The following is a 239,898-nucleotide window of genomic DNA, read 5'->3' as shown; positions in this document are numbered from 1 at the left end:
TCCATTTCACGGTTCTTATTCATCATGTTGTGCATCAGTAGGGCCATCTTAGAAAAGATGGCTCATCAGAATGGCATTATAGAAATTGTATGATTTTCTCCAACAATGTACTTCCCCGGACATAATCTGAGCAAATGCAGGAGTGGCTACACCAGAAACTGGATTACTGATTATTTTTATATCAAATTTTAAACTGTGTACATTTTATGAACTTTAATGTATTATATTGGGTGTTTTAATGATGCTTTTATGGCCTTGTGTGCCAAAATAAAGTTTTTATGACTGATTAATTCAATTTCTATTTTGAACTTATAATACATTATATATTTGAAATTATATTGTTTGTATATAAATGACCCTTATAATTGTAAATTCGCCTATTATTCATTCTAACCAGATTTTATTATTTTACACTTTGCTATATGTTACTAGCTCTAATCCTGATCTTTCATTTTTTATTTGAAATTAATTTTGATGTATCATGCTAAGCCACGATTCTTAATAAACTGACATTTTAATATCAATCTTTAATCCTCAGACTTTTATATTCAAGTGTTACATATTCATCAGAAAATTAAATGGGCAACTAAATGATGATTTACTTATTTGCAGTGAAGCACCGATACACCCATTGTTTGGTTACTTTTAAATCAGTTATCCTTAGTAGTACCAACTGTAAATATTAATTATCAGAACATCCATTGGGAAATACAGTTAAAAACTAGGGTATGGAGTAAAAGTGATGTTCGAAAAAGTCCCTCTCTAAAGGGTTTCCCCAAGCGTTTTGCCGTCCTCCTCCTCATTTTGCTGAATACGCTTTGTTGGCTTTAGGGCACTGAGCACTTTACTACTGCTGACCAGTTCTAAAGTGAATCTGACAAAATATCGACGACAAAAATATCGGACCCGAAATATCAATGTCCAGAATACCGAAGTCCTATGTACAGGTAAGTACAAAATTATAGATAAAAAAATATCGTCGTTTAAAATATTATTGTTAAAAATATCGCTTTTTTTAATGTTTAAAAAATAATGTAAAATAAATGTAATACATATAATTAAAAAAAACTGTAGAAATATTAGAATACATTTAAAATTATAATACATAGATTGTAAAAATAAATTAAACACATGTAAAATATAATATATATATTTACTTAATATTAACAATTATTTTAATAAATTATATTTTGTTACAAACATATTAAACACTTATAAATACATATATATACACACACACACACACAGATACACCAATAACATGAAAAGAAAAAGAAAATAAATATATAATAAATTAAAATATTACAATATTTTAAAGTTTTTTAAAATACATTTTGCACTACATTAACTTAAACAGTAAAGAAAATATTGGATAGCGGAGTGGATACAATTATTATTCCCACTCCAGACAGTGCAACAGTAGGGAAAGTGTTGGATAGCGTAGGAATATATATTACTATTCCCACTATAGTGAGAGTAACACTAGGGAAAGTGTTAGTTAGCATAGGGGTAAAAATTACTATTCCCACTCCAGTGAGTACAACAGTAGGGAAAGTGTTGGATAGCGTTGGAACAAAAATTACTATTCCCACTATAGTGAGTGTAACACTAGGGAAAGTGTTGGATAGCGTAGGGGTAATAATTACTATTCCCACTCCAGTGAGTGCAATAGAAAGGGAAGTGTTGGATAGCGTAGTGGTAAGAATTACTATTCCCACTATACTGAGTGCAACAGTAAGGAAAGTGTTGGATAGCGTAGGGGTAACAATTACTATTCTCACTCCAAAGAGTGAAACAGTAGATAAAGTTTTGGTTCCCGAAGAGGTAAAAATTACTATTCCCACTCCAGTGTGTGCAACAGTAGGGTTGGGTGCAAAAGTGTTGGGTAGAGTTGTAATAAAAATTACTATTCCCACTATAGTGAGTGTAACACTAGGGAAAGTGTAGGATAGCATAGGGGTAAAAATTACTATTCCCACTCCAGTGTGTGCAACAGTAGGGAAAGTGTTGGGTAGCGTTGGAATAAAAATTACTATTCCCACTATAGTGATGGTAACACTAGGGAAAGTGTTGGATAGCATAGGGGTAAAAATTACCATTCCCACTCCAGAGAGAGCAATAATAGGGAACGTGTTGGATAGCGCAGGGGTGAAAATTACTATTCTCACTCCAGTGAGTGCAACAGTAGGGAAAGTGTTAAGGAGTAAAGGGTTAAAATTAGTAATTTCTTAAAGGTAAATACAAAAATAAATAGCAACTACAATACGAAAATTGTTAATAACACAAAAAACGATATCAAAATATTTAAAAATTCCAAAAGGTACAAAAAGAATTAAATATTGTAAACAAAAAAAAGACAAACATTAATTTATAAAAGTTTTAAAATAACATTTTACAAATAGATAATTATCTTTACAAATACATAAGTTAAAATAACAAAAATGTGTATTAATCATTCATAAATTAATTACTTCACACCATATTCCACAATAAACCCACAAAGAACTAATAAAAGTTTGACAGAATGAACATATTTACCAATTAAATAGTTATACTTTTCAAACATTTAATAATTATATATTAGTCAATAAATTATCAGAAACACTAACATAGAAATATAAAATAAATACTAATAAAAACAAAATATTATTTACTTTATTTTAATTAAATTACTTCCCAACCTATTCCCCTATACACCTACAACCCGCTTCCTAAAAGAAATAGCACTTTTAACATACTTATCAATTTAATAAAAAAATAATAACCCATTAATAATTACTAAATAATACATTATGAATACTAATAAATACAAATTAATAATTACTTTACTATAATTACATTACTTCCCACCCTATTCCCTTATAAACCGACAGCCCGCTCCTTAAAAAAACAAACACTTATTAACCAATTAAGTAATTGAAATGAAATGAAATGAATGGCACTTATAAAGCGCATGGCTACCCTAAGGCCTCCCAGCGCTAAGAACCGAACCTACAAGTGCACGCATTAAATAGCTGGGAACAATAAACGTCTTTAACTATCTGCAAAAAGATAGATGGTCATCTCCGAAACTAATATGATCAGGAAGGGTGTTCCACCTCCTTAAGGCAATGTGGGAAAATCGTCGGCCTCCACTTCTGGCTCTATAGATTCTCGGTACAGTGGCCATGCTTTTTTTTTGTGAACGAAAGACTCTACTGGGATGGTATGGGGAGATGATGGACTGTAAAATTGGTGGGCCTTTGGAGGCCATAATCTTGTGGGCAATACAGAGGGATTGAAACTGAATTCTCTCTGCAATTGGTAACCAGTGTAGAGAGGCTATAGCTGCATGCGCTGATTCTCTGCGAGGAATATGTAAAAGCATTCTGGCTGCGCAGTTCCCAACCGTCATGAGTCTAATTAATTGTGGATTGCGGGGATCCCAAATAAAGGCCATTCGCATAATCCAAGCGAGAAAAAATTAGGGCTTGGACTAGCAGTTTCTTCATATTAAAGGACACTAAAGGTAAAACTTTCCTTACCATCCTGAGTAATCCATAGCAGCATCCTGCTTCCTTCTGGGCTTGCACCTTCATGTTTAGCTTATTGTCCAGCCAGACTCCCAAACTTTTTATTTGATCTTTGGGCGTCTGTATGCTGCCCCGGCATTTAGGCATAGGGAGGAGGAGCCAACTGGGAGAAGTTTACCCAGAAACATCAAGTCAGTTTTAGTTCCATTTAGTTCCATTTAGTTGAAGGAAGGAGCGCTCCATCCAAGCTGAAACTTCTTCCAAACAGTTAGCTAGATTGTTTGGACTGTTTCCAGGTTGATTAAGGGATACTATCAATTGAGTATCGTCAGCATATGTAACGATTTGTATGCCAAAGGGTTCAACAATTTTGGCCAAAGTGCTCATATAAACCCCACACCTCAGTGGTATACTCGTTGAGATGGAGTCGTAATCGAAGACTTGAAATGAGCGGCCATCGAGAAAATACTCCAACCACATTAGTGCAGTTCCCGACACCCCTGCCTCTCTAGTCCTAGAAATCAGCAGTTGATGGTTCACGGTGTCGAAAGCCGTACTCAGTCTAGGAGGACAATTGCTGCCGAGCCTCCAGAATCCATGATTTTTCTAGCTTCCTCCACAACAACAATCCGAGCTGTCTCTGTGCCCTGATGGGGTCTAAATCCTGTTTGCGTTGAGTGAAAGCAGTCATTATCTTCCAGATAGGTGGGCAGAAAGGAATTTACATGTTTTTCTGCAATTTTCGCAATCCCTGGAAGCAGTGAAATAGGGGGGTAGTTGGAGAACACTTCAGGGTCCCCTCCTGCTTTTTTAAGAAGTGCTCTCACCATGGTTTGTTTCCATAAAGAAGGGACACTCCCTGTTCTCAAAGACAGATTAATACGTTTTAAAATAGTGGGGACAACTGTTTGAAAAACTTGGTTCAGAACGGTGGGCGGGGCCATGTCCCTGGGGGAACCTGATTCTAGTTTATTAAGACAGATTTTAAGAGATTTACAATCCAGGGGCGGATAAACCTCCAGTCTAGTCACTGGTGGGCTTCCCCTATCCTCCAACTGTGGATCATTTGAGGAGGTGGTAGCTGAAGGGAATGCTAAATAAATAGATTGAATTTTTGTGTGAAAGAACTCTGCTAAATCATTGCAGCGTCCTAAAGTATCAGCCGCAGGTAATGCTGAAGATGGGAGAGTAGTTAGTGTTTTAAAAATCTTAAAAATTTCTAGCGGAGCGTTGGACGCTGAGGCGATTTTAAATACATAATACTTGGATTGTGCTTTGCAGATTTCTAGTTTATACAGTTTTAAAGCATCTTTGTAAACTTGCTTCTTTTCATCTGAGAAATCTTTCCTCCACTATCTCTCTGATTGGTTACATTTTAATTTCAACTCTCTGAGACTGGGAGTATACCATGCTATACTCTATGGGCCCTTTTTATTAATCCTAAACTTATTGGGGGCACCAGTTCCAAGGAGGCTTCCATCCATTCGTAAATTCATAGTTCGCTGATTCTGGGTCTCCTTCTAGTAATGGTCGAGTGTTGTTAAGCTGCCCATGGCTCAACAGAAATCCTGGACCAATTTCGACTACGTTTCTTTAGTGAATGCTCAGGTGGATCACTAGTCAGTGGGGTATCAAATAATGGTCACTCCAGGGTAATGGGGTGGGATTGTCGACTGATAAATTAGTGTTTGTGTAAATAGGGTCAGGTAAATGACCTTTAAGGTGGGTCGAACCATTCACTTTCAATATAAGGGATAAAGCCACTAAGTTGTCAACCAGTTCCTCCACATTAGGGGGGTCATTATGATGACGGGCGGACTTAGTCCGCCCGTCATCCTAGTGGGACTCTGGACCGCCTGCCATAAGGGCGGGGTTCCTGGGGGTGGTATTAGGATTTGCCCGCCACAGTGGCGGGCACATCCTGCATGTAAAGCATTGTGGCGGATGGTGCTCTCAGCACCGCCCGCCACAATGCTGAAAAAGCACATTCACATTTGAAATTACAAAGCGGCAGGCACCATGCGGTGCCTGCCGCTTTGTAAATGCAAATGAAGGGGGTACCACAGGTACCCCCCCTTGTGCTCCCCCTACTCTCCTTCACTCTGGGGGCCCGCACAGGGCCCCCAGAATGAAGTCCACCTGCCTTTCAGTGGCGGCAATGCCAAAAGCCCATCATAATATGGCTGGCGGTCTCTGATAGACACCGCCACCATATTATTCCTTTTCCGCCCGGGCCGCAAGGCGACCGGGCGGAAAAGTGGTGGGCGGTGTTTTTCACCGCTGCGGTCCCAACCGCCATTGGAATATGGCGGGGGAATTCAGGGAAGGATGGCGGGCGGATTGCCCTCGCCATCCTAATGGGCCCCTAGGTGAGGAGACATCAAAATGAATGTTCAAGTCTCCCAATACTGAGAAATTGGACAGGGAGCTTACTAGATTAGCTATATTTTCAGAAAGATCAGTATTAAAATGTCCAATGGCTCCTAATTAATAATAAAATAATTATAAATACTACTAAATAAACATTAACAATTAGTTTATTATGATTAAATTACTTCCCACCCTATTCTCATATAAACCCACAACCCGCTCCTAAAATAAATAACTCAATTTTTACAATTATCAATTAATCAATGACAAAACATTAATCAATTCATAATTTATCATTAATAAATTAATTATAAATAGTAATAATTGCAACGTAATCATTTCATCATCACCACCAACAAACTTTCCCCGCCTCCATCGCGGCGAGGACGGAGGCCACGCCACTTTGCAAGGCCACGCCCCCGACGACACCCTATAAAGCGCTGAATACAAGCGCCACGAACCCAGACAGACCTGTGCTCTTGAGACGGAAGTGGAGAGCGTTTAACCTCGTTTTTAAAAACTTTCTTTGTTAATACTTGTCACTTTAATCTGTGTGTGCACTTGCCTCTCAGGCACTTCTACTGATCCCGCGCAGTGGAGTTAGCGCTGCCGCGGCCCTCACCACCAACAAACTTTCCCCGCCGCCATCTCGGCGAGGATGGAGGCCACGCCCCTTTGCGAGGCCACGTCCCCCGACGACACCCTATAAAGCGCTGAATACAAGCGCCACAAACCAAGACAGACCTGTGCTCTTGAGGCGGAAGCAGAGAGCGTTTTACCTCGTTTTTAAAAACTTTCTTTGTTAATACTTGTCACTTTAATCTGTGTGTGCACTTGCCTCTCAGGCACTTCTGCTGATCCCGCGCAGTGGAGTTAGCGCTGCCGCTGCCCTCACCACCAACAAACTTTCCCCGCCGCCATCTCGGCGAAGACGGAGGCCACGCCCCTTTGCGAGGCCACGCCCTCCGACGACACCCTTCCACGTCTACAAATTATGTGCATTTTTCGGACGCGCAGCGGGCGCGCCGTCAACGCGCCAAAGGCGCGCCAAAGGCAAGCCCGTCTGCGCCCGGCCGGGCCCTAGGGCACGCCACGCCGACCATCTTATCACGTACTCATCTCAATCCCTTAGAGATCTACAACATCTTGCCACCCCGCCATCTCCAACGGCCATCCGCCGTATACACACAGCCGGCCTTACGCGCCCTAACCAACACCATTTATGCGGACACACTCCATCAGCTACGTCGATCAGGAACGCCACGTCCATCAGGGTGTCATATCTGAACACTCGCTCTTTAGTGAAACACTCTGAGGACATTTTCATTCTGTTATCTAATACAAATCCTGACATGCTCCTGCTCACGAAACTTGGTTAACATCAGAGTCTCTCCCAGATATCTTGGCTGCCCTCCCCCTGATTACTACATTCTTCACGCTGATCGCCCTGGTGATCGGCCCGGGGGTGAGGTGGCAGCCATCATATCTAAACGCTTGAACTCTATCTCCTCTTACTCCCTCCCCCTCCCTGAGGTGGACAACTTACTCATCAGTGTGGAAACTGATACCGGCACCCTCACCTTCCTCCTCTTATACCGGCCTCCCTATCCTATGCCATCCTTCTCTACCATCATGAGTGAACAGTTGTCTAATCTGCTAACGCTGCACTCCAGCTTCGCCCTCTTCAGAAACCTAAACTTTTGGTTTAACGACACCAACGCCGGCCCCCATGCCACTGAGCCCTTTGAGACTCTCAATAGTGTGAATCTTACTCAACAGGTCACCCAACCCACCCACAATAAGAGCCCCATCCTGGACCAGATTTGGACCTGCAATCTGGCCTTGTCTCCACCAGACGTGTTCCCCTGTGTCTGGTCCGACCATAACCTAGTTGACACCACCATCACTGTCACCGGTCAGATTCCTGCTCCTCTGATGGCTGGTGGTCTCTCACGGAAATGGAGTACATAAGACTCTCAGGGCTTCCTCACCGCCCTGGCCGACATCCGTCCAGTCCTTCACCCCTCTAATGACATCGACGGAATAGAACACGAAATTGGCTCCTGGTTGGAATCGGCCAGTGACCTTTTTGCTCCCCTGGTCAAATTCCCCTGCACTAGGCATCGTAACTCCCATAGGTGGTTCTCTGATGACCTCAAGCTTCAGAAATTAAAAACGCGCCAGTTAGAACGTACCTGGAGACGCGATTATTCCGATTCAGCCAGACAGTCCTACCTGGCCGCGCATAAAGAATACAAAGCTGCCATCGGTCTAGCCAAAATGGAACACTTCTCCAACAGGATCTCGTCGGCGGTCGACAAATCCAAGGAGGTGTTCAGAGTCATGAACGAACTTACTACAGATGACAGAACCCTCCCAGCCCAGACCCCCACTCAAGAGGCATGTGACACCCTCAACTCCTTCTTCTTGGAAAAAAATCACAAAAATTAAAAATTCTATCCCTCCCCCTCACCAGTCACACCCACCAGATACTTCCTCTAATAACCCCTCGACTTTCACTACTTTCCCCGCTCTAGAACCCATTTCTTTAGCGGAACTCGCCACCCACGTGAAATCTGGCTCCCCGAACGACTGCTGCCCGCCATCTGTCCTGCGGAGTATATGCCTCAACCTGCCAGACTGTATCCTACCTCTACTTAACGGGTCACTCAGTAATGGCATTGTTCCTACTTCTCTCAAGGAGGCTATCCTAGTGCCCCTCCTTAAAAAACCCGGCGCCGACCCCGCGGAGCCCTCGAATTATCGCCCCATTTCCCTCCTCCCGTACTTTTCAAAATTAATGGAGGCCCACGTCACCCGGTGTCTGTCAAATTGTATTGAATCTTCCTGTCATCTTGAGCTTAACCAGGCCGGCTTCAGACCTGCCCACTCTACCGAGGCGGTCATCCTGGCAGTTCTGGACACACTGAGGAGCAACACAGACGCTGGGTCCCCCCAGGCCCTCGTTCTCCTGGACTTATCGGCCGCTTTCGACACGGTGGACCACAACATCCTCCTCCACCGTGTCGAGCAGGCAGGCATCCAGGGCACCGCTCGAGTGGGTCAAGTCCTTCCTTACTGGAAGAACACAAGCGGTCCGCCTGGGACCCTATACTGCCACAAAAACTCCCACGTCCTGCGGAGTCCCTCAGGGCTTCTCCCTCTCGCCGCTCCTATTCAATCTATACCTCCGGCCTCTAATCCAATCCCTTCAGAAATGGGACATTATTGTCTACAACTACGCCGCCGACTTACAGATTATCCTTCCGCTCAACTCACCTCATGCCATCAATACGTTCCACGCAGTCATGATTCACATCCAACTCTGGATGAACCAGAACCAACTGAAGCTAAACCCCGGGAAAACTGAGCTCCTCCTCCCTGGACTCAGTCACGCTCACTGGGGCTCGCAGTTCTGGCCTCCAGAGCTAGGCTCTCCCCCAGTCCCGGCCAAAGCAGTAAAGAGTCTGGGAGTGATCATTGACGCCGAACTCTCCCTCAGAGCCCAAGTAGGAGCAGTAATCTCATCCTGCATGTACCAGCTCCGGAAGATCCGTAAAGTTCGTCACTTACTTCCCCCCCGCTGCACTTACCCAAGTTGTCATTTCACTTGTGCTCTCCCGCCTGGACTTTTCTAATTCCATCTACTATGGTCTCCCACAATTCCTGTCACACCGCAACCAAGTTGTCCAGAACCAAGCAGCCTGCCTAATTCATAAAACCCCCAGATGGCAATCGGCCAAACCTCTACTCCACAGTCTTCATTGGCTCCCAATAGACCAAAGAGTAGCCTTCAAGGTGGAATGTCTCACATTCAAAGCCCTCCGTTGTTCCGGCCCCGCGTTTCTGAAATCTCTTATCCGCCCTCATTGCCCAATGCGAAACCTCCGATCAGCCCACCGTCACTCCCAAAATCAAAACCAAGAAATTCGGCGGTCGCCGTTTTTCCTACTTCGCTCCCGGGCTTTGGAACCTCCTTCCTCTCTCCATCAAATCCTCCTCTTCCCTTCTGAATTTCAGAAAATTGCTTAAAACTCACCTCTTCTCTCCCCTTAGCTAGAATTTTGCTACTCACGCTTCCTCCTCACCCACTCTGTCTTTCAGCGCCAGGAAGCCTCGGCGTCAGTGTGCTTTACAAATTGCACCTAAGATAAGATCATAATTAAATTGCTTCCCACCCTATTCCCATATAAATACACAACCCGCTCCTAAAAATAACAATGAATGAAATTATTGATTAATGAATAATAATCATTTAGTAATTAATTAATTAATTTTAAAAAATAAGAAATATAAATATGTGTTACTTTATTATAATTAAATTACTTCCCACCCTATTCCCCTATAAACCCACAACCCGCTACAGAACAAAAATTCGCAAAAATTAACAAAATTATTTATTGCTAAAAATTGAACACATACATTAAAATAAATTGCTGTACTTAAAAATTACATGACATACTTTTAACAAACATACTAAAATACAGAACACTAATATCAATATTGATATTAACAATATTTTTACAAACATTACTGTGTTCGATATTAAAAAAAATTATATTTCTTACCTTACTGTTGATATTCTTGTCCCTCGAAATTTAAATCTCGATATTCTTGTAGGTCGAAAGAAAAACCTTGATATTCTGTCTGTTTACCGTTCTAAAGTGCATGTGCTCTCTCTAAACATGGTCTAATTGGTTTACACCTGTTTGGCGTATTTAATTTATTTGCAAGTCCATTGTAAATTGGTATACCATATGCCCAGGGTCTGTAAATTAAATCCTACTAGTGGGCCTGCAGCAACCCACACAAGTAGCCCTTTAAACATGCCTCAAGCCTGCCTCTGCAGAGACTGTGTGTGCAGTTTACTGCCATGTCGACTTGGCATTTACAACCCCTTGCCAAGCCTTAAACTCCCCTTTTATTACACAAAAGTCACTCCTAAGGTAGGCCAAATGTATCAAATTGGGCAGAGTGCTTTGTAAATAAAAGGTAGGACATGTATTTTCCAGTTTTGCATGTCCTGGTAGTGAAAAACACCTACATTCGTTCTTCACAACTGTGTGGCCTACTCCTCTCATAGGGTAACATTGGGAATTCTATAATACACTTTCAAGTTGTAATTACTGTTCAGAAAGAAGTAGCTTTGTCATGTTTTAGATCTTTGCAATGGTAATGATAAATCCTCTTTAATGGTAAAGTTGGATTTAACAAAACTATTATAGAAATGCCACTTTTAGAAAGTGGAGATTTCTCTGCTCTTACAGTCCTGTGTCCCTGCATCCTGTCTCCAGTAAACGTCTGGGGTGTGTGACACTTTGTACATTACCTCTAGACAGCCACAAAGACCGGAAGGTTAGGTGTGTCTGAGCACTCATCTGCATTCTAATGGCTATTCCTGGGAGTGAGGGAAGGGGTTAAAACTTGCATCTGAACAGGCAGTGTCCTGTCTCCACACAAAGGGCTGAATTCCTCCTACAGATAGTTTAGAGCCAGGGCTGGGACGGAAGGGCTTCTGTGCAGTTAAAGGCTCTTCTTAGAAGTCACCCCCATTTCAAAGGGGCAACTGAGGATAAGTAATGGGGCTCTGACCCCATCAAATCAAACAATTCTGGACCGTTAACTGAACTCTGCCAGAAGAACTGCTGTGCTGCATCAAGGACTAACACTCTGTTCGACTGTTAGAGGGCTGGACTCTCCCTTGTAACCAAAGTAATCTCCAAAGTCTTGCCTAGTGTAGCTTGAGTTTGTATCCTTGCTCCTGTGCCTGGTTCACTGGAAGTGGATGCAGCTACTTGCATCAGAGAAACAGACACCTCTCCAGTCTGCGTGTAGCAGAACCAGCGTATCGACCCAGTTGCAGTAGAATATGCGGATTGCAGTACGACCCGCCTCTTCGGAACAAATGCATTGCCGGCACTGCGTGGAGAAGATAGACGCATTGTCCCTCTAGTGTGGATTAACCCGGCGCTTCGCCTTGCAACCGCTGCACTTGGAACTGGTACTTTGCTCAACGGACCAAACGCATCACCGCCACAGCGTGAAGAAAATTTATGCATCACCTCGACTACTTACTCAACATAGACTCATTGCTCGTCTGCATCCTGCACCTCGCTGTTGCAACCAGAATCAAGGTACTCTGTTCACAGGGCCTGCATGGCTTTTGTCCATGGCCTGCGCTCCATCTGGGTCGGCTTGAACTGTTGACTCTTCCCCGGTCCAGTGAGACCAGATAATCCGCGCAGGCGCTCATTGCTTCTGAGCATTAGAACTCTTTTTATTCTTTAAAAACTCATTAATCAACATCTACTTATTGATTTTTGTTGTTTTGGTCTTGATTTATTAATAAAATTGTTTCTTTTTCTAAGCCAGTGTGGAGTCTTTTTGTGGTGTTTTCATTGTGCTACTATGGGCGTGTGTGTGTTGCACAAATACTTTACACATTGCCGCTTTAGATAAGCCTGACTGCTCTGTACCAAATTACCAGAGGGTGAGCACAGGTTATCTTTTAGTGTGTATCTAGTTATTCAGATTACAGTGGTGGTCCCTACATGGACAGGGCGCATACCTCTGCCAACTAGAGACCCCATTTCTAACAAACCACAAAAATGTGCTAGTTATCGTATATAATACAACACATGCCAAAACTTGACCCACCTGCCAGGATACATTTTTCCTCAATTTTTAAAAAAAAATGCTATTTGAAAATGGTTATTTCGTGCATTGATACCGTTGGGGAGCTTGGAAAAATTGCACGGACACACGGCCAGCGGGACAGCCACACGCCGTTAGGGGAATGGCAGGAGAACAGGCGAGCCGCGAACGGACTACACCTCCCAGCACCACCGGGGGGCCGGCGCACCTGATACGCCAGCAGCGCGCCCGGAGGCGCTTCAAGAGCCTCGCACTCCTCTCGCCGCACGGGAGCGCCCGGGTGAAGCCCGGATCAAGGGCGGGGCCGTCTGTGGCCGTCAGGGGCAGGAAGAGGCAGGGCAGGGCCAGAGACCCTGTGCAAATTATCCGGTGACCCTCATCTCCCCGGTAAAGTGACTGGAAGTGCTGAAGGACTAATTGTAACTGCTGCGCCATTAACATTGGGTGTTGAGTCCATTGGCTTAGTTTGCAAATAGGTTAGCTCTCATTAAAGTATACTTGTATTCATGCCGGGGTCACAGAAGGACAAGGCGATTGTGGGGGCGGGCTCCATTGACAACTTTTTAGTAAAAATGGTAAATAAGATCAATAATGATAGAAGGACTTCCCTGGGTAGAGGTAATCTTTCAGATCAGGATCAACTCATAGACAGTCCTTCCCCCCCGGAGGTTCCAACAGAGACTGACATTGTCACTGATACCGGACCCGAGGTAATCAACGCAGTAGAAGCACTGATTCACCGGGCTCCAGATATAGAAGTCCTTGACAAGTCTCTCTCGGATTCAGAGGAGGAGGTGGTACCTGCCCACACACACACTAGACCCGTTAGAACTTGCAGGAAGCAGCAAAGCAAAAGGGGGGGAAGGCACACTTATAAAAGAAGGGTAGATACCATCTGCCAGACAGCCACATCTCCCCTGAGTCAACTGCGATCCTGGAGTGTAAGAACGAGGCAAATATAATCCTGAGCCCAGATCAGTTTGGCTTGTTAATTCGTACCTTAGAAGCCAAGTTCGAATCAAAACTAGCGTAATCTCTTCAACCTCTAGTGTGCAAACTGGATAATGTTACCGCAGAGGTAAAAAGACTAGGAGGATTGTTAGCGAAACAGTTAGCCCATATAGATAAGGTTAACCCCCCACCCCCCTCAACTAGAATAGACCCCCCTGAGAGTGGTGGGAAGAAGGTAGCCATGGTGGATAAAAAAACGCATGCCTCACAACAGTCTACCAGAGTTGACCTAGAATACCCCGGTCCTTCTGTTCCACACCCACTTCCACCAGTTAGGTCAGTAGTACACCCAAAGCCAGGGCCGGTTACCAATCCGATTGCCGCCCCAAGTAGGAGAAGCAATTTTATTAATCTTCCCCCGGATTGTGCCCCCTATGTAATTGTATTGGCAAACGTCCCGCCTCAAAACTCGCTTTCGGTTGAGTCACCCGAGGAGTCACATGATTCCCTCAAAAATAAAGTTGTATCCTGGTTGAGTACAAATTGTGGTTTTCCTACAAAATATGCAGGAGAAATTATCAAAACAAGGAGGGCAAATTGGATTGGTCCCACACGCAAAACCTGTAGCCGTGATAGTAAATTTAAATATCCTCAACATGTGGCCACAGTCCTGCTAAGGGCAGCCTCGATGACTAACGATGACAACAGCATCTGTGTGCGTCCTTTGGGATATTTTTATAATCATCTTACAGGAGACCCTACCCCTAGCCTAGGATTGAGTCCCTTTACACCGTTTGGGCCTCGGTCCACTTGTCTAAGTCAGGGACTAGGTAGGGAGAACTTCTTTAGATTTGGACCTCACATTGCAACACATAACAGGTTTGACGCACTCTCAGGACTTGAGATGTGCGATTGACGGGGGGCCGGAGAGGGTATGGTTGATGAAGCTATAGTGGACCCTGCCCCTATGGCTCCTGTACCTTCTTCTGCTAACGATGGATATAAACCGGTAATGGGTACCCCTGACAAGGGGGATAAGGTCAGGCTGTTAAGTTGGAATATTGCCGGTCTAGGGTCCAAGAGAGGAGACCCCAACTGGGTGAACTTTGTAAAGCTATATGACATTGTCGCCATGCAGGAGACTTGGGATATGGAATGCGATTTTTGGTTGGATGGCTTTACTTAATTTTTTGTACCTGCTTTGCCCTCTCCAGCGGGACGGAATAGAGGGGGTCTTTTGATGTTGGTCTCGGTGAATGTAAAGGGTAAAATTATGAAGGTTGATTGCGCCACACATAATTTTCTTGTTATAGAGGTAACCTTGGTTGATGGCAGCAAAAATACTCTTCGTAAACTGTTATAACTCACCACATGGCTACCCTGCTAATGAGCATTTAGTATGGCTAACAGATTTTTTAACTGCCTATAAGGAAAAGCAAACCACTTATTGTCATTTTATTTTGATGGGTGATTTTAATGTACATTTGTGTTCAAATTGTGACCTAATCGATTCAGATGGCCCTGACAGTATTTCCCCCCGCACTTTGAACATAGCCAGAAGGGGGAGGTTCTTGAAAACCTACTAGCTAGTAATGATCTGTATGAGGCAGAGTTTTATGATAAAAGTTCACGTGTAGCCACATATACTGGAAGGGACTGTGAATCGATAATTGATTACATTTTTCTATCGTTAGGTCTTCTTAAATATGTGATTTTATATAATGCTTTATCCATGCCATCGAGTGATCATAACCCCGTGGGGATGGAGTTAGCTAATAGTTTTTCGCTCCTAAATTCTTCTGTTACTCCACAGGCTGTATTAGCAGTTAAAGATCAGGGGAGGAGGATCGAATGGGGACAGGTAGTTCCAGATGATTTTTTCCTTAACATAACGTCAATGGCTGCAGAAGATTTAAATATTTGTGTCAATCCTCTCTCTAAGGGCGAGGAGGTTTTAACTTCTTTTGAAGGTATCTGTCGGTCAGTGGCCATGAATTTAACAGCTAAAGGCCAGGGAGATAAAAATAGACCGGTAATGGGCTGGTTTGATAAAAACTGCAGTAAAGCCCATGACTTCCTTAAAAAAGCACTTAATGCTCATCCGAGGGATAAAGTCTTAGTGGTGCAGCTCAGAAAGGATTATTCCAGGGCAATCCACGCACGTAAAAATGAATTAAAGTGTGAAGCTTGGGCCGAGCTCATGGACAAAGCTACCCTAAAAAATAGTGCCAAGTTTTGGTCAATTATTAATACCCCATTGTTCTCTCGTGACCAAAACGCGGTGTTGGAACTTAACATCCCTGAGGAAGACTGGCTTAGCCATTTTGAAAAAATCTACGGTAGTAACATGGAGCAGGAATCTTTTGAGGTCCCTGCGTCCGAACTCCCCTTGGCGCCAGTTAGATTTGATACAGTTGAAGTCATTAAAGCAATCGATGGTACCGCGGGACGAAAGGCCCCGGGCCCTGATGGGGTTCCCTCTGATATGTTTAAGGCAAACTCTTTGACTGGGCTGATATTTTAACTAAAGTTTTTAATGCTTCAGCCATTGTGGGATTTCCTAAATCTTGGTCCAGAGCTACTATAATACCCGTGTTTAAAAAAGGCCAGAGGGGAGACCCAAGATGCTATAGGCCTATATCATTGTTGGACTCTATTAAAATCTTGGGGAAGGTTGTCCTGGCTAGAATAACATCTTGGGCCAATGGGAATAATATTTTGACAGATGTACAATACGGCTTTAGAGTGGGGAGGAGCACGGAGGACCAATGCCTCAATCTTCACCTCATAATATCCAAGTACACGAGGGCAAAAAGGGGATCCATATTCCTAGGCTTCATGGAACTATCCACAGCCTTTGATCTAGTCAATAGATCAAGGCTGTGGACTATGCTTTTGAAAATGGGCCTTGACTGCTCATTGGTGCATTTCCTGGCGGAGTTGCATAAAGATCTGAATGCCTCTAGTAGGATGACAACAGAGGTGAAATGTACAGCGAGTTTTAGGTCCTGCAGAGGGGTGCGCCAAGGCTGTATTTTGGCCCCCATGTTATTCACGTTATACGTGAATTCATTGGAGGCTAACCTAACAGCTGTCACTCAGGATATTCCGTGCATGGGGGGTACGCCAATTCCGGTGCTCCTCTATGCCGATGAGGCGGTGCTGATAGCCAGGACCCCGATTGCCCTGCAAAAGCTGCTTGATTCCTTTGGAACTTTTATGTCCAGTCTAGATTTGGTGATTAACAACCCCCGTAATTATGTACTGTATCGCCAGTTTTCTGGCTGCATCTGTAAGAATCAGGAGATCAAGATTGGACTCTTAACGCAGCAAGCTAACCATTCTGTATCATGTATTTAAATAATGGATTGTTGGGCCCGAATGGAAATGAAATTGTGTAATTATCTTTTTATAATGGGTTTTAATTGCCATTATGAATGAAATTGTATTAATTGACTTTTAAACATGTTTTAAATAGTTTTATAAATGTCTAGTATACTTTTATGATTTTAATTAATCGAATAAAGTGGTTTTGACTTGACTTTATACCGTTGCGTTGTACATGTTGTGCACCATAACAGCAATTGAGCCAAACCATAACTTAGTTTTGCCTGATTTCTGTAAAGTTCTAGATTTCCTAACATGACACGTTATTGCCTGCACGGTAAAGTCGTGCGCTGCTGGTTTTGGATGCACAACCCTACATGCAGTAATGCCCAGCTTCAAACTCACCATAGGAACCCAGCCTACGCGGAGCATAGCCGCTAGGGCATTTATAGCCGCTTTATCTCTGCCACCTCTGTTTTTTACGTCTCCCCTCTCTCTTTCTGACACTTATTTTTAACCCTGTATAAATGTTATGAACCATAAAATGGTGGACAAATCCGCTGCCTAAACGGACGGTTTGTGCAATCATGAGTTAACTAAAATCACACACTATATTCTCATTTTTTCTCTGTTGTGGCACTCTTACTCTCCGCGCCTCTACGTCCCACACAATACACTCCTGGGGTAGGACACCACTCATGGTACTCACCCACTTCTGTGGAACAAAGCCTTCCAGAATCCATTTTCCAAACAATTCAAATGTGACTGACAGGCGCAAATCAATTAATCACAGCTGATATATAAAAGTGTTATCCCTTTCAAGCCCCCCAAGCAACTTCTTTTTTAGATATTTAAATATCTAACTACAAAACAGATTTACATTAACTAAAGCATGCTTTATGAGTCAAGTTTACCTTCAAGGAAGTCTGGTGTAAATCGATGCATCGGTTGTGGCTGTGAGCTTAATTAAACTTTCCCCTCAGAGCAAAAAAGTAAATTCATTAGCTATTTCTACTGGGTCCGTGAGGGCCTCGCCCGCAGCCGATTTTACCTCTGTGATTTGCTGGCGTTTTCTCCCGCCCCCAATTATCCTGGCCAACAGTGCGCCAGGCCTGTTGCGTTCCCCATAAACTCTAGCTGTGGCATATTTTCCCATGTGTTTGACTTCTCTGTCTGTTTCGTCGTGGTATTCTTCGAGTAACGTTTTAATTTCGTCGCTCACCACACTGTCAGCACTTTCTCTCTGTCTCCTTTCCAGAACTTCTAGCTGCTTCTCGAGGGCTGCTAGTCGCGTACGAATAGCTTTCAGTACGCCCAAGTGCTTGGACATTGCCACCCCGCGAATGTAGACTTTAAATGTCTCCCAGACAGTCTGAAAGCTCTCCACTGAGCCTAAATTAGTGTCAAAGAATAGGCCTATGGCTGCAGATAGCTCACCCCTAAACACTGGGTCTAGTAGCGAGTATGGCGGTAATCGCCAAGTGAAGGGCGGGATAGCCGAGCCCTGGGCTGCCATCTCCAAGAGCACCGGCGAGTGGGCCAAGAGCGTTCTGGGAAGCACACTACATCTAGCAATCAAGCCTAATTTGGAATCCGGGATCAACCAGTAGTCTATCCTGGTGTGTATATCGTGATATTCAGAGTAGTGAGTGTAGCCTCCCTGTTGTGGATTGCGTGATCGCCAGAGGTCCTCCAGGCTTAGTCGCATCATAATGCCTTGCAGTTCCACTGCCACCGCCTTGCGGTGCGGACGAGCAGACTTATCAAGGGTGGGGTCCAGGGTGAGGTTCATATCTCCCCCCCACCAAAGGTCGTTAGGGTTATAACATCTGAGTTCACTCGCCAACTCTTTGTAAAACTCGGGGGAATCGAAGTTGGGACCGAATGTGTTGATGACTACTAAGGACATGCCCAGTCCGGTACATCCAGAGATGACATAGCGTCCCTCCGAGTCTGCCTCTAGGGTTTGTTGTGTCAATTTGGATTTGGGGTTTACCCAGGTCATGACGCCTCTGGCGTGTGTGGAAAAGCCCTCAGCCGCCACATTGCCGTCTAGCCCCCTACAGTGTAGCATCTTACTATCCATAGGGAGGTGAGTCTCCTGAATCAAGGCCACATCTATACTGTGCCGCTTCAAGTAACTTGTAAACAAGAACAGGTCCCAACAGGTATTATTTAAAAGACTGTTTCAATAGGAGTATGCCACAGGCATTACTAAGAACGTGGCATACTAGTAATGTTCTTAGTAATGCCTGTGGCATACTCCTATTGAAACAGTCTTTTAAATAATACCTGTTGGGACCTGTTCTTGTTTACATAACGCACCCTCCCCAACGTGGTTTATGGGTTACCTCCTGTGCTTCCTATAAGCTTCAAGTAACTTAGCACGTTCCGCACTTTCCTGTGGTCATTCAGATCACGCACATTCCACGAGTGCGCCCTTAGTCTGCTAGCGCGTATTGTCTATGTCAACTGCCATCGCATTGGATTCGCTGCATGAGTTCTCTTGGAATCTAGATTTGTCATTTGCTCACTCTGTATGTTACATGTGCCCCTAATGTGTGTTATGCTGTGTTGTGGGCTGCATGTATTTGGTTGTGCAGAATTCCGTGTCTACCATAGGACAGTAAATGTTTATCCCTCTCATTTCTCCGTCCCTCCCCATTCGCAATAACCAACCCCAACCTGGCCTAAGTCAATACCCCTACCCTCCCCCTCCCACAGCAGACCAACCCAAACACGGCCTAGCATGGTAAGACATCCCCCCGCAACCAATCCGAAAAAAACTCAAATAAGCCCCCTCAGGGACTAACCGTGCATACAGCGCTAGGGCCGAGGTTGCCAGTGAAACAAGAAAGTCTGCTGTTGCAAGTTTGCATCAATATTACCCCTAGGGCCATCACCACAAGTATATAAATCATCTAGAGCTATACTTCAATCGTGGTTGCTCCCATGCCTCTCTCAGCCATCAAACAGCCGTTCCGCCCGCCACGTTCAAGCAGTCCCCGCGAGAACTCCGCATCCGAGGGGGTGCTCCGTCCCAACGCATGCATCCGCATGTCGCTCAATGTCATACAATAAATTTTGAAATGGAATGTTCTCACCAAATCGTCGTGCAGCTCATCACTAGAAGGAGCCTCAGATCCACGTTGTCCTTATCCGCCTAGTTAGCGCAGTGCCTCGTCTGTACAGATCACGGCTCCAAGTCAACTGCTAGACCTCTCTTCACTCGGACCAAGAGCGCGATCCTCAGTGTGAGCGGAACCCCTATTCCTGGTCATCCAGCCGGCTACTCTGTTCCTCCGTGCTGCTTGGGCTCCTGGGATTGTTTTTCTGTTCCTTGGCCCACGTTTTTAGGGCCTTTTGTAGGTCTTTAGGGTCCGTGAAAAAGTGGGAATGGCCCTGGCGATTAATTCACAACTGCGCCAGGTAGAGCATGGCGTAGTCCAGACCGAGGTCTCGTAGTTGCTTTTTGTAGGGAGCAAAGCGTTTACGCTCTTCTTGCACTTTCGCCGTGATGCTATTTGAAAATGGTTATTTCGTGCATTGATACCGTTGGAGAGCTTGGAAAAATTGCACGGACACACGGCCAGCGGGACAGCCACACGCCGTTAGGGGAATGGCAGGAGAACAGGCAAGCCGCGAACGGACTACACCTCCCAGCACCACCGGGGGGCCGGCGCACCTGATACGCCAGCAGCGCGCCCGGAGGCGCTTCAAGAGCCTCGCACTCCTCTCGCCGCACGGGAGCGCCCGGGTGAAGCCCGGATCAAGGGCGGGGCCGTCTGTGGCCGTCAGGGGCAGGAAGAGGCAGGGCAGGGCCAGAGACCCTGTGCAAATTATCCGGTGACCCTCATCTCCCCGGTAAAGTGACTGGAAGTGCTGAAGGACTAATTGTAACTGCTGCGCCATTAACATTGGGTGTTGAGTCCATTGGCTTAGTTTGCAAATAGGTTAGCTCTCATTAAAGTATACTTGTATTCATGCCGGGGTCACAGAAGGACAAGGCGATTGTGGGGGCGGGCTCCATTGACAACTTTTTAGTAAAAATGGTAAATAAGATCAATAATGATAGAAGGACTTCCCTGGGTAGAGGTAATCTTTCAGATCAGGATCAACTCATAGACAGTCCTTCCCCCCCGGAGGTTCCAACAGAGACTGACATTGTCACTGATACCGGACCCGAGGTAATCAACGCAGTAGAAGCACTGATTCACCGGGCTCCAGATATAGAAGTCCTTGACAAGTCTCTCTCGGATTCGGAGGAGGAGGTGGTACCTGCCCACACACACACTAGACCCGTTAGAACTTGCAGGAAGCAGCAAAGCAAAAGGGGGGGAAGGCACACTTATAAAAGAAGGGTAGATAACATCTGCCAGACAGCCACATCTCCCCTGAGTCAACTGCGATCCTGGAGTGTAAGAACGAGGCAAATATAATCCTGAGCCCAGATCAGTTTGGCTTGTTAATTCGTACCTTAGAAGCCAAGTTCGAATCAAAACTAGCGTAATCTCTTCAACCTCTAGTGTGCAAACTGGATAATGTTACCGCAGAGGTAAAAAGACTAGGAGGATTGTTAGCGAAACAGTTAGCCCATATAGATAAGGTTAACCCCCCACCCCCCTCAACTAGAATAGACCCCCCTGAGAGTGGTGGGAAGAAGGTAGCCATGGTGGATAAAAAAACGCATGCCTCAAAACAGTCTACCAGAGTTGACCTAGAATACCCCGGTCCTTCTGTTCCACACCCACTTCCACCAGTTAGGTCAGTAGTACACCCAAAGCCAGGGCCTGTTACCAATCCGATTGCCGCCCCAAGTAGGAGAAGCAATTTTATTAATCTTCCCCCGGATTGTGCCCCCTATGTAATTGTATTGGCAAACGTCCCGCCTCAAAACTCGCTTTCGGTTGAGTCACCTGAGGAGTCACATGATTCCCTCAAAAATAAAGTTGTATCCTGGTTGAGTACAAATTGTGGTTTTCCTACAAAATATGCAGGAGAAATTATCAAAACAAGGAGGGCAAATTGGATTGGTCCCACACGCAAAACCTGTAGCGGTGATTGCGTGATAGTAAATTTAAATATCCTCAACATGTGGCCACAGTCCTGCTAAGGGCAGCCTCGATGACCAACGATGACAACAGCATCTGTGTGCGTCCTTTGGGATATTTTTATAATCATCTTACAGGAGACCCTACCCCTAGCCTAGGATTGAGTCCCTTTACACCGTTTGGGCCTCGGTCCACTTGTCTAAGTCAGGGACTAGGTAGGGAGAACTTCTTTAGATTTGGACCTCACATCGCAACACATAACAGGTTTGACGCACTCTCAGGACTTGAGATGTGCGATTGACGGGGGGCCGGAGAGGGTATGGTTGATGAAGCTATAGTGGACCCTGCCCCTATGGCTCCTGTACCTTCTTCTGCTAACGATGGATATAAACCGGTAATGGGTACCCCTGACAAGGGGGATAAGGTCAGGCTGTTAAGTTGGAATATTGCCGGTCTAGGGTCCAAGAGAGGAGACCCCAACTGGGTGAACTTTGTAAAACTATATGACATTGTCGCCATGCAGGAGACTTGGGATATGGAATGCGATTTTTGGTTGGATGGCTTTACTTAATTTTTTGTACCTGCTTTGCCCTCTCCAGCGGGACGGAATAGAGGGGGTCTTTTGATGTTGGTCTCGGTGAATGTAAAGGGTAAAATTATGAAGGTTGATTGCGCCACACATAATTTTCTTGTTATAGAGGTAACCTTGGTTGATGGCAGCAAAAACACTCTTCGTAAACTGTTATAACTCACCACATGGCTACCCTGCTAATGAGCATTTAGTATGGCTAACAGATTTTTTAACTGCCTATAAGGAAAAGCAAACCACTTATTGTCATTTTATTTTGATGGGTGATTTTAATGTACATTTGTGTTCAAATTGTGACCTAATCGATTCAGATGGCCCTGACAGTATTTCCCCCCCGCACTTTGAACATAGCCAGAAGGGGGAGGTTCTTGAAAACCTACTAGCTAGTAATGATCTGTATGAGGCAGAGTTTTATGATAAAAGTTCACGTGTAGCCACATATACTGGAAGGGACTGTGAATCGATAATTGATTACATTTTTCTATCGTTAGGTCTTCTTAAATATGTGATTTTATATAATGCTTTATCCATGCCATCGAGTGATCATAACCCCGTGGGGATGGAGTTAGCTAATAGTTTTTCGCTCCTAAATTCTTCTGTTATTCCACAGGCTGTATTAGCAGTTAAAGATCAGGGGAGGAGGATCGAATGGGGACAGGTAGTTCCAGATGATTTTTTCCTTAACATAACGTCAATGGCTGCAGAAGATTTAAATATTTGTGTCAATCCTCTCTCTAAGGGCGAGGAGGTTTTAACTTCTTTTGAAGGTATCTGTCGGTCAGTGGCCATGAATTTAACAGCTAAAGGCCAGGGAGATAAAAATAGACCGGTAATGGGCTGGTTTGATAAAAACTGCAGTAAAGCCCATGACTTCCTTAAAAAAGCACTTAATGCTCATCCGAGGGATAAAGTCTTAGTGGTGCAGCTCAGAAAGGATTATTCCAGGGCAATCCACGCACGTAAAAATGAATTAAAGTGTGAAGCTTGGGCCGAGCTCATGGACAAAGCTACCCTAAAAAATAGTGCCAAGTTTTGGTCAATTATTAATACCCCATTGTTCTCTCGTGACCAAAACTCGGTGTTGGAACTTAACATCCCTGAGGAAGACTGGCTTAGCCATTTTGAAAAAATCTACGGTAGTAACATGGAGCAGGAATCTTTTGAGGTCCCTGCGTCCGAACTCCCCTTGGCGCCAGTTAGATTTGATACAGTTGAAGTCATTAAAGCAATCGATGGTACCGCGGGACGAAAGGCCCCGGGCCCTGATGGGGTTCCCTCTGATATGTTTAAGGCAAACTCTTTGACTGGGCTGATATTTTAACTAAAGTTTTTAATGCTTCAGCCATTGTGGGATTTCCTAAATCTTGGTCCAGAGCTACTATAATACCCGTGTTTAAAAAAGGCCAGAGGGGAGACCCAAGATGCTATAGGCCTATATCATTGTTGGACTCTATTAAAATCTTGGGGAAGGTTGTCCTGGCTAGAATAACATCTTGGGCCAATGGGAATAATATTTTGACAGATGTACAATACGGCTTTAGAGTGGAGAGGAGCACGGAGGACCAATGCCTCAATCTTCACCTCATAATATCCAAGTACACGAGGGCAAAAAGGGGATCCATATTCCTAGGCTTCATGGAACTATCCACAGCCTTTGATCTAGTCAATAGATCAAGGCTGTGGACTATGCTTTTGAAAATGGGCCTTGACTGCTCATTGGTGCATTTCCTGGCGGAGTTGCATAAAGATCTGAATGCCTCTAGTAGGATGACAACAGAGGTGAAATGTACAGCGAGTTTTAGGTCCTGCAGAGGGGTGCGCCAAGGCTGTATTTTGGCCCCCATGTTATTCACGTTATACGTGAATTCATTGGAGGCTAACCTAACAGCTGTCACTCAGGATATTCCGTGCATGGGGGGTACGCCAATTCCGGTGCTCCTCTATGCCGATGAGGCGGTGCTGATAACCAGGACCCCGATTGCCCTGCAAAAGCTGCTTGATTCCTTTGGAACTTTTATGTCCAGTCTAGATTTGGTGATTAACAACCCCCGTAATTATGTACTGTATCGCCAGTTTTCTGGCTGCATCTGTAAGAATCAGGAGATCAAGATTGGACTCTTAACGCAGAAAGCTAACCATTCTGTATCATGTATTTAAATAATGGATTGTTGGGCCCGAATGGAAATGAAATTGTGTAATTATCTTTTTATAATGGGTTTTAATTGCCATTATGAATGAAATTGTATTAATTGACTTTTAAACATGTTTTAAATAGTTTTATAAATGTCTAGTATACTTTTATGATTTTAATTAATCGAATAAAGTGGTTTTGACTTGACTTTATACCGTTGCGTTGTACATGTTGTGCACCATAACAGCAATTGAGCCAAACCATAACTTAGTTTTGCCTGATTTCTGTAAAGTTCTAGTTTTCCTAACATGACACGTTATTGCCTGCACGGTAAAGTCGTGCGCTGCTGGTTTTGGATGCACAACCCTACATGCAGTAATGCCCAGCCTCAAACTCACCATAGGAACCCAGCCTACGCGGAGCATAGCCGCTAGGGCATTTATAGCCGCTTTATCTCTGCCACCTCTGTTTTTTACATCTCCCCTCTCTCTTTCTGACACTTATTTTTAACCCTGTATAAATGTTATGAACCATAAAATGGTGGACAAATCCGCTGCCTAAACGGACGGTTTGTGCAATCATGAGTTAACTAAAATCACACACTATATTCTCATTTTTTCTCTGTTGTGGCACTCTTACTCTCCGCGCCTCTACGTCCCACACAATACACTCCTGGGGTAGGACACCACTCATGGTACTCACCCACTTCTGTGGAACAAAGCCTTCCAGAATCCATTTTCCAAACAATTCAAATGTGACTGACAGGCGCAAATCAATTAATCACAGCTGATATATAAAAGTGTTATTCCTTTCAAGCCCCCCAAGCAACTTCTTTTTTAGATATTTAAATATCTAACTACAAAACAGATTTACATTAACTAAAGCATGCTTTATGAGTCAAGTTTACCTTCAAGGAAGTCTGGTGTAAATCGATGCATCGGTTGTGGCTGTGAGCTTAATTAAACTTTCCCCTCAGAGCAAAAAAGTAAATTCATTAGCTATTTCTACTGGGTCCGTGAGGGCCTCGCCCGCAGCCGATTTTACCTCTGATTTGCTGGCGTTTTCTCCCGCCCCCAATTATCCTGGCCAACAGTGCGCCAGGCCTGTTGCGTTCCCCATAAACTCTAGCTGTGGCATATTTTCCCATGTGTTTGACTTCTGTCTGTTTCGTCGTGGTATTCTTCGAGTAACGTTTTAATTTCGTCGCTCACCACACTGTCAGCACTTTCTCTCTGTCTCCTTTCCAGAACTTCTAGCTGCTTCTCGAGGGCTGCTAGTCGCGTACGAATAGCTTTCAGTACGCCCAAGTGCTTGGACATTGCCACCCCACGAATGTAGACTTTAAATGTCTCCCAGACAGTCTGAAAGCTCTCCACTGAGCCTAAATTAGTGTCAAAGAATAGGCCTATGGCTGCAGATAGCTCACCCCTAAACACTGGGTCTAGTAGCGAGTATGGCGGTAATCGCCAAGTGAAGGGCGGGATAGCCGAGCCCTGGGCTGCCATCTCCAAGAGCACCGGCGAGTGGGCCAAGAGCGTTCTGGGAAGCACACTACATCTAGCAATCAAGCCTAATTTGGAATCCGGGATCAACCAGTAGTCTATCCTGGTGTGTATATCGTGATATTCAGAGTAGTGAGTGTAGCCTCCCTGTTGTGGATTGCGTGATCGCCAGAGGTCCTCCAGGCTTAGTCGCATCATAATGCCTTGCAGTTCCACTGCCACCGCCTTGTGGTGCGGACGAGCAGACTTATCAAGGGTGGGGTCCAGGGTGAGGTTCATATCTCCCCCCCACCAAAGGTCGTTAGGGTTATAACATCTGAGTTCACTCGCCAACTCTTTGTAAAACTCGGGGGAATCGAAGTTGGGACCGAATGTGTTGATGACTACTAAGGACATGCCCAGTCCGGTACATCCAGAGATGACATAGCGTCCCTCCGAGTCTGCCTCTAGGGTTTGTTGTGTCAATTTGGATTTGGGGTTTACCCAGGTCATGACGCCTCTGGCGTGTGTGGAAAAGCCCTCAGCCGCCACATTGCCGTCTAGCCCCCTACAGTGTAGCATCTTACTATCCATAGGGAGGTGAGTCTCCTGAATCAAGGCCACATCTATACTGTGCCGCTTCAAGTAACTTAGCACGTTCCGCACTTTCCTGTGGTCATTCAGATCACGCACATTCCACGAGTGCGCCCTTATTCTGCTAGCGCGTATTGTCTATGTCAACTGCCATCGCATTGGATTCGCTGCATGAGTTCTCTTGGAATCTAGATTTGTCATTTGCTCACTCTGTATGTTGCATGTGCCCCTAATGTGTGTTATGCTGTGTTGTGGGCTGCATGTATTTGGTTGTGCAGAATTCCGTGTCTACCATAGGACAGTAAATGTTTATCCCTCTCATTTCTCCGTCCCTCCCCATTCGCAATAACCAACCCCAACCTGGCCTAAGTCAATACCCCTACCCTCCCCCTCCCACAGCAGACCAACCCAAACACGGCCTAGCATGGTAAGACATCCCCCCGCAACCAATCCGAAAAAAACTCAAATAAGCCCCCTCAGGGACTAACCGTGCATACAGCGCTAGGGCCGAGGTTGCCAGTGAAACAAGAAAGTCTGCTGTTGCAAGTTTGCATCAATATTACCCCTAGGGCCATCACCACAAGTATATAAATCATCTAGAGCTATACTTCAATCGTGGTTGCTCCCATGCCTCTCTCAGCCATCAAACAGCCGTTCCGCCCGCCACGTTCAAGCAGTCCCCGCGAGAACTCTGCATCCGAGGGGGAGCTCCGTCCCAACGCATGCATCCGCATGTCGCTCAATGTCATACAATAAATTTTGAAATGGAATGTTCTCACCAAATCGTCGTGCAGCTCATCACTAGAAGGAGCCTCAGATCCACGTTGTCCTTATCCGCCTAGTTAGCGCAGTGCCTCGTCTGTACAGATCACGGCTCCAAGTCAACTGCTAGACCTCTCTTCACTCGGACCAAGAGCGCGATCCTCAGTGTGAGCGGAACCCCTATTCCTGGTCATCCAGCCGGCTACTCTGTTCCTCCGTGCTGCTTGGGCTCCTGGGATTGTTTTTCTGTTCCTTGGCCCACGTTTTTAGGGCCTTTTGTAGGTCTTTAGGGTCCGTGAAAAAGTGGGAATGGCCCTGGCGATTAATTCACAACTGCGCCAGGTAGAGCATGGCGTAGTCCAGACCGAGGTCTCGTAGTTGCTTTTTGTAGGGAGCAAAGTGTTTACGCTCTTCTTGCACTTTCGCCGTGAAGTCCGGGTACAGCGAGATGTCAGAGCCCTCGTATTGTAGCTTCCCCTTACCACCAGCAATTCGCAGCGCCATGTCCCTGTCTCTATAATTTAGTAGCTTTGCAATTATTGGTCTCGGAGGGGCTCCCGGACAGGGGTGAGGACCCAGCGTACGGTGCACTCTTTCCACTATAGACATGGGTGAGAAGACATCGTCCCCCAGCAGTGTAATCAATAGTTTTTCCACAAAGAGCTCCATTTTTCCCGTGTGGGTCGTTTCCGATATACCCGTAATGCGTATGTTAGATCGCTGAGAACGGGCTTCTAGGTCTTCTGACTTATCCTGTATGACCTGGAGCAGTTTGTCAAGTTGTTTGCAGTCTTTATCCTGTCCCATCTGCTCCTCCTCAGCTTCGGTCAGGCGTCTCTCCGCCATGTCAAGCCGCTCCGCATGTTTGTCCACCCTCTATGACATGCGGTCCATTCTATACGTCAGGGCGTCCAGTTTGGTCCCTATAGATGCCATACTTTCCTGCAGGCCCTTCTCCATTGTGACCAGCAGTTCTTTGATATCAGAGTAGATCGTGCCTTCCGAGCCTTTAGACTGCTGCGTCGGGTCCGGCTCCTGGGGCTCCGGGGCTCTGGTTCGGCGCTGCTCGAACGGGAGCTTAGTTTGGGTCTTATCTCCCTTTCCCATGTTGCCGCATAGGTCGCAGCGGCCCCAGGCCACTCACCGCAGCCCAGTAGACAGGCCTCTGACCGCTACACACTCCGCTCGCCAGATCCCAGCAAGCACCCACGTGGCGCTGCGTCGCAGGAGTCTTCCAGGGCCGTGTGGCTCCAACCCCAGCAAGGGACCGTGAACTGTGCTGTTTCGCTTACCTAATCTCTCTCTACGTCGACGCTCCGCAAAAGGCCAGTAGCGAGAAGGCCCCCTCGAGTAGCGTCCGGTAGAGAAGAGGCTCGAGTGTGGTTCGACGGTAGATAGAAGCAGGGGGATCCGCTTCCAGCAGCGCAGCGCCTCGTGATCCCCACAGCAAAAGAGGCCTCTCAGACCAATGTATATCCAGGAGTGTTAAGGGTCCTGCCCAATCCAGCACCACAGCGGAGCGCCGCTCCGTAGGCCCAGGCAGTCCTCCTGTATTTCAGTTATGTCCAAAAAAGGGGGGGAAGGCCCCCTGAGTCCGGCAGCCCCAAGCTCTTCACCAGTCTTGCCCACTTTTGTAGGCCCGAGCTCAGAAAGTGCCACAGGTTGTATCAGTGCGCCGAGAGCGCGAGGTCCCTACCGAGGTGCGGTAAAGTTTCCAGGCCGTGGCAGGTGTTGCGCCCTCCACCGGGCAGTTAGTGCACTGGGTAGCCGCACGTAGAGTGACGCACGCCGGGCTGGAGGCAAATCGAGGTCCCCAGTCTGCGGCCTAGTTCCCCGGAGGAATCGTCTCCGCTCAGGCTGCACGGAGTTCTACGAGACACCAGCGGCAGGCGTCGGAGGTGTCAGTCGCTGTGTGCCCCCGTTTTGGGGTCTTTTGCTCCGTGTGATTAGGATTATTGGCGGATTTTGTAGGTGATGGCGCGGAGCTCCTCTATCAGGCGACCGCCATCGGTGCCGGCAAGCTCCGCCCCCACCTCCTGTCCCTTCTTAGCGCCCACGTAACCAACAAAGAGTTGGTCATCCACCCGGAACTGGCGTGTGTTTCAGATAGTATGAGAGCGCACGTTTTGGGTCCAGACGGTGGAGCCGCTCTTCCTCTTTAGAGGGATGCGGAGGCGGAAAGAAGGTGGGCAAGGTGATGACTGCCCGATGTGGAAGGCTGTGACTACCTTAGGCAGGAAAGAAGGTCTTGTCCACAACACAACCTTGTCCGGATGGACAGAAAGGAAAGGAGGCTTGGAGGAAAGAGCCTGGAGCTCACTCACTCTCCTGGCAGAGGTGATGGCAACCAGGAAAGCAGTCTTAAGTGTAAGAAGACGGAGAGGACAGTTATGAACCGGCTCAAAAGTAGCGCACATCAGGTAAGTCAGAACCAGGTTCAAGTCCCACTGGGGCATCACGAAAGGAACAGGGGGGGGGGGGGGGGGCAGAGCCCTGCTGTGCAAGAGAGAAGAAAGAGGAGAACCTCTGAAAGAGGGGCAGAGATCAGATCCACAGCCTTTGCTGTGCACCATGCCACAAATCTGTTCCACCTGCAGGCATATACCGACTTTGTGGAGGAACGCCTGGCTGCCAAAATAACATTACAAACTTCAGGAGGCAAGTCAAATGGCCTCAATTGTCGCCGCTCAATCTCCATGCATGGAGGTGGAGACTGGACAGGTTTGGGTGGAGGACCATCCCCTGCTGCTGCGACAGAAGGTCCTCCTGAAAAGGCAGACGAATTGGGCGATCGACAGACATTCTGAGTAGCTCGGGATACCAGTATCTTCGTGCCAATCCAAAGCCACAAGGATAACTTTGGCCCGGTCGCGTCTGATCTTCTTCAGCACTCTGGGCAGAAGTCGTATAGGTGGAAAGGCGTACAACAGACCGCAGCTCCACTCGCGACAAAAAGCGTCTCCGAGCGAGTGGCGCCTTGGAAATTCCAACACGCAGAACTGATGACATTGCGCGTGCTCTTCTGTGGTGAATAGATCTAACCAAGGCTCTCCCCACTGCTGAAAGAGGCCTTGCCCCACGTCCGAGTTCAGACGCCATTCGTGATCCATCATGCACCGACGGCTGAGTTAGTTCGCCCTGGCGTTCAGGGAATCTGCCAGGTGTTGAACCACCAGGGTCACGCCCTGATGTTCCAGCTACTGCCAGAGGCACAGAGCCTTCTGGCACCAGCACTACACTCCCTCGGGCAGAGGGGAGGAATGCCTTCAGTGCAAACCGGATTGCCTGCAGCTCCAGAAGGTTGATGTGGAGCCGGGACTCTGCCGGGGACCAGAGGCCTCTGATCGCCGCCTCTCCCATGTGGCCCCCCCAGCCCTGGAAGGACGCATCCTTCACAACTACGTGCTCTGGTTGGGGTAGGGAGAGGGATCTGCCGCTGACCCAATCACGGTCCGTGAGCCACCACTGCAACTGTTTTGCAGTGCCCTCCGAGATCAAGACATGGTCGGACAAGTTGCCCTGATGCTGGGCCCACTAAAACTTTAGGTCCCACTGCAGAGCCCGCATCCGCCACCTGGCGTGATGCACCAGAAGGATGCAGGAGGCCATCAGCCCCAGAAGCCGCAGCGTCAACCTGACCGGGACTCAGGATAACGGCTGAAAGATCGGAATCAGAGCCTGAATATCCCGAACCTGCTGTTCGGGAGGATAAACCCAAAACTGTGCCAAGTCTAGAACCGCTTCGATGAAGAGGAGCTTCTAAGAGTTACACAGGTGTGACTTTGGCACATTGATGGAGAACCCCAGCAGGTGCAGGAGGTCGGCCGTAGTCTGGAGGCGGCTGACGACTGTCTGGGGCGAGCCCGCCTTCAACAACCAGGAACCCAGGCAACGCCGGTGGGCCGGCAGGACGGGGATGTGAAAATAAGCGTCCTGCAAGTCCAAAGCTAACATCCAGTCTCCCGGGGCCAGGGCAGCTAAGACCTGAGCCAAAGTCAGCATCTTGAACTTCACCTTCCGGAGGAAGCCGTTGACGTTCCGCAGGTCCAAGATAGGGCGTAGGCCCCCTTTGCCCTTCTTGGGCACCAGGAAGTAGTGGGAGTAACAACCACACCCTACTTCTGGCCCAGGAACGCACTTGATGGCCCCCTTGGCCAAGAGGGCCATAACTTCCTCTTGTAAAAGTTTCAAGTGATCCCCCGACACGGTAGTACTGCGGAGGCATGGCTGGAGGGGACGCCTCGAAGGGGAGGGAGTAGCCCCTTCGGACGATTTGCAGCACCCACCTGTCCGATGTGAGTGTGCCAGTGGAGGTGGTGATGGCGAACCCTGCCCCCCACTGGTGTCACATGGGCCTAAAAGCTCGGACTAGGAGGGTTTTGAGACCGATGCTGCAGGGGTAGGTGTGGACTGGCCTCGCCATTGTCCCCGACCGCCGGCACGGCGGCTTCCACGTCCGCCACCGCGCTGGATGGTAGTCTGCGGCCTGTGGCTGGCAGGACGTGTGGGGGCACCCCTTCCTTGGCCGCGAAAGGCAGCCTTTTGCTGGCGCGGGCTGAGAGGCCCAAGGATTTGGCCGTAGCCCTGGAGTCCTTAAAGCGCTCAAGCGCATGGTCTGCCTTGTCGCCAAAGAGGCGACGGCCATCAAGGTGTATAAGGCCATAAGGGTGTTCTGGACATCAGCCGAAAAGTTGGTGGACCTCAACCAGGCGTGGCGACGAATCGCCACAGTCGTTGCCATCGCTCTGCCCAATGAGTATCCAGTCCACACCGGATGGAATACCGTGCTGCATCGAAACCCTCCGCAAGGGCTTGGGTGAGTTTAGTCCGGGCCCCCTCCGGACATTGTGGCAGCACGTCCACGACAGTGTCCCACAGAGAGTGGGTGTAACGGCCCAAAAGGCACGCAGTGTTGACTGACCGCAACCCCAAACTCAGGGAGGAGAATCCCTTTTTCCCGTATTGCTCAAACCTCTTGGATTCCCGATCGGGGGAGCCGTCGGGAATGCAGTCTGAGAGATAGAGACCTGGATGACCAGGCTCTCGGGGTGGGGTGGGTGGACAGGAAGCAAGGGTCGCCAGGAGCCAGGCGGTGGCGCCTGGCCACGTTCCTATCTACAGGCGGACCTGTAGCGGGCTTGGACCAAGTGCCCAGAAGAACGTCTGGCAAGGCCTCATTAAAAGGCAGCAGAGGCTCGGCCGAGCTTGCCTGTGGTTTAAGGACCTCATTGACTAGGTTAGTGCTCATGGCCGTCATGGGGAGCTCAAGGCCCAAGGCCTTGGCAGCCGGCGTCAGCACCACACTATAGGCAGCCCCCTCCTCGGTAGCCACGGTAGAAAAAACACCAGTGTTGGGCGAGGTGTCCAGACACTGGCCTCCCCAAGCTCACTTGTCCAGTCCTGAGAAGACTGGCACTCACGTGCCAGAGAGTCCTCGGACCCCTCCCAATCCTCCTCGCCACCCATCACCTGGTACTCAGGTTCAAAGGATGGGGCGGGGTCATAGAAATAGAAATCTCCAAGCGGCATCGAATACGGCACCGCTCCGCCGCCGGACCCGAATCGAGGGTAGGACCAGGGACAACGTCGTCCTGGGACGGCGCCGGGGGCGACACCCAGGGGGCCGGCGCCGACCCGGTCGTGAGGTCGACCGGCGTCAACCCGGATCCGGAGACGGATCCGGCAGGGCCCTGCGGCATCAGGACCGAAGTCGCTGATGGCGCCGGGGCCGAAGCACCCGACCTGCGTGGGGACCCAGTCTGGCCTCGGGAGCGGTGTCGCCTGAACCCCCAGCCGAGTCACGCGAGCGTCGGGGGAATCAGAAGAGCGATGTCGCCTCTTCGACTTCTTGTGCCTCTTAGCTGAGGACTTCGAGCCCGAAGACCGATGACGACTCCCGGAACTGTGGTGACTCCGGCCCGCGACCGGTCCCTCTACCTCCTTCCGGACCGGGACCTCGAGCGGCGCGGGGCTGACTGCCGGAGCTCGAGTCGCTTGCGGGACCGCTCCCGTCTAGCTTTGGGCATCAGGGCCCGGCAGTCGGAGCAGGACTTGTCGTCGTGGTCAGAGCCCGGACAGTGAAGGCACTGGGAGTCGGTAACAGACATCATTCGGCAACACTCGGCGAAGGGTTTGAACCCGGGCATCCCTACCGCCACCGTCTGAGTCGATACACTTCGAGAGACGATCAAAAAGGATCGAAAAAGTTAGTCAAAAATTGACTTGGGTACAACTTATTTCCGGATCTGCGCTTGCTGGCACGGAAAAAAGAAGAACTGACGTCAGCGCGCGAGGGCGGCGTCTAAGTACTCCGGTGACGTCATCCCGGCGCCAACGACTGACGCGGAGCCACAGATGGTGCCTACCAGCGCGCAAGGGTACTGCCTCGCAAAAGTTTCCGGATCCAGTCTGACGCCTGGCGATATTCCAAGGTAAGAAATCTAATACTAACCTGTTTCTTTCAGATGCAGTGGTAGCTGCCGTCGCCCTGGTGGAATGGGCGCGCAGTTCCCCTTGAGGCTCCTTCTTGGCATTGGAATAGCAAACATTTATGCACAAAACGACCCACCTCAAGATGGTCCGTTTGTGCACAGCCCGACCTTTTTTGGTGCCCACGTAGCCAACAAAGAGCTGGTCATCCACCTGGAATTGCTTTGTGAGATCCAAATAAAATGAAAGTGCACATTTTAGATCTTGACAGTGGAGCCTCTCTTCCTTCTTAAAAAGATGCGAAAAGAAGGTGGGCAAAGTGATGGTTTGACCAATGTGGAAAGAAGTAACCACTTTGGGGAAAAAAGGAAGGTCTGGTTCGTAGGATAACCTTGTCTGGATGCACAGCAAGAAAAGGAGGTTTAGAAGACAGAGCCTGAAGCTCACTCACCCTATGAGCAGAGATGATGGCCACTAGAAAGGCAGTCTTTAGAGTTAAAAGTCTGAGAGGACAGTTATGTAGTGGCTCGAAAGGAGCGCCCATAAGATATGTTAGAACCAAGTTTAAGTCGCACTTAGGCATTACAAGGCGAGTAATGCCCTTAAGAAATCCATTTACAATAGGAGACTTGAAAAGAGAAGGCTGATCAGGCAGCTGAAGAAATACTGAGTTCGCTGACAGTTGGCCCTTGAGTGTGCCCAGAGCAGAGCCCTACTGGGCCGAAGAAAGGAGGAACAAGTGAACCTCAGAAAGAGGGGCAGAAAGAGGATCCACAGCCTTTGCTGTGCACCATGCCACACATTTGTTCCATCTGCAGGGGTATAACGTCTTCGTGGAGGGATGCCTGGCTGCCAAGATAACATTACAGACTTTAGGAGGAAGGTCTAAAGCTGCCAAATACTGCTGCTCAATCTCCACGCAAGGAGGTGGGGGCTGGACAGGTTCGGGTGAAAATCCGTCCCCTGCTGCTGCGACAGAAGATCCGCCTGAAGAGGCAGACGGATCGGAGGATCGATGGCCAGTTGTAACAGCTCAGGATACCAGACTCTTTGCGCCCAATCCAGAGCCACAAGAATGACTTGGGCTCGGTCGCGCTTGATTTTCAGCACTCTGGGCAAAAGTGGTATAGGCGGAAAAGCGTACAGAAGACTGCAGCTCCACTTCCGACAAAAAGAGTCATCGAGCGATGGCCGCCATGGAAATTCCAACGCGCAGAATTGCCGACATTGCGCGTTCTCTTCGGTGACAAATAGATCTAACCAAGGCTCTCCCCATTGCTGAAAGAGACCTTGCACCATCTCCGAGTGAAGATGGAATTTGTGATCCATCATGCACCTGAGTTTGTCCGCCCTGGCTTTCAGAGAACCTGCCAGGTGTTGAACCACTAGGGATATGCCCTGATGTTCCAGCCTCTTGACAAAGTCCACAACCCCACCCTGCCCTGTTTGTTGCAGTACCACATGGCGGTGGTGTTGTCCATGAACACCTGCACTATCCTACCCCAGACAAAAGGAAGGAATGCTTTTAGGGCAAGACAGATCTCCTGAAGCTCCAGAAGGTTGATGTGGAGCCCGGACTCCACCGGAGACCAGAGGCCTCTGATCTACGCCTCTCCCATGTGGCCGCCCCACCCCAGAAGTGATGCATCCGTCACCACTGTAAACTCAGGTTGGTAAAGGGAGAGGGATCTGCCGTTGACCCTATCCTGGTTCGTTAACCACCACTACAATTGTCGTGCAGTGCCCTCCGAGATCAGAACACAATCAGACAGCTTCCCCTGATGCTGCGTCCACTGGAACTTCAGGTCCCACTGCAGAGCCCACATATGCCACTTGCCATGATCTACTAGCAGGATGAAGGAGGCCATAAGGCCCAGCAGCCTCAGGGTCATTCTGACCGAAACCTGGGATAGAGACTGAAAAATCTGAATCCTAGCCTGAATATCCTGGACTCGCTGGTCGGGAGGATAAGCCCGAACCTGCTTCGTGTCCAGAACCGCTCCAATGAAAAGGAACTTCTGAGAGGGAATCAGGTGGGACTTCAGCACAATTTATAGCGAACCCAAACCAGTGCAGGAGGTCCACCGTAGTCTGGGGGTGGGAGAAGACTGCCTGGGGTGAGCCCATCTTCAACAGCCAGTCGTCGAGATAGGGGAAGACTGGAACCCCTCATCTGCGCAGATGAGCTGCAACCACCGCCATCACTTTCGTGAACACAAGCGGGGCGCTGGTCAGGCTAAAGGGGAGCACAGTAAAAAGAAAGTGCTCATGGCCTACCGCGAACCGTAGGTAACGCCGGTGGGCAGGCAGGACGGGGATGTGAAAGTAAGCATCTTGCAAGTCCAACGCTACCATCCAGTCTCCATGGTCGAGGGCAGACAGGACCTGAGCTAGTGTAGACATTTTGAACTACTCCTTCCGGAGGAAGAGGTTGATGTTCCTGAGAGTCAAGATAGGACAAAGGCATTTGTCCTTCTTGGGCACCGGAAAGTAGTGGGAGTAGCACCCACGACCAACTTCGGGGGTAGGAACTCGCTCGATGGCTCCCTTGGCCAAGAGAGCCGTAACTTTCTGTTGGAGAAGGGCCAGACGATCGTCTGACATGCAATGGTGCTGAGGTGGCATGGATGGAGGGGTAGTCTAGAAGGGGAGGGAGTAGCCCCTTCGGAGCGCATTGTCTGCTTTGTCAGCGAAAAGGCGACAGCCAACAATGGGCATGTTCATCAAGGTAGACTGGACACCCCTGGAAAAACCAGTCGACCTCAGCCAGGCGTAGCGTCGAAGGGCTACCGACATTGAAATCGACCTGCCTAGTGAGTCAGCGGTGTTCAGCTCACATCTAATGGTAAACTTAGCTGTGTCTCTTCCCTCGGCGACTGCACGGGAGAGCACGGCCCAGGCCTCCTCCCGGCACTGTGGTAGCACTTGTGCTACCGTATCCCACACAGAGTGGGAGTAACAGCCCATCAGACATGTGATGTTTATCAACTGCAGTCCCAAGCTTTAGGAAGAAAACATTTTCTTCCAAAGATGGTCCAGCTGTTTGGATTCCCTATCGGGTGGGACGTAGAGGCTTGGACCACCAAGCTCTCAGGGGTGGAGTGTTGGGAGAGGAAAAAGGGGTCGCCGGAGCCGAGCGGTGGTGTTGGGCAATCATCTTATCCACAGGAGCCCCTGTGTTGGGCCTGGACCAGGTGCCCAAAAGGATGTCAGCAAGGGCTTCATTAAAAGGCAGCAGGAGCTCCGAAGAGGCCGCTGCCGGTTTAATCACTTCCGGATTAATCCTGACTGCCACCGTAGGTAGCTCGAGGTTGAGGGCCTCGGCCGCCCTATGAAACACCACAGCGAAAGAAGCACCCTCCTCCATAACCATGGTAGGAAGAGACAGCATGCCAAGGTCTGGGGAGGTATCCAGACCACTGGCTTACCCCAACTCCTCTCTCCAGTCCAGTTCATCCAAGTGGTCAGTTAAAGGATCCACAGACCTCTCCCAGGCCTCCTCACCCTCCTCTGGCCGCCAATCTGGCCTATAGGAAGCGCCAGGGTCGAACAGAGGTACAAAAGTACAGCTAATAGTATGTCGATGTCGGTCCAGCTTCATGTCCAAGTCAGGGTGGATGCTGGGGTTGACGCTGGCTAGGGACACAACCAGCATCAGTTGCCGATGTGGTGCCCGTGGAATCGGCACCGGGGGAGGTGTAATAAGGTCAACCGCCACCATCCAGATCCAGGACTGGATCCAAGGGGACACTGCGGCACCGAGGCCAGAGCTGCAGGCATCGAAGGCCCCCAGCCGAGTCTGCAGGGCCCGAAGGCGCCCCGGCGGAGTCGGGCTAACCAAAAATGGCATGCATGGCTTTGTAGAAACTCCGAAGCTGGGCAGGGGTCGCTCCGGCTCCCGGAAAAGGAGGGAAGCTCGGAGTCGATCCTTCAGGCTCTGCACGTGGAGCCACGGGATGGGCACCGTCTGAATCCCTCATCGCTTTGGCAGACAGACAGGGAGAAGTCAAAGAGCGACTATGCTCCTTCGACTTCTTTTTCTGCTTCAACTTACGTGAGGAGTGCAAAATCTTCGAGGATGAGTGGTGGTGACTCCGCAACCGGTTCCTCGACCTCCCATTCGACCGGGACCTCGAACAGTGCAGAGAGGACTGCCGGGTTCGAGAAGCTAAAACCACTCCCGCAAAGACCTTAGATTCATGGTCCGGCAGTCAGAGTAAGACTTTGGATCGAGATCACGATCCAGGCACCACAGGTACAAGTGGTGCGGGTCCATCATCAACATCAACTTGTGACAGGAGTCAACCCAACTCAACCCAACCAAACTCAACCCAAACTCCCTACCCCCGAACAGTTACGACCTCCTACTCCCTCCGACGGGCGCTACGGACGCCCAATCCTTGACTGACCACTATCTCAACGCCATGACCTCAATAATTAATGAGGGTGCACCCATGCAGCTAAAAAGAGTCCCTGCTAAAATCTCCAATCCATGGTACGACGGGAGTCTCAATGAGGATAGACGAGCCATGCGAATGGCAGAGTGCACCTGGAGATCAGCTCCCTCTACACTGCACCTAAAAACTCTGAAGGAAAAGAGAAACGCCTACTTCAGGAAAATAAAGTGCGCAAAATCAGCCTTCTTCAGCCTCCAGCTTGACCAAGCAAAAAACCGTCCGAGAAAACTGTTTGAGCTAATCAGAACACAATCTAAGGAACAACCCCAACTACCCAGCACTGTGCGCGAAGCACCCTCCTGTGAAGACTTCACTGCTTTCTTTATCCAAAAAACTGACAACATGAAGAGTGATCTCCTCATTGACGCAAGCCTTTACTCCAAACACCACTGCATAGCACCCACTGAACCAAAAAACAATGCTACATGGTCATCCTTTGACCCCTATTCTGAAGAAGAAATTGGCAAACTGCTCAGCACCTTGAAATCATCCAATCACCTCACGGACCCCCTCCCTGCTAACGCTGTCAAAGACTTCACCCCGTTGCTTCTTCCACTTTGGACTAAAATTATCAACAGCTCACTCCAACAAGGAACCATCCCGGACTCCCTCAAAGTTGGACAAGTCACACCTTTACTAAAGAAACCTACAGCCGACCCATCTGATCTAAACAATTACCGTCCCATTACCAATATTCCCACTCTCGCCAAACTCCTGGAAAAATGCGCACAACTACAATTGACTAAACACATTGATCAGTTTGATCTCCTCAACTCTCATCAATCAGGCTTCCGAGCAGGACACAGTACAGAAACTACTATGACTCACATAATTGACGATGCCCTTCAAATCCTAGATCAAAATGATACCTGCCTCCTCATCCTTCTTGATCTCTCCTCAGCATTCGACACCGTTAAACATGAGAATTTACTCGAACTTTTAAACACAAGAATGGGTCTATCTGGGACTGTTCTAAAGTGGTTCACTTCCTTTCTACACAACAGGTCGCAACAACCTCATGTCCTCGCCAATACCTGTATCGTTAGGCGTCCCCCAAGGATCCTCCCTATCCCCAACTTTGTTCAACCTAGTTATGGAACCTCTCACCACCTTGTTACAAACATCCAATGTACTCTTTCACATGTATGCCGATGACACCCAACTATATCTCAAATTACAATCCCCCAAAGACAATGTACTCCTGAACTCAACGATCAGAAGCACCCAATCCTGGCTTGCCGATCATCATCTCAAACTCAATGCTCTGAAAACAGAGTTCCTTCTGATCTCACCTCCCGCGAAGATCTCTACCACTCAAACTTGGCTTAAACACCTAACTGCACTCAATGTCCAACCAACCACTGTGGACTCAGCAAAATCTTTAGGCATAACACTCGACACCAATCTCAACATGCAGCAACACATCAGCAAGGCAACTAAGGGAGCAAACTAAGGGAGCGAACTACCAAATCAATACCCTGAGGAATCTTAAACCCTTCCTCCCAGCCAAAGACTTCCAAACTGCAGTACAAGCACTAGTCATCCCTCGAATAGAATACGGCAGCATCGCCCTCTGCAGTCTCCCTCTAACTACTACTGCACCACTAAGAGCTTCTCTAAACGCTGCAGCGAGACTCATCACTGGGTCAAAAAAACACTCACATATCTCCCCTGACTTGAAATCCCTGAACTGGCTGCCTTTTGAAGCCAGAATACATCTGAAAATCGCCTGCATGACACACAAGGCTGTACACCTGAGCTCACCCGGTTACCTCACCCAGAAGCGGACAATCTCTGGAGGCTCTAGAAACACTAGAGGCACAAACAATCTTCTGCTAAAACCTCGAAAATTCCGGAAGGAAAAAACTTATAAACGCTCCTTCTCAGGAATGGCACCCAGGATCTGGAACTCACTCTCTCCTGAAACCAGACTCATCTCCTCCATCACACTTTTTAAGAAAGAAGTAAAAGCTATCCTCATGTCTAAATACACTTGATTTATTAACGTGGATTTATAAAGTCTCTGCACCGATCTGTATTATCTGTTCGATCCCTTCGGTTATTCGTATTACTTGTATTATGGACTTACCAGACTGTCTATCCTCACACCTATTTGTACTATTTGCATTATTGATGTACCTGTTTTACTATGCTCCCTCATGTAAATACCCCACCCCACTTTTACCTACAACTACGCTATACCTAATGGCCTGTTATTCACTCTGTTATTCTATGCTTTGTAAAGCGCTCTGATATCTGCAAAGATCTTGTTCGCGCTATATAAAACTTTCAAAATAAATAAATAAGCTGGGCCGAGAATGACTGGACTTCTCTGTGTACACCAGGAGTCGATAGACTCAAAAACGGTGTCGACATAAGTCGCAAAAAGCTAGTCAAAAAGTGACTTAGGGAACTGCTCTCTCCAGATCTGCGCTGGCTGGTGCGGAAAAAGAAAGAACTGACATCAGTGTGCGAGGGCGGACATGCAAGGCCTCTGCTAGTGAATAAAGCTAGACAAGGTGCACAGGAAGGCCGGAGGCTATTATTGGTTCTAAGCAACATGGTGGGAGGGGTGGTTTCAGAGGTATCCTTGCCAGCTTTACAGGCTGGGGATACATGCAAGGAGGTAATGTGAGGGGTTGATTTTTTGAAGCAATGTATAAAGATTTGGTGGGGGAAGAGGCTGGGACCTCTGTCCTACAAGGGACAATGGATCAGGAGTGGGGTTCCAGCACTGTTACAGCAAGGAGTTTGAGCCCCATTGATTGGAACAGTGACAGCTGGCTCCATAGGGGACCATCTGGGGTAGAGGCACTGTGGGCTTATAACCAACATGGTTGCAGAGACATTGGGGCTGGCTGTGAGAGGTCCCAGCTTGCAGAGGGTGAGGATTTTATGGAGGATAGATTTAAGTGGTTTAGTTAGCGGGCCAGGACTAGCCTCTTACCAGCTAGGGGTTTTACCAGTAAATCAGGCATCTTCTTTTTTCCGCAGGTTGGCAACAAAACTGGTTTAGCGGACTCTGGAAAGCCTAGTGCGGCTCATTGGCCCCAAGGAGAAGGGAAGGCGAGGTCCCGTGCAGCCGGCTGGACACGCACTGGACGGCAAGATCACTGCCTCACAAAGTTTTAGTGTGGCCTAGGCAGTGCAATGGGCTGGAGGGTTAAGTGCATCTCCAAGTGGTACAGCACACAGGATAGTTTGCCCCATATCTTCACTGGTGTTTTGAGGGCAAGGTATGCCCTACCCCCAATACAAGTTGGTTTATTCAACAGTTGAACAGTATGATTAAAGTGCCCAGGTTTGGGGGGTTGAGGATGAAGAGAGGTTGGTCAAAACGAAAATAAGGGATGCAACTAGACTTTACAATGAGGAAGCAAGTCTAGGGCAAGACAGTCCAGGGGGGACTGGGGGGTGCCACTAATCAATCTGCTATGAGTTTTTCACAGGAGATAAGGGATCGGCAAACTTACAGCAGTCGAGGGGGCACATGTCTGCAAGACAAGTTGGAGAAGTGGCGGGTCCTGTGCGGGTACCAAACTTGGTGTCAGGTAAGGTTCGTTCTGGGGGGCGTACGACACCAAGATGTCTTCTATTGGTGTAGAGGCCCACCTAATAAAAGGTTTTTATGTGAAAGATACTGGAGTTGGCACTGAAGAACACAGTTTTGGGGATGCAGGAGGACACAAAAAAGAGGTCTGGACAGTAGGGGGCACTGAAGCGGGCAAAGTTCAGTCTGGATCTTCAACCTTCATTTCAGAGGGGAAAGGGGATGATAAAGTGGGGTAAAAGGTTAAGACAAAGATTTGATAGTAAAGAATTAAAGGTCAAGAGGCTGCCTTCTGTGGGTCTCGCTAAGCCACAGTACAGTACGTTGGCGACTAAAGGAAAAATTTGGAAAGGAGAGTCCATCAAAATGTTGAAACTTTTACATAGGGAACTAAGAGCAAAAGAAAGGTCAAAGGAGGTAGGCTAAGCTGTACAAGCGGCCGAAGTAGCCTCTAACTCTTGAGAATTGTACGGCAGTGTCCCTTATCAATGCTAGTGTGCACTGCGAGAAGTACCCAGAGGTCAGCCGCATTATTTAAATATATGGAAGTTATTAGGAAAGCACAAATAAACTATGGAGGCTATGCGTGGGCAGAATATGATGAGGAATTTAGGGTCGGCATTGTAGTAGATACGCAAGCTCAGTTTAGGGGGAGGGGGGAAATGGACACGGATTTGTCACCCATAGGAGTTGTACCTGAAAAGGAGCCAGGTCAATTCACATTAATACATCTTTCATGGCCGAAGGTACAATCTGTGAATGACTTCATCCCAGCCAAACTTGTTTCAGTATCATATTCATCACTTGAGACAGCCCTTTCATTTGTAGAAAAAGCTGGACAAGGGGTGCTAATGGCAAGGAGCATCAAATAGTCTGCTTTCCATTTGCAGGATGAATGGTACGTTGATAAGGCACTTCCAATGGGCTTTTCCATTTCCTGCCCTCTTTTTGATTGCTTCAGCACGGTTCTGCAATGGTTATTTGCACGTACAGGTAACCCCTCACGCATTGGTTGGATGATTTATATTGGGAGGGGAACCCTGGTTCCACTGACTGCTAGAAGCTGCTGGTAAGCTTCAGGGAGCCCATGGGAGATCTTGGGCTGCCTCTGGCACCGGAAAAGACAGTAGGACATAGTGCTGTGCTGTATTTTCCTGGTATTGAGATTGACAAGGGCCATGGAGGCTAGAGTACCATAGGACAAACAAACTATGAACGGCGGTTGGAGGAGATGCTGGCAAAACCCAAAGTCAGTGAAAGAAGAGCAGGTTCTTCTTGAGCATTGCTTGCAGGGTGCTTACAGCAGGTCGTCAATGTAGCACCGACCCAATCTTTACTGCATCCGATCATCGAGTTCAGAGGGGCCTGGCTGGCTTCGCAAAGCTGCATCTATCAATGGGGAGAAAAAGTGCGATGTTGCACCGACCCAATCATTTCACTACCTGATGAACCACAATCATTGTCCTCTCCGGTTCGGGTGGCACAACCATTACAAGCTGCAACGATGGAGTCTCCCATGGAAATCACAATGTTCCTGAAGGACCTGCCGCTGAGAACCCTTGCGGAACGCGAGAAAGCATCTTTGCCGGAATACCGAAATGGCCGAGCATTCAGGGGCGCACTGGGTCACCTAAAATCAGGGAAAGTGCCAGGCCCTAATAGGTTTCAGGTGGAATTTTATAAACTTTACTCGGGTAAGCGTGTAGAGTCATTAGAAGAGGCAAAAGTGTGGGTTCCTCCCCCCGCATTTGGGGAGGGACAAAATTGTGGTAATAAAGGGACGGCCACTAGACGCAAGTTGCGCTTACATGCTTATTAATACAGAAATCAAAACTGTGGCCAAGGCCCTGGTGAATAGGCTGATCAAAGTCATTCTCTCCCAAGTCTGTCGTGATCAAACAGGCTTTATGCCGGGCCCTGCCACCCGCCATAATATAAGACTGCGTGACAATGCTTTGGCCATGGGCAGACACACTGGGAGGACCAACAGCAGTGCTTTTGGCCGAGTGTGTAAAGGCCTCGGAGTCTGTGGCAATGGCTTACCTGTACACCCTTCTTCAGAGGAAAATTTTGGCACAAACTCTATTAGACATATGAGACTCCTATACACAGACATTTCCAGCTAGTTCACCATTTGAAGGGGCACCCGGCAAGGACTCCCCATCGCCTCTACTGTTTGAACTACCATGCCATACAGCCACTGGCAGAGTGGCTCTGGATAGATGCCCAGATGAGTGGACTCTGGAATTTCAGACAGAGCGGCCCTAAATGTAGACATCATCTTTATAAAGGACCTTCTATTTTTGGGCTCGCGCATGTCTCGGATCCTCTGCCTCTTCTGAGCTATGTCTGGCCTGAAAATTATTATATCCAAGTCATCGTTATACACCATTAACGCAATGCCCCACGATCTGGCTTGGGCCAGCGACCGCCACATGGTTCAGGATGGCTTCTGATATCTGGGGTCTTTTTCACCCCAAATGCCACTATGGCCTGCCACCAGGACATATGAGCCGTAATGGGCAAATTGGCAGCAGACATTAAAGTCTGGGCACTACTACTCCTGTCAATACCAGGGATATCTGCACTATTTAAGATGGTATCTTTGCCACGCTTTTCATATCGACTTTGAAATGACCACTCCTTTTTTGAGATGGTCAACTTCACCCTCCTGGGTTTTTTCTGGAGTCAGAAGTGCAGACAGATAGCTCTCTTCAAATGCTTTCAGTCTACCCATGACAGTGGTATAGTAGCTGCATACATTAAGTCATATTACAGAGCCTCCCAATGAATCAATAGAAATTAATGCCGATACGAGACACATGGTGATCAAGACTTCACCTCTGAAAAGTGGGTGATGAATGTAGAATCACTAACACACTTATTGTATGGGGACCAAGTAAAAACCTCGCTCTCCCCAGCACACAGAATAATGCTTAAAATTTGGAGGGATACAATAAGGATGTTAGGATGGCAGGGATACGCATTGGCACAAGTAGCAGCGCTTGAGGGGTTCCACAAATGGGATCTTATTGGTATATATATCATCCAATGGCGATGAGATGAAGGGGAAAATACTGAGAACCTAACAGGGCTTCCTGGAGAATTATAATTTGCATCACAGTCAATGTTTTCACTACCTACAGCTAAGACATGATCTTACACAGCTAAACTGGAGGATCTCCCTGACTTCATTCCACTAGAAGCTAAACTTCTAGTAGCGGGTACCAGGGTACCTCGATACACCATACCAAAGATTCTTTTCATAGGTTGCAATTATCCTGGGAACGGGACCTGGGCCTCTTTGAAGAAGGTGTATAGAGGGAGGCCAAAGTGGCCACGTGGGATGTGGCCACTGCATCCGGGTTCTGTCTTATTTAATTGAAATATCTATTCAAAATTTAGTTCACAAGACATAGGTTATGAGAGATGGGGTACTGGCCTCGCCGATCTGCCTCACATGCTCCTCCTCAGAGGGAGATATGTTACACACAGTATGGGCTGTGCTTGGCTCTGCCCTTCCTGGGATGCAGTGCTCACAGGCCTGGACACAGTAGTGGGATTGCCCCTTAGAGCGGACCCCAAAATGACCCTTCATGTAACGGACGACCACGACTGCAACAGATATAAACTGTCTTACTATGGCTGGGGTTGGTGGTGGCGAAGAGAGATATAGCTTATCACTGGAAGGATATGTAACAACCCGCAACCCCCCCCCTCCAACTAGACGAATTGCATAAGGGAGGGGGATATCCTTGAAAAAATATTGCCAAGATATGGGAGGCCTGGGATGAGTAAAATGGCATTGTCCTCAAACAAACGTGCCTCACTGAGAAAGTCCTTGCATGAGGAAATTCATAATAAAGGAAACCAAACTGAATGGGGAGGGGGGTGGGGAGTGAAGGGGGGGTAAAATCTAGAACCACTGTTACTCTCAATTATGAAGCTGCTGAAGGCAACGGAAAGAGGGTGGGAGGAGACACGGCCTGTTGGAACAATTGGTGTTTTTTTGCTTTTGCAGCTACGTACTGAAAACCCAATAAAATGTGTTATAAAAAAAACAATATTTATAACACTTCATACATTTTTATCTAATCATAACATTGTTCCCTTCACCTGATTTGCACCAGTTTGCTATTTAAAAATAGTTTTGTATGCTGTGTCACCAAGTTGTTGTGCCACATGAGCATGTAAGTAAACATCAAAAAATCCAAAATTGATTTTTAAACAATGCTTTCTGTGACCACTCAATACTTGTATGACTTTACAGCCTCGAGAAATCCCCAGGAGAACTGTGCCTCAAGAAAGCAAATCATGTATTGGTTGTTTTCAGCATAAAAGAATATATATGTGAATAATAAAAAAAGAATACTAATAGCACAGCAATGAGACGTGTCTAAGAAAATCATTTTCAACAAAGCTCTAAATGTGTTCTGCGACAGTTCTGTACTCTGGATGAAACAGATATATGAGCATGCTCACTGTTAAAGACAAGCTCACGCTATGTTCTCCAGACTAGCTTAACATACTTCAAATAACTGGACTTGGGACATGCAAGTAGTAGATACCTAGCATTATTTATTTTATTTGAAAGATCTATTTGGGTAATATTTGTGACAGGCCTACACACCCACGCCCTATATTGGAATTGGTACAGAGAAGATGTTTAGTTCAAAGTGTCTGAATGGATAATGTAATGCATTTGATTAGAAATCAAAGGATAAGAGATGGTGCTAAGATCATGTGCCTTGGCAACTGCAGCACAAAAAGAGCCATGCTGAACAATCAGAGGGTCTTGAGTCAATGTCAAAGTATTTTTTGGTAAAAATGGCAATGCTGCCCACTGAAAACCCTCCAAATGTGCTGGAACATACATAGAAGGGTAAATGTAACTTGAAGCAAATAAAGTCAATTCACGGGCCACAGATCTAAATAGCTATTAAAGTCCACTGATGTCTAGGAGAATGAACTACTGTGGCACTTAAAGATTTTGAGATTTAAGATAATCTTCTTTTCATTGCTGGAACTCTCCATGATGAACTTACTGATCACTACATTCATTCAATGAATGATATACTTGACTACCCAGAAAACCTTTCAAACCCTGGTTCAACTGCTCTCTTAATAAGGAAAGACGCAAACTGAGGTTGGCGGAGAGGTCATGGAGAAACTCTCTCTCCATAACAAAGCTCAAGCAGCTGAGGACGATAAGGAATATGCTACTTTTATGAATAGATCGCCATCTGGTGTTGGGCTCGGATGATTGCACTTTTTTTTCTCTTGGAGAAGTCTTTTGTCGTCACGAGACTGATGACTCCTCCTTTGGGTGCTAGTGCGCATGGGCATCGGCTCCATCCTTAGATTGTTTTGCCATAGTAGGGTTAGATGCAGTAGTATGATAGAATACTGAGAGAAATGCCCATGTAAGTGTATCTAAATAAGATCGTGTTGGAACAGACAGAGGTTTCCGGGGAGGCTGGGAGGGCATGTACCACTCTGCAGCCCTCTATGCCAAGAACAGATGCATACTGGTAAGTAGCATATTCCGTTCGAGGCATATGGGCTGCAGATGGTACATTTATGAATAGACTATACAGCAGTTACCTCCCTAGCGGTGGTCACCTTTGTCCGTTGCAACAGTTTGAAATAAAGTTTTTAGTACAGCTTGGCCCACTCTAGCCTGTTGTGTTGCCTGCACATCGACACAGTAGTGTTTTGTGAAGGTATGCGGTGTAACCCAGGTTGCTGCTTTGCATATGTCATCTAGAGGAATGTTTCCTAAGAATGCCATAGATGCCCCTAGTTTACGTGTAGAGTGAGCTCTAGGAGGAACAGTCAATGTCCTTTTTGCTTTTATGTAACATATTTGTATACATTTTAAAATCCACCTGGCAATGCCTGCTTTTGAGATAGGATTGCCCTTATGTGTTGGAGAAAACGCTACAAATAGTTGTTTGGTTTTTCTGAAAGTTTGTGTTCTTTCTATGTAGTACAATATTGCCCTTTTGATATCTAATGTATGTAGGGCCCTTTCTGCTACCGTCTGTGGTTTTGGAAAGAAGACTGGTAGTTCCACTGGTTGATTGATGTGGAATGCTGAAATTACTTTAGGCAAGAATTTTGGGTTTGTTCTAAGAACCACTTTATTCTGGTGTAACTGTAGGAATGGTTCTTGTATTGTGAATGCCTGTAATTCACTTACTCTTCTGAGTGAAGTAATGGCTATAAGAAAGGCCACCTTCCATGTAAGGAATTGTATTTCGCACCTATGCATAGGTTCGAAAGGTGGTCCCATTAGTCTGGTAAGTACTATGTTGAGATTCCAGACCGGGGAAGGCGGTAGTCTTGGTGGAATGACTCTTTTGAGGCCTTCCATGAAAGCTTTTATTGCTGGCACTTTAAACAGGGATAGATGTTGCCTGTTTTGCAGAAATGCTGCTATAGCTGCAAGATGTACTCTAATAGAGGTGTAAGCAAGGTTACATTGCTGTAAGTGTAGTAAATAGCAAATAATCTCTTTAGTGGATGCGTCCAGCGGGTTTATGTTGTAACTGTCACATTATACAGCAAACCTTTTCCACTTTGCTGCATAGCATGCTCTGGTGGCAGGACGTCTTGCTTGTTTAATAATTTCCATACAGTTTGGAGGTAAATTTAAGTATCCAAATTCTATGACCTCAGGAGCCAGATCGCTAGGTTAAATTATTTGGGATCTGGGTGCATTATCTCTCCATGGTTCTGTGTAAGGTGCATGGGTAATATTCTTAACTTTTGATGTGGCACCTGTGAGAGTAGGAGTAGCGTGGTAAACCACGGCTGTCGTGCCCACGTGGGTGCTACTAGTATCATTGTCATTGAATGTTGTTGCAGTTTTCGAACCACTAATGGAACTAGTGGGAGAGGGGGAAAAGCGTAAGCAAATTTGTTGGACCAATTTATCCATAACGCATTGCCCTGCGACAGGTGGTGTGGGTACCTGGATGCGAAGGTTTGGCATTCTGCGTTCTGATGAGTGGCAAAGAGATCTATCTCTGGTTGTCCCCATCTTTGGAAGAATGGCTGAAGTATTTGGCCGTGCAGTTCCCATTAGTGTATTTGTTCTGACTCTCTGCTTAAGATGTCTGCTATCTGATTTTGAACTCCTGGTAGGTGTTCGGCTAACAGATAGATCTTTTGAGGAATGGCCCATCTCCAAATGTCCTGCGCTAGTCTGGATAGTTGGAGAGAGTGTGTCCCCCCCTGTTTTTGAATATAATACATTGCGGTCATGTTGTCTGTTCTGATCAGGACTGCTTTGTTGAGAATCTGCATTTGAAAAGATTTTAATGCTAGAAACACTGCTAGTAGTTCTAGATAATTGATGTGCAGTCTTTTTTACTGTACACTCCATCTTCCCTGCACTGTGTATTTCGCCATATGCGCTCCCCATCCGGTGAGCAATGCATCCGCTGTTAGTATCACTTGTGGAATCGGTTCTAGGAACGACCGCCCCTTGGAAATGTTGGTTGTGTTCCACCACTTCAGAGAGCCATGTCTGCGGTCGTCTACCAACACCAGATCTGTAATCTGACCTTGAGCCTGATTCCACTGTGTTGCTAGACATTCTTGCAGCGGACGCATTTGTAGTCTGGCATATGGTATTAGCAGTATGCAGGAGGACATCATCCCTAATAGCTGCATGAACACTCGAGCTGTTAGTGAGTGTTATGGTTGAAATCTTTGGATCAATGTGAGCATTGTTTGGATCCTGATTGGATTGGGGTATACTTTGGCTTTTTCTGTGTCTATAGTAGCCCCTAGATATTGTTGAACTTTGGTTGCAGGTGGGATTTTGTGTAGTTCACCCTAAACCCTAGCTGGTGCAGCAACTGAATGGTCTTTTGTGTGTTTTGAAGACCTTCTTGTGATTTGGCTTTTATTAGCCAATCGTTCAAGTAAGTGAAGACATGCATTTGTTGTCTTCTTAGGTGTGCTGCAACCACTGCTAGGCATTTTGTGAACACCCTTGGTGCTGTTGTGACCCCAAACGGAAGGACTTTGAACTGATAATGTTGTCCTTCTACAACAAACCTGAGGTATTTCCTGTGGGCTTTGTGAATTGGGATGTGAAAGTAAGCGTCTTTTAGATCCAGTGTAGAAAGAAAGTCCCCTTTCTTCAGTAAAGGATTACTTGTTGGAGCGTGACCATGTGGAAATGTTCCGAATTTATGTATGCATTGAGAGGTCTGAGGTCTAGTATTGGCCTTAGAGACCCGTCTTTTTTGGGAATTAGGAAGTATAGGGAGTGTACCCCTGTTCCTTGTTGATCCTTCTCTATAGCATGTTTTTGTAGCAGTGATAGTACTTCCTGTTTTAACAATGTTAGATGATCTTGACTCATTGGACGCTGTTTGGGTGGGATGTTTGGTGGGGTATCTCTGAGTTCTAGGCAATAACCATGTTGGATAATTTGTCTCACCCACCTGTCTGATGTGATGTTTTCCCAGACAGGTAGGAACTGTGATAGACGTCCCCCGACCAGTGTTATGTGGTCTGGGGTGAGCTGTATGAAGTCACTGTTTTGGGGTTGTGGAGTTACGGTTGTTGTTATTTCCGCGACCTCTACCCTTGTTGTTACCTCTGTAACTGCCTCTTGAATTACCTCTGGGTGATGTTGGTATAAAAGAGGTAGATTGCTGGCTTGTGCCTGTGTTCTTTGACCCACCTCTATAGGTGGACCTACGAAAGGAACCCCTTTGAGTTGGCTGTTGCAATGCTCCCATTGATTTAGCCGTTTGTGTCTTTTTTCATCTTTTCTAACGTCTCATCTGTACCTGAGCCGAAGAGTGTTTTTTCATTAAAAGGCTGGTTCAATAAGGATGTTTGTACTTCTTGTTTGAACCCTGAGACTCTGAGCCATGCATGTCTTCTTAACATGATACTGGTGTTGATGGATCTTGCTGCAGTGTCTGCTGCGTCTAAGGCGCACTTAATGGAAGTGTTCGTTATTATCTTCCCTTCTTGTATGAGCTGGTCTGCCCTTTTTTGATATTCCTTAGGGAGATGTGTAATGAGTTTTTCTAACTCATCATAATGAGCTCTATCATAGCGTGCAAGTAGCGCTTGTGTATTAGCTATGTGCCAGCTGTTTGCCGTTTGGGATGCTACTCTCTTGCCAGAGGCATCTATTAACTTGGACTCCTTGTCAGGAGGAGGAGCTTCTCCTGTAGATAATGAGTTTGCTCTCTTACGAGCGTTTGTGACTACTAGCGAGTCCAGAGGCACCTGTTCTTTGATAGTTATTGGGTCCTTTGGGGCTGCCTTATATTTTTTTTATCAATTCTTGGGCTTAATACCCTAGCCCTCACAGTGTCTTTGAATATGTGTGATTGAGAAGACCCTTAAGCATTGGTAGTGTTCCTGATGTTCTTTGTGCAGCAGGTAGTGTTTCTAAAAGGAAATCCTCTATTTGAGGTTCCGTGCTCGTCTACCTTGTGGTATTTTGCTGCCCTATTAATTAACTGTACAAAACCTGTATTATCATCAGGTGGTGAAGGTTTTGAGGGATATAGTTCGGGGTCGCTATCATCATCTGACCCTGCATTATAATTCTCCCATGGGTCTGCTTCATCTGGGGCAGTGTTGTCATCCCCATGAAGTTCTCCCTCCCCTGTATCACTTTCTACATCTGTCTGAGGTGTAGATGGTCTTGGTGTAGAAGGTGGAGGAATAGCTGGCATAGTGTGAGGAAGAGGAGAAGAGGGTGTGTCTCTAGGTTGAGGAGAAAGGGGAGGAGTTGTATTTGTCCCCATTGCTCTTTTTTTAGGACGAAGAGCTTTGTCGTCCAACTGTTCGTTCTTCCTCTTTTTAGGTAATTTTGTCACCACTTTGCCAGTTTGCGGATCGATAAACAAAGTCTTTTGTTTTGGATCTGTCTGATGCTCCTGTGTCGATACCGAAGTTTTTGGTTCCGAAAGGTGCCTTTGCTTCTGACTGTCAGTGTTCTGTGTTTTCGGCACCGAGAATTTGCTCGATTCCGATTTTTTCGGTGTCGAGTAAGTCTTCGACGTCGAAGCATGTTTCGGTTTCGACATGGAATGTTTCGACTGCGAGCCTTCCTTTGTATGGAGCTTCGGTGTCAATGCCGATGTCGACCGCTTCTCGGATTCGACATGGTGGGAAGCCGAGTGTTTCGGTGCCAGCCCGAAAGCGGGGCGTCGGAAACTTCGGTATTCTGACGGGGCGGGGTCGACACCAAACTGGGTCGTTTTTTTTGGTAAGGGGACGTCATCACTCACAGTTTGATGAGCGTCGATTTCTTCGACATCAGACTCGTCCACTTCCGAGCCCGACTTGTCCTTATCTTCTTCTTCGGGGTGCTGGGCCTCGAACAGCTCCGGGATTGCCTCCGACTGCATTCTCGACACCTCGTGTCTTCGGACTCGACGGTTTCTAATCATCTACTTGGAGGAGAATGCGGTGCAGGCTTCACAGCCCCTGGATTCGTGTTCAGGGGATAGGCAGAGATTGCACACCTCGTGTAGATCCTTGTGTGGGAACTTAGCACCACACGGACATCTCTTGAATGGAGTCCTTTCCATGGACTCCGGGCTGGGCTACGTCGAGATAGGCCTCCCGGTCTCGTCGACGTAGAAGTTGTAAATTTTGTTGTTGACGTCGAAACGCGTCGAAATGGAAATGAACTCGCGTTCGATAACAATACCGTCGAATTAGAAAGGGAATACGCGCCGAAATATCGTTTTTCCTGAAGTCGATCCGGAGCGCTTCGATCCTCATCCGAACCCGATGGCGAAAAAAAACAATCTAAGGATGGAGCCGATGCCCATGCGCACTAGCACCCAAAGGAGGAGTCATCAGTCTCGTGACGACAAAACTTCTCCAAGAGAAAAACAAGTGCAATCATCCGAGCCCAACACCAGATGGCGATCTATTCATAAATGTACCATCTGCAGCCCATATGCCTCGAACATAGCACTTTTAACAAACATATCCATAATGCCAAAACTGCTTACTTCAGGTCTCGGCTAAACCACGCCAAAAACAGCCTGAAAAAACAGTTCGAAATTATCAAACAAGCTAATCACTCAACTAATCAACACTCTACACTCAACGTCTTAACCCCTAGCAGTTTAGTTTGTTCCGCACACTTCATCGAAAAGACAAGAAAGATCGAACCAGAATTACAGCACCCCTCACCAAATACACTGGGACTGACCCAGTCCATTGCCCCGCTGTTCCCTTTGAGTTACTCTCTTTCTGGGTCCATGGTTTACTTGCTAAAAAAAGTAGGCTTTATGGAATTCCTTTATTCTACCAGACTATATGCTAAGCTACTCAAAAACATAAAATCGTTAAAACCTTCAAAACCTTTCAAGGATCCTCTACCTGCCAAGCTTTTCAAAGTACTTCTACCCTCCATACTCCCACTCTGGTTTAAGGCTGTCCATTAATCTCTCCTTCAAGGCATAATTGCCCCAAGACTGTCCAAGTCACCCCATACCTAAAAAGCCAAATGCAGACTAAAATGATCCTAACAACTTCAGACCTATTTCCAAAGTCATGACTTTAGTCAAACTACTAGAGAAATGCGTGCACACGCAACTGTGTAATCACATCGATCAGTTTCAACTCCTCAACCAATCCCAATCAGGTTTTCGAGCGGCTCACAGTTCTGAATCTGCCCTAACACACATTGTCGATGACGGTTTGAGACTACTTGACCAGAATGAAAGCTGCCTACTTATTCTCCTGGATCTCTCCTCTGATTTCGAAACGGTAAAAAATAACCCGATTGATCTTCTCGTAAAAAGGATGGGATGATCTGGCCTGTTTTAAAATGGTTTGCCTCGTTCACACAGAATCAAAGTCAACCATTCCCTTTCTAACACCCCGATCTCAACTGGGTTGCCTCAAGGATCTGCACTATCACTCATGCTCTTCAACTTGTACATGGAACCACTTACTGAAATTCTGAACCGCTCGAACATAATTATCACATGTATGCAGATGAAACTCCAATATACCTAAACTTTTCTTCACCTGACAATACAAAAACTCTTATCTCTGCTCTTGTGAATATTCAACATTAGCTAACTCACAATCAGCTTATGCTAAATACCCTCAAGACTAAACTCCTCCTGATTGCCCCCCACAATCATCCTACCCCCATTCAAGACTGGCTCAAAGAACAGGCTTCAATTGCACTTCATATGTTGTGGATTCCACCAGATTATTAAGCATAATGCTGGACAAACACCTGAGCATGGAAGACCACATGGGGTGCAACAACTAGAGGAGCCTATCACCAACTTAACACTTTAAGGGAAATCAAACCGTTACTGCCTCCTGACGACATGCAGCTAACAGTCCAGTCCCTTGTTATCTCCCGCTTAGATTACGGAATTAAGACCCTGGCTAGGCTTGCAAAAGCTAGTCTGGCCCCTTTAAGTGTTTGATTTAAATAATTGGCTGACTTTGTAAGACACAAACAACTTCAGCTACATAACCTTTAATATTTACTTTAAAAACATGTGAAAATGTTTTTCTGGTCTCTTATTTAAATAGGGACACTCTCTGGTTTTTAAACTGGCTATTTAATTAAATACAATTAATGAAAATTGAATATATATATATGTGTGTATATATATATATATATATATATATATATCCATCCTCAGAAAAAAATGTAAGAAAATGTAAGATTACGGTTTTTTAGAGCCCAGTTTTTAGCCTGTTTTTACTTGGTTTTACCGATTTGTTACTAGGCTTTTTCTTGGTTTTGGTTGGTTTTAGCAGGGTTTTTATCTTTAGCCTTCTGATTTATCTGTACTGTATGCATTTTGCACTTTTCTCCAGTTGAATGCTGTGCTAGTTGACATCTACTTATATGCACTAGATGACAATATTACTAATATTGCACTTGCAATGTATATGAATTGAGTTTACCACTAGGCATACAGGTTGTTTTGATTGTGTGTATATATATATATATATATATATATATATATATATATATATATATATTACCTACTGGCGGTCGCCAGTAGGTATATATAGTTAGGATTTTTTCTCTATGGGACTTTTGAAAATTCTATGTCTAATAACTTTGGCGTTTGTGGACGGAATCGGCTGAAATTTTCAGGAAAATTTCACATTTTATTTCTGAGCAGCCCCTGACAATTTGGGGGGGTTTCATCAAGGGGGGGCAGAGAAAAAAGGGGGGTCCCAAAACGCGTTTTTCCCATGTTAATTTCCATAGGGCGGTTGGCCTCACTTTTAGCTCGAACGGCTGAATGGATTTGCACGAAACTTGGCAAAATTGTAGGGACTGTTAGCCCGATGTGCCTTTGCTAGGTCTCAATATATGTGCTCCAGTAGATTTTGAGTAATTTAGGTTCAAAAAAAGATATATATCTGGGCGGAGCCTAACCACACATCTGATCTGATTGGCTGTCAGCACTTCATCCAAGAAGTGTTGGCAGCCATCTTGGGACCAATATACATGATAGCACCTCATTAAAAAGCATTGTAGTTAATAGAGGGTTTTAGGACTTTAGTTACATAATACATCATTTGTTGATGGTACCATACTCGTTTTAGGAATTGTGGTGGGTTCTAAGGTGATTTTACCATGTGAAAAAACCTTCTGCTGTGATATCATGAATATTGTTTGAAAGAAAACTAATATCTCATGATTTTCCCACAGTGGTTTGGAAGGGGATCTATAAGCTAAACTGAAAGCATATTTTCTGTAAATTCACATTATCTTTCTCAGTCATGTGAAAATGAAGTCTGACATTCTCAGTAAAACATGTACATCCAACAAGGACAGAGACTGTCAGTTGATTCCTTTGTGTTCTACTGCAGCCTCCTAGAGTGTTCTAAAGAACAACTAGAGCGCTAACAGTCCTACTTATTACAAAGGTATGGCACACCTGAAGCCATCTTGATTGGAATAAAGTGGTAACTCTTAAAACATTTAATTTTAAAAGAAACAACATGAGGGGGTATATTTTGCCATAGAAAGTATGATTAGTGCTGCAGAATTAAAAATTAGGGCACATTTTGAGTGACTTCTCAAATCCTTTTCTATTTCATTAAAACATTCTGACATGCAGTCTCCCAAAATGGCCACCAGAGACAAAAGAGCCCAAATGTAGCCCAAATATCACCCAGATGTAGCCCAAGTATAGCCCAATGACAGAATGTCCCAGAGTGTTCTAAAGAACAACTAGAGCGCTAACAGTCCTACTTATTACAAAGGTATAGCACACCTGGAGCCATCGTGATGGGAATAAAGTGGTAACTCTTAAAACATTTAATTTAAAAAGGAACAAAATGAGGGGGTATATTTTGCCATATGAATTATGATTAGTGCTGCAGAAAGAAAAATTAGGGCACATTTTGAGTGACTTCTCAAACCCTCTTCAATTTCATTAAAAAATTCTGACATAGTCTCCCAAGATGGCCACCAGAGACAAAAGAGCCTAAATGTAACCCAAATATCACCCAGATGTACCCCAAGTATAGCCCAATGACAGAATGTCCCAGAGTGTTCTAAAGAACAATTAGAGCGCTAACAGTCTTACTTATGACAAAAGTATGGCACACCAGAAGCCATCTTGATTGGAATGAAGTGGTAAGTATGATTAGTGCTTCAGAAAGAAAAATTAGGGATCATTTTGAGTGACTTCTCAAATCCTCTTCTATTTCATTAAAAAAATTGATGTCATTTGAGATGTCATCAGTGATGTCACTGACCATGTCATGAATGATGTAATATGTGACATCATCAGCAGTGGATTGCGGGTGCGCGATATATAGTTAGTGCAACTAACTATATATGGAATTTCAATGGTTTTGTGTGAGCAAAATAAGGTTTTGTAAATGCGAATTCCTAACTATATATGGTCTATAACCTATGGTTTTTTCAGTGAATTTTCAAGGTTTTGTAAATGCTAATTCCTAACTATATATGGTCTATAACCTATGGTTTTTTCAGTGAATATATATATATATATATATATATATATATATATATATATATATATATATATATATATATATATATATATATATATATATATATATATATTTGTGACTGTATATATATATATATCTAATGTTGCCATACCGTTTGCACTTTCATCAATTGTTTACAGTGCACTTAAACTTTGTCTATTTGTTTATTTATGTATATATGTATAGGTCAATAATAATGCATATCTTTGGCTCCCTTCCACATTCTTGTGGTCAGTTATGAGGGATAATAGCTAACTACATGTGATGAAATGAGCATTCATTTACAATTAATTTAGTAATTTTGCACTTGCACTCCTCCCGTTAATTAGAGCTAATCATGTTGATTGAATTGTAGACTGTATCTCAGATGTCCACATGTGATTCTACCTATTAGGAGACACATTGAGGATAACCTCAGTTCTGTAATTAGTTTTTAGTTAAGCAGTGTTTGCACATAGATTACTTATTGCAACTAAACAATAGCATCAACTAATAGTAGTGTTTTCCTGTATTTTGCCATAGTATAAGGTTTTAAAAGCTTTATGTAGGCTATATTATTATCTTGTATATCCAGCACTTATAATGCTTTAGATGCCGGTCTACACAAGTGAAGTATGTCTTTCAGTTCTATTGAACAAGAGGAGGGACTTTGTGCAATGTCACCCAACCACTATTTATTGTTTCAAAATGCACAGACGTGCCATGTGATCAAGACTGAAGTAACGCAGTCGAAACGCGTAATGCTGCCATATGATTTCATTGATTTAAATGTGTCATTTTTTGCCGTTGAAGACGGAATAAAGCACTAATGTGTACAGGTTAAGCGTTTCGACAGGTACAGGATAGATCGTACTTAACCAGCATTTAGATGTGTCTGGCTAGCCAGGACTATGACCTACAATGCAGGGTTGTATATAACATTATGTCTTTATGTTATCCACACTACAGTATGGAAATACATTGGTATTTACGCAGTTGCATTTTTTACTGATTAACTACTTTCCTTGCAGTACTGCTATCTAGCAATCTAGCATTTTGGCAATCTATGACTCAGTCTCATGTATTCAACTTTCCAAAATGGCCCCCATGTTTTTTTGCGACTACCACATATGTATAGGAATTAGTCTGTTTTCTATGTTTACACAAGGCTATGTAAAGAATTTTCACTGCTTACTCACTGTGTGATCAAGACAGCGAGTCTGTCGAAATGCGTAACCTGTACACATTAAATTCTGTACTTGGCATTTCCTGAGTGTGCGTACTATCTTGGATTCTATGCGACATAATATGCGGGCTGCTCCGCCGGCATTACGCACCACCTGCCTTGGTTCGAGGAATCCAGCAGGAGCGTTCTGTGCGATATATGCACAAGTTACTTACCTTCGGTAACGATATATCTGTAAGAAACAGTAGTTAGTGTTAGATTCCTTACCTTAGAATAATCCCAGGCGTCAGGCTGGATCCGGAAAGTTTTCGTCAGCATTAGCCCTGCGCGTCGCTAGGCGCCGTCTGCGGCTCCGCGTCATCGCTGGGATGACGTCGAAGTACCTAGATGCCGCCCTCGCGCGCTGACGTCAGTTCTGTACATAGCTTTCCACGCCAGGAACCCAGAGCCATGATAGAAACCGACACTGGTGCCATAAAACTAGGGCCCTGAAAGGGATGACCTGAACCCTAGATATCGGTTCGCGGAACGGGGAGGATGGGTGGGCCGGTAAGGAATCGAACACAAACTACTGTTTCTTACAGATGTATTGTTACCGAAGGGTAGTAACTTGTGCAACAGGTTAGTGTTAGATTCCTTACCTTAGAATAGATACCTCAGCAATACCAACCCCGGTGGTGGGTCTGCGAACAAAGATCACACCAGAAAGTCCTGGAAAACGGAACGGCCGAAAAAGCCATCTCTCCAGACTTGACTGTCCAGGCAGTAGTGCTTAGCAAACGTGTGCAGCAAGGCCCACATAGCTGCCTGACCGATGTCCTGCAAGGGAACTCCCCGACCCAAGACAGTAGTAGCCGCCGTGGCCCAGGTGGAATGGGCCCTCAGCCCAACAGGAGGCTCCTTTTTCGCCAAGGAGTAACAGACCTTGATGCACAAAACAAACCAGCGAGAGATGGTCCGTTTGTGCACCGCCCGTCCCTTCTTAGCGCCCACATAACCAACAAAGAGCTGGTCGTCCACCCGGAACTGGCGTGTGCGGTCCAGATAGAATGAGAGTGCACGTTTTGTGTCCAGGTGGTGGAGCCTCTCTTCCTCTTTCGAGGGATGCGGAGGCGGAAAGAAGGTGGGCAAGGTGATGGACTGCCCGATATGAAAGGCTGTAACCGCCTTTGGCAGGAAAGAAGGACGAGTCCATAGAACAACCTTGTCCGGATGGAAAGAGAGGAAAGGGGGTTTAGAAGATCGAGCATGGAGCTCACTCACTCTCCTGGCAGAGGTGATGGCAACCAGGAAAGCAGTCTTAAGGGTAAGAAGACGGATAGGACAGTTCTGAAGTGGCTCGAAGGGAGCGCACATCAGATAAGTCAGTACCAGGTTTAAGTCCCACTGAGGCATCACGAAAGGAACAGGAGGGAACATGTGTGTGATGCCTTTCAAGAATCTATATAACACAGGGGACTTCAAAAGAGAGGGCTGATAAGGAAGCCTTAAGAAGGATCAAATGGCTGAGAGATAGCCTTTGATAGTGCCCAGAGCAGAGCCCTGCTGGGCAAGAGAAAGAAGGAAGAGGAGAACCTCTGAAAGAGGGGCAGAAAGTGCATCCACAGCCTTTGCTGTGCACCAGGCCACAAATGAGTTCCACCTGCAGGCGTATACCTATTTTGTGGGGAGACTCCTGGCTGCCAGAATCACATCACAGACTTCAGGAGGCAAGTTAAATGGTCTCAACTGTCACCGCTCAATCTCCACGCATATAAGTGGAGACTGGGCAGGTTCGGGTGGAGGACCGTCCCCCGCTGCTGCGACAGAAGGTCCTCATGAAGAGGCAGACGAATCAGGGGATCGAATGACATGCTGAGTAGCTCGGGATACCAGTATCTTCGTGCCCAGTCCGGAGCCACAAGGATGACTTGGCCCCGGTCTCGCATGATCTTCAGCACTCTGGGCAGAAGTGGTATAGGCGGAAAGGCGTACAACAGACCGCAGCTCCACTTGCGACAAAAATCGTCTCCAACGCGCAGAACTGATGACATTGCACGTTCTCTTCGGTGGCGAATAGATCCAACCAAGGCTCTCCCCACTGCCAAAAGAGACCTTGCGCCACATCCGAGTGTAGACTCCATTCGTCATCCATCATGCACCGGCGGCTGAGTTCGTCCGCCCTGGCGTTCAGGGAACCTGCCAGGTGTTGAACCACCAGGGTGATACCCTGACGTTCCAGCCATCTCCAGAGGCGGAGAGCGTCCTGACAAAGGGTCCACGACCCCACCCGCCCTGTTTGTTGCAATACCACATGACGGTGGTGTTGTCCGTGAACACCTGCACTACACTTCCCTGGACAGAGGGAAGGAATGCCTTCAGTGCAAGTCGGATCGCCCGCAGCTCCAGAAGGTTGATATGGAGCTGGGACTCCGCCGGAGACCAGAGGCCTCTGATCTCCGCCTCTCCCATGTGGCCCCCCCCATCCCAGGAGAGACGCATCCATTCCTACTACGAGTTCCGGTTGGGGTAGGGAGAGGGATCTGCCGCTGACCTAATTGCGGTCCGTGAGTCACCACTGCAACGGACTCGCAGTGCCCTCCGAGATCAGGATGTGGTCGGACAGGTTGCCCTGATGCTGGGCCCACTGAAACTTCAGGTCCCACTGCAGAGCCCGCATCCGCCACCTGGTGTGATGCACCAGTAGGATGCAGGAGGCCATAAGCCCCAGAAGCCGCAGTGTCAACCTGACCGAGACTCTGGATAAAGACTGAAAGATCGGAATCAGAGCCTGAATATCCCAAACCGGCTGCAGGGGGGATAAACCAGAAACTGCGCCGAATCCAGAACCGCTCCGATAAAGAGGAGCTTCTGAGAGGGGCACAGGTGTGACTTCGGCACGCTGATGGAGAACCCCAGCGAGTGCAGGAGATCAGCTGTAGTCTGGAGGTTGGAGACAACTGCCTGGGGCGAGCCCACCTTCAACAACCAGTCGTCGAGATAGGGGAAGACTGGAACCCCTGATCTGCGCAGATGAGCTGCGACCACCGCCATCACTTTCGTGAACACCCGAGGGGCGCTGGTAAGGCTGAAGGGGAGCACGGTTAACTGAAAGTGCTTGTGGCCTACCGTGAACCGCAGGTAGCGCCGGTGGGCCGGCAGGACGGGGGTTGTAGAAATAAGCGTCCTGCAAGTCCAATGCCACCAACCAGTTTCCAAGGTCTAGGGCAGCTAAGACCTGAGCCAATGTCAACATCTTGAACTTCTCCTTCCGGAGGAAGCAGTTGACGTTCCGGAGGTCCAAGATAGGGCGTAGGCCCCCTTTGCCCTTCTTGGGAGCCAGAAAGTAGTGGGAATAACAATCACACCCTACGTCTGGCCCAGTAACGCGCTCGACGGCCCCCTTGGCCAATAGGGCCGTAACTTCCTCTTGCAGAAGTTGCAAGTGATCCCCTGACATGCGGTAGTACTGCGGTGGCATGGTTGGTGGGGTCGCCTCGAAGGAGGGGGGGGGTGAGATATCCCCTTCGGACCATTTGCGGCACCCACTTGTCCGACGTGATGGTATGCCAGAGAAGGAGGTGTTGGCGAACCCTGCCCCCCCCACTGGCGTCGAATGGGCCTGAAATGCCAGACTAAGAAGGCTTTAAGGCAGATGCTGCGGGAGCGGATGTGGACTGAACCTGTCCAGACTGGTTCTGTGGCTGGCTGGAAGTGTGGGGGGGCCCCTTCCTTGGCCACGAGAGGGGCGAAAAGCGGAAGTTTACTGGCGCTGGCCTAGGCCCAAGGGCTTGGCTGTAGCCCTGGAGCCCTTAAAACGCTCTAGGGCACTGTCCGCTTCGTCGCCAAAAAGTGACGGCCATAGAAGGGCATGTCGATGAGCATTGCCTGGACATCCCCAGAGAAGTTTGCTGACCGCAGCCAGGCGTGGCGAAGAATCGCCACCGACATGGAAATCGCTCTGCCCAGCGAGTTTGTAGTGTCAAGTACACATCTAATTGAGTACCGAGCTGCATCCCGCCCCTCAGTCAGGGCTTGGGCGAGCCGTGCTCGGGCCTCCTCCGGACACTGTGGCAGAACATCCGCAACCGTATCCCACAGAGTGGGTGTAACGGGCCAAAAGGCAGGCGGTGTTGACAGACCGCAGCCCCAAACTCAGAGAGGAGAACAGTTTCTTCCCAAACTGATCATATCTTTTGGATTTCTGATCCAGAGGAGCGGTCGGGAATGCGATGTGGGACGTAGAGGCCTGGATCACTAGGCTCTCGGGAGAACGGACAGAAAGCACGGGTCGCCCGGAGCAGGGCGATGGCATCGGGCCACGTTCCGATCCACAGGGAGGCCTGTAGAGGGCTTGGACCAGGTGCCCAGGATGTCAGTGAGGGCCTCGTTAAATGGCAGTAGAGGCTCGGAGGAGCTTGCCTGCGGTTTGAGGAGGTTAGTCCTCACGGCCGCGACAGAGAGCTCAAGACCCAAGACCTTGACTGCCCTGTTCAACACCACGCTATAAGTAGCGCCCTCCTCTGAGGCCACGGAGGGAGAAGAGATGAATCCAGTGTCAGGCAAAGTGTCCAGACCACTGGCCTCCACCAGCTCATCTGCCCAGTCCTGGCTTAACTGGCAATGCTGTGCCATAGGGCCCTCAGACCCCTCCTCGTCATCCATCTACTGGAAAGCAGGCAAAAATGATGGAGCTGGGTCGTAGATGAAGTGTTTACCCGGCGTCGCACCAGGACCGGGGCTGAAACCGGGGCCGGTGTCGCCCCAAGACAGCACCAGGAGCGTCATCATCAGGGGCGGCGCCAGGGGAGGAGTCTTGAGGTCGATTGGCAACGGCCCGGATACAGACCTGGATCCTGTGTGGCCCTGCGGTGTCGGGATCGGAGTCAACGACGGCGCCGGAGCCGCCGGCCCCCAAGTGCTCCCAGTTGGACCCAGGGGGCCCGAAGACGGCTCGACAGGGTCCGACGGAGGGAAGTGAGTCCTCATGGCCACGAGGAAATCACGTATCTCCTCCGGCGTCGCGCGCAGCCCAGGGACCGGCGGGTATGGAGCTGGGCACGGCGCCTGCGGCTCCGATGGAGCCGCGCGGGCGGTGTCGCCCGATCCGCCGGCTGCATCGTGGGGAGTCGGAAGAGCAATGACACTCCTTTGACTTCTTTTTCAAATGCTTCGACTTACCGGAGGACTTGGAGCCAGACAAGTGGTGGTGGCTCGACGAGCTGCAATGACTGCGGCTCCGCGACCGGTCCCTCGACTTCCTCCTTGACCGGGACCTCGAGCGGCGCGGAGCCGACTGCCGGATCTCGAGCAGCTTACGGGACCGCTCCCGTCTAGCCTTCGAGGTCAAGGCCTGGCATTCGGGGCACGACTTGTCATCCTGGTCGGCCCCGAGGCAGTAAAGGCACCGACGGTGGGAGTCGGTCACCGACATCAGGCAGGGACAGGCCTCGCAAGTTTTAAAACCAGGCATCCCTAACGGCACAGCGAGTCGAATTAGAGTTGAAAAGTGATCAAAAGAGATCAAAAAAAGTTAGTCAAAAATTGACTACAATACTGCTCTTCCCGGAACTACGCTTGCTGGCGCAGAAAAAAGAAGAACAGACGTCAGCGCGCGATGGCGGCATCTAAGTACTCTACTCCGACGACGTCATCCTAGCGATCATGAGGACGACGAAGGACGCGGAGCCGCAGACAACGCCTAGCGGCGCGCAGGGGTACTGCTGACGAAAACTTTCCGGATCCAGCCTGACGCCTGGGGTTATTCTAAGGTAAGGAATCTAATAATAACCTGTTTCTTTCAGAATATATATATATATATATATATATATATATATATATATATATATATATATATATATATATACATACAAACACATACACACACCAGGATCCTGCCTCTTAGCAGGACAGTAAATGAAGTTCCTCTGGAGATGGAGGATGAAGCACAAATTTGCAATTAATAACAGATTCATTCTGCAAAATACTGCACAATATTATTGCACTATTATGCTAAGAAACATGATCTGTATCACATAAAAATACCAAAACATTAAATAAACAGATCCCATGGAGAATGGCCTATTAAAGTATCAGAAAGGAAATTCAAACTCCCAATACAATGATCCCATTTTAATAAACAAAACAAAAAAAATGTTAGTTGCATGCCTTGAAGTGAACCAGGGGTTTCTTCAAAGATTAATGGCCTTATTTAGAGATCTACAGATGGGATATTCTGACAAAATATGGAGGATATCTGGTCTGCCGTACTACAAGTTACATTGCACTTGCAATGCAGTGGATGGAACATTCGCTGTGTTTATGACAGGGTACACCGTCCACCCAAATCTAAAGGTCATAGTGATTCTTTTTTTTAGTACATAAAACACTTTTGAGAAGACTGCATTACAGTGGAAGAACGGGAAGAGCTCCAGTGATACACTCACTCTTATCAGAAGCTTCTTTAAATACATAGTTTAGGGATTGTGTTTTCCCTAAAAAGCTTGATTGTAGTTGAGGGTTTAATAAAGGGAGTATAGTTTGGCACCCTCACCACATAGCTGAGATTTTCTGAACGACTAAAAGGCACATAGATAAACAGGACTTCAATCAATGACCATATGAGAGCTTCAGATACCCTTTAAGAAATTATCTTAAATTCCATTGTGTGTACCACCCCCACCTGCAATCACAGACCAGTACTAGACTTCACATTTTATTTAGTTTCTCCTTTTTTATAGACAGGCTGGTAGAAAACATTTTTGGCAGATTTGTTTGTAGTTTTCCTCCCTCTCTAGTTTGGGGAGAAGGAGAATGGAATCAGAATAGAAACAGACTGTCAGTAATCCTCATCCAATTATCACTTGATTAAAAAACAAATATAATCCAAATCTGCTCCTTTCCGGTCTTAAGCACAGGAGTGTGTTTCTTCTTTTATATAGTTTTGAATATTTTGACACAAATTAAATAGCACAGACTAAGTGGTTAGAGCTGGGCACCACTGTGAGCAGCCTGATTGATGCAAGTTGAGATTAAGAACTTGGTCTGCACTATATCTTTAAAAAGACGAACTCTAAGGTTCCTGATTGGTTGGCATTAAGAAGACAGAAGTCGAAGCGATACAAGGGAGGCGCGGCTGGTTAAAGCAATATACATTATGTACAGGCCCTTGGGTTAATTAGTCCACAGAGCAGACAACGGACAGTCCTTTCGTGATCGAGCGCTCCGGAAGAAGCATGGAGGAAAAGGGGGGACCAGAAGAATCCAACAGCGCTTTCTTGGCACAACAGTGAACAGATGCCAATGCCTCTTGAAAGAAAACGTGGAGATTCTTTTTTAAATAACGGCACAAGACTGAGAAAACGCCCCCTGGGGCCCCTGACAGCAGGGCCCTGAGCCAGTGTCTGCTTCTCCTCCTCCTGCCGGGAGTCCGAGTCTCGCTGGAGGGATTGTTCGGTCTGAGAGCATGCTCTCCGAGGCCGCCCAGCACGTTAGCAGCACCGCTTCTTCCGTTTGCTGTTCTTGTTGAGTTTCACCACATCATTCTGTTGCTGCTGCTGCTTTGCCAAGTTCTCTTTTTTCGCTCGCAAAACGAGCTCCGTAATACAGTTGAACATCTGCAAAAGAGCAACCAGATAAGATTCAGTCGGGATATGACTTTCAACCAATAGTATGAAAACAATGGTGATCTGGGGAGATGGAAAGAACTGCTTTGCTCATAATCAAAAGGAAATACATTTGACAATTTTTTTAAATCAAAATCTGTATAGAAATAAATAATAGAACTGGGAAAATTCCTCATGCTCATTCAAAAAATTCCAAACTCAAGTCATCAGTTCCTAGTGTTTGATGTTCTTTTAAATAACCATGCAATCTGCCCTGATTTAAGAAAAAAGAACTTGTTACTTACCTGATACTCCCATTTTCCAGTATTGTATCTTTCAGAGATTCACATGCTTGAATCATTCCCGTTAGTATTGCAGTATGTATCAGTGTAAAAGGAATGCAAGACTTAGCTTAATAGCCCATCTATGTCCTTTTTAAAAATAAACGACCAAAGTGGAACAAGGACCAATCAGGCGACTGCACCCTTAGAACACTCAAAAGAGGCATCTTCTCTTAGTTTTCCAAGCACTAGTGGGATTGTCCTCACTTGCCAAGAAGGAGAGCTTCCAAGGGGAGGAAGGTGGGTCGCATATGTATCCATAAAAGATACCAATACTGGAGAACCGGAGTTACAGGTAAGTAACAAATTCTTTCTCCAGTATTGGGGTATCTTTCATAGATGAACATTGTATACGCAAATCCCCCAGGATGAAGCTCTAGAAGTGTTGGAATGGTATTTGGAAAGTAGAGAACGCCCTCAGAGTTCCTACACAATTCATTGTCAGCCCAGCATCCGTGGCACTGAAACAAAACGACCTCAAATTCGAAAACTAGTTTTTCATCCAAGTGAAAATGACCGTCATGGGCTCTCCCTTCGCGCTGGAAATGGCCGTCCTCTATATGGCCAAATAGGAGGACCACTTCATTTACAATAACAATCCATTTAGCCAAAGTTTGGCCCAATGGCACTGGTATATTGATTACATTTGGTGTATTTGGACAAGCACAGAAGAATTGTTGCAATTCCATGGATGGCTGGCTAAACGAAAGAAACCCAGACATTCAATTTACATTGACTCATAGTCTCACCAGTCTAACTTTCTTGGATGTTGAAGTTCGGCCAACAGAAACAGGTCTTATCACGACACTTCATACCAAACCGACTGACAAAAACACAGCTCTTCATTTCCGCAGACACCATCCAAAGAGTCTTAAGGACAACCTTCCCTATGGGCAGTATTCGCCGCAACTGCACACGTAAAGAAGACTACGAAATACATTCAAACCTGTTGACATTAAAATGAAAAGAGAAAGGGTATCCAGCTAAGTTACTCAAGCACTCGTGCAGCATGGTTCACACCACGTGAGACGCTATTGGAGAAACAATGAAAAAAAAACGATGTCACGATTGGTGTGTGTCTCCACATTTGGACACCACACCAACTCTTTTTTAAAAAGCTCATACAACAGAATGGGCACTTGGTTAAAGATAGCGACAAAGACCTGGAAGTACCGTTATTTTCCCTAAAGAAAAATGTCAGCATTGGACAACGAATAGTGCGGGCATCTGAAGAGCCCCAGACACGAAACACAACGTTACACAGTTTCCTGAATCTTCGACCAGTTACAGGACACCATAAATGTGGAATGTGCCTAGCATGTACCTCGACCATTGAAAGGCACAGAATTCACGGATGGAAACAACAAATGGAAACACGAGTTTTCAAACTGCAGGACCAAAAACGTGGTCTACGCCATAACTTGCCCGTGCCCACTTGTCTACATTGGTAAAAACGCCGCAAGAAGTGAGACAGAGGATCAGCCAACATCGGTCCAGAATCAAAAATAATGTCCAGAATGCACCACTGGTGACGCATTTTCATGATCTCAAGCACACAGAAAAAGACCTTAAATGGACAATACTAAGTGTTGTTCGACCGAACCCCAGAGGGGGAGACCTTGAAAGAACATTTCTCCAGAAGGAAGCATATTTAATCATGCGCTTTAACACAGCCACACAAGGACTTAATGAAATGTCTGAAATAAACAGACTTTAAGTCGACTCCAATACCGTATTGGGTGACTACTTGCGTCCTTGTGGTATTCACTTTCAATTTAATTTCTTCCATGATTTAGTGAAGATGCATTGGCAGCACAATTATTTTTATCACACACAATATAAAGGTGAGAAGCTCCCTTCTGTATTTGCATTGTTTAAATACAAAGTGGTCTGTTCCATAATCTGTACATTGGGGATTTCCTCTCACAAAATCTAGCCTCAATATAGGATTTTTGAGTGAGAAATTTCCATTACACACAAGCTGGGAGCTCATTCTGTCCCGCCTCTGTATTACAGTCATTGTCTGCTGAGGGAACATTTAAGTCGTAAAAAGAGGATAAGCAATATTCTGCCTGTTTACTTTAGCTGTTGCAGTCGCGCTCTTTTCAGTAAAGATTTTTAGGTTCCGGAAACCTCTAGCGCTCATCTTTTTCTTAAACACTCCAAATACCAAACTACCCTGCAACATCACATGGAACGCTATGGGCTGCAGATTTAAACACCTTCGCATTAGCACAGCCCCGCCCATTTCTGCATTCAGGTGGCGGCCGGCAAAATCAGCGCGAGAGAGCTACGGCAGACTAACGCGCTAGATCAGGCAAGTGTTTTAGAGGACGCCACAAGTTTTAGAATGACAGAATATCACAGAATGTCATTCCGTTCTGAACGCCCCTCTTTTCTATATCAGTTATTTGCAGACGCAGTATGTAGTAATTCGGCAGAATAAAAAAACGGCCCTGCATAGACACAGGAGCGGCAGTGTCTTCTAAGAGGTACGCGCTCAAAAGCTCTTAAATAGCATTTACAGGTTTTTTAACAAAAATATATGGGTTATTAACTAGGCATTCCGTTTTCCTTAGGCAGAGATCGAGTTGAAGCCATTCATAAACACTCGTGATTGCCCATCTAATGACCCGTTTGTTTCCAATTGCATAACACGACGACCCAGTTTCATGCCACTTGAATTTCAATAATTGAAGTTGAGAACACAAGTCCCAAGAGGCAAGTACTGGTTTCACCCCTTAAAGATATCCGCAATTTTGGCCCACACGGCAAAGTCTATGGAGTGCCCATCCAATTCTCGCCCCCTAAAATGCATTCCATTACTCATTTTGGATACAAGCAATTGATTTCAAATCAATAATGGAGTACCCCATCCCAATAGGTAAGAATAAGTGTTACTCATTAGTGACTCTATTCCCATTAACGCAGGGTTCTCCTATTCATGTATACTTTCTTCTTATGTTCTGTAGTATTGACCCGGTCCCGGTCCTTAGGAGAATCCGCAAAACATATTTGGTTCAGAAACGCGTTGACCCCCCTCACAGCTAGTAACAGCTACTAACAGTGCATGAAATACAGCATATACAAACAGGACAGTTGTCTGTTATCTGTGTAGCATCTAGTTGTCTTTGGCAAGTCGCATGCTTAAATAAGTCTTAATGTGTTGCACTGCCATTTAACCAGTTAGCCACGGACGTTATTTCGAGGCAGTGCGGCGGTTTGAACGAGTGGGCGGGGGCCGCATCGGCCGGTGGACGTTCGCAGCCCCAGTAGTGCTTGCGACGGCCAACGGCAGCAGGGAAGGGGTTAAATAAGGACTGGTTTGCTGTAGGTCACATTCAGTTTTTTTGTATTTATTTGTACGTTGATATGTCCTTTTAACCCTTCCCATGCTCATGACGAGCTCAGCTCGTCATGAGGCACGGTGGCGCTGTGCTCATGACGAGCTGAGCTTGTCATGACCCGCGCGGCGCTCACACGTGAGGATAATTCCCCTGCTCTGCTGAGGGTTCTATACAAACAGGCGCCGTCATGACAAGCTCAGCTTGTCATGAGCACAGCGCCACCGTGCAGCGTGACGAGCCGAGCTGGTCACAAGCAACGGGGCGCTGCGCACGCCCCCTCCCCCCAGCGCCGCGGAGAAAATTAGCCCCGCGGTGAACGGGTTAATGTACCTTGGTTTGAAATGTTTTGATAATCATTGTTTAATTAACTTCCGACATGAGTTAAATGTCTAACATGTTTGCATGAAAATCAAAATCAGAAAAAGTGTAATAAAAACACCATAACCACCTATTGATTCAGGTTGTCATTATTGAAGAAAGTATTAGTGAGTACACGTTCAGAACACTCTCCTCCTTTTTTGAGTTTAATTGTGGCCTAGTTTGGACGTCAGTATAGTACCAGCCCCTTGTTGCTATTTACAACCCGAATAGTTGGCAGTACAATACATAATCAATAAAATAATACATATATATGGCCGTGGATAGGGGGCACAACAGTATAAAAATTGTACGGTAACAGGCTCATCCTATTGGAAAAGAAGCTCAAGTATCGCTTGACCCACCGCTGTATCAGTGCTTTGAGCCAAATCCAGAGAATGCTGGGTGGAAGAGCGCCTGATCTTCCAGGTTGCAGCCGGCATATACTTTCAATGGGCACCCCAGCAAATAAAACTGCAGTTGCAGAAACTACTCCTGTAGAGTGAAACTTAGTCTTTTGTCTTAAAGGTCTGCCTGCCTTAAAATGACAGAACAGTATGGCTGCCGAAATCTACCTTGCTATGGCGGATTTGGAAACCGGCCTACTTTTGTTATTGTTACGGTAGGCCACAAAAAGTTGTTTGCAACTGTTTTGGGTGATGTAAGCAAAACTTTAAGCACGCCTGACATCGAGAGAATGAAGAGCTGTTTCCGCTTGTGTTCGAGGATTGGGAAAGAAAGTCTTTAGCATAACAAATTGATTATAGATGAAAATCGGTTGAAACTTGGGATTAGTCCGAAGAATTACCATGCAAGCTGTGAATTCTAAAACAGGTAACTTAATAGTGAACGCTTGGAGTTTGCTCACTCTTCTAGCGGAAGCAAGAGCTACCAGCAACGCCACTTTTCAAGTAAGGAACTTTAGTTCAGAGAGGATCGAAATGCTCAAAAAGACTTGATTAGTTGTGATAGTACAGTGTTAAGCTGCCATGCAGTGACTTTATTGGGGGATATGCTCTGAATAGTCCTTTAAGAAATTGGATGATTAATCTTTGAGACCATAAGGAAGGAGGCCCCTAGGTTCGCCGGACCTTCATATAGCAGCTAAATGCACTATAACAGAGGAATGCACCAGACTGGATTTGGCTAGACATCACAAACATTGACAACACCTGTTCTGGAGGCAATGTGATAGGATGCACTTTAGATTTATCGCGCCCTTGACAAAATTGTTTCCATTGGAGGCAATATGTTTAATGGTAGAGTCACCTTGGTCTTAGCAAGAATACTCCGACAATCCACTGGAAATCTAGGTGCTGAAGCTCATGGTGCTCAGGAGCCAGGCTAATAAATGCAGAGAAAACGGGTCTGGAAGAAGGACCTGCCGATTGGTCATCGACAAATCCACGTAGGGCTTCAGTTTATTGTGGTTGTCAGACAACATGAGAGGTCCGTAAACCAGAGTTGTCTGGGGCATAGTGGAGCGCTGAGTATTAACCGGCATGGTTCCCTGTTCATTTTCATGAGAAGCCTGGAAACAAGCGAGATTGGGGAAAAAGCGAAGGCATATATCTTGGCATTAAAAAGCCATTCCCCAAGGATCCCTTTAGAGGGTATCTTCTGGTGTAAAACCAGCATTTCTTGTTCTCCTGAGATGCGAAATGATCCAGTTTGTACTTGCCCCTCTGTTAAAATATTGAGTCCAGAACAAGCTGGTTTAGTTTCGATTCGTGGCAACTCTAGGTTGTTCTGCTCACGGTGTATGCAAAGGAGCTGTGCAGTCCCGGGAGAGGTTATGCTCTTATGGTCACCAAATGACTTATTGTCCACTGGCAGATGGTTTGAGCTTCCTGAGACAGAACAGTAATGCTTACTGGTCATGTTGTCTGTTCTTATTAAGACAAATGACCCCTGAATCTTTGGCAAGAAGGCTTGGCGAGCCAGCGAGATTGCTCTGAGTTCAAGGAAGTTCATATACATCCTGGATTGCTCTGGAGTCACTTGCCCTGAACTTGAATGTCTTGTATTATTACAGAGTTTTATATAGCGCGAACGTTACCCGAATCGGGTATCAGAGCGCTATACTTAGCACCGGTTGCATTACATGAGGACACATTAATTTTTGTTAGGCACGGGGAGATTAAGTGATTTGCCCAGAATCACAGTATGTTCAGCGTCATTGTCGAGACTCGAACCCAATTCACCAGATTCGAGGTCGACCGCCCTCGCCGTTAGGCCAACTCCTTTCCCCTCTCCTCTCACTTGTAAGCGAGCTCCCCACCCCTTCTAGAGAAGTCTCTGTTTTAATGACATACTCCGAAAGGGGAGGAAGGACTGTTATTCCTGCAGAGAGATTGCCAGACCTTGTCCACTAAGGAAGAACTGTTTTCATCACTGGGGTGATCTGGATGAGGTCATCGAAATGTTCTTCCATCTGGAGCCACTGTGCATCCAAATTCTTTCTGGAAAAGTCGCATTTTGAGACGAGCATGAGGCACTAGGAGAATGGCTGATGATATCATGCCAAGTAAAGACTTGATCAGGCGAACTGAGGTGCACTTTCTTTTTAAATTGAGCAGGCTAGAAAGGAAAGTTTGTTGCCTGTTTATGGACAAGAATGCCTGATCGAGCAATGTGTCTTGCTCCCAGAAAGGTTATTTTCATTGAAGGTGAAAAGAGACTTCTGAAAGTTGAATGTGAGCCCCAGGGTTCGAAAGAGGTGAAGACACGTGGAAGTATCCTTCAATGTTCGTTGGAAGGATGGAGCCTTTATTAGCCAATTGTCGACATATGGGAAGATTCAAAGGTTTTTGTCGTAGATGAGCCGTCACTGGGGCGAGACATTTTGCAAATAACCAGGGAACAGATCATAGACCAAAGGGGAGCACCTTGAACTGGTAATGAGTGCCGCCCACTGCCAATCTGAGGAATTTGTGATGTCTGGGGTTGATGGGGACATGGACATAGTCTCTTGGAAATCGAGACTGGTTAGAAAATCTCCATGGTTGCGAAGGTGGAGAATTTCCTGGAAGGTAATTATATGCAAAGATGGTTTCTACAGGTACTTGTTGAGTTTCCTGAAATATAGAATGAGGCGCCACTCCCCTGATTTGTTCCTCACTAAGAAAAAACAGGAGTAAAACCCCTTTCCTCTCAGAGTGTGGAACATGCTCTATTCAGCCTCATTTTAATAACATGGGGAATACCTCCTTGTGAAGAAGATGAAGATGAGATGAGAAGAATTTTGCTGGTGAAGTAGGAGGTGGAACCTGCATGAACTCCAGGGTATACGCAATGAGATCTAGGACTCTTGTCCGTAGTAATTTACTGCATTGATGTAGATATTTGGAAATTCTGACACATACTGATTGACATGTGGGGGTGTAACCGGTACACTGAGTTTGCTACTGCTTCCTGCCGGTATCTCTGGAGGAAACAGCCTGTCTCCTAGGTTGCAGCTTACAATAGGCTGGCGATAGGGCTGGTGGTGCTAATAGGCGGGCCAAAAAGGCTGCTGGTAGGACTGTGGTTGATATCTCTGGTATCCTCAACAATACAAATAAGTTCCTCATCCATGAGCTCTGAAAAAAGGAGTCTTACAGCACTGGGGAGTTCCTAGGGATCTAGCTATCTCAGTGCCAGACTTCATAGCCTTCATCAAAGTGCTTGCCGAATAAAGAAATCGCTGTTGAAGGGCATGTTGAGGATTTTAGTTTGAACTTCTGGATGGAAGGATGTGGCCTTGAGCCAACCCTGGCGTCGTAGGACAGCTTATCCTGCAGATTGCTGGAAGCCGATGGCTGCAATATCAATTGCGCAGTCAAATTCAGGTGCTGATCTTTTGCCTTCCTGCATCTTGCATCTGCAGCTTCAGCTTTTTTGCCTTCCGGCAAGAAATCGAAGAATGGGGTGATGTTTGACCTCATCTGGTGACCATATCACCCCATAATAGCCAGAGAGTTTGCTGCATGGGTACCTGACATCCTTGTGATCCCTTACTGATATTATCAAATAGCCTGCCCTCCTGGTCACGCAGAGTAGAGATTGGGGTGGAAGGATTTTTAGACCTGCGCAGTCTGAGTAATAACCAATCAGGTTTTCTAACATATATTGTAGGTTTGAAATCAACGAAAGTGGCAATTGAGCCATAGGAACTCCTTGATCATCATCATCATCATCATCATCTGCAATGGAGATATGAGACGCTGGATCTTAGTCACATAATCTTTGCATTTTATATGCAATTCAGACGGGCTATTTGCAGCTCAAAAGTTGTCATCCACATCTGAACCGTCAGAGGCATCCTCATCTGCAGATGTAAATAGTTGAGCAGGCAGATCTGTTGAATGTTGCACAGGGCTCAAAACCAGTGGTGCAGGACGTCAAGTTGTAGCTGTTGCCACTGTGAAGGTGGTTGCAGTCGCCAAAGAAACTGTTGACGAGCTCGTCGTTGAGGCCATCGTCGTCAACGAAACTGCCATCAACGAAGAGGGTGCTAGCATCGACGAGCCTTCAGCGGCGACTGAGCCACCGTCGACGGCAAGGCTACCGCCGACGAGACTGCCGCTGCCGACGAGACCATAGTCGACGAAGAGGTTAGCGTCGATAACGATGGACGCGAAGACGAAGCCTTCGTCGACGACTGACATTTTGGAGGAGCCGTCGACAAGACTTATTTCTTGGCCGTCGACGAGATTTTTATCATCGACGAGATAGGCCACACCTCTAGAACCATAGTCGACGATGTTGAAGATGTCGTCTTCGTCGTCAGAGAGCAGGTCGTCGTCGATGTAGAAATCACGGTGACAGATTTCGTAGTCGTCGACGTGCGCCTCGTCGATGGGCCGGCACCTTTTTTTTTTTTTAGAGAAAATGGGCACTGCTGGAGTCTGCGACGCCAGAGAACCAGGTCCTGTAGGCGTAGAGGCCCGCAGACTCCGTGGGGGAACTGGATTCAAAGCGTCCGAGAGCTTCTTCTTTTCAAGAAAAGGAGAAGGAATCTCAGTCTCACACCCACGCTTAAGACAGGTCTTGGAATGGTGGGAAGACACACTCTCCACATCAGACACTGGGTTGTTTGAGGTCTTCAACTTCTGCAGCCACAGAAGGAGACGGGCCTCTCTGTCTTTTAAAGTCTTAGATGAAAAGGTCCTTCACAACTTGCAATTCCTCACCTCATGATCCGGATATAAGCAATAAATGCATTTTTTATGAGGGTCCTCAGAAAAAAGGCAAAGTTTTCCACAGGCAGTACAAGACCGAATCAAAGACTTTTTAGTAGAAGACATGTTCTGGAGATTCTGTAGATTTTGATAGAAGAAAACTGAGCAGAGCTCCGAGAGATTCCCTTCACACGACGGGCGGTAGAAAATCTGAGGGTTTGAGCTTCTGAGGAGAAGGTTCTAGAGGGTGCTGCAGCCTGATTGGCTGGAATATGGACCATTATAACGACATGGACATGTTAGAAAAGTGTACACTCACTCAATGCTTTCTATGAGTCAATACTGTTCTATGGTACTTCAAAATTTAAACTTTTTAAATATACACACTATTGGATATTTACATATTACAGCCGTCTTCAGACCGGCTTGCTTGAATCCAGTGGCAAAGTGAGCAAGGGGCTCACGTCTGAGCATACCCTGCCACACTTATGGCAGCCAAAAGCGGTACAAAAGGGGGTGGTGATGGACGGAGCATCTGAATCAAACACTCACACTGCCAAGCTCTTGCTCACGTTGCCACTGGATTCAAGCAAGCCGGGCTAAAGACGGCTGGAATGCCAGAAACCGGTCCTCGGAAGCTTGTTTCCGGTCCAAGGAAGACATGGCTTGGGAGTTCGGGCTGGACTGTTCCCATGAGGCACAGGGTCAGACTGATTTGCATATAGCCATGTCTGAACTTGGGTGGCAGAGTGGGCTAAAGAACAGTGATGGATTAAACCCAGATCTTTTGACTGGGTGTGAGTGTTTGATTCAGATGCTCCGATCATCACCACCCCCTTTTGTACCATTAAACCAATGGAGGCCCAGGGCTATAACACCAAGGTGTTAGCCTACGCCGATGACATCGCGGTTGTTACCCCCGATCCACAAGGTGCAATAGCTAGGATCGAAATGCTGGCCTCAGAATTCGAAAGAAAATCAGGATATAGTCTAAATACTGACAAAACACAAATCGTCTGTACTAGGACCACACAATTTCAGGACCCTCAAAGGATAGAGTCAGCCAGGTATTTAGGGATAACTATTACAGCGGAAGTTGGGACGACTTGGGAAATAAACTCTGATCCTCTTTTTTAAAAAAATGGGGGGAGGCTTGAAGAGATTGGATTTACATCTATCCATTATTGGAAGAGCGAATGTCATAAAGATGACAATGTTTCCGACGTTTTTCTACAAATTCTGGTGCATACCTTTGTAACCTGCAAATTCAGTATTTAAAAAGGCAGATGGGAGGGAGGAGCCAAGATGGCGGACGGGACGGACGCTTGAGCTCCCGGCTCCGTGAACCGTCTGGCTTCCTTTGATAATCCTGATCAATTCTCCTGACCTGCGCCGCTCTACCGCCGTGGAATACCGGCACTGAAGCGATTGGCGTTCTCCTGACACCTTTACCGGCGGGGTTGGCAGCAGACTCGGTGTTTTTTTCGACCTCCGGCGCTTCCCCTGGTCCCTGTGTAGATGGCCGCCGCTGGACGCCGAGGGATGTGGACGGGGAGATGAGCTGGAATACCGCCGATGACCGCGGGGGTGAAAGCGCTGGCTGTGCGACTGGAGTCGGACCCTTACATCCGGGTCTGACTCCCCCTCGCGCTGACGGTGGCTTGGACGACGCTGGAGCCCCCTAAGACTAGCTCTCCTCCGCCACCCTGAAGAGAAGCGGGCGGACTCCATTTTGATGAGTCTTCCCGCAGCGGACGGCCGGTCCTCACGGTAACTGTGGAGCGCTCTCACCCTGTGCTGTCTCCGACTGGTGCACGGAACTCCCCCGGTGACTACACCCTTGCATCTCTGGCATACGTGGTCGCTTCTGTCTCGCCACTAATTGCCTGCAGTGGAGATTAACATGGCGCCTGCTCTTCTTGCCGAGACGCTGGCTGACCCTGGATTTACAGTGCCTGCGCGCCCATGTGCCCCTGAGCTGACTGCAGTACCGATGGAGCAGCGGGATAGTGCGGACCGACGCTTGACACAGAGAGACCCGACCCGTGGGGATGTCTTGGCCGCCCTCGTGGCGTTACAAGTGGCAATGCGGAGCACTGGCCGGGCGCTGGCCCGGAGACTCGATGAGGCACTGTCTGACACGGGACGATCCCGGCTGGAAGATCCCCCGCCGCCCATGTTTTCTCCTGGAGGGGAAACAATGTTGCAGAGCGAAGGGACGGCGGTGAGGCGTTCTCCTGGCTACAATGTAACGTGTCTACCCATCGACAAGGATACAGTTGCGGAGACACCCTTCACTTTGAACGCTATAACTTTGCCTACGAGCTACCTATCGAGACCCAGCTTTTCACTTCCCTTGCCAGATGTTACCCTAGCTGCACCTATCGCTGGAGCTTCTGTGGCATGTTACTGCTGTGTTTGGGACCCTGCGGCACGATACGTCTTCATTGTCCCCTTTCCTCGAGAGCGGCCATCTTGTCTCTTTGTCCTGGTTGAAGGTGACTCGCAGCTATGGACAGGCCTGAACCACATCTGCCGGTCCGGACAGGGGTGATGGTATGCCCGTTGTCGCTTTGGTTGGATCGGCTGGCGGGGACCTGGACCGACACACATTTTGCAATATTGGCTGAGTAGTTTTTAATGTCCTGTTTTTTTGCTACATGTCGCTGTGATTTCTCCTGAGGTTTACTTCGTCTGCCGGGGGGAGGACTTGTGCTGTGCTGAGGTACTGGGTGTTATCGATTCGGGACCACCGGGTTTACAGTTTTTGATATTGTGTTGTACATGGCGCAGGATGCATTGGCGGCGCGGGAGTCCGGGAGTTCGGTTGTTGGGTGGGCTCCTCCCCGCTTTTCCTTTTCCTGGGAGTAGTAGGGTAGTGCACTCTTCTTTTTCTCCCTGGGTTCAGCCGTGATTTTATGGTCCTTTTTCCTTTCTTCTTTTCTTACGTCTACATTTCGGGTTCTTCTGGGGCGACAGACACACTGCTAGGGGGGGGGTAGGCCATAGCCTCGGCATGCGTGTAGGGTAGGGGGTCTTCTTCGGTACGTTTTTTGTTTCTATGGGCCTTCTTTTTCTTTATTCCGTTCTTCTTTCTTACGTGCTTTTTCTAGGGTCAGTGGGTGGGACTGGTGTTAGGAGGGTAGCGGCTAGGAGGCACACTTCGCTGCGTTTCATTATCCTGGTATTCTAGTTTCGTGCCGCCATTTTAGATATGTTTATTGTTAGTGGACTCTCCTGCTGGATGTTACCCATTTATCACATGATCGTCTGTACTGTACACTGATCCGTTCTAGCTTCTGTATCTCCTTATATATAAAATTATTTTAAAATTAACCTTACTATCTCCTGACACTCGGTGCACGTGGATTTACTGTAACACAGGTCGTATGCTTTTACGCGCTGACGTGCCACCGAGTGGACGTATACTTTGCTACCAAGCTTCAGAAGTGTCGAGGCCGGCCGGATGGTTGTAGGCCCGTATTTGTTTTGTGCACAGTGCTAAATAAAGGTTTTAAAAAAAAAAAAAAAGGCAGATGGGTTTTCTCAATTAATATGGCGTTACAAGAAGATTAGATGATTGTTAAAACGAATGACTTCACTGCAACATCGAGGGGGCTGGCAGTCTCCAATCACCTATATTATTATTGGGCAGTAATGCTGCAACACATGATTATCTTATTTAGGCCAAAAGCTTGGGATCAGGCTATGGTAGTGGATTTGGACAATGAGACCCCGCCATCTATTTATGAACTAGCTGTTGGCAATCTAGCACCAGGGTTAGTTTTTAGGTAGCTGGAGGGTAGCTACTATAAAAAAAAAACGATTTAAGACCATAAGAGCGGCTTGGAATGTATGTCGGAAGGTCAGTAAAACTTTGAAAATACCCAGAATCCAGAGATATGTGTCTTTATGACGCTCCTCCGGTTTCCCGGTTCCAATTTATGATAATATAAGTAGAACGTGGGAAAAGGCAGGAGTTAAAAATATAGAAGACATCACCGACCTGAACAGGGTCCTCTCGTTCGGGGAACTTCAGGAACGAAATGGGCTAGATCCTAACACATTTTTTAAATATATACAAGTTAGGGAGATAATCATAATGGTGGCCTTACAACATATTAACCTTCAGATTCCTCTTTTAGACTACTTAACGAAAAAAACAGCTCTGAGTTAAGGATTTGTATTTAACGCTGATGGAGGCCAATCCGGATGATATACCAGAGTAGAAATTGGCTGGACGAGTAAAATGGACAATCGGATGTAGATATGTGTAGTAGATAATAAAAATAATAATCCACATTTGTAAAGCGCGAACAATCACCCGTAAGGGTCTCTAGGCGCTGGGGGCCGTCGGGAAGATTAAGCAAGCTATTGTCCAGAGTCACATGGTGATGGTCTAATCTGCTGCCGGGGATCGAACCGTGATCCCCAGACTCCGGAGTCAGTCGCCATGGCCGCGACGCCACACCTCTTCCCTATCTAAAAAAAGTATTTCTATTGGCTAACCTTAAAGCCCACATTTTCAAAACAGCATTTAGACTCTCTTTTACGCCTGCTTAACTTTGGGTATGGGGGAAAAGGGATAACAACAAGTGCCCAAGGTGTGGCCAGGGCCCGGGTGACATGGTCCACATGTTTTCTGACTGTTGTAAATTGGGTGCATTGAAGAAAGCTATTGAACTGTTCTTCTGTCAAAACCTGGGGCGGGTTGTCTCCTTAACCTCAACCATGCTGCTATTTGGATGTGACGAAAGTCTACAGTTAGAACGATCTTAAGTTTATCTATGCTTTATGTTAATAGCTATTTACCGTATAATGATTGCGTCTAAGTGGAAGGATGAAGACCCTCCAACCTATCAAGCATGGTATGCCAGACTTTTTCATATATTTAATTTGGAGATGGCATTGTATAAATGTAAAGGCAGATGTGGGAAGGCAAGGGTCGGTTAGTCTGGGGGCCTTTGATGGAACAGTCGTTGAAATAAGAGGATCGCCGTTTTATATGTCATGGTTTTGTCTTTTATAAATATGTGTTCTTTTGGTATGAATCTTGTTTTTGGTTGGTCCACTTAGGATTGGTATGTCTTAAAGAAAAGAATATAACTATTGCCTCCTGGAAATAAATAATAAAAAAAATGAATGGCATATATTTTGGCATTCCGTTACTTTAACCCCTTCGCTGCGGGGCTAATTCCCCCGTGGCGTGGGAGGGAGGGGGGCTGCGCACGACGCCGCGGTTCTGATGACGAGCCCAGGCTCGTCATGCAGCACGGTGCTCGTGTTCTGGTGACGAGCCAGGGCTCGTCATGAGCCTGCCCACGCAATGGAACGCTCAGCACAGCGGGGGAATTATCCCCGCGTGTGAGCGTTCCACGGCTCATGACGAGCCCAGGCTCGACACCAGCACACCAGCACGGTGCTGCATGACGAGCCTGGGCTCGTCATCCGCACAGAAGGGGTTAAAAAAAAAGGTCAAATACCATTTCATTTGTACGTTAAACGATGGTGTAAAGGGTGGTTTACTCAATTCACTGCATTTACCTAAACCTTTGGCACTCTTGGTTAGCTTAATCCCAAATAGTTCCCTGCATATAATGGAGCCAGAAACCCTGTTCAAATATTTGCAACAACATTTCAACTGAGCTAATAAAACTGACAAAGATTCATCTTTAATGTCTTTTCCAAGCAATCTATGAAATTGTTCAGTATATTTTTAATATTGAAGACAGACCAGACCGGAATTAAAGCAGTCCTTTGAACTAAAATATACACATTTATTTGGTTTCATGTCATTACAAAAACAAATATTTCCCCCACCAGTTTATCCTAGGCAGCTGAATCAGAGTTTGCTACTCGCTGATAAAATGAGTCATGCAACCTTAATGAGAACCTTAACAAGTATTGTTTTAACGTGGGGCAAGGCAACGTATATATTCAATGATTGTATGTAGTGTATTTTCATTTCATGAAAATTGTGATGTACTACCAATCCTAGTTAAATCTCGTTTTGCCTCCAACGAGCTCATAATGGTTAGCCTACTACGATTAACCGTCCATGTTTAAAATCCACACAGCTCCAGCAAGAAAAGCTCCTGCTGAACAACACTCAGGCTTGGTGTCTGCAATGTCCCATGAGGTCCAGGAAGCACAATGGTCCTTTCTGTGGGTCTGACTCTCAAGGCAGTAGTGCCTGGTGAATACAAATACAGCCTTTCATGTTGCAGTCTGGCAAGCGTCTAAGAAAGGAAAATCCCTCAGCACCATCTTCAAAGCCGTTTAGACACTGATGTAAAGCGACTCCTTCATGGCCTGGGCATAGAAAGTCTTTATGCACAGGCTAATCCACCTGGATAGCATTCGTTTGTGTACTGCCATACATGTTACGATCAGTGAATATCACAAGAAGCTGGTCAATTTGGCACTCCCTTATACGCTCAATGTAGAAGCTGAGAACTATCTATGGGCTCAAGCAAGGAGGGGTACTACCACAGGAGGAGCTTAACAAATAAAACGACAATGTTCTTAAAGAGAAGTCTGTCAGTTCTGAACGCAATTTTCAAACAGTAGGGAAGGAGGGCGAGCAAGGTGACAGAGTAGGTCAGAGCTGAGAACAATACATCAACAAACCAAGTTGAAAGGAGCCAACACATCTGAAAGAATAAGAACAGAATAATGTTTTGCATATGTTCAGATATGGGGATTAGCAATGCATAAATTGACAATAGCACTTAAGGGAACCTATAATGAAGAGAAGTGTAGCAAGAGAGCAAGTTGCACATGGAGCACGTTTTTCAAGCTTTCGTAACAAAAAAACAAAAAAAATGGTATTCGAGTTAATCAACAGGTTGAGCTAATATTCTTGAAGCGAAGATCTACTAAAAAAAGCAAGGAATAAAGTTGCCAGTCACAACAAAAAGGGATCCAGCGCAAAGAAATAAATGGGGAGAGGGGAGACTTTGACAGGTGAGAATTTGATCGGGTAAAAGGAAGGTTTAAGGATGAGTAATACAGGTGCAATAACGGAAGGAGGAAAAGCAAGAGAATGAGTCGGAATTAACAGGCGAAAGGAGAACATATTTTCCATTCCATTAGTGACCAAACAAAAATAAGTACTATACTTCTGTAGACAAGACAACTAGGTTTTATGTTATGTTAAATGTCTTCATTTAAAGGTCGCAAAGATCTCTTGATACTGAAACAGAGAGGAGGAGCAAAGAGCAATTTACTTAGTGTAAACAATAGTTGTAAAGTTAATACTATAAGCAAGCGATATTTCAGAAGAATTTTGAAAAACTGAACCAAAGCTATGTATGTTAGATAGGCTTCATCACTTCATTTACACAAAGACAACCCCTTTTATAAAAATGGTCATTTTGTCACAGTCCAATCACAGCTTTTCACCAGCGCATACCTCTTCAACATTTATATTTTCTTTAGCGCTAGTCTCAAATAGCTGGATCCCCATCTGGCCAGCAAACTTATAAGCATCTTCTGTCTCCACTACCTTTCGTTCAGGGTCATCGTTTTTATTGCCAACTGGAAGGAAAATAGAAGTAAGTTGAGTCAGTTCCCTATGAATAGATTTTGTAAGTACTATTGCTCTAAATTACTTCTTGTTGCAGGCCAATCTTAGATTACAGTTAATGGCATATGCACAACAACCGGATCTTACCTAATATCCTGCAAACATCATCACAGTTCTGGTTAATCTCATGTAACCACCGCTTCACGTTCACAAAGGATTCAGCACTGGTGACATCATATACCACGATTACCCCGTGGGTCCCTCTGTAGTATCTGTCCGTGATAAGTAAAGAACAAATATTAAAACATAGGCTGATTTGTAACACTTTGGACACAGGAGCAGACATTATGCAGCTTGATATGTGAATGTGTGAATACGAATACAAATATATGATGACAGCAGTGCCCTTCTGGGGATGGAAACCTTAACTCAGTCCTTGAATGAAAACATGGGATAGGGATTTATAGATCACCCACACAAGATTTATTTTGAAAGTCAAAACAAACTGATTGTAGCAAGAAAATCTGCTCCACAAAACACATTCAAAATATGAACACAGGTTTATAGACTTCGAGAATTTGACATAAAAGTCTCAAGATCACGCTGCTACCTTCAGTCAGTCAGTCATTAAGTCTTTATTGCGATTCTTCATCATAAAAGACAATCTATAACAAATTAATACAAATTCCATACAAGATAAAAATTCTTCATATACAAGGTTCTAAACCCATTTCTAAAATCCAATAATAAATAAATACATGTATATTTACATTATTTACATTATAAAACCATCCCTAAAATATAATTAAATATATAACAAGCAAGCTGCTACCTTCACTAATACCACTGATTCTTTATATGGTATCCCCAAGTAGCAGATCGGGTTTGAAAGTAACCCATGCATACGGCACTAAGTGATGGAGATGCTACAGTATCACAGGAAGAGAAGTAATGAATATATACAGGAGTTACACACCCCTGCAACGTAAATGTTACCCAGTGTCTCCATATACAAATATGCTAGGTGCAAAACATGGAGCCAAGATCATTAAAAAATATATATACCAAGAAAAACAATTAAGAAAATAATATTTGATAAAAACTAATATGATCTCAGAATTGGGGAAGGAGGTGTGGCAAGGAATCTATAGCAAAAGAAAATATCTAGTACAAATCAAAGTACTGTGGGTAAATTGTTGTTTAAATAAACATTTCATCCCACAGATGTATCTTCTTGTAGAACAGCCAGAGCAGCAGGAGGCAGAAAACCATATTGTGAGAAGAAGCAATCCTATCACTGTTAAAATCAGCCTGACTAATATCAGCAGTCTGACTCAGCTCATGTAGAGTCAATCAAAATCCCTTAGGATGGTTTTTACTTTTATATTAAAATATGTATACAATACCTGTATCTGGGGGCTCTTTCTGAGCTAATTTGAGTAAGAGACTAGCCATTGGAATAAATTAACCTCCTTCAAGATAACCTCCTTCAAGATATCAATGTGTGTGGTCCAAAGAACATCTTGAGCCAAAAAACTTTCGGTATTGCTAGTGAAAATGGCAAGCTTGAGGCAAAGTCAAGGAAAATTGCAATTGTTCTGCTCAAATCTTCCCAGAGAATGGTTTTCTTTTTCACCAACTGGCTAATTGTAATCGAACAGCATGACAAGTGCCTAACACGTAGTCACATCATCCACGGTGTTGGGGCTGGCTTGTAAGCCCCTTCTGCAAGCCTAAAGCCTATCATTCATAAGTTGTGCTCCTGCTCAGGTTCCAGCAAATGAGTTGCTTCGAGGTAATCTATTCCCCGAAGTAGTGTAAAACCGGTTGTGAGAGAATGCTTCGCAAGCTCCAAGGCCAAGATCCCATTCACAAAAATCTAAAGCCTCTTTTTCTCCATTTGAGGAAACCAAGAGAAAGTCATTTTTTTCAGCTTTCTTGACTAAGCCTCAACAGCAGCTTTCCCTGGAATGATGAAACATTTTAGATCAGCGTAAGGCAGTCCATTTTATGGGTGCCTGTTCAGTAACAGGGTGTGCCAAGACTTACCCCAAGCAGTGAGAAACTATATCAAAGCTTAAATAAAAGGTACTCCAATATTTCAGGTCCTGAGCTGAGGTTCCCTGCTAATAAATAAAATTGTATTTAGAAAATAGGTAGAGCCAAGAGGAAAGCTACTGCGGTTTTATCCAATGATGTATATTCTTCACAAGAAAGTTCAGAGAGGATTCAAAACTCGCCTTCTGGGGCTGCGTCTACACCAGAGGAGTTTCAAAGGTTTAAGTATTGATCAGGATCAGAATGCTAGCTTAGTTGTTGCTATCATGTTGGATAGATGGAACCATAAATATCTTAAAAACAAAAAAAATGTGTTTGGTAAAAGTAATCTTCACCTCCCACTGGTTCGGCTCGGAAAACTGAAGTGCACAAGTAGCAACATAATAAAAGGACATTAAAGAAGGTGAAAGCTCTGCCTTTAGACAAGAACCTTAATATCAGAGAAGAACCTCATCTCTCTACAACTAGATCGGAGGATCACTCACACCTGCAATACTTGTAGGTACGAAGGCAGACTGGCAGCGGAACGGTCAGTGATTAATTACCTTAAAATTCTGGAGACCAAAACATAGCTCAAGGTGGGCTTTTTCTTTCTTTTTTGTTTTTACCTTGAGTAGCGAGATTAGGGAAGCAGTGGGCACTGTACACACTGGGAGATCAATGTTACTCCTGGAACTCCAGTCATAGAATCACTGAGAAAAATTTAAAATCCCCAAAGTATTTTAAGAAAAAGTTAAAAAGTGGTCATTTTGAATAGAGCGAACTGATGATCAGCGCACGCTGCTCGAAGCAAAAAAAACTAGAAATACCCCCAAACACAAGGAATCTGGGTCCGATAATAAACAATCATCTAGCATTCTGGGCAAGCACTAAAGCCTGGGAAAGTAGTAATAAGTACTTGTGAACATTCGTTATGGAAACAGGTAAGAGCATTGGATCGAAAAAGTTCTCAATTGAAAAGCCTGCAGCAAATGGAAATAAAACAAGCATTTACAATGCAATGGTTTCGCCTTCGGAAAAGTTAGAGCTATTGGCATTGTAAATGACAAACTTTTTATTTATGTGTTTATTTTGAAAACAGATACATATATGGCATTGTCATTTACAATGCCAATAGCTTTATGCAGCAGCGCTGCCAAGTGACTCTGCGTGTGCCGCGTAGTTGTTTGCCTCTGTAGTGAGACTACTACGCACGTTCAAAGCTTTGCTCTACAAAGTCTGAAATGCATTTTAAACATTATATGCCAGCCTGATTGTTGGGAAATCTGATTTCCCCACAATTTCACCCCAGTCCCACTCACCAAGCTGCGCCCCTGTGTGGTGTCTAGGAACCAAGACATTATGCAGAGGTAGATGGAAGGTGATGCCAGCGCCAGAAATGTCATGGGTGGAAGCTGGCAAGGGCTGTGCGATGATAGGGAGCGGGTTATCTTCAGAGCCCTGGGGTCCGGGGCAAAGACGCAGGGGCAGATTACACCTGGGTCAGACTAAAGGTAGGCGATGCCTGGTGCAAATGATGTCACAGGCAGATGTATGAATACAGGTAAGGTCCAGGAACATTTGAATGAATGGGCAGGTGGTTTCGGGGGTGTATGTTCGTACGTGGCATGTGATGCCCGTGCCCAGGGCCGGTTGCTACCCCCGCCGATCTCCCCTTTGATGCTTCGCGAGCCCTGTGTTTGTGTGGGGGTGGAGGAGGTACTCCCGGGGTGCGGGGGGGAGTGGCGAAGGTGTTTGTTTATAGCACTCGGGAGCGCGCCTCTGTGTACAGTGGCAACAAGTACTTGGTGTGCTGCCCGCGCCGAGGATGGAGTCTGTGTGCAATGGGTACGACACTAGACTGTGCTGCTGGGAGGTGGGAGGGTCAACGCACCTGCGGCAGAAATCTGAGCACTGACTCCAGTCCCGCTGACATAGCTTAGGTGGTCAATGCGCCTGCTGCAGGGATCTGCTAGTCAGATCCTTCAGGTCACAGGTTCAGTAATATAGCTCACTGGGTTAAAGCACCGCCCGGAAGCGTGCCTGCAACCTGTATGCATGCTTAGTGAGCTGCACCGGCTGCTGGGTTCTATGTTCTTCCTACTGGTCACGTGGGTTTCGTTTTTTACAAGACAGCGCATTGGAATAATGCACCTACTGCAGAAGCGTGCAATCGACATGTTTTACTCTCAGTGTGGTAATATTGAATAAATAGCAGTAGAGACACAAGGTTCGGATGGATAGGAGTTTCCCACCCAGACCACTGGAACAGCAGACTGGCCGAGGCACTGAGCAGGACCTCAAAGCCCAAGCAGTGCGTACACGCCCCACTGCCCCTGAAAGTACATTAACGCTGTGCCTTGAAGGGTGGCGAAGGCAGTGCCACCCTCTGCCCAGAGGGTGCTTGTGAAATGTCCTGGCTGTTCGTTACAAGTGCCTGGACACTCCCGGGGTTTGGCGCTATATAAATACCTGCATTACCAGGCACGCTTCCCTCCAGCTCCCAGTGTTTTCACATCAAACAGGCGGTGTGTCCCGCAGGTGCGGCCAGGGCTCAGGTGCACAGTGATACAGTGTGTAGTGTACACACCGGGGCAGCACAGGCCCAGGAGCAGGCTGTGCATCGGAGGCAGCGCCAGGACTGTGTACAGTGTACACACGGGGGCGGGGGAGGCCCAGGAAGCAGGCCGTGCGTCTGAGGGGGCAGTACAGGCAGCACGAAGGAAGTGTTTGCATACAACAGTGGGCACTAACCCCGGCGCACTCCACACATACCTCGCAGCAGCATCCCACCCCTGGGGGCCGAGACTCTGAGTTCAACCAACTTAAGCATTTAAGTGGTGCGGGAATGGGCACACGGGGAGCGGGAGGGGGGGGGGCAGGGGCGGGAACAGGCACACTGACAGTGGGAGGGGGTCGGGAACGGGATAAAAACAAAAGTAACAAGCATTTAAGTGGTGCGGGAACGGCCACACGGAGAGCGGGAGGGGGGGGTTGGGAACATGATAAAAACAAAATTATTAAATAAAAAATGCTGCTTACCTGATCAGCGGCCTCAGTGCACAGCCCACCCCTGCAAAAGACATGGTGAAAATGAGGAAAACATGGCGAGACGAAAAAAAAACATTGCACGCGCCCACCGCCGCAATGACGACATCGCAGAGGCGGAGAGGGAAGAAATCTCGGGAACGCCCACGAATCTGGTCCGGCCATTACGGACAGATCTCTGTTCCAATGGCTAGCCTCCATTTATGGAGCTGGCCAATGGAACAGAGGGTGTAATCCCAAGCCCACTCTGTTCTAACACAAGATTTCGCCTGCACCGAAAAGCTGCGCAGTGCGCAGCCTTCAGCCAGGCGAAACCTAAAAACGAATGTCACTGCCTGTGATTAAACACAATGGAGGCCCAGTTGTCACAATCGTAGCAGCATAAGGATGAGTTGCTCGAAAAATAGTTTGGTATCCAGCCTTCTCCACAGTTACTTGAAGATGAGGAATCTCTGCGAGTAAGTATGAGCCAAAATAATCAGATCACTGAATCTCAATTCAATATAAACATTCAACCTTTCCTTAAATTGCCTTTATTATATATAAATCAGCAAGCACAGTTTAGCAATTTCATAGTGCTGTCAATAAAAAGTGTCTCTAGTGTCAAACCCAATGGCACTAATTGTAGCATCCTCTGAAGGATATGAGGATTACGTGATTTATACCTATTTGAACCAGTCAGCTAGAAAGCAAGGATCAGATGAGGCTTAGGAGGGAATAAGAACACAACTATCCGACTGAAAAATAGGCATAGCTGTTTGCTTATACTCCATGCCTGGTGACAGCAAAATGCAAACATTCCCAGCACAATAAGAAAAGGTCTGGTCCCAACATAACTGGGGGGCACCGAGATCTACCCTTTCACTATCTCCATACCACAACGGTGTACAGGGGAATCACTGCCATAGCACTAAAATTATCTGTCCATGTATACATCCAATTAACAGCTACACACTTCCCCACTGAACACCCACTGACACCTCAACGCACTACCATTACCTACAACAGAACACACATTAATTTCAAACAATGCTGCACAGAACACTTTTAAACAAGCATTTGCAATGCAATAGGTCTCGCATTAATAAAGTTTGAGCTATTGGCATTGCTAAATATTGCAACACAAATTGCAACAAAAGTCCATAAATTGTAGGCCAAAAAAATGTGTATATATTTTTGTAGCAATGGTGGCATGCTGCTCTTTAGATGAATATGTTTAAACGCAAAGTGCGCCATACTGCGATTGATGTGTGCGCTGGTGGTGTGTGTGCCTGGTGAAAGCGTGCAATGACTACTGGTGGTGTGTATGTGTCTGTTGAAAGCATGCACTGACGGCTGAGGGTGTGTGTGTCTGGTGGCAAAGCGTGCACTGGCGGCTGGTGGTGTGTCTGTCTGGAAGCCTGCACTGAAGGCTGGTGGTGTGTGTGCCTGGTGTTAAAGCGTGCACTGACATGTTTAAAAGTAAAGTATGCCATACTGCGATTGCTACAATCGTTAATTGTGGATGCGTTAACGATTGATGCATGCACTGATGGCTGGTGGAGTGTGTGCCTGTAGAAATCGTGCACTGATGGCTGGTAGTGTCTGTGCCTGGTGGAAGTGTGCACTGCCGGCTGGTGGTTTGGTGCCTGGTGGAAGCGTGCACTGACGGCTGGTGGTGTGTGTGCCTGGTGAAAGAGTGCACTGACGGCTGGTGGTGTGTGCCTGGTGAAAGCGTGCACTGACGGCTGGTGGAGTGTGCCTGGTAAAAGTCATTGCTGTTGCATAGTTCCAGTAGCCCAGACTACTTTTAACTACATTAAAACGCGTTACCTTGTGTTATAATGCAATACATCTCATAGCAAGTACAACATAATTTTTTTTTAATGCTTAAATATTTTATGTTATAAGCAAACAAATTGTATTGGCCTCAGAGGGTTGAAACGCCTGCAGGTTACACACAGATCTCTCTAGGAGCCACTCGTCAGCAGCTTTAAAGGTGTTGCACAGAAAGCATACTGAAGTTTAAGTCCATCACTTCAAAGGACTCATACTTCAATGTGTGTCACAGTGCACACAGAAAGGGCGGGGTGTAATAAATGCATTCACTGTTTAAAACTGAGCAGCTGTTTCTCCATTCTGCACAAAAATATGCCTGAAAGCTCTACTTTAGGACAGCGAGGCCCCCTGCGATGACCTCATTTGAGGAGCGCACTCCTGGCTTGAACATTTAAACCGTCCCTTTGATAGGACACACGAGAGTCTGGATTAAACTGACCCCTCTCCGGATAAAAGGAACCTTCTGGAAAACCTTAATTGCCAGAAGATTTCCACGTTTTTCAATGACTCGTTTTGCTTTCTTCTATTAACTCCGATAGAGGTCTGACTTAGACGAGATGGGGCACTTCATCTTTTGGATAAAATGATGTCATTTGCAACACCAATTCAGACAGTACTGCGAGTGCAGCGGCCACATCAGGATCAAACCGCAATCAAGGCGCAAAAACGAAGCCATGCAAGGAATGGAAACAACTACCAATCCGAAGCCAGTCTTCATACACACCAATAGACCCGATGCACGCAGGACATTACCGATTTTGTAAGCCAAAAGTACTTTTAGCTGTCTCCCGGCTGAAATTGCCTCAGTTTCAATAGAAATCAAAGGGGGAAATACAGTCTTATCATTTTTTCCCCCAAAATCTCCCACCGTCAGGTATTAAAATGTTTAAGTGTATGAGTCTTGGTCAACTCGGCGGACGCATCTGTGGATTTCAACGTTCAATTGTCCTCGCAGTGTAAATACTGACAGGAGGTACAACCACCTACCGGCCAGGCGCACTCCTGAGGTCACGCTGCGAGCGGCTCCTGCTCCTGGGTGGGGAACGCTGTGTGTCTGGCCGCCGCTTCTCCATCCTGGCGGCTGGAGACTACAGCTCCCAGTGAGCTTTGCGGGCACTTCCTGCCTCCCGCCTTCTTCGCGCCCGGAGGCGCTACAAAGCAGGGACGCTCCCTCGGTGGAGCTAGGGACAACCACCTACCGGCCAGGCGCACTCCTGAGGTCACTCTGCACGCTGCGAGCGGCTCCTGCTCCTGCTCCTGGGTGGGGAACGCTGTGTGTCTTGCCGCCGCTGCTCCATCCTGGCGGCTGGAGACTACAGCTCCCAGTGAGCTTTGCGGGCACTTCCTGCCTCCCGCCTTCTTCGCGCCCGGAGGCGCTACAAAGCAGGGACGCTCCCTCGGTGGAGCGAGGGACAACCACCTACCGGCCAGGCGCACTCCTGAGGTCACGCTGCACGCTGCGAGCGGCTCCTGCTCCTGCTCCTGGGTGGGGAACGCTGTGTGTCTCGCCGCCGCTGCTCCATCCTGGCTGCTGGAGACTACAGCTCCCAGTGAGCTTTGCGGGCACTTCCTGCCTCCCGCCTTCTTCGCACCCGGAGGCGCTACAAAGCAGGGACGCTCCCTCGGTGGAGCGAGGGACAACCACCTACGGGCCAGGCGCACTCCCGAGGTCACGCTGCGAGCGGCTCCTGCTCCTGGGTGGGGAACGCTGTGTGTCTCGCCGCCGCTGCTCCATCCTGGCGGCTGGAAACTACAGCTCCCAGTGAGCTTTGCGGGCACTTCCTGCCTCCCGCCTTCTTCGCGCCCGGAGGCGGTACAAAGCAGGGACGCTTCCTCCGCGTCGCGGGCGGCGCCGTGCGGAGCCCGGGCAGAGGGCGGGCCGTCTGTGGCCGTCCGGGGACGACAAGGGACGGGACAGGCCACCCCCCTTGGCCCCTGCGACCTTCTACCAGATCACCCAGGTACTGCATCTTGTGTATATGGAATTCGCAAACTGTATTGAAGCCCTCCACAAAAGTAACTAGACCAATTCTACGGCTGCAAATAAGAGGATTATTAGAAACCCACGCTGGGCAGAATTAGAGTGATTTAGTGGGAGACTATAAGGAAAAAATGCCTAACCATCCCAACACACGTTCGGCTGGGAACAAATCCAACAAAAGAGTGACCCCTAAACAAACACGAGTGGAAACAAAGGAGGGTGCCCTCCCGAAGAGGAACAAACCCACAGCAATTGACTTAATGTTAAAGAAAGTCACGGGGGAAATAGAACGCATGGAACGGAGTTTATCCTCCTCACCCGACCTCAATGTCATCACCCAAATACCCACCAGAGACCTATCAATAGCAGATAGCCCAAATATCCAGGGCAATATAACTCAACCAAACAATGATATAGAGGATGTCCCCTAAATGAAACGACCCACCAGAAAAAAAGGAAGCGACAGGGGAGGATTAAGGGGCCCCAGAGAAGAGGAAAGCGTTAGTAGGAGACAATCCTCCAACACGCATACAAGAGTATATAACAGTAGAAAATAACTCCCAAGTAGAAACCATTCCACCAGGGTGGATCGAGACATTAGTTGCAGATCTCAAAAAACAGCTAGAATCCTTTATTGCGGCACAATTAAAGCCTATTATAAGCAAGGTGGACAAAATAATGTGCGAGCTCTCTAAACAATCCAAGGCACTAGAGCACACACTGGCAAAAACTTCTACTGACCCAACTCAGACAACTGAGGCAGCCACTAATGACAATGCAAACACAAAGAGAGTGCAAAATAACAACTATGTCAGTCACACTCAACACGCAATTGTCCAGATACACGAGGCCCCAAAAACTGCCCAAAACCAAAAAGGGGGTACTAATGACAATCCTAGAGGGGGACACAATCAAAGTGCGAACAACATAAATATGGAAAAAAAACCTTTACAACCATTAATGCAATGGAGACAGGAAGACCGCCCTCAGAGGGAAGGGAATTACGATCACTGTTATACAGATTCCGACCCCTTTCATACTACTAACAGTCACGCCTCACATATAGATCTTCCCCCTGAGGCAAGCCCATTTGTAATAGTTTTTGCAGGGGTACCAGAAATCAGGCCCACCGAGAGAGAATCACACTATCAATTACTCACCAAAATTTCCAAGTGGTTGAATATCCACAGACCCTTAAATAACGGGGAAAGAGGAGAGATAGTACACGTAAGAAGAGTAAACTGGATTGGGGGGAGAAATAAAGAAATAAGAGGGGACTGTATAGTTGCAAATTTTAGGGACACCAGTCTGGTTGATTACATCCTGAAGAATTCTAACAGGAATCAAACCAGCACTATTTGTGCACTCCCACTTGGGTATTTTTACCCAAGGAGTCGGAACATTAACCATGCGGGTGATGGAGGGTGGATTCTTGGAAGACCACAACGTATACATAGACCAAGACCAGTTAGCCACCCCGAACAGTCCTTTCCCACTCGAGATTACGCACAATGGAGAAATAGATTTGCCCCGATTCAATCACTCGAGGACATTGATTGACTCATCCCAATAGAAAATAACTCTGTCGCAAGTTTAGCGACTAGTGAACGCCTGGGCCCAGAAATAGGGGATGAACATGGGAGTGAGGAGAACACACAAACCGGGAGGCTAGACCCACATTTGAGACAGGGGGAAAACAAAGCAAATATCAAAGATATATCAAAAGTGGGGGAGGTTAGAACAAATGAAACCCACATAGTAAGAGGTAAAGAGAATAGGGAGGGTCTGACCATCCTATCCTGGAATATTGCAGGGCTGGAAGCCAAATTAAAAAGTAAGGAGTGGTTAGAATTCATACGGCGCTTTCATGTTATAGCGCTCCAAGAAACATGGGCACGGGATTCGGACCCTTGTCAATTGGAGGGCTTTAAGTGTTTTAGACCTGCCCAAGGGACAAATTCTGGAAGAGCAAAAGGAGGCCTAGCAATATACGTAGATTTAGACCTGAATGGCACCTGGTCATACCCAGACTGGATGTCAGACAACATACAAGTAGTCACACTACAACACCAGGGGGAGAGTCTACTGTTCCTAAATTTCTATAATTCTGGGCCGGTGGAGGGGAACTTTCCAATATTAGCAGAGTTGGAGAGCAGACTAAATGAGGAACTGGATCAAAGGACGAAGGGGCCAGAACCAACTGTCCTGTTGATGGGGGATTTTAATTGTCATCTATGCCCCAAGCTAGTTCCTCTATCTGCCCACTGGTCAGCATGCCCACTAGAAAAGGGTCCCCATTTTACACACAATAAAGAGGGTACAACTCTGATGAAGCTATTAGATAATTTTGCGCTCACTCACGTCATGGATCTAACTGCACTCAAAGTAGGGGAATCCCCAACACCCACATTCAAGGGAAAAGGCGGTGGGTCCATAATAGATTATATAACGATCTCTGCCTGTGCTAGAGAACAGATCTTAACAGAGTGGAGTCCCTTTAGTGATCACAACCCCATTTTAATAGAAATTAAATGTAAAGATGTAATTAGAAAAGACCCAGGGGTGATCCATGAAACCGATATCCAACCAACAGACCAAGGGAGACGCATAAGGTGGTCACTGATTAATCCTCAAGAGTTTTACGTCAAACTAGTGGGCGAAGGGTAAGCCCATATAGAGACCTGCTTAGATCCCACAATAGAGGGTAGAGGAGTGGTAGAGGCTTTCGAATCTTTAACCAAAATTGTGGAAGGACTATTGAAAACTAAGAAGCCCGTAAAACAGTCATCCTCTCCAAGATGGTTTGACTCAAACTGTTCCAGAGCGCTAAGAGACTTAAAGCAGAGTTTAAAAAAAGACCCCAAGGGACAAGATTGAAATTACCCGTTGCAGACAGAACTACAAAACCCAGGTAAAGATAAGGAAGAGGGCCCTTCAAAAAGAAGTCTGGGCTGACCTAAGGGAGGCTGGTGAAAACAAGGACTACGCACAGTTCTGGAAAATCATAAATAGACCATGCTTCCATGACTCAAGCTCCCCAGTCATCAGCTCTAATATTCTACCAGAACAATGGATTGCTCACTTCAAATCCTTGTATAACCAACAGGAGGTAGACATTGGTGATGGAATATGGAGGGGGCCAAGGGCAGAACAACTTGAATTATCTTTGGAGGAAGTCCTTAAAGCAATCCTAGGGCTGACACGAAACAAAGCCCCAGGCCCGGATGGTACCCCCCCAGATTTATTCCTCAGTAACACCGAGTTATGGGCCCCAGTGGTAACGAGAGTACTGAATGCAGCAATCAAATCGGGCCTGCCGAGATCATGGTCCACTGCGGTGATTGTCCCGATATATAAGAAAGGCTGTAGGGACAGCCCGCAGTGTTACAGACCTATTTCGCTGATTGATGTTTCTGCCAAAGTACTCGGGAGGGCGCTCCTCAACCGCCTAATAGATTGGACTGACACCCACAACATCCTGGTGGATACCCAGTACGGGTTCAGAACAGGCAGGTCAACTAGTGACAAATGCCTCGGCCTGGAGAGTGCCCTGATAGCACTGGGAACTGACTGTCCTAAGGTGGGATCGCGTCATCTGCCGGTACTTCTCTACGCTGATGACGCGGTCCTCCTAGCACGAACGGCAGTTGGCCTGCAGCTCTTAATTAAGGGTTTCTCTGACTTCATGAGGAATTTGGACCTCTCCGTCAACATGACAAAATCTTTCATCATGGTAGTGGGGAAGAAACCACAGAAGAAATTTGTGTTCAAACTAGGGGATCATGTCTTGGACACTGTCAAATCATTTCCGTACTTGGGCCTTTTATTTGATGAAAAGTTCAAGTTCGCCCCTCTGATAGAGGAGAGGGCTAGGAGACTAGTCTCAGCTAATGGAGCTATACTAAACTTTGCCCGTCGAATGGGACGTTGGTCCCCAGAGCAGGTGATGACATTGTATAGGTCGGTCAGCATCTCAAAGACCATCTACGGAGCTGAAGTGTGGGGTTTCAGGGATGCACAACCAATACAAAGAGAGGAAGACAAATTCCTAAAAAAACTGCTAAAGCTCCCGTTGAGCATCCCAGCAGCGATAACACACGAAGAGTTGGGTACCCCATACATAGCCGACCTGATCAGACTGAGACCCATATTGGCCTGGCTTAAAATTTGGTCAAACCCCAATGCGGAATTGTCCAGACAGATCATCCAGGATTGCCTGCTGAAAGAGATGGCTCCAAATCCCCTGGCTGAAATACGTCAAAGACACATTGGGGGATATTGACGAGCAAAGGCTATTTCTGGACCCCTCTATGGTGGACATATATTCCAGACACTCTGTACAAAAGCAACTACTGGAAAAATATGATGGTAGGAGGAGGGAGCTTGACTCTACTAAACCCTCGGCAGTTGCTCATTCGCTTGTTTGCAATGAAGTGGGCATGGAACCGTATCTCTTTTTAATGTACAGTCAACACGAGAGGTTTTTAATGACTCGTTTTAGGCTCAATTTGTTGCACCATACTTGAGCTTATCCGTCTGGGTTTACTCAAACAATTTAGCAGAAGGGTGCCTGCGGCTGCGACAATAGGTCTCCGCAGGACACCCTTCAATTTGTATTACTGAGTTCTTTTTATAAAACACCGCGTCAAAGATTCTTAGTGGATGTTTTAAAGGACTCAAACATTATCCATGCTAAATCTGCTTTATTGTTTTTGCAAAGAGCCACTGAAATGCATACTCTGTTCGCTACCATGAGTTTCCTTAAAATTGCTTTTAAATTAAGAAACACAAGGGGCTGATAAAGTTGGTGGGATTGGGAGGTAACTAAAAAGTCATATGGGGCCTTGTGTCATATTTGCACTCTGTTTCTACTATCTACAAAAACCCATTTTTAACTTGTTGCTCTTTTTAAAAAATGTCATGTTGTTCAGTATGGTTTTATGCGATCATGTATTACTATGTATTTTTATGATGGGTTTTAACCTTCGAAATAAATAACAGAACAGACAGGTTTACATTTGACACCTGACGTGAATTCCCACAAGATGAAGAGCCATGGCTGTCAGAGATGAGGCGTCACGCGCGCTGGTGGATGTGGGGACAAACCTTAATTGTACACATGCCCCTTGCTAGGGAGAAAGAAGAGAAAGAGCCCCCAATAACACTCCTTGAAAAGGCCAACAGGTCTTGCCTTTCGAATGCAAGGGCAGATGTAAAAGATAACCCGAAAAAAAGTCCGCACACACAGGTTGTCAACTTGTTTTTTTTTTCTCTCAAAAGCAGATCAAAACTCATTCCAAGACTGGTGCTGGGGCGTGCATATGTGTGCTAAATAACGACAGCCACCTTAGAATTTTTTGTCATACTTGATTTTTAATTTACAATTACACAGATTTTTTGAAATGATAAATAAATATTAGCAGAAATGGCATGCAAACGGACAAACAGGGAAGCAAATGGTCTGGCAACAGTGCAAAGCTGCTGGTCCTTCGCAAAAGTGATGTAAACAAGTTACTTACTGGTTAGCGCTGAGAAAAAGCAAACTGAGGCACTTGGGGCTATCTTAAAAGCAAGTTATAATCAACCACCAAAGTAGCGAAGAACAACAAGCATTGGCGTTTATTAGTCAAACAAGCACGCAAAAAGAAAAACAGGGAGGTGTCCAGGCTCTCTACGGGCAACAGAAACCAGAGTCGCCCCTTGTTCTCCGCACTAACTAAGTACACAACTGCTGTTAGGGAGGACAGCAGGAGCGCATTCCAGCGGAGCAGCCGTGAAATAGATCCCCCCCAAAAAAGCTCGCAAGTGGTGCGTTCGCACGTGCCACTGCGAGAATATGTCTTCAATTATCGTGTCCATGTCTGGCCACGATAATTGAAGAAATATAGGCTTTGGTGCGCGTAACAGACACCAATAGGCCACAGGCGGAGCTATGCAACCACCTATGGCCTATTGCGTGTTCTGTTAAAAAACAGCACGCATGCAAACCTCAATCAAAATGGACTTAGGAAATAACACGCACGAGCTGTGTGGAATTACAGGTCCATTTTTTAAACCATTACAAAAGGGCTTTTCGCTTCGCTTGATAGTCCTAAAAAGCTCAAATATCCTAACAGTTTAGAGTTAAATCTCGCAACATTGCATCCACACGCAGTACCAACAGTTCAACTGCATGGAACTCCCAGCAACATATCCATTGAACAGTACCGTTTTAAACTCCATACAAATACCTCCTATGAAACTGCCACTGGATAGGGCAGTGTTCTCCTCTTGGCCAGTACTTCCAAATCCTTTCTGCCTTGATCAACTCCTCAACACATTAGAAAGAACTGGACATATGAAAGCATCCCGTCATTCTGCCCTTCCTGTTTCTGGAACACACTCAAGTCTGCACAGTATCACTTCCCAGATATTTGCCAAGTCTGTATGTATATAACTCACTACCTGCTGCTTTCATAGGCACGCATGAGACAGTATCAAAACCTGCATCTCTTTCTGGCCTGCACCTAGCTCTCTGCAAACCTCCACTGAACAGTATTACTATCTGGTTCGTTTCCAGGCATACACAGCAGAGTGACGCTATCTGTTCTTTTAACAGATTCGCTAGGATTACCCATCTAGCTCTATCAAGTCTGCACAGTATTATTATCTGGTTCTTTTCCACGCCTGTGAGCATCACTATACTGTTCTTTCACATACAATTTGCATTTTTTCAAGACTTACACAGTATTACTATATCCTCTTATCTTGGGCCTCTAAAGCTCAGTATCACCCTCTAGTTCTTCCTAAAATTTCCACAAAACAGGATCAGCCGATAAACCTATTTGCTTTTAACAAATAGAAAATTACAACACTTCTTAAAGTAGCCGTGTAAAGCACCACACTGCAACTCTACAGCATTTCCACTTAACAGCAAGTAGGAAACTGTCCTCAGGAGTTCACTACCTACAAATACCTCAGTATAAAAAAAAATGCCCCCTACCCGTATTTGCAGGAGGTTCAGCAATCTCCAGGCATTAACAAAAAATGTCAAAGTCTGCTCTGAAATGCATATTAGTTATACTATAGATTGTCAGAGAGCATTAGGATCCCCCACAATGCCCACCAACAAGCATGAACCCTGTACTTCTTTCACCACTGATTCTGCCAAGCCTGTTCCCTTGGCTGTGGTTTTGCTAGATAGTAGGTAGGGACAGTGGGAATCTCGTTCATCCATTCATGTGCGTCACTAATTAGATGACGAGGCATTTGGCTACCTTAAGAGAGTCATGTTACTCCCGCCGTTTACCCACGCTTCATTGAATTTCTTCACTTTGACATTCAGAGCACTGGGCAGAAATCACATCGCGACAACACCCGCCTCAGGCCTTCGCGATGCTTTGTTTTAATTAAACAGTCGGATTTCCCTGGTACGCACCAGTTCTAAGTCAGCTGCTAGGTGCTGGCCGAGGCAGAACGCCGGCCCTGCGCCCTCGGGGAGGGGGCATGGGTTGAGGCGACCACCGCAGCTGGAGCGATCCACAGGAAGGGCCCGGCTCGCTTCCATGGTCGCCGCCGCCCCGGAGGGAGGCGCCTCGTCCAGCCGCGGTGCGCGCCCAGGGTATCTGCAGAATCCCCAACTTGAGAGCAAAAGGCCACACATCCAGATAGATACTCTTTTACTGAAAAAAGGTTACAAAGGCTTAAGTATATGAACAATCATAAGAAAACCAATGAGTTTTTATTTTGGGACCTATTGTCTTTGCTCACACTTAACCTAGCTCTAAGGCATCCCCATGTTGTGCAGTATGGCAAAAACAAATTAAAAAAAGATTTTAGGTTCATGCATCATGCACGTGCGCACCTACAAAATTATGAGAGCCCCTTTCTTTCGGTTTGTTTACTGATTCAAAATAAAAAAATAAAAAGAAGGGGTAGCAGGTGGGCGGAAGCAACATGGAAGGGGTGCACTGGAATGACAAAGTGCAGGGGTGGATAAGCAACATCAGGACAGGTGTGAAGCAGCACAGAGGGCACAGGGAGGAAATCAAACAAACTTGAGAGCACACTGTGGAGCTGGAGGAAGAAGCACACCAGCAAGAATGCAACGATGGGGGGAGAAACACATGAGGGCAAGTACATCACAGAGGAGGCAAGAAGAAGCACACTTGGTGAGAAAAAGCAACATGAGTGCAGCGGAGGAGGAAAGTACAGAAGGAGGCAGCTGACAAATATGCACTCTCGGAGTGCTTAAACAAAACAAAATAGTGCCTCAAAGGTGAGCAGTAGAAGGACAAGTATTGCGTCCATATTACAGGAGAGAAACAAACGCATAAGCTGGAAGTAAAGCGCACATAAACCAATAAACAAGAAGCAAGCAAATAAGAGTGACAATGAAGCCAACCAATGAGTGGGTTCTAAGCCCATTGTAAACTGACAATTCATCTTGCAAAAGACAGTACAGACGCTGTATAGTAGGCGAGACCTAAAAAGGGGTTCAGCAACTGGAAGATGGGAAAAGCCTCAGCACTTAAGGAGTTAATGTTACGTCGGTGGTTGATTTCTTAAGTTTGAAATTAATGTGGTGTTTTTGTTTAGATCCAAGCCTACCCGAGAGCGCAGCTGTCTGGTTTAGAAGAATTCTTACGGGCAATCTGACAGCTTCCCTGGAAACGTGTTCCGCCCATTGTTTTCCCTTCTCGTTTTTTTAACTCAATTGGTCTTGCTTTCTATTTGCTGCTTTTATTTGTTTTAGGCTGTCTAGCATGTTTTCGTCCCTCCTGTTGAGCAAAGCTTTTTCGCCATCGCTCTTTGTATTCTTTCACGAGTCCTCCTTTCTGCAAATTACCTTTTAAATTGTGCTCTTATGACACATTTGCTGGGCATTCAAAGAGGTCAAATGTCAGGATCTGTCGTCTGAGGCATCTTGGTGTTTTCTTTTTCTGACTTCAAAGTGAGAAGATTTATGTGACAACCTTGCCTGATACTGGGAAAGAAAGGTTTTTTTTCTAGCAACCAAAGACATTTAAATGTCTACAAAATTAACTGAACAGATGTCTGGATACATCATAATTTGGAAAGCAAAAATTAAGGGCTTAATTCTAAAGTGTGGTGGAAACAAATATTTTAATACAATCTAAACAAATCTAAACTAGGTGATGCCCTTTCCACACACTATCGTTTGTGCACTGTATAGTTTTAGCAGTATAACTATATGTATAAGGGAACGGTCCTTTGAACTGAAAATGTGCGGTCTGTAATGTGGCCATCACACCAGGCATAATCCACACTACGCCACTCCACAGTACAAAACTCTTCTCCACTCCATGCCCCTCCACTCTACAGCACTGGTGTAAAACATGGCTAAAACACATTGGCAAAGCCTGTTGCTCTTCCATAAGCGAGATCGAATAGTTTATTACCTGTCGGTGTTGTTTTGCTACATAAGAAGATGACCAAGGAATCAACCTTTGCTAAAATATGTAATACACCTACTAAAAGCGAACCTTCGATGTCGAATTTGCCTTCGGGTCCTTTTCCTTCGGCGTCTAGCACGCCTTTTCGGGGACGTGCTTAGACGACCTAAGCTTGTCTTCGGATTTTGCAGACTGGGAGTCCTTATCGAAGGATCCGCTGGGCTATTTGTCCCTGGATGCAGCTGCATCCGTCTAATGTTTCGGCGCCAGTGTTTCATTATGCGGACTTCGACTCTGTTTTTCGAGAGTCTGATGAGGTCTCAGGGGTCGATTCCTCTCTTACCTCCTTTGTTGTTTTCAAATCGGTCTCTATGACACTGTAGTCATCATGTCCCTCGGCGATGTTGTCCTTTTCCCCACTGGAGAGGCCCAAGTCCCGGAGTGGCGGAGATTGACCTTGGCCTTGCATGTTGTAGTTGGCTCTCCTCTGTCTCTTACCCTGAGCGTCTTCGGGGTAAAAACGGAGCAGGCGTTGCAATCCTTGCCCTCGTGGTCGACCGGCAGGCAGAGGTTGCAAACCGGATGCTGGTCCTTTTGCGCGTACTTGTGGTGGCAATTGCGGCAGAATTTGAAAGGTGTTTTGTCCATTCCGGCTCTCAGGGGGGCCCCTGTGTGCGCATTCTCCGTTGGATGTCGAAGTTTTCGATGTTCTCCTTCCTCTTTGTCGTCCCGATTCAGTGCTCTTGCTTGAAGATGTATTCCCTAAATCTGTTTCGTTTTTTTTTTGTCTTTTTCCTCTCACAGTGACGATCCAGACCCTATGGCGTAAAAAAGAATCTGAAGATGGCACCCAAAGGTGGGAGCTTCCGCAGAAAGCATGCCGACGTGACAGGAAGGACACCAAAAGGTATGACGTCGCCGCCCACCTGGGCTACGAAAAAAAACAAACAAACAAAAAAAAGACTACGATTCTGGACCCAACCACCAAACCGCAGAATAATGCACAGCATAGTGAATCCAGAAAGATTCACGCTGCAAAACGGTTGACTTTACCAATGCTGGTCTTCTTTGACAGGTATTGTCCAAGTCATGTTGAGTCGTCATGTTAGTTCTGGCTGTTTTCCAGTTTACAGATTCCGCTACAACCTTATTATAGCAGTTCCGAATGTAATTTATATTGATTCTATTTGCCTTATTTATATGATGATCATCAAATTCTTATTGTTTAGTACCTTTTATGAATTTATACTTCCACTTAGTTTGCCTGCCAGGTATACGATATATGAGGAAGAATGAATCCTCCTATTTGGTCTTTCTCTGTTCCCAGCTCCATTTGTATTCAAATTGCTGCAGTTTGTTTAAAAAGGATGCATTGTTGGCTATGTGATGTTCAGCTCCTCTTTTTTCCTTTTCCGTCTTGTTTCTGTTAGTGCGGACCATTAGAGGTGATCATAGGTATCTAAACAAATATTTCAGGCTTAGAATGCCACATAAATTATGCAAAAAAAGGTATCAGGAAACTCTGGGTAGTTCCCAAGTTTAGGCAGAGACCAAATAGGGAACACTCTAGGGCAACACTATAACAGTTGACATCAAATGTGTGTGTGTATACACAGACACACATTAGATTGTCAACTGTTATAGAGTATTGGCCTAGACTGTTCCATATTCGATATATATATATATATATATATATATATATATATGTTATATATACATACATACATACATACACACGCACACACATTTATTTAATATTGTATCAATATGACATACTGTGTCCTACAAAGTTAGGTGCCCGTGAAACCCAATTAATTAAACAATTTTTCAGATTAGTGTAAACAGTTCTACTATGGTATTAATACAGTAAACACATTTATGGGACAACTCTAGGCAAATTAAAAAGCATGAAGTATATTCTTCTCTGCAATAAATAATAAAAATGGGTCTATATTTAATGTTATAGGCATTTAGATGCTGCTAGTTTAAAACAGAAATTTTCGTATAGTTGGTATTCTATTTAATAGGCAGTATTATTAATAAAGGAATGACCGTACGTATTACGAATGTCTATGGTCTGATGAATTTTGATATTTTATTTTGGAAAACGGTTTCCCCATAATTGATGCAATGCTCTTGTGATACTTCAATCGCTGGAGTGATTATAATGAATTGCTCTTTCTTTCAATATCTTTTTAAGCTAGGATCAAAATCAAAATACATTCTGAATATTGTACACATACTTTCGAGAAAACTTCATAGATTAAAAAAAAAACTCTTTAAAACAAAAAAGATATAGGTTGCGAGCCCAGCGACAAATGACAGGAGTCTGGAACGTGATTAACTCGGCTGGGGAAGAGCACAGTGATTCACATATAGCAGAGTAGTTCAGTCAATTCTACACAGACCTCTATGCAGCTCAGGTGCTTCCTAGAGATGCTCCAGCCCACTATTTCAGCGGAGCTGCAACCCGCAGACTAACGCAGGAATTGGCTGCATATCTAGATTGCCTGATCCGTATTGAGAAGGTGTTGTCCGCCATCTCTAGTGAAAAACCACCGAAATCCCCAGGACTGGAAGGCTTTTCCACATTTTTCTATAAGACGTCCTGCCCCAATTTAGTTCCCATACTTACCAGGGTATTCAATGCCATAGGAGACCCTTCTGCACTCCTGCCGTCAATGTGAAGAGACTCAATAGTAGTCATCCACGAGCCAGGCAAGGAAAGGCGACTTTGAGCTTTCTACAGGCAGATATCCTTCTTAAACGTGGACCTTAAACTGTATACAGTAATCTCGGCTGCGCGTCTGACCCCTCTGTTGCTAGCACTGATAGACCCAGATAAAGCCTGGTTTGTTCCCAACTGCCAATGTAGCGACAACACAAAAAGGGTGCTCCACCTTATTGATAAGGCACCGCGTTTTTACACGGAGCTCATGCTACTATCCATCGACGCAGAAGAAGCATTCAGCAGGGTTCATTATACATGAGGGAGACCCTCCACCACTTTGGCTTTGGGACCAGTTCCTTCAATGTGAACATAGCAACTATACACAGCCCTCGACAACGGAGCTCGTGAATTAATACTCCTCTACCCCCTCACAATCTGTAGGGGCACAAGGCAGGGATGCCCGTTCTCCCCATACTGTTCGCACTCTATATGGATCCCGTGGCCCAATGAATCCAAGATAACCCTCTCATATCTGGAGTTTGGGAGTGAGTGGGGTATCAGGAAGACACAATCAGTCTACGCGGACGACATCATAGCCACTCCGGAGGATCCCTTAGTCTTCCTCCCGGCATTCCTGCCTGAACTCGCGATGTTTGCTTGAGTGGCGGGATTCAAAGTAAATCTCAAACTCTCGCTTCAGGTCCCCACGCGCAGTGAACAACGTTCTTACCCTATTCAATGTGCCTCCACATCAGTCCCCTATCTTGGGCTACAGCTTACGGCAAACACTAAAGAGGACGGTATCTATTTATAAAACAAGCATTTGCAATGCAATGGTCTCGGCATCATTAAAGGTAGAGCTATTGGCATTGCTCATGACATTTCTTTTTTTTTCTTTAAATCAAAAATAAATGGCCATTGTCATTAACATTGCCAATACACAGCACTCTGCACTCAACAGCACACAATGCTCTGCGCACTCGCCACTCTGCGCACTCTGCACTCGCCACTCTGCGCACTCTGCACTCGCCACTCTGCGCACTCTGCACTCGCCACTCTGCGCACTCTGCACTCGCCACTCTGCCCACTCTGCACTCGCCACTCTGCCCACTCTGCACTCGCCACTCTGCCCACTCTGCACTCGCCACTCTGCCCACTCTGCACTCGCCACTCTGCCCACTCTGCACTCGCCACTCTGCCCACTCTGCACTCGCCACTCTGCCCACTCTGCACTCGCCACTCTGCCCACTCTGCACTCGCCACTCTGCCCACTCACCACTCTGCACTCACCACTCTGCACTCACCACTCTGCACTCACCACTCTGCACTCACCACTCTGCACTCACCACTCTGCACTCACCACTCTGCACTCACCACTCTGCACTCACCACTCTGCACTCACCACTCTGCACTCACCACTCTGCACTCACCACTCTGCACTCACCACTCTGCACTCACCACTCTGCACTCACCACTCTGCACTCACCACTCTGCACTCACCACTCTGCACTCACCACTCTGCACTCACCACTCTGCACTCACCACTCTGCACTCACCACTCTGCACTCACCACTCTGCACTCACCACTCTGCACTCACCACTCTGCACTCACCACTCTGCACTCACCACTCTGCACTCACCACTCTGCACTCACCACTCTGCACTCACCACTCTGCACTCACCACTCTGCACTCACCACTCTGCACTCACCACTCTGCACTCACCACTCTGCACTCACCACTCTGCACTCACCACTCTGCACTCACCACTCTGCACTCACCACTCTGCACTCACCACTCTGCACTCACCACTCTGCACTCTGCACTCACCACTCTGCACTCACCACTCTGCACTCACCACTCTGCACTCACCACTCTGCACTGTTCGACAAACAGGAATCCACTTAACTTTCCATTTTTGAGCATGTGCAATATAAAAGCAACGTAAAATGCTTAATAAAAGTAGGTACTCCGACACGAAGGCCAAGGCAGTGAGAGGTCACTGTCTTTATGTGAGCTGCAACAGAGCTCCCTATCAGCGAAACCAGGCCACTTGGAAGGTATTTGAGCCTACTTGCTAACATAGCGGAGCACAGAACTCTTCAGAGATTTGTGAGGGATATATTATGCAACAAACATTTAAAGCATCATTAAAGTTAGCATAACTTGAAGGTCAAAACACGTTTGTAAGAAACAGTAAAAATATGTATTTTCTGAATAATACGCAAGGATTACAAAATATGCACTGGTAAAGCCAATAGATCTGTCATTTTGTTAGGGTACGTTTTTGGAAATAGTTGGGCAGTTGTATGTATGTTTGCCCCCAGAGGATTAGGATGAAAATCCAAAGATGAAGTGGCCCGCATCGCTATTGTTTAGGCACGTATCGCTGCCGCCCCGGAAGTCAGGCACGGTCGCCAGTGACGGGGGCGGGGCCACGTTCAGACCGGAACTGAAGAGGAGGCAGGCGGAGTCGTTGCGTCTCGCGGCCCGGGGCTCCTGTGAGCGGTGTAGAGCCCCGGGGCCGCGCCAACAGGAGGTTGGGCGCCGCGTGCTGAGGTAAGGTAAGTTCCTAAAGGCTGGAGCGGGATTGGTGCACGTGTGTGTATGCTCGTGTGTGTGTGTATGCTCGTGTGTGTGTATGTATGTATGTATGTGTGCGACGGTGACGGCGGGGGAGGGGGGCCTCCGTGCACTTGTGTGTGTGCGCGCGTGTGTGTATGAGTCAGGGGTGGTGTCTCTGTATGTATGTATGTATGTGCGTGCGTGCATGGGCGCGTGTGTGTGTGTATGCGCATGCGTGTGTGGTGCTTGCGCTTCCCAGGAGACAGCGCCTGGCCACAGCGCGCGTTCCAGTTACAAATCGCCTGGAAGGATGCGCGTGGCCAGGACTGTCTCGTGGGACTGCTACTCGCTGACATAAGATCTCGGCGGAGACGCGCTTACGCGCGTCTTTTAGCCGAGACCTAAAAATTACTTCAGCAAACACAATCAGATCTGCGCAGATGAAGACCATATTGCCTTTCTCGTCTAGGTTGTATAGCGGTGATGAAGAAGACTATACTGATGAAGATACTCTTTCTTTTTCAAGTCCTCCCAGTAGAGCCCCTCCAAGGAAGCTCCATACTCTCAAACAGGAAATCAACCGCTTTGTATGGGAACGCAAGGGGACCCAATTGCATAGGGACCTCTGTTACAGACCCCCAGGTGAGGGAGGCCTGGGCTTAATAAATCTGCTGTGGTATTACCAAGCCGGGCAACTTAGAGTTTGGTGGACTGGTCCCGCTCTGAATCCAAAAAGCACTGACTTTCCATGAATAGGGAAGTTGCAGGGCAGTCCCTGTGGAAGATTCCCTCCTCCAAAAATTGGCATGTTCGAAAAGCTTGTATCGATCGCCTGTTACCCACGCCCCCCCCCCCCCCTTACTGCATTGGACAGAGTGGCTGTTTTGGGGGATGGGGGGGCTCTCATCCTTTCCCTCACCACTGACACTTATAGTGGACAACCCTGATTTAACTCCAGGCCTCACCTCAGAGGCCTTAGGATAATGGAGACAGGAGGGCTGTAGCTCTATTGGCCTTTTCTTGAGGAGGAGGCGCCTTTGTCGTTTGAGGACCTCCGCTCTGAACAGGGCATACCTGAATCGGAACGTTACTGATATAATCAGGTTAGGTACTGGGTGATGAACCCTTTGATTTGCCCCCATGCTCAACGACACCCCACCCCACACCCTTTGAAAAAGGGTTCCTTTCTAAAACATCGGACACTCATCTTATAACGGAACTGTGCAGCTTTTTCATCCTCCCTTACCCATCCATAGATCTCCAGGTTAAACAGAGAGAGCTTGAATTAGGTCGCTCATTTACACAGCGGAAATGGAAAGGCATTTACTACTGCGCCCGTCATACAGCCCAAAATGTAGCCGGCATTGAAACAGCAACTAAAACCACTACCTGCTGGTAACTCACTCCTCCTCGACTGCATAAAGGGAATCCCACTCGCAGCCCCGAGTGTTGGCGCCCCTCAGTTTCCTTGGATACCCCGACACACTTATTGTGGGACTGTCCCAAACTCGTAGCCTACTGGGCACATGTGCTGGATGATAGTGAAGGCCATTTTAAAACACAAGTACCCAGTTTCCCAGCCTTCACCGTTTTAGGTTCACCTAATGCGCTAACATTCCCACTTAAATCCCGCAGGTGGAGACATTCTGTAGGCCTGCTTCCAGTGCTAAACCAATCTATTATCACATTGGTGTTCAGGGTTGGTAGAGTTTGGGGGACGGGGAAGAGAGGGGGGCGGGGACTACGATTTGTTTCACAAGGTCTATTGCCATCCCTTGCTTTGTACTGCTCTATCTTTTGATATATCAATAAAGACATTTAAACCATAAAATAAAATAAAATATTAAACATTTTCCAAATGTGTCATAATAGAACAGAATACTGGTCATTTTCCATTGTCAGAGAGTCATAGCCACTGTTGTCAGACAAAAAGCAGAAACAGATCGGTTTTAAGTCAATGCTCTCACCATCCAAGAGACTATCTGCATCTTTCACGGCCTCACTTGGTCTCCATTGCAGGTCGCAATCACCCCCTCAATGGTCCTCGAAAAACTGCTCCAGTCTGTTAGAAGTCGATTTTGCTTGACATCAAATGGGGGACGGTCAGACCTCACCTTCTTTTGCTTCACCCCTGGCATTGTGCATTCCCCACCTTACTCACATGAATGTAAATGTAAAAGTGTATCCTTCAAAAAGGAAGTGAACTATAGGTGATATGTACCTAGTTTGTAGTTCAAAATTGTAGTCTCTCATCGCCCAATTGGCATACATTAAAGACTTTTTGATATTGATTATAATGCTCCATGATTATCAGCGGAGCCGCGTTGAGGGGAAGAGGATAGATCGCATCCTGAATAACCATCGCTACAATTGGGCCAGATGGAAACCCCCCAATACACGTAATAGGATCATGGAGCATTATAATCAATACCAAAAAGTCTTTAATATACGCCAATTGGGCGATGAAAGACTGGTGATGTGAGGGGGTAGTTCACTTCCTTTTTGTATAATACACTTTTACATTTACATTCATGTGAGTACGGTGGGGAACTTGTGCAAACTCCGTCCTGAAGAAGGAGTTTTTCACTCCGAAACATGTTCATGTAGACGCACATATGAGGTTGATGTACATAATTATACACCAACAACCTCTCACTGCACCCCTTTTAATCATACCAGCCGGGGGCTTAATAAAAGTTTATTTTTTCACCCCACGAGCCAGGTATCTTTTAACCATCACTTAACCCACCACTCACGTACATTCATTACCCCACACACATCCACACATAGTCCAATAATAGTGCTTCCACGTAGTCGTCTGTCGCAGCACGCCGCATCCCGGAGAGGGGTGCGAAGACCCCGATGATGAAGCATGACACCAAGGGGCGTGTTGGTGTGTGAGGGGTATTTTAACAACACTGAGTGCTCCCCAGCACAGTAGGGATCGCCACCACCATCCAAGTGGATTCCACTTTGTTTTTGAAATATATTCGGGGAGACTAAATCCACTTTTCTCTCCCTCCCTCCTTTGTTATAATTATGTACTTTAAATAAGATCATTTATAATTGGGGGCACCTGTTCTGCCTCATTCAGGCCATATGATCAGATGCACCATATAAAGTCACAGGCTGAAAATTCAGAACTTCTTCAGCTATCTGAGAAACAGAGAATCGCCAGCTGGAGTAGAGCACTAAAAAGATTGGTGGAACAGTTCAAAACTTGGGAAATAGACTAAAGTAGCCAGCTCCAGACCACAGATGTTACGCGATCTCCGCTGCTGTGCCTATGTCTGTGCTCCTCCTCTCCTCAATGTAGAAAGAGTGGTTTTGCATCACGTAACAGTAAGAGTGTGAATGTGTGAGAGAATGTGTCACAACTTGTTTCTTTTTCAGGTACTTCCATTCTGAAAATACTATGGAACCTCATGTGTGTTCCACTTAGCAACTACCAACATCTTGTAAACACCTGGCATTTTGTTGTTTTTTCTCCTCATTATTTTATTTTGTTTAGCTCCGGACCAAAGGGGTCTCTTGCCCTCACCCTCGTATGGGAAACTCTGTCTCATTCCTAGGGTAAGCAGTGTGGCGAAAGTCCTTCATTTTTTAGGTCGAGTGAAACTCGGACCTATTATTGTCAAACCAAAAGCTGACTTTTTACGTGCGGTTTTTCCAAAGTTCACGTGAAATCACGTGACCACAAGCTCCTTCGTGCACGAGCTTGCATTTCACCCACAAGCTTCTCCTGCCAGCAGCATTTGCCATCACGGCCACAGGCCGTGACTTCAAAGGGTTTCGCTGCCCCGCCCCCTGCTTCACGGCCATCTGTTACCCAGCACCTCCCCTAATTATTCACTGCTGGGCGGCCCATCTAGTTTTGCACGGCTTTCGTTTTCCGCTTGATTGCCTACACAGCCCACCGAGTTCCATGTCTCTTCTTGTTAGGTTTCGCTGCAAAGCATGGCTTTACATCGCTCTTCATCAGAGCCTCCTCTCCGCCCCCTTCCCTGCAGTTTCCCAAAGGCTTCTCCTCCCTTAATTATTCTTGGCCGGCCGCAGGCCGGCGGTACTTTCAGTTTGCTTCTCTTCATCAGTTTATGAATACTCTCTGAACAGACAGTTCAGTCTAACTTGTTTTATATCTGTGTGTCTCTTCCTCTTCACCTCGTCTACTCTTTCATTCTGTTGTGTGTCTCTTCCACTGCTGTGATTTCAGCCTTCTTCTCTGCATCCTCTGTGTTTATGCCCAGTGACTTCTGTTCCTTTCATTTTGTTCTCTTTTCGTCATTTAACGGGCTTCGGCTGTATGGCTTCAGCTTTTGCATCTGTCCCTTCTGCTCTGTTTCCAGTCTGTTTGCGCGTCTCTTCCTCTGTTGTAGTTTCAATAGGGTCCATATAACCCTCGCTGCTCATTTTCGAACTTTTTACCCTTTGTATTGCTGTGTTCTCCTTACAGTGTGTTGCTCTGTCATTTATATCCTCACATCTCTCAGCCTGCTGCTCAGTGTTTTGACAGTTTCTGCTTTAAGTTTCTGTTTCTGCTGCCCTCCATTTAGTCTTTTCACCCCCACCTCTCTGCCCCTGTGGTTTTGTCCATTTTGAGCCTCCGGGCCGGACACAGACAGTATCGTCTCTGCCCATTTTCCTCTACAGGGAGAACAGCGAGAACTCCAACAGCCACAACGCCTTATCGTCCTCCATGAACGGCAAAAATAAGACAGTTTTGGGGAGTTCCGATGAGGAAAAGACGCCCCTGGGAACTCCGGAGCACCGGTCCTCGAGCCCGGCCATGATGCTCTCCTCGAACCCTGGTCTGCACCCCCTGCATGGCATGGGACACCCCCAGGGCCCAAGCGCCATCCCCGTGTCCGGACCAGACCCCATGCACCACCACACTTTACAGGACTCCATCTTGAACCCCATGTCCTCCAACCTGGTGGACCTCGGACCCCAATAGGAGCCCCAGGGGACTCCGGTAATCAGCGAGGATGGATCCTGATTGGACAGTGGCAGCCTCGGGCTGGCTGGATGAATGGATGGTTTGCGGTACGGCAATGAACTGCGGAAGTGGAGTACGTGCAAAGGCAGGTCGGAAGGGTTTACAAGGCTGTTTTTTGGTGGATTCACAACTTAGCATACTTGCTGGGAGCTGCGAACTTCTCTGTAGCCTTGTCACGCTTTTATGTTACATGTACGTTGCCAATATGCCTGAAGCTAAATACACCCAGGCCATACATATTTGGGACACCAGGCGGACAAGGTGTAATAATTCACTCCTATATCGCAGGTATATATTATAAGTTTACAGGACTCGCAGCAGCAGGTCGTAGGAGCACCGCGAAAGATGCAGCTCCGTCTGTGCCCTGTGCCAGCCGGGTCCGAGCATTTGCCCACTGCTCTCTGGTAGCAACCTGGCACGGTGCAGTCACCTACAGCTGGACGCTCACACGACCGCTCCCCCTCCGAATGCGAACAAGAGCTGCAGAGCGAACCACCGGTCACTAAATGTCTTCTTTGTTTATATTGTGTGAATACATTCTTTGGAAATATTTCTGCTTTTATTTTATGATAAAATATTGAAATAAAATAATACATTACATGGACGTATTTAATGTGACAGAGCTGGAGGTAAAACGGCAGTTAGTGCGCAGACTCACTAAAAAACTTAACCGCACCTTTTTTTTTTTGCCTTTAGTACACGTGACAAGTCAAGCACATTGAAAGCTGTGTCACAGATGGTGGAACAATTGTGTACACAATGTACCGACATCCGAGATTCAAGGATTCCATAGCTGTATTTTAATGTAGCGCAGACTGTTCAGTGTGTGCGGCATCGAAGCGCTGTGAGTTACATATTTGAGTTACGAGTTACCCAAACTTAACCTTACCGATTTTCTCTAACTTGTAAGGATGAATCGCTAGGGCACTTATGATTTGCAGGTTGATTAGAGCAGGGGTCAGTCAAGGCGCCGATATATCTTTCCTTCTTTTTCATTTGTTTTATTTTCAAACATCCAGAACTGTGAACATGTGCGAATAAAAAACTATTCCCCTAATGCACAGATTTAGAACTTCAGAAGCCTCGGTGTCTGCAAAGACTCTTTAGTGAACCTGCTACAGACATCGGCGTGAAACCTTCAGTTTCAAATCCGGCAGGGCCGATTCCGATTTTCATCCTTCTTTGGGATGTTAAACACACAACATCGAGTGAGTTGCATGCTAATTCAGCTTATTCAGTCAAGGCAGTGCGCCTGTTAAAGGAAGCACAATAAAACACACATTAGTATAATTTTTTATAATTGGGATCTTTTTTGGTGCTCAGGAATAGTATTGAATTACAGATACTCATATTGAGATTTTATAAGTGGAGACCGCATCAAAGTGCCACCTTTGCCCGACATCAATTAAAGAGAGTGGATGCTAATTACTTGTATCCTGCACGCTGGTAACATGCAATTTTAAAGAAACCACTAATCTTTTCAGAGTTTGAAAGATTATAGTTCCCAGACACTAAAGTGCGTGAATAAGTTAGCTGGTGCTTTTTAGGTCTCGTGACCTACAATGCGCGCAAGCGCATTGAGGGATAGAGAATTCAAGTAGCCAAAAACATTGTCAAACTAAGGGCTTTTGGTAAACTTGCCAATAGGTCTCGCAGTAGGAAAGTTGGAGCTATTACAATTGCAAATAACAATGCCTTTTATTTTTGTTTTCATTTTAAAAACATAAAGGGCTATGTTATTTACAAAACCAATAGCTACAACTTTCCTACTACGAGACCTATTGGCAACGCCAGTGCTTGTTCTTGTAGTGCACAGAAGTCTGACACAAATTGCTGCACTCATAGCCACTCACAAATAGTGTTCCGTGCATGAGGCTGAGTGTTAATCCTCTTCTATGTCATGTGCAATGTTTCACTATACATTTTCATGTTATTTCTTTCAGGCTTTAGATACTGAGGCCATTTCGCAGGAGTGGAACCCTGTTTACCCCAAACAGTGGATACCCTCTCATCACAGTTTGGAAAGAGCGGAGCCCGTAGTTTTTCTCACTGATGTATGCTGTGGACCCTACATGTTGAGCCTTTGACATCGGTGCGGGGACAATTACATCCCCAACACACCGATCACCCTATTTTTAAACACCATATAGATGCCAGCAATATTAAATTTTATTTGACATCTTTAATGGCTTTTTAAACTCACTTTTTTCTGTAAGGGCCCCCACTTAGTTTAGAAGTGCATCCCGGTCGTCAGGTGCATGCCCGCCCTCTATCAAACAGTTTTTAGAGGGCAAGGACTGATTTATGATGAAGCATGACACCAGGTGGTGTGTGACACCTCACGAACTAGGAAACATTTGCACTTCGATCCCCCTACTGGGAGCAGCTCTGTTGTGTTTAAACCTTCTTGATAGCCCCTTTGGCCAAAAGGGCTTGAACATCATGCCATAAAATTAAGACATTGTCCTTCGTCTGATGCTGGGGGAGACGGTGGAATGTGTGACCTAAATTATTGCCTTCCCGTTTGGGGAGAATCTTTGGATTCTTGTTCCCAAAGGTGGCTGTGCTCCTGTAAGGGCACACTAAAGAGGTTTGGCAGGTGGGGCTACAGGGGTGGGCCGCAGACTGAGAGGCTTGTGGACTTTGGCAATGGGGCGATGAGCGTCACAGCCTTGACTGGAAATGCTGGGTTCCCTGTGGAGGATAAACAGGCTGGCAGTAGGGCGTACCGCAGTGAAAGCATTGAAAGGAACAGTTTAGCTGTTGCAAGTGGCGAGGTTGGGCAAAAAGGCTGAAAGGGCATACTTAAAGCACTCTAAAGTGTAATTAGCACTCTCCCCGAACAGGAGAGTCCCAATGAACAGTATGTCCATCACCCAAGAACCCAGTCGATCGCAGCCACGCACGAGAGTGAATGACAACGGTAGTGCCTAAGCGGTCTTGATGGAAACTGTGGTGTCCAAGCCACAACGAAAAATTAAAGTGGCCGCATCCGAGCCACCTTGAATCGCCTGAGTCAGAACAGGCAATAGGTCTTCAGGTACACCAGGGAGAACCTGTGCCACCAAACACAACAAGCATTTGCAATGCAATAGGTCTCGCATTAGGAAAGTTTACCTATTGGTATTGTAAATGACAAGTTTTTTATTTAGGTGTTGGTTTTGAAAAATAGTGAAATTAATAGCTTTGTCAGTTACAATGCCAATAGTTTTAACTTTTGCAAATGTGACACCTGACATTAGTTGTGTAAGAAACGCTTGCAAGCAGGATTGGAGTCTTGATGTTTTATACTGTGTTAATGTCATTGTCTGTTTACATGGATCCTGCAGTTAGTTTGAAGTGCATGCATGTTCACCCAGTGAGCATACCTTATATTGTTTGATGCTCTGTATTCAGCGTCTCTGGTGCTCTGCAGGCGATGCTCTGCATTTCATCTGTATTTTGGCTTCACCTACTAGGAGCAGCGCCGCATCCCGCGCAGTGCAGCAGGCTCCGCTTCCGTGGATGGGCCAGCATCCCACACCCCTCCTCCCGGCCTTGATTGGCCTAGAGCCCGCATCAGCGAGAGTCCTGATGGATGGGAGGGAGGTGGAAGGGACGGCTGGGATCGAAGCAGCGCCGGGAGCTGAGTGAGGGCGGGGGGAGGCAACTAGACACTGCCGCAGCAAGGCATGGATTCCATCAGGTTAATCCTGCACGAGATCATCTGCCTGAAAAGTAGGGGGCTTTGAGGGAGGGGCTGGGGCGAGGTCACAGACCTGAACTTATACTGCGAATGGCATTCCCTGCACTCAAACTGGGGCGTTTAACAACCCGGTGTCCTGCCCCAGTTGTGTGTCCCCGCCCCCTTGTTTGGGGTCTTGGTGGTGGGAGGGGGTCCATGAGTGGTGGGGGCTGGGCGGTCCTTTCTTTCATGTAGCGTCTCAACTTTCCCTACCATATGTCTGGGACCCCGAGCATGCTGCCACAGAGGCTGGGCAGATAATGGATGTTCGAGGGCGGCGACATGAAATGTACACCGCAGAATGGGGGTGGAGAGAACGTACTTCAGGGAAACGTTGGTTGCTCGAGGTCAGGGGTGAGTGGGTCACCCGCCCCTGTGACAGTGGGAATTCTCCTTTTTATGACCATCTAGGATATGCCCAGTGTACAGCGAACAGCCATCCATCTTATTTTTTACAGATGCATGACAAGCTCTAACATGAACAGTACAAGTTTTACATCAGGCACCCTCCACCACATTCAGAATTAAGACTTGGACAGTTCTACTCTGCCTCACACCATTACCCTTTCGTAGCTCCCAAGCATCGATGTCCGGTTTGTTGAAGTACGTAACCCACTGAGCATCAAACTCTTCATCCGATTCATGCTTTGCATGGGAATAACAGCGAGCAGCTGCTGCAGCTGTGAAGGAACAGGCGCTTGGGAGCGCTCCATGTGCCTTGGCCGGTGCCCACCGGGCAATTGTCACCCCGTGACGTGGCCGAGCGGCGCGGGTGCCACCCCGCTCATTGCCGTCCTCAGTTGCCGCTGTTTGCCCCGTTACGAATTCACTCGAGAGAGCCTACCCCCGGTGAGTTCAACCCCCGCCTACAATGCCCAGCTGGCCGGCCGGCCAATTGCATTGCGGCCCGGCCGGAAGTCCCGCCTCCTCGAGCACCCGAGAAAGGAGAGGAAAAGTCCGCCCGCGGCCCGGGGCTCCCGTGAGCTGTGGAGAGCCCAGAGCCGCCTGCGCAGAGGAGTAGCCTTTTGTCCCGCGGCCCCGGAGAAGAGCTGCAGAGCCGAGGCGTCACACCGGAAGCAAAGAGAAGTGCTGCGGAAAGAGCCCCGAGGAGCGGGAGCTCTCGTGTAGCCCCCGCCAGCAGAGCCCGGTGAGTGTTGTCAGGTGGCGGGGGGGGGGAGGGGAGCTCCGGACCTTGTGCCCCCGAGCGGCCCCACCTGGTCAGCAGGGCCGCTCCAACGAGACCCCCAAGAAAACGCTGTATTGCCCTTGCAGGCCGGTCCTGGCCTGCAAGGCATTATGGGCTGCGCCGCATATTAAATGAGCGGCTCTCCCGCTGCTCCGGGGAGAGCCGCGCTGGTGCTTCGCCGCTTCCTGGGCCCTAGGTGGGGGGTCCGGGTGGGGTGATTGACTGAATATAGAGACACGCCGCACGTTCAAGACGCGTTGACGCCAGCCCCTTTGAAGAAGAAAAAAAAAAAACGAAACTGACGATGTAGCGCGCTCCGCCAAGCAGCCAAGGCGCCAAAGCGCGTCCACGGGATCAAATCTCCAGCAGGAGAAGCGCGTGACAGTCTGCTGTCCACATTCCCCCAAAAGTGATAACTTAAGTAGTCTCGCCCTAGACAGCAAAAGCTTCGCTTTTGCTTTCGTCTAGGCGAGACCTAAAAAGGTGTAGCAGTTGGCGCTAATGGATCTGAGAGCCAAAAAACCTGTTTACGTAACCTTTCTACCAGTTTAAATTCCCCGTCAAGGTGAGTGGTAGGAAAGGTGTTAAGATTGGAGTGACTTGTGTGAGCTTGCAGCACCAAGTTGTCAAATTAAAGGATGCTGTAAATGAAAAGCACATTCACCTGGAGCAGGGTGATGGCATCTGTAAATCTATTAACTGACTTGAGGGCGAGAGGAAGGTTTGACCCCAAATAAGGTATCCGTCAGTGCCTTGTTAAGTAGAAGAATAGTTTCAGAAGATATTTGCCAAGGCTGGAGGACTTCAGTTAGGACAATAGCTTTAACCTCCACAGTCAGGAGCTCAAGGACTTCAGCTGCCCTAGGTATCATTATAGCAAACACAGCAACAAAATGATGGAATTAGCCCCAGATCTCTGTATTGGGGTGAATGAATGACATTGTTCAGCATTCTGTCCATCAATTGTTCTTTTTGCACTCAGCATCACCATGGCATAGGAAGCAATTCCTCTATGGCAAATCCAGGGGGTGAGAGGAGACTCGTATCAGGGAAGGTATCGAGACCACCAGCCTCCTGTTGGTCTTCAGACCAACTATCTTGGTAGGGTTGAGCAAACTCATCTACTGAGTCCTAGTCATTGTCATAATCGGACCTAAAATGGGAATGTAAATTCTGTTTTATCCCTTCAGGGGCTGGTACCAAGAATTTCTCTCGCCCCAAAATATGAGATACGGAAAAACAGGAACCTATATCACTGTGTTGGTTGGCACCTTATGTAATCTGTTGTCATTAGCACCAATCAGAAGAGTCGCAGCTGAAGAAGCATGATGCTATAAGTAGACGCTGGACAGCCATTCGAAGGGGAAAGTTTCCAGATCCAGTTTGGTATCATGAGGAATCTGCAGCAAGATGTACCCTTCAGAATAGGCTGGTTTAATCACTGACTCAAGGGTAAAATCTTATTTTAGTGGGGAGAGTTCCAAGGGGGTCAGAGAGGGGAGAGAGAACTCAGGCATATCAGAAGTGCAAATAGCTTGAATATATCTTTCTACATCTGGAGGGTTGCACTGGAGGACAGTGGACATTTGCTGTTTTGAGGACCTGTAGTCAAAGATGTAATCTGGTGGTGAAGAAGGCATGACATATCAGGGGGTTGGTTCCCACTGACTGGAGAAGGGATACTAAAGGCAGGGGCTGACTGTGGAAGGGAGAATAGGGTGGAATTGGGCCTTGCTGTTGAGTTGGAAAGAGTAAATCAGACAATGAGGGCTAATTACGCCTGGTTCAACAGCACAGCTTTTACCATACCTTATGTGATCAACCTAAAAAACACAGCTTTCAGGAGTACTACAGAGAGGAGCTTTGGTTGCGCCCACATGTTGGTGGACAAGAATACATGTTTTGTTTAGGCAGAATTTCTGTGCTTCCATCGAAAAAGTGCTTCTCCTTCACACAGCTTTAATTATTCTGTTTTTCCAGGTACCTTAGCAAGCAGCAGTATGGCTGCCTAGATAAGGCTCACTAACACAAAGTATCAAGCTTACTTTGGGATGGAGTTTGGCCTTTCCGGGGCACACATGGAACTGTAATGCTGTAAAAGCGTCTTAGATAAATATATAACTTATAGTGTTTGTTTTTATCTAACAGCCGAACATATGAAAGGAAGGCCGTCTTTTTCCCATTATTAGCTTTAGATTTTTGATTGCAGTTGTGTGGTTGAGAGCAGTATTGGCTTACCAAGGAGACACTGGCAGCACAGCTGTCACCAGATCTTATGAGATGAACAAAAAAGAACTTTCAGAGAACTTATGAGAGATGGGCTTAGGCTCCACTATCATTTTGGTTCACCAGAGTATAGGATTTGGCTGGGCCAAAGTTGTGTGCTTCCACTGAAAGTAGTGCTGGTCTTGCACTTTTAGGCTTGTGGCAATGTTTATACTCAATACAGTAAGGATGAGATTGTTATGCTGGAAAACCTATTATCCTTGCTACAAGTCTGATCGGTTTATTATGGAATGTAACAATAAAGGCAGTTAGCCTGACATATTTATTGTGAAATGCATGAGTTAACATCAACCAATTTAAGGGTGGATTGCTGTTCTTTCCCTGTATTAAAGTCAAAAGTGAAGAATGTTGGTACATGGAACCTCAAAGAGTGCAGTAGTAGGCAATGGTTTTGGTGCTGGCTCCTCCCTTTGAGAAACTACGAATATACAAGATTTGCTCTGTGAGAATCCTTGTTAGGATCTCTTTGGAAAGATAATATTTTGCTTAACCAGCTGTAATTTTGTAGATTTCTGTAATTTTAGGACTGTGTACCTGACAGCTGCCTTGTTAGAAAGTTTACACTCAAAACAGTAGGTCTGATTTGGGTATGGTGACAAGCTATAAGCCTCACTGGTGTACAGTGAAGTTAGGTCCAATGTCATTTATCTGATCTGCTTATTATGAAAAGTTATGACAAAGGCAGCAGGCCTAACTTATTTAATGTGAAAAAACATTTGTTAAAGCCAGAAGGCCTGTAATAGTGGGTTATTAGTTCATTGTGTTACAGGCTAGACAGGTATTTTATTATATGTAATCTCAGAGATAACCGTAATAGGCAAGGGCTATAGTGCTGGCCACCTACTCTGACAAACTCTGGGGATTTTACTGTGATGACCCTTGTACGGCCTTATTGAGAGGGATTATATATTGTCTTGCAACTGTATTGTTCTACATATTTGTAATTGTAGAGTTGAATTCATGATGGTTGCTTGTTTGTGTACACTTGTATAGGCCTTTGTTGGTAGTGCTGTAAGCCTTATTGGTTTGTTGGCAAAAGTTATGTTAGATTCCATAAATTTGATCGGTTTATTCTGAAACATTATGATAAAGACACAGTAGCCCTGACTTACTTATTGTGGGAAGTATGTATTAAAGGCAACAGGCTGATATGAATGGATTATTACACTTTGCTAAAGCCTGTAGACAGGTATTTGGGTACGCTGAATCTCAAAATTACTGTAGTAGACAAGGGTTTTGATGGTGCTGGCCGACAAACTGGGGATAGAAGATGTGCACCATAACAACTCTTACTAAGCGCTCTTGAAAGGCTTTTATTTGTTTTGACATCTGCAATGCACAGTATTGAACTGGAAAAATTGTAATTTGTAATGCCCATCAGAATAGGTCAAAGTTGGTTATAGTGAAAAGCCAGTATTATAGGTTATAGCCTGATAGTTATTAAAAGTTATGTTAAAAGCAGCAGGATTGACTTGTTAACTTAAGAGACCCAGGGGAATCTAGGCAGGTGTTGCTTGTGTGGATCTCAGTATATTTTCTTACCCAGAATGCCTGCAAATATAAATAAGTCTTATACATCTTATGTTCTCTCTCTTTGGACATAGGATGGCTGCAACCCAGGGTCAATCAGCCTGCAAGGACGCTACCAACCGAAGTTATTTCTGAAAACAACTGCCCCCATAGGAATCCCGGGTAGTATGGCTTGCGAGGATACTAGCATGTTTTCTTAACAGGATTGCCCTACAAACATCAAAGGATGGGTCAAAAGACTATTTTCACTATATTAATATGAGAGAAATAATGAGAACGTTCAGGACTATGGGCGAGAGCCCAGAGGGATTACTATTCAATCATAGTACCATGCTACACTGCGGGGTATTAACCAAGTCTATGCAAAAGTTAGGGAGAACATTCAAACTAAAATCTCGAGAAGGCAGAAAAGAACAAATGGTTGAGGACTATGAACTAATTAAGAAGTTTTACATGTACTGCAGTAGGCTGCAGACGTCACAGCTGCCACTTAGGAACAAGCCTTTTGAGTACCAGGCAGACAGTCAACTGTGGTTTTTAAACAGGAAGTCTGCAGATCCAGAGAGCCGTGATGTAGAACCCACCCACTCAGCTGATTAAGTGCTCTGAGACAGCAGGGAGTCAGAGGAGCTGAACACATCCTATACCCCACTTCCTGTCTGAGGTGAACCGCTGCCTAAAACAGGAAGCGATGTCATGAATTGTGATAACCGGATAGCATTTATGAGTTCTAATCGCTTGACAATTCTTCAATGAAATGCAGGCATGACTTGCGTAGCACCAATAATCCAATCCGAGCATACTTTTATAGGTCAAAGTCAATAATGTTGTAAACAGAAAAGCGGTATAAGTGTCCACTTTAAATCCAGAATCATCAGTTTCAGGTCACAAAATCCAAAGTCGCAGTTTACCCATGTAAAACTGGTCATCTTTTTCATACAGCCAATGTTCGATTTAATTCATGCAGTCAGTATATATTAAGTCAGCAATTTAACATGGTTCAGCCAACACGTGTTTCGTCGACCGGTAATTAATACCTCAACTTCTTCAGGGCTGTAATTTTCAAATACACAATATCCGAAAATTCGTCATAACCAACACTAAAAAACTATTACCCACCATTGGGGCCACACAATAGAGAGGAATTAGGAGTCTAATTCCATCTGAGAAAAGGTGATAGCTAAAATGTATATAGAAAAGGTGGAGGGGAAGAGAAATCTTCTCACCTGGTTGTTTGAGAAAATAAAAATGGAATTCAAATGCATTTTTAAGCAAATGAACATGTGTGGTATTAACAAGTGTATTACTACTTTTGTGTTTAACATTCATTATACACAGTTGTTAATGGTCAACACGGTCAGTATAGCTGTCAAAATCAGTCTCAGGACTATACGTGATCTGTTCCCTTCAAAAGATTATCACTGTTCAGGGCACGCATCATGTGTCCCAATACATGATAATATCCTGTTTGCAAGAGCCAGACCATATGAAAAACGAAAAAAAGAGTGAAAAGAGTTAAGAGGAGAAAAATATTGTAGAAGGAATATAGGATGGCAGGTAAAAATGTAACCTGTTAAAGTGTTCCAAACAGAATAAAGAGTGTATGCCATCCGCGTAACCGGATCAGTGTGGATGATAAAATTGCGAAGTATCAGTATATTTTCTATAATATGAGAATATAGAGTGCTCATTAGTCAAGTAACAAAAATAATATAAACCTACTGGCATACAAGTTAAGAAAGCACCACTGTGAGAGGCCTACTCGTATTCGTACAATCTCAGTCACGTACTGAGTGGCTAAATATACATCATAACTATTGTAGGACAATATTAAACATATCAGAATGATAATGTGTCATATGGATAATATTCTAAGAGAAATAGTAACGCTTGTACATACTATCTATAGCGTGTAACAAAGTTATTGTAGCCACAGTAGACTAGGTCATCTCTAACGTATCCAAGAACAGTTATAAATTAGAGTATTAAGGGCACAGCAGATGATAATTACAGTGAGTAAAATATGATCAGGGGACCCCACCCAAAACAATTCAACATTAACAACTAATCTAATATAAGTAGCATGAGTTACAAAAACTCTATCGTAACTATTTTAAATTTTAAACAGACGTCAAAAAAGTTACCACGTAGACCACAGTAGAAAAACAATTGTCACTTCTAGAGTCAAAGTAGAACAATAAGGAGAGTATTCCTCGTGTGTCTATGGCATGGGCCTCCTGCCCCATCTTTGAAGCTCTATTTGTATCACAAGGTCTATCACGTGTCACACAGACGTCCAAGTGCGCACCACCATGACACTGTGTGTATATTACCAAGGACGAGTACGAAATCCATCGGTAAAGATCTAAACCGATCCCGAGTCCCGTGTCAAAAAAGGGGGATAATCATCTAAGAGGCAAAATCATCCTCAGTGATTGTAACTGGCATAATTAACATATCTCAACGGCTACATCGCAGTACTACGGTTTAAGCGGGATTGTGGCAGCCATCTTAGCATAGTAAATCTTTCAATTAATTATATATTGTAGTCTTGTCTCGAGCATATACAGAATACTGTACAAGTATAATAGCGAACAGTTGGCAGTCAGTAAGATTGTATAATATAATTTTATACCAGAAAGTGAGTTTATTACTAAAGTAAAAAAAAAAAAGAAAGAAGAGAAAAGGCGGGAGATTAAGAAGGAAAGAGTAAAAAAAAAAAAAAGAGTGTGGAGTGGCAACTTGCACCAAAACGCATCTATACACCATAAAGTGTACTTCGAATAAAATTATGTGTATAGCTATACTAAACTGTATTCAAACGTAATGTTGTGCATAATTGTCAGAAGGTCCACATTAACCATATGGACCGTACATATTATGGTTTTTATAAGTGCCTAGACATAATCAGTTATCAACAAGAGCAGTAAGACCAAGCATTACATTACCAAAGAGAACTCATTACAGTAAAAGAAGACAAAGCTCAGGGTCAAACAATCTTCATCTCTAAAGGCAATTAATTTGCAAGGAAATATTGTCTTTCATTCTAAATATTAATACCACGCTCCACCGCTCAAAGTTTCATTATCCACGTTGCTTCCAGTCGCCTTAGTAAAATTTCTCTATTGAAATGCGACATCTTATCAACTGCCCATCTAATGTATTGCAATGTCCACATTAAAAAAAAACTTTAATACAGTCACTAAACCAGTTACCATATCTTGTCGGTTGTGGGTAGCTAGATCTCATCTAATTAAGATGAGTGAAACCTCTCCTGAAGGTCAAACTAGGATAGGATGTCAAAAATGGAGCAAGTGATTTGTCTTAAGTTAGAATGTACCAAATATCTTTGTAATGCACGATAAAATGTACTTGTGTCAGGGTAAAAATTAGTTATCAGCCTGACTTTCTCAGTAACTTGGATTTGTTCTTCTGTATCGGTTTCAGTGTGTTTTCACATACTAGCCGCTGTGCACGTAGTGATGCTTTATCAATTATCTGTTAGTTGTATTCCCTCTGTGGAAACCTTAATTCCATATGTGATATAGTTCTAACAAACTTTGTGTTGTCGCTACAGTTTCTCAGAGCCCTGACCATCTCCCTAAAGGGAATTGAATTAATTTGAGATTTGGGGTAACAACTAGATGCATGCCATAAGGGATTACAAGATGTACTTTTCCTATACATTTTGTTGCAAATCCTATCTCCAAAAATGTAAAGTTCTACATGCAAAAAGACAATACGTTCATTGCTATATTGTAATGTAAATGAGAGACTGTAGTCGTTGGAGTTCAGAAGTACATAGAAATCATTCAATTGCTGTATTGAACCTGTCCAAATTATTAGACAATCATCTATATACCTTCCCCAATAAAGTACATTTCAATCCAAATAGCTCCTTGATATTGTGTATTTGAAAAATTGTTGCCCTGAATAAGTCGAGGTATCAATTACCAATCGACGAAACATGTTGGCTGAACCGTGTTAAATTGCTGAATATACGACTGCATAAATTGGATTGAACATTGGCTGAGTGAAAAAGATTACCGGTTTTACATGGGGAAAAGTGCGTCTTTGGATTTGATGTGACCCGAACTGATGATTCTGGTCACTTATATCGCTATTGATTTTGGCCTATAAAAGTGTGCTCGGATTGGATTATTGGTGTTTGACTGTTACCCTCTTTGAGGAGTTCATAAGGGTTGTTTTGGATGACCGACCATTCCGTTCCTAGAAGCACCGATTGAGACAATTGCCCTTTTTATTTTACATTTCCCCAATACTTTGTGCAGAGCTCCTATTGTGGCTTTCTATACCTGGTTACCAATATATCTATTATGACTTGCGCAGCAGCAAAAAAGAGACAATGAACAACGACAAAATGCTACAAATGGCAGAAAGTAGGCATTCAATTCTATAGGAATGCAAGACACTTAACAAAAAATTATTTGTATGAGCAACTATATCCAAATAGGAAAAAGAATGAACTTATAGCACATCTGTCACAAAAGAGACAGAGTTTAAGATTTGGAAAACAAATCTCTTCGGCATAAATGATAAAATAGGAAGACCTGAAGAATCATGGGACCAGACTTGTTAACTACACAGAGGGAGACTATATCTACTCATAAAGGAAAGAGTGGACCAACAATTTGGAGGCTTGGAGAAAGAAGCAGTTGATCAGTCTACAGCAGGCTTTTTCCATTTGCCCCAAAGAGCAAATGTTCTAGGGAGACTGAAGCACTAATTATAACCCCTCGAATTAGGTGACAGCAGCGTAGGCCTTCGGAGTAGATAAAATTGCAGAATATAAATACGATGAATTACAATCAGTGCCATCCAGACAGACAGACATACAGACCCAACTTTGTACCTACCTCTTGAACTAAGAGGCAACCGCACAAACTGACTCGCTACTCACTGCAGCATCATCTACAGACCTTACATAGACCCCTGGCTGATTTTACAATGATTAATATGTTACAAAAGTACTGGACAATATGATCATAACACTGGCCCTGCTGTTAAGATGCTACTATTGCTTGCTACGATAACATTGATGGGCATATTTGGAAATAGACCGCAATACCAAATGAAGATTCCCTGGGTTGAAATGGGATACTGGAACTATGTTGTACTTCCCTCTATCTATTCTCACATATGAGATACACTTGGCTGTTGTAGTAATCTGTTAATCAAAATATAATAAAAACAGTAGGATGTAAAACATCGGGTTTTACACAAAGAGAAAACTAAATTTTTGAACTAAATGAATCATGAAAAGAAAGGAGAATGCACATGGCTATGCCCATCCAAGGAGAGTATGAAAATGTAATCTCCTAAAACCTGGTTAATTCTGCAACAATAGGAGCAGGTAAACACATTGGACACTACTAAAGTTGTACATGGAAGAACTACTGTAAAAGCTTGCTTTTTCACTACAAAGCATAGCGGTGCTTTGAAAAGTTATAATTTGCCGTGTGTTCATCAGCATGTGTCTAGCTATGCTTCTCCAGAGCTATTTGACTTTCCCAAAAGGCTGTTTCACAGACTGCCACCAGATATGAAAATGTCAAGTCCCTTGAAAAAGTTTAGATTGAAAAGCTCAAAAGGTTAATGTTCAATGCGAGACATGAAGGGTATCCGTGCCTTAAGAAAGACATGCAAAATGAACATGCTAAAACACAAATTCCAATAACCTGGCGTAAAAAAATAAATGAAATCAACTGTGAAAAATGATGAAACTCAAAATAGATAAACCTAAACGAAGGATATGCAAAGTTAAGAATGACCAAAATCAAAAGACAAAATTGGCATCCTGTGTCAGTTAGGGCATTGGTCTTGTTGCAGAGCACCTGGATAATCCGCTTTAGGTACTTACATCCTTAATTTTAAAAAAGCAGTTGACTACAGTGTCAGAACTGAGTAGTGACAACAGTCACTCTGAAAAATGGAGGAAAGGTACTGCAGGAAAAACAGAGGACAAAGTAATTGCGCTATATACCAGCATCAGCACAATAAAAATATTCATCCATATGGGCAGCGATCCAGCAATCATGTACAGTTCTTAAAATTAAATCAGCTAAAATAAAATCTTGTAGCAATATTTGTACTTTGAACTTTTTAGAACCTAGAAAGTCAGTTTTGTTTTGCTTTTTCTACAAGTAACACAGTACTGCCATTGAAATCAGGAATGTATGTTCTACTCATATATTCTTTGCTGCTCTAATGCACATCTTCGATGAGAAGTATGCTAACCTCTTGATATTTATACTTGGCTATCATATTAGGAGCCCTGACCTTCCTCTCGGTTCTTCCCACATCATGATCTTTGGCAAAACTTTTGTGCACTAACATTCCACTCTCAGAGCTCATTCTCATGGTCCTGTAGGATTCAGATTTGGGACTTTTTCACATCTCCAAATTGTGCACTTTCACTGTCATATCTGTAGTGTCTTTTTGTTAATGTGCTTTGTCCCCTTTTATGCCTCGCTGTATATCGAAGTTTCAGGCCTCCGTCTCATCTTCAGCTTGTTCTCATTAGGATCTGGATTGCTTCAGTGGTCATTCTTAGGCTGTCTGTCCCCAATGTCTGGAAGGCACATAGGGACTGGTCAAGATCTCAGGTATGTGTACCTTGCTTGTGAGGACTCGCACATCTGCTCTACATAACTATGAACACTGTGTTGTGCAGAACAAGTAGAAGCTGCTTATTATTTCAAAATAACAGTAGGGATGGACACTAAACTCCACTCCACTGACTGAGTTCACAGAGTTTTGCCCACTCGGTGCTCTGCCTGGAGCACAGAGTTGTGGAAAAACTCCATCAACAGTAGCGTGGCAGAGTTTTTTTCACATGCTCTTGCCTACGTTAAGTTGACAAGCGAGAAAAATCGAGCACTAGGATGAGTCCTGGTTCGCTTTCTCAACGTGGGTGGTCGGGCAGGTTGTTACTGCTCACGTTGGGAATGCTGCAGCTCGAGTCGAAAATCCACTCGAATAAGCAGCGCCCCTCGAGAGTGCCACTTGGTGCAGTTTCCGCCGATTTTACAGTGCGGGACAAGCTCTCGGAGCTAAATATCAGCACGATGAACCGAAATCCACAACTCGCCGAACTTGCTTTTAGGTAACTCTGTGGAATTCTGCAAAGTGAAACTTTGTGAATTCCAACCACTTTTAATTAACACACATGCTCCTCCATCTTTAGAGTGGGTGACAGTTGAGCTTTAAGCAGTACAGTTCTGCTGCAGTCTGTTAGAGTACTGCCATCATTTAAGAGCACATTATTGATTCCATTCAGCATTATAACATTTTCCACATATGATTTTCAGAGCTTAGAAACAAACTACTGTATTGAACATCAAGTTGGTATTATTCAAGCAAAAAAGGGTACATCTGTTAAAAAAAACTGCGAACAACAGCGTGGGAGTATTAAAAAGAAAACACTGCTTTCTGCTCGCATATGTAGTACCAGCCTAACTGTAAGGAGCAAGTTAAGTTGATAGCATCAACAGATTGTGCCTGGACACTAACATTTGCATATTCAGTATGAAAGTTGAGAGTTTAACAGGTCTCTACCTTTGAAGCTATCTCAGGGATCATTGACTTGATTTCAATGTGCAAGATTAGTTTTGGAATTTGGACTATGGCATGAGCATGCTGAAGACAGGTGGAGCAATCTAATTAAACCACTGACAATGTACAGGAGACTGATGTCGAAAAAATAAAATGCTTCATCACAGTATGCAATGCTGCAAAAGAAGGATCTCCTTTTCACCACTCTTAAAATGCTAAATTGCTTTGCATCCTGTCACATTAGAAGGTACATTAGGATCAAATTCAGACATTTCAAACTTCTTCACCAGGGGTACAACACTTACGTGGATGTTATGGTCCGAAAACGCTCTTGTCCTGCTGTGTCCCAGATCTGCAGTTTCACCTTCTCCCCATTAATTTCAACCGTTCGGATTTTGAAATCCACCCCTATTGTAGTGATATAGCTGCCTGGAGAAAAAGAAAGAATCCATGTGAGACTGGGACTTGATGTCAAACACCAACACTTTTATAATCTTTTCCAGTTTGCCTTAATCAGAAACGCCAGGAAAAAGATTGTATATTATACATTCCTGGGCGCAAAGGAGTAGAAAAAAAAAAGATTTCACAAAATCCCCATTATTGGCACTTGTCAAACCATTCAATTCATAAACGTTATTCGGCTAGTACAAAAACAGCCATAAAAGTACATAAAACAATGAAAAAACTGCATAAAACGTGCCTAAATAATAGACGTAATTAAAACAATGTTTAAACATATCTAACAAAAATCAGGGGATCTACTAATGCATAACACTTTTCCTCAAGTAACGGCTTTCAGAATAAAAAGAGCATCAATAATACACAAAGGGATCAATTAATACAAGCAATTCATTACAGAATACCAAGATCAAGGAATCAGCCAATACAGAACACTTTTCCTCAAATGAATGGCCTTCAGGATAAAAAGAGCAACATTAAAACCCACAGAAGGATCATTTAATGCAAGAAAAAACTTCATAGCGACATTATAAGATCTAATGTTCGGGGCAACATGAATAGATGGAAGATAAAAACGCCTAATGGCTTAGATAAAAGTTACAAAACAGCAAAAAGTGCAATGTGCTCTATTTAGTCCGGCCAGCTCATGGGCAAAAGGTCATATCTGAGGGGCAGGACTTCATGTTAGGAACAGCCACCAAGTGATACAATGTGCCAAACCGGAGTCTTGTCAAAACAAACCCGCGCTGCATATTGGTAAAACAGAATAAATAGCTTTTGCAACCCTCTTCTGGATCAAGTGACATGTAAAAAGCAACCATTGATTTCGTATTTATGTGCCCATTCGTTGTTCTAGTCTATGCTGAAAAAAGGTTCCTTTAATAGTCTGCTTAGTAAGTGATAGTAATTGGATGGGGCCCGCCCATAAGGGCAATTTAAACAACAAACTAAAGGAAGAATTAATTAATGCTAGCCAAGGGATACATGATACATTATCCAGATTTAAGCAGTCAAGGATGATAGCTTTTGGTAAAACTGATTTCCTCTTTTGCCTATCGAGAAAACCTTAAGAACAAAGGCCTTGACAAAAGTATATCCTCCATGTACTGTAGACCAACCTCCTTGTGACCGATCATAGTTGGGGCGGAAACAGAAAGGCATAATAATAGTTTTTTAAAACTATTTTCCTCGACTTGGAGTGCTGTACTAGGAGCACAACCCCAAAGGCCAGCCCCATAGGTAGCATAAGCCAACACTCTAATCTTATACACCTTGACCATTTCTCTAATGAGTCGGCTACCTAGCTTAGATGAGAACCTAAAAATCCCATTAGAACACTGCTAATTTTGTCTTTGGCAGTTAATATTGGTTGTGCCCAACAGCCATTACCCGTGAATAGAACCCATAAGTAGCAAAGGGAATTTACAGTAACAATTAAGGTATTATCAGTAAAAAAAGGTTCTCATTTTTTTTTGTCCACAGATCATTGTTAACGTTTTAGATTCATTGATAACCACATTTCTAGAAGACAAGCTCTCAAAAGCCACTCATAAATTTCTGTAGACCAACCGGAGTCCTAGAAAGCAAGACACCAGATTCAGCATGTAACAACAGGCGTAGGATGCCCAGCCACACAGGGACAGACTAATTTGCATGTAGCCAGGTTCTGAGCTGGGATGGTGCAGTGAGCTAAAAAACGGTGATGGATCAAGCCCTGATCTGTTGACTGGGTACGAGTGTTCTGTTTAATTCAGATACTCTGTCCATCACCACCCCCTTTTCTGAATCGTTTTGTCCACCATAAGCGTGGAAGGGTATACTCAGATGTGAGTCCCTTGCTCACTGCACCATCAGGATTCAAGCAAGCCGGGCCGAAGACGGCTGTAATGCCAGAAACCGGTCCCCGGAAGCTTGTTTCCTTTCCAGTATAAGAATTGGCTTGGTAGTTTGGTCTGCCCTGTTCCCATCATGCACTGGGCCAGGGACAGACTAATTTGCATGTAGCCAGGTTCTGAGCTGGGATGGTGCAGTGAGCTAAAAAACGGTGATGGATCAAGCCCTGATCTGTTGACTGGGTACGAGTGTTCTGTTTAATTCAGATACTCTGTCCATCACCACCCCCTTTTCTGAATCAGCCACACAGGGAGCATCAGCAAGCAATGACTCCAAAGACTTATCCACCCAATTGATAAAAAGAGAAAACAGTAAAGGGGCCAAAATACAGCCTTGACGAATGCCCGCCCTACTTTTAAAGTGGACGTGCATTCAGGCTAGGAGCCAAAATAAAGTTTGCTGGATAGATTTATCTCTGGTATATTTCCCTATCAACAGATCCAGATGGACACACTGCTTGTTAGTTCGTAGGCCTTTTCTGAAGCCAAACTGGGCCTGTGATGAAATAGAATATTCTTGTGCCCATTCCTTCAACCTCCTCAGTAGGATCCAGTTCATCACTTTCACTGAGGTGTCCAAGAGCGAAGTAAGACAATAGTTTTTAGGGTCTGAATTATCGTCCTTTTTGTCAATTGGTACAATAATAGAAGTACCCCAGGAAGATGATGTTGACAGCAGCTACATTAAATACCCTTATAAGAATATGCCCCCATAATTCAGCACGAGATTTAAAAGCATCTATCGGCACCCCGTCAGGTCCAGGGGCCCGCTCTGCCCCACCCCAGCACTAAGATGCTGAGCCAAAAGGACCTTGTCAATAGTGATATCAAATGGAAGGGGTTCCCATTTATGCATCAACTCACAACCTTCTACACCACTGTCCAGATTATTCGGTTAAAAAATTCCAGAAAATGTACAACTCCGGCCTCACAGGAAACAAAAGAACAGAATTTAGGAATAATAACATGTTTTTAAAACAGAGCATTGACCTTATTCCAGAATAACTTCTTATTAGCTTCTGCAGCCAAACTCAGTTTTGACCAGGCCTCATCCCGGAGTGTTTTCTTACTTTGGGGGGCCCATTTGTACTGTAAGCAAGGAGACTTAATAACCATCATATCCCGGGGTGAACTGCTTAGGGCTTGTTTCAGACACCGGAGGCCTGGGTACAGGCATGATCTTAGCTTCTGCCATTGAACTAGTTGTTTGTCCTTTTTGAGCTATATCAGTAAATACTTTTAAGGGGGGCGTGGCTAGCAGCCGATGAGGACGGACACAGCCTAGAGTGGCTCCCGACCCTCAGCCCGGTTATCCTGAATTCATCCGTGACCAGGCGTGGGATCCCTGTGAAACTCTGGTCGATCCCACGGCTACCATCTGTGCCTGCTCTGGTTGAGTAGCGAGCCGGCTGGACGACTACAACGGGCGGAACGGACTGCGGAGTGCCCGACTTGGAGAGGTGCAAAATGGCGGCGTGAGAAATCGCCGGCGGCTGCTGGCAAACGACAGGTCTCCCCTAGTGCCCTGCGGAGCGGAGATTGCGGACCTATAACCGAGCGAGTGGCGATTTTACCCTGACTTGGCGCCCCAGTGGATCCGGCCCTCGTGAGCAGCTGTGCGGAGCTCGGGTGGCCTGGTGGACTCCTGGACCGGGGGCGACAAACTCTACACCCCGGCTCATGGGCCTGCAGCCCGGGAAGTGGAAACCCGCTCAAGCGGCGAGAACGGAGCCGCGAACGCGGGTGTCTCAGGCGGCGGATCCCGCGGCACCAACAATACTTGGAAGCTGGGTTGGGGCACTGCGACGGCCAGCAACTGCCGATGGCTCCGGCCCGGAGGCCCTGTGCATAGGAGGTGAGGCGGCAGCGGGGACAACGCGTTAAGAGTGGTGGGCAGACCGCCCGGCTCGGCCCGCTTGGGAGCAACCGGCGGGGTGCCTGCAAGTCATCGGCGGGGCTCTGCTTTACTGGGACCTGCGCTGAGGGCCCCGGCATTGGCCCCCATAGTGCAGAATCCGGACGGCGGCGCACTGGGCGCAGAGAGCACTGCTGCGAGGGCACCCCCGCCTCCCCATGAAGATCGTGCCCGATCCCTGGCTTTGAAGCCCAGCGGAACGGCGGAATTAAATTGTAGGGGGCTACACGAGGGTTCTGGGCTGCCTATGACAGCACCGGTGTGGAGCCCCCGCACTCCCCAGTGTGAACCCCGGAGGTCCAGCGACAGCAGAGAAGGACTCGACACCCCGGCATTGGGCCCTATTCTCCCCCTCCCCCCAAGTGGACGGGAGTGCGACCGGGGGGACCAGAGTGGCGGCCATTACAACACACGACCGCGACGAAGAGCAGCCTAGAGGTGAGGAGCCCAAAGGAAGTAGCTGAGGTCCCCGAGCAGGGAGAGGGGTCCGAATGCAGCTGGGCCCCAGTGCGGGGAGGGACGGCCGCTGACGCCTCTACTGCTCCCCTGAGTAGCTAACGCACCTCCATAGCGACAAGGTCCCTGGAACCCGACAGACGCGACCGAGGGGAAGGCGCTAGCACCTGCGGCTCAAGAACCGCCACCACCCTGCACGTCGGCCGACTGCTGGGAGAGCCAACTGCCAACGGCTGCCTCGGCGGAGCCGGCTGATCCTATAGGGACGAAATGGGTAAACCACGGGGACCAAAGGGGGACGGGGGCCCGACCACGGACACCCCGGAGAACACTCAACAGCCCCCATCGGAGCTGCAACTGATGCAGGACAAGATCCTTGACGCTATCGCTGCCACAAAGGACGCCCTACACCGGGATATTGCCCAAGTGTCGACAGGGCTGGGGCTCCTGAGAGCTGACCATGGAAAATTGGCCGACAGGGTCAAAGAGGCTGAAATCACCCTGAAGGACATCGTGCCGGAACACAAAGCCACGAAAGGGATGCTTGCCGAAGCACTAGACCGCATACAAGCACTGGAAAGACGGGCGGAGGACGCCGAAAATCGCAGTCGGCGGAACAATGTGCACTTAGTAGGCCTTCCAGAGAAAAAAGAAGGAGCGGACATGGTGGTATACTTAGACGACTGGCTGAGAACGGTGGTGGCCCCGGAGGGCCTGTCCCCATTCTTCACCATAGAACGGGCACACCGAGTTCCGGCTAGGCCGCCGAAACCGGGACTACCCCCTCGACCGGTGGTGATCAAACTACTCCACTACAGGGACAGGGACTGGTTACTGCAGCGTGCGAGGGAAATGGGTCCCTTCCAAGTCGATAATAAGAACGTCACATTATTCCCGGACTACACCTTTGAAACCCAAAAACTGCGTGCTTCGTTCCTGTCCCTTAAGAAGGAATTGCGCACCGAGGGACTACAATACTCGCTCTTATTCCCGGCCAAGGTCCGAATAATAGTGGATGAAAAGGCTTTGTTCTTCACGACATCAGCGGAGGCGTGGGCCTGGTGGGACACTTACAAGGCCGGAACGGACGGGGCCCGCTACAGAGCCGAAAGCGAGCTCCAACAGCTCCAGCAGCGCCCGGCAAGGCAATCCAAGCGGCTCCGGAGGCATAGACAAGGATCGAAAAAGCCGACGGACTCCCAGACGGGGGAGAGGAGCGAAAAGCAGCACTACAAGCAGTGAAAGAGGTTTCTGGCACAGCGTCAACACCACTGGAGAGAGATTCGAACTCGGAGAAGCTGCGAACAGGATCGGAGACTGAATTATCGGAGGGGGAAAGCACAAAGGACCCGAAGGTCACGCCGCAAACGTCGGAAGAAATCTTCGGCAGCTGACTGTGGAACATAAAGATCTGGCAAGGACGGAAATGGCTAGTACGGCGAGCATGAACACTTGAGCAGGCAGTTGTGAGACTGGATTACGTGAGTCTTGATGCACATTACAGGGCGGGGGGAACAGAGTGAGCAACTGAACGTAACAGAAACTAGTACACGCACCCAGAGGCCCATAAGGCCGCCGTAGTACAGACTACGGTGTAGGAAGATTTGAGAGCGCGTTGCTCTCTAGTTTGGATGGGGATAGCTCTTTTGCAGTTAGGTCCTGTTCTGGGGGGAGGGGGGGCCCCGGAGAGGTTGGGGTGACTCAGGGCATAGTTGGGGGGGAGGGGGAGACTGAGCTGAGGGGGGACGGAGCTCAGAGAAGGTGTTCTGAAAGTTCTGACGTTTTGTTGAGGGCAGGCGGGATTGGTGTCGAACCCGTAATCTGGTCACGAAAGAGAATGGACCTGGGCCGAATGCAACCGGACAATGGATAATGTGGGGGCATTGAAATGTATATCCTGGAATGTGCGGGGTCTGAACTCAATGGCAAGGAGGTGCAAAATACATTCCTACTTAGTCCGCAGAGGGGTCCACATAGCCTTCCTACAAGAAACCCATCTAACCAAAAAGGAGGGTGTTGCACTGCAAAGGAGATGGAGGGGTCACCTGTTCTACACATCATACTCAGCATTTGCTAGGGGAGCCCTAATTTGGATTCGAGCGGGGGTTCCCTTCCAGGTCACTAGGCACACGGTAGATCCCGATGGGAGATTTGTAGCAGTCGAGGGCTTACTTAGAGGCCGCCATATAGCACTCTGCAGCATTTACGCGCCAAACGTAGAGCAGGCATCATATTGCACTAGACTATCTGGGGTATTGGCTACCTATTTCACCGGGCCACTGCTGATGGGAGGGGACTTCAACTCTATAGAGGACACCTCATTAGATAGGTCGCACCCGCCACTGCAGACATCCCCGATACACCGACTGGCGAAGCATAGAACGAACTGGCAAGCGCAGTGGGGCCTGACAGATGTATGGCGCTTACAACATCCAACGGAGAGGGATTATTCCTTCTATTCCAGCTTGCACGACCTCCATGTCCGCCTGGATGCCTTCCTAGGCTCCCCACCGGTACTACCAGTGGTAGTCCGGACTGAATATTTAGCACGCACGATATCAGACCACAATCCCTTGCTCTTAACGCTTGATTGGATGACCGAGATTGCGCGGATCCCGACGTGGCGGCTCCGGCCTGATACGTTGGATGACCCGCCATTCCGAGCCGCGTTAGAGGACAGGATCTCCCAATACTTTGCAGAGAACGAAGGCACTGCTTCCTCCAGAGCCATAGAATGGGACGCGCTCAAGGTAGTGGTAAGAGGACATTGTATAGGGAAGTTTGCGGGCGCGAGGAGGACTTTAATGGACGATTTGGATAAGGCCGAGAGGAAACTGAGAACGGCGGAAAAGGAACGGCCTAACCGCCCCGACCTCCAAGAAAGGGTATGCACAGCGCGAGAGGCAGTGGCGGTGGAGGTAGAGCGCCTCCGCAGCTTCGATTACAAGACATACCTGACTAAGACTCTGGCCGAGGGGGATAAAGCGGGGACGCTCCTAGCCTGGCTGGCCAACCCTGGCAGAGGCAATTCCCCGATTCTGTCCCTGAAAGGGTCGGATGGCGTGGTCTACAACACTCAACCGAGCATATTGAATTGTTTTAGGGTATTTTATGAACGGCTCTACAGACGGGAGATGGAGAACCAGACCGAGGCAATAGACGCCTTGTTGGCCGAGGTACAACTACCCCACCTAGACCAAGACCACGCTGATGCCATCGGAGGCCCGATCACCCTGACAGACATCAGGGGGGCAATAAAAAGAATGGCGCGCAATAAGACACCGGGAATGGACGGTTTGCCCATTGAGTTCTATGGGAAATATGTATATCTACTAGCCCCAAGACTCCAAATAATCTATACCGAAGCCAAAGCGAGGGGCACGTTACCGCAATCGATGCGCGAGGCGATAATGATTCCCCTTTTAAAACCGCGTAGAGAAAGCACTGACCCGGCCTCGTACCGACCGTTGTCAATGTTGACGGCGGATTATAAAATCTTAAGTACAATACTGGCCACCAGGCTGGTATCCCACATGCAGGGCCTAATCCACGAGGACCAGTCGGGATTTATTCCAACCAGGAACACGTCGCACAATATCCGTAGACTACTTCGGTTGTTAGCGGATCCTCCACCAAACGCGAGAGCCCCCATGGTATTGGCGATCGATATAGAGAAAGCCTTCGACAGCCTGGAGTGGAGTTATTTATACAAGGTGATGCAAAGATTTGGCCTGGGCGAAGGTTACATACGGTGGACGAGGGTACTCTATGCGTCGGCGGGAGCCAGAGTGAAGGTGGGAGCTTTGATATCGGAGCGCTATGAAGTTCATAGGGGAACTAGGCAGGGGCGTGCACTTTCCCCCCTACTGTTCGCTCTAGCGATAGAGCCTTTAGCGGCACTGGCTAGAAGCGGCGAATACTATCGCGGTTTGGAGGTGGGAGGGGCCCGACACTATATATCATTATACGCAGATGACCTCCTGTTGTTTTTGGACAACGCTGAGGAGGCAGTGGAGGGGGCTGAAGAGCTCCTAGCGCGACTCAGAGAGGTCTCTGGTTTAAGAGTGAACTGGGCAAAATCTTGCCTCTTCCCCATCCGAAAATCGGAAGAATGCTCCCTGGCCCATCCCAGATTACGCTGGGAGCCCGACTGCCTACACTACCTCGGGGTGTACATCTACCACGAGCCCGTAGACCTATTGGATGGTAATATAGGCCGCTGCGTCCGAGCGCTGCAGGGCAACATGTCTTTCTGGTCCACCCTCCCCCTGTCCATGACAGGCCGGGTGTCACTGCTCAAAATGATAGCTCTACCACGATTGTTGTACTTCTTTAGGACCCTTCCCATATGGATACCGGGAACGATCTTTAAACGCCTGAAATCCCAACTGGTGTCATTCCTATGGGGAACGGGCAGGCGAAGAATAGCGTTGGCGACTCTGACCCGCCCAAAATCCGAGGGGGGACTAGCAGTTCCAGACTTCGAGCTATATTACCTGGCCGCACAACTGCAGTTCTTCACGCAGGAAGTAGCGAGTGTGTACCGGGGCCCAGAACAGGAGAGAGACATTGGCACCCCCCGCCATGTACTAGCATATATAACCCTACAACAAAAGTTGGTGCTGGGAGGCCTATCCCAGGAGGAACGGACGTTGAGGTTATGCTGGAACCGCATGCAAAAGCGAACCGGCCCGGAGCATCCCTATGCACCCGAGATCCCGATAGGCATGATAACAGCACTACCGCATGGTGGAGACTGGTCGAGAATCCAACTTTGGGAGGAGGCTGGCCTACAAATGGTGGGAGACCTCTTCGATGACGGGGTACTAATACCCTACCAGGCTTTGCAGGAACAGTACGACCTCCACAGAGGGGACTATTTATTGCACGCAGCCGTAGTGAGAGCTATCCAGGCGCACTGGGGGGAGGGACTGATGGAACCCAAGACCACCTTAGCGTGTCAATACACGATGATGGCGGCGGGGACATTCAAGGCGGTTACGTGCCTTTACTCCAGAATGCATACCGAAAATATACAACCCCTCACGCGTCTTAAAACTCATTGGGAGACAGAACTGCAGAAAGAAATCCCAGACACAACATGGTCCCAACTGGTTCGGAGGGCCAAGAACAGCACCAGAAACGCCCGCTTCCAATTAATACATCTCTACATTATCCACAGGGCCTACCTCACCCCGCTCAAAATAGCAACGTATTTTGGCGCAGAAGACGCAGCGTGCCCTAGATGCGCGCAACTACGCGTGGGTCTCCTACATATGCTGAGAGACTGTCCTCATTTGCAAACCTACTGAAGGGAGGTGGGTGACACCCTGAATGAGGTAGCAGACAGAGAACTACAATATGACGGTGCAGTGGCGATTCTACACTGGTTTCCGCCAACACGCAAGAACAAACTGTCAAGCAAATTCATAGACATGGCGTTAATTATTGCAAAGAGAGAGCTGACCAGGGGGTGGAAAGCAAGGGCAGCGCCAACACACACACGGTGGCTGAACGAATTCCTGAAATGGGCAGCGGCGGAGAGCACGATTAGGTACCAACTGGCCCGTCGTAGTTCAGATGAGAAAGCTCAAGACGCGGCCATGGCGTGGGAAATCCTGGTTCAGGCTCTCAGGGATAGCGCAGTGGAGAGCGAAGAGGAGGGGGAGGCATAGAATCAGGGACCCTAGGGGAGGCGATCCTGGGCCCAACACCTGCACCAGACACATGCCCACTTCTTTCTTCTCGATTTAAGACCCCTAGCACTTCCATCACTACGTGATCTTCCGACACCAGACACGGGTACAGACACCAGGGGGGGGGGGAGCGGGGGAGGGGGGAGAGAGGACTCTCAGTAGCCACGAAGAACATGTTAAGGAACTCATGGCTCTTGGGGGGGAGAGGGGTGAAAAACTAAAAGCAGAGTGCGGGAGGCCAACTAAGTTGACTGCGCTACCCAATGGGATTAGCAAAGTGCTGCTAATACGTGAAACGCCACCCGACCTCCGGGATGTGGGTTGTACGGCTGTGTACATGATGATCGGATGGTGTCTAAGGATCTAAGGCCCCGCAACGCAATACTACAATTATGTTGTAATATTCACATCAAACTCTGCAATAAAAATTGTTTTACAAAAAAAAAAAAAAAATCAGTAAATACTTTTAACATGGTCGGTTGTATTGATCCTGCACAAGTCTTATAGAATGTGGCTGACTAGCCGTCAGGACCCGGGGCTTTATTGTCTTTCAAAGATTTAATAGAGTTTGTCACTTCCGAACTACTTATAGGTTTCCCTAGAGTTAGTTTATCTGCTTCCTTCACTGATTAGTATACCCAAATACATGTGTGGCCGATAAAGGGCAAGTCTGGATATTAAATTCACCCGCCCATAAGAATACAAAATCAGTATGGATAGGGCGTAAAAAGGCTTCCAAATCCCATTCTAGCTCTCTGGCTACCCTGCTACATGTAGCATCAAAAACATTGTTATAAAGATTTACCAACATCAGATCGCGATCCCCCCTTTAATGGTTAACCACAGAAATTGAGAATTGTAGACCCACTGTAGAAGACATTTTAACTGTTACAGGAATGTTATTGGAGAGAAGAATCTGAAGCCCTCCCTTGGCCCGCCCAGCATTGTAGGTCTAGCACCTAAGCAATGGGAAGAAAACCCCTCCACAGGAGTTGAATCGTGAACCAGGTTTATTGGATACAAATGACATCAAAACCAGATATGGTACTGACCCAGTCAATATTTCCTAGCTTATTTGTTAATCCTCCCACATTCCAAGTTGCTAATTTATAACACCCTCTTGGGTGTAGTTAATACCATTCTAACGGGCATGTAGTTAACTTTAACTGGGATGGACATCAATATTGCTAGCTAAATAGAATTACTCATATTGGGGCCAGTAATCAACCCAGTGGTACCTGGGAGATCGACATCAGGCATTTCAACAACAGGTTCCACCATGATGCAGCTATAATCATCTTCCTCACAACCCAGATCATTATGCCTGGGATGGTTAAGTCAGTCATTGTCATGTAAGGAATTCAATACCTGGAACCTGTTGGATAAAGGCAAAGGAGAGTAAAAAATGGGGTTAGGCCTCGGCACTCGCTGCAAGTGTAATGAAGTATTATGCATTTGCATAGTGTTCAGTAAATAGCCATAGAAAAACCCCAAATAATATAACGCCATATTCCGAACGAACAGCGAGGGCAGCACTGCCCTTGCAAGAATTTCCATTGCATAACTCGAGTGTTGAAAGTTTATAACTATACTGTCTCCCTTAAGACTCTTCACTAAGAGCCCAAACCATCCCACTATCCTGCTCAACAAAATCTCATGTGCTCTCTCAGGTGGAACTGTGCCCTTAGAGCTAAGCCAGTGCACCAACTTATTCTTAAAGGAGTCCGGGGTTTTATTTACCCTATGTTTCAAAGGGGGATATTACCCTTAACAGCCATATCGGGGCAGCAGAATGGAAGCAGGTTAATTGTTAAAGAATCACTAGGTTACCTTTGGGTATTAGAGACCGTTGGATTTGCAACTAAGGGCTGTGGCTGGATACCAGCAGAAGGCAGTTGATTTGCCTGAAAATGAACCCAAGAGGTTGTCAGTCGAGGAGCCCTTGGGACAGTACCCTGCGAACACCCAATCACAGGGCCCTCGTGGGTCTGATCCGAACTGAGGCAAGCCCTTGGGAAGCTCCTAATTGGTGTACTGAGCCTGGGTTGTTAACGGGCTTTCACTGTGCAAGGTTTGGTAGGGGAGGATCAAAAGCACTGCCATTAGACGGGCTCACATCTGACATTTTCTGGCAAAAAGAAATTATTTTATCAATTTCACCCTCTAACCTATCCAACTTCATTTTAAGCGACAATAATACATCTTTAATAGTAACTTAGCTTAGTTTCAGAATGGGGCCAAAAAGATTAATCCGGAGGAGTAGGATAATTTACAAGATGCTTATCTCTCCCAAAGCAGGCAGAGTTGACGAGGGCTTGGGCTAGCAGCTACAGCCTTTAGCTACCGGTGAATGGACTAAGGAGGGAAGGGACCAAAAAGGAGGGAACTGCCACAGTTACACATGGGGAGTGCTGATTAGTAGGAATGTCCAAAGCTTCATTAGTACTGTTAGAATTCCTCTCGCCCAACTCCTGGTCCTTGTCGGGTCTGGGCTCATTACCTGCAGTGACTACCACATGATCACTTGGCCCTGGCATACCCAGGGATAGACATCGTTCCAACAGGTCTATTTCCTTTGATATAACATCCACAGCACACGCAAGAAATTAGTCAATGATAGTCCGATTTGTATCAGCTACGGTCTAAGAGCTACCAATTTTGCACTTACTCATACTTGCTGTTAAATCCAGAGAACAGGATGGCCTATAATGTAGAAAATAAAAAAAATACAGGCCCTGGCACCACAAGACCTCAGATTTGCTGCGACAAAATAGAAATGGTGAGGGAGTACTATGCTCTAATGGGGTATTAAAGAGGCAGGCTGCAAGATGACCGCCACTCTGTGAGGCTCCGCAGGCCAGTCAGGAAATCTGCCAGGATCCGTAGGTTGCAGCAGCCATATGCATCCTATCTTTGTGGGAAAGTAACCTTCTCTACATCGAGCGCATGCCTGTGGGTCGTGCAGCTGAGTTGCGAGTGGACGAAACGGAGGAAGGCCCGCCTGCGGCCACGACGTGAACCTGATGAAGGCATGGAGCCTGATCGGAGGAGCTCCGCTGGGGCTCTCCTGGCACGTTGCAGCATACATGTGGTGAGGCTCCTTGAGGCGCAAAGACTGGTTTGGCACCAGTGCGGCAGGGAAACAGCTGGTGGACCGAACAGTCTGAAGGGGACACAGTGCGGCCTGCGCTGCAGCCCCGCGTGGCACTGGCAGTTGATTGGTGGTGGCCCGCGCAGCTTTGTAAAAAAGCGCTGGCAGTGACAGCTGATCTGGACCCAAGCGTCCTCCCTGGAATTGCAGGTTGGCAGGTGGGCCCGCTGCCCTTTGGAGCTTGGCGGTGAGGGGCAGCTGCACTAGGGCATGGAACGCTCCCGGCTAAAAGCAGAGGGCGCGCATCAGGTGAGGAACGAGGCTACGGGGCGGCAGAACACCGGATTGTGTCTGCCACGCAGGCCCCCACCCCGTAACATCAAGCAGGTGCTGTGAGACAGGTCCACGGCTCGCAGGAGGGGGGTGCACCCCTCCGAGTGGCGCTGCTGGATCTGTGGCGCTGCTGGATCTATGACACGGCCCAATTGGTGGTGGGGATTGCTTCTCCCAGAGAGACAGTGAAGCGGCTTCTGCATTCGTTGGGGGGCCCTTGGGAATGATCTCTACAGAGGTGGCCCCTCATGGTTTAACTTGGGAATCAGGAGTGGCCTATTTGTCTCTCCTTCACATTGCTGATTGGACTGAGAAGACACCCCACCTACCCCTCCAACTCCCCTCCCGCCCATGAGAACTTCACATTTTGCCTGGTAGCCAAAGGATACTTGTGTGCCCGCTTGGAGGTGGCGCCTGAAGTGGCACGCTGAGGCCCCTAATTACCACACTCACTGGGGCTGTGCTATGCAGAGTAAAGCCATGGGTCGTCCCACTCTGCAATGGCAATCTGGGTGAAACCTATAGGATAGCATGCCCCATAAGCTGATATCCTTGACACAAGGGGAAATGTGCACCATCTTGGGGCAGCGCTTGAAGGACAGACTGAGCCAGTAAACTGCCCACCGATAGACGACCCGCCTGGGCCCCCAGGTACCGCGGAGATCCCACCAGAACCAGACATTCCTAACATGTTCCGTGACCTCAAGCAATCCTAAACTACCACTGATCAAAAAATTGACACCATGGCTGACCAGCTGGACAGGCTCAGAGACAAGGTCTCCAGTCACAAGGAACAAATTAGCCAGGTGGAGCAGTGCACTTCCACGCACGAGGACAATGGGGCTTCGATGCGCTAGAAAACTCTTCAACATGGAAAAAGTGCTACAAGTCATCAAAAGCAAGAATGCAGACCTTGAGGCCCAAATGCAGAGAAACAACCTGCTCATTATCGGCATCCCTGAAACTACTGCAATGTCCCACGTCCTACGGTGAGTCTCTCTTGGCGGTCGGCATTGTTGAGAGCGCGCAAATGGAGCATGGGCCGTGCCCCTCGCCTGGGGCCCAGCCAGGCCTATAATTGATCGTCTGATCAATTATCGCAGCAGGTACACGGTGCTGCGCCCGGCAAGGGACATACAAGAAATCTTACAAGAAATCAAGTTACAGGGCAATTCCATCTCCTTTTACCAGGACTTAACCATGGCGGTCCTGGCGGCACGCAGGGAATATGTGCCCATTAAGCGCACACTTCAGAAACAGGACATTAAGTACTCATTCCTCTATCCCGCTGGACTACGTATTTTTCATGCTGGAAAGACCTCATACTTCACAGACCCCAAGTCGGCTACCAAGTTTGTGCGCGACCTCCGGCCGGCCATCGCCACCCCGAGATGACGAGGCGGTAGGAGGAGACCCCCTCAATGACAATGACTGATGCGCGACCGTAGCTACATAGGTCCACTCTCACCAGTGACCTAAGCTTTCACTGCTGGTAGAAGTCTGCCCTCTAGCATTCCCCACAGGGATGTTTCCCACACATTTTCTCTTTATCGGCCTCGGTTGGCCTTGTTAGAGGTTGGGCGGGTACTGATCAGCCTGGTTGGGGGGGCTGGAGTGGGAGGAGGGTGGTTGCATTTGAAGCATGTGGGGGGTCTCTATGGTCATTTTTTATTCTTTTCTTTCTTTCGCTCATACACTTCTCTTCTCGCTGGCCTCCCCGCACATTGTGCTCTTGAGCGGTATGCATGCGGTACGAATGCTGGATATTCACAGCAATGCTGGGTGCAATTGAGGAGATTTGATTTATATTAAAAGCTTTCACTTAGAATGTCCGGGCCTTAATGACAGTAGAGAAGCGCTTTGTTGGCGGCCTATCTCAATCGGCAGGGAGCGGATGTATGCCTCCTGCAGGAATTGGACTCCACTGACAATGATTGTGAACAACTGAGGGCGGGGTGGATTGGAGAAAAGCACAGCGGGTTATTTCAATTACACCTGGGGGGTGGCAATACTGGTGCGAAAGGGACTACATTGGTGCACGTGCAAAATCCTACGGGATCCACAGGGGCATTATATCATGCTGACGGGCATCGTAAGCGGTCACCCTCTTGGTTTACGGGCCTAATATTAATGACCCAGAATTTTTCGTGGAGGTCTGGCGACTGGTGGATACGATTTTGGGGGAGGGAGGAACGATGGGGTGAATGCCTTTAATGTTATCCTAGATCCGGCCCGCAATAGATCAGGGGGCGCTGGTCGACCCCACCCCAAAGCAGCTGCACAACTACACAATATCATGGAGTGCCACAGGCTTCTGGGTGTGTGGTGCCATAGGCACACGCACATTAGGTAGGGCACCTGTGTTTACTCTGCTGGTCCGGCGTGGTCCAGAATTGACTATTGCTGGTCTCGAAGGATATCTTGGCGGACACTCTGAATTGGCTCACCTAGCAAGATCACCATTTGGTCACTCCTCAGAGCTGCTTACGCTCGCGCTGCCTGGCGCCCCTTGCAGGATATTCAGTTGGCGACTCCCGGCGGAAGCACTGCGTGACCAGGTATTTTAGGATTCGATCCATGCAGCGATAACAGAATATTTTGCACTGAACAAAGGCACAGTTCAGTCCCCTTCCACACTCTGCGAGGAATTTAAATCTGTTATTAGGGGAGAGTGTATCGCAAAGCAAGCAGGGATTTTACGGTCATTGCGCTGTGACCTCCGCCGCCTTGAGTGTGAAATCTGTGAGTTGGAACAGAAATTCATTATCACTAATCAGCAGGAGACTCTGGGCACAATCAGGGATAAGATGGCCAAGTTTGAAGAGGTGGCCGTTAGGGAGACTCTACCTGGGGTAGGAGACTCGTGCCCAGCGATATGGTGAAGACGACTGGGCAGGTAAAATGCTCACCGGCCTCCTCTAGAGGCCTTGGTCCATCGATTATATTTGTGAGCTCCATAAACTGAAACGGGGACATGGCAGCGAGCCAGACCGCAGTCCAAGCTAAGATATTGTTATTCTACTCTTCCTTATACACCGCTACACAAAACTCCATTCACCTCGACTTGTCCACCTTTTTTTACTTTATTCAGCTGCTCTGGCTGGCCGATGGCCACTGCAGCTACCTAGACGAACCCTTCTCTGTGGAGGAAGTAATCACGGTAACCCGTACTGGACGGCCTTACAGCTGCGTTCTACAAAGAATATGCTTCTATGCTTGCACCCCATCTCATCAACAGGTATGCTGAATCCCTGGATGGAGGGGAGCTTCCTCCCACACTCAGGGAGGCCCTAATCTTCACTATTTGGAACCAGACAAGGACCCACTTGTATAAGATTCCTATAGACCCCTGTCAATGATCAATTGTTCTGTAACCTATTAAATTGCCTATCTTTGAACTCCAATAAAAAATTATGACACAAAAAAATTCTGGCGAAGCTCATTGCAGGGCATTTGCTCCCTCCTATGGCCTTAGTGCTTTTACTCGATCATTGCAGTTTCGTTCCCGGATGAGCCACTTCACACAACCTGCGCACCTTTTTCACCACTATGCAGGAGATCGACCCTGCTATGCCTGCGGCTGTGGTTTTCCTTGACGCCGCTAAGGCTTTCGACACTCTAGAGTGGCCATATATGTATGTCCTGCTAAGCTGGCTAGGTCTCAGTGCTAAATTCCTAAAACTGATTGCCCTCCTATACTCCTCTCGGACAGCGCCTTAACAGCATTGTGTACCCCTCTTTCCCCGTATCTCTGGGCATCCGGCAGGGGGGCCTGCTGTCCCCTCTCCTTTTCGCTATTGCGACAGAGTCGCTAGCTGCCTGGCAGCGGCAGCACCATGCCCATTGCAGACTGCCGTTCATGTTCAGGGTGTCCCTTTACGCGGATGACTTTTCCTTATATGTCAAGCACCCTGCAGCCAATTTAGACCCCTCAATTATGCAAAGTCTACGATTTGACGGTATCTCTGGGGTAACTGTCAATTTGGGGAAAATCGATCTTCCTGCTTACGGCAGCCACGGACAGGTTCCAGTCAGAATACCCCCTGAGCTGGTCTCTTAGTCCAGAGAAGTACCTCGGGATCTGGATGAGTCAAAGGACCGATGAGCTCTGTGGCAGTGCAACTACAGGAGACTTTGGACTGGCTCGAGAGCCGGATTGGGCGCTGGATCTCGCTCCGGCTTTCCCTCGCTGGGTGCTTGGCTATCGCCAAGCTGGTGATACTCCCCAAGTTCATGTATGCTTTCACTAATCTCACCTCCGTTTATAAGCGGTGATTGAGCTCCAACCTAATTTAGCTCGTCTGGGCGGGTAAGCAGCCCAGGATTTCGTGTTAGATCCTCACTCAACCCTTCGAGCAGGGAGGTCTGGGAGCACCCGATATGGAGCTTTATCACAATTGTGCCCAGACCCAGTTCAGCTACCACTGAATCTTCCCCACCCCGTTCATGGCGCGTGTTGCACCCGAGCACAACAGTGCTGCTCCTATACCACTGAGCATGGTATTGTATAAGGCGTAACCCAGACCGTGCGCAATGGTGGACACTAATGGCTGCAATCTTTGGGCTTGGAGAGAACTGCGCCACAGGGCACACTTAGAGGAGATGTATGCTCCCTCAGTTTCCTTGCCGCGCCATCCGGATCTGCCATTTCTCGAAGACCTGGGAGCTTGTAGAAGACTCAACGGGCTTGGGATCCGCTCTATGGGGGACGTGTTTCCTGGCAGGATTTTTGCTGACATGGTAGATGCTCTCGCGGCAGAGGGTTGACGCCCCCCTTGACAAAATGACGTGCTTCCAGCTCCGTGCGAAGCGAAAGTTATGACACATTCCTGTCAACACCCCTCAAGTTTCAGGTACTGGAGGGTCTTTTAACCAACCCATCGCTGCGTAAATTAATCACTCACTTGTACGCTGGCATACAGCGCCAATCTGTGTACCGGCTGCGCATAGCGGTTGGGAGGTTCTACTGGGGACCCCCATAAAAGATGAAAAATTGGCCCGCTGCAGCGCACAAGCCAAGGACCTGTCCCCTAACTATAGATTGTAGCTCCTTCATTTTAAATTCCTCCACCGTCTCTACAGAACTCCCACATGGCTGCATAGAGTAGGTCTGAATGATGGTGCAAGGTGCGTGCACTGCCAGGGGCCGGAGGCGGATTTCCTGCACTTGTCCTGTTCCTGTAAAGCGATTGCAAGTATCTCTGATGCACTAGATGAAATGCTTGAGTATAGGCTTGAATGTTCTCCTTTAACTGCGCTCTTAGGCTTTGTGCATTTCATTCTCTTCTCACAACCTATGCTACGCCCTACTGCCGAGATCAATTAGGCACCACCGCATAAGGCACCAACAATCGTCCTTAGCACATAACCACAACGCCGACTAGCCTGTTCCACTTCGACCTATAACTCGCGGTTCTGAACCTATGCTACGCCCTACTGCCGAGATCAATTAGGCACCACCGCATTAGGCACCAACAATCGTCCTTAGCACATAATCACAACACCGACTAGCCTGTTCCACTTCGACCTATAGCTCGCGGTTCTGAACCTTCAACTCCACCGCGGTGCAACCGCTTCTCCACTCGCCTGTAATTAGTTCTTGTGGAACCCTGTAACACCTTCACCTTGTTAACGGTTGAATGCACGCTGCACAAAGAGTCACTTGTTCCAAATTAACTAGTGCTCTGTTCTTAAAGTATGCATTTTTCTTTTCTCTTTACTCCTTTTCCTTTCAGGCATTTTTTAGGTTTTTAGCGATAAAGGCAACTAGTGTTTTGTCCTGATGATGGTCCCCATGACCCTTTAGGGGGACCGAAACGCCGTCGACTTGTCCAAGCACCTTATACGAATATTTGATTGCTAAATTGTTGTAATGGTGCTGCTTGACATTTTCTGTATAATTGACATGTGAACAGAAGAACGCTTGTTTGCCTTAAAAACCCTTCTATTTCTCCACCAACTGTAAAACACCCCGAAAGTGTTATGCACAGGCTTATGTACCACACAGGGGTCTTGTGGAAGGTATTTTTGCTTTATTCTGAAATATTGTTTATCAAGTAAACTTGAAGGACCTCTGTCCGGCTGGACATGTCACTCAAAATATAGATTTGATTTCGTCTATATTTATTGGTTATATACTGGAATATGCATGGGACCACTGTTGTTTGAATGAGAATGCTTAGGCTTTGTGCGACATGTCCCAGCCCCTCATCGGATGCTGGCAGCGCTGCTCCTGCTAATTGCTAAAAGACGGATAGCCATGTGCTAGGGCAGAAGGCACTACCCCCAGCCTGACCGACTGGCTAGGTGACGTAACATTCTGCCAAGGCCAGTTGACTAACTATTGGGAGCTCATGTCCATGCATTCTCAACCTAGAGACATGTGGGAACCACTACAGTGTTATCCCAGCTCTCACCCACTGGCACCTGTCGCCCCGCCTCATATCTCTGAGTGAATGCATTAAACCGGACTTTCACAACCTGTGCACTAACTAAACAACCAGCACATGGGGCACAGTGCCTCCTCCACTGAGAGGCTAGCATCCCCATCTCCCTTCTCTTTCCCCTTCTCACCCTTTCGCTCGTCTTCTTTCTTCTCCCCTTCTCTTTCTTTCCTCCTTTCAGGTCTTCACTTTGGAACTACAGGCCTCAAATCGCTGGCACACATTACTGAAGTTCATAGCTGTATAAATGTGAGGAAAATGGACCTATAAGATACACTGGACTGCTGTTTGCCTGTTCTGAGGAAACTCAATTTCTTGTAAAGCTCGGCTGATGCCCTGTAACCTCTTCTTATCTCAATAAAGTAGTTTTTTTTTTTTTAAAGTACTATGCTCCAAAACAACTTGACACTTACTTCCAGGACGGGAGGAGGCCCAGCCAACTATAGGTCAAACTGCAGGCAGCACGATAACTGCCGATAAAGATAGGAAGCCAGGGAACAAAAACCAAGAGAGCAGCCTAGCCTTGACCGGACGCGGATGGGGCCGGACTTCGCCTGTGCGCTTCCCGCGCTGGGGGTGTCTCCTGGCACTTTATTTGGATTGGGAGGACTGCTCCTCCTCCATAGGCAAACACCACACTGGGGGACAGAGTCCCACCGTTGCAAGACCACACAGCAGGCAAATGACTGGTACAGACATAGAACGGCTTGGTAAGCGCATCCCACGCTGCAGGAGTCTCCGGACGCTTCAGTTGGCGACGGAAGGACTGCGCTACTGGAGTCTCCTGCCACTTCAGTTGGCGCTGGGAGGAGTGCCTTCCACCACAAGCGAAGAGCCACTGGGGGACAGAGTCCCACCGAGTAAAACCACACAGCAGGCAAGTGACTGGTGCAGGATTAGAAAAGCCTGGTAAGCGCATCCCACTATGCAGGAGTCTCCTGGCATTTTAGTTGGCGACGGGAGGACTGCCTCTCCTCCACGGGTGAAGAGCACGCTGGGGGACAGAGTCCCATCTCAGCTAGATCATAAAACAGGCACGTGACTAGTGCGGGATTATAACAGCCCGGTAAGCACCATCATTATTACAGCTGAATATATGGGATGTTTTTTGTTCAGTATGCAAAACAACTGATTACAGGGTTATCGTTTGTTAAGAGAAAAGTCATCACCTCAATTTTGGGAAACTGTATTCTTTGTTGTAAAGTCTATGCAAACAATATAAGATTTGTACAAACTATGTGTTCTAAAATGGTAGATTGATCTCCCCTCTCGCCGAAAATGGATGAACTATGAAAGCTAACTCTAGGCTGAAGGCTTGCCTGTCCTCCACTGCCCTGATACTCAAAGAAAAGTCGGAGAAAGATATAAAAAAATATTTAACACCTGGATTACTAAAACAGCTTTATGTCTTTCACTTTCCATCTGCCCAAACAATGGCCAGCGTAAACACTCTCAACCCGGGTTCTTCACTACATTTCTTGAGCAAAAGCGCTACTGTAAACAACGCAAATGGGAATGACGACTGGCATACAGCATGGACAATTTGTCCCATTTTAATGAGGCTCAGAAGATATATCATAAGTTGATTAAATCAACAAAAAAGCTTATTTGAATAATAAAATCCAAGAGGCCAATCAGGATTCAAAAGTCATTTTTAGCATCTCAAAAATGTTTTTGCAACCCAAACCTCTTTCAAGAGAGATCCTGCTGCTCCTCCCCGCCCCCGGCCTTATGTGACTGAATCTCAATCTTCTTTGAATAAAAGATCCAAGCTATATATCAGGGTTTTGCGTCCACACTCGTAAACGCCCCTTTAAATAGCCCAGTTTATGGTCTTCCCTATAATGCACCCAATATGAATTTGCCTGCATTTGATGACATTTCCCTGACATTGACATGGCAAATGATTCTCTCTTGTAAATCTGGCGTGCCCTCAGACCCCTGTCTACTTGCTATACCCCACAGGGCCATTGATATTTTAAATCCTTTGATTAATAACATTTTGAACTCCCTCCTAACCACAGCTGTGGTCCCTCTCGCCTGGAAATTAGCAATCATCAAGACCCTGCAGACAAAATCCTTGGCAGATCCTACAACCTTATCTAATTTTACGCCTATTTCTCTGCTGCCTATACTAGCCAAAATAAACGAGAAAATAGGGAACCTGCAACTTACCTCCTTTCTGGAAAGTTCTAATATTCTTTATGCACTTCAATCTGGCTTTAGGCCCAGACATTCCACCATATCGGTCTTACTTGAGGACTCCGAGACTATTAAAATGACTCTGGATGCTGTCAAGGATACAGTCTTGATACTGTGTTGGAGCCTATCTGCAGCATTCTTTACGATTTCACGTGACCTAGCTATCCAGCAAATCCAAGATGCAGGGATCTTTCACAAAGCAATAGTGTGGTTCAAACCTTTCTTGTCGATGGGAGACAAACTGCAGTTCTAGGGAAACTCTCATCTAAAAAAAGGATCACTAGGGGTGTGCCAAAAGCATCTCTTTGCCCTGCCCTTTTTCATATCTGTGTCGCCCAGTTGATCCTTTCATTAGAAATGGGCTATACTGGTTCTAAATTTAATTTCCGAAAGTATCTTTCCAATGTAATCTCAAGGATGTACAATAATCATCGTAAATGCAATTCAGAGGAAACGGAGATCCTACTTTTCGGAAAATCCAATGTATTCTCTCCCGTATGCTGGTGGCCAACCTCCGTTCTCCCTCCACCAGACACAGAAAGAATTTGGGGGTCAAATTTGACATTAAACACTCATTCCACCAGCAAGCGACTGCAGTACCTGGGATGTGTATCAATCTTATTAAATCTCTAAAAAATTCAATCTACTACTACTTAGAACTAGGAAAGCTGTAGCATTTGCCGCAATCTAGTCGAGACTGGATTATTGCGACAGTCTTTATGCTGGCTGCTCAAACCAATTAATTCACAAGCTTCAGATGGTCCAACACACAGCAGCCAGAGTGATGCTACATCTCGCAAAACAGAGCTCAGCATCAGCCTCTTTAGAGCCTTCACTGGCTCCCAATTCCTAAAAATTCTGTTTAAGATGTTGCTTCTTTTCAGAGTATTCAAGGTCATGGACCCTAAATATCTTACTGCCAGAACATTGAGATCTTCAAATACAAATCTGCTTAAGACTCCATCGTTCTGAATAAAAACTCAAGGTGGGAAATCTTTTATGGCACTAGGCGCTAAAGCTTAGAACCAACTGCTACTGCACCTCGTCTTTTGAATACAGAAGCTACATGTAGAAAAGCCTTATACACCTGGTTCTTTGAAGCACCAGAAGCTATTTGTCATAGTCTCGTTTAATGGCTCCGTCTAGGGCCAAGTACAAAGATCATAGCTGCAGTTGAGCCTAGTGCCAGGATGCTCAAACGCGAGTGACGGTTTTATTTTAGAAATAACTACTTCATTCATTAAGTTCTAGCTAATTCTTATAGTACAACAAAAGTCCACAGAACAATGTAATGATCCACTTTACCTCTCTCAATTTGTGGGTTTTACCGTCTCAAAAGTAGAAGTGGAAAAATGTAAGGGAATATAGCTATTTGAGGAGCTACACTAGGCTAGATACAATGAGATACTATAGACCTACCATGAAAATTACCAGGGATAACGCATAATGGAAGGCAGAGCAAAAAAAATGTGCAAGTCACTATCTTCTGCTAGTTAGAAAAGGAGCAGTTGAAACTCCCCACATTCACTATCACAACCATTATAATAGGGTGTCTGACAACACACAATTTCCTCTAAAAAAGCAAAGACTTGAACTGACCAATAAAAAGGTGCATATGTAAAACATGTGTGCACCAGATTTCACAATTGTCAGTGACAACGATTAAATATCCTCCAGACGACTTCCCCATCAATGTTATGCCTGTTTTAACTTGGTCTTCAATTTTTCAATTCTGGAATGGCCAGGAACTGCAGATTTTGAGGAGAACTCACCTGAAAATGTGTTGTCAGCGAAGCGCAGTAGCAAGCTGCTCTTCCCCACACCTGTAGAGAGAGAGAAAAGAATGAAACAATGGACAAGAAAGTACTTTCCCAAGAGTGGACAGCCAATTCACAACCACGAACATACACACCCCAGAACAAGACTAGATTATGAGCAATGGATGGCCTGTCTCTTGCCGAAACAGCCATTAATTTATTGACATTCACCCACATGTCTAATGGAAAAAAGCCCCCTTTGCACCATCACCACCATCCGAACACCCCTCTGGGTGGTTCTTGGTCTCGGGGTCACCACTTTGAGGTCTGGGCCTCGATTTAACAAAAACAAAAAAAAATGCAATTTCAGCAGAAGCAATAGAGAAATGTTTTCAGTTTAAGCTCATTAATAATACAATTCACAGAAATTATTGATGTATGTGAACATATTTACACGGAGATGAGTCAACTCAACACATCATTCGTTGTTATTTTATTTTTTGATTTAAGAGAAGGCAGTTTTCCCTTGGGCCACTGCCTGCTCTTAAAATATTTTTTTCAACATTCACAAAGGCGAAGGGGTCTCGTGTGGACTGCTTCCCTTTTGCTTATGGTTACCACCACCCTTAAGGTGTGGCTAAAAAAATGTATGTTTTGCAACCATAATTCGGTCGCAAAAAATTAATGCATACCACTAAAATTCGGTATTTGGAAGGGAGGCCCCAAATACACCCCTTCCAAATACCAAATCGCTAAAAAAATCTGCCATTTGGTAACATGTTACCGAACCGCAATTTGAGTTTTCTACACATGAAAAAGAATGCTTGCTGTCAGAAACTGCCAGATTGTGTGAATAGGGCTATTTCCGACCCCGAAAAAAGCTTTTGTACATATGGCCTTTAGTTTCCAATGGACATTTGTGCACTGTCACCAGAATCATGACCACACAACAGGCACGTTATGCTAAATAGCACTAGAGACGGTCCATAACACTATACCTGAACCATAACATTATACCTGAACCATAAAAACACATACGGCTGGCACCCTGGTCTGCAATGAAAACATGATTACAAAAGGGAGATGGGTATGAAGCATTACTGTGGTCAGATGCTTCCGACATGTACAGATAACTCACAGCTTCCAAGGAAAAGTGCATCAGCAGAATGCGAGCTACTTAATCCAATGAAGACCCTAGGAGTCTCGGCTGAATTTCCTGAATCATCTCTGAAAGCCATACAAACAGACTTTTGTTTGACACTTTCACCCAACTTACATTAGAACTTCGTATTAACCACAGATCTGCAGCAGCAGAGAGAACTAGATCGCCTATGTCCCCTGGCCGGTTTTCTTGGGAGTATCAAGAGTAGCTTCGACCTGGCCACAAAACAATTCAATAAACCTACCGATTGAGGGATCTTTGAGACTGCTCCTTCTCTGTTGCTTTGGCAGCAAGGTTTGTTGTTGATTACAGTATCTAGAAGGTGCAAAGTTTCACCACAACTACATAGCTCCTGTGGCTATGAAACTTTGACACTTAACTGAAGGGCGTGTTTTTACAACAGCACTGCAAATTGATACTTAAGACTTCGGTGAAAAGAAATCTGTGAAATTAATATACTTCACTCAACGATCCACATACCCTGAAGGAAAATGACAAACAAGCCAAAACACTGTGCAAGTCTCAAACAGCAAATGACAACTCGAGGTATTGCCATATAATTCTAAGAGACACTTTATGGTCTCTTCAGGCCCACAGATCATTTAAATTATATAACACACGTGAGAAAACACGAGTTAAAAACAAGATCATTTAACAAAAATGTTAAAGTTCCCAGAGAAATTTTAAACTAAAATTAAAGAACCGAGACAAGCACTCTGAGGACAGCAAATGTAAACAACTAGTATAGCATAGCAGCTCTACGTGTAGGAAGACAGTCTTCTCTCCATTATTAGACCCTTGATTTCATTCCAATCCTACACGCGGCATCGATAATGCCAATAGTTATGGCTTTTGTATATACAGCTGTACTGCAACCACATGGGCAGCAGCAGTGGACGCTTCCCTTGCACAACACAACATATACTGAAGGAGTGCAAGACATACACAGAGCAACTACAACAGAACAGAACATTCTGGGCACACAACTTCTATACTCCTGGCTCCCAAAATGATGCTCAAATAATTGTAGACAGCTGCGTTTTCAAGCCATACCATAATTCAAGTCAAGTAGTAAAAAGTTAACATTCTTGTGATCAAGTCTGAATCCCGGCCATTGATGCACGTTTTCAGCGATGCAGGTGCTAACCAGTACGCCAGTGGCACCCACGCCACACACCGGGATGTCCGTCTATGGCATCCTGCAGCAGCACAAGGAGTAACCATCCTCCTCCTTGCATCAACAGAAGGATTCTTGGGCAAAGTTCCGGTGAGATCCACTCCCAGAGCATTTAGTCTTCAATGTGGTGTTTCATTTCCAACTGGATACTTAATGACCGTTGAAATTCCTAAAAGCTGACAACTACAACTACTGTTTATCGCAGTGAATGACAACTTGTGCCTCCTGGTCAAAGATGCAAAAAGAACAAGTGATGGACAGAATGCAGAACAATGTCATACATTCACCCCAGTACAGAGATCTGGGCCTAAATCCATCATTTTTTAGCTCACCATGACATTCCAGTTTGGACCAAGCCATACACAAATCAGTCTTGACCCTGCGCCCAATTGAAACAGTCCAGCCCTAACTGCCAGGCCAGGTCCTCCCTGGACAGGAAACAAGCATCTTAGGACCGGTTTCGGGCTTTCAGCCCTCAATTGCCAGGATAGCTTTCCTCCAGTGGCACGGAGAGCACGGGACCCACGTCTGGGTCGAAGATGGCAAATCAACATGGTGTTACTTGGGTCAACACACCATTGAGAGAGCAGATGGAGGCTTTGCCATCTGTGTCAAGTAATGGAAAGGCTCCTTTAGCAAATGGAAGATTAGGGATGGATCTAGTAACTTACTTTTATTGACCTTTAAAATCTACCACTCTAACAGTTTTTTTTAGCACTGTTTTGCTTAAAAGTAAACAAAAGCTGGTAAAGGCAATAGGTCTGGCATTGACAAGCTGGTGCACTGGTTAATTGTTTTTAGGTCCCACCTACAGACACAATCACCTCTTCTTGAAGACCTTTTGTGCACCACACCAATATTTTAAGGGGCCGTTGGGTCAAACCACTGCTTACCACTTGCTGGCTTACTAGTCACTCTCATTCGCTTTCTTCTCATTCAAAGGTTTTATTCTTCTTGAGTGCTTAACTCCCCTCAAGTATAGCTTTTTATTGACAACTTGCCTCCTTTCACTGCTTATTCAGGCAACAACTATTTTTATTTCTTTCAGCACTCCATAGGAATATTGGTTTTCTTGCCTTCTCCCTTGTATGTTGCTTCCAACCTCAAATACCATCCACACTGTGTTGCTCCCTCCCAGAAAATGGATAAGTGATAAGAAGTGGAATCTCTATTTCTTCTAACGGAACAATAGTCACTAATATCAAATTTTATACTGGATGACAACGCTTTAAAACTAAATGGCCCAAATATCTAAGGGTCTCATCAGGGCAAGGGGGATTCAGCCATCAAAAAGGTTCTGAAAAAAGTCACAAATATCCAAGATATGGATCTGCATTGTTTTCTTGTGAGCTGCTTTGTGTGTTTCCTTCACTTTATCCCAACCAATACTCATCATGTTATAAGATTCAACAGTCTGACTGCTCTCCCTACTGTTTGCAAACACCCTTAAATCCATTATCAAATACCGATGTAGAGCGCTCGGTAAAGAAAATAGCATGGAAAAGTAAAGTACTGGCCCAGCAGCCCTGAAACTGAAGCACACTTCTTTTTAGGTAGATATCCACCTGCAATCAGGGCAAATGCGGTCAGTCACAGCGCAAGCGAGCCAAAGGCTGAAGTAAGACCAACAGTAGGACCCACAGTCCAATGCTGTATGCTCTAGAGGTAGAATTAAAACGTGAATGACATCTGAACAAACCAATGGTGCAAAAAGGTTGGCCCAAATATCTCCTATTTATGGATGAATACATTTTTTATTATTTATTTTTAGACTTGTTTTTAAGTCTGGGCTTTGTCACACCAGACTTATGTTAACAAGAAACAAACTAACATGGACTCTGGGTCAGTTGCTTTAGCATTAATGTTTTTTTTTTAATGTTTATTGCTTTTTTTATTATGCAAATCAAAAACATTATTTAACAAAACCTTGGTGACAGAGCAAATAGGCATATCATTAATATAGTGTTTAGACTGGGTTGACAACTTACAATTGTTTTCCCTTACTCAGTCTAAGGTGAACTAATGTGTCTTATAATGTCAAGTTGCTTCTTAATCCTTTTGATCTTTCTGCGTGTCCTTTTCTTCTTCGTTAAGGTTGTAAAGTGTCCTCCATCTATCCCATACTTCCTTAAATTTAGTCGGACATTCCTCACTTTCAGAAACAAACCTTTTGGCTTCTGTGCGCATGTCCACGCCACACTGCACCTATTCTTTGTTGGCACCAGAGGACCACAATTTTTTTAATCGAATTACAATAAAGGGAAGAGGGATGGAATCAAGTCCTCCATATACAATTAATCACAAAAAAAGCAGACCACAGCACTGCTATCTGCGGAACTAAAGTCCTCGCTCACCCTTAGATGAGACCCTGAGTAACCACTTTCAATGATGTTCCTTATATCATGCGAATAATAAAGGATTCCAAGAAAATAGCAAAAAATACCAGTCGTCAACCCCATTTGGAAATTCATACCAAACATCTGTGGAAATACTATTGTGTAGTGAGTATATATTTAAGTTTCTCAAACAACTTAAAGAAAACACTCAACATTGGCATATTATTTTTGGGTTAACCACAATTCAATGACAAAGCCACAACTTGGACATCTTGGTGCATACATGCCCTAAGAATGAAAAGACAGCTACTTAAACGCTCTCTGGGACTTATCCAAAGTGATAGGACAGTACCCTTGTAGGTACAAGGGCACACTTCTTCAATATGTAACCTCAATGAACAGAGCTCAGATAAGGGCCTCAGAACTCCCTGGAAATCATACTGCCTATCCAACTACAACAGGGAGTGTGTAATCTACAAGATCACTTTCCATGTCACCTTGACCACAAAAAAAAAATCAAATTAGGATTACAGAACACAGGAGCAACATAAGGTGTAAATGCCTTACCATAAAAATGGCTAACCATTTATTAATCAGGGAAACTCAAAAGACGACCTTAGATAGACCGAAATTGATAAACCTTTAATGACCACCGAAACAATCGATCAAGAGATTCTTATATAGCACAGAGTATCACCTGAGAGGGTTATCCAGGGGCTGTGCTGTGGGATTTAGTCAAAGAGCCAGGTCTGGAGTACCTTCCTGAAGTGAGTCAACAAGGGTGCAGTGCAGAGGGGAAGTGTGTTCCAGGACTTGGCAGTGAGGTGGGAGGAGGAGTGCCCACTGGTGTGGGAGCAGCGGATGCGTGGTATCTGTGCGAGGGCTAGGTGAGTGGAGGTTACTGGGAGGTAGATGGAACTTCAGAAATGACAAATCTAACTTCCTTTTAATGAGGGTACAACATTGGATACAGAGTTTACACACTGATGCCTCTGGATTAAAGGATAAAATTCCATAGTTCACAGATCCATGGAGCGGTGATATACATTATGCTTACCGATAAGCTTGTGATTATGCGCAGTTACGGCATTTATACAAATATAAATGATACTGGCACTTTATAACAAATGATGGCGATCAGATAAATGCATAATTTTTTAACTATTATCATGAGGGTGATCACGCTCCACAGTGTAGACTTACCATTATAATGATCAACACGCTTACAAAGACATTACACAGACTGCAGACTCCATTTCCCTAATACCTCGATTTTTGTCATAACACATGTACGGACATGCCAATTGCCTCCTATTTACAATTGCATGCAGGGGAAACAGGTGTTGAAGGTAAGTTGTGAAAGAGGAAGTAACATTCCACTCAACCCTCAGAGGACAATCCCATAATTCGATATTGGGGTACCTTTTCCCTAAACAATTCCTCCCACACTTTATTAACTGTAGATCAAGATCTGCAAACAGCTCAATATTAATTAGCCCCGGATTCAACATATGACCATACCAAACTTGGGTACCGAGGAGTCTTTTTCAAATACATTGATCACAGATTCTATTGTGCAATTGACCCGGTCTCAAGGTTTTCTGCCTTTAACCATCACTCACACAAAAAACATTATCTGTTTCAATGTACAGGGAATCTGTCCCCGGTCTACCCTTTGAGAGGAGATGCTAGACCTAACAATGAGGGTTAAGAGTGTTTGATTTTGCCAATGAATTAATAAACATGGGGTGCCCACATGCTCTGTTCGACGGAGTGTTTTATCACAGGAATCTCCACACCCCAAACTGTAATTTGCAAGCATTGACCTGTAGTAATACATGTTGCTCTGTATCCCACGACAGGTCCTCAACCATGCGGATCTACAAACCTTACCCCTTACCACAGGTTGTAAATTCACTCTTTTTATACATTTTGATCCACCGTTTAATGCATTTTGAAAGCAGAGAATGGTCCTGAGGTATGACCATACACCTCGTTTGATGGTGCTGACTGGGAAGAATAAGATCAACCTCTGTGCGGGTTGCACTAATTCCCACCTCCTTCTAATCTTAGATGGAGGATATAATACATTTTTCTTTTTTAACAAATAGGGAGTTTTAACCTTTACCCCCTTTGCAGCAAGTCTCCATCATACAATACAGACTACTGCTCTTCAGGATGCCCCCAACCTACCACCCTTGATAAATCCTCATGAGCTCCCCTGAACAAGGATAGTAGCTCACAAATGAATCTCCTGGACTAGTGCCAGGAGAGGTCCAATGATGAAGCATGCCACCTAAAGGTGAGTGGGATTGTTTTTCGTCCTACAAAAAGCAGAACCTCTGTTTCTGAGAGCTACTATTGTGTCTCTACTGCAGCTAAAGTCCCAAGCAAGGATTATTTTTTGTGGTTATGTACTTCATTTTTAAGCTACATCCCCATTCATATCATTTACATTTTGGATCATACGGTAGGGCAGCATCAGTAAAGCATACAGGTAGAGCAATGAGTCCAGACTGCTTCCGCCACTTGCTTTACCACCTTCGTCATTTACATTTTATTTCAAACAACAAGCAGACATACTGGTTGTCTTCAGCATGAGGCAGAGTGAGTGACAGAATTTTGCCCTTTTAAAATCTGCCTGCAACGTGTTGAAGTGTTGAGCGCCGAGAAACAGGGTAGAGCGTTTCACCTCTACGTGCCATTGACTTTCCCGATTGATTTGCAGGAATAATTGTCCCGTTCTTTCAGTTCATGGGCCATAAGAAACATCTGGACTTTCAATTTGCTTCTGTGATCAAAACTGGCAGGCAGCAGGACAGACAAGCAATGAAAAGTGCAGAGCCATGAGGCCGCTGTCCGAGTCGGCCATGTCCCCTTATTCTGTGCATGTTTTTTTTAAAAACATAATAAGCAACATAAAAGACCAAGACATGCAACCTTACACTCGTGACACCCAAGATTCTTCTTCACTGTCACTAACTAAAGGTCGTGGAGAGTGCCACTCAATTAATTCTGACATTCAAAACACAGCTATGTTTTTTACTCGAAGATGGCCACCCATCACAAAAACCAGCAAATTGGCATTAGGGGAATTACTAGCTGCACTACCTTGCTTCACACGAAAATAACAGTAGATTGCTCTAAAACTGCTGCCCACCTCCTTTGGTCCACTGCCAAGGGACCATAACCTTTTAATCAAACAACAAGCAAATAGAGAGGCAACAATACAAGTATTTTCCACAGTCCTTAAATACACTAGGAAGAATAGATGTCCTTCAGTGATGTGAAAAACGATCTCTTTAATACATCCTTAAAAGTGTTCTTGATGCGAGATGATCTAACATGACAGACAACAGCAAACAGACAACGCGTTTCACCCAGATTGGGCTTCCTCAGGGCGTATAATCGAGCCGACCGGCGTAGCGGTGCTTTCTAATACAACTGGTCAATGATATAGGCTTCTCGTAGAGGTATCCCGTCCTCCAAAATTTACGCTGAAAAAGAGGTAGCACGGTTCACAACAGTCAGCACAGTGTTTTTTTGTAAGCTCCACGTTATGTAAACGCAGACGTTCAGCTCGAGCTGCAAGTGTACACTATGATATGCGACACTAGATAAGAGAGGGTAACTCACAAAGATGCATATGGCCATGTCTTAACTGGGGTGGCGGAGTGAGCTAAAGAATGATTATGGATTAAACCCAGATCAGTTGACTGGGGGTGAGTGCTTGCAATGTTCAACACACCGTCCATCCTCCCCTTTGGTTTTGTTTTTATCTTTGCAAAAGCCCCATTTCCCAGGAAAGGGACACCATTCTTAATCAATTCATTCACCTTAAATCCCAGGATGATCCACCTCCCTGAGACAGATATCACCATGCGCTACATCTGTACCCCCACGCAGGTGTACCCACCCCATGGTACATCATCACCTGAGCACACCCCAAGACACTTTTCCTGTCCCTTCTTCCTAAATGATTACATGGAAGAGTTCCATAGTGTTCCCGCCCCCCGCCTAGACTAGGCCGAAATAAAGAAATCAGATACATTCATATTTTTGCCCTGAGGCGTTTCAGCAAATTCGTCACGCTTGTGCCATAGTGACAAGCCAATGATTAAGGTTGTAGGCCTGATAGTTTATTATGAAAAGTCATGAGAAACACAGTAGACCCGCCATATTGATGGTGAAAAGCATATGTTAAAGTCAATAGGCATTTACAAGTGGATTGCTTTTAGTTTATAATGACGCCTACAGTGAGTTATTTTGTTACATGGAATCTCACGGATTACAGTAGTAGAGACAGGTTTTGGCAATATCCCCATGACAAACCTTGGGTAGAGAAGATTTTCACTGCGAAAATCATTATTGGACCCTCTTAGAAGAGATAGTCTTTGCAAACTGTAATTTTGAATATTTTGTAACTTTGTGACTGTTGTATACCCGATGGCTAACATAGTCGGAAAGCTTAGGCTCAATTCTGTAGGCACGACTTGGTTATGATAAGCAATGATTACAGATATAGGTCTGATTGGTTTATTAGTAAAAGGTATTTCAGATGTTATGGACCTGATTATTCTGAAAAGTTACAGCAAAGCAGTATGTCAAATGCATTTACTGTGTAATACATGTTAAAGCCAACAAGCCTTTTAACAGTGGGTTGTTTTTGCACCATGTTAAAGCCTGCAGTTGGGTATTTTGCTGCTTAAAACCTCAGATTACCTTTGTAGGGAAGATATTTTTTTTATAGTTACTCCCCTTTGATACACCTTAGGGTTAGATTTGCGATGTACTTATTCTTAGTTGAATCCATTCAGACTGCCTGAGAGACTTAGCTAGCTGCCAGGATACTGCAATTTAAAAACAATACATAAGTTCATGAAAAAACACACACCCAACACACACACGCCCCTAAAAGGTGGCAGGTTGTGTGTGCGTGTATCTATACTACTATTATAAAGAGAGCTGAAACCTTTGAGGCGGGTAAACAATCACAACACCCAATACAGCATTGTAAAGCGGAGTTGCAGCAGATGGACATAGGCTATACAGGTGGCCACCATATACATTAGAAACATCAAAGAACCTTAGGGGTAAAGTAGTCCCTTGTGGGCGTGGGCGTGTCGGGGGGGGGGGGGGGGGGGGTGGTCATGGGCGTTTCAAACTACACACATTATTACTTTGTGGGCGCAACCTTTGTCAGAGGGACGTGGGTGTGGCAAACTACACACTTAGAGGGGCGTACCACAACAGTGTTCTCAGAGGGGCGTGCCACAAATTTAATAACAAAAAATTGGCCGCGTCATTCAGTAGCGCGCCTTTCCATTCATGAGTTGTAATTACTTCTCACACGTCCGTATAGAAGCCACAAGGTGCGCCGCATTCACGCACATTGCCATTCATGCTGCGTTAATATATGTTGCGAAGCAACCTTTGTGGGCATAAGCGTTACCGATGTCAAACGGGGATAAAACAATTACAATAAAAAGGGGCGCGGCTGACAAGCAATGGGCACGCGCATTCACGCTCCACCTTGCCATTCTCATGACGACACATTACTCATATATAGTGCGCCGATAACTTTGTGCGCCGATAACTTTGTGGGCGTCAGCTTACTCACAGGGGGATGCACTACAATTACGCAAAAAAAGGGGGCGCTGCTTTCGCCGACGCGGTTCGGATCACTTCTCACACGTACCTCTACAAAGAAGCTGCGCCGCATTGACTGATCCTTCACATACAAACGCCAATTCTTGAATAACTAAATTCACATTCACTCATTTACTTACGTTACATTTCTGACAAGTGGCTGCATGAAGAAAAAAATAAAGGGGCACAGAAGCGCAACATTCACTGACCGCGAGTTTCACGCTCCAACGGCTCCAGTGGGAACTAAGGGCAGCCTGACAAAAAGACCATCAAACACACTTCACAATTTACTTTTACTCAGGGGCTCACACGGGGCCTCAAAACAGCCCTCGCAAACACGGGATCACGCTGTGCACTCTCAAACAGCACACCTTAACATCAAAGACAACGCGCTCTGGGACTCAAGACAGCCCTCGCAAGCACACAATCACGCCGGTTAATACTTAAACCTGAGGACGCACACACAACCAAAGAGCTGCAAATACGGCCCAGATACCAAGCTGCATATCAAAAACGATGATAATAACACTGCATGCAGAACATGGAAAAAATAAACGTAACAAAAATAAGACAAATTGAAGGGGCACTGTCACATTAACGTCTAACTCAACGCGCTTCCAAATTACATAAGCAACATACTACACAACACAGAAAAGAAGAAAATTTTAAAGCTGAGGACGCACACAGAAGGAACGACGTGGAAATACGGGACAGCTAAACAGGCACATATAACAAAAGCTGTTTCTAACAGTGCATGCACAAGCGAGCAAAGCCCTTAAAGAAACATTAGTACCTCTCTTTTGCCATATGTCATTAAAGCAACTATTCTCTCTGGGGGGGGGGGGGGGGCGCTAGAGGGCGCCGGACAAGATGGCCGCACTTGCGTGAGGCTCTGTCGTGACCATCTGACATTCGCCCATTAATCCTGCATTCTCCAAAGCCTGCACCCTGTACTCAAGCTGGGGGGGCCCCGCTGACATCGGGGGCTTGCTGAGTACTTTTTTTTCCCGAAGTCCGAGGCCGTACTGAGCGCCCTTGGGGTCGGATCGCTCCGAGCTGGGATCCTGCTGCCCGACGACTTCGCGCCTCGTGGAGCGGGCTCACCGCTGCTGGCCGGACTCGGCGCTCCGCTGGGTCCTGCGGTTGTTGCCCTGCGGAAGTGGAGACCGGGACCTGTGGAGTCGAGGCGGAGACGACCTGCGGCGTGTCCCCGGAGGGACGCCGAAGCAGCGAGCGGCCTGGACCCGGCCCTGCTGGAGTCGGTGAGTGGGGCGGGGCGCTACGCAAGCCCGGGGCTGCGGAGGTGGCGCCGGGCATGCCTGGGCCGCGCCGCGCGAGCTAATTCTGGCGGGGGTAGGGCGAGGGGGTCAGCGGAGTGGTGGAGCGGCGCAGTGGTGTCTCTGATAGTAGCGCGCTCACACCCTGGACCATAACTGCGCGCTGATCTGTCCGCTGCTAAACTGCTGCAATACATGGCTATGCTGAATGCCTGAAGATCTGCAGGGAGCCCGCCATATTGTGGATACGAACTCCGGACACGGTGACTACTGGGGTCCGATAGGTGTGTTGAGCCCCGCGACCGGGGGAGGAGGCTAGCTGAAGGGGACCTTGGTGATTAAAGTACTGGCCCTATGACTGCCTGGCAGACACCGGCTCGTAGCCCCAGGGGGGAGCATTGAGTGCGCCTGAGATTGCCTAGGGGTGCTGTTTCCCGCCGAGCGTGGAGGACCTGCCTGAACTGTGGAAAGGTGCACTGCTGCGGGCTGGGACTGGCGAGGGCCACCTAGTTTTTCCACTAGAACCACTCTGAGGGCCTCACCTGGTGCACCAGCTCTGCAAGACTGCGCATTTGGCTGTGCTGTGTTATTCGCCACCATGGGCAAACCGGAGAGGAACCAGCCGAAAATCACATTTGAGGCGAAAAAGACTGCGCTCATGTCCTCCCAGACACCAGCTGACAATGACCAGGGGGGGGGGGGCTGTGGGGGGCGCCCCGAATCTGCAATCCACGTTGATAGCTATGCAAAAAACCCTACAATCCATTGAGGGCACCATGGAGTCAGTCAATCACAGTCTTGACCAAATGGCGACGCAATTTGACCGCCAAAACGAGCGAATGGGGGAAGTGGAGCAGAGGGTATCTGCCACGGAGGATGGACTGGCCACTGTCTCGTCTAAAGTATTCAGCATGGAAAGGGTGCTGGCGGTCATACAGGCGAAGAACGAGGAGTTGGAAGGGAGGTCCAGAAGGAAGAACGTCAGGGTCACGGGCCTGCCGGAATCCACGAACGTTGGACGCATGGAGGACTACATGGAAAGAATGCTTATTGACATTTTCGGGGCGGATCAGCTGTCTCGAGTCTTTATAGTGGAGCGCGCCCATCGTTCTCTGGCCAAACGTCCACCGCCTGGGGCACCGCCGCGGCCAATTGTGGCCAGAATTCTGAACTATAGGGACAGGGACACTATTCTTCGGCTTGCTAGGGAAAAGGGCTCCATTGAATATCAGGGTAACAAACTTGAGTTCTATCCTGACTTCACCATGGCGGTGCAGACAGCTCGTAAAGAATTTGCCACGGTGAAACAAATGCTGAGGACTGATAACGTTGCATACCCCATGCTGTATCCTGCACGCCTCCGGATAGGGCCACCTTCGGATAATAAGATTTTTTCTTCCCCCAAGGCAGCCATGGACTACGCCAAAAAATTGAAAAAACGTGCCAAAGACCCGAACGAGCGACGGGATGCTGAGGATGACAGGCAGGATGAAGTCGCTTGAACTGTTCTGTGTTATTGACTGCGGCAGGAGCGCTGCTGCGGGGCACCGCGCTGGGTCGCCCACACGGTCCTACATCTGATTGTTCATTGACAGGTCGTGGAACCCACTGGCGCCTGAATTATTCAATACTAATAACATAGAAATTGCGGAGGGAGGGTTATGCTGGCGGGTGGTGTTTCTACGTCTGCTGTTGACTTGCGATTGGCTGGGTTCTGTCTCCAGTGCACATGATGGAAAACTTGGCTGGGGATCGTTGGCTCTGGGGAGGCTCACGCAAGGGCTGCCCTGCATGATAGTAATGCTTTCAGCTACGTATATAGCTCTATTGGTTGTGGGCACATCAGGGGCGCTCCTGGCAATGTACTGTAATTTGATGGTCCACTACTGGATGTCTTGATCACGGGCTCAGGGATGCAGGGTTGGAGATGTACTTATTGAGTACACTCCCGTCAGTTCTTGGCGGGGGAAGAGTGCCGCTACGCCCCCGATATGGGAGATCCCCACACACAGTTGTTTGTATCGTTGGGGGTTGTGAAAGGGGGGGCTTTGGGATGGCTTTGGCAAATTGGGTACGCTGAAGTGGGTGGTGGGATGGGGGATGGGGATTTGGGGGTTGTTGAGGGATTGTTTTCTTTCCTGGTCTGGGATGTGGGACCTGAGAAGCTGGTAAATTGCGCTCGACGCTCCTGGCTGGGAGTCGGCCTTTTCTACAGAGGTATTCCTGTCAATTCCGGGTTGAGGGGTGCAGAGGTAGGGTCTCTAGGGTGGACACGGGCACAGCTCCACTGGCTTATGGGAGGCTTAAAGACTTGGCGATATGGACAGGGGGGGTAAAGTCACGTGCGTTACCTGGAACGTGCGAGGTCTTAATAGGCCGCAAAAGACTAGGCAAATTATTGCATTTTTGAATAGGCATGGTGCACAGGTAGTATTCCTTCAGGAAACGCACCTTCAGGGCAAGGCGGCTGAAATGGTGGGCAAACAATGGGCGGGGGTGCGACTGGCCACTAAGTACTCTTCCTATGCACGGGGGGTGATGATTCTGATCAAGAGAAATATTCCCTTTGAAGTGGTACATGAGGAAGTTGACCAGGAAGGAAGATATATTATTGTACAGGGTAGATTGTGTGGTACGCTGATTACTCTGCTCAATGTGTATGGTCCAAATGTCGATGATCCTGATTTCTATGTTATGCTCTGGAACAAACTCTATATGCTTGCACCGTCAGCTATCCTATGTGGGGGGGATTGGAATGTCATGCTGGATTCAGATTTGGACAAGAAGCAAGACAGACCTGCTGTGCGCAAGAAAGCTGTAGATGCGGTGTGCGAGGGTATGAATGGGCTGCAACTGCTGGATGTGTGGAGATTGCGTAATCCGACTGCGGGCAGGTACTTGTTACACATCAGCACACGATACATGGTCGAGACTGGACTTCTGGCTGGCGACTCGAGATGTGAGTGGTTGGGTGGTGGGTGCTGACCATCTGCCTCGCACTATTTCTGATCATGCACCTGTTACACTGGTACTGCAGATTCCAACGCATGCTCCGGCCCCTTTCACTTGGCGACTTTCTCCAGGGGTACTGACTGACCAGGTGTTGTCTGAGCGACTGGGACAGATCATAGAGGAGTTCTTCGTTAAAAATGTGGGATCCGTTGCCAATATGAGTACGGTGTGGGAGGCCTTCAAGGTGACGGTGAGAGGTGCGTGTATCGGTCTAAGATCAGGGGTGCTCATGTCCATCAGGGACTCCATGACCAGGTTGGAAAGAGTTGATGTCCCTAGAGCGGCGACTGGAAGGGGGTGCGGAGGGCACGATACTTGCAGACATCAGAACAAAAGTCACTAAGTACAACGAGTTGGCGGAGCAGGAGGTGAAATTTTTGTCTAAACATGCTACAGCTAGATACTATGGCGAAGGGGGCAGACCGGGGAAGAGACTCGCGGATCGCATCAGGGATCCATGGGCACGACACTGCACGGTGCAAGAGATTGAAGATCAGGGGGAAGCGGTGACTAACACAGAAGGTATCCTAGCCTGCTTCTCGAAACATTATGCGCAACTCTATGAGCAAAGGGACACGGCTGACGAGGAGGAAGTGAATCGGTATCTAGAGGGTGTCGCCTTAGTATGGCTATCCAGAGGTCAGCAGGAATTCCTAATGCATCATATCACAGAAGCTGAATTCAGGGACGCCATAGCGGCTCTTCCGAATGGGAAGGCGGCTGGCACGGATGGCCTGCCCTCCGAATTTTATAAAAAGTATGCGGATTTACTGATTCCACAGCTGGCACAGATCTTGGAGGAAGCGTTTGAGTGTGGACGACTTCCAGCGACCATGAGAGAGGCACTGTTGGTGGCGCTGCCTAAACCAGGGAAACCCCCGAATAAGTGCGATTCGTATCGTCCCCTTTCACTTATGAACACTGATGTCAAAATCATTGCCAAAGTGTTAGCTACGAGATTACGTTTACTTCTGCCAGTCATGGTGCTGCCGGATCAATCAGGTTTCATCCCCCTTAGATCCACTACACATAATCTGCGGGCACTTTTTGCGGTGCTACACCTGCTTAAGCCAGACCTGCCTGCAGCCGCAGTCATGCTTGACGCGGCCAAGGCCTTCGATTCGGTGGCGTGGAAATATATGCTAACCGTCCTGCACCGGATGGGGGTACCGCTTTTCTTCACATCACTTATTGCTCTATTGTATACTGCGCCCACGGCGAGAGTTAGGGTCAACGGGCATGTGTCCTCTTCATTCCCGATACAGAGGGGGACGAGGCAGGGATGCCCTCTGTCGCCGCTGCTGTTTGCCATCATGATGGAGCCTTTGGCCTGTATTTTGCGGCAGAGGTACGCGGAAGCGGCGTTGAAGTTCCCCCTCAGATCATTGGCTGTGTCGATGTATGCGGACGACATGGTCCTGTATGTTAGAGACCCGGTACTTCATCTTGAAAATATACTTCGCGAATTCATTAAGTTTGGTCGACACTCCGGACTGTCCATAAACTGGGACAAATCCGTAATACTGCCACTCACGGACGCGACTCGCCAAATCCCGCTGGAGTTTCCTCTGGAGTGGGCGACGGAGTCGGTTCGCTATTTGGGTATCTGGGTACATAGGGACTGTCAGGAAGTCATAAGGGCAAACTATGGAGTAGCCATCTCTAAGCTGGAAGATCAGGTGGCGCGATGGACTCGGCTCCCTCTGACACTGGATGATCGAACTTCTTTAATTAAAATGGTAGTGCTGCCGAAATTTCTTTATCTTTTTGTGAATATCCCTGTCCCGCTGAAGTCGCATTTTTTCGCAAGGCTGAAATCTCTATTGATCTCGCTCACCTGGGCCGGCAAGAAACCGCGTGTGACTTGGGATGTCATGATCAAGCCATATGTACTGGGTGGGTTCGCCCTGCCGGACATGAAGCTTTATTATCTGTGCGCACAAGCGCAATTTGCAAGTTACTGGTTAAATACTCCACCGTATACCCCGCACGTGGCGCTCGAGGCAAGTGCAGTTTTGCCATATCCGCTGAGGGCAATGATTGCTAACAAACATTCGGTATTCGAAAAGGGGGAGATCGATACTGTGCGAATCACGGCGACTGCCTGGGAGGACCTTGGTAGACGGGCTGCCAGATTGTCGTTATATGCGCCGGCTATGCCGCTACTGTACCACTCAGGTGTTTCAGTGTCCAGTGAGATCGGGGGATTGCAGATTCTGAAGGAAGCTGGAGTTCAATCCATGGGGGACCTCTTTCCGGGGGCGTCATTTCTCTCCTTACAGGCCGTGACAGCACGCTCCACTAACACTGCTATGGCTACCTTTATCTACGCTCGCTTGCGGGCAGCAATAAGGGATTTGTTTCCAACGTATCCGGCGGAACCGTTAACGCTCGGGGCATTACAGCTGCTCTATACAGCTAAAGACAGAACCAAATTACTCTCTAAACTTTATAAGGCTGCGCAGGAGGATGGGGGGGGGGGGGGTGCGGTCTTGGCCAGAGCACGCTGGGATAAGAGCCTGCCAGAACCTCTAAGCGATGACGAATGGAATGAATGCTGCGGCATGACTGGGGGATATGTGATTAATGGCAACTTCCGCCTTCTGCACTATAAATTTCTGCATCAATGGTATTACACGCCGGTCCAGCTGGTCAGATATGGACTTCGGGCTACTGCCCAATGTGTCCGGTGTGGTGCTGACAATGCCGATTTTATACACCTGGCCTGGGGATGTCCGCGTGTGTATGACTTTTGGAAGGAGGTAAGTGAGAGACTGACTGTCATGATATCAAGTGAAGTAAAGCTGGATGTGCGCCTCTGCCTTTTGGGCATTGCTTCTGGTGTGTCAGCACAATCGAGAAGGCTTGTGGTACTGGCACTACAATTGGCTAAGAGGAGGGTTGCTATAGGATGGGGAGGAAGGAGGGCACCTAATGTGCAGCTGTGGCTGAATGACATGGACTACTGCAGGGACCAACTGCACTGCTACTATGAGGGACTGCCAGAGAAGTCTCGCCCGCAGGATGTGTGGGCTCCGTTTACGCTTTATGTGCTGTCTCTGGAAGATTCTGATAGTGAGAGGAGTGAGATCGCTGATTTGTCGGGGGGAGAACAGGAATCTGCTTGAATGCTGCCTAAATGTGTGAGGGACGTCTATTCTATGTAGGTTGTGGGACCAGCAGTACCCTTTGGGATCCTCGCATTGGACCTGGAAAATTGATGTGACTTGGCCACCTTTTGGTGTTTCGCAATGATTTGGGTGTTATAAGAGACTGTGGGAAGACACCTACCTCATTCACATACTTTATGTTACCTGATGAACCGGCTGACTTTTGGACACTATACATGTAAGACTTGGAATAATCATTAGGACCAGGATCGGGAGGGTTGGGAGGGAGTTGGGGATGGTTGTCGGTTAACTTTGTTTCTGCAAAAATTGAAAAAGAGACCGAGATCACATAAGGGCTATACGGCCGGAATCGATGGTGTACTTTGGATGCTGCTTATAGAACATTCGTGGTGCCTTCATGGGCTGAGCATTCACTAAATATGCGCTTGAACCGAAGTGCTGTGTTATTCGGCCTGTCTATATTGTGTGGTGCACTGATTGCGGCCGGCCCTGTAAGTGGGTTGTAGGCACACCGCTGTGTATATGAATAATGTGCAATAAAGGTCTACCAAAAAAAAAAAAAAAAAAAACTATTCTCTCTGGCCCTGCAGCAGGGCACTTAGCTCACATTCCTAACATCCCCATGATCCCTACTGCTCTACCATTTCAATTTAAACGCTTGCAGTTCCCTATTAACATTGCTGTTGCTTCTACCATTAACAAATCTCAAGGTCATACATACAAAGTCATAGGCGTAGACTTGAGAGAAGACTGCTTCACTCATGGACAGTTGAATGTAGCACTCTCTAGGTCCGGCAATGTGCAAGATCAATTTATTCTACGCGCACATTCAAATGAGACAAAAAATGTTGTATACCGTGAAATATTACAAGATTGAGAATTTACCATTACAAACATAACACACAACATTTCATCCCCGGACAACGTTGGGACGGGCTGCTAATATATATATCAGTCAAAGAAGGTGCTTGCTGAGGAAGAGCCCACAACTGGTAAGTATTAGGCTGGAAATTCTTTAATGAAGGCGCTATATACAGGAAGAAACGTGATAACACCATAATGACAAGTCCTGCTCCCTGACGCGCTTCGTGCTAAACAGCACAATCATGGGCTGCATACTCAAAGTTCAGCGAAACGGCTGCTCATTTTGAAGTCACAAGTGTAATCTGGAATCCCGCCTCATTGGGCATGGCCGCTGCGAGTGGCCTCCTGGTTCCTGTAGTTTCTTTGTTTTCTTCAGTGCGTTGCAAGCCGCTCCCCAAGCAAATATATTTAAAATGTTCCCAAGTATACAGTGCCTTAATTAAAGAATTTCCAGCCTAATACTTACCGGTTGGCGGCTCTTCTTTAGCAGGCACCTTCTTTGACTGATATACATATACATATACATATATATACATATACATATACATATATATATATATATTTTGCAACAACTTTTTCCCCGGTCCCGGGGAAGGATGGAGTCGCTGAAATAACAAATATTTGACCCCCCCAATGGATTTATGGAAATAAACTTCGAACTTTCACAGATGTAAGCGACTCATAGCCGTTTTTCTCAGCGACTCCATCCTTCCCCGGGACCGGGGAAAAACTTGTTGCAAATTGTTAGCGGTTGGCTCAACCGCAGGAGAAACGCGACCGAGGAAAGAAGCGCCTAGCGAAGAGAAAGGGAGCCAAGCGGTGGATATATATATATATATATATATATATATATGTATCATGTGATCAAGCCTCTTTGCTGAGGCGAAACGCGTCATGGTGGATTGCAGGCTGAAACTCTAGGCACCAAATAAAAGCACTGAAGAAACTGCACCTACTCTGTGGTCTCGCTCCTTTCGTTGTTCTGTGGGGGAAGCAGAAGAGAAAACTGCGACTTTTGGAAAATATATATATATATATATATACACATATATATATATATACGCATTTATGCAGTTGAAATTGTATCATTGCACTTTTTTAAGTGTTTGTGGATTTAACCAGGAATGTTGGCGAAATGCCAAAAATGCAATATGTGGTTTTGGAAATTATTTAAAGTATAATTTCATTTTTGAACTGCTTTAACGCCTTAATATTGTTAAATGAATTTTCCGATGTATATACCAATATATTTGGAATTACAGTGTCAAGGTTTTGTAGAAATGAATTACGCCTTGATGGCACAGCCTAATTACATTGATGAATTTTAAATCATGCAGTCTTTCTGCTATGTTCATCGTTTTTCTCTGAACATGTGACCCCGGTGGGAAGGGCATTTTATTTAAAAATGGCTCCAATCACACACAGCCTTTATGTGAACAAGGGCGCCTGAGCCCGAAAAGCGTCATCTGTCGACTGTTTGGTGATATTAAACATCTTGCCTGAATCCAGAAGTGGTTCGTGTCTCTTTCTTCGCCGCCGGGGTCCTCTGGTGGAAGTGGAAGGAGTAACCTGTTTGCAATATATATATATATATATATATATATATATATATATATATATATATATATACACATATACATATAGCATGATGTCAACTGTAACACGTTCTAATACAAACTTTGAAGGCCGTCAACGTAAAATGGCAAATATCTAGCATCATAAACCTACTTGGTGGTAAACTCTATCCAGCATCCATAAATTTCAAAACTAAGCAAACCAACTCTGTACCTCCACCGACAGACTTATCACAAGCAAGCAAACCACAAGATAGCAGAAGTGGTCGATGTATGAAATCCCACAACTAATCAAGCCCAAAAAAAAGCAATGGGAATCCTTACAGGAACAGAACATTGCACTTTTGTGCAGCTGTATTATAGATGTATATCAGTATGTATGTAAGCATATGTTATTTCTTCAGCGTGAACACAGCCAAAAGGAAGATTGTGTGAGCACAAACACACACTATCCCTCAAACTCCACCTCTCTATCCTGCTTTCACTCGCATGGACCGGAAACTGAATCCAGTGGCAAAGTGAGCCATAAGTTGGCAGGGTATGCTCAGACATGAGTCCCTTGCTCACTTTGCCACTGGATTCAAGCTAGCCGGGCTGAAGACGGCTGAAATGCCAGAAACCGGTCCTCGGTAGCTTGTTTCCGGTCCAGGGAAGGCATGGCTTGGCAGTTCGGGCTGGACTGTTCCCATGAGGCACAGGGTCAGACTGATTTGCATATGGCCATGACTGAACTGGGGTGGTAGAGTGGGCTAAAGAACGGTGATGGATTAAACCCAGATCAGTTGACTGGGGGTGAGTACTTGTACTGTCAATGCTCCGTCCATCATTTCCTTTGGTTTTTCTTTGTCCGTCATAAGTGTGGCAGGGTATGCTCAGACGTGAGTCCCTTGCTCACTTTGCCACTGGATTCAAGCAAGCTGGGCTGAAGACAGCTGAAATGCCAGAAACCGGTCCTCGGTAGCTTGTTTCCGGTCCAGGGAAGGCATGGCTTGGCAGTTCAGGCTGGACTGCTCCCATGAGGCACAGGGTCACACTGATTTGCATATGGCCATGTCTGAACTGGGGTGGCAGAGTGGGCTAAAGAACGGTGATGAATTAAACCCAGATCAGTTGACTGGGGGTGAGTGCTTGTATTGTCAACGCTCCGTCCATCATTTCCTTTGGTTTTTCTTCAAGAATAAATCAATCACAATAATTGTGTTAATTTTTTTCTAGTTAAATCTCTGAAGTCTGACCTTCCATTCTATAAGGCACTTCGTGTTTCCATCATGCATTTACTGCCTGTGGGCATCAGCAAGTAGAGTGGATAGAGTACTTGACTTGGCACGATGTAATCTATTCTACTTACTGCCTTAATTACCCCAAGCCAGGCTGAGATGCAAATAAGACTGGAATTTGACGTGTCACACCAATTACTTAGAATAAAAGCAATTTTTTTTAATTCTTCTACCATCTGTGTGCCAGTCATCCAGATGTAATGAAAAGCTTTAATTGGAAATAAATTGTTTACTGAGTGGGATATGGCAGAGCCAGAAACTTTGGCGTTAGCCGTAGACTTACTCGAAGCGCAGACTCTATAGGACGATGGGGCCCCTTCGACTTCTTAAAGGGGAACCTACAGGAGAATGTAAACTTAGTTTTACTTGGATTAAGAAGACCTAGAATTTCATCCTATGAAGCGCGGTGCAAGCCTAATTATCCATCTAGCCTCTGGATCAGACTTCGACAAACGTAAAGCCTTTTATCCATATTCCCCTAGCAGATATTGAGGAGCTGAAGCGTGGGATCTCAGGATCCAGCAGTGAGTGGCAAAACAGCCTGTAGGCTTTGTGACTGTGTCAAAGGATTTTAGTTCATATTTTGCGCACTTTCCCCTACATTCCACTTTGAAAGATAAAGTATTTAAAAAAGTGATTGTAAAGACTACCAGAACTTGAAAGCAAGTAACCCTAGAGGACCCCACGGTGCCTCAGATGCAAAAACCTTCAACACAAAGGCACAACTGTAACATACCTTGTCTTGGGAGTAGAAACAGTAGCCCTCTAATAATGTGCCAAATTATTTTAAATATGCTGGGCTTGCAGTGATCGAAAGTGCTATAGTTTATGTTCTGCGGGGTAAACATTTGCACGTTTTAATGGACTATTTGAAATTGATGTGTTTCATTGTTTGTCACGGGCTGTGGTTTGGAGTGATTAACTGTTTAGGTCTCGGCTAGCGAAGGCTGCGCTTGCGCAGTCTCGCTGCAGAGATTTTTTTCAGTAGTGGACTTGAACCCGCCCCTCTTCTCCATTGGCTGGCTTCCTAAACGGAGGCCAGCCATTGGAGAAAAGGGGCGTCTGTTCGTTTAAGCCCCGTCTTTTTCGGATTCGGGGGGGGTGTTTTTTAGTTTCTTTCTCTCCTCTTCCCATTGGCTGGAATTTTACATTCCAGCCAATGGGAAGAGGAGAGAAAGAAAAACACGCCCCAGAAACCGAAAATGACGGGACCTTTCTCCAAGGTATTTCGGCTTGACCTTTGAGAAAAATGGCGGCTTGTTGTTTTATTTGATATGTTTATTCCATTGCTTGTTGTGTTATTGACTGGTGTGAGTTTCAACAGTAAGAAAAAGAAAGAAAATCATAATTACCGCCTATGTGTCTTTACAAGAAATAAAAATACTTCATTGAACAGCTAGAATATTTTTGCTTTCATCTAACAACTTTTGACTGTTCAAAAATAACAAAACTTAAATGGTCCAATATTTTTGCTAAGATAGGTGGCATCAAGCTTTTATGGCCAGTCATGCCACTAAACCATAGACGTTGTATTGAGAAGTACAGTCTCAGACACAATCCTTCATGGTGAATGTTCCCTGCAGTGCTTCTTCAAGCTGACGTTTCCCTTTCCAAGAAGGTCGTCTCAGTTTAGCTCCTAAATTTGATGCTTTCTGTTCTAAGATGGACGCAGTCTGTCTGTTGCTGCACTTTTACCACAGTGGGTCCTTCCTGTTTCAATATGGTGGCAGTCTCGTGAGTACGTGCTTCCGGAATCTGGCTTCTACGGTGGCCGTGCTGCTGAATTAAGTGGTAGGAGTGCTCAGAGCAGAAAATGACTGCGATCTCGTTGCGAGGAGGGAGTTAGAGGTAATAACAAACAGAGGGCGTTAGGGACGGGTAGAGTTGAAGGTTTGAATTAGCTGGCTGAAAGAGAAGGGTTGGAAGCTGAAGGGTAGGCATGCCTGAAGGAAGAAGGCAGGTGTATTGGCTTAGGTTGCTGCTTATTGGGACTAGGAGGGTGCGGGTCATGTTTGTGGGCAGGTGGTGATAGATCTGTAGCTTGGCTGGGTGATTATGGAGTCGTTGTGATTCTGCTCCCAATGTCTACCCGCCCCCTTACCCACACACATTTCCCTTACAATCACGAATGATGGAATTTATTCCAAAGAAGGATGATACTCTGTACACTAGACAGACAGGTCTCGGTTCTGACAGTGGGGAATGAGCCAAGGGACTAGGAGCTGGCTTAAAAGCTGGTGAGCAGTATTTATCCTTCAGTGACGTTTACCAATGTTCGGAAGTAGAGTTCTTGGGAGTGTTGTAAGAACAAGACAGGTTACCTCACCAGTCTCGTGTGTTTGATTGCCAGTTCCAATGTTACTTTGCCGTGGAAGTGATGCAGGCTGCCATAGCAGTATACGTATTTGTACATCGTGAATGTCCCCGGAGTTTTTGTGTGGCAGTGAAGCACGTTGCCTCATCGGTCTGTATAACGCAACCTTCTTGGGCTGTGCATGGTGACACGGTTGCGTGCTTGTACATATCGACTGATTCTAAAGCGTTCGTATGGAAGTGATATAAGCTGTACCACGCGCTTATCTGTGTGCAAGGCAGCCAATCCCAAGGCATGCTATAGAAATGATATGGTATGACCTTGCAGTGTAGTTATTAGGAAAGAGGTTCATCTTAGTGCAAACTGGGCGCGTGAGCTCCTGACGTATTCAAGGCATAGTATGGGTTTCATGCTCGGTACTTCAGGCTATTTTAACCTTCCTCCAAATCGAAAAATAGGACACAGTATTCACACCAAAGTGCTCTTTCCAAGGGTGAGGTTGAACCTCCCCGGTAATGTGAGATGTACTGGGCGAGGACTCCGAGAGGAAGCATGCCAAATGCCGGTGTGGGTGAGAAGCTTTTAAAAAAATATGGATATTATTTTCCACTTTCAATCTGGAAATTGGTCCCATGTGAGTCTACTGTAGAAGCATCTTCTGTTACGAGTCTCTCTAGCTAACCTAGAGTTGTTCCCACAAATTACCACATAAAGACCTACAAAAATCTACTTGCTCATTCGCTATGACAAACCAGATTTAATCAGGGGGAACTATTTTTTTGGGCCTTCTGGCCTATCCTGGAAAGAATTGCTGAGCTGTCAAAGAACAATTGTTCTGCTCATTCAATGAGTGAGTGATCAATAAAGAGGTCACATTTGCTATGCATTGAAAGACTGAAGTGAAATGTAGGCTTATGTCTTCTTACAAATTTCTGCTTGTTTTATCCTGGAGATTGATATTTACTTTTCTTTCTCATGACTGCAAAGTTAGTTCACTTTACAAAATCTTCTATCTCACAATCAACCTGGGGTCCTGGGAGTGTTAAATCAAAGGCTGCAGGATGTCAGTTTTTTTTCACGACCACTTAGCATTACAAAGATTGTAAATGAACGGTACCATTTCAAAATATATCCGTGATTGTAAAGCACATTTGTTTTGTTGTTCTGATGTGTGATGGAAACAAATATTTTAATTAGATCAAAACAAATCAGCACACTTTACTTAGTGATGTGCAAATGATAAATATTTGCTGAAACCAGTTTTTCACACATTAACGTTTGTACGCTATATAGTTTTATCAGTAAAACTGAATGTCTGTGGTAAAGTTTGTGGAAATTTCAACAGGGAATGTGCTGTATGTAAATGACAGCACATTTCCTATGCGTATGCTTTTATTAATATATTTATTAAAAGTAAGTTTCTAAGCATGAACGGAGAAACATGCCTGCCTGGCACTAGAAACAATGCTATCAGTGAACTAAGTGGCTAGTCGGGTAACATGTACCCTACATATGGTCCTTGTTCTTATTATACATGAATCAAAAGTTTCGTCCGTTAAATCAAACAAGAACTGGCATATTTGAAGAAGCTCTCATATGTGATAATAAATAGAAAGGTGACTCTGTGAGCTTATCGTTCAAGTGCATTACACGTAGGTCAATTAAATTATTCAAGTCACAATCCCGGCAAGTCTGGTACCATTTTTATAATTTCTTGTGGCCTGCAATTACTGATGTGCACTAGGCATGGTATTGTTTGCAAATGTAAATTTGATTGTGGGGCGCACATTTTGGTGCTGCCTTCTCTAATGGCAAAGAAAGAACTGCAGTATTTTAAGTAAATCTGCATTGTTAAAGTCAGATTGCTGATTTTAGTGTCCTATCATTTAACAAGTCCAAAGGCCTGATACTGTTAGGAAGGCTTACAAATGTAATTAAATCAGTGTATTTCGAATTGATGTACAGAAGACATTGGACCGTATGAAGGACATCAAACAGGCGAGCTCTGTTGATAGGAAGTTTCATAGCAGGACTTTGCAATAGATCAATAAAATCCAGAAGGAGGGTCCTCATAATTTCAATAATCTCCCTTGACATTACGGCAATATAATCCTCAGTGTTTTTATGTTCTATTCCCAGGTCGGGAGATAGGACAGCACTTTGTTCAGTGTGGACTGGTAGCTTAGCTTGCTTTGCACTGTTTGTTTGAGATCAATGAATTAACATAGGGAACGGCATCTGGATTTAAAGTAGATGATGCAGAGACATGTTCTATTTTTTGGGGGGGCTTAATTCTCGCGTGCTTTCTTGACCTACCTTTTGTGGTTTAAAAGATGAGTTGATATTCGTAAAGGACAATGCCATTTATTTATATGTCTACAAAACAAAAATAATGTCATGAGCAATGCCAATAGCTCTAACTTTAACAAAGACGAGACCATTACATTGTAAATGCTTGTTTATAGGTTGAGTACAGCAGACACTACCATGACTTTTGTTTCTAATTTAATGTGTTTTATTGATTTTGCAATTTAAAACTTTTTTAATTAACTATACATTAATTTCTAACATGGGCCAATTCTTAGATTTACCAATGACGCTGGTCATTAGAGGCGGGCAAGTCACTGAAATCTCAACCCAGGCTCGAGCCCGAAGCCTGGGTCTTGCTTAGATCGAAGTCCTGGTGGAACCTCAAGCCCATAACGAGCCGAGCTTTGGGGACACAGCAGCCAACTTTGCCAAGTCTCAGCGTCGGCTCAACATCCTATGATTTGGGGCAGATTGCTTAATCTCACCAATGCTATGACAATGAAAGTGACTTTTTGTGATGTAACTGGTGCTCTTGTAAAGCGCTCCAATGCCTTCGGGTCGAATACACGCTGTATAAAAATGCACAAAGATAAAAACAAAGCTTAAATAGAAGTAAAGACAGATCAACCGTTTGTACTAAGTGAAACCAGAAAAACCTTCATAAATCGCTGCTTCCCTGCTTAAATTGTGTGATCTTAGGCAAATTTGTATTTCACCAAAACAATTATCTTCATTATTGTGTATGAAAACAGTTTCAAATATGTAAGTTCAGAGCGCCAGTTTTACAAAAACCTATTGCTCATGTTTTAATAGGCTATAATGTTCTATAATCTGGACGACATATAGGGTTTAAATGATAATTGTCTGTCTTAGCTTTTAAACATAGACCATTAGTGCACTATATTTTTAATATGTACTTATCAGTGAAGTGCTATAACATGCCATTAATGTCAAAGCGTCACGTTAAGCAAATACACTTTCTAGAGCTCTCACGTGATGTTTGCTGCGGGATTTACGTAGGAAACATTTTTAGTGCTAGGCTCGTGCGGGGGCTTTAAGAGCCGAGCCAGACCACTGGCTCGGCTCTCCCTGTAAATCTGCTGGATCGTCCACCTCTACTGCTCATACACCCGATGAGATCTTTACCACTCACTCTGATTCAGGCAGGGCAAGTTTCCCCCGTTAAGCCGGTCGGATCACTGGGCTGTTTGATTCTTTATTACAGTTACTTCATCTCTTCGCTAGAATGGGATACCGGAGGTGCATACGAAGATGGAACGAAATCTCGGAGGCCCTGGCTGCTGCCCCAATAATGCCCCATCAGGATGCTGACCTAGCTACGGGAGAATTTCAGACAGACCAAGCTCATCCTTGAATGTTTTAGCTCCGTTTCAACTCGATAGGTCGTTTACAAATGAACCCTCTGCTCCTTGGTTTTCTGACAAACTTAAGCGTGTGCAGCAAGATATCGGTCCATGAAATTTAAGACTGCCGACAACTCCTCTAAGGAGCTGTTTCAAGGCCGGTTTTAGCGCTGGTGGCATCCAGTGCGACAATGTTTGTTGGCGTCCCCCAATGACCACCTTTGCCACGATTCCCTCTCTACCAAGTGCTGTGCCTCTCTTCTCCATAACCGCTCTCTCTAATGCATTAAATTAGTTTATAGCGCCGCCAGAGAACTTAGCATCACACACATATTACAGACAATCAATCATAGGTGAGTAAATCAGCGTATAGGAAATGTTACATAAATAAGACAGAGGACTGTAAGGGGGCCTGGTCTGCCAAGATGGCTGAATAGATGTATCTGCTGTAGCTCCCAGAGACGGCAGTATAATTCATCATTATCCAAACTTAATCCTGACCATATCTGCACATACTAGATGTGGTGACAGCACTACTCACCTATAGAACTCAGTGAGGAGCGGCATCCACCTGTCTGGACAGTGCAAGACGGAGTTGCGGAGACCGTTGGTTACGGGCAGCGGAAAGGTGCAGGCCGGAAGCTTTGGGGAATCCTGCTGGAAAGGAGAGCACGTCGAGGCGTGGAAGGTGAAGAAGATGGGATGATTATGTTATCCCCGAAGCCGTGGATCCTAGGGAGGGGCCGGTATGTTACTGTGCCATGACAGAAAGAGAGGTGAGGGGGCCATTTGTGGCCCAGGAGTGGCAAAGAGACAGGCCTGCCCGATAGTGCGATTGGAGTATGGAGGGTCACCTCCAGCCAGCTCCAAAACAATCCGGATCCCCACAGAGCTAGGGGGACGGGGATGCGGTGTCCGGCGAGACAAGCGGACAAGCATTAAAAATGCAATAGGTCTCGCCTTTTATTAAGTTAAAGCCTTTTGCTTTGCTATATAATACTATTAGCAAAGCAAATGGCTTTAACTTAATCAAAGGCGAGACGTATTGCATTTTCAATGCGTGTTCCTAATAAATGATACCAGTTTTTTGCTTTCGAAATCCATCAAAAGGGAGGACAGCAAGGACAACTGAGTGTGGCTTCAGAACAAACTTTTTAGTGAAATAAGTATTTAGCATATTCACACCTTCAAATCCCAGCGACTCCACTTGGCCTTAGTTAGTTCTGAGGATGATAAAATGATCGCCGTTGAATTGTGCAACAATAAACTATTATTACTCAGCAGAAAAAACGACCCAGGGGGAAGAACATTCATTTTACAAATACAGGTTAGGTTATGGTATTGGTTAGAAACTTAGTGGTGAAGAAGAGAAGGAACTGACGTTTATTTTTTTATATTATGTGTTACTCAATCATTATCAAGTGTTGCTGCATACTGGAGTCCAAGGTCTTACTGGAGTCCAAGGTCTTACTGGAGTCCAAGGTCTTACTGGAGTCCAAGGTCTTACTGGAGTCCAAGGTCTTACTGGAGTCCAAGGTCTTACTGGAGTCCTCTAGAAAATATGATCCACACCAGCTGTCATTGCTTACAACCACAGCCCAAAGCATGCTTCACCACTAAATGCTTTATGTATAAATGCAGTTGTGGGAGAAAGCATCAAAATGTTATTTTATGGAATGGCAAAAATACTTCTACTGATCCTAATCACTGCCGCCGGCCTGGGAGCTTTGTCAGCATGGTTTCCCTTCACCCGCATACGTAACTGGTAAAGCCACGCTGGGATTGGTCCCAGCGTCGCGGGTTGCAGGGCAACAGGGAGGCTAGCCCGGAGGAAGCAGCGTTGAGTCCTGAGGAAGCGCCTGGTACCTTTTAACGACTAGGGCTTCCCTACGTCCGGCAAAGAAGATCAGAGTGTGCCTAGGACAGGAGAGCGCTGCCGGAAATGAATCTGCTTCACTGAAGGAGCAGCACGGACTACCGAGCCCCCTCTCTCTCAAGTAAAACAAAGATGGCGTTGGGCTGTACGCATTGATGTGGATGTGGACAGCCCAACGTCACCTTTGTCCCTCTGTACGCGTGCACTTGTTGAATTGATTACAAAAAGCCCTCGCATGGCGAGAGCAGCACTGTGCGCTGCCAATGCCAGGCGAGACCTAAAAAACGGGGGGCTCCGTGAGGCCGAGTGACCGCAGAGTGAACAGGAAGCGTGGCAGGCGCCTGCGTCCCGGAGCTCTCCTCCCAGAAAAGGTACTGAGGCCTAGAAAAGCGTGAGGAGACATCTGCCGTGTCGGGTGGCTGAACTGCTGGAGGTCGCACAAACAGACACGAGTGTGTACTAGATTGGTGCAGTTCCAACTAGAGTCCTGGGAAGGCTGGGGACCGTGCGATCACCTTCCGTGGGACCGAGCTGAGAACTAGCATGTGGCCTTGGGAACTGCCTGACGTGGGGGAGCCGGAGACCCTTGGTGATCTGCAATTGTTAAGAGATTTGGAGGCCCAGGTCGAGGGAGAATCGTTGCGTTGTCCAAGAAGGCGCAGTGTTGTCCAAGAAGACGCTAACCCCGACCGAGGAGCACAAGGGGACACCCTAGAGCACAGGACCCATGGAGCAGACGGAGTACTGACAGAACTAGGGGTATTGAGACACACAGAGCCACACCCAATTACACAGTCTGGTTGACAGTGGAGGACAGCCCGGTATTAATCCCAGAGTTTCACCACTGCTAGCCATGAAGGAGGGAAAAAATCCTGCATGTCAATACAGAGAAGGTGGAGCTCAGTTCTTGGTACACCTGGAAGTATGGGATGTCACACTATCCCAAAACGTTTGAAAGGTAACATACTCTAGGAGGCCAACAAGGGCCTGGTGTACGGAACCATCGAGTGAAGACGAGGACACAAGCAAATATATACTCTAGCATAATTTCGGTATTAGGTTGAGAGAGAGAATCCAGGGATACACTTCAAGGAATCAAAATAATTGACATGGTAAAGGTACTCTAATACAAGCCTTCATCATCGCGCAAGCTAATAAAATAAGCAACTACGCATTACCTCTCCCACAGGGATCAGAATTCTGAGAGGAATACATGGGTCGGGGTGACATAAGAGAACCACAAAAAGAAAAGGAACCCCACTCACTAACAGACATACTTCAGGCAATCCAGTCTACCCGTGCAGATATGGTGCACAGAATAGATGCAGTGGCCATAGATGTCAATCTCCTACAATGTGACCTACAGAAGGTGGGGGACAGAGTAACCACCACATAAGAAACTGAGGATGCATTACAAACAGGAGTGCGTAACGCAGGGCTTTAAGTGGGATGAAAAACTGTGGAGGGGTCTCTCAAAGGGGCATAACCGATGGAATTAAGGGCGTTGCCTAAAATACAACCAAAAAAATCTGTGATTAGCATAGTGTGCCGCCTGACTTGTATTTTGTTGTTTCTGTCATTGCATCCAGATATATGATGCATGTAACATTACACCTATGACAAGCCTACAACAAGCCAAGACTATTGGTTTTGGCAATGGTTGTTAGTTGCATGAGATAAATAAACAGCAACTATGGCTTGGTGTATGCAATATTGAAAAAGCTTCCACTTAAAGCCCTGTTGACACCGCAACAATGGTGCTGCTCCTGCGTTTTAGAAAGGGAAGAGTAATCCAGAGAGAAAATGACTCTTTAAAGGATTTCCCTTCTTTTTCAACACTCACCTGGCATGACGTCATGACGTAACCTCCACTAGTGAGAAGTGAGCAGTGCACATCGATGTGCCTGCAGTCACTTCAGTCCGGAAAAAAATGGACCGCGGGTGTCAGGGCACAAAACAGAGCCCGATGGAGACCTGTTTCGAGGCCCCTTTAAAAAAACTGCCGATGCTCAGACCCAGCCCACTTAAAGCCCTGGCGTAACCTCAGGGATACAGTCACTGCACTACAGAAGAGAGTGGTAAACTTGGATGCAAGAGCGGAAGACTCTGAAGGGAGATCCAGGAGGCATAATCTTAGATGTGTGGGTTTTCCCGAACAGGCGGAGGGCCCCTCAGCAGAGCTCTTCCTAGAAGAATGGATCCTGCAAGAACTAGCCCCAAAACTCTGTCAAAGTTCTTTAATGTCGAGAGAGCACATAGATCATTGGCTTCTCACCTCCCCAGGCTGGAGCACCGCTGAGAGCCATATTAGCCCGGTCCTTGAATTATTGGGACAGGGATGTGATCCTTCAGACCACACGTAGTAAAAGGCCAATACTATTCGAAGGTCATCCCATTTCGAGAGAGCCCAACTATACTCAGCGAGTGCAGGAGCAAAGGAAGACCTTTTTAAACGTCAAGAAGCTCCTCTGTGAGCTAATCATGAAGTCTGTTGTTCCCTGCAAACTTGAGAGTAGAAAGAGCCAGTCGCACACTGTTCTTTTAATCAGCTGCTGAAGTAAGCGACTGGTTCAACTCCAGTGGGATACCGGTGGCCTGTCTGGCCCTGCCAAGCGATCATCTAGGTCATCTACAACTGGCAAAAAAACGAGACCGGCAAAGGGGACCAAGGCAGAAGTAATCTCGACAGGTTTGTCCTGGCAGGATAAGAGTTTGCCAGGACGGAATGCTGCAGACCTCAGACACTGAAAAAATACAGGAATCGGAGACTGGTCTCAGGGATGGGGAGGTGCGGAGGGAACAAGGAGGACCCGGTCAAATAAACAGCTGAAAGGGCATTGATGAGGACACACAGAAAATGGGCGAGGTTTGAGAAGTAATGCAAAGGTGAGAGAGACAATGATATGTAAAAGACATGGATATGGTATACATTTAGGATAAACAGAGACATGCATTTGATAAATTGAGCTTTCCTGGGGAGGAACCCCCTCCACCCCCCAACGGGCATGCTCCTGCGAAGAGAGTGGTAGGTTCCCACTTTGCACCTTCTTTGGTGACTGGACCATAGCACAGCACTCAATAGGTGTTGAGAAGAGACTGCCTCTTGCCTAATTCAAGACACGAAAAGTTAAGTCACAGTTGAGAAAACGGGTGGATTAGGGTGTACTTGCAATCAGATATCCTGCATCATATGGGGGGTGGTGGGGTGAGACTTACAAGAATGCCTGGTGGGTGGGGGGTAAAGGGAGTTACATTGTTGTGTTTGTTTGGGGATGAAGCATAAGTCAAACTTAAAGTTAAGGTGTCTAGTGTCCGATTCCTGGAAACGATTAAAGAGTTAGGGGAGAAGGGGAGCAGTCACAAGAAATGCATTACTTAAGCTGATTAGGAGTAATTACCTGCAAATATGGAAGTACAAGAGCTGAACATTGTAACATGGAATGTACAGGGCATGGCAAATTATCAGAAGAGAAGAGGTGTACTAGAATATTTAAAACGGCAACGCAGCGTTCGCATGCCTGCAAGAAATGCATGTATGGGGGGATGCGATTCCATGTGTCCGGCGGCAATGGAGAGGTCAGATATATGCCACTTCCTATTCTGGGTTCGCTAGGGGGACACATATAGGTGGCTCCCGGGTTACCGTTCCAACACAAACAGCATGTGGTGGACCCTGAGGGGTGATACATGATTATATACAGGAAGTGGGAGGGACAGGAGAAATGTCTCATTACGGTTTATGCCTCCAATTCTGACAGTACTGACTTCTTTACAAAAATGACGGAAGGAGCCACCTCGTTCCTGAAAGCGGAAGTAATCTTATTAGGGGATTTTAATTTTGTTCGACATGCACAAACATACAAAATCTCAAAGCATACAGAGGTTGCTTTTCCAACCATAAACAGAAGCCACCCATTCTCACCATGGCCGGAATTTTGGTATTTACAAGCGCACTCGGATATGCTTAGTAATAAGGTATGCCCATGCAGACACTTTTTAATTGCACGGGCAGATTTTAAAGCGGACTGTTTTTAAGCCCTAATGCAAGTCTTATGCAACACGATGCTCCGAGTGTAGTGCCACTGGGTGGAAAAACCCCAAAAGAAGTTGCAACTCAGACACAAACTAAAATAGCTAAGTAACACTGCTAGATTAATGTCAACAGTATGGTAATAATGGCCAGAAGAAGGTTTCGGGTTCTCTGCCATTTCTTAACCATACCAAAAGTAGACCTAAATATGAAAACCCAGAGTTCTGTCAAGTGCACAAACCAATTATACACATTTCATAGAGCTAAATTACCCAACAGTTGTGTCACAGAAGTAAACTCTACAAATAGATCAGCCATAATAAAATATCTTTCACATAACTTAAGTGTATGCTGAAACGCCTCCAGGCAGTTTGGGATGATCTTTGAAAAAAGATTAGTAGCCACTCTGGCAGAGTAAATGTACCAAACGGCACCCCTTCTGTGGGAGAGAAAAATAATTTTTGATGTATGCCTCTGAACCTGGGTACCTGCAACAGTGTAATAAACAAAGTTTCTTAAGGACTTTGTGGATGATGTATGTAATCCTAATGGAATGACAAAATGTTAACATCACATAACACAATTTATAGCCCAGACGAAGCAATTATAAGTTATTTCAAATGTACATACTTTATACATTGATAGTGCTCGAAATAGGATGACAGTGAATGCGTGTGGGAAGTGATACATAGGATATGCTAGAGTGACTGCTCGGAAACAATGCATAGAGCTTGGCTGTATAGTGCATTTTAATTAGGCCACTGTAAGAAGATGCATTTCTCTCACTATATACGGAGAATATATATATATATATATATATATATATATATATATATATATATATATATATATATATATATATATATATATATATATATATATATATACACACACACACACACTTCTTATAAATATATAGTCATTTCAATCCTAGAGCAAACCTAGCCAAAAGGCAGAGGAGCACTGTACAGGGTAAAAGACCAGCATAAATGGATAGGAGAGGTAGCGGAGTTAAGGATGGTTAACGCTTTGCAATGAAGCAGTTTTCAAAGAGGTGAGCCGAAATCGGAGGATTGTTCAGGCAATTGATAGATATGGCGATGTTGGTCCAGATCCTGAGTGTCCTGAGTGTGCAGCTGAAAAGACCTACTGCCTTTTATTTTTTAAACACTTCGGCAGCGTTCTGATGGTGTCCTGATTGCAGGTGTACGGAGAACCACTAGAGATGGGGAGCTTGTCTGCAAGATAAGCAGGGATGCTGGTTGTGATGGCTTTGTAAATGTTGCAGCTGGTTTTGAAGATGTTGTGGGCTGGCAAGGGGAATCAATGACATTCCATCAGGATGGGGGTGATACTATATTATATCTTCAGACTCTGGATGTGGTGTGCTACAGCGCGTGGGATACCCTAAAGCGAGTTTGTGTGCAATGGAAGGAGGTGGGGCAGAGCATTGCCATTATCAAAATGTGAGAGTACAGGGGCCTAAGCAGCAGTTCTAAGTCACTTTCTGGGAGAAAGAGTTTCACTTTCTTTAGGAGAGAGAGCTTGAACCAGTCTGTGTGTTTTTTGCGAAATGTGACCCTTGAGGATGAAGCTGGTGTCCAGGGTAGATCTAAGTAACTTGGCAGTCGTGAAAGCTGGGGTTGATGCTGTCAAGGTTCATGTCAGTTAACTTACTTTCATTTTGTGAGTGATTAGCGGAAGTAGAAGTGACGCAATAGAGGCCGGACAGAGAGCAGAGTGAGAAGCAGTGGAACGGATCTAGCAGACTTCGGTCCCAGCCGCAAGCAGCAAGCCGTATGCCACAGCCCAGTCACAGCCGCAAGTTAAACATAAACAGCGAGCGAGCTGCGGCAAGCGGCGAAGTGCTATGCAACTCCCAACTGCTGCCTTCAGCCTGGGTAATCAGGGAGCCAGGGAGGGGAGGCTGGGCAGGGCTTGGAATATGAGAGTGGAAGCTGTAGCTAGCTGCTGCCAAGCGTGAGTCCCTAGGAGACGCGCAGAGGTGGACCGGCGACCGCTGGATGCAGCTTGTGGGTGGCTCCTAGCCCGGCTCGCCGTCTGGTCTGGTCTGGCCAGGCCATCATTTTCAGGCAAGTCCACCCTCCTTGGGCTCTGGCGCCAATGCGCTAAAGCTCGGCGTCCGTGCCCCATGTGTCACTGCAGCCATACTCCTCAGCTCGGTTGGACGGGCTGGGACTCCCCGGATTTCCAGGACAAGTATCTCTACCCCTTACGGCACTACCGCTGAGCGAGCAGCAGTGTGCTGGTCCCCTGAGGAGGTGGCGGGTCGCCGGGCCTCAGTAGAGGCCAACAATTGGGGGCCCTGACCAGATCAGATAGGGTGAGGTCGCGACCCCTTTCCTTCTTCAATACTAGCCAGGAAGTTCTGGGGGAGCTGGGACCTCAGGGTAAGGCAAACCCCTCGAACTCCCAGGAAGGACACACAGCAGTGGAGTAGTGAGGTGCACCTCCACCTAGAGCAGCCAGCTAATTAAAGGAATAAAATTTGGTAGAACAAGAAAGGCCCTTGCAACCCCAAAGCAAAAAAGCAGAGGTCAAGATCATAAAGACATGCCATGCTGGCAACACAGCAACCTGCGGGAAGCTTACAGCAGGCAACGAAGGCCACAGTCCACCTCCCCCAAAACATAGAACTGATACCGGAGGTTTGTTCCAGAGGCAGCCCAGCCGTGGTAAATGTAAGATTACCCCCAGGTCCACAGACGGGCCTCAACCCTCGTCACCTTTGTCTCAGAGTTGCCATCAATCACACTTTTTTTATCAAACAATCACAGAGCACAGTCAGTGGGTCTTCTATCATACTATCACAACAAACAGGTCCATTTCATATGGAGCATCAACAATGTATGCGACCAAATTCTCCAGTAAACCCGAAAGCACTTTTAACAGTTACGGACATTCCCGGGCCCCCAGCTGCTCAGTGGGCAATATCACCATAGGGAGACATCAAACCACTCTCGCCCCAAATTCAAATTCATATGGGCACAGCAACAGCCTCCCCACAGCAGTAAGGAAGCATGGACATAAATTACCAATCTCTTCTGGAGCTATCCTTTTTAGGTCTCGCGCCTAGCGTTGCAGTGCGCAGCCCTGCTTGCACAGCACGAGGCCTCTTGTACGGGGTTCTGAAAGCTGACCACAGACTTGTGCGTGTGGTTTTGCTTTCGCCGGCTGCCATTGGCTTTAGGGTGTTTTAAAAAAAGAAAATAAGGCACGCAATTGGGGAAAGGCAGGTGCTTGTCTAGCCTTTGCTCCGCCCATTCCAATCGGTGCCTCACTGCCGCACTCTCTCACCCCGTTCCTCTGTGGTACGCGCGCACCACTGATTTAGATTCCCGCCCCGCTCCTCTGTGATGCACGCGCACCACTGGTTCTCTTTTCTATTGTTTTCTTTTTCATTGGCCAGCTGCAGTATTTGTTTGGGACTGGGATGGAGCCCGCAAGTTAGGAGTGACCAACCACAGCTAGCTGAGCCAAAGCTGGTCTCCAAGCCTCCCACACCGGACGCACAAACCTAAAAATCAACAACCAATCACCCAGTCTGCTCCGTAAGAGAGAAAAGAAAACGCAAGCAAAGAAATAAACCACCATTATAAATCTGAGCCGACTCTCAAATTGTTTCCTTTGTTTACAACACCACACACAGAACAAGTTTCAAATTTCAGTCCAGGAAGTGCGGGCAGTTGCAAAACATCCAAAGACACGGAGGAGGTGCCAAATACCAACACGGTGAAGCTTGGGACTCAGCACATGCATACATTAACTGCTGCTAATGCAAGTGACTTGAAGCATAAGGAGAGCACCCCCAAGTTGCACACCAAACCCCCTTTGAGTACTCATAATCAAACGGCCTACAGCCCACTGATGCACCTCCCCCACCCAGTCATACCGGTCTTTTAAGGCAGATTAACAAAAGCATACAAAGATCAAGATACTACTTATACCTGAATACCATTCAAAAGGCCAGCATGATGTTCTCAATAGGAGAAACATTGAACTATCTAAAGCAACCCTGGGGTTCGACGCACTGGCATCCAACGACATTGAGTTTATAGAATTTCTTCCTCCAAGAGGCTCACAACCATCAGATGCTACACAGGTAACATTTAAATCCACCAATTGGGCGCATGTCATCTTAGCCAGCACAGAAACCTTTCGACCATGGGGTATTACAATTCACCCATATCTTAAACTGGGCTTCAGGCTGCTCTGGCACCTCCACCAACCATGCTACCAAGCGTCTGCTGGACACTGGTCAGAGAAACAAACAAGCCATATTCAATCTTAAAAAATGCTAAATTACTGGAGCCAATCATCCCTCTCCATACCAACACCTGGATTCAAGTCAAGATTGGCAAAGGAGCGCACCTATCCAGAAAAATACCCACATCAAGGGGTGTGAAACATGGATGTGTGCTAGCTCTCCTGCTTTTTATCCTGTTTTTAGCTGACCTTTCAGTAGAGTTAGATGCAATAAACAGCCATCTCCCTAGAATCATGGGTGCTCAGATTAGCAAGTCTTCATAGGCCAATGACCTCGATCTTTTTAGACTTACGAGAGCACTGAAACGGCTGCTAAACACACTACACAGTTATACCAACACAAATAACTTGGAGGTAGACCTAAAGAAAGTGCAAGTGGTTATATTGGGCAGGAAGTGCTACATAGGTGGCACTTGGTCGTATAATAACGTTCAAATCCCAGCTGGAAAAACCTACTGATACCTGGGAATCCACATCGACTCAAGGTGCACTCCCAACTAAACATAGTAGTGAAACTGCCATGAAAGCCAATGCTCTTCAAGTCAGTCTCTTCAAGCTCTCCAAAAAACTGCCATATACCAGCTTAGTTTCAATGTTGGAAGTAACACGAGCCAAGATAGGTCCCACCTTGTCGCACAGCTTTGAGATCTTCCTAAGCAAGCACAGCATCGCACTCAGTCATCATGTGATTACAATCTACAAAAAGGTGCTTTGGATGTCAAAAATCTTTTCCGCTGCCCAGATTCCACTAGAGCTAGGTCTTGTAAACAACGTCCTGCAAAGTACGGGGGGCTTTCTTAACCTGTGCCATAAGCAGAGAGGCCAGAGTAGGCTCACTTGAGTCCCTGTTACGGACAGACATCAGTGCCAATAACCCTGGCGGGTCACACAGTTGGTACCTAAATGAATGCATGTCACAACTATCAGCAAGTGAACTGTGGTCTCTCAATCCTAGCAAAACAAGCATTTGCAATGCAATAGGTCTCGCATTATTTAAGTTTGAGCTATTAGCATTGTAAATGGCAATTGTTTTTTGCTTTATGCTATATTTTTTTTTTTACATAAAAAGCTTCATATAAAATATGTTTTATTAAAGTTATTTATGCAGTATCTAAATTTTGTTTGCATAAAACAGTATAATAATATCTTAGTAAAAAAGTCAAATATTTTAATGGAAATTCACCAAACGTTCATTTATGTGTTGGTTTTGAAAATAGCTAAATTAATAGCTTTGTCATTTACAATGCCAATAGTTATAACTTTCGCAAATGTGACACCTATAGCATTTGTAATGCAACATTTGTATTTACGTGACTTAGATGTATTGATATTACAAATAACAATGGCTTTTAATTTTTTTTAATACTTAATAAAAGTGATTGTAATTTATAATGGCAATAGCTTAAACTTTTGTAAATAACTTTTGTGAAGATTATGTTCAGTGTATTTTATTGTAACAAAATCCAAGAACAGAAGTGAAATATTAACATCTTTTTGTGACATTTGTAATAAAGCTTGAAACATTGAGAGAACATATTTGTGCTGTGGTGGTGCTGAGTGATGCAGTGGTGATGCTGAGTGATGCAGTGGTGATGCTGAGTGATGCAGTGGTGATGCTGAGTGATGCAGTGGTGATGCTGAGTGATGCAGTGGTGATGCTGAGTGATGCAGTGGTGGTGCTGAGTGGTGCTATGGTGGTGCTGAGTGATGCTGAGTGATGCAGTGGTGGTGCTGAGTGGTGCTATGGTGGTGCTGAGTGATGCTGAGTGATGCTGTGGTGATGCTGTGGTGATGCTGAGTGATGCTGTGGTGGTGCTGAGTGGTGCTGTGGTGGTGCTGACTGATAATGTGGTGGTGCTGAGTGACTGCACGCACTGTCACTCTGCACGCACTGTCACTCTGCACGCACTGTCACTCTGCACGCACTGTCACTCTGCACGCACTGTCACTCTGCACTCACTGTCACTCTGCACTCACTGTCACTCTGCACTCACTGTCACTCTGCACTCACTGTCACTCTGCACTCACTGTCACTCTGCACTCACTGTCACTCTGCACTCACTGTCACTCTGCACTCACTGTCACTCTGCACTCACTGTCACTCTGCACTCACTGTCACTCTGCACTCACTGTCACTCTGCACTCACTGTCACTCTGCACTCACTGTCACTCTGCACTCACTGTCACTCTGCACTCACTGTCACTCTGCACTCACTGTCACTCTGCACTCACTGTCACTCTGCACTCACTGTCACTCTGCACTCACTGTCACTCTGCACTCACTGTCACTCTGCACTCACTGTCACTCTGCACTCACTGTCACTCTGCACTCACTGTCACTCTGCACTCACTGTCACTCTGCACTCACTGTCACTCTGCACTCACTGTCACTCTGCACTCACTGTCACTCTGCACTCACTGTCACTCTGCACTCACTGTCACTCTGCACTCACTGTCACTCTGCACTCACTGTCACTCTGCACTCACTGTCACTCTGCACTCACTGTCACTCTGCACTCACTGTCACTCTGCACTCACTGTCACTCTGCACTCACTGTCACTCTGCACTCACTGTCACTCTGCACTCACTGTCACTCTGCACTCACTGTCACTCTGCACTCACTGTCACTCTGCACTCACTGTCACTCTGCACTCACTGTCACTCTGCACTCACTGTCACTCTGCACTCACTGTCACTCTGCACTCACTGTCACTCTGCACTCACTGTCACTCTGCACTCACTGTCACTCTGCACTCACTGTCACTCTGCACTCACTGTCACTCTGCACTCACTGTCACTCTGCACTCACTGTCACTCTGCACTCACTGTCACTCTGCACTCACTGTCACTCTGCACTCACTGTCACTCTGCACTCACTGTCACTCTGCACTCACTGTCACTCTGCACTCACTGTCACTCTGCACTCACTGTCACTCTGCACTCACTGTCACTCTGCACTCACTGTCACTCTGCACTCACTGTCACTCTGCACTCACTGTCACTCTGCACTCACTGTCACTCTGCACTCACTGTCACTCTGCACTCACTCTGCACTCACTGTCACTCTGCACGCACTCTGCACTCACTGTCACTCTGCACGCACTCTGCACTCACTGTCACTCTGCACTCACTGTCACTCTGCACTCACTGTCACTCTGCACTCACTGTCACTCTGCACTCACTGTCACTCTGCACTCACTGTCACTCTGCACTCACTGTCACTCTGCACTCACTGTCACTCTGCACTCACTGTCACTCTGCACTCACTGTCACTCTGCACTCACTCTGCACTCACTGTCACTCTGCACTCACTCTGCACTCACTGTCACTCTGCACGCACTCTGCACTCACTGTCACTCTGCACGCACTCTGCACTCACTGTCACTCTGCACTCACTGTCACTCTGCACTCACTGTCACTCTGCACTCACTGTCACTCTGCACTCACTCTGCACTCACTGTCACTCTGCACTCACTGTCACTCTGCACTCACTGTCACTCTGCACTCACTGTCACTCTGCACTCACTGTCACTCTGCACTCACTGTCACTCTGCACTCACTGTCACTCTGCACTCACTGTCACTCTGCACTCACTGTCACTCTGCACTCACTGTCACTCTGCACTCACTGTCACTCTGCACTCACTGTCACTCTGCATGCACTCTGCACTCACTGTCACTCTGCACTCACTGCATGCACTCTGCACTCACTGTCACTCTGCACTCACTCTGCACTCACTGTCACTCTGCACTCACTGTCACTCTGCACTCACTGTCACTCTGCACTCACTGTCACTCTGCACTCACTGTCACTCTGCACTCACTGTCACTCTGCACTCACTGTCACTTTGCACTCACTGTCACTCTGCACTCACTGCATGCACTCTGCACTCACTGTCACTCTGCACTCACTCTGCACTCATCATTACTGTTCCTTTTGTGGCATAAAACGGGTACCTCTTCTGCGTGCACTGGTTTATGTCAGAGGAGCTAAGCTTGGTCAATGTCTGAACAAAATGGCAAAATGATATGTTCCTGCAACAGCACAAGGCCGTAGATTAGAAGCTACGAGGTAAGAGACAAAATGTACCCGCAATACCAAAGTACTAAACGCTTCACTGTATCTTGGAGGAATGTACTTACAAAAAAAAAAATCAATCACCCATAACAACGAACCCACCCGACCCGTCCTTATCAAAACAGATCAGACGAAGACTTGATGGAGAGGGCCAGGCACACAACCCGGCCATCGGTCGCCTGGGAAACCAGATCCATCCACGGCTCAGGAGTCCTCTGTGCGTGGACAGGGTGTACTCCAGGAATCAAGTCCGTGCAATTGTACCTAATAATTTTCTCATAAAAAACTCACTGCGCATTCCACCCTCAACGAACAACACGCTTGGCAAAACAACATGCACGGCAAAGGAAACCGGCCGCTCGCACACTCTCCTCTCCTGCCTCCTTGTATCATACCAAGTCACGGACATGCGCAGACGTCGTGATGCGCATTTGATTCAAGTATTTTACAGTTTTATAAAAAATACTCACTGCGCATTCACCAATCAACGCGCGCGGCAAAGGAAACCGCCGCGCACACACGCTCCTTTTCTGCCTCAGCCTCACTGATGCACGATAAAGTATGTCTGTCTTAAATCTTTAAGTCTTAAGTTTTAAACAGACAGACAGATAGAAGGACATGCTTGATTAGAGCCCCGTTGCGCGACACACCCATACATGTCAGGCGACACAGTACCGTGTCGCGACACATAGTTTGGAAAGCTATGCCCTAAGGTAGGCAATTACGGCGGACTCCCGCTTTCGTTTTGCGCCGGCCTGCGAACAGGAAGTCAGGCAGGCCGGGCGGGACAACCGGAAGTAGGAGGGCGGGAGCCTACCCCGCCTCCCACGGAAGAGCCGCGATTGTTTGGCGCACCGGAGCAGGCAGGAGCCTACCCTGCGCCCCGGTGCCGAAGAAGGGAAGAAGAGTCTTGCTGCCGGTGGGAGCCGCTGCACTGAGGATGCCGGTGAGTGGGGCTTCGCCTTGTTGGGGGGGGGGGGGGGGGGCATCTGTGTGCGCGCGCGCGGCGGACTGTGTATGTGTGTGAGCGTGCATGTGTGTGTGTATGTGTATGTGTCCTGGAGTCTGTGTGTATGCGTGTGTGTGACGGGGGGGGGGTTGCCTGTCTGGGTGCCTGCGTGTCTGTGTAAGTGTAAATGCGTGTGCGTGTGCGTGTGTGTGGAGCCGAGAGGAGAGGGGCTGGTGTGTGTGGAGGGGTCTCTGTGTATGCGTGTAGGTGACGGGGGTGTGCCTGTGTATGCGTGTGTATGTGCGCATGCGTGAGTGCTGTGTATGCGTGTGGCTGTGATGTGCGCATGCGTGAATGTTGACGCGCGTGCACGCAGCTCAATCCAGCCGCTCGTCACAGTTTCGTGTCCCTCATTCCCCCGTGTCAGACGACTATAAGTCTCCAGCCTGGACGCATCCTTCGGATGCGATGTCCAGGCGAGACCTAAAAAGCAGTAAATCAAGCATCAAGAAGCGAATCCAACTGTGTTCCAGCACGTTTGACAGAGATTTTATCCAAACGCAAGCTTGCATGGGCAGTAATTAATTCTTACCAGCTGTCCCCTCCCTTGCCACACCTGGCTTGCACATATCCCTTACATCTAAAACAGATTTTTGGCCCTCAGGCTTGGAGAGTGGCTTTTTCTAAAACATCTTCCTGACGGCACCCCTCAGCCGACCTTGGGTGCAGGGGTTGTAGCAAATCAGCCGAATCTCTGGAGCACATTGTATGCATCGGCCCAGCACGGGTGGCCCTCTGCAGAACAAAGTTGAGGCCTAAGTGGACCAAACTGGGAGTACCGACCTGCAGGCTGGGCATTGTTGCTGCTTTGAATCCAGAGAACACAGCCCTACACATCAGATTTACGACCTTTATCCACCTGGCATATCGTCAGTTCAAGCAGCTTTTAATAAAATCAAGGCAAAATGAGACAACTGTTACAGGTGTTCACAACAGATGGCATATAAAATAAGTAGCTGCTGCAGCCAGTCGAACTCTTAGAAGGCTTGGGGATCTCCACCCCAGCATCACCATGTCGAATCAGGTTACAAAGCCTACAGCATGTCTTAGAACGGTCACCTTCACCGCCAAGCCCCAACCTAATCGTAACGTAAAACCATTTATTTTTCATCGAAATCTCATCGCCTTGTCCAGCTCAGTGCCACCTTGACCACCCTGAATAAACTGCTGTAGTGTATCATGGAACACTTTAGTTTCTTTGAGACCTTTTCCTAACCACTTACTACCGGACTAATGAACAGCAGGGCCACTTGGTCGTTAAGTATCCCAGTGCCTTATCACTGTGATCTTGCATTTGTCTGTGAACAAGTACCCCCTTTAAAGTAACTCTGCTTCTAATGTCCATAGATGGCTACCTCGCTTTAGAAGAGAATTTTATCTATTGTTTATATTAATATATAAATGCAATGCGTAAAAAGTTCATCACCTATTGTAAGGATTTTATTTAGCAAACAAACTATTTATTAGTCAGTGACCCACGATTGTACATTTTCTATTCTTGTCAAATAACAGGCATGTTTGTACTGAGCTTCAGGTAGGCGACGGACGTTTTCTACGGGGGAGGGGGGACACTACTCTGAAAATATGGAGGTTGTACAGAATTTTGCAACTCGATTGTGCACATACTCCACCACATTTTCTACTAAACTGTGCAAATTTGGTAAGACAAATAATTGGAAATGCTGGGAAAGGACCACAAAATTTTAATATTAAGTGTATTCACCAAATTATTAATGTTTTTCTGTTGTCCCTCTTTATAGCACCAGGTAGACTTAAGAACACAGAAAATCTGTCCTACTCAAGGAATCTACGAGTTTTTAATGTTCATCTGCTACCACAAAATTCAGCAGATTTTGAGTTATGAAAAGGATCGGTCATACACAAAGAGCTAACATTTCGTGCATGTATGAGATTAAAAGTGTGCAAAATGTTTCGAGCTGCAACTGCAAATGTCACTAGCGACAAACACTGCAATGCAAAATGACCCCTAAAAGACTAAACCAGAAAAGGGAAGTACTCAAATACCAGAATTAAAATTCTTCCCTTCTGGTTATAAATAAGTTTTGCGTATATAAATACTATTTAATCTGTGCCTCATCTCTGCCAGCAGGTCAAACACGTCCCAAACCAAAAGCAGTTTAGAAGCAGAATCACAATATGGGATTATGAACACCCGTTCAGTCCACAAGCACGCCGTCGAACTCTGGGACCTGCTTGACTGCTCCACCCTGGACGTCGCCTTCCTGACGGAGACTTGGATGAATACCTCCTCGGCACCGGACATAGCCATAGCTGTCTTGGAGGGCTACAAGATCACACACAGGGACCAGAACAACAACAAACCAGGAGGAGGAATCGCCATCATCCACAGAACACCATCAGAATCTCAACCAGCACCGTAGACGCCCTCAGCATGGTCGAACACCTACACTTCCAGATCCACGTTGATCACAACACCACCCTCAGAGGAACCCTAGTCTACAGACCCCCGAGACCCCGACCACAGTTCAGCTAATCCATTGTCAACCTCATCAGCACGCACGCCCTCGCCTCCACAGACTACATCCTCCTCGAAGACCTGGATTGCCACCTTGAGAACGCCAACAACTCCACAACACTGATCGCCAACCTCTGACTCAAACAACTCCTCAAGACACCCACCCACTCCGCCGGGCACACGCTTGACCCCATTTTCTCCGCCAGCGACCACATCACCTTCAGCCACTCCACCGAACTCCCCTCGACCAACCACCACTGCATCCACTTCTCCTTCGAGAAACACACCGCACACAACCAGCAAACTATAAAACGTAGGGTGCTCCCGGTCCCTGAGGAGCACTAACTCCCTTGTCCTGATCCCCCCCCAGACTAAAATGTAAAAAGACCCAATCACATGCTTTCTCTGGTAATGCTCCTACGATTTGGAACTCTCTCCCTCAAAGATCTTCGCTGCAACCCCTCTTACCCTCTCTTCAAAAAAAGAAAGTGTTTCTCCTCAACAAATATTGGGGTTCCTAACATCTCTGATTCTGACCCTGATCACTCTTTCCCTTCACATGTTCACACCTACTCAACTCCTCTCCCTCTTCTCATATTCTCACTCCCTTCCCGACACCCCCTTCTCTCTCTTTTTAGGTCTCGCTGGTGTTAGCAGCGCATAGCGCTGCTCCAGCGAAAGACCTATTGTTGTGGGTTTGCCGGGAATGGCCGACAGGGGGTGGTTACGCGCATTACCATGGCGATTTGACCGCGAGGACGCACTTCTGCTGGCGGGCTGACTCTCCTGGGCGCTCGCGCTCACACATACATGCGCGCTTACACACACACACACGTACACGCGCTTACACACACATGTACGCACGCATACACACACTGCATACACGCGTACACTGCATACACGCGTACACTGCATACATACGCGCACACTGCATACACGCGAACACTGCATACACGCGCACACTGCATACACGCGCACACGCACACCCCCCCAACCTACTCACAGGCTCACGCGCACACACACACAGTCACACGCGCGCATCCACACACTCAAAGTGCCCATCTCGTGTCTCGCAAGCCTGATGCACAAGGCATGTGCAGGGTCAGCGGCTCAGGCTCGGCAGCAGGCTGGGCTGTCCATGAGCACGGGAGCCCCGCAGGCTCACACGCTCACTCGCAGGAGCGCGGGGTAGGCTCCCGTCTGCTTCCTGTCTTCTTGAGGGCCCGCCCCCATCCCAACATAGGTTGCCTGGCTTCCTAGCTGGGCTGGTGATTTCCTCAAGACGATGGCAGACAACGGTGCGGTGCACTTCCCCCAGGGAACTGCAATGCAGAGCAAATGGCTGCCTAAGAACATCGCTTCTGTCGGATCGGAGACTAAGAACAGCAGTCCAGAAAGAGCCTCGTAAGGAAAAGGGATCAAAAAGGAAGTTCAATGCATCGGAACAGCAGCAGCAACCGGTGGCACTGAAACAAAGACACTAAAAGCAAGTACTGGATGGAAAATCAAGATACATACGGAGAGTGCTGGGTAGAGCGGGAAGATGGTGATCAAGACAAGCAGAATCGAAAGTGAAACCGCAACGCGGAGGGATAAAGGTGCGATAACATGTGACACTGCCAGCACCAGCAAGTACCGATAAACTGTGCCGGAAGCCAGGATAGCACTCAGCCTAACCCTAATAACAACGAGTTGGACAACATATGCTGACACTGATGAGCAGCTGCAAGCGAGAAGGTCAGGGCGTCAGCGACGGTCTAGCGTTGGGATAGAGGCTGCCGGCTCCCCTGATTCAGTCTGGCAAACCCCCAAAATCATGCATGGGTAATTACGTGATACAGACCAAGGAAGGGGCGTGAAGCGGCCTGGGGGAGCATGAAGGTTTCTGGCGCGTTGGGAGGCACAGGGAGATTCAGTGAACTGAAAGAATCACTGTGCGCTGGTAAGCAAAGAGCTAAGAAAAGAAGCTGTGAGGGATGGGAGGAGGGCACTAGCAGATTAAGTGAACTGAATGCAGAGTTGTGCGCTGGCAAGTAGCAAGGAGAGGGCTAAGAAAAAGTAGCGCTAGAGGAGGCATGGGGTGTGCTGTGTATGGATGGTAGCGGTTTGTTAGCCTTTCTATGGCCAGAGATTGCCACTGCTCTTTATAACTGAGCTGGCGGGTGCCACATTGAATAAATAGGGTGTAGGGAGCAGCGAGCCCTAACTGCACCCCTGGGCCTGGCTCGCTGCTCACTGCGGTGGACACCTGCCTCTTGCCACGTAACAGCTGGGAATCGGGCTGCGGGGCTGCACCGCAGGGGACATCGCGGACCAAGCTGCGGAGAGCCCACGACCGGAACAAGCTCATAATTGTTGAAAAAGCCCTCCCACCAGCTGCTGCGTGTGAGGGCACCGGCTCTGGTCTTCATTTACCCGCCAGAGGCATGCGGTTAAAAGTCGAGGCTAGCCTGTGATCAATAGTTGCTCCAGAGCTTCGGGGAGAGCACGCGTGCAGGCCCCAGTATCGACAGAGGGCAGGAGCAAGCGCTCCAGAGTCGGCCCGCCGCAGGAGAGGCGCCAAGGCCGAACGGCGAGGTACTGGCCATCTGTATTTCAGCGACGTGGGCACACACGCGAGCCTCTGGTCGACGGGGGCATAGAAGATAAAGAGAAATATCACAGAACAGCTGGTGCATACCTGATACATTCTATATATGGACCTTTGTTACATGGACACATTTACAAGTTCTAGCGGGTCAACACAAACTTTCACCCTTCACGTGTGGGTAAGGTGAGGTCCTATAGCTCCAAGAGCCGGGTTGAGATGAAAGTGCGCTTTAAAAACATGTCTCCGTGTCGTGTATGTATATTATAGTGTTACAACGGAAGTTCGCCCTGTCCTTAACCTAGGGTATCTGTTTACACGTTCTGCACGCATTCTGTGGCATAGCGTTGGATGGTGCAGCAGGTGCAGTGACACCAAGGCACAAAGATATCAGATACTGTACCCCAATAATAGCTGGGTTTTAGTACCTGACGGAGGGCATTTTCCGTGCTTGCATTGAGGCAAGTGCCACACCTACAATCCCACCGCGTGGAGCACCTTAAGTGGCACAGTTGAGTACCCAGAAAACACATCTGTTTTCCCCTAGGGTGCCCCCTCTGTGCTGCAGCTTCTTGGCTGGGTTTCGTGCCTTCTCCAAAGACCGCTTACAGTATCCACCCCCCGTTGTGAGAGAGCGGACTGTCACAGACTCGGTTGCTTCGCTCCCGCCTCACAGCAGAGCAAAGCCCGGGAGGCCGTTTTATGCCTCCCTTCATGAGGACTGGAGCAGCGCTATATAAAACCTTTTAAATAAATAAAATAAACTGGAAAAAAGTCACCAAAGACCAGCTCATCTCCACACTCGCCCGAGACCCTCCACTCAAGCCCTCCGTGACAAACGCAGCAGCTCACAACTTCAGACAATGGATTCCCCCCAACAGGCGCACCGACACAAGAGGCATCTGGTTCAACGCCGACCTCCAGAACTCCTAGCACACCTGCAGAAGAATTGAAAGGCAATGGCGCAATGACCAGACACCAGACAACCACACAGCCCTCATGAAAGCCAGACGCAAACACCACCAGCTCATCTGATCAGCCAAAAGAACCTCTTTCAAAGAACGCATCGACAACGCACACAACAGCAAAGAGCTCTTCAGCATTGTGAAAGAAATCGCCACGCCCAGCTCCAGCTCCAATGACGTACCGCCGTCGCAAGTACTCTGCGACTCCCTGGCTACCTTCTTCCATCACAAGATCACAGACATTCATAACAGCTTTGACAACAGCTTTGACACCCAGGTGCCGACGACTGACACCGTCACCCCCGACTCAACACCCACCAAACACACCAAACTTATGATCTCCTGGGACAACGCCAACGACAAAGACACCATCAAAATCATGAACACCATCCACTCCGGCTCATCTTCCGGCCCCTGCCACCCCCACCACATCTTCAACAAGGCAAGCTCCATCATCGAAACCCCAACTCCGAAAGATCAACAGCACCTTCAAGACCGCCACCTTCCCAGAGAGCTGGAAACACGCCGAGATCAACTCCCTCCTCAAGAAACCCAAGGCGATCTCAAAGGACCTCAAGAACTTCAGTCCCATCTCCCTGCTCCCGTTCCCGGCAAAAGTCATTGAGAATACCACTAACAGACAACTGACCCACTTCATGGAGGAGAACAACGTCCTGGACTCTTCCCAATCCGGCTTCCGCAACCACAGCACTGAAACTGCCCTCATCGCCACCACGGACAACATCAGGACCATACTGGACAAGGGAGAAATGGCGGCCTTCATCCTCCTTGAACTCTCAGCCGCCTTAGACACCGTCTGCCACCGCACCCTGCGCACACGCCTCCCAGTCCAGGGTTTTGCCTCGGATCCCTGCGCCGTGATCACTCCCTTCCTCACTGGCAGAACCCAGAGAGTCCGCCACCCCCCCATTCGGATTCGAAGCCACCACGATCACCTGCGACGTACCCAAAGGATCATCCCTCAGCCAGACCCTTTTCAACATCCACATGGCACCGCTCGCCAACATCGTCCAAACACATCACCTCAACATCGTCTCATACGCCAACGACACCCTGCCGATCCTCTCCCTCACCAAGGACCCGGCCACCGCCAAATCCAACCTCCACAAAGGAATGAAGGCCGTGCCAGACTGGATGTAGACCAGCCGACTGAAACTGAACCCAGACAAGATGGAGGTCCTCATCCTCGGCTCCACCCCCTCCGCATGGGATGACTCCTGGTGGCCGACCACGCTGGGAGCTGCCCCAACACCCACTAACCACGCACGTAATCTGGGGTTCATCCTGGACTCAACACTCTCTATGACCCAGCAATTCAACACTGTTTCCTCCTCCTGCTTCAACACCATCCGCATGCTCCGCAAGATCTACAAATGCATACCCACCGAAACCAGAAAAACGTCACCCAAGCATAGTCAGCAGAAGGCTGGACTGCAGCAACGCTCTCTACGCAAGAAACACGGCTACACTCCAGAAGAGACTCCAACGCATACAAAACTCCTCCGCACACCTCATCCTCAGACTCCCTCGCCATAGCCACATGACCACCTACCTAAGAGACCTGCATTGGCTTCCGGTCAACAAGAGGATAACCTTCAAACTCCTCACCCACACCCACAAAGCACACCACAACGCTGGACCAACATACCTCAACGAACAACTGTCCTACACCCCGAACCACCAGCTTTGCTACACCGACCTCGCCCTCGCCACCGTCCCACACATCCGCCGAGCGACCACCGGTGGCAGATCATTCTCCCACCTCGTCGTAAAGACATGGAACACCCTCCCTGCCCACCTGCGCCGGACCCAGGACCAGCTGACCTTCAGGAGCCCCCTCAAAACTTGTCTGTTCAACCAGTAGCTGCCTCCCTGCCCGACCCTCCCCCCACTCCCCTTTAGCGCCTTGAGACCCTCACGGGCGAGTAGTGCGCTCTACAAATGCTTGATTGATATCTGCTTTAGTGAAATACCATTAACACCCATCCTCATCCTCTTCACGCACAAACTGAAGATGAAGGTCACCCGTTTAGGGTGGGCTATGAGTTTCTTAGATAAGAAATACTATGAGCTCAGTCAGTCTCCTGAAGACCAAAATATAAGCTATAGATTTCAAACTAACAAGAGTTACACCAGAAACAAAGTATATTGGCAATACTATAGAATACTAACACTTGATAAACATGTAAATCAGAATTTGTCAGAACGACAGTGTTTTACGGGAGTTATGACATTAAAGTATTGTCAGTGGGTTAATCTCGTTACAAATAGTGCCATGTCACAAGTGAAACCTATGCTCAACATAACTGGAAAAAAACGTTACGATCAATACTCATTTAAAAGGAGCCACATAGCAAACATTACTACCGAAAAATAAATTTTCACAAATCTAAAAAGTAAATCCTACCCATTGTGAACAAGAGGGCGACAATAGTGCATTAAATCCGGATAATACACAACGTGATAGTAATTAAACATTATGGGATCCTCTTGTGAAAACTCTACACATGCTTAAGCAAAGGACTTACTCAAAACGACTTACTCAAAACGACTGACCAATAGTCCACCACATAAAATAAACAAGAGAAACCCAATCATAAAGATGTTTGCATAGTGGTAGAGTTTCTAAGGATTCACTAAAAAAGCACCACATCGGCAGAATCAGTTGAGACTTCCTTTCCTCACAGAAGGAGCACAAACAGCATCAGAAGAACTCTGCTTAAAGAACAGTCAGGGCTTATGCAGCAGCAGTTTAAACTTCACTCACCCATAGAGAACGGATACCGCACATTAACCACTAGTGAAAGCTCCAATTACCAAGTAATCAATAGGGCAACACATAAGAAAACTAAGCATTGGCCAAGCCAACAGGTTTCCTCTTTTGAACTATTTGCATTATCAATGATGGCAGCCAGGAGTGACGACGTATGCCTACATCACGTGGCTGAGCAGGTAGAAAAACGATGCACGCAGGGTATGGGGACATTTGGGTGGGGGGGGGGGGAGGAGGAGCAGTACAAGGTAAAGAACAAAAAAAAAGCACACACAAACTTTCACGAAGTGCGAAAGAAAAAGTAATTCCCAGAATGTGAACTGTGAAGAGGTACAAACAATCCAATCAATAGGGTGGTAGAGAAACTATGCCCCAGGAGGAGCAAACACAAGAAGGAAAGCTATCTAATGAGGTAAGGGATTCAACCAAAGGTAAGCAATTGGCTCTCTTTAAGTCCACACGTTTATGCATTATCGAGAGACAAAATACCATGGCATGGTTATATTTTCTTATCATTACATGAGGCATAGAGAGCAGAGTAGAAGACTTGATTTAGAAAAAGAGAAAAAATGTCAATGTCTGATTAAAATTTAAAAAAAGGTGGAACCCTTGGACTGTGTTATAGATTTGTATGGTCAATACAATTTGCATTTATCAAAGTAGGAACAGGTTCCTTATCAAACTATACTGATGTTTCTGCTCTGCTGCAAGTTCTTGAATTCGCCTTCATCAAAGCCAGTAATAAACACTAATTCTTAGTTTCACACTATGACATCTTAACCACACAATGTAATAGACCTATTTACTCCTTCCTCGATGAGTCAAACATCAGTTGAATTATTTGCTTGATCTTTTCATCAATTCCAAAATCCTCCGTAGGATATCAATCTCAGATGCTCTACACTGGTTGGGATAGAAGGGGATGCAATTTGCAACAGTGAGGTTTTAAGCGTAATTATGAAATTGTGGTTTAAGAATATGTCCTGATAAAAGCTCCATACAACAAGCATTTGCAATGCAATAGGTCTCGCAGTTACATGAGTTTGAGCTATTGGCATTGTAAATGACAATGCCTTTTATTTAGGTTTTGGTTTTTAGAGCCTAAGTCTAAGGCATTGTCATTTACAATGCCAATAGGTTAAACTCTTGGTAATGCGAGACCAATTGCATTCCAAAATGCTTGTTTTGTTTATGAAGTTTTATATAGTACGAAATAGATCCAAAGGTATCTGTCAACGATTAAAAACAATAAACAAAAGAAAAGCACGTCCACCATTATCTCATCTGAGGCGGCTGCTTAAATAAAACCAGATCTAACAAAAAAAGTTCTGGCACAGATGACAGAACGCAGTTGGGACGGGTAGAGTAGAGAGGGTAGTGTACTGTTAGGGTGGGTGGGCTAGTAGCCAGGTGTCCAGAGGGAGGAAACGGGTTACGATTGGACGCAGCGGCAGAGCCTTGGGTGCAAGGAAGTTAAGAAGCTGGAACAGCAAAGCCGAGTGGGTGGAGAGAGTAAAGTGATCGAAACTATGGACGCAAAGCCTAGCGCGTGCGTCTGTGTGTATGTGCGCGGTGGGGGTTCAGGGTTACAGGCATCAGAGCCGGGTATGCACAGCTATACAGTGCAAGGCTACAGAGCAGACTGGTGAAGCCGATAAGACGTGTGGGGCTGGGGAAGCAGGAGCTGTGTGCGGGCATGGTGCTGTTTTTAAACAAGCCTGTCAGAGGTCAGTGAAATCTGCTGCATCCGTCTTTTTTCTGCTGCACAATAAACATTGGCGCGCGAGGGGCAAGGCTGCGACTGAAAAAAGAATATTGCTGCAGTGTGCTGCCTGTGTAGTCATGAAGGCACCGTGAAAACGTGCAGAGAAAAAACAGCGAGTTAAGTAGCAAACAGTGAGCTAACTAACCTCTACAATACTGGCGTGGTCTGCGGCTCGCGCACTCCCTTGCAAAAGTGAAAGCATGGGAGAGCGCGAGAACAGATGTGCGCGTTCACCGCCCATGTCTGCTAAAGCACGCGTTCACACCCATTGTCCGCGTTCACACCCATTGTCTGCAATGGGTTTTTAAGCTTGTGCACATCTACTGTCCCACTTCGCAGCCTACACAGCGACAATAAGACTCGCTTCGCGAGCAGCACTATGCACTGCATCGCGAGGCGAGACCTAAAACTGGGCGCAGTGACCAAATATCCATGAAGTATAGCAATAACCTGGTCTTTTAATACCTATGAATTGATCCGACTACACAAATCTACAACTGATTGAGAGGCCAAAGAGTTCCTTTGTGTGTATTATATTTGAAATACAACTATCATTTTTCATTTTCAGTCCCGCTGCTCAATGAAGAAGTTCCACTTGAACCTCAATGTAAGCTTGCAATACTCATATGCACTTTGTCAACTTTTTTTTAAAAAGTGTTATACATGGCAAAATGTCCACCTGCCTAGACTATACACTTGTGTAAATTAAAACGTAATTTACCTGAAAGGAGTCAAGACAGAAATATGTATTGTGGGAGCACCAGAGTTAATCTGTATTATCATTTTGTGCGCTGACGGTTTAGAAGAATTACACCTTCCCTGCAATGAACACTGTGGGGCAGATTTACAAGCGCTGTACGTCACTTTTGCGCCGCCATTGCGCCACTCTTTGTGTTGCAGTAGCGGCGTAAAAATGCGGCCCATTTACAATGTGAAGCATCTAGGGAGATGCGTCATGCTGCAAAGCCCTGCATAACATTGTACCTACATACGATAAAATGTATGCAGGGTGGGCGTTCCCACGCAGGAAAACCTTGTAAAAGTGACACAGTGAAATCAACAAGACTTCCCTGCGCCACTTCTAGGACGCTACTGCGTCAAAACCTTGCGCCTGCTTGGAGCCGGTGTAAGGAGTGACACAGCACAATGAGGATATGCCTAAACATGTAATGCTGGAGTTGCGTTGTGCTTGCGACAAGACTCCAGCAATGCGTGTCTTTTGCGCCAACAGATGTGTCCGAATTTCTGACTGACGCATCTGTCAATGTTTGGCCATGGTGCGCCAGACTGTAAATACGGCGCACCCACGGTGCGCAAGGGTTTCTTAGTATGGCGCAGGGAAAGGGACGCATCTCTACAGATGCATAACTTTCTAGTAAATCTACCCCTATGTATACAGCAGTTACATTAGTTTCTAGAGTCTTCTTCGGTCCCCTGGGTCAATGTAACAGTCAGACTCCAGAGAAATTTCCCAGACTTTCAAAATGGTCACCCAACGGATTAAGTAGACCACTATAACAATTTAAATAGGGATCTTATAGAAACTTATCACAGACTTGCTTCAACGGTTTCTGAATCAAGGAGGCAGAATGAGTCGAAATTTGCCTAGCTTACGTAACGGTAAGTTTCAATTCTATTAAGGACACGGAGGCGAGGATTATGCTATATCTTCCTTCGCTTTATTAACATAAAGAAACCACAGCAGCTTAGGAAAAGATATGATAAGAACAAAAAAATGCTTTAAACATAAAGCATTAACGTAATGTTCAACAAAAATCAACAACAACTCCCAAGAGTCTCTTTGTTATAGTCATAGTCCACAGTCCTTTGTCACTGTTCATCATCCCTATATAACCGGACTTCCCATCATCTTCCTCCTCTTTCTTCGCGCAGATCACGCTTAAGCCTCATTGGTCCTGTTTAGCACCGTCGTTGCCTGTCAAAAAAGGAACAGCGTCAGCGAGGTGGCCCAGTAAAAGGCGACAACAAGGCGAGGAGCATTCAGTGAACAACACAGTACTGACAACGTAAAGGAAAACGCTTTACTTACTGCCATACGGGTGGGTAGAGACACCACCGTAGTCCGGGTGGGATAATCCTCGCCTCCGTGTCCTTAATAGAATTGAAACTTACCGTTACGTAAGCTAGGCAAATTTCGATTCTATGTCAGGACCGGAGGCTTCAGATTATGCTAGTTTAAAGCTTGCTTACCACCAACTGAGCTAAATCCACCACTGGCTTAAAATAAAACCTCTTGAAGGTGGAATCCGAGGACCAGTCCGCCGCTCGCATAAGGTCCTCCAGACGAGCACCCACCGAGAATGCCTTAGAGGCCATGGCCCCCCTGGCGGAGTGTGCTCCAAAGAGAGAAGTATTGATGCCCGCTTCTTGCATGACCCAACGCACCCACCTAGCGATAGTGGGGGAGGAGACAGCTTTGTGTGGCTTCCGCAGGGCAATCAACAGTTGACGCTCGCCCGGAGGGCGAAGATCCAATGTCAGGTCCTCATATGCTTTGAGGCATTGCACGACACACAACTTAGGAGTGTCAGTAAAGGCTGGATAAGAAATGGAACGCGACGACGTCTTAGTGCGTCGACCCACCGTGAAAGTAACCCCCTCCGGGGAAAAAATGCGTGCAGAAACATCCAGCGCGCGCACGTCCGAGACGCGCCTACAAGAGACCAGACATAACAACATGGCTAATTTCGCCGAAAGCTCCTTCAGAGACAGATAAGGATTCGCTGGCCACGATAGGAACAGGTTCAGAACCAAATTGACGTCCCAAAGGACGGAGTACCTGGGCTCCGGCGGCAGAGCGAGGCGAACCGCACGCAGAAGTCGGCACACAAAAGGGTGTTCCCCTACCGGGTGGCCATCGATGTTATCATGGCCCGCAGAAATCGCCGACCGGATAGCATTGATCGTTCTATACGCCAAGCCCTTGTCGGCCAAATGAGCCAGGAAATTCAGCACGGGAACAAGGCCGGCGACCATGGGATCCAAATCCCTTCGTAAACACCAACGCATCCACTTAAGCCAAGCGGATCTGTAACGCTTCGTCGTACTATCGGCCCATGCTTTGGAGAGCAAGTGCTCAGCTGACCCCGAAAGGCCCGGGAGCGTCCAGCGTCTCCTGAGAGCCTCCACGCCACGAGGCGGAGAGTGTTCTGTATGACGAGAGGGTGAGGTTCCCGATCCGGGCTCGTCAGGAGCAGAGGAAACAGGGGGAGTAGGATTGGAAAATCCCAGGAAAGTTCCAGAAGAACCGGAAACCAAACTTGAGACCTCCACAGCGGTGTAACCAACACCAGGTCCGCACCCTGGCGGCGTATTTGAGCCGCCGTCCGCATGATCATGGAGAACGGGGGAAACGCAAACGGCTGTTCCCGACTCCAATCCTGTAAGAACGCGTCCGTGGCCTCCGCCAGAGGGTCCGGCCTCCAGCTGTAAAACCGCGGCAGCTGGTGGTCGAGACGGGACGCGAATAGGTCCACCGAGAAGGGGCCCCAAAGGGAGTGTAGCCACCGGAAGACTCCCGGATCCAGTTTCCACTGGCTGGCATCCCTGAGATGTCGAGAGTGCCAATCCGCCACCTGATTGGACTGGCCTGGTAGATACTCCGCCGTCACCGCAATGTGACGAGACAGGCAATAATCCCAGAAGTCCTTCGCTAAATCCGCCAATGCGCGGGACCGAGGACCTCCCAGGTGGTTCACATATCGGACCGCCGAGACATTGTCCATCCGTAGCAGGACACAAGCCTTGACCGAATCTTTGGTCCAGCAGCGAACCGCGAAGGAGCCCGCAAGGAGCTCCAAACAATTGATATGCAATTGTTGTTCTTCTGACGACCAGGCGCCGCCGGTGGAAAAATCCCCGCACCGGGCGCCCCAGCCCGACCTGCTGGCGTCGGACTCTATTATTAAGTCCGGGGCCGACCCGAAGATCGCTCGCCCATTCCATGCCTCCATGTGAGACAGCCACCATGACATCTCCTCCTTCACTTCGTCCGTGAGGGGAACCCACTGATCGTAACACATCCCACGGCGCAAATGCTGCGCTTTCAGGCGCTGAAGAGCCCTGTAGTGCAGCGGGCCTGGGAAAATCGCCTGGATGGAGGACGACAGAAGACCCACCACCTTGGCGACATGGCGCAGTGACGTACGATCCCTCGCGATCGTCTGCCGAAGCAGGTGTCGTATCTTTGCGACCTTCCGGCTCGGCAGGCTCAAAACCGCCTGCACCGAGTCCACCACGAAACCTAAAAAGGTGATCTGCTGAGTGGGAACCAAGACTGACTTGGAGCCGTTGACGACGAACCCCAGTCGCTGAAGCAGGCCGACCGCTTGACGCAGCTGTCCTGCCAGCACCTCCGGGCTCTGCCCCATGAGGAGGATGTCGTCCAAGTATACTATCATACGGACCCCTTGGCTTCTGAGAAACTCCACTACCGGGTGAAGGACCTTCGTGAAGCACCACGGGGCCGAAGAAAGGCCGAACGGCAGGGCGGTGAATTCGAACACCTGGCCGTCCCACAGGAATTGTAGGAAACGACGATGAGGGGGGTGGATGGGAACGACCAAGTAGGCATCCTTGAGATCCAGTCGTACCATCCAATCCCGAGGGAGGAGCACGTCCCGAAGGAGGTGGATCCCCTCCATCTTGAAGTGACGGTAGACCAACCACCCATTGAATTCCTTGAGATTGATCACAGGCCTCTTGCCCCCATCCGTCTTGTCTACCAAGAAGACGTTGCTGAGGAACCCATGTGGGTGGCGCGTTGATAGGCGGATGGCTCCCTTGCGCAGCAAGTCCGAGACCTCCCCGTCTATCAATCGCGCGTCGGAATCTGAGAAAACCATCGGGCGCGGGGGCCTCACCTGAGTTGGCTGGTCGTGAAACTCTATATGGAAACCTCTCACAGTTTGCAAAACCCAAGCATCGGCAGTGAGCAATTCCCACTCCCCGTAAAAGCTTGCCAGCCGCCCCCCAATCGGAACTTGATCCAAGCAAAGTACACTTACCGGGGGCATTACCTTGTCCGGACTTCTTTTGGAATCCTCTTCCACCATAGCGTTGTCCCCTGGTGGGGTAGAAATTGGTGTAGTTGGCGGAGGTCTGGTACTGACCTCTTCCGGAGCCTTGTCCACGGTTGTTGGTCTGCTGACCACGGCCGATCGCGCGGCCCCTGCCGCGACCGGCCCCTCCAGAAAAACGCTGGTGGAACACCCTCTTGATGCTGGACTGTGCCTTGTCCAGCGACGTGAACGTGTTCACGAACTTCCCAAGCTCGCGGATGAAAGGTTCACCGAAGAGGCCACCCTGGGCCACGGCACCTGCCTCCGACGAGGCCAGGTCCCCCAGCTTCGGGTCCAGTTTAATAAGGAGCGACCGCCGCCGCTCCGTGGACAGGGCACAGTTGGCGTTGCCCAAGAAGACGATCACCCTCTGGGCCCAGTTGGAGAGCACCTCCGGTGAAATGGCGGTGCCATTCGCTCGAGCCTCCTCCGCCATATCGAGGATCTTCGTGGCGGGCCCGACCGCATCCAACAGCTTGTCCTGGCAGGCCCGCCAGGACCGATCGATCCCCTTCCTGGGGTCCTTCATGAATTTCGCCAGGAAGGTGGCCATCTTGGGGTCTAATTCTGGGGTCATGGCCACCTTCCCCTCCAAAGTAGGCCGAGGGCATTCCCCGCGCAGGCAACCCCTCGCCTCCTTCTCCAGGGGCTTGCGCAGCCGGCCCGCGACAAACTTTGCCACCGTCTCCCCCGGGGCCCAGGCCGCGGAACGGGGGTGGACGATCTCGTCCGGGTCCAGCATGCCCGACTCGTCTCGGGGCATCTCCTTTCCCGAAGGCGCCGGGAGCCAAGACCGGGTCGACTCCCCGTCGTCATCCGTGTCCGGAGAGTCGTAGATCGGGGAGGCGGGCGCCGTCGACAGGCCGCCCGAAGTGCCAGGATCCACCAAGGGTGTCGGAGGCACCGCCGTCGCCTTGGCCAGGAAGGCGTCACGAAGACGCTCGAAGGCGCCCTTATCCACGCCTTGGGCCTCCGATGAGGGCCCCTCACCCCGGGGTCTCTTCGGAGCGGGCGGCAACTCGCCGGACGTCCCCGGGAGCACGGGGGACGGCGGCACCTGCGCCGCTGCCAGCTTGGCACACTCCTCCACGATGCGGGCCGAAAGGCGGTCCTCCATGGGCCCTACCACCTCCGTCACACAACGATAGATGGAGTTGTCCACCGCCTGGTAAAACTCATCATCCTGCAGATAGGGGCAGGCCTCCTCCTCATACTCCCCTTCCATCTCGGAACCAAGGGCAAATGCGGGGCACCCAGGAGGGCGGCAACCGAGAAAGTTCTCGAATGTGGGCAGGCCCAGCGGCTGCGATCACGTTTTGGGCCAGCTGACGTGGCAGGTGGGCTGCACCAACCCCCAAGCGCGCAGACCCTCCTCGCCGGGACCGGGTCTACGTACCCCTCAAGCGCGCTATGCCACACACGAATAAAGAGGTGCACAGATCTCGCCCGAAGGCGATTCACGCGGTCAAAACCGCCCTACAGACCCCAAAGGGCGTCAAGTTTGTGAAAGTACAGACCCGGATCACCAGGTGTCAGAGGGGTACGCGAGGGTCGGCCCCTGCGCAAGCAGACCCCACGGCGTGGCTCCTTGTACCGCGGAGGCGCGCCGGAGGGTCGGCGAGGCGACAGGCCGCCCCCTTGCGGTCTATGTACACACCGCACACAAGTGGGAAAAAGTCGCGTAGGAACGGAAGCACGTTCCCGCAACTAGGGGACTCTGAAAGGAAATAAACCATGCAAGGAGTCCCCAAAGACCGCAAGACAATCAATCACAATAAAAGAAGACAAATAGAAAAGCACTTATCTGGCTGCGGGAGCAGCGAAGAAAGAGGAGGAAGATGATGGGAAGTCCGGTTATATAGGGATGATGAACAGTGACAAAGGACTGTGGACTATGACTATAACAAAGAGACTCTTGGGAGTTGTTGTTGATTTTTGTTGAACATTACATTAATGCTTTATGTTTAAAGCATTTTTTTGTTCTTATCATATCTTTTCCTAAGCTGCTGTGGTTTCTTTATGTTAATAAAGCGAAGGAAGATATAGCATAATCTGAAGCCTCCGGTCCTGACATAGAATCTAAACATGAAATAGGATCATATAAAATTGAGACTTGAAAGCACTCTAAGCTTCATTTGAGCATCTATCTAAAGCCAAGAGAGTTATTAGTGCCACACACAATGCTTACTGAAGCAGAGAACCGGAATATCTGCAGTGAAGCTTTACGGTGTAAAAGACCTACAACTATCCCAGTCTATCTCAGGCAAAGTCTGAAAACTGAACTGGACTGGAATTTTCCAGATCATTATTAACTAAAGCCCAGCAGTGGTGACACACATTTGTGCTCTAAAGTAAAGTACATAGATCTCTGCATAAAACATTTTACATGCAAGCATAAATAATCACCCTAGGATCAAATACTGGCGATACTTATCTGATAGCATGCACAGGGTCAATTAACTACACTATAATGTGAAGTTGAAAATACAGTTTCACCATGTTATTAATTTCTTCTACAAAATGCATAAAGTGTGCCTGTAGCCAATGTAATGTTTATGTTTCTTTAACTATTTACAAAGCGTAATTCAATTTGAGAATAAGTGACAGGATTGCCGTGATTTACTTGGGCTCCTTTCAATCTTGCTGTTGGCCTGCTAGAGGGTTATTTTGACCTCCTCGCCACTGATTCAATCTTCACACAAAAATGCCCATTAAAGTATTTTAATATTCCCTTTGCGCACACCACAGGGCGAACTGCAAGGTTCTCTCGCACAGCAGCAACACACGCTGATATAACACAGGAAACAGTATTGAAACATGCACGCTGATAACAGGTGCAACATAGGCAGCAGCAGAGCAAAAGTTATTCATCTAAAAACAAAGGCAGTATCAATTAGAGCAGCAATATCATGAACGTCCCTCAAGTGCACACAGCCTCTGCGGTATAGGCATCTGTTGAGCAAGCATTACCCAGCACTACTGGTGCATTACAGAAAGAAAGCCATACATGCTTGGCTGAGATGTAATAATGTGGTGCAGCACTGCAGGCTCTCCTCACACAAACAGCAAGTACAACAGCAAAGCAAACTTCCCTCCGAGGGTGGAGAGCAAAAACTAACAATGCAAGCGTCCCTCACACAAAGTGTGAGAGGATACTGCACAGCAGCAGGAAAGCAAGCCAGCTAAATACAGGCTGCAACAACGAAAATTCGTGATGAGCTGAATGTTAATTGGAACCCCTAGTCTGAAGTTTCCCTATGTCTTGAAGAAATAAGAGTCAAGTGATGGTTTCAGAGTAATATAGTACAGCAGTGCTTCACGACCATAAGTAAAGCGGGAAGAAGCCAAGGGAAAGCGCAGGTGGGAACACAGGCTGTTCTAGAATGGAAATTAGAGCAGCTTTAAGGCAGGGACAAAGAAGGCTATTGGCGATGGAGGGTCCAGAGGTAAAGTTATCCATCTTTCTCACGTTCATCTCTCTCAAGTTCTTTCTGCCTGCCTTTACCTCCGACTCAGTGACAATTTAACTTTATTATAATACGGAACTCCTACGGAGGTCATCATAATATAGAACAGATAAAACAGTTTTACTCAATACATATTGCAGCCCACACTTAGAATAATGTACGCCCTAAAATTAGTTGCATCCAACATAGATTGACAACAATAACTAGCCTTTATAAAGTGACGACGTGCATAGCTCCATGGAACATCGTATTTCAATCACAACACATTAAAAGAACGTTATACTCACATAATCCAAACAATACAGTAGCAAATAAGGCATAGAAGAACTTATTCAAGAACTAAATTTTCAAACCTTTATAAAGTGCGACATGAATGGTACAATATGCAAAGTGCAAATAATGCGTAAAACAGTCTCATAAATATAGCCTTAAACAATAGCAGCATACAACAATAACTATCCTTTATAAAATGACAATGCGCATAGCACCATGTAGCATCAGGTTTCAATTCACGTCGCATTAAAGGCAATTTATGGTTACTCATTTCCAACCACTGGAGAAGCAGAAAAGGTCAATAAAGTGCTCATTTAATAACTACATATTCAAACCTTTGTAAAAAAAAAAAAAAAAAAAAAAAGAATGTGCAAGTTTAAAAACGCAAAATACAGATATTACATAAAAAATCGTATAAATACAACCATAAGAGATAGCAACATACATACACAGATTGTAAATATTACAGTCATACATCAGAGAATAGCAACTGAATCCCTAATAAATATTTGAAAAGGATTTTAAAAAGTTGCTGAAAAATGATTACAAATCATTTCATTCAAACAGAATACATTTACGAGCCTCCAAAACAGAATGGACGTTAAATGTAATAAACATAGGCCTTAAAAAATAACGTTGAACATTCTGTAACACAGGGCACACAAACAATGCATGGTTAAGATCCTGAATATATAGCTGGCACAGCTTGCATCTTCTGCCCTTTTTCGGGGTTTTGTCCCAAATACGCGAAATCAAACGCAGAGGGAGCAAATTCAATCTCAGCAACAGGATCGACCTGATCCCCTGGGTCAAATTCCATACCAAATAAGGCTGCGATGTATCCCCTCAGATCGCTTTCACATACCACCTGATTATGCATATTTGACTGGCTTACGGCAGTATCTCTGGCCAAGCTAATTTTGGACAGTGAGCCCTGCATAAGAAACTTCAGGGTGGACTTGGACAAAAGAATTAATATTCAAGTTAAGCCCAAACATTTCATTAGCCTGCTCAGAAGACCTAAAGAACGTAGACCGTTCTTTCAACGGGGAGAACTTTCAACCCTCAGGTGGAAAGAGGTAGTGGTGGATAGGGGTATTGTTTTAGGGTGATGACACGGTCCAAATTAATAGTCTGATGGGAACAATTAATTCTTAAATAAACACATTCAAAACAGTTTTACAAACCCAGATGGAAATCAGCTGTTCCTGGCCAGTCTTCAACAAAGTATAGCCAATTGCAACTGTCTAACCAAAATAAAAAATACGCGGCATAGTGGAAATTTTAAAATTCCGATTTATACTTTGGTCGTATATTGTGCATTTTTAACCGAAAGCTAATTCCTTAACTACCACCTCACCTGGAATGCTAACATGGTGTCCGGCCATTGTTTTGCTGACCCGCCTGAAGATTAGCGCTCCAGGCTATTTGTTGAGAGCAGCGCTCTAGTTGTTTTGCCCTCCCTCGGCATAAATACCCGGATGCAGCGCCTGCGCAGCGGGCGCAGCGGAGCGCCAAAGGCAAGCCTGTCTGCGCCCGGACCCCTGCCGTTTCACACGGGAACAACTATTGAAGTTTAATCGTGGTACGTGCTCTTTTCATGAGGTTTTGCCTAGCGCCATCCTCCCACTGCCTCTTTGTTGCAATCGATGAGGCTGGAGGGCTGATGAGTCGACCTACGACAGGCAAAAGGTCAAAATGATCATCAGAAGTAACAGCAATAGTACCCATCTTGACAGGAGCGGTAACCCAATGGTGCACGTAGAAAGAGCCTCCCTTACTTCAAACAGGAAGGCCATCAAGAGTATCTTACTCAACACAAGATCTATGGTGAAACAAACACTATCTAGAATGTCTCCTCCAAGTGGAGACCCTGATATTGTCTTTCTTACTGAAACGTGGGCCAACGAAAGCAGTGATCCTGACTATCAGTAACTACTGGCTATGTTATTGCCAATGTGGATAGGAAAGGGGGAGGAATAGCGATTATCTATTGCGCCCTCTTTACTGTTATGACCACCGAAGAATCATTAGTGGCCGCCGAGGCAATGTCATTCTTATTCAAATCTAACAGCCTGGAAATACTTGCTGGTCTCTTGGTTTATAGGCCGCCTGGCCCCAGATCCCAGTTTCTCCTCTCCCTTCAGACCTACTTAGAATCCTGCAGGGACACGGACAGTTTTACCATCCTTGGAGACTTTAATCTCCACTTGGAGGATAATAATAACTCAGACACCACTCACTTTTTAGATATCCTTGCCAGTTTTGGACTAAAACAAGTTGTCTGTGATCCCACGCACACAGCGGGTCACACGCTGGACGGACTCTGTACCAGCAATATCTGGATAGAAGTGAATAGGGTCGCCTTCCTCCCTTGGACCGACCATGCTGCGATCCATTTTACTGTAAAGCTTAAAATAGGATTTAGCCAGTGGAGAGTTAGACCACCAATGACTAAATATAGAGATTGGAAGACAGTGAGTAAATCTGATTTACTGTCTGCACTTGATTCGAAGCCTTTGATCTTGTCTGATTCAAATCATGCTGCTTCGGAATTCTACAGTTGGCTTAATAAGGCATCCAATAAGATAGCCCCTGAAAAAACTCAAAAATGACAACTAAGGAAATTCCGCAGACCTTAAAGCATTAAAAATCAAATGCAGGCAAAAAGAGGGTGCTTGGAGAATAAAATATGATGCAGCTCTGAAGCAGGTTTATTGTGCGGCAATTGATGAATACAAGACAGCTATCATTCAGGCTAAAAACCACTTTTTTCACTCTTAAAATCCAAGAGGTGGCAAATGTCCCTAAGGAGTTATTTCAAACGGTTACTTCACTACTGAAATGTCCTCGGGATGTAACTTTTACTCCTGCCCAAGATTTTGTAAATAAATTAGCCTTTTTCTTTCAGAGTAAGGTTCAAAAGGTATATAATGAATTTTCCAGTGAGGCTGAAAACTCTAAGGGAAAGGATCCAGTGCCATCTACACTTAAGGTTGGAGTACATGGTTTATCTAATTTCTCTGTTCTGACAAAAGAGAATGTAGCTCGTATGTTGCCCCAAATGAAATCTGGCTCCCCTCTGGACCAGTGTCCATCGTCCATAATACATTTGGCCCCAGAGGAAATTAGATCTGTTCTGACCCCTGTGCTAAACGCCATCCTTTCCTCCGGAGTATATCCTTCGCAGTGGAAAAAGGCCTGTATCCGTCCCCTCTTAAAGAAGCCCAAGCTTGACCCGTTGGACGAAAAAAACTATCCTCCCATTTCCTGTTTACCATTTCCTGCCAAAGTATTAGAGAAGGCCATGAATATAGAGTTAACATCCTTCCTAGAATCTTATAATATTTTTGATAATACCCAGCATGGTTTCTGCTCGAACCACTCTATAGAAACCACCTTGCTTATGGCAGCTGAGGATATACGCAAGGTCATGGACTCTGGGGGTAGGGATATTCTGGTTCTGCTAGATTTAACAGCAGCCTTTGATACTGTGAACCATCTGGTGTTAATTCAAAGGCTACAGGACATTGGTAGCTCTGATTCAGTTTTAGCCTTATTGTCCTCATTTCTGGCATCCCGAAAACAAATCATCCACTGGGAAGGACTTCAGTCAGAGGAATTCGTGTTACCGGGAGGTGTCCCTCAGGGATCGGCACTATTTAATATTTATGTTGCCCCATTGGCAAAACTAATAAAGAGTTTTGGGCTCTCACTGGTGTCATATGCTGATGACACTCGGCTGATAGTATCAGTAACCCAGGCATATGATGAAATGGCAGTCAAATTCTATAATTGCATCTCGGCCTGATGAATTGGATGAGTGACCACTTTTTAAAATTAAATACAGAAAAAAACGGAAGTTATAGAGTTTTGACAAAATTCTGCCATTTGGGTCCAGTATTGGTGGCCATCCTCAGCAGGGGCCTGTCCAGTGCCAGTAACTTAAGTCAGAAATCTTGGCTTTATGTTTGATAACGAGCTGAACTGGGATGCACAGATCAATCCACTGTCATCAGCCTGTTTCTTTATGCTTAAACAGTTGAAAAAGATCATTCCATTTATTCCTCTTATTTTGAGGAAAACTGTGATAATTACCACAATTATTTCGAGAATGGACTATGGCAACGCTCTGTACGTGGGAGCCAGGGTAAGACAACTGACCAAACTGCAATCAATCCAAAACGGGGCGGCCAGAGTCTTACTTAACTTACTGAAGCACCATCCCACCTCATCTGCCTTGAAACAACTTCACTGGCTCCCGGTACGAAGACGCATTGAGTTCAAATCACTCTGTCTGGTTCACAAAGCTCTATTTGGTGGTGTGGCAGAGGATGTGCAGTCCTTGTTTCCCCGGTACATACCCGCACGTGAGTTAAGATCGGCCACGCTTGGGTTGGTCAAACTTTCCAAGATAATGAAAGTAAGATGGGGAGGAAAACGTTTCTCCTTTCTTGCTTCTAAATTACGGAATTCAGCTCCTACTCTTTTGAGAAAGGAACTGAACAGAAGGATGTTCCGGATGGAAATTAAAACCTGGCTTTTTACTCAACAATAATTTGTGATTGTGTTGTGTTCTATTCAGTTTCCATAGCGGCAGGACGCCTCGGCAGCAGTGCGCTCTACAAATATTTTCATTCATTCATTCATATGTGGTTTTAGGTACAAAACTAATGCTCAAAAACACTTAAATGTAACCTCCTGAGAATGAGGGGCTACACTCACAAACCATCTCTTGTACAGACTGCACAATACAATAGGAACACAAAAAGTTCAGAAAAAGATCAAATACTATGCAGCTCAGATAAGCATTGCCCAGCACTTATGCTCTCTAGTAGACTTCCCTGCCAGGTCAGCTCTCTGCCCATAATGAGACATCAGATCTTCTGGAACACCAACTGTAAACTGTTTTGTTGTCCAGTTATTTTTCTGATATAGTACACATGTTCTCAGCACTGCAGATAAGAAAACAGTGCTATTAAAAACAAAGACAGGCAAAGCCGATAGGTGTTTGTCGGTTATAAGCCCAGCATTGTGGCTTCTCCAATTTTTAATACACTGATAGCACTCACATGATAGTGGTGGTGATAGTAGTTGTGGTGGTTGTAATGGTAATAGGACTGTTCCCATGATGCACAGGGTCAAGCATGATTGGCATATAGCTGTGTCTGAACTGGGGTGGAGAAGTGAGCTAAAGAACCATGATGGATTCAACCCAGGTCTGTGACTGGGGGTGAATGTCTGAAAAGTTTCAGTGCTCCGTCCATCATCTCCTTGTGTTTGCTTTGTTCGCCCTAAGTTGGCAGGGTATGCCCAGGCGTGGGTCCCTTGCTCTCTTTGCCACTGGACTCAAGCTAGGCTGGCTGATGAGGGCTTTTAGCCCGAAACCGGTCCCAGGATGCTTGTTTCCTGTCCAGGGAAGACATGGCTTGGCAGTTTGGGCTGGACTGTTCCCATGAGGCACTGGGTCAAGACTGATTTGCATATAGCGGCGTCTGAACTGCGGTGGCGAAGTGAGCTAAAGAACGATGATGGATTCAACCCAGATCTGTGACTGGGGGTGAATGTCTGAAAAGTTTCAGCACTACATAAATCATCTCCTTTTGTTTGCTTTGTAATGGTAATAGGCACAGTTGTAATAGTGACTGTGGCAGTGATAAAGGCAACTCTGGTACTGGGAATGATTGTTGTAGAGGTAATGGGTGTGGCGGTGTTGGAAATAATAGTGGCTATGGCATGGTAAAGTTGGTGATGATGGTACTGCTGGCACTGGAAACGGTGCCTGTAGTAATGGTGATATGCACAGAATGCATACATGTCCGAGAATGGAATGTACAAAGACAGGGTCTTTGAGATGTAAATGAGTTCCTGATGCATTGGAGGTGAAATTATGGACCAAACGGTCGATACCATTTGGTGAGAGAAAAATACTCATGCAACGCAAAGCTCATTCTATGTACATTAAAAAAGAAAACTGGTAAGAAAAGGTCCCTAAAGCAGCTTAAGCGGACTGTAAAAAGAGAAAGAACTAACAAAAATAATGAGGAGTACATAAATATTGGAAGAGGCCTAAAAGGCACACAAGTTTGGAATGCCAATCTCACTAAAGATTATTCAAGTTTCTAGGGTACTTCTCACAATCTGGAACTTCACTGCCATCACATAATGCCTTCCCTCCCTGTGCCCTCTTTCAGTTAGGAATGTGCCTAAGCGCCAAGAGACACCTCGCAGTAACAGTCTGTCGATTAAAAGTATCATTCATTAATGGCACTGGCCTTATAAAGAGAAACATCAGTTTATGCCTTGCAATTTACACCTTTAAAAAGAAGATAATGTGCTTTCTAAATGTGAAAAATGGACTAGACTATTAATCCGCAGCAAGTATCTTAAAAGACCTTCATACTTGCCCACTATTCATGTATTCGCCACTGCCTAAACACTCGAGGAGACAATTTCACTTCTTCACACGATGAGCATGTGAAATGCTGAGCTCGCCCTCTGATACAGGAAATGCAGAGTTTGCTAGTATGCACCGTGTTCCAATAACAAATGGTGTGCCTTCTTAGCACTGCTGCAATCTAGTGTAGCTGCTCCCAAGTGTTAAACACATGCTCTACTTTCAAAATGCATACAGCAGTTTCAAAGTGCTCCAACAAATGAGCATTGGGCGAAAGGGCCTCTGCAATCAATGCCAGCAGTTCTACCTCTTCTAAGTAGGTGCCCTGGTTTCAGAGTGCTACTTCAGCACACTTCACTGCTCCGATAGCACCTCACCGTAAATGTTACTGTTTCATAAGTGCTCTTACTACTAGAATCACCTGATCTGTGTCTCAAGACTGAAGCATCCCCACAACTCAACCATGCACCTACACACTGACATAATATACAAACATGTACCCAAGTGCCCCTCTACACTAACATCTATTTTTAGATGGTCATGGTGTAGCTGGCAAGACCTTAGATATTCTTATTCTAGAGGGATGTGAGTCACCTCAAAGACTGAAAAAAACTGATAATAGGCTTGTATCATACAAGACAACAAGAGCTTAGAAGTCATAATTAAAGAATTGGGTCGAGAAGCAGATCTGTGCGGCACTATGGAAGCTAAAAGGTGGAATATTGACCAATATGAGCCAAGAACAAATGCCAGCGTTCCATAAGACAGCATGGTTTTATCCAATTGAGGACTGTACCAAACAACAATTATGATTCTGAAAGACACGAATGGGGCAATTATGTCAATAATAATGTACAGGTCTAGGTTAAATGTTAAATGTCGTATACTTGTAAAGCGCACAGCTGCCCCAGCAAAGGGGCGTCCCGGCGCTGTATACCGCTGGGGAACCCATCCTGGCAATACCTGTGAGATGGTCCCTCCTGGGCATCTCCAAGGTGAAGACAAGCATCCCCAGCGCTGATGGGGCCGTTAGAAGAGATTAAGCAAGCTATTGCCCAGAATTGCTGAGTGGGACCCATGGTTGGAGTAGGCACAGAGGCGAGAATTATCAAGTCCGCTGACCATGGCCCAAGACCCTGCCGCGTCGGGAATCGAACCCTGGTCCCGGGTCGAACTCTGCTTCCGGGTCTGCTGCCTCTAACCAGTGAGCCACACCACTCATGTATTGCTACTCCTGCATTGTAACTTTTCAGATGCTCCACAATGATGGGTTGGGTACAAGGCTTCTTTGCCATACACGGCACACCAAGCAGGCTGCTACACAGAGTAAGAATTAGACAGATTCTGCAAACTTGGTTAGTGACTGCTTCCTCTCTTAACCTCAAGTCTGCAGTTCCCTGGTGTCCCGCAATCCCTACTCAGGGAATCTGTGACTTAAGAAAAGGAAAGAATAATCACTTTAAAACTATAAATGTGAAAGAATTTTAAACTGGAGGATTAAATTTAAGGGCCTTATTTATGAGCCCTTTACACTGCCATTCCATTACTTTTTGTGAAGCTGCAGCAGCGTAAAATATGTGCCAAACTGTGCAAAATGTACAAGGTGATGCATCTAGCCAGATGCTCACTTTGTAAACCCATGCGTTACACTATACCTGAGGCAGGTATAATGTATGCAGGGAAGGAGTTGCCCTGCAAAAATGGCACGTAGTAGTGGCAGAGTGAAATTTATGAGATTTCACTACACCACTTCCAGGACGCCACTGCGTAAAATCCTTACTACTGCTTCACAGCAGGCGCAAGGAGTGACACAGGCTCCTTCACATGGGGTTTGCCCCATGTGAAGGACACATTGCTGGAGTTGCGTCCGTTTTCAGATACACCCCAGCAATGCGCCACTTTTGCGCCTATAGATACGTCAGGATTCCTGACGTATCTGTAAATCCTTGTGACATGGAGCGCCGTACTGTCAATAAAGCACATACATGGTGTCACAAGGAGGTTGCACTGAAAAGTATTGCATCGCTGTTTCACACAGTGATTAAATACTTTTCATAAATGTGGCCCTAAGTTGGTATCCTTAGCTTGATTCGCTGGCATCAACTGAAACACTAACAAAAAGGAAGCATGCATTAGGAGCAAAGTAGACAAAGTGATTTGCCAGAGTTTAGCATATCTTTGTCTTGAAGAATTTCAAAAAGAATTTTAGAAATGCTCCAACCTTCCCATTAAAATTCCTAATTTTTTTATATTTGTGTATTTCAATATTTGTTTGATATATATATATACTAGTTTCTTATTTGAATGTTTTGTCTTAGTTTCAAATCACGGAAATTGCTTAGGCGGGTGCCCTCGTTTTCCAATACTGACTCACTGGAGCTTTCCAGATTCCAGTAATAATTCAGTGGGAGTCAGCAGAAATCAAAAGGTTAAGAAACAGCTCTAGTCCTGTGATAGGTCATAATAATTTGGGGGACTTAGGAAAGTTTGTGAACCAATGATTTAGTTGTCAACATACTATGGAACTAACATTTCATTGATCTGTGGGATTTTTCTACCTGACATGACAGACGTGTTGATTGTGTGAAGAGATCCTAGCGGTTTGATAAAAAAAAGTATCATGTCGTCACTAAGTGCAGGATTGTGGGCTGGGGGTGGTTGGGGAGTATGACGAACACTATGCTCCTGTCCTGCAAGAGGAATACTGGACATTTGTCATTGAAGCAATTGTTTTGGCTGTGGCTACTTGCTTGCTTACACTTGTGGGCGTTTATTATATAGTGCTGATACTTCTTGAGATCCTTTTGGACATGTATTTTGAAAACTCAATAAAGTGTTTTAAAAAAAATGACAGACGTGTTGATGTGACCAAACCTGTATTACTTTGACCACATTAAGTTGCCTGGACGACAGTGAGGGAGGAGGAAAGGGTGGAGTGTGTTTTGAAAGACAATCTCTGATCTGGCTGACCTGCTTGTTAGTTCTATGCAGATGATTCAGCTTCAGTTATCTGCCCTTAGTACAAATTGGTGACCATATCATGTAACAAAGCACTGCAGGTTACACACTCGAGTCCCTGTGGTAAATCCCCAGGCACCAAACTGGTACATTGCAACAGATAAATATAGATGAACCCCACCTTTAAAAGGTAATGCTAAAAACCACATGCAAAAGTAAACCACTATCAAATAAGTCACAGGGAACACCTAACTGCACAATGCATGCCACCCACAAATAAATCATTGATATTTTCCCATTAAATGCCCAATGCAGAACTGTAACAAATATTCCCAGAGGAGCACCATGTGTAACTCAATAAAAACTATGGCTTAGCACAACACCGTCAAGACACCTCGAAGTAACTGCCTAATGTTGATTATTCGCCCATGTACCCAAACGAACATCTCTCACAACCCAAGTAGTTTGCTGTCCAATGCACCTGGTCCACAAACAAGTTATGGAGCCTCTGTCAAATACCCAACGCAAGTAACCACCACCGCGGCGGTAACAGCGTATCTTACCATCCATAACCACTGTCAACTCTCAGCACCCGTGGTCTTCCTGCCCCAATCTCAGATTCTCGCTCTAGCACTCCTTGCGTTATGCCATGGGCTGTACTTCCGCCCCGGTCGCTTCACCGTGAGCCTGGGTTTCATTAAACTAAACCCTGACTTCTCCATCGTTTCTCTATCCAGAATACGCTCTTCTGCTCTGTACTTCACCGGGACCCCGCTTCACCTCCGCTGGCGGGCTCAATCTCTTTTGCAAGACGGTCCATTCCATGCACCCCCTAACCTTCCTCGGGTAACATGCATTCCCTTGCCCATCCTAGGACGGCCGTCCCTGACTTCCACTCGGCTCTCTCGGGGCCTCAGCCCGCTCCCACCAGTGTTTGGTTTATCCGGTCCCCTCCCCTGTCCCTCATTTCCGGAGACCACCGCCCCACTCACCGCTGTCGCCGATGATAAGCAGCTTGAAAAGATGGTCGTAGTCCCGGGCCATGGCTGCGGCCGACTGGTGGGGGTGCTGTCGGGACCGGTACCGTCGGCCTAGCACTCGGTTTGGGCTACGGATCCGCTTCCCGAACAAACAGCCGGAACTGACAGCAGCAGCAACACCCTCCGAGCAGCCCTGCGCATGCGCAGGCGGCGCGCAACCTCACGACTAAGGCGGCACGGCGCGCGCCTGCGATTGACTCAAAGCGCATACCCTGCAGAATCCGAACCTTCCTAGACACAAAAGACAGACAAAAGAAAGGAACGTATCAGTTTAGTGAAACATGTTACCTATCATGCAATAGATTAGAACATGGTACTGACATTAGTTGAAAGGGCCCAAGATGATACTTAATACATGGTTTTCTTCCGATTATGTAATTATTACTTCTGTTTGTACCTAAGTACATGCAGCTGGATATTGAAATAGAAGAAGTGAACATTGTAGAAATATTTCGTTACACTTTATTGTATCCATTAGTCGCAATACTTCCCTAAAAATACAAATTAGGTTGACAAGACTGCAATAGGGACGTGGTTGCTAAATTCACACGTAATAGAACATACACGCTTTTAATTTTTATTATGCTTAAACTCACCTACATGTTACGCCTGCCATAGCCACTTTCCTAAGCACTAGACTGCACAACACTTATTTTGAACATAGTGGCTGCGACAGAAGTCATATTAGGAGTAGTTAATTACCCATTGGATAGAGGTTGGTGACGTGCGTTGCACTTAAATAATTTGCTCTCTAAAATTTCAAGTTGATGATTTTTTGAAAGTATACTATTAAAAACTAATCGGTGAATGCATAGACGTGTTCACTAATTCGTCTCCTAAAACACACATATCAGACCTGGCAGCAGGGCTTAGTGGGCAGGCACATGCAAAGCGAGCGCTGTTGCTATTGGTTGCGTCACCCACCTGTCAAGGTGGGCGGGGTAGGTACCGCGAAGGAAGCCTGAGCCAGGAACGTGCGTCAGAGATGAGACGCTTCCTCCCACACCCAATCATATGATTCAGCCACCCATGGATACCGATGTGTGTTAGAAGAGCTCCAAGGCAGTAGGCGTCACGGTTAGTTCTGTCAATAAAGATGTTAAACCGAATTAAAAGGTGCCAAAGCACCTGTTGTCGGCAGGAGAAGCATTCCTAATGAACGGAAACACTTGCTGTCCATGTTTGAGTCAGTAAATCATGCCTACAATTGTTTTTTAATAGAATCAAGTCAGCCTACGTTTGGAAACTTAATCGCACCAGGTACTACTCTTTCCAAACGCTGTCCTAATATTTGAGTATCTAGCGAGCATCAAGCGGATACCCAACTGATTACTGAAGGGGAGAGGATGTGGTCCGCCGGCTAGACTGCCGACTTTGGTGGGGGAAGCACGGGTTGGCGCCTCGGGGTCGCGTCCACATCCTGTGATGGTAATCCATGGGGTCGCACACTGCTCCACCCACCAGCAGGTTCGCCCCGGCCATCCCTGGACACGTGTTTCTGGGTCGTTACCCTTCGTCAGCAGGGAATAGGTGTACGTCTGGGGTTGCTGTGTAGGCTGCCAAAAGTGTTCTCAGGTCTGGTACCTCTCCACGGCGCGCAGGTGTGTGATCCCGAGCTCGTCAGCTTAACCGGCTCAAGGGAGCCTTAATAAACAGTAATCCATGGGGTCGCACACTGCTCCACCCACCAGCAGGTTCGCCCCGGCCATCCCTGGACACGTGTTTCTGGGTCGTTAACCTTCGTCAGCAGGGAATAGGCGTACATCTGGGGTTGCTGTGTAGGCTGCCAAAAGTGTTCTCAGGTCTGGTACCTCTCCACGGCACGCAGGTGCGTGATCCCGAGCTCGTCAGCTCAACCGGCTCAAGGGAGCCTTAATAAACAGTGATCCATGGGGTTGCACACTGCTCCACCCACCAGCGGGTTCGCCCCGGCCATCCCTGGACACCTGTTTCTGGGTCGTTACCCTTCGTCAGCAGGGAATAGGCGTACGTCTGGGGTTGCTGTGTAGGCTGCCAAAAGTGTTCTCAGGTCTGGTACCTCTCCACGGAGCGCTGGTGCGTGATCCCGAGCTCGTCAGCTCAACCGGCTGAGCTGACGAGCTCGGGATCACGCACCTGAGAACACTTTTGGCTGCCTACACAGCAACCCCAGACGTACGCCTATTCCCTGCTGACGAAGGGTAACGACCCAGAAACACTTGTCCAGGGATGGCCGGGGCGAACCCGCTGGTGGGTGGAGCAGTGTGCGACCCCATGGATTACTGTTTATTAAGGCTCCCTTGAGCCGGTTGAGCTGACGAGCTCGGGATCACGCACCTGCGCGCCGTGGAGAGGTACCAGACCTGAGAACACTTTTGGCAGCCTACACAGCAACCCCAGACGTACGCCTATTCCCTGCTGACGAAGGGTAACAACCCAGAAACACGTGTCCATGGATGACTGGGGCGAACCCGCTGGTGGGTGGAGCAGTGTGCGACCCCATGGATTACTGTTTATTAAGGCTCCCTTGAGCCGGTTGAGCTGACGAGCTCGGGATCACGCACCTGCGCGCCGTGGAGAGGTACCAGACCTGAGAACACTTTTGGCAGCCTACACAGCAACCCCAGACCTACGCCTATTCCCTGCTGACGAAGGGGAACGACCCAGAAACACGTGTCCGGGGATGGCCGGGGCGAACCCGCTGGTGGGTGGAGCAGTGTGCGACCCCATGGATTACTGTTTATTAAGGCTCCCTTGAGCCGGTTGAGCTGACGAGCTCGGGATCACGCACCTGCGCGCCGTGGAGAGGTACCAGACCTGAGAACACTTTTGGCAGCCTACACAGCAACCCCAGACGTACGTTTATTCCCTGCTGACGAAGGGTAACGACCCACAAACACGTGTCCAGGGAAGGCCGGGGCGAACCCGCTGGTGGGTGGAGCAGTGTGCGACCCCATGGATTACTACACATCCTGTGATGTCTGGGCAAATCACTTTATCTCCCCGTGCCCGAATGTGTAAAGCGCTCTAATACCTTCTAATGCCTAGCCCTAAAAATGATTGCTATTTAAATTATACAACAAATATAGCTTAAAATATAACATTTCTTCACAATTTAAAAAAAAGTCTACTTCTTCAGCATGTGCAAACTTTGGTAATAATATTTCACGTTCTAACACTGCTCTGAGAAGTAGCAGCTGCTCCGTGTTTCACATAAATGCACTACCCCAGGGCAACACATGTTCGTGGCTGCCTTGGGGAAATGCATTCATGGTAATATAGCGCACTATCCATGTTTGTGCTCAGCGCACTTATTTAAAGGTGCACTGTGAGGCAAACAGAAAGTGCGTCATAAATGTAATACGTCTCCTGGTATGTTTGCTAGGGGCCTAGCAGCTTTAGAAAAAAAGCCTGTTCATGCACACATCAGTATCAAATCCATCTGAACCAAATACATTCAAATTATATATACCATTGTGAATCATAGTGTTTAATTCAGCATAAGCTACATTTTTTTCCATTGTCAACCTGTAAATTGTGTCAAATTAACTGTTGCAGAGAATGGTGTCTTTAGATTGGATGCAAACCCATGCATGTTTTCTGCTGGATTGTCTTGTTTAAAAATGTGATTTCTCTAAGAATCACACATGCTTTGAATAAAGCGTCTGTACTTTTAATCTGCTTAAATTTGGTACCCTACAATACTTTTTGAAAATATATATTTTCTTTTCAATAGTAGGTGTTTGAATACATTCAGAAGAATTTATGAACCGGCGATTGGAAATCACATTTTTCTGAGGAAGGTCTGTGGTTTTTGTGCATAACAAAAAGCAGATGGGTCTGATCTGCCATCACTGTTAACTTCTGGACTGTTCCAGGGCACTACCCCACAATGCTCTCGATGCGAGGGATTATATATTTCTGGAGGACCACTTGTTCTATTAATGTAATGATGTACATAATAATAGAAACAAGACAGCTCTTGGTGATTTTCAGGGTATAAATAATAAAGAAGTCGGACGGCGGGGACTGAACCGAATGCCGGTTCGGGAAGTTCCTTTACAACATTTGGATGAGCATTTCGTGCGAGATACTCTCTAGCTTTATTGTGGGCGGCGGCGTCCATTGTACTACGGCGTCCTCCGGCGCTCCGGAGCTCTGACTGAACTGCGCACACCTGTGGGTGATTGGGTCGACCTGGGAGCAGAACGGCTTCCAGACCGCGGAGGCTTCAATCAAGAGACGGGGGCAGACTTCATGAAAAACGGCTAGGAAAACGCAGTGGAATGCTTGCTGTGCTTCGCTGGTAGCATTGGAGTAGACGACTTAAGCTTTTCATAGCATTGGGCGGAGAGACGGCAGTGGGAAGACATCAGTGGTGAGTCCGAGTCCCACGGCAAAGCATTGAGCGAACTGTAACGAAAAGCAAGTTGTGAGAGACTATTCAAAGGCTGGGTTTGTTTGTAACTGCACCTGTTTTGTTAAATCGCGAAAAGGCGAGGAAAAGGCGAGGATATGGCTCCTAAATGTACAAGGGGGAAAACGAAAGCCGTAGATGACCAGGGGGAAAGCGGTTTTCCCAAAGAAGGGGCTAAAACAAATATGAACAAGAAAAATCAACCTAAAACACCAGTGGACCCAGGTAAAATAAAAGGCTCACAGTCAAATGCCAATGTCAATGCGAACACAATAGGGACAGATAAAACTGTGGTGATCCAACTATTTTTGCAGTGGCAGCAGCGATAGAGAAGGAGCGAGCCAAGGGGGCAAATGTAAAGGCTACTATTACTGCTGAGACCCCTTTAGAAACGGATGGCAAGACCCCTACCCGTGGTGCTGCTGGTGGAAAGGAACAGGAACGAGAGCAAGAACAGGCTCAAGTTGATGGAGAATCCGGCGATTTCTACTCAATGTCGGAAGCTTTGCCCTCGTCTTGCGAAGATCTAGTAACACAATATGCATTGCAAATGAGTATGGAAGGAGAGAGTCCGGCAAGCGGCCTATGTCATGATGATTCCATTGATTTTACAGACGATAGCCCATCTACTGTTCGGGACTTAAATATTCAAGCCTCAGATTATGCAAGGAATGAAACAGAGACAGAGGAGACCACTGGGGAGGGAAACTCTGAGATCTCATTAGCATTGATATATGAATCTATAATCTCATTGCGGGATGAGACTAGGGAAGAGAGCCAGAGAGTCCAGAGTATGTGTCGTAAGCTCCAGAATTCAGTTCGAAGGCTTGCAAATTCGCAAGCAGACACCGCTAATAGGTTTAACGAGGCTGAGAATCGCATTTCTAGTTTGGAAGACGCAGTAGAACAGCAGAAAGGAGCCACAGAGGTACTACAAGGGCTAAAGGAGGACACTCTCTGGAAACTTGCTGACTTTGAAAACAGGGCTCGACGTAATAACTTGAGAGTCTTACAAGTCCCTGAAGGCAAAGAAGGCCAAGATCCTCGCACATTTTTAGTCAACCTGTTCAAAGAAGCCTTTCCAGAACTTACAAAGTGGGACTGGTACAGAGAGGTTGAGAGAGCACATCGCTTTCCATTCAATTTGAAAGGGACTACTGGTCAAGGAGGGGAGAAAGGGGGAGAGAGAAACGTAGGCAGGCCTAGGGCTATATTAATCTCATTAAACAGTTTTCTTGCCCGAGAAGAGATATTCAAGCTCGCAAGACCCAATAAAAAACGCCCTGGCCCAGGATTTGAATTCTTTGTAACCCCCGATTTTGGTAAATATACTGTTGACAACCGATGGCAATTGCGACAGTTAATAACTCCATTACGTGCCAAGGGTGCTCAAGTGTTCCTCCTGAATCCCGCAAAATTGAAGATTATTTACAAGGAGCGTACGCATTTCTTTACCAATGCGGGGCAGGCAAAGGAATACTTGAGTAAGATAACCAGCCCAACTCGGTAAATACTAATTATTGGGCTAGAAAGAAAGAAGATTGGGTTGGTTTGGTAGATCCAGAGAGGATTTAAAAGGCATTCATTTTGTCTTTTCTTTTGTGTTTGTGCTTTTCATAACATGTAATAGTTATCCTATAGCTAACATATAGTGAAGCTATGGATTCTCCAAATTATGAGGGAAGATCTTCTTTCCTATTCTTTTTGTGTGTAAAATATGTATATTAGCGGCCTTGCGGGGGGGCGGGGGTTTGTCAGTTACATCTTCAGGACCATAAGTCTGAATGCCTTGTTAATGGGAAAGGTGGGGGGCGGTCAAGGGGGTAGCTGGGTAGAGGGAGGGAAGGGTAGGTGGAGGGATCAAAAGGGGGTAAAAAATCCACACTTGCATTTCAAGATGGCGAATTTGTAAGAGCAAGAGTATTAATAAAGATTAAGATAAGCAAAGCGACAGAAAATCATTTCAGGGTCTTGTTAAGGTTAAATGGGTTTACTGCTGCGGGATGTTTAACCGTGAGTTATAACTACAACTAGAGATCTACGAATATGCTCGCTAAATGTCTCTGTGTTAAACAATTTTAACAAACGAAGGAGAGTAGCGGCTGAGCTACGTTATGTTGTCCCAGATGTAGTCTGCTTACAAGAGACCCACCTCCTGTGGAATAAACATCAAGTTTTAACAGAGTTGGGGTTCATTATTCTGGTTTCGTCCCAACAATCAGGCATGACGAGGGGAGTAGCTATCTTAGCAAAAAGGGACCTGGTTACGTTACGACGCACAGCAACAGACACACATGGTAGGTGGGCGATGGTTGAATGTGGAAGACAGTATGGGAACTTCACAATATGTAATATTTATGGTTCTAATATAGATGATTCTGAGGTTCTGGATCAAGTGCATCAGGAACTGGGGACCTGGGCTACCCCCCTGATTATTTACGGGGATATGAATATTAATTTGACAAAGTACGAGTTTGATGGGGGAGCCAAGACTTATAAAGGACGGAAACTACAGGTTTTCAGGGCCCTCTTCAATTTAGTAAAGATTATGGCCTGGTGGACGTATGGAGTACTTTGTATTTGACGGACTTTCTATTCCCATCCCCATCAAAAAAAAAGTTAGGTTGGATTATTTCTTTGTAGAAGTGCCCTACTCAGCCAAAGTGGAAATGCAGATCTACCCTAACATTTCGTCCGATCACTCACCTATTGTTTTGTCAATTGTTGGTTGGGGGGCTCCTGCTACAACTAGGAAATTTACTTTCGATCGTAAACTATGCTACAATGACGAGTTTATAAAATATATGAAGGAGTGGATAAGAGAATTTTTAAAGAATAATATAAACTCGGCCCTAACCAAGATCGTTTGGGACGCATTCAAAGCCTGCTTTAGGGGGGAGGTCTTAAGTTTTGGTTTAGCTCGACAAAGAAAGCAAAAAATGGAGATGGAAAGGCTATATCAGGGACTACAAGGGGCAGAAGAGAACTTAACAAGGGGGATAGCTATGAAGGGTAATGTGAAAACATTAGAGTTGGAGGTCGCAAAGAAAAGGGCACAAATACTGGGTATATTGGATAGTGAGAACGCAAGAAAATATTTGGCACAGCGTAAGATCTGTCATGAATACGGTGAAGCCATAGGACGACCTCTAGTACTAAAATTGCGCATGAAGAATGCTAGTCTGCATATACCCTCCCTGAAAGATAAAACAGGTAATCTAAGAACTGGACCCCAAGATATATTGGCCATTTGTCACGATTTTTATTCAGCACTATATAAGACAGAACAAACTAAGGTAGAAGAATTGGATCTTTCTATTTTAGGAACATTAGCTAAGTTAGACCCATTAGCGGTGGATCTACTGGATGCACCCCTTTCAGAGGACGAGGTAGCTAGGGCAGTCAAAACGCTGGCAATGGGTAAAGCAGCAGTCCCTGACCAACTACCAGGAGAACTATATACATTTTTCTTTGAGGAACTTAAAGAGATACTGTTTGAAACATTTAGGGCTGCCCAAAATGGAGAAGCACCGAAATCATGGGACGATGCCATTATAGTTGTATTCAGTAAGAAAGGGAAAGCCGCCGACATGCCAGGGTCATATCGCCCAATATCATTACTCAACTGTGATGGAAAGATTTACTCTAAAATATTAGCAAATCGGATATCCAAAGTTATAACATCATTAGTGTCTGATGAACAACATGGTTTCATTCCAGGGAGAGGAACAGTGGCACATATTAACAAAGTTATTATGCTGTTCGATATAGCAGAAGTAGAAAAACGTAGTTTAGGGTTGATATTACTTGATGCTGAAAAAGCATTTGATCGCGTGGAATGGAACTATTTATGGAAGGTAATGGAGACTATGGGACTCCCCAGGAAGTTTATGATTGCACTGCAAAGTCTATATATGGCATCAACGGCTAGGATAGAATCTATGGGCGCGACTTCTGATTTAGTGCAAATAACCAGAGGGACAAGGCAGGGATGTTCCTGTTCTTCTCTTCTTTTTGCACTATATATAAATCCTTTTATTGGTTTGCTTATTAATAGTGAGGCTATTAAACCCTTTATTGTACGTAATATCCCCCATATTGTTTTTGCCTTTGCAGATGATATAGCAGTGACTACAGAAGACCTGACTCTTGGATTGATAGAAATTGAACGGCTAGCTAAGGGTTTTGGTCAACTATCGGGCTATAAGTTGAATGTTGCAAAAACACAGTTGGTGTTCTCGCATATAGCTAAGGTGAATGACCCTAGAGTAGTAGTAGAAGCAACCTACTTGGGGGTTAAGATAAGAGCAGCCATGTCAGAAGTGGTAGCAGCCAATTGGGTTTCACTGCATAGAAATATAGCGGAGTCTTTAGAAAAGTGGGGGAGGCTACATTTTACTTTAATCGGCCGAACTAATATAATAAAAATGATTATACTACCAAGGGTTTTATATCTCTTCAGGTCCCTACCATTAGAAATATTACCGGCCCAAATTCAACAACTGCAGGCTCTGTACGCCAGATTCATATGGACTCATATGGACTCCAGGTAAACCACGGAGAGCCATGCGGCTCATGACGTTACCAAAAGACAGAGGGGGACTATCGGTCCCTGATTTTTTATTGTATTATTATGTTTGTTTCCTGCAAAAGATGCATAGTGTATTGATGGGAGGCGAAGAGGGAATTAATCCAGCAACACTGAGTTTTAATATTTCTATATACCATTTAACTCTGGGAATGGCTGCAAATCGGAGCTTATTCAGGGAAATAGAATGGAGCTACTCTAAAAGAACCAAGTTCAAGACAATAGAAGCAGTTAATAAAATCTGGAAGAAAGTACGCAAGTTAATTAATTTAGGAACCGTAACTTACTACACCCCATTAAATGCAACAAAATTGCTCCCAGCTATATGTAGAGACAATGTGACAAGGTTTTGGCAGGGTAAAGGGATTAACACGTTAGGGGATTTGTACGACCAATCTGGCACTTTTAAACAGTTTGCATCGCTGTCACAGGACTATGGTATACCACAAACACAGTTTTTTAAATATATACAAATTAGGGATTTTTTAGGTAAAAAAACCTTGAAATTGATATCTAACCCGTTGATGTAGGCTGTAAAGGCTCATAGCAGAATAGGGGGACTGTATAAAATCCTAAATTCAAGAAAGAATGATGATTTGGGGAAACATATGGTATATTGGACCAAAACTCTTGGTGAGAACGAAATAGATATATCAATAGAGGAAGCGATTGTAAGAGCCAAGGAAACTTTATTGTCAGCAAATTTACAAGTGCAATTTTTTAAAACTGTCTTTAGGCTGTACTATACGCCTGCGCGAATGAAAAATGGGGTAGCAGATACGATGGGAAATGTTTTCGATGTGCTTCACCCGAGGCGGACATAGACCATATTTTTTATACGTGTGTTAAATTGCTTCCTTTTATACAAGCTATGGTAAGATTTATTTCTGAAGCATTAGAGATACCTGTTAGGATAACCCCAGCCTTGATGATGCTAGGTATGGGCCATGAGGTTTCAAAGGGGGGTAGTTTGTATAAATTTAGATATTTTTTATTTGTTGCAATGACCATAGCCCTCTTATGTATAGTGGGAGAATGGCTATGTCAAGAGCCTCCAAGATTTGAGGTGTGGAGGGCCAAGTTATTTAGAATCTCAAGCTTGGAATTTAGCTTATATTCGCTAAAAGGAGCGAGAAAGCGTAAAATGGGACTAATGATTTGGAAGCAATTTTTGGCTTATATGAATAATTGAAAAATATAACGTTACCAAATATGTCGCAATAGAGTATGTGCATTTATGATTCTTGTGGAATATTTTGATTGAAGGACCCTAATGGAATATCCAGTTTGATAAATTCTTGTAATGTTATGATGATTATGTAACCATTGTGTATTGTTAAATGCTAATCTTGCTATGGAAGTGTGGAATGAAAATGAATAAAAAAAATTTTAAAAAGCAACATTTTTTCCCATTGTCAACCTGTAAATTGTGTCAAATTAACTGTTGCAGAGAATGGTGTCTTTAGATTGGATGCCAACCCATGCATGTTTTTTGCTGTATTGTCTTGTTTAAAAATGTGATTTCTCTAAGAACATAAACGTAGAGTGAGAAGGACCGCTCCTCACAAAGATGTGCGCTCTGTAGCATGCTGAACCATTGTTCCTTCAGATTTTTAATGTCGGTCTTAAACAATAATACTCAGTTTTTTCGAAAATTCAAGTATTTAATTTCATTATTCACATATTCATAATGTTGATCTTATGATTTAGGGATTTTTTCATCGTTTATTCTCTTTCTCAATTTTTCATAAACCCAATGCATTTTGGGTCACAATTAAAGGACCCTCCTTCAGGGGTCTGTAAAGGAAACATACAGGGCCAAGTTAATTAACCCACATGTTATACTGAATCTCAAACAAACGAAAATAGGTGACATAAATCTAAACTGACAGGATGATATAGAATTCTTAGAGTGACACATTTCATGTTAGGAAAGTCAAAATCATAGCTTCCCTCGTACATGGACTCAACAAACTGACGTTAATGGCGGGCTGGCGGGAAACATGACTGACAAATTATCATGAATACAACCAATTCTTGACTGAATGTGTTCCTGGTTAATTTCATGCATGCCTTTCCTATTCTAAACAAACTGAACTTAACAACACTTTCAACCGTTAACCTTCCTTCCCGCACTTACTTGAAGACCGGGAGCAAAAGCGTCTCCGTGAACAACTGCTCAGCCATGTTCAACGGTTTCTATGCACTTTAGACCAATCGTAAACGAAGACCTCATCATGTGACGGATGTCATATGATGTGAGGGTATCAGCTTCAAAACAGGAAGTTTGTACGGGAATCCGATGCTTTTGACTACAAGCACCCCAATAAATACATTCTGTACAAATCGTGTCATGATTATTAATAAACACTACATAAACGAAACCGGAAAGATGATCTAACACAGTATTTAGAAATGAAAAAAAAAAGGAAAACATATTCATCACAAACGGTAGTGGTTAAAGACCAAAATGTCTGCGAGTACATTACATCTTATTCAAACATTTGGATTTCATTAGAGATCAAAGTTTTTGCAAACAGGATCCAAGGAGAAGAACAATCCATAAACCAATGTCATTTATAATCATAATAAAAAGCACGTGTATTCAAACCTGTCATTCATCCCCACCGGTTGGAGGGAATTAAGTTTCTTTATCCAAAAGAACTCTGCTTGTAATCTTTGTTTATTAGGATCCATGTCTCGGCGTTGTTTTACCACCTCGAGAATCGTGCATCTCAATTGTGCAATTTGGTGGCACGCTTCCATCCAATGATTGGCAATTGTGGATTTTGTATTTGCAAGTCTAATGTTACTTTTATGCTCAGTAATGCGTACTTTTAGTTTCCTTTCTGTTTGTCCCACAACAGAAAGGAGAAATGGTACCAAATACTTAATAAATGCTCTTTGGACTTAATTTTGTTAATTGTCGAAGAACTATCTAAAGTGCTTATTGAATTGGAAGAAGAAATCAAAACACTGAAAATGGAAATAAATAAGATTCTGGATCTGGATAAAACTTTAGAAGATATCAATGCCAAACTAGATCGGTATGCAAAGGAAGTAAACAAACGTAAGGTACGCAAGTACCGCCACGACACCGTTGATTAAACACTTGAGGAAATTTACACATGGGAGGAAATCTACTATCAGAAAAAATGGCAACCTTCATCCCAACCACAAAAAACTACTGCTACATCATCACAAGAGAGTGTGGTTTCGGATTCAGAGATCGTCCAATCCAGAAAACCGGTGCAACAGGTGCAAAAACAACAGCAAATCAACACGACTAAACAGGTATCTTTTTTAGAGACCAGCCCTGCAGCAAACGCCCCTCCACAAGCATTAGAAGGGGAAAAGGAAACAGAGGAAGAAATTGCCAGAAGGACAAGGAGCCAGTTGGCGAAAACAACTTGATAATTAACATTTCTTCAACTTCACTTACTCCTGCACAAGAGAAACTGTTAAATAAAGGTACGACATTTGTCCCAACTTATAGATCATCTCTGGGAGAAACAGAAATAGCTCTGTTTAAATTTTTTCGCTCTTTAAAATTAAAACATTTCTTTAAGGACAATCCTACAACAGGCAGTGATGAAAGTTGGGATAAGGATTTCAAGCCAAAAAGCACATTTTGTGCTCCAATTTCACATAAGACTATTGAAGCCTTTGAAAGGTCAGTGCTCGCGGATGTACAAAAGATTCCATTTTCAAAACCAACTAAAACCAATTTATCTCCTAAGGAATTGAACACATTAAAAAACCTGGGTCTTGACAAGAAACTAACATTTCAAAAAGGTCATAAGGGAGGTGCCCTTATCGTCATGGATACAGACTTTTACATCAACAGTGTGAATAAGCATGTAGCTAATGAAAGCATTTATCTACCTTTGGAACAAGACCCCACACATGAATATCAATCCATCCTACAAGCATTAGAAGGGGAAAAGGAACGGATTGACGACGTGCAACAGATGTAGCGCAAACCATACAGTTTTTGAAAAACCTTTTTTGAAAGCATTATACTCACGAGTGCCCCAGGATAACACAGATTGGATTACTTTCGAATCGTCAACCGCATCCCGGTTTGCACCACCGTCAAAATGCAACTAGATGACATTACCCAATTAACAAGCAATAAAGCAGTAACACTTGGATACACAGCAGATGCTGCTAAATAAATTTATGGACTAATTCAGGAGACCAGGCTTTTTACCACTCAAAAGACCACCACAACACAGCTTTTAAAACAATTGGAGTATATCAGCAGAAAAGTAATCAATCAAAGGTTGCACGCAAAATCAAAGGATACCAAGGGGGTTAAGAATAGCCCTAAAACCGATGCTTTGTAGGAATAACAGCAAACGCCTCTCCACAAGCATTAGAAGGGGAAAAGGAAACAGAGGAAGAAATTGCCAGAAGGACAAGGAGCCAGTTGGCGAAAACAACTTGATAATTAACATTTCTTCAACTTCACTTACTCCTGCACAAGAGAAACTGTTAAATAAAGGTACGACATTTGTCCCAACTTATAGATCATCTTTGGGAGAAACAGAAATAGCTCTGTTTAAATTTTTTCGCTCTTTAAAATTAAAAGATTTCTTTAAGGACAATCCTACAACAGGCAGTAATGAAAGTTGGGATAAGGATTTCAAGCCGAAAAGCACATTTTGTGCTCCAATTTCACTTAAGACTATTGAAGCCTTTGAAAGGTCAGTGCTTGCGTATGTACAAAAGATTCCATTTTCAAAACCAACTAAAACCAATTTATCTCCTAAGGAATGGAACACATTAAAAAACCTGAGTCTTGACAAGAAACTAACATTTCAAAAAGCTGATAAGGAGGTGCCCTTATCGTCATGGATACAGACTTTAACATCAACAGTGTGAATAAGCATGTAGCTAATGAAAGCATTTATCTATCTTTGGAACAAGACCCTACACATGAATATCAATCCATCCTACAGAAAATCATTGATCATGCAAAAGCAATGGATTGGATCAGCGACAAAACCAAAAGATTCTTTGAGGTAAAAAATCCTAGAAGACCGCAACTGTATATGTTGCCCAAAATCCATAAGGATCCCATCAATCCTTCGTTCAGACCGATTATCTCAGCCTGTGGCTCCATCTCGGATCCGATTGGAAGATTTGTTTACAAATTTCAACAGCCCATGGTACAAAAGTGTGTCACGTACATAAAAGACAACACAGCCTTTTTGAAATTACTAGAATCTATCCAATTTGAAGCTGACGCCACTTACCCACTGTGTACTATAGACATAATATCTTTATATACGTCGATTCCTCACAATGAAGGAATAGAAGCACTTGAATGGATTTTATTACAGAGTGACATGGATGAATCACAACAAGTATTCATTTGCAATTGATGCAATTTGCTTTGTTTTTCTGTTACTTCGAATGGCAAGGAAGATTCTTCAATCAGTGTAGTGGAACATCTATGGGCTTTGGGGCGCGCCCTCATATGCCAACATCTATATGCAATGACTAGAACATCTATATGCACAAATTCGAATGTGACCACATTTTGGAGAACCCTATATGGAAAAATGGCTTGACCCTCTTTAAGCGATATATAGATGACCCGAAATGCATTGGGTTTATGAAAGATTGGGAAAAAGAATAAACAATGAAAAAATCACTAAATCATAAAATCAACATTATGAATATGTGAATAATGAAAATAATACTTGAATTTTCGAAAAAACTGAGTATTATTGTTGAAGACCGACATTAAAAATCTGAAGGAACGATGGTTCCGCATGCTACAGAGCGCACATCTTTGTGAGGAGCGGTCCTTCTCACTCTACGTTTATGTTGTTTCAAGGCACGGATTGACAACGTGCAACAGATGTAGCGCCAACCATACAGTTTTTGAAAAACCTTTTTTGAAAGCATTATACTCACGAGTGCACCAGGATAACACAGATTGGATTTCTCTAAGAACCACACATGCTCTGAATAAAGCGTCTGTAGTTTTAATCTGCTTAAACTTGGTACCCTACAATACTTTTTGAAAATATATATTTTCTTTTCAATAGTAGGTGTTTCAATACATTCAGAAGAATTTATGAACCGGTGATTGGCAATCAAATTTTTCTGAGGAAGGTCTGTGGTTTTTGTGCATAACAAAAAGCAGATGGGTCTGATCTGCCATCACTGTTAACATAAGGGAACCTGATCTTGAATCTTCTGGACTGTTTCGGGCACTACCCCACAATGCGAGGGATTATATATTTCTGGAGGACCGCTTGTTCTATTAATGTAATGATGTACATAATAATAGAAACAAGACAGCTCTTGGTGATTTTCAGGGTATAAATAATGGTCTTCATTATGTAAAATAGTAAACAAGGATAAATCATTGATCAATTTTTTAACATCAGTTATGCCCCATGAATTCGCAAAGGGGCCAGGAATTATAACATTATCTAGGGAAACTTTCAAAAGTCCATATTATGAGGATAAGACTCCAGTGGCAATCCAGACGTATGAATATGCTGGATGGAGGTATATGTTGCTAAACCAACAGCAAGCAAGAAACCATCTGTAGCACTGATTCACTGGAGGAGGATTGATGATCTCTCCTCTTTCAAAATGTACATCAGAATCATACTCAAATAGTATAATTTCATGTAAGGGGAACATTTCATCGGATGTCGGCTCTGTGAGTGGCTCATAGTAAACTACAGCAATAGTTTCAATAACTGGTATTGTTGAAATCACAGTATCAAATTCAACCATTGTGTAAAGCTGGCTCTTCAGTCCCTTAAATGGGACAAAGGTCTTGACGGCTGTACTCTTCTTGGGATAGCTGCTGCAGAATAGGGAGAGGATGTTTTTGTGAGGAAATGGAGTGTATTTTGCGGTGTGAATGTACAACCTCACCATATAATACACTTACCAACCCCTTTAGGACCAGTAG

General features: G+C 46.3%; 1 protein-coding gene across 1 annotated transcript; it reads right to left on the bottom strand.

Moving 5' to 3' along the window:
- Window positions 1-64,140: 64,140 nt before the first annotated feature.
- RAB35 (RAB35, member RAS oncogene family) lies at window positions 64,141-224,199 on the bottom strand. The gene is made up of 6 exons (XM_086942876.1): window positions 223,921-224,199; window positions 151,433-151,483; window positions 127,479-127,602; window positions 82,510-82,634; window positions 82,249-82,373; window positions 64,141-65,639 (listed from the first exon to the last, which is right to left on the bottom strand). Exons 1-6 carry the CDS (start codon window positions 223,970-223,972, stop codon window positions 65,514-65,516), a joined length of 603 nt encoding a protein of 200 aa, XP_086799002.1. The 5' UTR covers window positions 223,973-224,199; the 3' UTR covers window positions 64,141-65,513.
- Between the last annotated feature and the right edge of the window lie 15,699 nt (window positions 224,200-239,898).

This window comes from Lissotriton vulgaris, chromosome 11 (genome assembly GCF_964263255.1).
Source record: "Lissotriton vulgaris chromosome 11, aLisVul1.2, whole genome shotgun sequence".
NCBI lineage: Eukaryota > Metazoa > Chordata > Amphibia > Caudata > Salamandridae > Lissotriton > Lissotriton vulgaris.
This window is presented reverse-complemented; position numbering and strand designations above follow the sequence as displayed.

Bases quoted from the DNA above. Each gene is read 5' to 3' on its own strand.
- RAB35 (XM_086942876.1), bottom strand. From the start codon at position 223,972: ATGGCCCGGGACTACGACCATCTTTTCAAGCTGCTTATCATCGGCGAC. The intron at 127,603-151,432 runs GTGAGTTCTCCT...CTTTTTCTCCAG, and splicing joins CGCTGACAACACATTTTCAG to GCAGCTATATCACTACAATA. The intron at 65,640-82,248 runs GTATGCGCTGGT...GCTCTTTTGCAG, and splicing joins AAAATATAAATGTTGAAGAG to ATGTTCAACTGTATTACGGA.